This window comes from Ursus americanus, chromosome 12, assembly GCF_024610735.1.
Source record: "Ursus americanus isolate L20-20 chromosome 12, mUrsAme1.1.p, whole genome shotgun sequence".
Lineage (NCBI taxonomy): Eukaryota > Metazoa > Chordata > Mammalia > Carnivora > Ursidae > Ursus > Ursus americanus.
In genome coordinates, this window is record NC_142138.1 from 5,913,508 (window position 1) to 6,198,364 (window position 284,857).

Below are 284,857 nucleotides of genomic sequence, written 5' to 3' on the forward strand. Positions count from 1 at the left end.
TGGAAGAGGAGCCACGAGGGATCTCTGGTTGGAGGAGGCCACTAGCTCTGCTCGGCCCAGGCAGGCCCTGTGCAGGGAGGCCTCAACTGTGGGATTCAGCTAAACCCACACAAATACACCCAGGTGTGGGGCCCGGCCTGGGGCTTGTGGGGATGGCTCTAGGGCAGGGCTTGAGTTTCACTTTGTGCCTGGCTCATGGGAGAGTGACAGGGCTGGGGGCTGCCTGAAGGTCGAAGAGGCTATATGGCTTGGAGGTTGTGGCTGGGCTGAGGTGTGGTTCCCAGTGCCCTCAGCTGGGAAAACATATGCAAGCTGCTCCCCTCTCCTGCTCTCCTTCTCTCCTCCCCTTGTCGCTCCACTGCACTGCTGTGGGAGGGGGCCCTGGGGACCTCCTGAACCTGGCTCCCGCCCCTCCTCCTCCAGGAAGTCTACCCTGAACTCTCCTGTCCCCACCAAGCTCTTCCGCCCTTCCCTCTGATTTCAGCGAGCCCCTACCGTACTCTGGGTCCTAGGCGGGCACTGGTGATGCTGACGTGGGTCACACTTGTCACCTGACAGAGCTCTTGGGCGGGGCAGGCTCTTGTTGGTCAGTACCACAGGGCAAGAGCTAGGATGGCGGCTTCCATTTCGTGAGGGCTTGTTACAAGCCACGGGTCTTATACGCACTTTGTCATTGGATCGTCACAGGAGCTGCCACCCGGCATGGTCATTACCACTCCGTCCAACGGCTGAGGCGACCAGCGTTTGGACAGCGGTCTGCCCGGGTCTCACGGAAGAAGCTGAGCGATCCCCCGCACTCTCTCCAGCCCCCATTCCTGCCCAGTGGGCTCCGAGACGCCACAGAACCTCCAGGGAGCAGGGGTGAGGGGTGCTTTCTCGGGGAGACCGCACCTGGGCTGTGCTCGGAAGCGGCGGGCATGCGGGTGGAAGGTGACGGATCTGGGCGCATGAGGGCTTCGTAGAAGGCCTGCAGAATTGCCTGTCCTCTCTTCGCAGCCAAGCCCGGTTCGTCTGGCTGCTTTCTTCTGGGCCTTTCGCTGCCTCACCCTCTTCTCCTGGACCTTTACCTTCAGCCTGTTTCTTATTCCGCGCGACCCCCCTTCCCTGCAAGACTGCACCACGCCCGTGGCTTCAGCTGCCATTTCTCTGACGAGGGCATGTCTCTCTCCGCTCAGCCAAGAGCCACGCAGCTTACTGCCTACTCCCCCTCTCCCCTTAAGGGTCTTGAAGGGACCTGAAATGCAAATGTGGCCCAAGAGAGTGCCCGTTCCAGGGCTCCATCTCTGTGCCTGGCACCAGCGGCCCGCTGGTGGCCCATCCCCAGGACAGTCAGCCTGACACGTCCTCCTCCCTCCTGTCCCCAGCTGAGCTGTCAGCAAAGCCTGTCGATCCTCTGCGCCCACGTCGCCATTCACAGCCCTCTGCCTGGTGTGGGCCATCGTTGGTACCTCACTGTAGCAATAGCCTTTCTCCCTGGTGCCCTCTCAGCTCCCGTCCCCAGCACTGTCGCCAACAGGCTGCTTTAAAGCACAGCCCATTCTGTTGCTTAATCCGTGGCTTGCTATTGCTTTCAGGATAAGATTCCAGCTACTTCCCTTGGCTCCCAGGGATCTGCTGACTTTCCAGGTTTATCTTTCACTGAGGGACCCCTGGAACCACCGCACTGACCACAGTGGCTCCTTTCTAGTTATCCGAATGATCCAGACTGCCTCCCACCCAAGAGCCCCCGATGTGCAATTCCTATGGCTGGGAATGCTGCTCCCCGTCACACCGGCCCCTGCGGAGTGAGTTCCCAGTTGCGTCAGACAGCATCCCTGCCGGGACCTCTACAGGGAAGCGTCCCCCACCCTCACAGGACTTTGCCTTGGCCTGTTAGGTGCGCTCATTGTCCCCTGAGCTTTTCCTTGGTAGCGCCTATCCACGTGTCATTATATATTAGAGTAGAAATGACGTTGTTTCTCCACGAGACAGGACCGTCTATGTTGCTCGCCCCGGGGCCTATCCCCAGTGCCTAGCGTAAGATCTATTTCCTTAGTGAAGCCCGCTTGCATTTTGGTCATGTTGTCTCCCCCAGTAGACTGCTGGCTCCTCCAGGGCAGGGCCACCATGGGTGGTTCACCCCGTCCTGCCTGCGGTGTGCAGCCCAGCCCAGGCTGTCAGCCAGCACCTGCCTGGCCAGGCCCCGGGGTCTGGTCTGGTTTGGGGGTGGTGACTGTGGGTGCAGGCTGAGGCTGAGATTAGTGGGGAGGTGCTCACGGCCTCCGGGAACAGCACTGCATCTGTAACCGACCCTTATATCTCAGGGAGTAGACGCACTCAGGCCTCCCCACTTGGCTTACTGGGTTGAGTCAAGAGCTCTCTGGACTTTAACGTACTCAGGGGATTGGACTCATGACCTTTTTCTTCAGCCTAAGATTCCAAACTGATAAGCGGCATGGTGCCAGTGGGAAAGGGGTGGGGGGTGTCGAGGTCCATTTGTAGAAGCCTCTGGAGAGGGTAGAATGATTTTGAGGTTGTGGGAGATGTGGGGGCTCAGGGTCCAAGGGGCTCCTACTCTTGTTCTCACTGCACATGGGAACCCCTTCCCCAACAGACCTCCCCTTCCACCCCTCACACCTCCATGACTGCTGGCACTCACCCAGATACCTCCAAGATCACTTTAGGACAGAGAATGTCACATCCAGTGTTAAAAGGTTAGTGGCAGTGACGGATGGGGACCTTGGCCTCCCAGAGAGGTGAGCACTGCTGGTAATGTGCCTTTATTTTTATCTCAGGTAACTGGCGTAACATTTTAGTTTTACAGTTGGGTAAACTGAGGCCCAGAGAGGGAAATTGTTCTTCAAGGGTCACGCAGCCAGGTGATGAGAGCAGAGCTGGGACCGGCCGTCTGAGGGCAACGCCCAGGACGATGCTGGTTGGTAAGTCAGGCCTGTTGGTGCCAGGGGCAGGTATACTGGACAGAGACCGGGCAGAGAGTCAGGAACCCTAGTTCTAGATCCATGGACTCAGGCTCGTGACTTAGGGAGTCACCCTGCTTCTCCGGGCCCTGATGGGAGAAGAACAAAGGGTCAGGACGAGATGGCAGAGCAGGTGAGAGCGTTGGTGGTGAACTCTCAGCTCCCAGCGCTCTGACTGGGTGTGGTGGGCCCTCCTCTGTGTGGCTTGGCCTTGCCATGGGGACTGGATGGGGCTCAGGGCCAAGCCCCTTTCTTGCAGGTTCTCACATTCGTCACTCATTTACCAGGGTGGAGGAACCACGGGAAGAGGCCTGGGCCTCTTAGATCTTATCTAATCAAGATAGTGGCAGCTGGGGGGTTGGAGGGAGGAGTGGACGGAAGGAGGCCATTCCCCGTCTTTGAAGGGCACGCGCTTCCTGATTCCTCAGAACCTCTGGTCAGGTCCTCTGCACAAGGCTGGCACTGGGGGCTGGCAGGTCTTTCATCCAGGGTATTAGCCTCCTGGGGTCATCCACATGTGCCAAAATGTCCCCAACACATTCCCTGGTGCCCCCTGAGGGTAGGAGGCACACCCCTCTGACCCACGCTGTCACCTCTGCTGCTCAGTGCCCAGGAGTCCACGTGTCCTGGTGTTCTGCTGAGGGACTGGGCCACGAGGGGGCCAGGGTCTTGTCCAAGGGAGAGCAAGGCACACATTTCCCAGTGGGGAGACCGGGTCTCTTTCCCTCCAGCTCCCTCCGCACACATGACCCTGTCACACTCACTCTAAGGGCTGCCGTCTGGAAGCAGAGCCCCCTCCGGTAGGACACAAGCCACAGGCAGAGGCAAGCCCCACATGGCTGGGACCCAGCCCCTCATGGGTTTAATCCCTGCTCTGACGCTCGCTTGCAGGACTGCCTTTCCCTCTTAGAGCCTCTGTGCTCAGCGGCAAGGTGGGAGAAAACAGGAGCTCGAAAGAGATCAGCAGACTTTACCTAACCATCCGGGGGGGGGGGGTTTCACACAGCTTTCCCCTCACCCCCTACTTGCTTCACATCTGGCGTTTTAGGTCACCTGTCCCCAGAAGGCCAGCAGCAGCAGGGTGAGTGGGGACAGCATGGTGTGAATCCCAGTCCTCCACTTGCTGACTTGGAGGTTCTGGGCAGGTGGCTTCCCCTCTCTGTGCCTCAGTTTCCTCATTTGTAAAAAGCAGAGAAAAGAATAGGTGTGAGGGTGAATGTGATCTCTGCAGCACTGGGCACTTCCAGGTGTTCATTAAATATGCTTTATGACAACTGTCCTCATTGCAAATTTGGAGTGGATTCATGGAAAAAGGCAGGAGGGACCCGGTGTGTCACAGCGGGACTTGCAGAGCTCCCCACCCCTCCCCCTGGCCCGCCCCAGGGCATTCCAGACAGGACCTACCCAGATTTACTCTGACCTGCTGCTGGGCACCTGTCATAGGTACACCTGGGGCACAGCCACACCGAATCCACGCACACAGCCACAAACCCAGTGTGAACACATCCCTGCCGGGCCAGAACCAGGCTCCCCCCTGTCCCACCTGTTTCTGAGATGCGTCTGAGGCTGAGGGGCAAGGAACCAGTCCCAGGAGACAGGGCAGGGGCAGAACCAGAGCTGCAGGGAACTCCAGCTGTCCAGGGGTAGGGGTAGGGGTGGGGTGGGGTCGGGGGTGAGGGTGCATACCAGGCACTCTGGCACCCCGCAAGCAGATCACGCACTCAAAGGGGCTCCTGGGGAGCAAAGGCCTGGCCCAGCGACACTCTACAACCTCCGGGAACGCACGGGATCCCTGGGGGGCCACGCAGTGAGCCGCCAGGGCACCTCACCCGGGGCCCAACCACCTCTGCACAGCCGGCCTGCGCTACTCCCCCGCCGGCCAGGGCGGCGTGGGGGGGCCCTCGGCCTCTGCTTAACCTGGGCGCGCGGGCCGGCGGGGCCCGGGCCATTATGCGGGCGCATGGCCGGCCGCGCCGGGGCGCAGAGCAAACTTAACCTTCATTTGGGAGCGCCCGGCGGCCGGAGCGCGCGCGGCGCAGCCATCGATCCTGGCTAATGGCCTCGTCTAAATGCGGAGCCGCTGCCTCCGCCCCCCGGGTCAGGGCGCCCCCGCCCTCGGCCCGCGATCCGTGCAAAATGGTGTTTACCAAAGTCAATATTGGCCGCGGCGCCCGCCCGGGGCGCAGGGGAGCCCCCGCTGGCCTCCCCGAGACCGGGCCGCATCCGGACTGCCAAGGCCTCGTCCTTGCTGTCCCGACTGCCCCGGGTGTGAGGAGGGGCCTCGCCCAAGGTCGCCCGGGGCCGGCGTCTCGGGCGCTGGGAAGAGAAGCAGGGGGTCCGGCTTGGGAATCCCTCAGGCTGACTCCAGGCTCCGCCGTCTCTCCATAAATTTGGGCAGGTCCCTTCCCCTTTGTGAGCCCTCAGAGTTGGCACTTTTAAACGCCTCCCCCAAAGAGTTGTGGAAAGGATCACAACAGCGAGAGTGAGAGGCAGTGGCGTTTGCCCAGGGCTGGGCTAGCCGGAGGGAGTGAGCTGTCTGCTTCTGTATCCCTCCTCCCGTGCCTGCTGCAGCGTATGGACCAGCACACTCTGGAAGGTACTCCCTCTGCATCCTGACCTCACCACAGACGAATCTGAGACAAATCCTTGACCCCTTGGATCCTCTGCTTTGTCTCCCGTAAACGTGGCAATGACAATTCTTGCCCTCCCAGACGGAGGGATGTGTGCGCTGGGGGCACTGAAGGCCACGCAGCTTCCAGACAGCCCAGAAGCTGGGAACACGTGGCCGCGCTGGGGTAGGGTCCATGGTTCCAGCTACACCTGCTTTCCAGCCTGCTGCCGTTAAGCGTTTATATAGCATCGTATTAAGCTCATTTGACAATAAAACCACCTCCCGGCTCAGGTCCCCTTTCATTCTTGCACTGTTGATCTTCAGATAAGAAAAACACAGTCATTGCAATTTCTCCTCCCTTCTCTTTCACTCTGTTCCCATCAGGAAAGGACTTTTTAAGTGAGAGCCCCAGAGAAGGCTTGGAGGCTGGCCCCACCGCAGAGCTTTGGCCCAGCGGGTTTGCCCAGGGACCGGTAACCCGAGGCTGCCATCTGGTGGCCACGGCTAGGCCGACAGCCCTGCTCCTAGAATGGGATGGAGAAGCCCAAGTCCCTGGGAATTTAGACTCATGTTCAACCTGTGAAGAGTCGCAGACTGAAAATCATAAGATACTATGCTCTTAGGATTGGAGAAGTTTAGATGCTTGAGGATTGCATGCATGGAATTTTAGAACAGTGCTAATAACTACCAGAGAGGTTTCTCTGTGCCAGAAATTATAGAAAGTTCTTAGTAGGGTCTCTTTCTTATAATCCTCTCCACAACGTCATCACCTGGCAACAGTCGTGTCCCCATTACATGGGTGAGAAAACTGAGATTCTTGTTAAGCAGTTTGTCCAAAATCACATTACGATCAGCAGTAGTTGAAATGCGAACCCTGGGTCCCTGGGCTCCATGCCCGGGCTGTTAACCACCATAGAGTCTTAAGATAGTTAGAGTTCACAGTCTTAGTGTCATAGAATCAGAGGGTATTAGGATCCTAGGATTGGAGAATCTTAAGATTCTGGAATCATGAAATCCTGGGAAGAGGGCATCTTATGCTTGTAGACTGAGAACTGTGCAGGGTTGGGAATGGGAGGGTCTTTGGTACACGGGGGTTCCTCAGGGAGGGCAGGCTGCTGGCTGGCTGGGCAGGACGGTGGGAAGTGTGGGCTTCCTATCTCCTCACCCAGCATTTTTTCCACCGTGGGTTTCTCAACCAAGGCTTTTCCAATCATGCTCTTTTACAGCACTGCAATAAAGCTGTGGACTTTTGCTCCAGAAAGCACATAAAATATCCCATTATTTGCCTCTTAACCCAGGCTTCTGTTTTACATCCTAAGTCTAAAGTATAAGCCTCATAAAAGGTAATCATCTAAGGCCTGTTCAAAGAGAAGCCATAAATTGGCCATTTAGCCCAATCAGCCTTGACTGCGCTCCTACAGGCACCCGAGCCGTAGGGCCTGTGCCCCATCGCGAGCGCGGGGGAGCAAAACCTGCATCCCTGACGACGTGCCGCTTCGCTCTCCTCTGGGGAGCAGTGCGCAGGTGCTGAGTCAGTGCACGGAGCGTAAACGTCACCAGGGTGCCGCTCCGTGGCTAGAAGCAACAACGGGAGAGGCCAGCGTAGGCCTCGAAGGAATGAAAGTGGAAGGGGGACTTGTGTGTGTGTGCGTGCTGCTGATTGTTAAGCAGTATACACCGGACACTGTGTTGTGCATGTGATGCACGTTATCACACAGAATCCTCACTGTAATTTTCTGAGGTGGCCGTATGAGCAGCCCGAGGCTCAAAGAGGTCCCGTGGTTTACCCAAAGTCATACAGCTGTTCCGTTCCGGAGGCGACTTGGACTGAGGACTTTCTGATTTCAAAGCCTTTGCTTTTAATCACTGTGTCACACTGCTTTGGGGTAGGGCCTTAAATGACCACAGTGGTCGTTTGAAGAAGGGAGGTCAGGTGGGTTCTGAGGACGCACGAGGCGGGAAGGCGGAAAGAAGGTTGGCTGTACTAGAAAACGCCCCCCCCCCCCATGCGGCTTACCCTGCTCTTTGCAGTCTCATTCTTAGCTTCTGTGGCTCCAAGTGGATCAAGAACACAGGTCTTCTCGGCCCGGCCACCCAGAGTTCAGCTCTATCCTTAGGCTGTCTTGGCGGGGCCCAGGCAGCCCAGGCGCCCATGAGCCGCCTCTCAGGGGGATGCCCCGATCTGTCTTCTGCACCTCCTCTCCAGAGGTTCTCCGGGGCTGCCTCCTCTCTCTCCCGCCCTCCCTCCTCTTTCTCCGTGGCCCGTACAACTAAATGAGAACCAGGGTTGGCCCTGCTGCCCCCAACAGGGGTTCGCCCCATCTTTTCCGGCAGCGTGTGCTACAGTCTCCTGGCCCGGAGTTCCCATCTCCACTCTGCCTCATACTCAAAGGCCACCTGCCACCCCTTCCTCCTTAATCACCCCCTAATTCTCACCCCACCGCTGTTTCCGTAGGTCTCAGCCCTCATTCAGGTGTCATTGTTTCATGCTTAGACTAGGGCACGGGGCTCCCCACTGCTGTCCCGGCCTTCACTGTCAACCTCTACTCCCCCTTTTTTTAATCCTCTTTTACCCTCTATGCACGAATGTCCCGTGGCTCTCGGGACACCTTCCAGCCCCTTTCGGGGTGAAAAGGCTCCTCCTCATCCATGTCTATTGGCCTCTTGAGGTTCCCTCTCTTCTGGTTCTTCTGCAGTAGGGTGTGGGCCACACTAGAACCTCAGCCTCCCTAACTGGGAGCAGAACGATCCTGGTCAAGTTACGTGGAAATCTGTGAACTGGGGATGATAACGGAGGCCTCTTCGTAGGGTTTGCTGCAAAGATTCAGTAATCGTCCCCCTCCCCCCCGCAACACAGGCACAAGTAAAATGCTTTTAATGTTGCCTGGCACACAGTGGGCCCTCAGGAAAGACTCAGGATTAACGATCATTACCATCGCCATCATCACCTGATACCAGAATCCTCCTCTATCAAATTACATGCCATTCTCTTGACTCACGCAGCTGTTTCACAGTCTCCTGGGTCTTTAATGGTCAAGGCAGATTCAAAATAGCTGCAGGTTCTTTGGTCCTATTTCTTTGAAGAGATGGGGTCTGCTTTCCCTGTTCTGCAGTGTGGCGTGGACTGTGGCTGCTTGACCCAGAGGCGGAAGTGATGCTATTCCAGTGCCCCCTGCCTTTAAAGAAACAGATGGGTCCACTTTTGTCTCAGGGAGCCTTGCCCCGCCTGTGGTAAGTTCAAGTACCCTGTTGGAGATCATGTAGAGAGACCCTGGACTTCATGAAGGGAGTCCAGCCACGTCCAGATCTCCAGCCACGCCCACCAAGACACTAGGTGTCTGAGTGAACGTGTCTTGGACCCGCTCTCCCAGCCGAGGCATCAGCCAAAAACTAAGTGGCCCAGTTGACACTCTGTGGAGCCGAAGGCTGGCCCCGCCAAGCCCTGCCTACACCTCTGACCCATGAAATCAAAGAGTTGTAATAAAATAATTGTTGGTTTAAGCCACGAAAAGTGTGGAGGTCATTTGTAAAATAGCAGCAGAGCACTGAATCGATGACCAAGGGGTGTCTGAGTTTGCAGGTAAAGGCCCGCTACTACTGGTACTATAAAAATATTTTAAAGCACATTACTAAGTTAGCAACATCTAATAGTAAGATGTTAAAACAGTTTTCTCAAATATATAAATGTTACACATAAACTTAAATAAACACACTGCTTTGCATAAGGCGCAAGTACAAATTGCATAATGTGCTTTGAACCCTCCAAACTCATGAAACAAACACGTAGAACGTACACGAAGCAGAATAATTAAAACTCAAGACTATGTTGACATTTATACGTATCCTAAGAGCATCTGGTCTTTGGGTTATTTTTTCATTATCTTTATACTTAATTTTATATCTTCTTAGTCTTAGATTTGTTTTTTTTTAAGATACACAGCGAGGGTGGCAATAAATTCCAAATTGAAAAGAAAAGTTAAAGGGACTCACACACCAAGAACTGGGTTACAATCATTTGGTTCTTGGTCGGGCATGGAATGTGATTGTCTCTCTCAAGGGCTTCGAACAAGAGCTGCTGGTCAACAGGTCGACAGACTGAGCTGCCCACCCCCCCCCCTTTTTGGCTTAATCTTCACTTGTTACATCAGGAAAATTTGCAGGCCAGGCCTTTGGCACAATCGTTAGTTTTACTGCAGCTGGCGGTCTCTCCCCCAAATTCTATACATCGCCCATTTTACTTGGTCAGTGTTGTGTAACCCATTGTCCTGTAACATGTGGATCTGATCCAGGGGCATTATTTAAGACTTCTAGATACCTTTTATTATCTTATAATTAGTGAGGTCATCTAGAGGTTTGATTGGAGATGAGGGATTGGGGCTGTGTGAATTTTCCCCTCCCTGAGACTTTCAGCTGCTCCATCACCGTGGGACACCCGCGGTGCCCTCTCTACTCAGTTATATAATAAAGATGAATTTACCTTTACCTTCGACACTTTAATGACAACCACCTTTCTGCATGCTTTATATTGGCTTTTCTTTAAGTGTCACAAATTTGCAGCCTTTCATTAACGTAATGTTAATAAACCGTATTTTTTCCCTCTCCTCCTCGTCTTCCTTCTTTTCGATATTCAGATGATCAGAACTTTGCCAGCGGAAGGTGCTTTGAACTGCCGCCCTCCTTTTAACACGTTGATATCCTATAAGCTGCTCTTGTTTTCTTGGAACAGCAAGGTGCCCCATATCCATCTGTATTTCTCTTTTTTTTCTCCAGGACACAGAACCACCTGTCCTCTAAAACATACTGATACTTTCCCATGGGGAATGGCGGTAGCGACCCTGCTGTGGGCACTAAGTGGGCAGACATGGCCTTGGTGCTGTGACTCTAGCTTTTCTGTTTGGGTCTCATGTGACGCTCCCACATGGGGACCAGAGGTGGTCATGCTTCACACCCACGGTGCTCTGCTGGGATGTGCTGTTGGCTTTGGGAAGTGGCAGACACTTCCCCTCCACCTTGCTGTCCTAGCCTCCCCTTAATTTCTCCAGAAGAGCAGACATAGTCTAGGCCTTTTGTTTGGAAAGTTCAGGGACAAGGGAGGGGCATTTCGTAGAGAATAAACCATCTCTACTACTTGTGGCTTCCTTCGGAGCCCTAACACCATCATCCACTCTAAGATCTCTTGCAGAGCATTCCCTGCCTCCCTCCCAGCCTGTCCCTGTAGGGGACACCCACCCCGTCCCTCGCCAGGAATCCACGGAGGATATCTCCATTAGGATTTCAGACCAACAGCCAGAAGGACTGTCGAGAAGGAGTTTCTCTCATTGTCAGGGAGGGTGCACTCTTGCCAGGGGGAGGGGCAGAGGGAGAGGGAGAGGGAGAGAGAATCCCAAGCAGGCTCTGCCCATCCCAATGCAGGGCTCGATCGACCTCACGACCCTGAGATCATGATCTGAGCTGGAATCAAGACTTGGATGCTTTACCAATTGAGTCACCCAGGCGCCTCCTTTTTGTTTTTTAAAAAGGACAGAATCTACAGAAATGCAAGGCTCACCACAACTACAGGCGTCAATTTGTGTGACGGAATATCTACTTCAAGCTACTCAGACGGTGCCCTCCCACAAGGAACTGGAGAGGGCTTGCTTTATAAGATGTGACTAAATGGCCAGTTCTAGCGCTTTCCCAAAATAAATAAATATCCTTTCCCCCAAAAATCATATGTAAATTTGAAAAATGTAACGCATTCTCGCGACTCAACTTCAACTTCAGAAATTACAAAAGATAGGCAGGGCAAAGTCTCCATCCCTCCTGTCTCCAGCGCCCCCCCCCCTCCCGCCACCCCACACTTCCCCAGGATTTGGTGCTACCAATCTCTTATGCCCCTTTCCCCTTTCATAAAAACGTGTATTTTATGCATTTGCAATTAAGTGTGCATATATGGTCTCCCCCACTGCTTTTAAAAAAACATGAATGAGAGCACACTGTACACCGTGTTGCCCGTCACCTCGATCACCCAACAATGGGTCTTGCAGATCATTCCACAGCACCTCATAAAAATGTTCTTATTCTTTCCCCAGCCAGAGTGTGTTTAACCGTGTTCCCTGTGGATGAACTCTTAGTTTCTAATTCTCTGTTACAAATGATGCTACATTTAACGGTTTCTGAACGTGCATCATGTAGCCTGCGTCTAATTGCATCTGCAGCATGAAGTCCTAGAGGCGGAGACCCAGGGTACGAGCCCCTGGACTTCGACATTGCCAAACTGCCCTCCAAGGGAGTCAGACCAGTTGTCCATGTGGGCTGTTGGCCTCTGTGTATATATCCTTCCCGACGGAGCATATTGTCGTGATCCATCTGGTGGGTGAAAAAACAAGGATCTTAGAAAGTCTTTGATTCTGAGCATCTTTTCATATGTTTAAGAGCTATTTGTATTTCCTTGTCTCTGAATTATTTGTTTTATATCCTTGCTCATTTTGGAGAGTGGGGTGGAGTGTTAATCTCTTGAATTGATTTTGCACGCTTATATTTTAAAGGAAATGTACTTTTGCCTGTGATACGAGTTGAAAGTATTTTTCTCGGTCCATTTTTTCCCCTTCAATATATTATGAACATTTTTGCATGTTTACTTTTCCATGTGGACTTTAGAGTTTGTAAGTTCTGCACCCCCACCCCCAAATTCTATTGATATTTCTATTGAGCGTTCTTGCCATGAATAAAATTTGTATTTCTGTAGAGTCAAATTATTCAGTTTCCTTCATTTGTGGCTTCTCAGTTTTATCATATTTAGACAGGCCATCCTCTGTCATGAAACTTCTTTCTATGCTTCTTATAGTACTTTTAGTTTTTATATTCCAATCTTTGATCCATTTAGAATTTATTTGGGTGTTGTCTCCTGTGTCTCCCTTGCTGCTTTCAGTAGACTGTGGTGCTGTGTGGCAGGCACGCTGGCCGAGATGTGTTCCCTGCCACAAAGATTCAACCACCCAGCGTATGTTCCCAGCTGCTAAACACCCAGGAGATGCTGGCTGAGCCCATGGCAATGGACAGACTGACTCGTGTTTCTTGACCTTAAATCAAGTGGGTCTCAGAAGACCTCAGAACTCTCTGTGGAGAAGAAGTAGTTTAGAGTTCCCCTCCCCCATATCTGATGAGGAGTCTTGTAGACTATTCAAGAACAATTTTAATCCAGGTTTTCCTATTTTAAATTTTTTCTCTCTCAGATTATTCTGGTAATTTGGGGGTTAATTCTAACACCTCATTGTAAATAAAAACCAAGATCTTTACAAGTATTTTAGGAAACAGAGAAATGGGGAAAAAAATCTCCTAGAACAACCACAAAAGAGCTTTGAGCCTTCTCTTGTAATCGCTCTCCACTCGTATTTTTATTTTATATGGTCGCGATAATAATGCCTATACACGCTGTGACCTGTTTTCTCCCCCACAATAGCTTGCGAGTATGCCCTCGCATTATGATAAAGCGTCAGTGTGCGTGATCTCTGGTGGCTGCGAGCTCTCAGATGGGAGCACGGGTCCTGCTCCACTAGCCAGTTTTCTACTGTTGCGCAGATAGGTTGTTTCTATATGTTTGCCGTTACGTACATGTTGCACCAAGAATCCTGTACTTAATCCCTGTACTCGGGTTGGAATGACCGGAACAATTTTAAAGGCACTTGGTCCAAACTTCCAGAGCGAAGCCTGTGTTTTTAGAGAAAGAGCAATGGGAGCTAAGACTAAGTGAAAGACTTGCTTCTGTTCACATAGTTTTAGTAGCTCTGGAAGTTCCTCTTGTAGAGGAACCCTGCATGGGTCCTTAAATATTGTTATTACTCATCGGCTATTTGATGTATTGTAATGCCAATTGAAATGATAGCTCATGTTGAATAGTGAGCAACAGAGCTAGAAAGAGGAAGGGAAAGACAGCGAGACCAAATGTTAGAGGAAGATCCCAACTTGACCCACATTTACTGACCCTCTCTGTATGCTGTAGTTGTCTGTTTTAAAGTCTTCACCAGATACTTAGACGGTTGTAGAGATGGTGAGGTCTCAAAGCCAGGAATACGAGGTGTGACGACCCAGAGATGGGCCCAAAACACAGGGTAGAGCTGGGCTGGGCTGGGCTGGGCAGGGCTGGACAGCGGTCAGCTGCTCTAGGGTTGGCCCATCTCAGAGATGGACTCTAGGTGGCGCTGTGGCTACAAAAGTTTTGGGCTGAGAAATTTTGGCAAAGCTGTCAGGACTCTAGGAGGGAGAAAGGAAACCAGAGAAGCAAAGAGGGAGGAATAGTGTGCTGGAGGGAAGAAGAGTAGGGGGGATGTGGAGGGAGTTGGGGGGATGGAGGGGAGAGAGAAAGAGAACAATAATAGAAGGAGGGAAAGGGGAAAGAGATAGATGCCCAGCCTGTGCTTGGTCTGTAGATGAAATAAGTTGAGGACTCATTCATTCATGAGACAAGCACGGACCCACGCCCACCCTGTGCCCGGTACCGGAGATAAACGTGGACTGAGTAGCTTCCTTCCCAAGGTCCTGTTGCATATGAGAAGTGAGAGTGACCAACATTAATCAAGCCACATGTGAGTAAATAGTGGCACATGCACCGTGGGCCCCGAGGAAGGGAACAAGGACCTAGGAAGAACTGTGATGGAATAAGTGACATGGTTTTGGAGGAGGGGAGGGCTGCGAGCCGGGACTGTCCAGTGGAAGGTACCAGAGGTGACGCTGAAGGTAGCCAAGAGTGAACGAGGGGAGAAAGGAGAGCGAGGGAATTTCTGGGCAAAGAACACAACGTGTGCCCAGGCTTGTGGTCAGAGGAGATGGTGTATTTGAGGGACTGAGAGGAGAATCAGGGAGAGCGAGATGGGGGCGAGGGAGAGGGTGAGAGAAGAGGCTGGAGAGGGGACGGGTCCAAGGCCCTACAGCACCTTATTCACAACAGAGATTTGGTCTTTGTCCTAAGAGCATGAAAAGGGGCTGAAGGGAGGAATACAGGGGAGGCGACTTGCTCACAATCGTTTCTGGAGATCCCTCTGGTTCAAGTGTGGCAAGGGCCTGAGAGGCTTGCAAGGATACAGGGAGACTGGCTGGGAGGCCCTGCAGGAACCAGCCAAGCTGCTTCAGCTAAGGGGCGCCGGCGGGAATGAGCAAGTCCAAAACACTGGGGGGTAAAGTTGGCAGAACGTGGGCTGTGAGGAAGACGATCCATTCCTACCGCCGGACTCCCGGTGCTGGCCCTTGGAGGGAAACCGCCGCCATCGCTGGGATAGTGAATCTCGGCAGACGACCAGGTTTGGGGAAGAAGACCGTGAGCTTGGTTTTGGACACATCTGTAGGGACAGCCGTTCTCTCTTCCTGGTGTTCTACCTCGGCTCGTGGAATAAGCCCTCCCACCCTCGTCAAGATGAGAAGCTTCCTCTTTTTCTGCCTCCCCTCAAAGGAAGGCAAGTGACTCAGCCAGTGAGACCACGGGGACCAAGTGGGACCCTCCCGCCTTCTCTTCTTGTTGAGCTCCGTCTGCCTGAGAAATGAGATGTTCTGCTCACCTCCCTCTTTCACGTGGAACGTACTCGGGCAGGGGGTGTGACTGTGGGGGCGGGGTCATCTTTAGGATCTTCTACGTAGATGATCACGTCGCCCATAATCAGAGATGATTTTACTTTTTCCTTCCCAGGTTGGATGCCATTTATTTTGATTAGTTTATCTTATTGTTTTGCTTCATTGCCCTAGCTAGGACTTCCAGTACTATGTTGAATAGGAGTGGCCGAACCGGACATCCTTGTCTTATTCCCGATCTTGGAGGAAAAGCGTTCTGTCTTTCACCACTGAGTGTGATGGTAGCTGTGAGCGCTCCGCACACGGCATGTGTTTGGATGAGGCGTCTTCCTTCTATTCCTAGTTTGTTGAGTGGGTTTTTGGGTTTTGTTTCTTTTCCATTTTGCTTGCCCCCTGCTCCTTACTCTGGCAACACTGATCTGTTCTCTGTATCTATGAGTTCAGTTTTTTTTTTTTTAAGATTTCACATATAAGTGATATCATACAGTGTTTGTCTGTCTGAGCGATCTCACTTAGCGTAATGCCCTCAAGGTCCGTCCACGTTGTTGCAAATGGCAGGATTTCCTTCTTTCTCCTGGCTGAAATCGGCATACATACACCACACTCTCTTCACCCGCTCGTCTGCTGAGGGACACGTAGGTTGTTCCCAGGTCTTGGCTCTTGTAAATAATGCTGGAATAAGCCTGCAGTGCAGATATCTTTTAAAGATAGTGATTTCATTTCCTTCGGAGAAATACCCAGAAATAAAATTGCTGGATCACATGGTAGTTCTATTTTTAACTTTTTTGAGGAAACTCCAGACTATTTGCCGCAGTGGCTGCACCACGTTACATTCCCACCGACAGCGCAAGATTTCCTTTTCTCCGCATTCTCTCCAACACTTGTTATTTCTTGTCTTTTCGATAATAGCCATTGTTAGGTGGGAGGTGATATCTCATTGCAGTTTACGTTTTCCTGATGATGAATGATGTTGAGTACATTTCATGCACCTGTTGGCTGTTTGTGTGAGTTCTTTGGAAAAATGTTTGGATTCTCTGCCCATTTTTAAATGGGAGTGTTTTTTGTTGTTATTATTTTTGCTGATGTTGAGTTGAATTGTGTGAGTTCTTTATATATATTTTTTCTTTCTTTTTAAGTTAACACTTTTCATTTTTTTTAATTAAAAAAGTTTTTTTTTTTTAGTGGGGGGTGAGGAGCAGAGGGAGAGAGAATCTTAAGCACCCTCCACACTTATGTATTTTAGATATCAAACCCTTATCAGATATATATCTTGCCTTTTCATTTTGCTAATGATTTCCTTTGCTAGTCAGAAGCTTTTTAGTTGGGTGCAGTCCCGCTTGTTTTTGGTTTTGTTGCCTTTGCTTTTGCCTGTCAAATCCAAGAAATATTATTGTCAAGACCAATGTCAAGGAGCTTAACTCCTATGTTTTATTCTAGGAGTTTTATGGTTTCAAGTCTTATGTTTAAGTCTTTAATCCATTTTGAGTTGATTTTTGTGTATAACATTATCCCCCCACCATCTACGGATAGACTATCCTTTCCTTGTTGTATATTCTTGGCTCCTTTATCATAAATTAATTGACCATATGTGTGTGGTTTTATTTCTGGGCTCTCTATTCTGTTACACTGTGTCCCGTTCTAGGCCATTGCCATGCTGTTTTGATTACTACAGCTGTGTAATACAGTTTGAAGTCAGGAAGCATGATGCTTCCAGCTTTCTTCTTTCTCAAGACTGTATTGGCTCTTTGGGGTCTTCCATGGTTCTATACAAACTTTAGGACTGTTTGTTCTGTTTCTGTGAAAAATGATATTGGAATTTTGATGGGGATTGCATTGAATCTGTAAATTGCTTTGGATGTTATGGACATTTTAACATTACTAATTCTTCCAATCCGTGAGCGTGGAATACCTTTCCATTCATTTGTGTCTCCTTCAATTTCTTTCATCAATGTCTTACAGTTTTTAGTGTATAGATCTTTTATCTTCTTGGTTAAAATTATTCCTAGGTATTTTATTCCTTTTGATGCAATTGTAAATGGGATTGTTTTCTTAATTTCTCTTTCTGATAGTTCATTATTAGTGTCTAGAAATGCACTGATTTCTGTATATTGATTTTGTATCTTACAACTTTACTTTTATTTATTTATTTATTTATTTATTTATTTATTTATTTAAATTAGTAATTGGTTTGTTTGTTAGTTCTAACAGTTTTTTGGGAGAGTCTTTAGGATTTTCTATATGTTGAGTGTTTTTATTACAAAAAGGTGTTGAATTTTGTTAAAGGATTTTTTTCTACCATCAGTTGAAAAAATCATGTAGGCTTTTTTCCTTCATTCTGTTAATGTGGTATATTATATTAATTAATTTTCATATGTTGAATCATCCCCATATTCCAGAAATAAATCTCATTTGGTTATGCTGTTTAATTCTTTAAATGTTCTATTGAATTCCATTTGCCGGTATTCCATTGAGGGTTTTTACATCAATATTCATCAGGGATATTTGTCTGTAATTTTTTCTTGCAGGGTCTTTGGCTTTGGTATCAGAGCAATGATGGCCTCATAGAATGAGTTCGGAAGTGTTCCTTCCTCTTCGATTTTTTTGGGAAAAGTGTGAGGGATATTGGCGTCAATTCTTTTTTATGCCATGTTCTTTTGCAGTGAGGCGAGCACACTCCTTCATATGACATTGGATTTGTCTGTGTGACTTGATTTGGCCAATGGCAAGTTGGTGACTATGACAGCAGAACCCTTCCACTGATTGCCGTGAGGAGAACGGGTCTAGAAACCACTGCACCTCCAGACTGTCCTAGAGTGAACACGTGTGGACCAGACCTGAACCCAGCCTTGCAGCCTGCCCCTTACCTGGATGACCTTCAGCCTGAACTGAGACTAAGGAGCCCAGCTGAAGCTGACCTGCAGTCTCACGCGCAGGGGAATAAATGTCCGTTATTTGAAAGCACTGCATTTCGGGCGGTTTGTTACGCCGTGCATTTACTGTTACGCAGCAGTTACTGACTGGTATATAGGATCGGATCCCGTGCTAAGTGCTGACGTGAGCGAGAGAGATGAATCAGAGACTGTCTCAGTTCCCGGAAGCTCACAATTTAGTGGGGCTGGGGTGGTATAACTTGAGATCATTTTTAAAATAAATTCTAATTTTTAAAATCCATGTCTAAATCAAGGAGGCAAATACAAATCTTCTAAATTCTTCTTTTATGGACAGCCTTAGACTATACATGAAAGGTGAAGTCAGCAAATTAAAAGAAAACAAAACAAAACCCTTGCCGAATCTCTACAGTGTACCGATGGCAGGGTCTAATTCATGACTGCAAGAAGCATCCAAGCTGGGAAGGCACCTTTACTGAATGACACCATCCAACAGCGCATTTAATGAGCTTGAAGACAAACAACTGATTTAATGAATGAGGTTAACTTGACTCTTTACCCTTGAGTTGTATGAAAACATGGATGTAATGATTGGGCCATTTTTCTTTTTTTGTTTTGTTTTGCTCAGTGTATAACGATGAGGTCTATGAAAACATGTTAAAACGTGCTTGGAGCATTTTTCAGCCGAACATGAGGTTTTGGTGAGGGTTGAATCCACTGGACAAACACATGGCTGTGTGAGCAGGGCCAGACGGGGGAGGGAGAGCCTGTGTCCAGGCCTCTGCACGTGCTCACTCACTGAGAACGCCTTCCCACTGCGAGTCTGCCTCCCAGGGTTGATGGTGCTTTCCACAGGGAGCCCAAATGACAAATTTTATTAAAATATGTGAGTAGTGACTTTCATATTCAACCCCGAGAGTAAATTTGTAATGAAATCACAATCAACTATGAAGGCACAGATGCTCTTTGGAGAACTCAGAAGATGCCTGCTAAAGTTTTCGATCTTAGGGTCAAGTTGTTTTATTAATTCCTTGATGGCTTGAAGGAGCAGTGTGAGAGGGTGGAAAGTATTTGAGCCTTGTTTTATTCTGAAGCAAGGAGCCAAAAAAGAGGTGGAGTCTGAAGGTGAAGGAGAGAGGGTCCGCTGAGGTGTTGAGGCCCTGGAGGAGGCGAGGGAGAGGGGAGGGCCCCGGGTAGGAGAGGAGGGGCTGGCCTTGAAAAGGAAGAGGGGGATCCCCCATTATGAGGACACAGAAGCAGTCAGTTTGGCTGGCATATTGGGGTTGGGGCAGAGCAGAAGGTTGGGGAATTTCCAACCAAAGGCCTTAGTGAAGTAGGAGGCAAAGGTCTTCCCTTGTGAGTGAGAGCCACAGGAGTGGGGAAAGGCAGCAGAATGAGAAGACTGTCCAAGGACCAGACAGAGAGCAGGGGTGGGGGTGGGTGTCCTGTGTCCTGATGAGGCTGACTGAATTTGTACTTTCCTGTCTGCTCAACTGTGTGGCTTTGATTTCAGAACTCTTCTTCATGATTGCACTCCTGTCATGCCTTCTCCAGGAAGTCTTCCCTGATTCTACTCTGCTTCCCCAAGCAGAGTGGGGCCCCTCTTGGGTGTTCTGGAAGCCCTGAGGGGTTCTTTCTGCTAGTAGCCTTACCAGGGTTTGTAGTCCTCCTTCTTTGTTTCCCCAGACTGTGCAGGACACAGATGTGGGTCTGTCCTGGGCCCTTGGTAATTAAGAGGAGGAGGCCGAGGTGGTAACCTTTCCCCTCCCTCAGTCAGACTCAGGCCAAATGACTGACAGAGGGCAAGTCTACTTTTCCTGCCTGTCTTCCCTTCCCTGCCCCACCTCTCCTGTGGCCCTGTCTCTTCCTTCTCTTCTTACTTTGAATCTCCCCTTGGCTTTCTGAGGAGGTGAGTTCCATCATTCCTGAGGAGCCTGTGGGCTTCCTCTGCCCTCCCTCTGGGTCTTACTTTTGCCATCTGTAACAGAAGAGAATAACAATCCTATTTAGGGTTACGGGGCGACTAGAATGAGGCCTTCCAAATACAGCACAAAACCTAGAGCCTGACACAAAAAATGGAGGTCCCCCTCCCCCAAATCCAGCCTCCTCTCATCCCCCTTATCAAGGTGCGGTTCTCTGACCTGGTCACTAACTTGCATGAAGTTTCCCTCACTGGGCCTGATTTTTCCCATCTGGAAATCGCCACCCTCAACGTATCTATTTATGCCCCACTGGACTGTCACTCCCTTGCAGGTGGGGCCTGTGTTCGACTCACCACCCAGCATCCCTAATGCTCAGCACGGGGCTGAACCGAGAGGTGAGCTCAACCAATAATCGTTTTCATGGCCACTGTTACTGTTTCTGTGCTGGTTCCTGTCCCTGCAACCCAGAACCCTTCTTAATGCAAGGGTGGGGTGGTAGTCCCTGCTGAAGAGCCTTACGGTAGGGGCACCTGGGTCGCTCAGGGGTTGGGCATCTGGCTCTTGGTTTCCGCTCAGGATCTCAGGGTGCTGGGATCAAGCCCCCCATCTGGCTTCCTGCTCTGTGGGGACTTGCTCCAGATTCTCTCTCTCTCTCCCACCCTCTGCCCCTCCCCCCGTCTCAAATAAATAAATAACATCTTAAAAAAAAAAAAAAGAAACCCTGCTGTTAACTGGTGGGCCACTCACACAGGGCCACAAAGAAAGTCATTTACTTCAGACTCTAGTCATATCCCAAGGAGCATGAATTCATCAGTGGGTCCTCAGGGTTCTCCAGGAACAGACATGAGCACATTCACCAGGCACAGACCTGAGCATGCATCTGAGATCCGGCCAATAGGTCAGTCCCTGAGTTGAGATCTGGGGTCAGACCTCCAATGTGCCTGTAATTATATACCTCTTGTTAAAATATGTAACCCTAATTTCACCACAAACGGAACTTTTCAACATTCACACCACAAGAATGTTTTGAGTGCGAGCTCTGACTCGGCCCGTGGAGATGGGGCAGGGAGTGTGTGGAGCAGTGTGAGCCATGGGGGCTCTAGTTCCAGTTCTAGAGGCGCTGGGCACAGTGGAGAGTAGAATGACAGGTGGCGAGTAGCAGTGTGAGGGTGGGTAGAGAGAGCCCTAGGGCAATGCTTCCGGCAGATGGCCAGGGGGGCTTCTCTGAGAAGGTGGCAGGTAAGCAGAGGGGTGAAGGGCGGTGAGAGGAAGTCAATAAAGATCTGGGGGAAGAACATTCTGGTCAGAAAGAACAGCAAGCACCAAGTCCTAACACTTAAAGGTGTTACCACTGTTCAAGGAATGACGAGGAGCAGTACGGTTGGCTTGGAGTAAGCAAGAGGAGGGCAGGGAGAGGCGCCAGACAGGACCTGGATCAGGGAGGGCCTGCTTGGCTGGGGTAAGCAATGCTGAGTTCATGGAGTCTGATGAGAAAGCACTGGGGATTCCGGGCTGGGGACTGCCATGATCTAATTTCGTTGAAAAGGATCATGTGACCTTGTGGGGTGTAGACTGGGGTTGGCAGCAACAGGGAAGTCAGTCGGGAGGCTAGAGAGATGAGGGTGGCTCAGGCCAGGGTAGTCGTGGGGGTGAGAGTGGCCCTTTTCCGCATAGATTCTGATGGTAGAAGTCACAGGATGGAAAGGATGCAGGGGATGAGGGGAAGAGCAGTCACGATCAACTCCACAGAGTCTGCTCCCAGGGACCGAGGGAATGCTGGCACCGTATACTGAGGTGGGTCGTGGAGGGAGGAACGGGTGAGGGGCAGAAGGCACAAGCTTGGTTTTGAATGTAGTGACTGGGAGATGCTGTCTGACACGCAAGTGCAGAGCTTGCAGTATTGTCCGGATGTCAGGGCAGAGGCGGGGCTGGTGTGTAGCTTGGGGACCCGTCACAGATTATTTAGAGCCGTGGGACTGGCTAAGGTCACCAAAGGAGTGAGAGTGGATGGAGAAGAGGTCTCGAGCAGAAGGAGCCGTTAAAAAATATAGCTGGCTACCTGTGAATGTGATTCCGTCAGTCAGAGTGACGCGAGCTGTAAGGGGGCAAGTGGTGTAGCATGATGGGGGTCACGGGAAAAGGAAGGGTTCTGCCTGGCAACCTAGGGACAGTTCTCTGAAAGATGGAGTCAGGCCAGGGGCCAACAGTGAGTAAGATGGGAACATGACAGAGTTTGAGGCTCCAAAAGGCGGGGCTGAGGCTGGACCAGACTCCCACTCAGGGTAGTTGGAAAAGCAAAGATTTAGAGTCTTATAGGCCTGAATTCTCATTCTTGCAGCCACTTCCTAGCTGCAGACCCAGAAAAGGGTCCAGAAAAGGTCCCTCATCTTTCCAAACCTCAGTGTCCACGTCTATAAAACAGGGCCGGCCGCACTGACCTCTCAGGGCCATCCGCAGGCAGAGTGTGGGAGAAAATCACGCCCAGTGCCCTGGACAGGACCGCCCGGAAAATGAGGGCCCCAGGAGGATGGTTGTCCATGGTCGGTACTGGCCCTTTCCATGTGAGACAAGAGCTTGAGTGCCACGGTTGAGTCAAGTTCTCATTTTGAGCCAAAGAGAAGCCATTTACAAGGGTCTCATACGGACAGTCCTTTGAGCCGATGTTTTGCCATGTGTTGGGGCCTCTCGACGATGACTTGGTTCTCTCCAGACTCCAGAATCTGGACGATCTACCCCGTTTGGATGTATCCACACAACAAAATCTCCAGACTCTTTTTTTTTTTTAATGTATAACTTGGACTTTCATTTCAAGAGAGTTTGAACCATACCCTGGAATGGAAGTTACACAGAGTCTGCTACGGAACTAACACGATCATCTCTGGGTTCGCTGGCTCAGAAGCAGCACGTCAGTAACTTCTGAGGTGGGTCCCTCATGCTGTTCACAACCTAACACGTAAGAACTTACCAGGGCTGCTGAGAGCCAACTCTCCGTGACGGCCTGCTCTGGACTCTTGCTCACCTGGTCCTGCCCGATGCTGCTTATGTGGCCAACTCCACTGGGCTGGTTTCCAAAGGTCGCCTTCCGATGGATCCGGTTTGACTCAGTGGGGTACGAGGAGAGAACGACTTGAATTTCTTTTCCCCAACCACTCCCTTCAGCTGATTATATGGTCCCTTGCCGTCCCTGGACCATGTCCTGTGTGGATCCGATAGCTTTCCCATCACTATCTGGGCTAGAAGGGTCTCATTTTCCTGGATTAAGACTCTCATCTGATCAAAATCAATCTACATTTCTACAAAAACAATCTACAAATTCAACATGTTTGTCTCCCCCAACCCTCACCCCTGCCCCCAGCTCAGCTCAGAGTAAGCCCTGTTACCGCTTTGCCTTACTGGAGGCTGCCAATGGCCCCTGCCAGGCTGGGCAGGATGGTGAGATGAAGAAAAAGAGGACATCGGTGTCCTCTGGATGGCAGACAGCCGAATGTTGGCTCTTTCTCTGGTTGGGGACATATGTGTGGATTTCTTCAGGGACACTGAGCTCCTCCGTGCCATGGGCAAAGCCCTCCCTGGCTGGCATGTCCCATTTCCCCCACAGCTCCTGCTCTGCTAATCTGCTCCTCACCGCTTCACCACCCCCCTCCCCACCACTCCGAAGGTCCTCTGGCCTCAGCTCTACCCACATGCTGGTTGGCTGGGGACGGGGGCATATGGGTGTTTTCTATCCCTCAGTGAGTCCTGCAGGGGTGGTCTGGTTTCCTTCTTCTGAACTGGGACATGCTGTCTTCGTCTTTGGGATCAGCCATGATGTACAGACACCAGGAGAAGTTCTAGCAAGATTGGATTACACTTTTGTTCCTTAGTCTCTATTGTGCAACTTTTCTCTCAAGTACAGGGTGGGGCGGGGGAGATTAAGCGTGCAGGTCCTGGAGTTCAACATTGGCTGGGTGACCCCGGGCAAATAACTGAACCTCTTGGAAACTCAGTTTCCTCGTTTGAAAGCAGGGACAGTGATCTTCACTCTCAAGGGCAGTGTGAAGATGGAACTGTTCTTTCCGTGTCGGGTGGCACGTTGCGAGCCCTCCCTCCATGGGAACAATTATCTGCCACTTTCTGAGGAGTCTTCACTTCCTCCAGCTAGACTGGATGTCAGTGCTTCTTGCTAATCCAGACATGGCTCCCTCCCATTTGCCCGGCCCGCGGGGCTCTCTTTGATAACACTTAGCCAGCCTTAGCACCGTTATCTTACTCACACCTCACAACGATTCTGCAGGTCGGTCTCATTATCATTCCCATTTACACATAACAGAACCGAGGCTCAGAGTCTGAGGCGCTGGCACAGGGTCAAACAGTTGGTAAACTGGGATCGAACTCAGGATTATCTGATCCTAAACCTGTATAAGTTCCCCCACTCCTTTCACCTCTCTGACCTCCTTGCTCTTTGTCCTATCTTTGTTCCCTCTGTCAATGGCTCTTCTTCACTCTGGACATAATATGGCATCTCTTTGAGTGACGTCACTTCCTACTTGGCGTGCACCCTGGAAATGGCTCCCCCGCTGCTCAGTAGAATGACACTTCCTGTGTTGCATAGTAATAAGTCCCCACAGCAGCTGCTTATAGGTAATACTGTCTCCACCCACCTTCTGTCTACTATCATTTAAGCTATATACAGTTGCATTTTCATGAAAAGCATCCAGTTAGCATTGACTCAGCATCAGTCTTGGGTCCAACATTGAAGGGTAAGGTGTTTTCTGATCTTAAACTTCAAATCTATTTACAGAGATAAGATATGTAAACAAACAAACAAAACAACAACAACAAAAAAACAACCTGCCAGCAATGCCAAGATGTCTGTAGTAGGTGAAAGCGTATGGGGAGGAGGACCGTAGGAGCGCAAAGGCAAGAGTGGTCTGGTGGCTGGGGGCTGGAGAGGTTAGGGTCCGGGAGAGGAGGTGGTAGAAGGTTGCCTGGGAGATCCTGGACCGGTGCTGAGCCTTGAAAGCCAGGTGGGATATGGACAGGTGAAGGCGAAGACAGCGTGCTTGGTGTGTTAGCAGCAAAGAGGATGTGGGTGCCCAGAGTGGTGGGAACCCGGCGTGGGTGCAGAGACTCGTTCTTCCAAAGGAGTCTCTCTTTTACGACCATGAGCCTCTTTGCTCCCTGCTTGGGGGATTTTTATGACCCCATCCATCTGTTTGCAGTCAGGTCTGCTTTGAAATTCAAAAGCTGAAAGGGAAGTGCGGTGTTGGAGCCAGAGCAGAGGGCTGGGCAGCTGTCTCTGAGAAGGAGGGAGCGGCTTCATGGAGAATAACCCCGGCAGGCACAGCGCCTCTTCTGGTTGGCCTGTGTCCCTGGGAAGCTCGGGGCCAGGGGTGCTTGAAGAGGTGGTGGACGATGAGATCCCTGGTGGAACTTCTACCATGGGTCTGAGCTAGCAGCCTATGTGCCCGCCAGCAGGCAGCCCCTGAAGGTGGGGGCCGAGCGTGGACGTTCAGGGCTCCTCCGGCGGGGGCTTCGTGCCTGCTCCGGATCCGGCGGCCTGTGTTTGTTTCTCTTTCCCGCTCTGGCTGACGGGCCCAGGCTTGCTGTGAGAGTTGGCTCAGCCCTCTGTGCCTCCTGAATTCTCTGGCCCAGCTACACCGCCTGCATTCCTCATGAGCCTCAGTAACCCAGAGACGCAAGGTTTTTCCCAGATTCTGGAAGAAAAGACTTTTAGTGACAGTTGCTGATCAAACCGAAAATTCACAGTAGGGACTTCCAAATAGTGCTCCAGGCCCCTGACTTCCCTCAGACCCACGTCCCCTAACACCTCCTAGCTCATGGGCTTCACAGGGCCCAGACGCGTCCTCGAGCACGTCCCCACGCCCTCCTTCCCTGACATGTACAGGGCCCGCGGAGGTCTGTAGCCATCTCTCAGGGAAAATCCTCCCTGGTGGCTCCTTCTCGCCCACCCTCGCACATCTCACACTCCCACGGCTGCTCTCCCTGCCCCCACTTCAAACACCACCCGAGCCTGTTCTCTAGGCCACAACCACCACATACCTGGGGGTGCCTTTGGACCTCAGTTGAAAGATGGGCTCTGCTTGAATGCACTTGGAGTGGTAGACGAGGCTTCTGGGGCCGGGCAAGGACAATTAGGTAGGAGGGTGTTGTTTTTTTTTTTTTTTTAAGATTTTATGTATTTATGTATCTATTTTTTTAAAGATTTTATTTATTTATTTGACAGAGAGAGAGACAGCCAGTGAGAGAGGGAACACAAGCAGGGGGAGTGGGAGAGGAAGAAGCAGCCTCCCAGCAGCACAGGGAGCCTGATGCGGGGCTCAATCCCAGGACCCGGGGATCAGGCCCTGGGCCAAAGGCAGACGCTTACCGATTGAGCCACCCAGGCGCCCCAAGATTTTATGTATTTAATTGAGAGAGAGAGAGAGAGAGAGAGAGAACAAACAAGGGGTAGAGGAGAGGGAGAAGGAGAAGCAAGCTCTCTGACGAGCAGGGAGCCCGACATGCGTCTCGATTCCAGGACCCGATCCGAAGGCAGCTGCTTAACAGACTGAGCCCCCAGGCGCCCTAGGGAGGTAGTCTTACGGACGTGGGGCTGAGGGAGGTCAGGGGTCTGCAGCACAACTTGGAAGCCCCTACTGTGCATTTTGGATTTGATCACCATGGAGCTGGAGCTCCTGCTGCCCTGGAGAAGTAATGGCCCTCTTACAAGTCAGGCCGCCAGGCTACGCACCGCTCACAGCAGCAGCGAGGCTCTGAGCCTTAGCATGTCGCGCAAACCAGCATTTTAGAGCGGGTGTTCCAAAGCCTAGGAGCAGAGTTAAGAGGTTGGAGGTTGGAGGGAGATTTTGGCATTCCAGCCTGTAAGACCTAGAAGATTCTTTAAAGATCAGCTGCTCTAAGCTCTGCTTTTTTCAAATGGGGAAACTGAACTTTAGAAAGGGGGTGTCATTGGCCTAGTGTTATGATGGAATCAGTGGCAAAGTGGGACCAGAACCCACTTTGGGGCTTGAAGTAGCCAGAATCTTCCACTTACACCACTTGGGGGCCCTGAGTGAAGATTGGGGCACTGTAGAATTCTAGGAACATACTCCTTTCCTCTTTCAACAAGCGTAATAATGTGCATTGATGTTGGCTTTGCAGAAACGAAGCTTTTCTGGCCTGTGGTCTTGGTCACCGTGACAAGCTATCAAGTAAGTTAACTCGAGTCCCATTTCCCAGAGAGGCAAGTAAGAACGAGGGTTAAGTGACATGCCCAACCAAAGGTGACCAGTAAGTAGCCAAAGAGAGTCTCGGGCCCAGGCCTGTTGCTCTTTGCAATAAATCACTCGACCTCCCTATTCCTTGAAAGGTGTTAGTCTCTTTGGAAAATCATGCAGAAAAAGGCCAGAGTAGAAAATAAGATAAAAGGATTTTAGCTGCAGATTCCAGGATCTGGTATAGTATCTCGGGACTTTTCACTTTTCATAGTTGAAAGACACACGTAGGGGAGGCGCTCTTAACGCTTCCAGATCCAATGTTCCACTTTATTCCAAATAATTTATAATGTGTCTTCTTGAACCCATATACCTTAAGTCCTCATGGTAACTCTGTGGAATCAGGGTTGTTGTCTCCCATTTTGCTGATGGGAAAACTGAGACTCAGTGGGGGGAAGAGATTGGGCCCAGGGCATCTGGCTTTTATATTACTTCATACCACTTTGTTCTAAAGCTGCCTGGGGGCTCTCGGCTGCCCACAGGGCCGAGTCTGGTGCCTCAGCTGGCCTGGTGACAGCCCCTCACACCTGAGCCCAGCCCCACACCTGAGCCCAGCCTCCTGCTGCAAATTTCCCTGCATCCTCTAGGTCTGAAGTTAGTTAGGCCCCCGAGGAAGCACTGTTCAGATCTCTGTGACAGTGGGCACATCTCCTCCACCCTCCCCTCTCCTGAGAACTCAGACTCAGGACCAGTCTCAGGTACAGCCTGCAGTATGAAAATCAACTCCCGAGAGCCAGCCTCTCTCCTGCTCTGCCCCTCTTCCTGTCTTGTCCTAGTCCAGGACCCACCGACCCCAACACTTCACAGAGCAGCCGGGGTCATCTGCAAGGTCACCGATCCAGCAAGTACTGTAATGCTGGCCTGCTCTGACTTCTGTGTTGCAGACGTGGCTCTCGGCGCCTGCGCATGTCAGCTCCTCTAATCCTAGGGTGACTGCACGACAGAGAACTCCACTCACACGCTCAAGGTCACACAGCTGGCTCAGTGGCTCCCATTGTCTCCCGGATACTGTACCAATTTCGAGATGTGCACAGCAGTGGTCCAGGCCTGCCCTTGCTCATCCCCAGAGGCCACCTTGAACTCTGTGACCCTCCGTGCCGAAGCATCAGCAGGCCCCCAGTTGCTCGAAGGCTGCTCCCTGCCACCCGTGGGCACGGCAATAACAGCCAACCTGGGTGCTGGGCCTGGCTTTGCAAAGCATTTTTACCTGCACCAGCTCATCGAAACCCATTGCAAGCTGTGCCGGAAACAGTTTTATTATCCCCATTAAAGAGATGAAGAAAAAGACTCTGCGGGAAGGGAGGGCAAAGCCCGGGGCCAGGCCCTAGGCCCCTGATGACCAGCCCATGACCCTGGCTGAGCCTGTGCCACCTTTGTGCAGAGAGGGACGGGGATGAAGAGCGAGCGGCTGTTCCCCTGAGTCTGGGGAGCCAGGCAGGCCCTGGAAGCAATTCGTGTTTTCAGGTTTCCCTGGGAGGAGTAGACTGCTTGCTCCCAGCGGCTGTCCCTAGTGGCCCATACATCGGGCCTCCCACCGACCCAGCCTCTGTCCCAGGCCCCACGCTCTTTGGAGACTGGGCCTGACCCTCTGCCTTGACCTTCTCTCCGACTCTCCTTTGTTCTCCCCGTTATCTCTCCCCAGCACTATCTGTCTGTCTCTCTCCACGGCCCCTCGCTCCTTCTCTGGATCCCACTCCGTCATTCTGTGTATTATTCTTTCTCTTTCCCCCGCTTCCCCCACACCCCTCCCCCCCACCCCTTGTCACCACCCCTCTCAGCCCCTTCCACCCTTCCAGAATCTCAGAGAGACAAGTGGGGGAGAGCTAAGAGGTGTCCTTCCAGTGTTGGCCTGGCGGCTTGTGTCTCCAGGTCGGAAATATTATCATTCTTCTCTTGTGACTGGTTAGGGAGGAAGAAATGGAAAATATGAAAAAAGAAAACACAAGAACTGTTTTGTCAGCCCGGACCGACATGTAACAGGGTTTTAGGACTATTTTCTGAAAAGAATCTCTTTTTACAGTGCTGTCACAGTGCCGGCCAGGCCCTGGTCGGCCGGTCAGGCTGCTTTCCCTGCCGTGGCAGCCCTGGAAGCTAGTGGTGCGGGCGCAGGCTCTCCCGGCTGGGGTCCTCATCGCAGGGGGTGGGGGGGGCACTGGCTGAGCGTGTCTCTGTAAGGTTGGGTAGTAGGGCGGTGGATGTTCAGGGGTGGGTAGGAAACTTTCCATAGAAAGTTGGAGAAGGAGTGAGGGCACAGAGGTAGGAGAGAGCAACAAAGATAGACAGACAGGGGCAGAGGGAGATAGAGATGGCCAGTTGGCCAGCCTCCACCCTGTGATGGGGATCTTCTCTCCACTGAGTTACCCCGTTACATACCTCCCATGTCAGAGAACTCACTACATTCTCAGTAGTGTGACTTGGTTCTAGGTGGGGCTGGGGGTGGGACGTATGGGCCGCTAGGGGCAGCTCCTGGTAGCTGGGAACTCTTCTCCACTTCCCTGTGGCTGTCCCTCCGGGCTCGGCTCTGAGCTTTGGATCTATGCATGAAGCCTCCTGTCGGGGCAGCCCTACAGAGATTTGGAATCCAACGATCACATGGCAGACAGGGCCTCCAGTTTCTTCTCTCCAGTAGAGCACTGTGGTGGGAGTCAGCTCAGAGCAAGGACTGGGTCTGTCAGGGCAGGAGAGGGGGCCGGGACTCCCAGGTTAGGAACTGCGGACATTCGAATCTACTAGGTACAAACACCTGAGTGTTCCCTCTTGCCACCTGCTTGTCCCCTCAGTCACCCATTCCATCATGTCTGAGCCCCTGTCCCTGGCCACAACTTCCTCTCCAGGGAGCACTTAAACTGAGGACTATGTCTCCCAAGGAAGGGCAAGGGCTCACTCTCTCATGGAGCTTCTAGAAAGGTAGATGACAGGGCCTCTTTTCTTGAAAACAGCTGGTGTGTGAGGGCCAGAGCACACAGGGGTCACGGGCCATGACAGGACCTTTCAGACCATTGATGTCAGGCACGCAGACCAGTGTGGCGGTGAGGGGTGGGGGCAGGCGGGACCTCTTCCTGCACCCCCATCCAGAGTCAGGGGTGGGACCGAGGTCTGGGCAGGCTCCATGACGTGAAAGAGGCTCATCACACTGGCCACGGTTGGGTCCTGACCTAGCCTCCCTGGCCTGGGACATGGCGGTGCAGACACCCCCTTGCCCTCCTCACGGGCCACAGCCCACACGTGCTGGCGTAGCCGAGTGAAAGTCAAGAGGGAAGTCTTGGAGCTTGGCTGCTCGGCTTTCTGTCCTGGCTCTAGCCTTGACAAGCCACGTGATCGTGGTCAAGTTAACGTGCGTGCGTGTCAGTTACTTCGTCTGGAAAGTACAGATCGGGAAGAGGAGCTGTGAGAATGAGGTGGTTCAGGCTTGTAAAAGTTCAGAACACTGTTGGCGCGTCATAAACGCTCACTCCGCCCCGGCTCCGGCTGCGTTATCACCTCTACCTGGAAGCGGGCCCGCCACGGGCAGCCCCTGTCAGTCCCGGTGCCGGCAGGAGCTCGGGGACCCCGGCCCATGCATCGCTGCTGGTGAGGACTCCGTGGTCTCGAACCCAAGGAGGCCTCTCCCACTCCCCGGCCCTCAGTGACCTGCGCCCTCCCCCAGGTCCCGGGGGCTGTCTTCCTTTGGGGAACTTGCAGCAGGAGCGGCGGGTGGAGACCCCAGCCCACTAACACTTGAAGTACAGCATATGTTAGGATAGAGAAAGACATTTTTTATCTTTCGTCTTCCCTCCCAGCCCTTCTTCCTTTCCTTTCTCCTTGACTCCGTGATTTTCCCACAAGTACCCAGTACATGTCAATTCCCGTGCTTGGGGCTGACAAGTCAGAGAGGAACAGCCATGGTCCTGGCCCAGGAAGGAGAGCGGAAGGGCAGGCACGTACAGAGCATTTCAGCACAACCCAGGTGTGCAAGGACCAGGTGCTGTGGGAAGGAGGGGAGGCGCGGCGAGCTCAGCTTAGGAGCTCAGCCTTGATGCAGCAGACGCCACCGGGGCTGGGTCAGGCGGGCTGTGTAGGCGCTCCATGGAGCGACATGCAAGGAAGGGATGGAGGGGCGGACAGACGGTCAGTGCGGGGGACGGCAAGTGCAGAGGCGAGGGTGGTGAAGGGTAGGACGCACTCAGGAAGCACTGAGGCAGGCAGTAATGGGAGTGTTGAATAGTAGGAGAGGAACTGGAAAAATGTGAACTCCATACCGGAGACACTTCTTGTGGGGAAGGGGCCAGGTTGCAGAGAGCTTTGTGTCTGACCTTGACCTTGGTCCTGGGAATAGGGGGACGCATTGGTGAGATTTAAAAGCAGGGGGGATACGTGGTCATTTTGGTAGTTTATGGAACTCACTATGGCCGTAGGGCTGGGAGGGGGAGGGGACTGAGGGCACAGCTGTAGGCAGCCTTGGTGCAGACGAGGGTGAGGAGGCCTGGCGTGGGCTGGAGCAGGGGCCGTGGGGAGAAGTGGAGGAATTGGTTGGTCTGGGTGAGTGAGGGAGTGAGAGAAAGGAGGCCCTGAGGGTGAACCCCAGATTCTAGCTCATTCTGGATGGCCAGGGCTGTCTGGATCCCACTTGGCATGAGGCCTCTCCAGTCACTGGACCCCTGCCTGAGCCGCTCCCTCTTCAAATCTGCCCAAGCTTTTGCATGGAAAATGGGCCCGTTCCAGTTCCTCCACACACCTGTGTCCGGTCTTGGACCTCCCAGCAAAGGTGATTTCCCCCAAGGTTTCCTGGCAGGGGAGGGGGAGCCATCAGCACACAGAGACACCATCCCACTGAATTCATAATGTCTTTTATTAATATATTATGCTACAAAAATATTTTTGGCAAAATAATATTAATAGCATCTTTATCTTCTATATTCTTAAAGGACTCTTCATGATAATTCACGGAGGTGACGGGAGGAGGTGGTTAAAAGAACAACATCACCAATATCTTTCAAATACATTAAGATCTGAAGCTTGTGTCACATAACGAGAGGCAGCTGGGGGACCTTCTGCAATCTCTCTGAGGCCCGGGAATGGGGCAGGAGCTCCGGCTGCCCCTGCTCTGGCCTAGGACCTCCCTTGGCCAAGAGCCAGCCCCCGCTGCCCCAGCCCCTGGGGCCCGAGACGTCTCAGAGCCTCCCTGGAAATGCCTTAGACTCAGGTCCCATCCAAAGCCCACTTACCCTGCAGCAGGTCTGGGAGGGAGCTACCTTTAAGGCGTGCTACTCTGTCACCCTTCCCTGTCTGCGACATGCTCCTGACCCCGAGGAGGTCTGCAGGGCCCGGGAGGAAAGCCGAGCACGCAGCCCGAGGAGGGGCGGTGCCTCACCTTCATGGAGCCCTGAGATCGCGCACAGCATTCCTCCAGCCCCCCAGAACAGCCCAGGCAGGAGACAAGGTCTCCATGTAACAGATGAGGAAAGGGAGGCTCAGAAAGGAGCAGGGGCTTGCCCAAGGTCACCCAGCAAAGTGAAGAAGTATCCAGAGCACCTCTGGAGTGGAAAAGCCAACGTTTGGAGAAAGGGTGGGGAGATCTGAGGGTGTGCCTAAACTCCCAGGAAAGGGTCCGGTAGGGGGTTGATCAGTCCTCGTGACCCCACTCTTCTGTTCCCTATGGTCAGGGGCAGGGAGGGAAGGAGCTCTGGGCTGGGGTCAGGGGCCCTGAGTTCCAGTCCAGCCCTCCCCCACCACCCAGAAGTCCCCCTGCCTCAGGGTAGCAGGCAAGCCTGCCAATTTACGTCAGGCCTGGCTGGGCTCTTGAAGAACGGGGGTGTGAGGCTGGATGGATTCCTGAACCCTACTGGTTTAGACGGCCAGCCCGGGAGAGGTTTTTGGCTGCTTAGACGAATTTTTGGAAAAATAACAATGTTCAAAGAACCTAAGCATTACAGAGCCAGGAGGCACCCTCGATGTCATCCACACCAGTCCCTTGCCAAGACTTCAGCTCTCATAGCACATCTCCAGCTGGCGGGCCTGCTGCCCTGCTCACACCTCTGCTGACAGCAAACTCACCACCTGCAGGGGATAGCGTTGGCTTTGTAGAGATTATTCCGCTACCAGAGCTGAGGTCTTCGTCTCTCCTTTCCTCTCTTCATTCCCTTCTTCTTCCTTCCCTCTCTGCACTTCTACTGAGTGCCATCTTTGTGTCAGGTGAGGATCCAAAGACGAATTGATAGGACCCCTGGCATCAAGGAGCGCCCGGTCCGATAGGAGAGCAGATACGCTATTACAGTCTCAACATGGTCAGTGGGTGTTACGCTAGATGCTAAAAAAGCAAGAAAGAATTACAGGGGGGCTTCCTGGAGGAAGTGCTATCTGAGCTAATCCTCCATAAATGAGGACTCAGGGAAAGAGACGGGAGTTTCCAAGTCCAGGGAGTGGCACGTGTGAAACATCCTGTCTATTCTAGAAATGACAAGAAGGATTTAGTCTGGCCAGGCACAGAGCAGGAGAGCGGGGTGATGTGGCTGGCAAAGTCGGCAGGGCCTGATCATGGAGGCCAGGCTGAGGACCCCTGTCCTTACCCCACAGTCGGCAGAGCCCCGGTTCTGTTCCCGCCGCACGGGCACCATCAGAGCTGCAGTCCTCGGGTGCAGCTTCTCTCGTCCTTTCGGTGGTTTTCATAGACGTTCCTTTTGGAGGAGAACCATTCTTCGGGATCCACTGTGCTGAGGGCACCGGCCTGGGGACCGGGCAGGTGGAACCAGCGCCCAAGCCCTGCGGCTGGCCCGGGCCTAGCCAGGGCGAGGCAGTAGACGGGAGAGCGTTTCGTATGAGAACAGTCAGCTCGTGGTTTTTGGCGCGCGGACAAATTTGCCAGTCGGCGCGAGTTTCCGTGCTTCACCCACTCCAGGTCTTCGCATCTCAGCTGCAGGGGCCCTTGGGGGCCCTTTGCAGCTCCCTGTGGCCTAACATCTCCACTCTCCCCACCTTCGCCCGGCTGCTGGTGCGTCAGAACAGCCTGGAGGAAGACTGGAAGGACGTGGCCGTGCTGGCAGCTTCCAGAATGCCCCTGGGCCATTTGGTCCATTTTCCTGAGACGGGGGACCTAGGGCCACCACTGACATACTGCCCAACCTCAGGCAGGTGGCTTAGCCTGCTGGGTCTCAGTCCTTCCATCTTCTCTGCCGCCTGAAGGTCAAACGTGGAAGCCCGAAGAAATGTACACAGGGCTCTCAGAGCAACAGGGGCTTTTGATAAGGCTAGGCACACAGAACATGCTGGAAAAAATGTCAGCGTGGTGGATAGATCATCCAAAGTGTGTAAGCGGCTCCGGATGGCGTGGTGGTTCCCTGGCTCGGGCTGAGGGAACTCAGTGCCCCCGGCTGTGCAGATTCCCACAGACGTGCCTCAGGTCTTCTGGGACGTAAGTCGGCAAGCTCCGTTCGTTTCCCCCCTGGGGCGGTGGGTGGGCCGCCGGGATCCGTGAGCTCAGGCTGTCGATGTCCAGTTGACTTGGGCTCCGGCTGTCCGGTTGGCACAGGCCTCGCTAATCAGCCGGCCCCCCGTCTGCCGCCATCCATCTTTCTTTAAGCACTTGAGCGCTTGCTTGCTGGAGGGAACGTTTGGAATCTCTGAATCTCTCCAGAGGAGGGATCTGGGGAAGACTAGGGCTGAATCTGTGGTCAGGGGCCTGGGTCGGATGACCTGTAAAGCTCCTTCTAGAACCTACGATTGGGCTGCACGTTCTGCCTCGAGGACGAGGGGTTCCTCTGGGCCAGGAAATGTGCACAGATGAGGCCTCAGCGCACACCTGGCACCGTGCGTGCTCGACAGTCACACAGCGTGTTGATGCACCTCTGTGGCTCGTGCCCGGCACAGACCCGGGCATGCAGTCAGGCACCTGGCTGTCCACCCACTGCTTCATCGTTAATTCACCTCAAGCTTCGGCTGAGTGCGTCTCATGCCACACTCTGCCCTGAACCGAGGGGAATCTGGCCTGGGTGCTTCTAATTCCTTGACACTTATCTCATCGGCAGAGTGCTCGCACCATCTGTTCAATGTCCCACAGGCCTTCCTAGCCTGCTTTAGAAGTCAGCGAAGCCCCTTCCCACTCAGAAATAGGAAGTTACATTTTTGCCAAAGATAAACGGACTCCAGCTCTGGTTGGGGTCAAGTTCAGTTTATAACGTGGTGCCCATGGGGCTGGCTGGACCCTCTGAAGCAGATCCCAGGGCTCCTGCCAGGTCTGAAGCTCAATCTTGTCCATCCAGGGCCGAGATGAAAAGAAGTTAGCTGCTGGCCAAGACGCTCATGGGACCTCTGGCCATCCAGAGCTGCCCAGAATTCTATCTCAGAAGGGAGGCAGCTGCCGGGCTGGGCACGATGGCATTGGCTCTAATCAGCCCGTGCCAGGTCTGCCAGGGAAACCCATGTGTAGTGACGCTGTGGAGCCCTGGGCCGGGGGTCCACAGACCTGCTCAGCTGTGCAGCCTTGGGGAAGTGCCTCCCCTCTCTGGGCCTCATGACTACTCTTACTGTTCTTATCTGTCAAATGAGGGGCCCTTTCTGCTCTCGGATTCCCAAACTCTGTAACTGGTGAGCCGCCAGCCGTCTGAGGATTTAGGGCTAGGAGGCAGCCAGCTTGGGTCCTCAGCTTTCTCAGCTACCGCCCTGGAGGCTGTGGGAGAGGAGTGAGGTCAGTCTCCCTAAGTCTCAGTTGCCTGCCTGCCCCCATCTGGCTGCTCTGCCTCCCCAGAGTCCCCTCCGCCAGGCTCTGATTTGATAGGAAAGCCTCTCACTGGCTCCAAGATAAGACAAGCTGGGGCATAGGACATGTGGCACACGCTGTTGCCAGAGCCCTTCGTTCAGAGGGGCCAACATGAGTGACCGTGGCCAGGGGGTCTTTGGCTGGAGCAAGGAGCTTGTACTGGCCCATTTGGGTGGGATCGGCCTTCCTTGGAGCTTCCCTGTGCAAAAGAACAGGGCAGAATAGGGTCCAGGGGACAAAACATCACTTCTGAAGCATACTGGGGACCATGTTCCAGCTAGGTGACCTTGAGCAAGTCCGTTTATCTGTTTGGGGGGCTCAGTTTCCTCATCTGTGAAATGGGGACAATCACACCTCACAGAACTGGCCTGAGGACCAGTGATAAAGTGAGTGTGCAAAGTGCCTGTCCCGCTGCGGCTTTGGACAAACGGTGGCTTCCATGAGGGTCTTTATTACCATGCGGCTCCTAAAGCCCCGTCCCTACAATTGCCCTTCTGTGCCCACGCTGTCCTTTGGCCCAGCTCACTCTGTCTGGCCGTGACTTCAACAGGCTCTTCTATAAGCCAGGCTTACAGAAGATTAATGAAACCAGAACAGAGAGGTCCGGATTCACACCCCAGCTCTCCTACTTGCTGCATGACCTTGGGCAACCACCTTCCTCTCTTTGGGTCTCCATTTAACCATTTGTCACAGAGGGCTGGGGGATGACCTCCCTCAGCACCACCGTCCCTCCCCTACCCCCATGCTTTGGTCCAAACCCTTACCAAGAGCTCTGGAGGCCAGTTCACAGACACTCAGGGTTTTCAAAATAGCAGCATTCTTTCCTAAAGTATCTTCCCACCCGAGGATGCTTCCAGGGGAGGGAAGGATCGTCAGCATTCACATCTCTGGCTCCTCTGGCTCCCGGATCCAGCTTCACAAAAGCTAAGCCTGTCTGCCTGCCCCTCTCTCTGAGGACCCCATGGTGGGAGAAACCAAACCCAGACACCAGAGGCTTCTGCGGGTCTAGGAGCACGCCAGTTCAAAGCCATGGTCTGCCTGAGGTTGCGGACATCCTGGCAGCCTGGGTTCACTTCCTGGGTTGGCATTGGGGCTAATTAAAGGGTTAACATAGGCCACATAAAAATAGTTTATCGGTAGAATAAATACATTTTTCTTTTTTAATATGGACACATATTTTACAAAAGAGCCCCATAGCACTATGGGAAATTAAGATCCTTCTACAAAAAAGAAGATGTAACTCGGGTACAATAAAGCTCTAGTCTTCTAACGGATCCCGTCTGGACTGCCCGTGAGGGGTCAGGCACCCTGGAGGTGGTGGCAGGGGCAGTGGGGTGTGGCCACACACCCTCCTGTGGTCTCTCTGGCTTCTCTGCACTGGTAGCCAAGGTCAGGAGGGCCCCAGGGTGTGCTGCACCAGGGGGGCTGCCACGCTGGCCAGGAGGGCGGGGAGGAGGCCCAGGGCGGGCTGTGGGCCGCAGGGCGCTGAGCTGCTGGTGGGGCCTGGCTCTTCCCGCTGCTGAAGCCGCTCCGAGAGCTGCAAGGGTGGCCCCGCGGTCCCGGAGCTGTGCGTGGGCTGCAGGGGCGGCGGGGGCGGCGAGGCAGCCGTGCTGGAGGGAGAGAGAAAGCGGGAGAACCGCGGAGTGACCGCTCAGTAGCCTCGTCCTGGGCTCCGGCCTGCGGTTCAGAGGCGACTTTAGGGAATCTATTTTCTTACAACACGGAGAAGGAGACGAGCGGCCGGGCAGGGAAAGTGAGCGGCCCAGAGCCGCACAGCCAGCCGGCCGCGCTCCCGAGGCTGCAGTCTCAAATGGGGCCGCTCGGCACAGTCGCAGGGCGGAAAGAATGCAAGTGCCGCGGAGGAGCCGGGGCTGGGGTCACGCTGGGGCAGTCAGCCTCCAGGCCTGCGTGCGCAGGCGCTCTCGGGCCACCGACCCCGCCCAGCCCGAAATAGACGGGAAACCAACAGCGCAGACGACCCCGCCGTCTCCCCGCCCCCTGATCACAGCTGCCAGTTACTGAGGGTCTCTCTAGCCTCAAAACCACCTTCACAGGGGGTCTCATCACCCCCTTCCCCAGGTGAGAGGGCCGGGGCTCAGGGAGGCTAAATGGCGCCCCATCCCAGGAGAAGCGGGGGCAGCACTGCCTGGGCAGGAGCCCTGGGTCGGCCGCCCTCTACACAAGCACAGGGAGGCTGAGGGAAAGCCGTGATCCTTCATGAACTCATAAAAATAGAATCCAGTTTTGGAGGGAACGGGTGCGATCCTTGGCTCAAGAGAACCTATCAGAGAGAAGGAGGGAGGGAGAGACAGAAATAAGGAGATTGAGTGCAGAACGAGCCTGCTGGCTGAGGCCAGCACCTGGTGTCGTAGGGGAGGGCAGGGGCCAGGTGGGTGCAGGACCAGGTAACCGGCTCAAGTCCTGGAAAGAGAGAGATAACACGCGATCAACAAAGAGAAGGCCAGGGACGGAGGAAGAGAGGGGACAAGGACAGACAAGGACAGAGGCATAACCCAGAGAGGCCACAGGGGTAGAAGGCTCCAGGATGAAGAACGAGTTGGAGCCCCACACCTGCTCTCGTGGAGCCCTGGCTAGGGGCAGCAGACGCAGATGCAGATAGAGGACCTGACAAGTCCCATCACAGCAGAGGTACGAAGGTGGGAGGGGAAGCTGGGCAGGGGGCACAAAGCGGGGGCCCCTGTCCAGGGCAGGGCCAGGAAGGCCTTCTGGAAGAGGTGACACAGAAGTGAGCCTGAGGACAGTCTACCTTGTGCTTGGCTGAGGGTGCCCCTAGTGGCCAGAGAAGTACTTACCCCAGCCTGCGGCAGCTCTGGGCCAGCACCTGCTATGCGTCAACCCCTAATCCTTATGGCGACACTATGAGGCAAGTCCCACTGTTATCCCCATTTTACTGAGGCCGTTAGAGGTTAAGTAACTTGCTCCAGCACTCACAAGAAGGCTGGTATCTGAACCAGGCACACGGCAGGTGCTCGCTAGCAGCTGATGCACGGGCAGGAAGCGTGCCCCTTCCTGGGGGTCTGTGGTGTGGGCAGCCTCCTCCATGTGGGACGCTGCCCCATTTTCCAGTGCTTACTGCCCCTCCCCAGCAGGCTGCTCACTCACTGCGTCCTCAGGGAGTCCCCTGCTCTACCTAGGCCCGCACTTCATGTGCTGGGTCCCAGCAACTGGCCGTAATCACTATGAGTTCTGTAATCATCACCAGCAAGGTCCAGCCACTGCCATCCCGGCCAGACGCCTCTCCCACAGCCTGGCTCAGCCTCAGCCTGGGTGGGTGCACAGGGGAGCCCGGGGTCACCATGCACACCCCTGCCTCTGAGTGGGCTGGGACCTCTGCTCTGGGAGTGGATGTCCAAATGCCCTCGGTCAAGGAGAAGGTCCTCGCTCCCTGGCCTGTCCCTCGTTCTCTACTCTGGGTCATGCTCCAGCCACAAAAGCCGGCCACATCCTCACATGAGGTTCTTTCCAACCTGGCATCTACAGTTGTCACATACTGTGTTCCTCTGTCTTTGCAAACTCCTAGAGTAGCTAGGAGAGGAGGGAGCAACGGCACATCATGCACCAGGGACAGAGGGAAGGTGTTCCTGGATAGAGAGTGTGCCTGTGGAACAGAAGAGGGGCAGCCCAGGTGGTGCTGACCGCCCCCGGTGACGCACAGCGAGTATACCAGCATGCAGAGCTCCGAGGCCTCGCACACAGTCGGCACCAGCCCACCTCACCTCTCCTGGCTCGGCCAGCACGTGCCACCCCATCCAGTCATGCAGACTGTCCCGCTGCCATTTCCCATCCACCTCTGCAGGCCGGGCTCCATGTCCCCTCTCTTGGAGGCCTCTCTGGTGGGTCCTCTAACCCTCAGGGCCTCCCGGGGAGAGTTAAGGTTCCCACAAAACCTCGTGTGTTCCTCACTGATGCTGCTGTGTCGTACGCAGGTAGCAATCTCTGCAGGGGAGGCTTGAACGGGCTCCTGCAGGGGAAGAGCTTCCGGCAGTGCCTGGCACGCCGGACACGCCGCAGGCTTGGGCTACCTCGAGCATCATCGTTACTGTGTGTGCGTGTGTAGCTCTCCCACTAATAGCGTCCTCCATGTGTGAAGCGCTTCCTAGGAGCCGGCAGACAAGGCGATGCTGTACACGTGTCCCCTCATCGTCCCCATTTCCAGGATGAAGAGGCAGCCTCCAGGGGATCGGGATACAGGGGCGCAGCCGTCAGAGGGCACAGGGGTCAGTGTGGTGCTTACTGCCGAGACCTTGGAAAACCTGTGTGTGAAGGCTTGCCAGGGTGGGAGGCGAGGCCCATGCGGCCTCGGCCCTGGGAGGGTCATGCCTGTGTCCGTGCCACTGCCTGAGCCCCGTCTCCCCCTTTCTTCTAATGAAGAGAAAAACTCCACATGCCACACAAAGGTTCCACGACGGTCCCTTCCTAGTGGCTACCCTGTCCTTTCAGCCTGAGCAGCCAGGAGGCTAGGAGGCCCGGCCTCAAGAGGGGAGGCTCTGTGCCACAGGGGGTGCCCGGAGCGGGGGCCCAGGCTGGCTGCAGCCAGCCTCGCCATCGGAGGGAAGATCAAGTAGGAGTTATGAAAATTATGTCTTGCAAGGCGTCCAAAGGTATTTGCTTTCACACTTTGAAAACCAAAGATGCACACCCCCCGTTGGAGCCTGAGCAGGGGTTTTATTGCTTGGAAGGAGTCCCAGGGAAATGGGGTGGGGGGCGGAAAGCCCCTCCAAATGCCCCCGCCTCCCTGGCCCACTCTGCTCACAAAGCTTAGTCCCCCAGTCCAGATCCCCCCCACGCCCCCAGGCCCATACAGGGGAAAACTGTCTCATGGCAAAGTGGCCTCGAAGCCAAACCAAACACTCTTGAGTGTTCCCAGGCTCTGCAGACGGCTGGCACCAAGGGACCGAGCCTGCTCTGAGCCGACAGGGGCCCTCGCATGGGGAAGGGCCCTACTGCTTGAGTGGAAGGCTGAAGCCCTGTTCTAGAATGCCCTGTGTCCCTGTTTGCCATGGGACTTGGGGCAAGTCCTGTCCTAGGCCTCAGTTTCCCTGTGTGTACAATGAAGGAGCAGGAACCGACCCATGCATTTTAAATGTTTTCTGGCAGCAGAAGCCAGAAGGGAGATCTTCGGCAGAAGCTTAAGGTTTAAAGCACAAAGAGAGCTGGTGCCTCAGACAGCGTCAGCCGTCGGCCCACTAAGGCCCTTCCAGGGGGCTTCCTGGAGCAGATAGTCGACCTCTGCACCGAGAGGGTCTCGAAGAGCTATCCAGGGCTGGGCTATGGTTCTTGGGAGGCGGTGGCTGTCTTCCCAATGCAAATGGCTGCGGGCTGTGCCCTGGGCCACCTCCTCCGAGGCTTCTGGGGAGACAGAGTGGAGATGGGGCTTGGGCGTGCAGGGCCCGGCTGACAGGCGGTCCTGCTGCCTGGGGGTGCAGCTCTTGATGGGTCCGGCTGGAGGAGACCCCACTGTCAGTCTAGTCTGGCCTCAGACTCTTCGAGCCAAGCGGGTCAGAGGCCGGCAGAGGTCTGAGGCGACATGTTTGCCCGCAGCCCGATGTCCCGATGTCTAAGGCCCATGCCTGCCTCCACGCCTTTGGGCTCATGGCCTTCTCTGCTGGGAATGCCCTCATCCTCCCCGCGGCCCCGGCTGACCCATTCCTTCGCAGGCACAAGAACAGTGACTGGGGCTCCAGGGCTCCTTCGGCCACATTGTGTTGGGGAGCTGTCCGGCCATGACCTGAGACTTCTCCTGCTCTTGTCCCCACCCATGTGTGGCCCGTGTGCTCCTGTTAAGCAGGGGGGAGTGGGCAGCGCCCACCCAGGGGATCACTGAAGGCTTGAAGCCTAAGATGTGCTAGGGGCCCACGAGCAGCTCCTCCTGCTGGGGAGGGGGAGAATGGCATCTGAGGCCAGCCCGAGCGTCCCACCAGCAGCTCTGGAGACAGCCGTCACCAAGCATCACCAGTGGTCTGGTGCCAGCTTCCCACTTTATAAGCATCCTCTCGTTTCCTCTCTACTCCTCAAAGCCAGCACAAGGAAGAGCTGGGCTCTGAAGCCCATTCTGCCTGCGTTTGTGCTTTTCTCCATGGAGTGATCCTGTTTCCCATTTCTCATAGGCTATATTCTACCTTTAATCTCATGGCATTCTGGCCTCACATAGAGACGCTGATCATGCTGGACCCTCCTAGAAGAAGGTCTGGGCTTTGCTGGGAGAAACTGGAGCTGGAGAACCTGGGGCAGGATGGGCGGACCAGTGAGAGGTGTGCAGGGCCCTCCCAGGGGTCTAGGGGGTGGAACACTTGTGTCTTTTCCCCTTCGAAGGGGCCCTCACCATCTGCTCCAACCTCAGGGAAACTGAGGCCCAGAAGGACAATGACACGCCGTGTATGTGTGTGTGTGCCCTGAACCCCCTGCTCCTGCATGGTGCACCCACAGGCCCTGGGTCCGTCCACACTGATGCCCACCCGTGCCTTGCTTCTGGCCATGCCCAGCACTTGGAAGGAGCTCTCTTCCCTGCACCTGCCTCCTCATGACTGTCTTTCTGTCCTGATGGCCCAGCACTCTGCTCCCTTATTTATCCAACCCTCCGCCCCCATGCCGTGCACACATAGCCCGGCTGTGGACGGGGAGAGCAGCAGAGCTGGCAGGATCTTCAGAGACCAGTCAAGGCCCTAACTGCACACAAAGAGAGACTGAGGATTGTCACGAGGCCCCTATGGCACACAGCCAGCATGGGAATGAGCCCTGCCCTGCTGCCCCCCTCCTGGGCCTCCGACGAGGGGGTCCCCTGAGAGTTCTGTGCCGCTGCTGTGCAACCACCTGTGGACACACGCTTGGCCCTAAACTTCCTCCGCTGTGTTTCTGTCTCCGGTAATGAGGGACGAGGGGAGCGTCAGCAAACCCCCAGTGAGGCCCATGGCGGCCAGAGAAGTCCAACCCGATCGGTGCCCAGGGCCTCCAGGCCGTGCGACACAAGTGAGGAATTGCAGCCCGTGTGACTGTGCTAAGACGGGGGCGCCTGCGGGGGCTGTGGGGGAGGAGAGAGGGGACACAGCCGGTGAGGATGGAGGAGACGCTCGCCAGGCGAGGGCGGGAGGGGCATTTGCGGGGCCATGGGCGAATGTGACCCTCGGCGTTAGACAGACCTGGGTGTGGGCTCTGACTCCACAGCTCGCTTGCTGTGTGGTCTTGGACAAGTTACCTGACTTCGCTGGGCCTCAGTTTCCTTGTTTGTCAAACAAAGCTTACTTTCCAGACTCCTGACAGGACCTGGGGCACGAGGGCCGTAAGAGCCTGCTGCGGTGCCTGGCACAGAGCGGGAGCTCAGCCAGTGTCCCCTCGTGCCCACTCCCGGCAGAGAGAAAAGCAAGAACGAAGGTGGGAGGTGGGCCGGGCATGGCCACTGAGGGGCGGCACCCAGCCTGGCAAGGACAGGGCCCGCAGGAGGGCAGCCTCGGGCCGGAGGGGCGGCCATGGCTGTGGATCTCAGGAAGCTCACCTGGTGGGGGCAGGGAGCCCCGAAAAATCTCACGCTGCTGGGGGCAGGGCTCCAGGGGAAGGCTCCCTGCTGCAGGGTCACAGGTGGAGGAGCTGGGAGAGGTGATGGCAGGATGTGGGGGGAAGAAAATGAGAAAACTCGGAATGGCATAGCCGCTCCAAGGAAAATGGTTTTGTTAGCATGGTTACAAGTGGGCCTTAGGTTCGCCCTCAGAGAGCTCTCCCCGGCTCCCTCTCAGAGGACCGGAAACTTGGAAACCCCAGGCGGGTGAGGTGAGTCCCCTGGGAGTGACAGAAGCTGTGCCCTCACCTAGGCCTCTCAAGGAGCTTAGAGCCTGCTTCCCTGAGAAGTGCCGAGAACTCAAACAGGGTGCCCATCCATGGAAACTTCCTTCTCCAGCCCTACCAGATGGAAGAAAGCTATCCAACCACAATTTACCTGTTCGGTCAGAGAAAGGGCTCCCTCTTGCCAAAGAAAAGCTGTTTTCTTCTCCTGAAACCAGGCTCTGTGTTTCAGAGCTACGTGTTGTGAAAAGGAAACTGTTTGGAGTCGTTTGCCACAATTTACCTTTCAGAAGCAGTGAGGGTTGGGGGTCCGTTGCTGGAGCTGACGGCCAGCCCCCTGTCACATCCTGGGCTGGGCCCACCCCTGGCTGGGTCTCTTGGTTGCCCCAGCAGGTTGACCAGGGCCCTGAGTCACCCTCCCGACTGGAGCCTTCTATGGGCCGCCAGTGCCTCCATCCGCCCCGCTCCTCCCTGGCAGGCTGCAGGCCGTCCCCAGTGCTGACAAAGTGGCTCTCTGACGCAGCTCCCGGCCCGCGTCCCGGCTTGGAGGGGGCGGCCCGTGCTGGGCATGTGAGCCAAATATGTCACAGCTAATAGAGCTACGGCGTGCCTCTGCCTTTGGGCGGGCCAGGCTGGCCCGGGCTCCACAGAAGTGCATTTCCCAGGAACCCAAGTCAGATGCTTTGAAACCAAAGCCCAAAGGAGCAATGGGCTCCACTCCTATTTGCTGGAATTCTTTGTAGAATAGTGCACCTCCCGAACTTTAGGAGAGTACACTGGACTGTGTCGACCTTTTGTCATGGACTCAGAGACCTGGCTGCATGAGGACCATGATGTCAACAGGGCAGGAGGCAGCCCCTGATGGCTTGTGTGGCCCTGGACAGACACCCCTGCCTCCCAGCCTGTAAATGCAGAACTGAGTCCACGTTCCCCAAAGCTGCTGAGAAGACGCTTGAGTGCACATTCAACCCAAGGGCAGACTCAGCACAGCTTCCCAGGCCCATGAGGTGAAGGGTCAGATTTATGAGGGCCGCAGGGAGCCTGGACATTTGTTTGTTTACAAGTACCCCAGATGATTCTTTCCGGGGAGGCAGAGGAAATGCCAGACGATGGTCTTCAGGGCTCAGGGGAGACTCCGAGTCTCCAAGGGCCCACTGCTGGGGCACGGGGTCCAGGGCTGGGCTACTGCAGTGAGTAGGACTCTGACCTTCACCGACGGTCACTCCCTGGGACATCCCAGGTGTTCTGGTGACACTGTTCACTACCCACGGAGATTCCTACCCCAACGTGCCCTCTAGGGAGGCTGTTCTATAGTAAGCCTGCAGGTGGAAGTTGGGAGATGGCAGCCCGGTTACAGCTGAAGCTTTGGTGACAGACAAGCTGAGAGGGTGGCACAGGGGTGGCCGGGCGCAAGGACAGGGGCCGGACAGGTATTGGCACAGTTGGATGGTCTCTGCACCCGCCCACGCTCACCATCATTCACCGCAGATGGCCCATCCTCTCCCGAGAGGGAGCCTACAGCGTTAAGGGCAGCGGCCAGCCCCTGACGTCTCTTTCTTGCATTGCGGGACCCCCTACACCCTCCCTGCCCGGGTGTCGGCCACCCAGACCTTCCAGAGAAAGGGAGCTCACAACCTGTCCATGGAGCCAGCATGCTCTATTCCCTCCTGTGTCACCGTCTGGCCCGTGGGACAGACAGACCCCACTGTGCATCCCCAGGTGCATCCAGGGAAGCTAAAGGCAAAGCAGACTTTGTCCTGTGCACCTCAGGGAAGTTTCTGTTCCCTTACCTTTAAAATGGGAAAAAGTGTGCTTGCTCTCATTTTGAGAACAGAAATGAAAAATCATGTGAGCACACTCTGCAAGCCCTGCCGGATGAACAGGGGTGGCGGGGGGGGGGGGTCAAGCTATCCCAGAAGTACCCACCCGGCCCGCTTCCTCCGAGCAGGGCTCATGGAGGAGAGGGGACCTGGGCCTGGGGGGTGGTATGCGAGGCCAGCCGGCTGGCCAGGAGACGTGGCCAGCCCTGGACAGGCCCGCCCCACCCCCGCTCACCTGTCCTCGAGGCGGACCCACAGGTCATTGAACTGCCGTGGCCGCTGCTGCTTGTTCTGCCTCTTGTGCCACTTCTTCTGCCGTCCAAACTCCTCCAGCTGGCTGAGGCTGTCGGGGAGCAGGAGGTGTGGGGACAGGGCCGGGTCCTCCTCCTCAGGCGGAACGGTGGGGGTCGCCGAGGGCGCTGGGGGGACAGCGGCGGCGGGGGTGGCTGGGGCCGGGCTCGCCGAGGTCCCCTCGGGTGGGGGCGCAGGGCTCCGGGCGGCGGGGCTGCAAAGGGGCAAAAGCGCGTGAGGTGCACGTGTGAGACTGTGTCACTCATGCACGCCAGGGAATGCCACCCAGTGGGAAGACTGTCACTGCAGGAGAAAACGCTGGGTGCCCCTGCCGCTCCTGGCGAGAGTGTCTGGTGTCGAGAGGTGGAGCTCTGACTCCTTTCATTGAGTGCCTCCATGCGCCGGGCACTCTTCTAGGAATTGGGCAAAAGCAGTCCCAACTAGGTCCCTGTCCATTTCGAGCTCACACTCTGAAGCAGAAGATGGACAGTAAGGATGGCAGACGGTGAGAGCCCTGAGGAGGGCAGGAGAGGGAGTGCGGGGATAGAGGGGGCTACGCAAGGAAGGGGGTCTGGTCACCGCCAGGCGACATTTGAGCCCAGACTCGTGGGAGGGGAGGGCGTGAGCCGTGGGCAGGTCTCTGGGGGCATATCTGACCTTGGTCAGGGTCTTTCATTCCACAAACTCTGGCTGAGAGACTTGGGGCAAGTGACCGACTGCTCTGTGCTCATCTCCTGCTCTGCAAGCTTCCAGGGGCATCATGAGGGTTTCAGAAGTTAACACAGGCCAAGCCCTTGAGACAGTGACTGGCTCATAGTTAGCAGCTGAAATGTTTGAGCAATTAACATGATCCATCAAAAATTATTAAATATTGATGTGGTTGCTTGGGTCGTTCATCCAACCACGCATCCGGGCATTCAACACCTCCTTTCCGAACACCCTTCTGGGGAGGCGGGACAGTGCTCAGCAAGTCAGAGCTCCAGCTAGAGGTGACAGACGTGGGTTCACGTCCTGGCTCCGCAGCTTCCGGGCTGTGTGGCCAAGGGCGGGTGCCACGGTCGTCTCGAGCAGCAGCGAGCGGTAAGATGGGAGTAGTCATACCGCTTACTTCATAAGCTCGTCACGAGGATGAATGAGATGAGGTCTTACCACAGTGCCTGGCACGGAACAAGCATTTCTCTAACGTTGGTCTACAAGCCAAGGGACTTGGCTGTGATAGGCACTAAAGCGTTGATTAGGTGTGTGTTCAAGGAATTCACATTTCATACAGTGCTACACATACAGGTCTCTTAGCCAGGGAACATCCTCGGCTTCTCTCCCTTTTATTCTTTCCTCTCTGGGGCCCAAATGGACTTCCTCTGGAGGACATCAGATCCTGACACAAGGCTGGACGTGGCGTGGGGAACTATAAAGGTACGGCAACACCCGAGGCGGCACCCAGCCCGTCCTCCTCCTCCGCTCCTGCACGCGCGATGGGGTGAGGGGCTTCTCTCTCCTTGAAGGAGAGAAGGCCATCAGCTCAGCCTGTCCGTCCCCAGCCCCCACAGCAACCCCAGATTCCCAGGGTCCAGGAGATGTTGCAGCTGCTAGGGAGATAATTCAAAACAGGTGGACAAAAAGATGGATCCAGGAAGCACCTGTGGCCGATGATGGCTTTTATTGTTGGGGCCTCCTCAGCCTCCCAGCCCCTCGCCCCACCCGCAGGATTTCAGCGTGTGCTGGAGACTCAGCCGGAGAGCTCTCAGAGCAGGGCCGGGCAGGGAGGCGGGAGAGGCGGGGGACCTTCCTCTAGTGCCTGGGCTCCGAGAAGAATAGGAGGCGAGGCAGCCTCAGCGGCCTGTCTGCCCACCCCGCCTGGACAGACACAATGAGCTTCGAGATGAAGTCCTTGGGGCTGTGACGGGGAGCATGAGGAATGCCTTGTCCCCGAGGCTGCCTTGGGTCCCTCACTCCTCCAGCACACCCTTGTGCCGGCCCAGGGCAAACTGCTTTGTGCTGACTCAAACGTTCAAGAAAAACAGTCTCATCAGGTTGACTCAGACGATCAGCGGAGGAAGGAGTCCAGTGTGAGCGAGTTTTTAAGTTCTTCTAGAAGCGCCATGGAGACAGGTGAGCATTGGCCCAGAGCTAGGAGACCAGAGGCTCAAAACCCTGGGTGGGGGCTGGGGGGGGCAAGCCTCTGAAGAGCAAGGAGCAAAGCGTCAGTTATTCCTATCATCGCCACCCCCAAGCCCACCTCTAGTCGCCAGAGAGGGGATGGGGAGTGGTTAGGAGTTTAGGGAGGCTCTGGAGCCGGACTGCCATTCACATGAGCTGTGTATCCCTCTGCAAGTGACTTTACCTCTCTGGGCCTCAAGTTCCTCAATTTTAAGATGGGGATACTCAGTTCCTAGCTCATGGAGCTGTTGTGAGGATTTAATTAGCTAAAAATGCTGAGAGCCTAGTGTACAGTGAACCATCAATAAATATTCACTATGATTGTTCAAGCTTCTTTCTGACTCTGGCTCACGTCATGTCAGAGACAGGGGCTGAAACTGCACTGTGGTCACCTTTGTGGGCCAGTGAAGGAGATTCCTGCATTGCACTTGGAGCGCAGGCTGCAGGGAACCTCCAAATTTAAGGATCCTGTCATTGCCCCCCTACCCAGAGCTGCCCAGCGTGGGCTGACACCCTGTCATGCCTGCCCTGGCACTGTGGACCACAAGTGGGCCCAGTTGGGCCCCACCCTCAGGAGACCCCTAGCCTAGGGGGGGACAGGAACCCCTCAGATGCCCAGTGATAGCTATTTGAGTGGAGTAGGTATGCCCTGGTGGGAGAGTCGGGGGTAGGGGGGCACAACCAAGCGGTGCGGTCAGAGAAAGGTGAGGACCGGCTGTGGGTGGGGCTGCGCATCCCCCAGTTCTGTAGGCAGCACCCCAGGCGTCCTGCAGAGTCCTTCCACCCCACCTGCTCGCCAGACTCTAAATGCTGAGCATCTCTCAAGCTCGAACGCTCCTCCCATCCCCACTGCCCCAGCCCCAACCTCACCTCCCAGGCTGCCAAGATTGCATAGCAGCCTGCTTCCCAGTCCCTCACCTTCAGCTCAGCCCCTCCACTCTTGGCTGCCTGGTCGCAGCCGCGCCCTCCACGGCTTCTTCACAACTTGCCCTGCAGGCCCGAGCAGGAAGACAGGGTGCAGCCCAGCCATGCAGCACGGGGTCTGGCGGGCTCTGTGGACAGTGGTGGCAGGCCAGCCAGGCCCGTGCCCCCAGGTGCCCCAGCTCCTCACCTGTGGATGGTCTGGCCCGCGGGTGTGTGCTCCACCTCCAGCCCTGCCTGCCGAAGGACGTCGATGACTGTGTTGTTCCCCAGGAAATGACCTAGAACACAAGAGACAGCGGACTCAGCCACACGCCAAGTCACCAGCGACTGGGGACAGCCCCAGGCCAGGACCTGCACCAGAGGCAGGTGGTACATGTGGACCTTGCCCCGGAGCCGCCTCGGCATGGGTCCGAATCCTGGCCCTGCTGCTCACCTGCCGTGTGTCCCCGTGCCCCAGTTCCTGTGTCCCGTTCCCCTCTGTAAAGTGGGAATGATGGTAACGGCAGCCTGCAGGACTGTTGGGAGGACTGCGGGAACGGTGGCTGCATTGTGACCAAGGGTCACGAGTGTTTCATGTGGCATCACTGCACCTCGTACCCTGAGGCTGACCCCAGCCCCAGACTGTGATAACCCGCAGCACAGTCTCCGTGCACACCCAGGCTCTGGCTGTGGCCACTGCACACTGTTACACCAGAAAAAGAAAGTGAATTAAGCCTGTGTAAGACAGACAACAAAAACAAGCAGCCGAAAGTGGTCATGCAAGGCCCAGCTCTGAGAAAACCTCCTCCAATAAGCCTCAAGGCCTGTGGCTCATCTCTGTAGTTCCCCCGGCAGCTCGAGGCTCCCTTCCTTTGCACGGCGGTGGGTTCTGTGTGTTTGCAGCTGTCTCCCCACCAGGCTCCACAGGGCAGAGACCTTCATGGATTCATCTATTCGCCTTCGGTCCAACATTTACGGACCACACATCACAAGCCAGGTTGCGGAGTGTCCCCAGAAGACTCACGAGGTGTAAGATTCTGGGGAAGGAGAGAGCAGCGTGTGGTCGCAGGGCCAGCAGACAGCGGCCGTGGCACGAAGAGGTCTAATGCCACAGCTGAACACTGCAGAGGTGGCCCCTGCTGGGGGGGCAGGGGGGCGGTCTTCATCGCACCCCAACCCATTAATCATTCATTCAACAAACGTTTATGCTGCACTTGGCTCTGAGGCCAGCCCTGTGCTGGTGGCTTGGAATGCAGAAATGGCTCTCCTTCAGCAGGACGCGGGCATGAGGTCTGGGAACAGCGAAGGCTCTCCTGGGCTCTGGTCAGGAAGGGTCCTCAGGAGGCTCGGTGACTGTGGAGGCAGTAACTGCTGGCACTCAGCACCCTGGCAAGCCCTTCCTCCTTCCTGGGCCTCGGTCTCCCCACCTGTTTGATGTGGGCAGAGTGGCAGTGGTCCCTTGTCGCCTTCTAGCCTGCGTGCCTGCCCTGCGGCCCCCTCACGTGGGTAGCACGTTCCCCTCGGCTCCCCATTCAGCCCAGAACCTAGGGGAAATCCCTGTGCCATTACTCTAATCGCCCGTGACAGGTGGTGACAGGTGGGAAGCCGGAAGGTCAGCATGCTGACAGCCCCAGGGAGGTCTGAGGAGAACAGACAGTGGACAAGCGGGGCGGGAACGGAGAGGCTCCGGCACAGAGGGGGTGAGGCTGGGACTGCGGAGCGGGGGGACGGAGGGTGGAGCCTGCTGCCCTCCGCCACCCACCCTGCACGCCTCTGGGCTGGCTCCTGCTCTCGGCGCTGCCCTGCCCTGTCCCTGGAGTCCTCCTTGGCGTCACTGCGAAAGAGCACTGGTCTGGGAACGAGAGACCCGGCTTCTAGTCCAGGATCCACCTCACTCATTGTGAGACCTCAGGCAAACCCATTATGCTCAAATGCTCTCGACGTCTCTGTGGACGAGAGAGGGATCCACGGGCTCCCTTGGCTCTCAGACTCTATGGGGAAAGCTTGTGTTTGACTCCAGAGACCCCGACAAAAAATGTATTCTCCCTCCCTTCTTCCCTCTCTCTCTCCGTTTCTTTACTGATTCAGCTCATTAATCTGACAAACACCGAGCGAGTGGACATCTAGTGCTAGCCAGTGGTGAAGAGACAGGGGCCCGTTCCAGGCACTAGGTCTCAGAGTCAAGGTCTTTTGTTCTGGGCTAAGTACTCTGCCGAGGGAAGCACAACCTCAAGTCAGGGCAGACTCCCTGGGGGAGGTGGTGATAGCTGCAGGGTGGGATAAGAATGAGCCAGGTGCGGACGCGAGTTGGGCGTGGGGTGGGGGGTGTTCCAGATGGGGGGAATGGCGTGTGTAAAGCTAGGGGATAAGGGGGGCTCATTTGGGAAGCTGACTGCTGAAGACACACAGCACAGGGATGAACAGCCCCCCCCCAGGGCCCTGGCCTCTGCCCCGTCCTGTTGAGGATGGAGACCCAAGCTCCTGCCATGGCTAGGAGTCTCCTGAGCAAGTGGCTTCCCTATCCCCAGACCCAGTTTTCCGGACTGTCAAAAGGACATGCATCCCTTCCGGGGGGCTGTGAGGTCCTGATGAGGAAGGAGGAGTGACTATCCTTTGGAGATGCCCAGCGTGCGCTCTCGAGTGACGAACTAAGCCAGTCTTGGGCAGGACCACAGAGTTGTGCCCACTCTTGCCCGCCCCCCAACACGACGGAGCTGGAAGGGGGCCTGGGCACGGTGGCCTTTGGCACACGGGTTGCAGGAACTCCCTGCCAGCATTTTTTGGAATTTACTCCTGGCAGCAAAAGCAATTCCTTCCCTGGCTCCATGGAGACACTGTAAAGGCGAGGGCCTCCAGGCACAGCAGCGGTCTGCCTGGAGGATGCCGAGAGCCACCAGGGAGAGCAGGCCGCCTCAGGCTGCACCGGGGCTGCAGGGAATATTTACCGAGGCTCCGAAACGAACGTTCCTGACGCTGGTGGAGGCGGTGTTTGGAAGGGCCCAAGCCTGTATTACAGAGCTCCAGGTGGATCCCAAGCACTGGCTGACAGCGTTTTGGGGGCCAGTCAGCGCCCCATCCACGTCCTCAGCCTCAGCAGCTCCAGGACCTTACTGTGCAATTCCAGACCCTGAACAGAAGACTTCAGATACTTTGAGAAGTTGGAAGCAATCGGCAATGATTTTTGAAATCCCATCTTCCTTCTCTAAGCCACACCCACCTTCACTACCTTCCCTGCGGGGCCAAGAGACTACTATCTGCATCCCCCCCCCCCCCCCCCCCCGCAAGAGTCAGCTCCGGCACAGCTCCAGGCCCTCCCCACGAACCCCTGCCCCAGGACGGCACAGATCAGCCGTCCATTCCCGAGCCTGTGCTCCCAGTGCAGCCCGGCGCTGCCCTCTCTGGGCTTGACTTCACAGGAGCCCACGACACCGTGCTGTCCTGCTTCTCTTCCTAGCCCTCTCACTGCCCTGTGTTCCCCTTCTCCTGCCCGGTAAATGTGGGGGCCCCGGGAACCCTGTCCATAGCCTTCTGCTCCCTCACAATCTGTGGACAAATCATCCACCCATGTGGTTTTAGTTACCACACAACGCGGGCCACTCTGGAACTACTGCCCTAGCCCAGATCTGTTTGTCCGGCAGCCTATTGGATGTCCCCGCCTGACACCCTCCAGAGCCTACAAAACCCAGCTCACCCTCCCCTCCTAGGTTGTGTCTCAGCTGAGCTCTGTTATCCAAGTACATGGGCCCTGTCTTGACCAATCAGTGACCAGAGGCCCCCTGATTTTTCCTCCTAACCATGCTTGACCAGCCCAGGTCACCATATGCTTCTGCCTGAGTCGCTGCAGATATGGACCTCCTTGTTACCTCTCTGCAGCTGGAATGATCTTCCCACCCCTCAGAGATGCACGTTCCCAACAAGCCACCTGAGGGGAGACTGAGTTTTTTGAGGGCAGGAATCTGATTCATCCTTGGTCCCAGGGCGAAGCCCAAGTCTGGAACACAGTGGTGGCTTTGTGAATGTTTGTTGAATGAATGAATGACAAAACCTGTTACTCCATATCCTTGCTGTGATCTCATCCTATCCCCAGAAGACTTGAGCTCACAGATCCCCTTCCCTCGTAGCCCCCCCAGCCTCTTGGTGATGCTTCTGCAGATTCCACCAATCCCAGGAGCTTGGGCCTTGCACCAGCCCAAGTCAGGGCCTCGTGCATGCTGTCCCCAGGGGCTGGCAGACAGGGCCTAGGCTTGCCTCCAAGGTCACAAATCCTGAAAAAGTCACCACGCCCATCCTGGAACCTGCAGGGAAGGTGTGGAAAGTTTCCAAAGGGGCCCCACAGTGTTGGGGCTTAGCCTGCAGGGCTTGCCCAGGCTCCTGGGGTCTCCTGGCCACTGCTCAGCCGCTCCTTCCAGCACTGACAGCTGTTTTCTGGCCAGCTCTCTGCAGGAAGGCACGTTCCATTTCATCTGCTGAGGCTACATGGACGAGGAGAGGAGGGAAGAAGGGAGGACAGTGAGGGGTGGGGCACGCAGAGCCACAGACACAGAGAGTAGGGGAGAGGAGACAACAGAGGGGCTGAGAGAGAAGAGAGGCCCTCCCAGGGAGAGACAGGGAGAGGGAGAGAGAGACAGGGAGAGGGAGAGAGCGACAGGACACAAGGAAACAGAAGACAGAGAGATAAGAGGGGGAGAGAGGGGCTGGGAGACAGGCTGTAAGAGACTCAGAGACAGAGGGAGGGAGAGAGGGAAAAGGAGAGACACTGAAACAGAAAGCAAGAGATAGAAAAAGACAAAAACAGAGCAGAGATACAAAGAGATGGAGATAGAGAGGGAAGGAGAGAAGAGAAAAAGAACCCAGAAATGAAAACATGGGGCACAGCAGTGCAGAGACTAATCTACCTAGGATATCATGGAAGGCTTCCTGGGGGAGGGACCCGTGTATCCCACGGAGACATACGTGGCAGCGGGGCAAGAGGAGGATTATAGGTCTTACAATGGTGGGGCTGGTGTGGTGATTGTCTCCCGGACCCCACAAGCCGGAGTACCGCTTAAAGGACATTCATATACAAACAGGGAAGCTGTCTTGCTCCGAGCGGGCACAGCCCCATGATGTTTTAGTGCAGAGAAAAGTCTCCCCTTCTTCCAGGTGTCAGGCGCCTGTGCCAGGGCACCAGGCTCAGCAAACGGAGCAGAGGCTGGATCTAGCCTCTACCCATCAGCTGGCCCCAGCCTGGCAGCCCCCATTTACCCTCCCGACACGGAAAGGCAGGGTACGGCAGAGCAAAGAACCCTGTTCTGGGGTTAGGACAGAACACCTGGCTCAGCAGCTGACTGGCTGGTGACCTCAGGCAGTTTCCTTCCCCTCTCTGTGCCTCAGTTGCCCTCCATGGTCTCATGGGTCTTCCCACCTCTATGACTCCATCACTGGTAACCTGAACACAAACTCCTCCTCCATGAATCTCCTGGGTACATTGTGCTTCTCCACTGTCATTTCACTCCAGCCTCGTGGCCACCTTCCGGGGCACCCCACAGTTTACAGACGTGGAAACTAGAGCTCAGAGAGAGCAAAGGACTTGCCCTAGATCTCACAGCTGCTAGGCCAAGCTCTGACTCCTATCCAGCCATGTCCTAGTTCACTACATGCTCTAGTACATTTGCTCGGAAGCCTTAGCGTCTTCGAGGAATCCTGAGTTCACATTTGCGGGGCAGGGAATTGTCAGCAATGTGTGTCCTTTCAGGGTTCACCAGATCGGAGAGAAAAGCGTGCGAGTGCTCAGCAAGAAGAAAACGCCAATTAACAGGGTAATTTCCAGATAGTGCTGGGGGCCGGGCAGAGGGGAGAACCAGATGTTCCCACAAAGGTTCCAAAGTAACACAGGCTCCCCTCGGCCAGCACACATGTTTTCTCTCCAGTGAGCCCGCTGGGTTTCCAGTTTTCTCCTCCTGGAAGAGGGATCCCAAGCTCATATTTATGTTCTGTCTGAAATTAATGCAAGGAAAACTTTCAAATGCTAATCTAGCTGCCAGGATCAGCCAGCCGGATGCCAAGCGACAGAGGTGTTTGTTTTTCCGAGGAAGTGTGACAGGAGGGCTGGATGGGGGGACCTGGGGATGCACGGACAACTGGGGGTACCACGGGGCTGCTGACCTCCCAGGGAAGGTCTGCCTGGGAAACTGGCAGAGCTGGGTTTCCTTTCTTGGGTTGTGCCAGCCAGCCCAGGGAGGGTGGGGGCATCCAGTAGGGACTGAGATGACGCCTCCCCCTGCATCCATCTCGTGCCGGAGCCGAGACTACACGGTCCCCACCCTGGAGGAGATCGCAGTCGGGGGCCGGGGGGGGTGTGGAACAAGCATGCAAAAACCCTTACAGGGCAGCGAGAGCCCTGTAGTGAGGGAGGGCTGCCAAGGCCTATGGGGCTACAAGGAAGGGCTTTCACGATGGAGGACTTAGCACTTGCATGGGGACAACGGGAAAAGGGGTGTGGGTGTGCAGCCCACCACCTGTGGTTCCAGGTTGTTGGAATGTGAATCGAAAGGGCAGGTGGGCCATGGTGAGGGTCGGGGCAGTGGGACAAGCTTCTGAATCATGGCAGGACAAGACTAAGGGGACAGGTTTCAGCTGGGCCCAAAGAACACTCTCCCAGGCAATTTTCCAGCTCTGTAAGGGAGTGAGGGCCCCCTCCCTGGAGGTGTTTAAGCAGAGAGTCGCTGAATGCTTGTCAGGCCTGCTCAGAGGGGATTCAGACACCCTCCAGGGAGCTGGGCATATCCAGGTGGAACCCGATTCCGCCCCCTTTACCATCTGCTCCTCTCGGGAGGGTGCCAGAACCCAGGACTTCAGAAACAAAGAGCCCTGCCTTCAGCTGGTCAGCTCAGCTCTGCTGTTAAGTAATGGGAGGACAGATACAAATACCAAGAAAAGCAACCCCACCTACCATTTCTCCAGAACGCAGACTGAACTAGACATCTTGATTCATAGTGTCACTTGACGTCACTGCGATATTTCTGAGGCCAGCAGAACTCGCCCAGTGTCACACAGAGAGAAGGCGGCAGAACTGGGGGTTGTCTAAGCCTGTTCGTGGCTTGGAATGTGTCTGTTTAAAGGGCACTTCATGGGGGCAGCTGCTGAGGTGGGGGGTCCCTGAGCACAGGGCAGCCTCCCTCTAGGGCTGGAGCTGCTTCTGGGCCTCTGACACTTATCTGACATTTGCCCAGTTTGGGGGTCCTGTTCAGGACCTCCCCCAGTTATGTCCTTCCTCCTAGAAGCCTGCCCCCCCATCTCCCACCAGACCCGTCCCTCCATTCCAATCCTCCTGGTTCTTTTAAACACCCCAGGGTTTGAGCCTTTTCATTCTCTTTGGACCAGATCATCTTTCAATTAATACGGTTTGGAGGGGAGGAAGTCTCCTCCATGCACTGCACCCTATTGGTGAGGACATAAGCCCTGGGGGTTTTGGCCAGCCTGCACCCTCAGGGCCTGGACCAGCAGTGTCTCCTCCACAAGCCCTTTCTGGGACCTCCTACATGTCAGGCACATGCCAGGTCCTGGGGACCCTGAGATGGGTCAGACTTGGGGGCCTTTCCTCCTGGGGTCCGACACCACTCTAGACCCAAGCGGTCACTGTGCAGAGGGGTTGGAGGTCACGGTGAGGCGCTGGGGGAGAGCCCCAGAGACAAAGCCTGTGATGGGTTCCGTGGCTGCAGGGAGTGACGCCTGGCCCGGGGCTCACTGTGGCCAAGATAACTGCTCCACAGCACCCGAGGCTCCTTTGCTAGAATCACAGCTCCTGGGGTCGGGAGAGCTCCCTGTTGGCCAACGTGCTCCTGACCCTCGCTGTCACTCGGAGCTGAGCCGGCTCTGGGGGTCTCGGTGCAGTGACCTATCTGGGTCCTCAGAGGCCACAGAGCACCTCTGCCTCCCCACCCCACCCCAGGGGCGCTGCTCTCTCCTGCATCGGGGGAGTCCTGTCCTCGGGGGACTGTGGGCTCTGCGAGGTGAGGACTCGGAAGTATTCGTAACACCAAGAGCTCACATTTACCCAGTGACGGCGCTGCCCCAGGCACTGAACAGTCCAAGCACCAGCCGCCTGACTCAGGCTCATTCTCCAGAGCCGAAAGCTGATGTCCGAGAAGCGAAGCACCCAGTCTGCCCAGGCTACTTCTTCTAAGGAGAAGCTCTAGGTTTCCAACTCAGTCAGTCCAGCTCCAAAGCCCCTGCTCTTAATCTAGGCCACTTTCTTCTTGTGCCTTCCCTAAGCGGCCCAGCAAGAGTGCTGAGCCCATGGCTGATGTTCCATAAATCCAGGCTCACTGACAGATCCAGCCTGGGACATGGGTCCTCCGTTCTTTCCTCTCCCCCATCCCAGAGGGCAGGGTGGGCTCCAGTGAGGGACAAGCGAGCAGATGGGATGTTCCTCTGGCTGGCTGGCTGCTCGGGGCCGAAACAGGAAGGGCGACTCTGGCCAAGGATCACAGCCCGGAGCAGGCGTGCCAGCTGCCAGATGTGAGCGTGGTGGGGAGTAGAGCCCTTTGAAGCTCCGTTGGAAATTCTGAAACACTTCCGGATGCTGTGGCCTCATGTTCCAGCATGGGGAGTGTGGCAGGCCATGGGCGTTCCCCGGGGAGAGGAGAAAGCGGATGGGTGTGTGCTGCCTGTTTGCTGTGTCCCTTATTTCTAAGGTGAAAGAGGCCCTACACAGGACACGGCTGTTCTATGCTCGGCATGAGCTCTGTTCCTGAGGCTGCCAAGTGCAGAACCCAGGCAGGAGGGAGTTGGGTGTGGGTATTGGCCTGGGGACTATGGGGATGATGAGGAACTGGAAGGCAGCTGGACCAGGATCAGGAAAATTTTAACTGGTTCTTACCTCCTCCAGGAAGCCTTCTCTGACTTACCATCCCCCCCGAGACTGGGAGATGACAAAGGTGCTCAGCACAAGCAGGACTATGATAAGGAAATCCCGCGGGGCTGTGGGAGCCCAGAAAGGAGGTCATGGAAAGCCCAGGCAGAAGAGGAAAGGGGCACTGTCAGCAGAACAGGGGCCCAAGCAGCAGCTGGATCTTTTGTGGGGGGAGGAGACTGGTCATCAGTAAGAATGCCTATCAGAGTGACCGTCATTTCACTCCAGTTCTGTGTCTCTCACTTCCCATCTGCACCTCGATTTACCCATCTGCCAAATGGAATGATAAATACCATCCTGTCTCCCTCCAAGAGAAATTGAGGATGTAAAGGTCATATGAATGTCCTTCAAGTGGGATGATGTCGCTTGCAGAGAGCTGTGGCCACTGTTATTAATGAGGAAGATGTTACTGGTGTTCAGGACGCTGGGCTTCTATCCCTTCTCTCGAGTCAGGGCCTTCTGTACCAATCGGCTTCTGGGTCCTGGCCCCTGGCGTGCTGCGGAGTGTGGGCCTGGGGCGCTCGGGCTGGGGTGAGAAAGAGGCTGAGTGGCCCAGATGCTGGGGGAGCTGGATGGGCGGTCACCTGGGTAGTCGCCACAGCACCTCTGTCTGTGCTGCTCACACAGCCCACCTGAGAACGCTTTCTGCCTGGACTTCTGCTTTCCGTGGGGGCAGGTGGCTGCAGCCCTACAGGGAGGGATCTCCAGGGGCTGGAAGCTCTTCGCTCCAAAACCCTTCCAGGAATCCGAGAGTGACTAAAGCAAACTCTACTAGAACGTGAGAAGGCTGGGATGATAGGATGTGGGGTGTTAGAGCCACCTGTCCTAGAACAACAGGGTCACAGGGCTTTGGAAGCCAGAAGGCAGAACCATGTTCAGATCATAGCACTTTAGGGTTCTGGAACGTATGGTAACCACTGGCCCTAGAGTTTGAAATGAGTGGGCCCTAGTGGTTATCTGGTCCACCTTTGAGTCTGGTTTGTATCTCCAGCCCAGCTCTGCCAGCTCCGATGTTACTGAGTCCATTCCAGATTCTGGGACAGCTGATAAATCAACACATCTCAAGAAGGCCCAGTCCCTGGAGCCAGGGACAAAATTGTAATTTTCTTTTAGTACCTGGGACTGAGACCTTGCTATTCCTCTGGGGCCTGGGGCCCAGGAGATACCATGTGACTAAACGGAATGAACTTGATTTTGGGCTATTTGGTCTAGCATGACTTTGTCGAACACCTCCTAGGTGTTGGTGATTCTGAGAAGGTATGGACCCCACACAGTGGGATGCTCGGTGAGCAGTGTGTGCTAGAATCAGAGCAGGGGAAGGCCCAGGGGACAGCATTCACGTTTACACCCTAGCTGTTCAGTGGTGCTGTAGAAAATCTTGCAACCTGTGACTGGAGCCCCCCACAGGTTGGTGGCCCTTCATTGCCAACCCACGGTATCTGCCGTGGTATCTGCCGTGGTATCTGCCGTGGTATCTGCTGTGGTATCTGCCGTGGTATCTGCTGTGGTATCTGCCGTGGTATCTGCCGTGGTATCTGCTGTGGTATCTACCACGGAGGCAGGTGTATGATCCCCGTTTTGCAGATGAGAGACTGAGGCCCAGAGAGGCGACATGGCTTTCCCACTGTCTCTTAGCCGACAGTGGGAGAGCCCCGCTTTACACTCAGATAGGCAGTAGACGTGTGCCCTCCTCCGGGTCCAGGGCAGACATCACTAATCAATCAGGACCTCTTCTCCACTGAGCCCCGATGTGGTTTTATCATCCCTCATATCACCAGGCTCCAGGCAGCCACCACCCATCAATCACAGTTGGCCCATGAGATGAGACCTGTTGAACTTCCCGTCCATGCCAGTTGTTATGGCCAGTCTCACTTGCATTTAGGCCAAATGTTCTCTCTTTAAACCAAGAACCTTCCACTTGCCTCCTCTTTCTCTGCAGATGACTTTACCCTCTCTAGAGAGGAGCTCTGATTAGAAAGCCATCAGGTGAGCTTTCCACTAGCAAATCACCCATCTGCTGGCCTCCTCCCTCCTTTGATTACAGGTGAGGAAGTGCCCTTCTCTATCCACGACCAGACCCTCTACCTGAGGGCCGGTCCCACCCTTCCTGCCTTCTCAGAAGCCTGGGCTAATAATTTTCCCCACTGAGCAACCTCACCCCCTCCTATGGCATTCTTTCCATCATGTTTCAGGCGTGCTCAATTCCATCCCCCCATAAGAAAAGCGGGGTGGGTGGGGGGAACAATAGACTTACCAGCTTTACTTTGGCCAGGTAAGGGCTCGGAAAGCCCCCCTTGCCTTATATCACCATTGTTTTTTGTTTCTTTGTTTCTTTGTTTGTTTTAAGCAAAAGATGTTTAACTTCGAACATGGTAGAAAGGAGATAATTTCAGAATATTAGATAAGCCTATAAATTTAGGCTTAAATAATAATAATAATAAATAAAATAATAAATAATAAATAAATTTGAATACATTTAGCTAATAAACACTCACCACCTAGTACCTATTTTTCCAAGTTATTTATAGAGCAGCAGAAACCCAAGAAATCCAAGAACCTACACGAGATCTTTGGGGGCCTCGCTGGCTCGCTTGTCCTTCAGCCTGATAGTCCAAAATCAGGCCCTCCCTCCCCCTGGGCTGGCACTCCTCCCCATGGCAGTGACCTAGGTCATTCCAGAATGTCTGGGTTTACACACTGGTCACAGCCACCTCCTGGAGAGGCAGGGCTTCTCTCTGGGCCCCTACATGTCACCCAGGCCTGCTCAGAATCGTCACACATGTTCATACCCCGGTTGCCCCGGGAACCGCTGAATAACGTCCAGAAGAGGTCAAACAGCGCCTCGCTACGGAAACGTCACTGACACCACGGAGACCGCTCTTCCGTGGGATGTGCCAGATAAAAGGATACCCTTCCCACAAAACTGTCAACATTCCTGGAATTCTAGAGCAAGGGTACCACGTATGGTGGAAACAGCTAGGACCGGAACCCTAGAAGCCAGGGTTCAAGTTGAAGGTCTGCCTGCACGGCCTTGAGGAAGCCATTCTTCCTCTCCGGGGCTTAGTTTTCATCTGCGAAATGAGTGTAATAAAGCCCATCTCATGGTGTTACTGTGAAGATCAAAGGTGATGTAATCTCAGGGCCTGGAGTGGAGGCTGGCACACAGTAGGAGTTTTTATTATAAAGAGCCCTCCACGTGGTAGGGAATTTTAACCCCGTGACCTACAATGAACGTATTTAGCACAATCTGAGGAGGCAGGTGTATGATGCCGTTTTGCAGATGAGAGACTGAGGCCCAGAGAGGCGACATGGCTTTCCCGGTGTCTCTTAGCTGGCAGTGGTAGAGCCCCGCTTTACACCCAAGCATCCTGACCGCCCAAGCGTCCTGACACCAAACCTCTCACTCTTTGTACCGACTCTCTGTTGAGCAGAAGGGAGAAGGGGCGGCCGACCGCCAGTAGCACTGGAGACCCCAGTCTGTGCTGGGGCAGAGGTGGGCTGAGCAAGGCCTGAGATGAGATGGAGAGGCACCCGGCCGGCAGCGTGTAGAGCGCCTGGCTATGTCCGCGCGCCGCCTGCAGGTTGCACGCTGGCCGAGAGAGCCTGTGCCGGCCGGCACGTCAATCTTCAGCCTGCCGTAGGATGCGGGGCTCGGGAGTCATGGCAGTAAGAAGGCAGTGACACGGGCATGGACTTGTCTCGCTACGGATTGTGTGTGGGCATGTTCCACGCCGACACAGTGATTGTCGCAGGTCCGTACGTTGAGCTCCCTGACCGCACATAAGAACAGAGCCCTGGGATCATAGCTCCTGGGCCCGGGGTCCGGTCCTGGCTCTCTCCTGGACTCGCCGTGAGCTTCACCCAGATCTTGGCCTGTAGGGCCCTCCGTCTGTCTGGGGCTCTGATGACGTGGGCAGGCTTGAGCTTGGAGGCTGCATCCAGCTTTGAAATTCTCAGATCATTGTTTCAGGAGGGGCTGAGCCCCCGGCGGCAGCTGCCAGCAAGATCTGCACGTGGCTCTGGGCTTATTAGTGGAGAGCAGGCCTCTGAGAGCCGAGGTGGGGCTCGTGTTGCCCTGACTTGACCGCTGTCAGGCCCAGACGAGACCAGGAGGGGAGGATCCGGTCAACACTCGTTCATGTGTTCGTGCCTTCACTCGTTCATTCTTTCATACACTCATCAACCCTGAAACCTGTTACATGCTACGAAAAACACAGATGATCACGTGGTGCGTGCCCTCCCGGAGCTCGAGGCAGGGTGGGAGCCAGAGCCAGCAGCAGTCACCGGCTCTACTGCGGGGGAGCGGCCTGGAGGTGGCGAAGGCTGAGCTGGGGCCAGGAGGCTGGAGCTGATGGAGGCTTGGCCTGGGACAGCGGCAATGGGGATGGACAGTAGAAGGATGGGAGTCTTTTCGGTGGTCTGTCAACAGGACCACCAGGGACCAGCTGGATTGCAGAGATGGGGAAGAAACTGGAGGTGGGCATGGTGCCCACGTGCTGACCGAGCACCTGAGTGGACATTTGTGTCTCCATGGACTTGGGTTTCAGGAGAAGCAGGCCAGTGCCCAGGGCTGCCCGCACTGCTGTGATTTTCATCTCCAGGCTCTCCTGTTCCCTCACCCACAGGAAAGAGCGAGCTTCAGACCCTGGGTGGCTCTGGTCTCAGGCCTTGGGACAGCTGGGGCAGGAGGCCCTACCTCTCAGGGCCATGTGGAATGCTGGATCTCTTACTGGCCTCCCTCAGGCATCAGGCTCACAGGGGGCCCCTCCTACGCCTGGAGAGAAGCCTGGAGGATGGCTTGGCTCAGAATGGCTCCCCATTTGTAGTCAGCGGGGGATCATTCTGGAGCAGGAGCACTGCCCACATGCCCACGGAGGGAGGACTGGGAGGCAGCTGCATGGTGAGAGCGCTTACTCCCCTCGCCATCCCCAAAGCTGTCCTGACTCATGCCAGGTCCCCAGTAGGTATCCTGCACCTAGAGGGTAGCCTTGCCTTCTCCACGTGGTCGGTCAAGGTCCTGCTCCTGCTGGCTTCTCCAGACACCCCTACAGGAATCCCTCTCTTCTCTGAAAACTGTTCGAATAGCTCCTGGAATCACCTATGGCCCCAGTGCTTTCCGAATCCTTCTGTTCCGATGAGTAAGCTGAGGCTGTCAGAGGGGAAGGCATCAGGCACAGGCTACAACAGGCCGTGGCCGTGCCCCAACACAAGCCGGACTCGTTCTGTCGAGCTGCAGCCGTGGCCTCCCAGACACCGTCCCATGAGCCTCCCCCCTGCTGAGGGCCACAGATGAGGGAAGACAGGCACACAGGACCCTGGCTCTCCCCTTGACATGTGTGGGGTTGAATGGGGGGGCGGGGGAGACAGACCTCCCACAGTGGATGCGTCCCACTGCAGAATCAGGACCATTCCGGGCTACAGGGACATGTGGCCTGAGCGGGCAGGCAGTGTGCAAGCCAGGGGCCGGGGAAGGAGGGCGGAGAGGCAGTGGCCCTGAGTGCTCGCGCCTCCAGGCGTGGTCCCTCTCCCTTCATTTTCACGCAGCAGAAGGTGGACTGAGGCCACGTGAGCAAGACATTCATTTCTATCCTGTGGCTCTGGAGCCAAAGCTGACTGATACAGGAGGGAAATGCCATCCCCTGGTCCCATCGTAGACATCACTGTCATCACAGGAGACAGCCACAGGGAAAGGACGGAGAGAGGGAGAAAAGGGAGGAAGAGACAGGAGGGCCAGCAAGCCTTGCACCTGGACATCCAGACTTTCCTTTGCACAGAGAGTCCAAAGCCCCCAGGAGGAGGTCAAGCTCATGGCCCACAGTGGGATGATAAAGTGTGTATTAACTGCTCTGATGCTGGCGATGGCAGTGAACCTAGCTGCCATTCTGAGTTCTTGCCATTATGTTAGTGAAATGTACCGCTGATCTTCATAACTCCTCCACAGGATAGAGATTTTCACTTCAACAGATAGTCATTGCTATCACTGCCCATTCATAGAACGGGGTTCTGAGCCCTGGGTGGTCCCGGGTGAAGGTCACGCAGCCCAGAGGGGGCTGGATAGGGCTGTGGAGCCGGGACGTGGGGTGCCGGAGCCCGTCTCTCCCCACCGGGCCCCGTGGTGCTCACAGGCTTGGCCCCCGCTCCTCTGGGTGGGCTCGAGGCTGGGCTGGCAGTGGGAGCTGGCTTCTGTTGTAGGCTCTCCGCACGGCCTCCTGGGGCATGAAGGGGCTCTAGAAGCTGTCCTGGCCCTGGCAGGGTCACCCCTCTTGCCCGTGGGGCCTGTGTCGGAAGAACCCCTGGCTAGAAACAGAAGTGTGCTGTGTGGCTTCTCCTGCTCCGTGCTGGACCTCCACGTTTCCCTTTAGGAAGGAGAGGTCGGGAGAGGGTCTAACAAATCTCCCAGCCCTTAAGGATTCTGCAAATTATCCCTTCCCCACTCCGGCCCAAACCTGCTCCGAAGGCGAAGAAGCAGGTCTTGTCTTCGTTCTCCCGCAGAAGCGCCATGACCCTCTTCCCCATCCGCTCATTCCTCTTGTAGACGAGCTCGTGGCGGAAGTAGCTGTCGATCTCCTGGGCCGTCACCTGCTCGTGCGGCGGGAGGGTGGTGTTGATGAAGCTGGGCAGCTGCAAAGGCAAGACAGAGCTGCCCTCAGCGCTCCCGGGGCCCAGCCCGGCGCAGCGGGCCGCTTGCTTTTCCTAAATGGCCCCTGCAGGGGGCTATACATCATGTCTGGGTTTTTCGTCAACTCCAAAAAACGCTCTGAGAGGAGTGTGGTTATCCCCGTTTTACAAATGAAGAAAGCGAGAGTGCAAAGGTCCCGAGACATGTGCAAAGTCACACAGCTGGTCAGGCGGCAGCGCGAGGATGTGCGGCTCCTCTGTCTCTGCCTTGTTGACCCCCCGCTTCCAGACGCAGAGGGCCTGGCAGACAGGACGGCTCTCGGCTCCTTCACTGTCCTCCCTTCAGCGCCCAGCCCGGCGTGCAAGGAATTCGGGTCAGCAGGCAGGTACGGAGGGGCAGCGGAGATACCTGGGGTAGCAGAAACGCTACCGGGTACAGGACCAGGCTGACCCGGATTTAGGCCTGGTTCTGACACTGTGTGACTTTGGCCAAGTTACTTAACTTTTCTGAGCTCTAGTTTCCTCAAGTGTAAGATGGGGACTACGTGAGGTGTTGGGTGCCACCATGGGCTGCGTTCAGCCTAGCCCACCCTACAGAGAAGACAGGTCAGGTCACAGCCTCCGGTTTCCCCAGTGCCACCACCATCTCCATCTCCCCATCCCGAGCTCCACTACCTCCCAGGGCATAACCAAACCCCTCCATCCCTTCTTAAAAACGTCAACTCCAGGACCACAGCTGCCTCCCATAATGATGGTTTATTCCACAACCCGGCTTGGAACTTTCCACATGTCTCAGCTTTGGGCTCACTGTCCACACCCAGTTCTGTGGCTGGGGGCAAGCATCACTGACATGTTATTGAACTAGACCGAGAGCTCTTTGAGGCCAGGGACAGAGCCGTTGTCATTCCTAGGCCCCCAGGGCCTGACACACAGTAGGTGCCCAGAATGGTTTCTGGAACTTTGAACATAAAATCATGCTGTCTCTCACTGCCTTGCCTCCTCCTGGGTTCCTCTATTCCCAACATTTCGTCTTCCCGGCCTGGATGTTAGGTCCAGGTGTCTGTCCCAGCACTGTGGCTTCCAATGGTGGGAGGGGACTGAGAAGAAGCCATAGGCCACGGAGACGGAGGCATGAATCAGAACATCCTCTCTAATTCCCCACAACCCCTCACTGTCATTCCACCTTCCAAGCTCTTGTACACAGGATGTCTTCCATCTGGAGTCTCCTCTTCCATTTCTCTCTTCATCAACTCAAGCTAATGCACAGAACACGAGGCCTCACTGACTGATGGCCTAGCTAGGTGGAGAGTCTGGCATAAGAAGACTGAAGTCCTGCAGGGCTTAGCCCCCAAGGGTCACGCGGCCCAGCCACATGGCTTCTAGAGCCACTGACAAGTTGTCAACACTCTTTCTGAGCAAAATGGAGACGTCAGCAGAGGCTGAACCTTCAAGGATTTGGACAGGGCCAGGACATCTGTCTCTGATATCTGCTGGGACATCTGTCTCTGATATCTACTGGCCAAGCACCAGGGTGCTCCCCAGAGTGGGAGGGGAGGGGCTTCTCTGCCATAAAGGCCTGATTCACTGTTCTGGGAGGACACGGTAATGATATGACTGATGAAACCTAAACTTATTCAGTGCACAACCTGGACAGCTGTATGCAGCAGCCCTGCCAGTGCCCAATCAGAGTAGGTGTTTGGCAAATGGATAAATGAAGGAATGGAGCTCTTACCCATTCCACCAATGATGGAAGGGTTGATTGGCAGCCCTGACAAAGCAGGCCACATTTGGACATGATGCAGCTCCCGGAAAGGTTTCTGAATGGGGAGGAGTTATGGCTCAGAAGGGTTATTTCTGGAAGCATGGCCCTCTCTGTTCCTCAGGTATGGGAGGGAATGTGGGATGATGTTGTACCAAGAAATAAACGTTTGTTCCATCAGTGAACAAATGCATGAAGGAATGAGCTGAGAGGCAGAAGGTGGTTATGAAGGCAGGTCCTGGAGTCAGGCAGCCAGGGTAACTTGGGATGCGATCCTTCTTCTGCCACTTACTATTTGGTTGCGTCCCTATAACTAGCAAGTTACTTGTGCAGTCTGAGACTCTGTGTCCAAACTGGTAACATGGGAGTCATGTATGTTGTTGTAGGAATTAAATAAGATCAGTTTTGGAAAGTGCTTACTCGCACAGTGCAGAGCACAAAGAAAGTCTTGACTCAATGTCAGCTTTGTACAACTAGCCTGGGGGATGGAGCTGGCTTCATCGTTTTCCCCCCACGATGGCAGAGGCTACAATGAAGGGTGGCCTTGGGCAGGAGCTAGAGACAGAGATGACAAATAGAAACCTTCAGAATCATCAGAGAGCATGAAGGAAATAGCCTGCTTTCCTTCCCTCTTGCCAAGGGTCCCGGCAGAAGGTCTTTCTCCTTTGCTTCCTCTTTTCTTTTCTTAAAGATTTTATTTATTTATTTGACAGAGAGAGAGAGAGAGAGAGAGAGGGAACACAAGCAGGGGGAGTGGGAGAAGAAGAAGCAGGATCCCAGCGGAGCAGGGAGCCCGATGTGGGCCTCAATCCCAGGACCCTGGGATCACACCCTGAGCCGAAGGCAGATGCTTAACGACTGAGCCACCCAGGCGCCCCTCCTTTGCTTCCTGATCATGAATGTGCATTTGTGGAAAGATGAATCTCCATTCATTCCTTAGGGAGCTAAAAAAATTTAACAAGGACAAGAACCAGAAAGTTCAATGTCAAAGCCACGAAGGAGTTAGGCTAGCCACTGGAGTTTCTGGGACTGCCCGGCAGCTGGCTGACATTCTCTGCATGTTTCATGCTGATGGGCCCTGGCTCTATGCCAAGGATGGGACTTGGGTTTGGGCCCGGGCTGGGATGGAAACAAATTAATGATGTCATTAGACTTGTCAGGTGCCTTAAATCTCCTGTGACAAGTTTAAGTGCAGGATGCACCATAGAATTTTAAAGAGGGCATGTCAGGTCCCTGGGGTCCTACAGCCATGAGTCCCAGGTGGGAGGATGAGATAGATATAGGCCGGGCAGGGCTGGGGTGGGGCCGTGGGCAGTGACTTCAGTGTCGGCTCCCCTGGCCCACAACCAGGACAGGGTCAGGTCTGGTGGCCAACTGCTCGGGTTTACTGACGTCACTGACCTCAATGGCCTCATCCCTTTCTTCAGCCCATCCTTCCAACAGACACCTTCCACGAACTTCCATGGGTCTAGCCTTGTGTCAGGCTAGGGGCCACAGAGCACCCTCAGACTGGGTCTGCTGCCCTGAATGAGGCTCACAGCCCAGTGACGGAGTCACTGTGGGGTCCAGGCTTGAGAGGGATGTGGAAACGTGGAGAGGCACCTCACAGATAACTGTGGGCCTGCTTTGTCCGGGACGGTCCAGTTTCATGGCTAAGGTGGACTCCCCCATGCCTGTTGACCCTTAATTAGAGTTGACCTTTCCCTCTCCGAAGTGTCTGGCGACAGATGGTAAGTTATGGCTGCTCTCCACCTAATGCGGGCTGAGGGCTCAGACAGGGCCACCCTGTCTTTGCGCCACCCTTCCTTTGGGCCACCCTGTGATTATGGGGCATTGATGGCGCAAGGCACCTGGGAGCTTTGGGAGGTTGGGGCATGAGCCATTTCTAAAGGTGAGACGGTGGGGGCGCCTGGGTGGCTCAGTCGTTAAGCGTCTGCGTTCGACTCAGGGCGTGATCCCAGAGTCCTGGAATCGAGCCCTGCATCGGGCTCCTCCACTAGGAGCCTGCTTCTTCCTCTCCCACTCCCCCTGCTTGTGTTCCCTTTCTCGCTGGCTATCTCTCTGTCAAATAAATAAATAAAATCTTAAAAAAAAAGAAAAAAAGGTGAGACGGTGGGGTGGGGAGGCCAGAGAGGTCCAGGCTGAGGTGCAGCCAGACCCTGTGCCCCATCCTGGGCCCTGCACCTGTGCCACCCCGGCCTCTAGAAGCCACTGCATCGCCCTCTGCACTGCAGTTTCTTTCTGACCTCATCCCTCTCCCGCTTGAACTCCGGGCTTCTGCCCCTCAGCAGGCATTCTGCCCCCCCACCCCTATGATTCGCCCCCTGCTCCACAGATCATTCCTCAGGACCCTCCACATTCCCACCCCCCCACCAGGCAGCCTGCCCCCCCACTTTGGCCCCGCCGGGTAGACTCCATTCTCAAGCCTCGCTCCAACGCCACTTCCTCCCTGTCTACGGGTGGTGACTGTACCCCTACAACCTGTGTGTCCTTGGCTCCCCACAGCTTTCGAGGCCTCTTGCTACAGAGGCAGCCCCATGTCACCAGAACCCCTTCTCCATCAGCACATGGCCCTGGATTTAGCCCGACTCGAGGCTTTTCTGTGTCTGGGGACAGGGCTGCCTAGTCTCTCCCTTGGGGGCTAGACTCCACCTGTGTACCCAGGGAGTATAGGGGAGTGCCACCCAGTTTGCTATTCTAACCTGGGTGCACCAATCCAACTGCACCCTCCGTCCCGCTTCAAGGACGGGCACCACCAGGGGACCCCCAACACAGGTCCCCTGCCAGAGACAAATCAGTGGTTTTGGATACAGGCTCAAAGAAAATCTGAGCTGGCTAGCTCCTGAGGTCATCCCATTCTTCCCTCTCTCAGCTCCGTGTCAGCCACAGCCGCAGCAGGGCCCTGTCCTGCCCAGCCCGGCCCCAGCCCAGCTACTTTGTGCCCAGGCTACCCTGAGTGCTGACCGCAGAGCTCACCAGCCCCTCTCCCGGTGAATGCCACAGGGCGGGCCCTGGCACAGAGCACTCAGACACACAGGTCGGAATCAGAGCTCTCAGAGTCCTGAGCCTCCCCTGCAGAGTCTCTGGATCCTTCCTTCCACTGTCTCCACTGCACGGAGCACAACGCATACCCCCCTTGGCTCCCCGGACAGCCGTTCCCTGATACTCACTCTGCACCATGCCCCGCACTCGGTACGCACTCGGTACGGGGACCGAGGGAGGCGGCCCACGCCTGCCCCAGGGAGCTCGGGCTCTAGAGGACGGCATACGCACACAGAGCCTCTCCGCCCGGTCCCCGGCTCCACCTCCAGCCCAAACTCGCACCCCTCCTCCTGCTCGCTCTTGCCTCTGCTGGAACATTCCTCTTCCTCCTGTCATTCTTCCCTGACCTCTCACCTTGCAGGCATCCTTCCTTCTTGCCCCGAGTCCGTCTAAACTCTTGCTCCTGCCACAGGCTCCAGCGGCACGGTCTACTCTCCCTTGGAGCAAGGATCACGCTTGGGTGCCATTGCTTATGGAATGTTCCTTTCTCTCCTAGGAGACTGTCCGCCCCACAAGGGTGGCTCTCTCCAGCTGTCCTGATGCCCCCACCGCCCCATATCCCTTTTCACAGCACTAGGCCTGGTATTTACAACCAATTTCATTCATTCATTCAGCAGCTATTTGCCGAGTCCTGCTTTGCCAAACCCTGGCCTAGCCAATGAGAATATACTGATGGATGAAACAGATGCAGACCCCTGTCCTCGGGGAGCGTATGCTCTAGTGGGGAGGACAAACAACAAATTACCTCTTATCAATAAATCTCTAATCAATAAATAATCTCATCAATGAATAAAAATATGCAAGTTTGTGAGAAGATGATAAAGACCATGGGGGGAAAGTGGAGCATAATAAAGAGGTTGAGAGTGTAGGAACGGGGGTCAAGCTACAATTCTAGATCAGGGAGTTGGGGCCCACCTCACTGAGATGATGATCTCTGAGTTAAGATGGGGGGGTGAGCCATGGTGACGCCTGGGGAAGGGCAAAGGTGAAGCATGCCAAGGGGGCCCACAGAGCTCGAGTGGTGCATGTGAGGGCAGGGCAGAGGACATGGGGTGGGAATGGGGGAAGACCTGGGGCCCACACAGGTCATTATAGAGACTCTGGCTTTGACACTGAGAAAAACAGGGCACCACCGCACTGTCCCGAGCAAGGAACTGCTCTTGAATGAATGGTTAACCAAGCACCATGACAGAAGGCACACGGGGCCTAGAGGGGCCCAGGAGAATCTCCAACCCCATCCAGAGGGTCAGGGAGGGCTTCTTGGAGGAAGTAACAATGGACCAGGGCCCAGCAGGAGGAAAGGAGGAGGGAGGAACCTGAACAGAACAGTGGCATCAGCAGGTAAACGGCACGGGGAAGAAGCTACACGGGGCACAGGTCAGCAGAACAAGGTCTATGGGGTGGGGCACCTGGGCTGGGACCAGGTCAGCAGACGGCAGGACACAGAAGGCCTTGAGCGCTAGACAGACTATCTTGGAATTTATCCTGAGGGCAATGTGGATGCCCGGTGGAGTCATGCTCAGCTCCTCGGGGTGCTCCTCACGCTCGGCCCTGCTTGTGGGTAGTCTTTCCTCTAGGGCTTGACTTAAGGCAGAATGCCACCAGCTGGACTCAAGCCCAAGCTCTAACCATGAACTTGTTTCCCCCGGCCTCTAATTTCCCCAGATGCTGATACGAACTTCTCAGAGGCCTCCCTGCTCTTCCAAGGCTAAGCTTCTGCCCCACATGCCAGACTCAAGTGCTGCTCTTGATAACTTGGGAACTCAACAACTAAGTGGTGTGGGCTTGGGCAAATCTCTTTGCTTCTTTGAGCCTCAGTTTCCCCATCTATAAAATAAATACCAATCGGTCCTGCTTACCATGGCACAGAGAAGACTGCTTACACCTGGCACATAGTAGGTGTCTAATAAGTGTTAGGTGGGTTCACACGGGCCAGGCCTTTGGAACTGGGGAGCTACAGGCTATCTGGGTGGGAGGAGGGAGGCTCACCTGGGATGTGTCGTGGTTGAAGATGACGGCGTTGAGATCCCCGCAGTTGTAGTGCTTGATGAGGTCCTCGGTTGTGTAGGGCGCCTGCAGGCTCCCCGCCCGCACGCTCTCATGCTGCAGCAGAGTCTGGTTCAGGGCAAACAGCACCTGCACGCAAGAAACACAGAGGAACAAGGGCTGCAATTCTAGATCAGGCTGGGGGCCCTGAGACCTCTAGGCCCAGCCTTCCTCGCTCTGGACTTTGGGGCAACAGGCCCTGAAACAGAGAAGATGTGTGGGGTCTGGTGCCGGCTGGTGCAGCCTGAAACCTTCCATTGGCCTCTGAACATGTTCAGTCCCTTCTCATCTCCAGCCCTTTGCCCACACAGGTCCCCGCTTCTGCTCTGGCTATCAACATCTTACCTACTGATGTGGCAGCATGAGAACCTAGTTGTGTCTGGGTTTTGGACTGATGGGTGAGTTTGCCTTTTGACTAAATTTTTCTTATTCCTGTGCTTAGGAAAGTTCTAGAATGAGCACAGACTAATTTTGTAATCAAGAGCACGGCAAACAAAGCAAGACAAACGAACGAACAAAACAAACAGAAAACCTACTTAGATGTCAAGGCTCCATCCTAAGGCCACTTCCTCCAGAATCACCCTCACTCCAGGCAAAGGTCTGAGGAGCTGGCCTCTCCGAATCAGACCTATGCCGGCACTCAGCACGTTTCCTGAAGCTCCTCTGCGCTCTGGGCCACTATGCCAGGCCCTGGGGACACAGCTGCACCCTCGCCAGACCGGCCTGGCACCAGCATCACGTGAAGCACCAGACAAAAATACCAGACGCTCAGTCCCCACGCCCAGAATTGGAATCTCCAAGGGGGAGCCCAGGATGTGTATTTTTAACAGGCTCCCTGTGAACGACATTAGTGGTCTGATTGCTTCTGGCATGAGGACCACAGCTCTGATGGAACATGGCCTGCCCAAGGTATGGGGGCCCTGAGAGATGACCTCAAAAGTCCCATTTTAGATGGGAAACTGAGGCCCATGAGGGGAAGGGACTCGTTCGACTCTGCACAGCTGGGACCAGAGCTGGCTTCATGTGATGGTGTTTCCCAGACGCCTCTGGCCAACAAAAGGGAGGAGTCTGACCAGGATTTGGGTTCTTTAGCACAGGTGAAAGGAAAAGCTGCCCTTCCTGGGCAGAAGGTCCGGAGGCCGTCTCTAGCCCTCTGTCCTTGCTGTCACCAGCCCCTCAGGCCTCCGCATGCTGTTTGCCCATCATCTGTTTGCCATCTTGGACCATAGCCCTGGGCCTCTCGCCACACCAGTTCAGCCCCGGGCATCTTCCACTGGGCCCAGTGCAACCCGTCCCCCTCCCTGCAGACCCCCACCCCTCTCCCCATCCCATAGTCATCTGCCACAGTCACCTTTTGAAAGCACAAATCTGATTGTCTTCACACTCTCTCTCTTTTTTTTTTTTCTCAAAACTTTCACAGAAGCCTCCTGCCCTCAGAGTAAAGGCCTAGCTGTTTGGTAAAGCCTGCAAGGCAGTGACCCGGACCCTGCTGTGGTCAATGACCTCGCTTCCTACTCAGCCCTCGTGTCTCCAAACACCCAACAATTCAGCACTCTTCTGTCTCCCCGCTTCTTATATGCTGTTCTCTGCGCATGAAAACCTCCTGCCTCGGCTCTCCACTTGCAAACCCAGACTTGGCCTTCCAGGCTCTGCTCAAATGTGTTCTCCAGGAAGCTTCTCTGACCACCTGGGGGCTGAGTCAGGCCCCTCCCGGAGGCCCCCACAGTCCCTTGCATGGCAAACTGACACAGTAGTGGCTCCAAACCTTAACCTGTCTGTATACTCATCCCCTTGGCCACGGAGCTCTTTGGCTCCCTCCCATTCTGACAGTGCGACTTTGGACTCCAGATATAAGTGACCAGGACGTACAGAGGCCTGAGAAGCACCAGCAGATGCCGCTGTCTCTTGTACCTCCATGGCCCCAAGAGCAGCCCATCCTGGATGGGCAGAGCCGAATTGCCTCAGTTGTCCCACTGACGTCATCCCAATGCAGCCAACAGAGAGCTGGCTCCCGGACCATACGAGTAAGGCCAGCTGAGCCCAGCAGCGCCCAGCTGCCACTGGATCCAGACACCCGAGCAGACACTCAGTGCTGGTGCTGCCCAGCACCGCTGTGTGGTGGACAAGCGATCCGCCATGCCTCTGTGTCCCCCACCCCAGAGCGAACATGGGATGGTGCCTGCTGGCCACCTGGTTCTCCTTTAGGCTCTGAGCTTCTTGAAGATGGGACTTGCATTTTATTCGTTTTGTGTCTGCAGCTCTCAGCACGGGGCTGGTAACAAGAGGATGTCGCTCCATCCTTTCCCTAGCACCTTAGTGCCACCTAGTGCCACCTGCAGTGCTAAGTCAGTTTGTATTTCAAGGCTACTCAGTAAGCCCCTCAGACTAGACCCTAGAACTTTGGCCTTCTGTCTGCATTTGGGGCACGTGTTACATGTGGCAGAAGTTCCCACAGTGACGTCAGCCACCTCATTCCAGACACACGATCTGAACAGAAAATCTCATGTAATAAGGTACGCATCGTATGACGGGGGTGACAGGGCCAAGCGTGCTCGAGAGATCACCTCTGCGCGTCCCCTCCCGCTTCTGTTTCTGGCACGCAGAGAGCTGGAGAGTGCTAGGGGACAGCAGCCCAGGCCGCTTCCCCTACCGAGCTGGCGGGGTACAAGGTCAGACCCCACCTCTGGGCCTTCTCCGGGCTCCAGCGAGCACCCTGAAATTCACTCTGCGGCCACCTGTGCAGGGCGTTGGTGGCAGCCTAGTGGCCGGGATGACTTGCAGGAGGCAGTGACCCTGTTGCTGTGCACGTCACTAAGGCAACAGGCACTTCCTACCACGCAGCACAGGCCTCGCACGCACGCGTCCATGTCAAGCTGGAGCGCTCTGTTTCTCTGGGGGGGCTGGGATACACAGGCCTCCCGCGACCACGCCCTGCCCCCACGTACACCTGCCGCTCTTCGGAGGCAGCACCACCTGGCCGGGGTGAGGTCATCCGCTCAGGTGCCCAGAAGACCTGGCTGGAGGGGAAATGGCTCCCCGGGGCCTCCCTAGACACATGGAGTCACTTCCGCAGTCCTGTGGCTTGCGTGGAGTGAGGACGTGTTCCAGTGAGTTAAGCAGGCCACCATCTGCAGGATGCTGAGCACAGCCCTGGCATGTAGTAAGAGCTGGAGGAATGCTTGGTAAATAAAACTTGCAAGAAAATAGTCAGACTTGAACCTTCCCAGATTGGAGCTGGAAGGGCCCCTATAGGTCATCTGGTCCGCTGGTTTTTTAAACCATTTTTGGCCTAGAATCTTTTTTTATTGTTACTGTTTTCCAAAGGAACCTTACTTGGAACTCCCTACGCAGAGTAGATAAAAGTGGATCTTTCCCCGATTGATGTGAGGGGCCAGGCTAGGCCTGCAGTCCCCCAGACTGAATGCCCTCCTGCAGCAGAGCCTCCCACGGCTTCTTTGTGGAACCCATGGGTCTCCTGGAGCCCAGTTTGAGAAGCACTGATCTCATCCTGTACCCCCATCATCTAGAAGAGGAAAGGAGACAGGGCCCAAAGCAGACAAGAGAGAGCCCACCCAAGCCCACACAGGAAAGCTGGGGGCAGAGCAGACTCAAAGCCAAGCCTGACGCCCAGCCCAGGGGCGTGCCATGATTGGGGCTGGATTTCTGGATGTTCCCTGGCACGGCCCAGGTTCATCCCACACATGTTACCACACCTGTCTTCCTTCTGGAGCTTGTGAACTAGCCAGAAATAGCCAAAAAGAATTTATTATTAGTACGTTGCATACAGAAAACTGAGACCAGATCATTCCCAGCGTGGCACAGGCAGTGTGGTGGGGCTTGGACAGAAACCCAGGCCTATCATTCTGGACTCCCGCGACCCCCAGGCGAGGTTTGGTGCCTCCTACAGACACGGCCCTCCTCCCCCCAACCGCCCCCGTCCTGCCACTTATCCCATGAAGTGTCCGTCTCAGGTGATTGCCCATTCCCTGCCTGCGTAGACCGAGAGCTAAGTAAGGGCAGGAAGCCTACATCTTGGTTCACTGCTCATTGCTGGAGAGCAGATTTTCGGGAACTGTTTCGGAAGGCAGACTGCTGACCCCGAGTCCCGTGCCCTATCCCCACACCTCCCGCCTCCGGGCCATCTTTGTGACTCATACAGAGGTCCTCATCGGTTCATTACCATGGTCGCCACGTTTCTTGAGCACTTACTCTGTCAGGCATCTTCCAAGCTCACGTTAATTTATTTAATCTTTACGGCAACTCTGAGATAAGGCTAGTATTAGCTCCAATTAATAGAGTCAAAAAAAAAAAAAAAGAAAAGAAAACAAAGACAACCCTACAGCAAAGAGACAGTAACTCAGCCAAGGGGACGGAGCTGGAGAGGGATGGGACGCGCACTTGGGCTCGGGCAGACCAGCCCTGGAAACCATCTTCCTAACTGCCCACTGCCCACTGGGGCCTCCCTCTGCTCTCCCTGGGAGACAGCCAGCAGAGAGGGTGTCCTGATTCATAGACGGGAAACCAAAGAAGCAGAGGGGGCCCAAGGCCACATGGCTTGTAAAGGGCGGAGCTGGGCTTTGAAATGACGTCTGCCTGGCTGCAAACCAGGTCCCTGTGACTGGAACTTCAAAACAGTATGTGCTACGTCCTGACCATTCTTGGTGCTTCCGACAGATACGGGGAAGTTACGCTTACTCATTCATTCAACAAACATTACCTTTTTGTGGATTCTCTGCAGGGATCTGGGGTTGTTGGATTCACTGGGCTTGGTCTCCACCTCAGTGGAGCTCATTTCAGAGGCAGCTATCCCAACTGACCCTGACAGTAGAGGGTGGTAAGGGGGGCCTCTGAGGCCCCGGGCACAGGCACGGAACAGCCTTGCCCTGATTTCTGCCTCCCTCCCGTTCACCCTGAATTCCCAAGCCTGGCGCTGCTCGCAGACTCCCAGGCCTCCACGCCCTGCGCCCCCCGCCACTTTAGAATAACAAACCCTCCTCGCCCAAAGCTGCTGCGGCCCACTCTAGGATAATGTTTATGATAAAGCTCTGACATGGAATAACAAACACTGGGTGGAGGCTAGAGCTGCCTGGCTCCCCCTGGATGACCGCGTGTGGAGGCCCGGCCACCAGGAGGACCCGAGCATCCCAGTGTCGCCCCCCTCGCCAGTGCTGGCCTGCCAGGAGCTGGCCCGCGGCGTCTGCTGAGTGTAGGCCCGGAATTTAAACACATCTTCAAACACAGGCCTAGGATGGAGTGAGGCAGGCGCCAGGAGGGTGGGGACAGGTTTATTGTTCCAGATTAGTCTAGTAAACAGTCCTGAATGGGCTGGGACGGTGAACACCAAGGCCTTGTGCTCACTTGCTGGCCCAGCACCGTCAGCGTGAGGAGAGGCAGCGGGCCCCCCTCTGTCAGAGAGCACGCTGCGGCCTGGGGCTCCTCGGGACCGGCCTGGCTCCCAGGCTGGGGTTCTGGGGCGGAGGAGGAGCACTTCTCTCCCACCCCAAAGCACAGGGAAATCACAGCCAAGGCCCCAACCCCCTCAGCAATGCTTACTGAGTACCTGCCACACGCCAGGCACTGTTCTAGATGCTGGGGATTTGGTTAGGGACAGGATGGACCAAAATCCTGCTCTCATTGGGCTTACCTGCTGGGGGCAAACAGAGAATAAACAAAATGGTTTTTGTAAAGTACTAGTATCTAGCACGTCAGATTAACACAACAATGATTCCATTCAACTGGGGACTAGCGCTGCCTCCGGCCACTTGGAGTTCGTCATGCCTCTGAATCAGCAGGTAAAGAAGGGAGTCACTGTGCTAGCTGGCGTGACTGATCCTGACCAGCAGGGAAAATGGACCGCTGCCCCACAGGGAGGTAGAGAAGAGCCTGTCTGGAGCACGCGAGATGCCTCAGGGTGCCTCCTAGTATCACCACGCCCTGTGATTAACCAACGTCAATGGAAAACCGCCACAGCCCGGTCCAGGCAGGACTGCTGATGGTCCAGATCCTTCGGGAATGAGGGTCTGGGTCACCCCACCCGCTGTGAACCACAACCAACCGAGGTGCCTGCAGAAGGTGAAGGGATTACAGGAGCGTAGCGGAGGTAGAAGGGAGTTCGAAATAGCAGCTGTAAGCACACGACCAGCGACAGAAGCAAAAGACAGAAGCAAAAGCAAAAGGTCAAGAGTATTTCTTTCTTATTTTAAGAATACTTGTATGCATATAAAACAGTATCTTCTCTCTCCTGTTTTTCTCCCCCATGCATGTAGCGTAAGACATACTGACCTTATATCACAGTATTTAAGTACTGTTAACTGTATATCGTTGGATTGAAGCTTTGGCATATCAAGGAGAAGAGTAAACATTACCCAAAGGCTTTGCCTCCTCCTCCGGGGAAGCGCATTTTGGTTGCACTCAGGATTGCTGTATCATGTTAGGTGGAATTATGACCTCGTCATTGTCTTTATTTGGAGACAAAGTATGCTTGCGGGTGCCAAGTTAACAACGGATGCACTTATGATGGTTAATTTTACTTGTCAACTTGGCTAGGCCATGGTACCCAGATATTTGGTCAAACATTATTCTAGGTGTTTCTGTGAGGAGACTTTTTAGAAGTGATTGACATTTAAATCAGTAGACTTTGAGTAAAGCAGATTATGCTCCAGAATAACTAGATGAGGGTGGGCCTCGTCCAATAAGTTGAAGACCTTCATAGAAAGAGGCCAGCTTCCTTCTTCGAAGAGATTTCTGCCCACATACTGTCTTTGGACTGAAACTGCAGCACTGGTTTTTCTTCCCTGGGTCTCCAGCCTGCCAGTCTACCCTGTAGACTTTGGACTTGCCAGCCTCCACAACGTGTAAGCCAATTCCTTAAAAGAAATATATCCATCTTTCCATCCATCCATCCATCCATCCTATTGGTTCTGTTTCTCCGGAAAACCCTGACAAACACAGTATATGTTACAGGGAGAAAATAAAGCAGAACAGGGGGAAGGAGTGATGAGGTAGGGGGGAATAGCAGGTGCAAAGGCCCTGTGCATATGTGAGGAGCAGCAGAGGCCAGGTTGGCGGGAGCTGAGTAAACAAGGAGGACGGTGATGGGGGATGAGGTCAGAAATGGTTAGTAGGCCAGGTTTCACAGGCCACTGTAAGGATGCTGAGAAACCATTCCCTACCACAATCCTTCCAGAGAATGGGATGTTATTTCCACATGAGGAAATAAGACTTGAGGATGGTGACTTCACCAGGGTCCTCTCACAGGGTCTCAAGTTGACGAACTGGAACTGGGATTCCAATTCAGGTCCAGCTGACAGGTACTGGATTCTTTCTGCTACCCCTGGGCCTGACCTGCCAAGCTTCCTCCACCCAGTCGTTGGTAGGAAGAACAGACCTGAAGAGACAAATAGGGACCAGCGTGGGAGGCCCAGAGTCTGAGTGGTCAGCTGGGAAGAAGGAGGGGGCTAGAACCTTAGTCACAGGCCTGGTCAGAGCTGACATGAGGAGAGGAGAGAGGTCACTCTTGCCAAGGTCGCCTGCCTGGTAGAGGGCCTTCCTGTGCTACCGCTCTCTGCTCCGGCCCGAAGGATTCTCCTTTGCTCCTGCTCTGCCTGAAAACACCTTTCCAGCCATTGGTTCATGCCTACCTCTCATGTGGCTGCAGGGGCTCCTTCCTCAGGGGGCCTCTCTGGGCCGGGGACCAGGCAGGTTCCTGCTTAGTGCCCTCAGAGCACCTAGGACTGCTTGGACGCTTGCACCCCCCACCCCCCAGCTTCACGACTGTTTCATGCTCGTCCTTCCTGCTCCATGGTGACGCGCCAAGGGCAGGCAAATCAGCTGACATGGTCACAGCTGTTTCTCCAGCAGAGAGCACAGTGCCCGACATACAGTAAATGCTTCAGAAATACTTGTAGAATGAATGAATAAGAAGCTGAGCAAGTTGGCTGTCCCAGAAGCCCAGCAGCTCCCTGCACGGACGCAGTACCCCCCAGGGCACACAGCCAGGAAAGCCAAGCCCCCAGGGCCCTGGGCCGCATCAGTCTGTCAGTGCCCGGGACTGGCGTGGAGGGTCGCTCCGCCTCATGGGAAGGCTTCTCCAGCCCGGGGGAAGCGTTCCTCAAAGGCTAGAGCCCCCCGGGGTCTGGCTGAGGCCTATTTGTTTATTCTGCTCGCCCCATTGACAGCACCAAAGCGGTGCCGACGACTTCCCTGCTTCCTGCTCCGTGTTCCGAGTCCCCTGAGCCCCCCGCACAGAATCCTGTCTCTGGACACTGGGCTACCGAGCAGCAGGCATCCAAACAAACACTCGGTTTCCCGGAGCCAGGCACCGGCTCTGGGCTGGCAGGTAGGACCAGCGATCTCGTCTCCGTCTGAGTCTAGACTGTGAAGGCCTAGGCAAGTCATTTTCCTTCCCTGGCCCTTGGTTTACCCCCCACCCCCGCCCCCCCGCCCCATGCAAAGGACTAATGCACACATTCATCAAGGAAGTACGTACTGAGACGTTATTATCAGGTGCTGTTCTAGGCGCTGGAGGTACAGCAGGAAACACGACATCCGGCGGGAGGATGTAAAATAGCTGTTAGAGAGCGATAGTGGCGAAGGAAGAAACAAGGTAAGGGGTATAGGAGGGGTGTGTGCGCGTGCGTGTGCTGGGGGTTGACATTTTGGGGACGATGCCGCAGTAAAGGCACAAAGAGAGGTGATGTTAGAGATCTGAAGGAGGAGCTGAGGGAGGCGGTCCTGTGGACCCTGAGAGACTGGTGTGGGGCACAGGCAGCCAGCATAAAGGCCCCGAGGCAGAGGCAGGCCTGCTAGGTGTGAGACGCAGGCAGGAGGTCAGTGTGGCTGGAGAGGAGTGAGCAAGGGGGAACAGGTAGTGAGATCTGTCTCAGGGAGGACCCAGCAGAAAACAGACGGTGTGTGGTCAATGAAGTGAGTTCCAATGAAGTCCGTTCCACTGCAAGGGTAATTGAAGTGCGTTGAATGATGGGAACATCGACAGAGGTGCGGACAGGCGATGGTGGGGGCTACTGAGGAGTAGCAGTGGTGGAAGCTTTCCTGCCCCACGCCTTAGGGGGGCAGTGAGGGACAGCGCAGCTACCCCTCCGTGGCCCAGCAGGGAGGAGGCGGGGGGGCCATGAACTGTCCCAACTCTCTTCCCCTCCTGCCTAGCCATCAACTGCCAGCGCTCCCCACTCAGGATAAGGGAGGCCAGGTGACGTCACATCAGCTCTGGGCTCAGAGCAGGGAGAACAGAGGGTCCATCGGGAGAGGAAAGGGATTTCCAGGACATGGTCTGAGGTATGGCGGGATGGGCAGTGGGGAACACACCCCTTAAGTATCTGTGGGCCTTGAAGGCCTGTGGCCCCCCCTGAGTGAGATGGCAAGGCCTGCAGTCTGAGCAGAGGAAGGCTGTGGTAGCCCTGCTGATCTGGAATCCAGGGGGGACAGGAGGAAACGAGATCAGACGGAAGAGGAACGCAGCTCTGCCTCCCTCCTGAAGGGGGAGCAAGTGAGCACGCGCCTGCCTTCCCCTCACCGTGCCCATCCCAAACCCCAGCCAGAACCCTGAGAACCGTGGACTTGGCTTCCAGCATGGCCGGGCGGCTCCGTGAACGCCTACCGGTCGGACCCCGGCGGTGGCGGCCACATCCTCCCTCCGCGCTGCAGTGTGGGCTGGCCGAGCCCTCTCTGCTTTCCTGGGCGGGCAGCGGAGGCTGACTCACACTCGCTTTCTTTCCTTCTTTTCTCTGAATGCCTAGTTTCTCCACCCAAAGACCACCCTTAAAGATCCCGGCGTTCCTCTTCTGTCCTTCAAGTTATGCCAGGAAATGCTCATAAATCCGGAGCTACCCACACGAGCAGATTAGCATTCTGCTGGGTACAGAGGCTGATAGCCAGACTGGGTATGGGGGAAGGGGCAGGCCCAGAGGCTTGGGGTCTCCAGAAAGGTTGCTGACATGGGGTCTGCCTTGTTGGAGGGCAAAGTTTCAGTTTTAGGCACAGATAAGCCTGGGGCAGGCTGGAGACCCCGATTCTGGTGCCGCCAGCTCTGACCCAGATCAATGGTGGGACCCACTCTTCCCATCACAGGGTCCCCCTCTGAAACATGAGAGTGTGGGAGTACCTCTCTGCTCTATGAGCATAACATTTTAGGACAGTGATACCCCACCAGCACATGCGTTAAACAGTCATGATTCTAGGCACTTTGCTTATGGAAGCTGATTTATTCTTCGTAAGAGCCCTATGAGACCATTAGTGACCCCCTTTTACCGACAGGGAAACCAAGCTCAGAAAAGTAAGTGACCTCCATGCTCCCCCACCGTCAGGTCGATGTGGACCAGTGCCTCAGCTCTGCCAGGCTAAACACACCAAGCCTTCCCTGCCTCGGTGTCCATTCTCTGCCACGAAGCTTCTTTGCTCCCTAGTCACTATCTCTGCTCTCCTAAATTGAATACACGCTGCAGGTGGAGAAAGAAAGAGCAAAACGTATCAGAAAGACCCAGAGATCGTCTAGGCCAACCTATTCTCATGCATAAAGCTGAGGAACGTCCAGGTGGTGGAGGAGATGCACAGAGAACCAGGCAATTATTAGACCAAGTGGTAAATTAATGATAAAAGGAAAAAACTGGGGCCTTCGGGAGGGAGTGTCTGAGGTGGCCTGGGTGTCGGTGAAGGAATCAGCTTCAGGCTGGGCTGCGCGGGACGGCTGGGGTTGGGAGGGAAGCACACGCTGTTCTTAAAGCGCGGGTCAGGAGTCAGGCCCGGACAGGGTCCAGGCTGGAGGGCCTTCCTCTCCGGCCACAGGCTCTGCACTCTGCCCAGCTGGCGGCCTCGGCCCTTCTCTGCTGGATCATCAGCTGTGAGCCTGACAGGGGTGGGGGCCCCAACCGTGCAGACTGACACCTGCACAGGGACAATGGTGAGCACGGCAGGCAGTCAGAGGCGGCCGCGGTGGCCACCACCATCGTTACGACTACGAAGTGGCAGATCCACGGGTTGGGAGCTGTAGCTTTCCTTTTCCCTGCTGTCTCAGACCTGCCTGCTGACACAGCTGCTAGACTTCAAAAGGCAAGTCTCCATTTTCATTTGCAAAATCAGTATGAAATTCCTCGAGGGCTTGTCTAATTCCTTCTGGTCTGACCACATGGCAATTACCAATGTGCAGGGGAGGGGGGGTTTCGCAGGCCCTCCAGCAGCATGAGGACCTCCGCTCTGGGTCCCAGGCGGCCGCCAGGGAGGATGGCACTAGGGTGGGCACCTCCGGGGGGCCTGGGGCGAGAGGCGAGGGCTGGCCCTGGGAGCGCTCAATGCTGACTAGTGAAATCGCTATGCCACAGGCTACCAACTGCTTCAGAGACGGAGTGTGTCTAGCGGCAGGAAGGGCAGGGCTCTGGCCCAGGTTCAATTGTGGGTCCTGCTATTTGCAGGCCGTGTGAAGTTCCTTTTCTGGTGATGTGCTGCTACGAGAACGTGGGACAGGCCCTTCTCTCTGGGCCTCAGTTCACCCATCTGCCAGGTGGGGAGAATAAGATTTGTCCTCCCTGGCTAGTGAGCTAGCTCCCTAAAACTCTCGTAAACATTACTGTCCTTCCCTAGGGCATTTTAAGAAACTTCTGTTCCCTAAGCAGCAGCAGGATGGCTCTGAGAAGGGAGCCAATGCGTGTGGACTAGATTCTCATTCACTCCTCAGTGTCCCATGTGGATTAGTGCCAGGCTCTGTGTTGGATGCTGAGGCCACAGAACCAAATCGGCACCTTGTCTATCCTCAAAGAGCCCAAGGTCAGGGGCAGAGTGGAGCAAGGAAGGAGGTGCCCAAGGAAGCCTTGCAAGACGCTAACACCGTGTGAGAACTGGGCACCAGGATGAACTCGGGGCTGTGGGAGCCGCAGCAGGAGGGCCTCATCCTGAAGGGGGAGGACCACATCCGGGATTCAGAGGAGGCAATCCGATCCGCAGTGGCGTCTATGGGATGTCTGTGGGAGCTTGCCCTTGGCAGGCAGGAGAGAAAGAAAAGGAATTCCAGGTGGTGTTGACGTCCATGCAAAGGCCCTGGCCACTCACAGGAAATGTGTGGACGACCCGTGGGCTGGGGGGCAGGGGCAGGGGGCTGCTGAGGAGCACGCGATGGGAGGGAGCAGGTGCAGAGGAGGAATCTGGAGCTCAGGCTTCAGCCGAGGAAAGGCAGGAAGCCCCGGAAGTGATGAAACTGGGAATGATGAGTCAGGCTTCCCACTGAGAAGCTGCCCTCTGTCTGCTTCGTGGAGAAAGGATAAGAGACGCAGGCAGAAGACAGTCTTGTTCCTCTCTGGGCCAGGAGACGTGAGGAGTCCCCACCTGGGCCTGGGGTTCTGGGGATGCACACAGGAAGTAAATGCAGGCTAGAATTCTAATTCCTTCCTGGTTTAGATGCTCTAGAACTCTCCAAGTCAGGGCTCTGAGTCTCTCTCCCTGCCCACTGCTGCCTCCTTTCCCCTGCTCCGAATTTGGGGACTGGTCCTCCTCCACCCCTCTTCCCCTTCAGAAAGCCTAGAGCTTCATTCAGGGGAGCAGAGGGACAGAGAAGGGGCCGGCTAATAATGGCAGGAAAGAAAGAGGACTACGTAGGGCCGGCATGGGGCCCGTGGCCTTGACAGCCCCAGGGGATGGCCACTCCTGCTAGCGTACATCAAAGGAGACAGCCGCACAGAGCTCGGCCTCACAGAAACTAAAATTCGGTCCCAACATCTCCCGCTTTTCACCTGTTTAAAGTCACAGGTGACACTCCCGGCAGCAGGATGGAAAGTTGAAAAGGCCAGGCGAGGAGGGTTCTTAGATCCTGCAGAGTCTCCTCATTCTATGGAGAGGATGTTGAGGCCCAGAGAGGGCAAGAAGGTGCCCAAGGTCACACAGCAAGTAGGGAATGTAGACTAAGGCAGAAGTGAGGCATCTGTCTGTTTTACTTGGGCAGCTCGGGTCTCCTCTGCCCCCTTCTCCCTTCTTTCCCCCCAACGCAGAAAAGGAAAATGTTTTTAGACCTGAGGCAAAAGAATGCAAAACTGAAACCTGAGCCTTCGGTCTTGGGAAAAGAACACAGAGAAGTGAGACGCATTCTGGATGAGCAAAGAGCTGCTTACTCTGCAGACGGGAAGTACTCAGGGCTACCCAGGCTTCCTTCTATGCCCCTCTGACCTGGGAGGGCAGGCCAAGTGGGGGCCCGTGGGAACAGAGAAAGACCCCCACGAGTGCTGCGCCAGTCTGCCCCCAGGATCCACTGCGGGCAGAGGGAGGAGAGCTCCAGCCTCTTACTTAGCTCCCTGCCAGCAACCTTCTCATAGGGTCCCAGGCCCAAGTCCTCCACTGTCCTTCCTGGACCTGCCACCAGGGCCCCGACATATGGAGGGCAGGGCTCCTTGCTGGCCCCCGCTCATCCACACCCACATGTCCATCCCGCCCCGCCTGCAAACTCACCTCCTTAAAGGAGACCTCCTTCCGTGAACTTCTGCAGTTCGGAAGGGCAGCAGCAGGCCAGAGCTTCTTTCTGTCCCGGGGTGTCTGGGACTCTAAGTGACCAGGAGCTGTGTAAGAATGTGTGTATGCACATGTCTGCGAAGGAGAGAGTTGCAGATAGAGATAAAGACAGATACATCAAAGATGGATAGACAGATGATAGATTGATTGATAGATGATCGATCAATAGATGATAGATTCAGGACATGTGTACGGTCTTCCCCGTGCACTATCCACACCACGAAGAGGCCTAACCACAGACAGACATCTGCACATGTAACGTCCCCTCTGAGCCAGGGGCTGGAGAGCAGTCCTTGGGAAGACTGAGATCAGCATGATTCCCCCCCCCCCCTTCCTGATACCAAGAGGCCCCATCGATCATTCTCCGTGGTCCAGGCTGAGACCTGGCCCTGCCACGTGTGTCTTCAGCCTCTTCTCTCTCCACGTGTTCCTTTTTACTGTTATTTCTACTTGCTGCTGGAGCGTCCACACAGTGATCCTGGGCTTCGAGGCCAAGGGTCTGGGCTGTGTACTACACCCCGAGCAACCCTGATCTGAGGCAGGGCCCATTGGTCTGGGCCTAACAGGGAAAAGTGAGGGGGTGTGTGGGTGTGAATTAAAAAAAAAAAAAAAAAAAAGCGACACATAAATGAGACCACAGCACTCCCAGGCTTAAACCCTTCATGGCTCTGCTCCGCTCTAGGAATAATGATTGACTCCTTCAACGAGGCCTTGCAGCTCTGCTTGGGGGGGCCAGGCCTGCTCCCCACCTCAGATTCATCTCACTTCCTGACCTCTTTGCTCTGTGTTGTCAACATGTTGCCTTTATGGGGTCTTTGGAATATGCTATTTCTTTCCCATTTCAGGGCCTTTGCACATGCTGGTCCTTCTGCCAGGCATGCCCTTTTCATCACCCTTTCTTTTGCGTCATTAATTCCTCCTCATATTGTAGATAATGGTTCAAGCCTTCATCACCTCCTGAAGGTTTCCCTGATGCCCCACAAAGCCGTCCTACACTCTGTGCTCTTCCTGCAGAGTGCTCGTAACAGTCTGTCTTCACGGATCCATCTATGGAATCATTTGTTTAATGACTGCTTATCCTCATAACAACTTTAACTACCACTGACTAATCGTTTGTCCCATGCCAGACACTGCACAAAACTCTTCTCCAATATTATTTCACTGAAGCCCCCAACAACCCCGTGAAGTACTTATAATTTTGATCCCATTTTACAGATGAGGCAAAGGAGGCCCAGAGTGGCTAAGTGACTTGCCTGAGGTCACACAGCAAGCAAGCAGTAGACGAATCAAGACAGTTTGGCCATTTTAACCACGCACCAGTCGGCAGCCCACTGCTGTGTAGACAGGGTGAAGGTGGGGACCAGGTCTACTTTGCTCCTCCTCACATCCCCAGTCCCTACTCTGGGACCTGCCACTCTCAGTTACCCACAAAAGGGAGGGAAGGACAGAGAGGCTGGGGTGCCAGTTGCCAGAAAGATGTCCTTGGGCAGCCAGGTGCCCAGGAGCAGCCCCCAGAGGCTACATTTTCCCCACTCCCTGGTTCCAGAATTAGGAAGAACCAGTGTTCAAAGCCAGCAAGGATGCTTTCTCAAAATAGGGTGGAAGGAGCTTGCGGCACCCGGATGTGGAGCCAGAGCTGGGCAGATCCAGGATTTCTTTTCCAAGTCCACTCCAGTCCAGGGGCCTGCCACATCCCTGTGGGGGACATGCCAAAGGTACAGAGAGAGGGGCTGTTGTAGTGGCTGGGAGCTACCCTTCCACCCATAGGCCCATGCCATCTCAGCATGAATGTGGACCGTGGAGAGGGCCTTCCTTACAGAGCCCTAATGTCTGCCTCCTGGAAGCTTCGTCTCCCACTGGAGGCACCGACCTGCTCCTGAGACTGGCATCCGTGCTGGAGATGAGGGCCCAGTCCCTTCCCATGGCACCAAGGGGGCCCCTCGCCTCCCTCCCTGTTGGCAGCACTGAGGCCTGAGCAGCCGGCGGCGGCCAGCCCCGGGGGTCCGGGCCCGGGAGCAGGCCCGGGAGGTCAGCAAGCCTGGGAGGCTTCCCCCAGCTCCCCGGCCCCCCTTTGAAGGGGATCAGGTTCCCCCACAAACATAATTAAACGAAAATATGAGAGAGAAAAGGTCTTTGTTCTCCCATTTACAGCGTCAGAAAATATGTAACAAATTAGCCGTTTATGAGGTAAGAGAACAGGGCTGCGCACTGCGGCGGGAGGCACGGCGGCCGCACAAGGGGGCCTTTCAGCACGCCGAGCGTGGGGGGCAGCGCAGCCCGGGAAGGACGGGCTCTGCCCCGGGCCGGCCGGCCTGCAAGCACGGCCTGGCACCGGCAGGCGGGAGCGGGCCCCATCTGACCCCCTGGCCTGGGCCGGGTGAAGCCTGGCGAATGGAAACACGGCGCCAACCAGTCAAGGATGAATACAGCCCTTGGAAGGGTCAGGCGGCCCAAGAGTGGCAGTGGGGACCGGGGGCCTGGCTTCCAAAGCCACCTCTGACCGCTTCCCTGGAGAGACCCTGAGGGTTTTCCTCTCCTGCTGGGGACCTGCTTTTCCGTCTCTTACGGGAGGGTGTTGTCCACACTGATCTCCGGGGGTGCACGCATCTCCCTGCAGAAAGGCCTCAGTGGCATCCCTACTAATTTCCCTGAACCTTAGCCGTGGGGAGGTGGTTCTTGGCACGGCATAGGATTTTTCTCTCAAATAACTTTGATTTTTCTCCCAGGGTTTGATCAAAAATTCCAGCTGAAGCATCGAACAGAGGATGTTGTTAAGGCTGGGGGCTGGGGGACGTATGTGGAACCAGTGAGGGGGTGGTTGGCTGAGCAGGAAGCAGTCCCCTCAGCAGGGAGAGGGGAGAACACCACCGCTGCTTTTACTTGCTTGCTGGTGCGTCCAGGACAGGACGGGGGTGGGCCAAGAGCATTCGGAGGGGGGTTCTTTGGGCTACCCAGCGTGGGGATTCTCTGAGTTGGGATTTAACGCTCCTGATTGGCCCCTCTGTAGTTCGATGCCTGGGGATCTGCGAGTCCACAGTGTGTCCCTCCCATCGAGGGCTTGGCATCTTACAATTTGGGACTTCTGATTCCGGGGTTACGCCATGTGTTTCTAGGCTGCTGCTTCCCCAATTTTGACACTGCTGCAGGCCAGTGAGTGCCCTGCTGGGGTTCAGGGCCAGAATCTCCCGGGCCGCAAGGCAGCCGGGGGGGGGGGGGGGGCATGGGACTCTCCTGCGAGTCCCACCGTCTGCGCTCAAGCCTCGCACTCCCCTCTCCAGTCGCACAGGGGCAGGAGGCTCCCGAGGGCCGCGGGCCTCTGAGAGCACATGCTGCCGAGATCACGGAGCCGTGCCAGTCTCGTGTAAGGAATCCCTGCGAAAAGCGGGGTGCTGGGCTTCAGCATGAATATCCCGAGTGTTTCGTCTGCAGTCACAAACACATTGCTTTCCTGGATCTGATTTTATTTATTTTGATTGGATCTTAACGGTTCTTTACAAGGCTGAAACTGAAGCCGCCTGGGGTCCCCGGGAGACTTGCTAAAACTTCAACTGCACCCAGTTTAGCAAAGCAACTTGAAAGTCAATCAGCGGTGAGGGACAATTTGCCTCATTATTTCCAGCCCTGGAATGTGGCAGCAGATGGAATTCTGGGCCTGGTGCGGACGCGGCACTGGGCAATCAACACAGCAGGGTCTGTCGCCCCTGGGTATGTCGTGAGGGCCAGGGCCGGAGGGGCTGGTATTCCCCCCGAGGGTGGTGCCGGGAAGGATTTCCCATCCCGGGGAACGAGGGTGACAAGGCCTCCTGACCCCCAGGTTCGAGGCTGCTGCTCCAGACCCTGGATCAATCCTTTAATTCGAGGATGCCGAGCCCCTCTGTGGGCCGAGCCCCGGCTGGGTTCTGAGGAAGCAGAGGTGGAACCGGACAGAGTTGCTGTCCTCCAGGAAACAGACCAGAGATACTGGGGTACATTCTCCCAGGAGAGAGCCGAGGGAGTGCACGGAAGGGAACACCTGTGGCTGACCCTTTCTGCATTAAGCCTCGTTTTCTCAACGAGGTCCATGCCGATGGCCTGATTTCACATGCCAACCCCCCTCCCCGGGCACTCCCATGCCCATTCAACTCCGCTGTCTGTATCTCCATTCATCACCTTCCAACACACGACGCTACTCGCTCATTTATTTCATCTCCTCCCACTAGAAGGTAAGGCACTCCCCGAGCGCTGGGATGTGTCTTGTCCACTAGTATCTCTCCAGCCCCGGTAAAGGAAATACACTCAGTAACTATCTCACATGAATGACTGGATGTACCGGTGGCATGTCATTGCCAATGACCATTTCCAGGTCCTCCTGTGCAAGTCCAGTGACCCTGAGCCTCCACCCTTTCCGCAGCAAGGTGCTGGTGCCCGAGGAGAAGGGCTTACATACCACCAGGTCCAGATCCCTTGACAGACAAACGTCAGAGAGGGCCGGAGGCCTGCCCGAGGTCACACAGCACAGGAGCACATATTCGGATAGACCTTAGGATGTGCCCGTGGATCCACATGGGTCCTGTGTCGGCTGCTGAGGTCCTGGCCCGCTTCAGGCTGACGGGGGCACCCGGCAAGGGCCCCATGGGGAAGGAGCACCGGGAGCCCGTGCTGAGGCCTGCAGGGGTGGCTCAGGCTGGGGCGCTGGCTGCTGGACTGTCTTTTCCACCTCGCTTCCTGCCCATCCTACCCTGCCAGTCTCGCGTCCTGCGCTCCCTCCCTCTGCGGGAATAACCCAAAGTCAACAGATACCATCGCATACGGAGAACATACATGTGCACACATATGGTCCCATTTGCTACTCCCCCAATCCTACAATTAGGAATATTTCTTTTTTAAAAACAACAGAACAGAGCTCAGGGAGGTCAGACAACTTGCTGAGGTCACACAGGGAGCGGCGGGAGGTTCGGACTTCAGTGTGCTCTTCTGTGCTCTGGGCTGGTGTGCCCACCCGCGGTGCCTGGCTTCCTTCCCCTCCCCCACTGCTCCTCTCCTGTCCCAAGGCCCCCTGCTGAGCACAGGTTCCCAGAGAGAGAGGCTTCAGGGTGGCGCCGTCACACAACCACACGACTCCAGCTGTTCTGTAGGAGGCTCTGAGCTGTGGAGTCTTGAGGGGTGGACGGAGAACCACATTAGCAATCAGAGGCTCTGGGTTCGAGTTCGAGTTATGGCAAATTAATTCACCTCTCTGAGTCTTCTGTGTTCTCCTCTGGAAAATGGGTATAAGGAATCCCAGGGCTGTTTGAGAAGTTGCGGGAGACCCAGAGGACCCTGCCTCACTCAGCTCCAGGGGCTGGCTTTGGAAGTAGGAACCATGGCTCAGACCTTGGGACTGGAAGGCAATCCTATTTGGAGGCACCCCGGTGATGGTCTGCCACACAGATACGTGGGGGCTGGGCCCACACCTCTGCACCAGAGAGCCTGCCACACACCTCCATCCCCCAGGTCACTCCAATTTCTAGAAAGTGCTTTTCACAGGACCTTGCCTGTCCATCTCAGGCCAGCCTACTGGGCCCCTAGAACTCATCTGTGCTCTGTGATCCTAGGAAGGCTGCAGAGATGTGGGGTGGGTCAGCCCTTCTATAGGCGATGACCCCTCTCAAGAGCCAGTTCTCAGAGGGCTAGCATGGATTCTAGATGCCCCCACCCCTGGTCACACTCTTTGTATACCCTTCAGGCTGTCGCCATCCTTCTCCAAAAGCGGATGTGGACACCAGAGGAAGAAAACATTCTACAAGGGGCTGGACCAACGAGGCCCCGCTGATTAGCTCTCAGCCAACCAGAAAATGTAACTCACTTCCCCGCCAATCCCGAGCACTGGGGTAATGCGCTCTCTCTCGAAAACCTTCGCACGTAGACTCGCACACACACGTGCACGTCTGCCTTCCTACTCACCTTCTACTCCGAGTCACGTCGCCGAGATTCTGTGCAATCTCACGTACAGACAACACCTGGCTGGACACAGGCTGTGTGTACGCACACACACGGTCACACGCGTAGTTACAGTCACATATGCACAGCCATACACAGCCATACATAGCCACACACACAATTATACACACAGTCACGCACAGACTTACAGGCACGCACGCAGTCACACAGTTACACAGTCACATACGCACAGACATACGCAGCCACACAGTTAAGCAACATTCACACCATAGTGACAGTCACACACAAAGTCATACGTGTAGTTTCACACACACATACATGGCCTTCCCCATCACACACAGAGTCACGCACAGTTGCGCACACAGTCACACACAGTTATACACACATACACTCTCTCTCCCCCAGTGGAGATCCTGTGCCCCCCAGGCACAAGCAACCATCTACTATGAGTTGCTCTGGGCTCCCTTCCTCCCCCACACGGCGGGCTCACTGTGGGGAGAGACCCACCTCTCTACTCCAGGCATCTATGAATCCCAGAAACCAGGCCACTGCCTGTTCTGAGGTTCTGTGGGAAGTGCAGGGCCCACGTCAGCTCTCTTGGGCTCAAACAGGCAGGTGTTGGTGCATTCCCACCCAGCTCCCTGGGCCAAGGTGGGGGCGGGGCACAGACCAAGAACCTGACTGTGGACTTGAAGCCCACTCATGCGGCAACTCGGGCCGGTCCCCTGATCTCGCCAGGGCATTTCCTCATCTATAAGACAGGGACTGTTTTCTTGCAGGGTTGCTGGGAGCGCTGGAGATAACGTACACACTATGCTTTCATTTTTTAACTCTTTGGATCCCGTAACACCCCTAGAGGTAGCTGCTGGTACTGTCACCGTTTTAAAGATGAGCAAGCTGAGGCACAGAGAGGCGTTACGCGGCACGCGGCGCTCTGATCAGTTTGCGGCGCGACCCTTTCCCAAGATGACTTCACAGTCCTGCTCTGCCCCGGGGGGTCCGGAAGCCAACGATACGAACACACCTGTGAGCGTCATTTACCCCCCCATCCAGGTGGTCTTGCTGGAGAAGACTGTGGCCCCATTGAGAGCATCACCCAGAGAAAGCACCCCTCTGGGCACCACCCTTGGGTCCTGGAGCCAAGGCCACCCCGGCCCTGGGTTGCCCTGGAGTGGGCCTCATTTCCTGAAGCTGCTGTCAGGCCATGCGAGGAATCAGGAGTGTCTGGTGCAGACAAGAAACCCTGATGATGTCCCTGGGGGCTGCGTGGTCAGCGTCTCAGCAGAGGCAGTCCGGTGAAGCCAGAACTTGCGGCACACGGCCTGGGGACACCTGTGAATTCAGAGCCTGGGGCTGGGGCTTGGCCCTCCGGGGGAGCCTCTGCCTTGAAGACCCCGTCACTCCAGGGGTGGACTCCTCCTCCCTTAGGGAACAGTGACTGAGGGGTCACGATGCTGGAGAGACTTTAGGGAGTCGGATGACAGCGCTGGCCTGGCCGAGCCACGGATGGGATGTAAGTCTTGCTGCTGCTTGTGCGTCCCCTGGGCCACAGCGGTTTTCCCCGGGGACGGCTCTCTGGAGCCCTGGCGCCAGCCGGGAAGGCAGAAGCTGGGGACGCAGAGCTGCGCGGCGGGGGCCCACGGCAAAAAGCACGGACGCCGGTGTAGCCTCAGCACATTCTTGCCTCGAAGGCACTGAAAAGCCCATCCTCTGACTTCACTTCTAAGTGAGAGTGAGGGCCTTGCTGCCCCAGCAAGGTCATGCCGGGGTCACTGCCTGGGCCTGGAGGCTTAGGCGGCAGGGGAGAGGCCTCAGAGACAGGCTCCTCCCGGTCTCCCTGACCCAGAGCACCTGCCCCTGCTTGCGAGGCCCTGGTGGCGGGGAGCTCGCTGAGGCCCGGGGCTCCGGGCGGCTCGCTCTCCAGGACGCAGGCCTGGCTCTGCAGAACGGCAGTGTGTGTCTGCAGACGCAGAGGGAGTGGGGGGCCACTGGCCTGGGAGGGGAGAGGAGGCCTGGCCGCAGCCTGGAAGCGGCGCGGTGGCAGAGAGGCCTGGAGCCTGGTCTAGCCTCCGGGTTTTTACAAGGCCGCATGCAGGCCGTAACCGCAGCCTGTCAGTTCCAGTTCAGAATGCCTGCTGGGGAGCCATGTGTGGCGTGGGATTTGAGGGGCTCCAGCAACCACCGTCACCCTCGTGAGGGCGCTCCGGGGCCCGGCTGACACAGCACAGCACCGCTGTCTCGAGAGGATTGCGGGCACAGCTGTGCAGATGGACAACTGGGCCCTGCGAGCAACGCTGGCCATTTTGTCATCCTTCCCGGGCCTGGATCTCCTCACCCGAAAGCCGAGGCTGCTAGCACCTGTCTCACCAGGAGGTTCAGTGGTGCACGAGGAACCCACCTGGCCCACGGCTGGCATGCATTGCACAGACGAGGACACTGAGGCCCGGACAAGGGCAGCAACGTGCCCGGGCACCCCAGTCACCGAGCGGGTGGAGGAAGCGGCCCTGCAACCGTGTCTGCCTGACTCCAAAGTCCATGCCCTCCTCACTCCGCTCCTCACACTTTTGGGATGCAGAGGACACAGGTAGGGGAGGGCTGTGGGAGAGAGGGCCCTGAAACCAACAGCGACAGCACAGGGGCAAGAGACAGCATGAATTACTGAGGGTGACATTCAAGGCTCCCAGACCTTTCCCGGTTTCTTTCCCTCCATGTTGGTTTATTGTTCCCAGGCCCTGGAGCTGCCTGTGGAGTGGTTACCCAGTGGTCCATCATCAACAGTCTGTGAAAGGCCTGGGGGCTCACACCCCGCAGAGCCAGACAGCACCCCCAACACACACAGGCACGTGCACGCGGCTGCCCACAGGAGGAGGCTGGGCTGGCGAGGCCAGGCCCTGCACGTGCCAGGTCTTCATCTCAGCTGCAGGCTCCCAGGAGGAAGACGGATGGCCAGCCCAGTTCTTCCCCTGGGGGATCTCAGGCTCTGAGGGAGGGGGGGACTCTTCCAGGGTCACAGAGCAGGCCACGGATGGAGCAGTCACATCAGCGGGAATAAAGGCTGACCCTACTGGTAGTTTCCAAAGCACTTCCTAGTCTAGGTTCTCATTCATTGTCACAACGGCCATCTTAGAAACGCAGAAAGCGAGGCTCAGAGGAGGAAAGCCATAGTCTATCACAAGGCCTGCCTTGGGAATGACCTTCCCGCAGCAAAACCAACCACACTGCCTTGCTCCTAAGCCTACCGTGGCTCCCCACTGCCCCCTTACCCTCCCCTTTAGACCCTACTCCCCCATATTATGGTTCAGAAAAGTCAACGAACTACTCGTGAGTCCCCCAGACAACATTCTCTTTCACACCTGCGCACTGCTGCTGGAGCGATGCCCTTTGCCTGGGAGATCCTCCTGCTGTCCCCCACCTGGTTGACGCCCACCTGGCTTGAGCATCCAGTCTCTCATTTCAGGGACCACCATCTATCCTCGCTGGAGGCACCCACACACTCACCCCCTGCGAGAAGCATTCCTGGGGGCTCAGGGGACCCTCCAGGTGGGCACTAAGCAGCAAGAAGCTGCCGAGTTCCCAGCATGGAGCGCCGCCCCTTCCAGAGAAGCCAGCTCTCAGAGGCCGTGGCAGCCTGTGGGGTCGAGGGCAGAGAGTCAGGAGCCTGGTTCGTGTTCTGCCTCCACCACTGACTTTCTGTGTGGCACTGGGCAAGTGTCCACCCCTGCTGGGTCTTGGACTCCTTGTGTGTCTGATGGGAAGAGGCGGCAGGCTCCCGCAGAAGAGAGTACTGGTCTGTGTGCTCATCAATGTCTGCTCTGTGCCTTGTAGGTGCCGGACATTCAGTAAATACTTGGTGACCCATCAGCAGCGATTCTCGGGGGGGGGGTGTCCGGCTTGAGGGGGTTGGGTGGAAGGTCATGTGTACTTTGCAAATCAAAGAGCCCACCTAAGTGGCCCATGGTGGGCTCCCATCTATCACATGGGCCAGGGCAGAAAGGTGGGCTGGAGCAGAGTCCACAGAACTTAACTGTGGGTGAAGGAGAAATACCTTTCTAGACGAATGGACATTTGTAGTTTTACCATTGCTTTTGGGTGTGGTTGAACTCATGATCTATAACTTATTTAATATAGAATACAGTGAATTCATATCTAATGTATTTTACATATGTAATTTATTTCAAAATATATATGTCCTTTGAACAGGTGTAAGAGTGGCTGAGATGTTCGTGCTGAGTTAGAAGGCGCCACGGTGTTCAGAGTTGAGAGGCACTGTCCTGGGTGACGGGATGCTTCTGGGAAGATAGTCCATAGAAGATGGCATTCAGGAAGTATTTGGGCAGGGCCCACCGCACCCCTTCTGTAGTGACCTTACATGCTGGGAGTGCCTGGGCAAGGGTGGGGAGTTTGGGGAATCTTGCGCTGTCAATGGGTCCAAGCTCCACACCAGACCAGGCAGGTGGGTGTGTGTCTGCAGGGTGGGGAGGATGAGGGCCCTTCAGGAGCCCTTGCCAGGGCTGCTCAGGGTGCCACCTGGGCTTCCCTGCCCCCTTTAACACCATCCATCCCAGCAGGCTCCCCAAAGCCAGCCTCAGGCCTCTGACAGTCGGAGGACAACCACCAGCACTTGGGCTCACGGTGAGGTCCCCCCTTCTTTAATAGGAGGGATGTGAATACATGGTTTACTCCAGCTGGGGCATTACCCCCTGGGTGGGACAGCCACTTCAAAGGTGCCACTGCAAGGCTTGGCCAAGAGAGTTGGGATGCTGGGGCTTAAGGAGGTAGGAGTCCCAGGAGGGTCACACAGGCACTGTGACCTCAGACCAGGGATCCCAGGCTGTGCCTCAGTTCCCTCACGTTACCTTCCTCACAGGCTTGCAACTCAGCACGGGGTCACACACAGCACGTGCTCCAAGGCAAGATGTTCTCTCCCCCCACTCCAAGGCTCAGTTCCCACCCTCTGGGCTCCACTGCAACAGGGACTTTCCCCCTTGCTGGCTATTCTCAGGGATTCTAGAGTCTTCCAAACGTCCCTCCTTCCTCATCAACAGACCCCTGAAGTGAAATCCTCTACCAAGTCTGGCTGGGGGCCCTTTTTCTGTAATTTGGGCCCCCAGCAAGGGAGGGGCTGTATGGGCAGGCGTGTTGGGGAGTGACAAGTCACTGTCCCTCCTGGCCTCTCCCTCCCTCTTCCACTGTGCCAGAGGCTCCCTGGGAGTGGAAAGGGCACTAAAGCCACTAGGCCGGCAGCTTCTGAAGCCTTTGAGGGGACATATGGCCTTGGTTCACAGAAGAAATAATAAAGAAAGGACACTCAGCAAATGGTCCCCTTCTGCGGCCAATCCTGCCAAGGCCAGAGGTGCAAGCCCCCTTCATCAGGGCCTCTTTCTAAGTGGCTCCTTGCCAGGATGTGGGCTCCCAGAGGAGCTCTCCATCCCCAGGGCTCTCCCAGAGCTGCCTGTGGTCTTTCCTAGTCTAGATGGGCTGATTTTAACCCCATGACAAAGTGAGTCTCAACCTCAACAACCTGTATCTTAGAAAGTGGGGTCCTTAAAAGATCTGGGGTTGCAGCCATTCACGTGACAGGTGCAGCCAGGAGTCGTCTCCCTACAAGCAGGTAGCAGAGGCAGGGCCAGACCTGACCCCTTTATCACTGTCCCTGGGCTACAACAGGCTGCCTCGCGGTCCTGTATGGGCCTGCTGTGTGTCTTTTTGGGCGACACACTATAGACAGGACAACAGTGCTGGTGGGGAGTGTGGTCAGAAGATGATGCTCTGATCTCATGCCTAACGGGGACAGGGAGAGTCATCTCTGGGGCCTGGAGAGGAGAATGACTGTTCCAAGGTGACCCAGAGAAGTCCTGTGCCAGCCTTGTCCCTTAAGCTTGGACATCACGAAGGGCCTGGCCTTGGCTTTTCAAATTCTTACAAGAAGCTAATTTTAAATATCCCAGAGGGCAAGACCCAAGGAATGTCTTGACTTTTCAGACCTCAGACGCTGCCCACAGGGCCCTATTTGGCCTGGATGAGAAGTCTCTGGCTTATTCCTGAAGTCACTCATGTGCTCCCCTGGGAAGGGTCCAGCTGGGGGTCGGACGGGACCGGAGGAACTCAGGAGCTGCTGCATGAGGGATGGGGAGCTGAGGCTCCGCTCTGCCACCACAGTGACTTGCAGGGGAAGCTAGCATGTCACTCCTCGAGGACTCAGTTTCCTCGGCAGTCACATAGGACTCCTAAGCCAAATCCACCTGCAGGAGCAGCCGCCCTGGTCCTGGGGTCAGCCTGGACTCCGCGTCCTAGTTACCACCCTGCACTGGATCCCTAAGCCTACGGCCCAATTCCCCAACCTACCACTCCTCTTTGCCGCCACTCTCCTGTCCAGGCCATCTTTTTGGTCCTCTGTCCCTTGTCCCCGACCCCTTCACTTCACTCTCCATCAACACCGAGATCCAAATCAGAACACAAGTAACCATGGCACCTTCAGTGAATATCCCATGGATAAATTCACACATGGCACTTAAGACACTCCCAAAACAACCACGAGCAGCAAAAAGTCCTTCACCGCACCCTGTCATTCTTAGGAACAAAGCCAAGTTGTCACCGAGTGTCAGGGCCCCTGGCCTCTCCCTGCTGGTCTCTCGTCACCGCTGGTTATGCCTCTGTTGTTCTTCCAAAACATCTCTGGCCTCTGGGCCTCGAACTTGCTTCTCTCTTCCATCCCCTCTGCCTAACTTCCGTCCGTCCTTAGAAATCCCAGCTAGGCATCACCTGTGAAGCCACTTCCTGCCTGGTCAAGAGTCCTCTTATGCTCTGGGCACTCTGACTGGTCTTTCTGGGGTCTCACTGCCCTGCCCCTGGATGGCCCTCTCACTGGATGGGGCCTCCCCGAGAGCAGCGGTGTGGCACCCTCCTTCACTCCTGGCCTTGTTCTCAGCCCCAGGGATGGGCCTGGCCCAGAGGATGCCCTCAACATGCCTCAGATGAGCACACCTGTATTGATCTCCAATACCAGATCCTTGGTAGACAGTCAGGCCAGAGGGAGCTGGGGGTTTCATGCACACGGGGCATATGCTGTGCTACTGAGAAATGAAGCAACTTAATACACTCACTGGAATGAGAAAACCCTCCAGGCTGGGAACCAGAAGGAACTGGGTTCTAGACCCAGCTGTGCCTCAAAGCTACATCACCTCCCTTCTCTAGGGCCTCAGTTTCCCCCCTAACATGAAGGACATGACCCCACTTTGCGCGTCTTTGAGGATCAGACAAGATAACGGTGGTGAAAGGGGCTTTGGCGAGCACAGAGCTCTAGCTGGCCGTATAGGGTGATGGATATTACTCAGGCACAAAGAGAGGTTTCTCTGAGGCCTTATCTCTTCTTTATTTTCTTTCAAGGAAATGGCTCAGACCAGCCCGCCTGCATTATTGTTGGCACTGTGCGCCAGGGGGAGAGGGAGGCAGAGAGGGAGAAGGAATCTTTAAGAGAGACTCTCTGGGGGACACTAATATTTTTAATAGTTTGTGGGTTATGAAGCAAATCTCTGTTCTCCGTATTATATATCTCGGCCGAGCCTGAAGAATGTTTCCAGAGTCTTTAATGAAATTGAAGCAGTAACCCAGCAGAGAGAGAGAAAGGCAGAAAGAGGAGATTTATTTGCAGAGATGTTTGCTCAGAGAGAGGAGAAAGCGGCCGGAGGCAGGGGGCCGACTCAGCCACATTCCCCCAGCCATCGAGTGCCCTGATCCTGTCCTTGGTGGCCGCCAGACCACCTGTCCTCACCTTTGAAGAGCAGAGGCGGGGGCCGAGCACATGACGGCCTCTCGCCACGGCTGGGGTGGGGGGGCTGTGTTTTCCCCTCTCATGTCTGCAGAGGAGGGCGAACTCGCCAGCAGTTGGCGGGGGGACTGGCTTTTACGGCACAGAAGAGAGTAGGCTGTAGCCCAGAGCCTTGGTGGGAGAGCGGAATTATTAATAGGTCCTACCGAGGCCTCGGGAAAAATGCAGGACTGCGTGGAGTTTAAAAGGTCAGCGTGAATAACAAAAACAGACTTTCTGGGGAGTCAGAATGGATTTAAAATACACTCCGAGGAGCCTGGGGCTCCTTTGCTGTGGCGGGCGCAGCATGACCGTCTTTGTGTGTTGGGGGGGTGCGCACACCTCTGGGTCCTGGAGACGTTTGTCAGCTCCCAGGGAGCTTGCCGCGGGCCTCAGCCTCACAGAGTGTGTGCTCTGGGCAACTTTTGAGTGCCAAGAATGGCAGCTCGGCGGCTGGGCTGCCGTGTCGGGGCCATCACTCACCTCTCTCTATAAATCGAGGAGACTGGATTAGCCGGCCCTCAGAATATTTCCAACTTCAACAGCCGGAGTGCTGGAGGAGGGAAAGAACCTGACTCCGGCACCGCACAGACCTGAGTTCAATCCTTAGCTGGTCATGCCGCTGGCTGGGTGACCCGACAAGTCGCTTCCCGCCCCCTGCCCCCCCGCGATCGTTCCCACCCCACAGTTGTGGGGATGAAGTGAGCGGAGTCTGCAACGTGCCTGGCTCCCCGAGGTCTTGAAGACCCGTGCTTCCTTCTCCTCACGCCAGGCCTCTCTGGAGCCTGACATCACTCACGCTTTACCTGAAGTTTAGAAGATTCCTTCATTCGATCAGACCAATACTGATTGAACACCCACGGCACTGGGCGGCACTAAAACACTCCTGCCTCTGAAGCTTATTTATTTTTTTTTTTAAGATTTTATTTATTTATTTTAGAGAGAGACAGCGTGTGTGAGAGAGAGCACAAGCAGGGAGAGGGAGAGGGAGAGGGAGAAGCAGACTCCCCTGCTGAAAAGGGAGCCTGATGTGGGGCTCGATCCCTGGACACTGAGATCATGACCTGAGCTGAAGGCAGAGGCTTAACAGACTGAGCCACCCAGATGCCCCAGAAGCTCATGTTTTATTATCATCGGCGTCTGCCTGTCCTCCGGTGGAGTGAGTCAGACTCACTGGAGGTGGAAGGTGGGAGCAGTGATGGGGAGCCCCGGGTCTCGGGACCAGTCAGACTGACATTTACTGTGACCACAGAGGAGGCACATCAGCTCTCAGAACCTTGGTTTCCTAACCTGCAAAACGGGGATAACAACAGCAATCCTCTTCGGGGGATGATTTTATAGGCACAACCTTAATAAATATTTGTTGGTGAACTGCTAAGAGGTGTGAAAACATCTGTAAACTTTAAAGGGCTATAAATCCTTCCTTCCCTCTCTCTCTTTCATCATCTCCCGCACATATATTAAGCCTGCATGTTACCAGGTTGTGGTGAGACTATCAGGAAACTCTAGCAAGTCCCAAGAACCTTATAGTGGAGACCAGCATTATGTGAGCACCTGCTATGTATAAGCCCTGGTGCTGGGTGCTGGGGACGTGGAGGTGAATCTGGAAGGTTCTCGCCCTTGTTATATTCAGTGTGGCTGGGGAGACACAGCTTCAAACAGGCACTACATGTGGTTATTTATAGGGGACAGAGGGAGACACTAGAGCTCCTGGGAGCCCAGAGAGCCATCTAACTCTGCTTTGAGAAGCTGGGGTGACTTTGTGATGACCCCCACCCAGCTGTCACAGTCCTGGGCTCCAAGTTTCAAAGGCTTCTTACAGACCTTCCCCTTCATTTTACAGGTCTAGAAATGAGGACCATATAAATGGTATTCTTAGGGCATACATATGGTAAGTGGCAGAATCCACCAGGTGTGACTTCCAGGCTAGTAACCTCTTGGAACTTGCATTTCAGGAAATCAGAATTTATTAAATACAGATGACTGGACAAGGCAACAATTCTGTGATGATGGTGGAATTCCAGGCCCTGTGGGAGATGGTGGTAGAGACGTTCTGACATGGGCAGTCCTGATCTGAGACCACATTTACCTGCTCCTGAGCTCGGGTCAGCAGGGGAAAGGACACATCACCAACGAGGAGAAGATGGTGCTAGGTTTTAAGATAAAGGCTCAGGTCGCACCTGGCTGAGAAGAGAGGCTGACATTTTAAAGCTAAAAACAAGTCTCCTAGATGGAGCAGTGGCATTTGGTTGAGTTAAGATAAAAAAAGATCCTAGTCAGAGGCCTGGCCAGTGAATGACCACTTGCACGAGAGATTATTAAGTGGCAGAAGGTGCTGGGATGAGTGAAGACACCTTCCCTCTTGGCAGTCATGGCCCCCCAGGATCTCACCTCCTCCCGTAACATTCACCTATACCTCAGTCTACCTTGATCATCCCCTCCTGAGGATTCCTATGACCCTTATTATTATAACCACGCCTTTTGGCATTTAGTAAACCCTCAGGATATCGCCTTCTGTGCTCTCCTACACCCAATTTTCCCTTTCATGCCCTTGTATCCTGCCTCCAGGCAAAAGTACAAGGATTTGGACATCACTGAACCATTTGGTGAAGTAAGGACCTCCAAAAAGTTCTCTTTTCCGTAAAAGCAATAAGAACACTGGAAAACTAGTTAGAATCAACTTTTTTCAGAACTCTGGAAGTTAATTAAAGTCTTGCAGCAATCTAGGGAGCATTTATTCAAGAAAAACAACTGAATTTCAGTAAAAATAGAAACTTTTGTGGCATTTTAACTTGTCTGATTTCCATATCCTACACTCTTCCGTGGTAGCCTTGAACACCAACACTCACAGTCACAGTGAAAATCAGTAGCCTGGCAGCCACTGGAGGGTACAAAACCATGTCAGAACTCCTTTAGAGCCTCATTCCTAGAGAACAGTTACCCAATGAACTGCCTGATGATTCCCTGGAAAATCCCACTCTCAATGCTTTCTGTCTGTATTTGACCTGTCTTTAGAGCTCACCTAGTGCTAACAGACTTGTCCTCAGGGGTGTTTGTGGAAAACAATCAGAGGCAATAGTTTACCATCAAAGCAGTCTGACGTAGTGGATAACAGTTGGGGCAAACAAGAGGTCATTAGCTGGCCATTAAACTAACTGAGCAGAAACTTCAGTGGCCACACATGACAAAGAATATGCACTTTACAGAATTGGTTTAGAAAAGTTACTAAGCAAACAGTAATATCAACAAATAGCAACAACATACCCCGAAGAGGCAGGAGAATCTGATTTCCAGAGTTGTCATATTATATTATTTTAAATGCCCAGTTTTCAACAAAAAATTATAAGACATGCATAGAAACAAGAAACTATGGCCCATAAAGAGGGAAAAAAGCAATCAGTAGAAAGTGTCTCTGAGGGAGTCCAGAAGTTGTACTTACTAGACAAAGACTTTGAATCAGCTATTTTAAATATGCCCAAATAATTAAAGAGATCATGTCTAGAGAACTAAAGTATGGGAATGATGTGTCATTAAACACAGACTATCAATAGAGAGGCTGAAATTATTAAAAAAAGAAACAATCACATCTTACATAGTTGAAAAGTACAATAAATGATATGAAAAATTCACCAGAATGGCTCAACAGTAGATCTGAGCAAGGAGAAGAAAGCGTCTGCAAACTCGAAGATAGGTCAACCGAGATTAGACAGTATGAAGAACAGAATGTAAAAAGAATAAAGACGTATGAACAGAGACCTGTGGGACAGCATAAACTGTATCAATATATGCATAATGGGAGTTCCAGATGGGGTGGAGACAGAGAAAGAGGCAGAAAGAATATTAAAGAATAGCTGAAAACTTCCCAAATTTGATGAAAAGTGTTAATTTATACATCCAGGAATCCAGCTCAATGAATTCTAAGTAGGATTAATTCAAAGGATTCAGATATAGACATATCCAAATCAAACTGCTGAAAGTCAAAGATAAAGAGAGAGCCTTAAAGCAGTGAGAAATGACTCCTCTTATTTCTGAATAAGATTAATAGTTGATTTCTCATCAGAAGTCATGGAAGCCAGAAGGCAGTTTGCTGACATATCAATGTACTGAAAGAAAAGAATGTCAATAAAGAATTCTATATCCAGCAAAACTATCCACAAAAAATGAGGAAATTAAGCCATTTTCAGATAAACAAAAACTAAGAACATTTGCAGCCAGAAGAGCTCGCCTATGAGAAATACTGAAGGCAGTCTTTCAGGCTGAGCTGAGGACACCAGACGGTAGCTTGAATCCACATGAAGAAATCAAGAGAAACAGAAAAGGTAACTTTATAGGTAAATATAAAAGACAGTATAAATGCTTATTCTTTTTACAGCTCTTTTTTCCTACTATCTGATTTATTTTTTAATTTTTTTTTATTAAAGATTATTTATTTATTTATTTGACAGAGATAGAGACAGCGAGAGAGGCAACACAAGCAGGGGGAGTGGGAGAGGAAGAAGCAGGCTCCTAGCGGAGGAGCCTGATGTGGGGCTCGATCCCAGAACGCCGGGATCACGCCCTGAGCTGTAGGCAGACGCTTAACAACGCTGCCACCCAGGCGCCCCCCTACTATCTGATTTAAAAGGCAACTTCACAAAGTGACAGTTATAAATCTGTTTTGATGTGCTTCATAATACCTAAGCCTATAATTTGTAAGACAATTTGTAAGAGGAGGGAAAGAAGCTATATAGGAATAAAGTTTTATATGATATTGTAATTAAGTTGAAATTAATCTGAACTAGATTGTTATAAATTAAGATGTTAATTATAATCCCCAGGGAAATAACTGAGAAAATAACTGAAAATTCAAGTAGTCCCAGACCTGGGTTCACATGACAGAGCTGTCATTTCATCCCTAGATGACCTTGGGCAAACTACTTCCCATTTTGTGTCTTAGTTTTCCCATCAGTCAAATGGCTGTAATTAACCCACAGGTTTATCCATATCCCCAGTAAGGACACTGATGTGCAGTGCATGCTGAGGGGGACAGGGGCCACACTGGAAGCCTGGTTGTGAATCTTGCTCCTCAGCCTTCTTATGTGTGTGACCTTGGGCAACTTATTCAGCTTCTCAGAGCCTCAGTTTCTTCTCTGTACAATGGGAAAACAACAGTCTATTTGGAATTAAATGGGGACACATGTATTGTCCCTATTCAGCAGAGTGCCTGGGATATAGTAAGTATCCAATAAACGTTGGTGATTATTCTGAACCAGGAGCAACCCAGGGGCCAGGATGTCCCTTTAATCATCTCTGGGTCCCTGGGGCCTAGTATAGAGTAGCTGTCCACTAGATGGAGTGTTTGTTAAACTCAACTGAAGTTTGTTATCCCTTTTGTCATCCACATGGAAGGCTAGGATCTTGTGAAAGTTCACACCACAGGGGAGAGGTCTGGGGCTCTGGAGGCCAGGGCTGGAATTAGAAAGTTGCTGGTGGGATCCATCTCTGTTCCCTGCTGGGCTCGGGGAGGCCATGGCCAGGCTTGGCAGGACAGCAGACTCCTCAGCAGGAAATGTCATAACCTCAGCACCAAGACAGGGCAGATTTGCGTTTTTCCCACATTAGGACATCTTGCTAAGAATGGGTTCTTGGCCCTGAAAGATTTTTGGGATTCAAGGGTGACCAGACCCATTTAAAATCTCTTAAAGGGACTACCACAGCCTCCCTCAGCCCTGCGCCACCTACCTCTCCTTCACCACCAACCTTCCTGACGGTCTCCACTCCCCGTGTCCCCTGTCCTGCCCAGGGCACTCTGTCTTCCTCTCCCATCCCTGCTCTTGCACAAATCCCCAAGAGCCTCCTCATGACTGAAACCAGCCCAGAGCCTTGGACCCACTTCCTGGTTGACTATATTACCTGGACCATCAGGCCTCTGCAGGGCCTGGAGAGAAGCTACCTGGGCTTCTGTGGAACATACCTTCCATGGCTTGAGAGTCCTTTTGAAAGGCCTAAGAGTGAGGAGTGAAAACAATCCAGAGCATGATTACCGCCCAAGACTCACAGTGAGCAGGGAAGTAGGAATCACACTGCTTACTATGAGCCAGATACTATTACGGCCCCTACTTGATCCCATGAGGAAACCGAGGCACAGAGAGATTAAATAATGTGCTCGAGTCACAGAATGAGAGTGGAGCCAGGACTGCCATTCAAGCAGTCTAAGAGGAGATGTCACGTTCTTAACCAGACGCACTTTGCCTCTTAGGTGGGACATGTGTCCAGGAGGGCAGCTGAGCCCTGGCCTTTGCTTAACTTAGGGCTAATTCACAATGTGGGGTTGAATTTCAGGAAACAATCAGCTTCAGTGAAAGCGACACCAGGAGACAGCAGCATGAGAGAGAAGGAGAAGGTGCAGTTTGTTTGCAGTCAGACTTGGCCATTGTCCTCCCTCCCCAGCCTGCCGGAGACATCGTCTTCGCTTATCAGACGTCCATGGCTGGATTCGGAGTCAGGGCAATCTTCCTAGAAGTCATTCACCCAGGGACCTGAAGACGTTCTAGCAAGAAAGAGCATGAGTTGTCTTGCTTGGACGATGGGGTGTGAGGAGGGCTGAGGCCTCTGAGGGAAGCATCCAGCATTGGGAGGGGCTCTCCAAGAAGGGGGTGAGCATCCTATCTCTGGAAGGGGTAGAAGCAGTGGGGTCACAGATCATCTCTGGGGTTCCTGCTGGCTCTCTGAGGCGCTGAGTGCCTGCAGTTCACCGGCTGTCCTTGGGGTTTTCATTCACAACTCTGGATCTCCCGCATCCTCCCCTCCTGTAACTCAGGGCTGTTGAGCAATGCTTTAGAAAGTCAGGGTCAATTACAGCTGAGGTTGAGAGAGTCACTCCCAAGTCATCCCCTGGGGAAGATGAAATTCCTTTGGTGGCACTATTTTTTTTTTAAGATTTTATTTATTTATTTGAGAGAGAGAGAGACAGAGATAGTGACAGAGATAGGGAGAGAGAGCATGAGCGGGGTGGGGGGCGGGGGAGGTGGTCAGAGGGAGAAGGAGAAGCAGACTCTCTGTTGAGCAGAGAGCCCGATGTGGGGCTCGATCCCAGGACGCTGGGATCATGACCTGAGCTGAAGGCAGATGCTTAACCGGCTGAGCCAGCCAGGCGCCCCTGGTGGCACTATTAAAGAAGCCCAGAGTAGACCGTGAGCCACCGGTGCTGGCAGGAACGGGGCTATCATCTGGTGCGACCGGACAGGAACAGGGCCTGGGAGGAGGGGGACTAGCGGCGGGCCATGCTGCAGATCCAGGGTGTCAGGGCCCTGACCACGGGAATGGGAAGGAGGCAGAGGAGGAAGTGCCTCCTGCAGAGGGTCAAGACTGACCCCAAGTACTCCGGAAAGGAAGGAGGGCTAGCAAGCCAGGCGCTAGAGCTGGGTGTGCACGTGGCCTGCAGCCTGGCCTGTTTCCGTCAGCCCCCGATACTCTCTTCTGGGCGCACACACCGTGAGTAGGCCGCGCTGGGCTTCGGGCCCGCAGAGTGGGGGTCAAGGCAGATCATGAATGCAAAGCACTCTCAGGACGTGCTGCACAATGTCGCGGGTGTTCCCCAAGAGGCCATAACCCCACCACACCCTGCATTCTCAAACAAGAGCCCACTGCCTAAAGGGTGGGCACTGCAGACACAGCCATGACCAAGTGCAGGGGTGGCAGGGGACCCACGGGGTCAGCCTTCCTCCAGACCATCCCCTACTTCATGTGCTAGGAGTCCGGCTTCTCCTTTAGTCCTGCCCCCTTGTTCCCCAGCACACACTCATGCGTGCACACACACTCACACTCATGCATTCACACACACACATAATGCATGCCCTCTCCAACACACTCACGCATACACACGCACACACACGCACACACACTTAACCAGTCTCCTCGTCAGGCCAGGCAGGCCTCCTACACACCTCTGGATTCCATGGCCTTCTCTTTCCCAAGCTCTCACCGCCTGCCTCTAGGCCTCACTGACCTCCACCTGGCCTGGCCCATCGGCCTGCTCACTGGATCCCTACAGTCCATGCTCCGGCCTGCAGCCGGAGGGAATTTTATCAAATGCAAGTCACACCTCAGAGGGCAAGGGGAGGGAGAAGAACTAAGGAGTTGGAACCCAACGGCTCTGGAACAGGCCCAGCTCCCACGTGAAGCGCTTGGGGACCCAGCCACACTGGCAGTGGTCACCCACCCCCATTACAACAACCACTAGCCACGCGACGTGGCATGGAGCGGAGGCGGAGGACCCCGTGCTTGCCATCTGCTGCACCACCGACCTCTCTGAGACTGCAGGCTGCGAGGTGGAGGCCCGTCTACCGGGTGAAGGTGGGGGTGCCGAGCTGACCAGGGGCAGCGGGCAGCACAGTGTCCGGCACGCCAGCCATGCCGGAGCTCGTCGTGTCATTGCCGGCCCCATTCCTAGAAATCCCGGTGGGTGTGGGTACCCTCTCCCCCCGCCCCCCGCCGGGGACTGCAAGCTCCTGGAGGGGTTTACCTCCTTTCATTCAGGTCTGGGCCCTGGCCTGTAACCGATGACCAGGCCGGACGGGAAGAGCTCAAAGGACCAGAGAGACACCAGACGGCATGATGGCAAGTCCATTTCACAGATGAGTAAAGTGAGGTTCACAGATATTTTAGGATGGGCATGTGCTGTCCATAACGGTTATTCCTATGAGGAGTGACTGCTTTGTCTGTCTATCTATGGGCGCTACAATGTCGGGAACGAGAAAATTACGCATGGCCACACCAGGGCTGCCCTTTTTCAGAAGCAGAGACCAGGCTCTGACAGTTCCAGTAATGTGTTTGAGGTCACACCGGTCAAACCAGTAAGTGGTAGAGCCGTGATTCAAACCCAGATCCCCCGAGTCTCCCATTTTTTTCTCTGCTCAGACAGACCCTGTAGCTCAGCTCTTTGGCCCTCTCTGAAGCAAGGCAGGGTCTAAAGCAGGCCCCAGACTTGGTCCCCAATATCCCCCGGAGCACTCATGTTTGAAACAGAATTTGGCAGGCCCACTGGGATTAATTAATTACAGGTCTATCTCCAGGGTGGCCTGGTCGGCCACTGAGGCTTCTGCATACCTGTTGGTTGCAAAATCCATAAATACATTTGACATCTTTAATTGGAATCAGGCCCCCCGGGCCCTGCCCACAGTTGAGTTACGAGCTCCAAACTCCCTGTTGGCAGTCCTGAGCTTCTGCCTGAATCAGGGCCCAGGGAGGAGGAATCCACCTGGGGCTTGACGACATTGCTCCGCGATTAGGAAACAGAGAAAAAACCAGTGTTCCATTGTAAGGATGGGGATCTTCCTCTAGCTCTGTGGTTATGGACCACCTCCCAGTCCCATCTTCCCAAATCCAGAAAGCTTTCCTAGGCCTTCTGGACCCTAGGCTGCCAGACTCCGATGACAGTAGAATAACCATATTGGGTTTGACAGGCGGGCTTTGGGGGCTCTCTTGCTGGGCTCCCACAGCAGTCTGCCCTACCTGTCTCATCTCCTAAGACAGGCCCAGCCCAACGCGCACAAGCCAGATACTGCAGCAACAGGACAAGACCCCTGTGTGATGGGACACGGTAGGGACGCCCAGGCTCGAGGCTGAGTCCAGGAACGGTCACCTACCCAGTGGGTAACTTTGCACAAGTCACACAAACCGCCAAGTCTCCATGCACTCATTCATTCCCTCCCTCACTCAGTCTCACGGACTGCCTGCAGCTTGCCAGGTGCTGTGCACGGATAGAGGACAGCCAGAGCTGCCTCGGAGCACCCTGTCTAGAGGAGTCCACAGCCCAGAGGGAAGAGTGTGGACAGAGGGGCCAAGGGAGGCACAGGTCAGGGGCCTCAGCCTGGGGAGGGGTGAGGAGAGGGAAGAGGTTCCAGAGCCAAGGGCCTGCGCTGAGCTGGTCTTCCTGGACAGATCCTGCAGTGCCTGCCCCACTTTCTCTTCCCTTGTGATCTCGATAACAAAGTGGGTTGTTGTGAAAATTTAAACAAAAAGCTTGTAGACAGTGCCCGGAACAATGCAGCTTTTTGTTACTGGGTTCTCTTTCCAAACCTTTTCCCTCTAGATGCATCTGGAAAACCATAACATTGGGCACACTGGGATGAAAGGCAGAGTCCTGGTTACCCCTGACCTTGTGTGGCCACCCGAGGGCTCGGAAGTCATGATTTGGCTCACCTGTTAAGAACATCCATCTCAGGGCATCATACATCCTGGGCTGTATGACCCGCCCTCCACAGAGCATCTCCCACCCTCCTGCTTTGATTTCCCACTCTGCCTGGTCCCCTGTTGGGGCTGTGACCTCTCAGAGGGAGGGGACTGGTCCTACTGATGTCTTCCCTTCCTCCCCCAGCACCAGGCCTTGATAAATCTTCCAAGTGACGTGGTTTGGAAGACCCGACTCTAGGAAAGGAAAAGTGCATTCTATGACAGGACATGGCACCCAGAATCGGACTGAGTTCCCACCACGGCTATGCGCTAGCAGTGCGAACCTAGTGGTTTACTCCTCTGAGCTTCCTTTTCTTCCTCTGCGACCCTTACGAAATGGTTAACTGGATGATTCATTCATGTGCATGTGTCTACTCCATTCAGAAATTGTTTTAGATTCCAAGGATACAGCAGTGAACAAAACGAACTCTCTGACATGTTGAGATTATGTTCTAGCGGAAGAGACAGGACTTGACAAGTAAACATATTTGCATGCTGGGTGGTGACAACCGGTATGGAGAAACATAAGCAGGGTAAGGGAGATCAGGGGGCTGTAGGCGGGGTGTTACCTCATTTAGTGTGGTTAGGGAACACTAAGGGGGGACTGAGTACACTGAGAAGGGGACATTTGAGCATAGATCCGAAGGTGGTTCGAGAACAGCCATGGGGAATTCCTGGAGAACACTGGAGATGGAGTCTCCAGCAGGAGGCAGGAACATGGCTGGTGTGGCTGGGGAACAGCAAGGAGGCCAGCGTGGCTGCAGTGCAGTGAAGGAGGTAAGGGAGGAGAAGGTACCAGATAAGGTCAGCATGGTAACAGGGTGGGGAAACAGAGCGATCCAAGGAGGATCTCAGGCCATCATGAAGACACTGGTTTTCCTCAGAGTGAGGAGGAAGCCATGGAGAGTTTTGAGGCAGGGCTGGTCAGACCTGACTTGCCGTTGAGAAGCTGACTCTGACTGTTGTGGGGAGAACGGCATGCAAAGGGACAAAGGCTGAAGGAGGGAGCCTGGGAGGGAAGCCACCTCAGTGGTGGCGGGGCGTGGCGGTGGTTGGGGGCCGGGCAAGTGGAGGAGAGATGGTGATGCTCTGGCTCCACCATGGAGGTAGACCAGTAGGACGTGCTGACCAACTGGACGTGGGGTATGAGCGGAAAAGAGGAGCTAAGAAGGAGGCCACTTGCTAGGGCCAGAGCACCTGCTGGATGGAGGCTCCGTCTCCTGAGTCCAAGAAGAACGTGGGACAAGCAGGTTCAGGGGTAGGGAAGACTCGGGGTCTGGTTTTGGGTTTGCTAATTTTGAGGGGCCCGCTAGACAAGCAGATGGAGATGTCAGGACACAACCAACTGGTCTGGGATTCAGAAGGCAAGTCCAGAGTGGAGACAGACATTTGGGGGATGACTCTGGGAATGAGTGAGGTAGGACAGGGAGAGGTTGGAGGATGGAGCCCCACAGCTCTTGGTGCTTAGGGGCCAGGGACACGAGGAGAAGCCAGCTGGGCCATGGTGAAGGAGTGGCCCATCAGTCAGGAGGCAGAGAAAGAGGGGCCCAAAATTCTTGTAAACATTTTTTTCCAGAAGAAGAAATTACCAGTTTCATCAGAAGATGCTGAAAATGAGATGGTCTCGCAGGAGAAGACAGATGAGGTGTGTGCGGACCTGAAAAGCAGAGGGACCCCAGCACAAGATCATTTCCCTCCCTCCCCTGAGGTGCTAACTCAGAATGGGTCTTTCTGGAAATGGAATGGCCAGAGTTGTTGAATCTCTCTGCTGGGCTCCCAGCTCTGGGCCCATAAGCTGTGGAAGAAAGGCCCAATGGAAGCCGACCTCAGCCCTAACTCCTGGAATGCCTTTGAACCCCTCAAGGAAAAGCGGGAGCTCGGAAGCAGGTAATTTTAGCCAAGTGCGCTGTGTTTGCTTCGAGTCTGGGTGCAGCAAGCAGTTAATGACGCAGGTAAATCATGTCGCCGTCCCCTGCAGCTGCACACGGCAGTAACACCGTGCTGACCACACTTTTAAGGGTGATCTAAGCCTCTGAGTGCGAGCTAAGAGGTTTTATAGGCTCCCCTTTGAATGGGCCTCTTTCTCCCACGGCCCACAGGAGTTGTGCGTGCCCATGCCCGCCCAGTGGTAGGGCGGGAGCGTGGCTCTTGTCTTAGACGAGGGCCAGAGGACTTGGGACCAGTCCAGGGCTGGCTAGTGGCCTGGGCGGGAGGTGGGAGAAGTCCATCTTTTGTGTCCTCTGCTCACATCATCGCGACGTGTTTCTCCCACTACCCAGACGCTGCCCAACCTTCCAACTCAAATCCACGTCGGCAACACAAACATCCATTGGGCCCGGCCCCGTGCTGAGCGCCGAGTGCTTAGAACCCAGGCGTGCCGAGGTTTGTCCCTGCCCTCCAGGCAGACGGAATAGAGGGGCGGAAAGTCGGCTCCGAGGCTGCGGCAGGATAAACTAGTAGTTCCTAAGAGACTGAAGCCTCCTGCCCTGTGAGCACCGAGGAGGGTATGATGGATCCTGGAACATCTGTTCGTACAAGACCGACAAGGATAAGATTTCAACAGGCAGGATTTGGGGATAAAGGAATTCCAGGTGGTGGAAGCAGCATGAGCAAAGGCCCAGGGGCTTGACCGTATTCTACACTGGGACACTCCCAGAAGCTTAGACCCCTTGACTCAACCACTCAGAATCCAAGACCCTCAGGGTGCTGAGTCACAGACTCGGCATTCTGAGACCGTAGAATGCAAGAATTTCAGCTCTTTGAGCAAGCCAGAGGTGTACCTGGTCAGATCTCTCCCCCGGGCAGGGGATCCTCGCACTAGTACCAACAGCGGGCACTTTGTGAGCTGGGTGGAGGGGTCCGCTCAGCAGCTCTCTCCCTTCCATCCACCTGTAGGCATTGCCCAGGTCCATGCTTGTGACCGGCTCTGCCTGCTGTGTTCCAGCGCCTCAGCCTGCCCCTTCCTTCCGCAAGCAAGGCTCCCCTTCCCACCACGGTGGCGTTTCTGCTGTGGGTCAGAGAAAGCGCCCAGTCCGTCAGCGGGCCAGCGGCTGAGAGCAGGCTGGCATCTTGGTCGGGATTTTGGTCTCTGGTCTAACCTTACCCTCAGATATTTTACTTCCTTAAGTCACAACCTCCTCTTCTTTAATATTCGGATAGCAACAACGACAGTAGCAATTGTTTTGTTCTTACCAAGCGTCTGGCACTGGGTTAAACGCTTTATGGGCACGCTCTCTGCTAAACGATCGCCCATATCGGCGCTGTTATTCTCCTCTTTCCTATTGCGAGGCTGAAGCACAGAGAGCTGAAGTAACTTGCCCGTGATCACCCCGCTATAAGTGGTGGAGCTGGGATAAGGACCAAGGAATTCTGACTCCATCACCTGCTACTAATGGCAATGAGAATAATAAATAATAATAATAATACTAAGAAAAAAGTACTGTCCTTTTCCAGGAGGACATGCAGCAAACTCCTTGTCTGAGTGGCTGTCTAAAGCCTGTCTTTAAGGGTTTAGGATATAAAGTATACGAGTATTTGGCCTGAGGTGGTGTGGCTGCTGAGAAATTGTTATTTCTTTTTTTTGTAGTGAGGAATATATTTTTTATAGTCTGAGTGATTTCCTCCTAATGTGTTTAGCTCCCATTCAACTGTGGCCTTCGCCAGGGAAATGAACATGTTTTATGGAACTTGAAGTCCCCAGAGTCATGCCCAACACATAGTAGGCGCTTAGTGGATGCCGATCTTCCTCCCCGACTCACACAGTGGTGCTCCTTTCTCCCAGGCTGACCTGCATACTGGGCACATCAGGGATGGGGGGGTGCATCTGTCCTTATGCATTTGCAAAGCGGGTCTGGGTGACTGACCAGGCACCACGAATGTCCCATGTCTGGCTTTCTGGCCATACTTTAGCAGCTGTTGTGCAAAGACTCCTAAAGCCTCTCGATGCGAGGGCTTTAAAAAAAAAAAAAAAAAGAACCAACATATAGCTAAGATGTGGTTAATACATTGAGCGTGCTTCCCCCTCCAGTTAATTAGAAAACTTTATTACAGGAAAGTTGAAGTGGCTTTTCTTTCCAAGGCAAACGTACCAACTTCTGAGAAGTGGGAGAGAGGCATGCCAAGAGCTGCACCATCATTTCCATCCTGCTCTCCCCTGGGTTTGCTGACGCTCGCCCGACCGCCGCAAGTCCAGTTCTCACGTGGGGGGGGGGGGGCGGCTGGGCTTGCACCTGGGCCGTGAGAAGGAGCTGCCCGGGCTGAGAGGCTGTGTGCCCGTGCAGGAACTGGAAGGCCTGGGTTCTGGTCCCGTTCCTCCAATCTGCTGCACGTCCACAGCCGGGCATGCGACCGCTCCGGGCCCGGTCTCCGTTCCTGGGAAAAGCACTGGTAACCACCCCTGCCTCTGAGGTGGCCGGGAGATCAGCGAGACAGGGAGTGAAGCTCGTGACCTATGGAGGTTGTTGGGTCTCAGGGACACCCGCACATCTGGTCAATGCAGGGAACAAAAGAAAATAATTCCAGCGGGGGAGCACCAAGTCCTACAGGCCAGGCGTCTGGAGGACTCACGGGTGTTCCACAGTTCAAACCACTGCTGCTCCGTGGATAACGGCTGACCGTGCGGGGCTGCCGTGCCCGCCTCGACCGGGAGGGAGTCACATCTTGTAAGACATTCGGGCTTAACATAATGCAGGCCAGGTGAGGTTAAAGCACATGCCCACTCAAAAATGAGGGCTGGGTGCCCTCTGACCCTCAGGTCAATAGCTACCTCCCGGGCAGTGATCCTGGGGAGATAGGAGTGTCCGCATCAAAGGACGGAGAGGGGCAGATTTATGGGTATGCAGGGGCTCCTCCCAGGTGTTTCTGCTCCCAACCCCTCCCCACTGGAGCATCTGGAGAGGAGGTGTTGGCCTTGGAAGGGAGAAAGGAAAGGGCTTTTCCTGGAGCCAGCTCCTCCGGAGTGTCTTGGGGGACCTTGAAGGTGGTCTTGCACTCAGGGAAGCTGGGCCCACTGCCAAGGCCCCAGATGGGGTTGAAGGGGACACCACCTCAACTGACAAAGTCTGAAATGAGTCCTTCCTGGCCAGGCAAAAGGATTTCTCCTTCATGGTGTTCTTTGTAAGCACCTCCCGCATGAAGCCTTCCCTGCTGCCCTCTGAAAGGACTAGTCGCTTCTATGTTCTCAAAACATGCAAGCTCCTTCATCCAGCTCCTCTTGGAGGGAGGCCCTGTATTTAATTTTTCCTATTTTTCCTCATGCCTGCAAAGCCCGACACAGCACCTGACACAGGGTACTTACACACAAAGTACGTGTGGGGTTGCAATGAATGGAATTGGTCTTAACATTATTCTGTAGATTGAGCTAAACAGTGCCCTCTCCCTGGAAAGATGGGGAAATGAAGGCCCGGAGGGAAGAAGTCACTTGCCCAAGGTGGCTGCTGGGAATCGGCACCTGACGGAGGACCGAATTTGGGATTCCCTCACACCCGCTGTGGCCCTGGGTGGCCCTTGCACAATGATCTGGGCTCCAGAAGAAAGCTCTCCCTCCCTGCCTTGCCTTAATCTACTTGGCCACGCTGTGCACAGACCAGCCAGGAGGGGGAAATGTCTACACTACAAAAATCATACGAAAGAAATTATGGATGGAAAAATCATTACCTTATAAATCGGCCGAGCTGTTCAGAACTTGTAGGAAACAGGGCATATAAAATTCATATGGCACATTGGGGCTTTGATAGCGCCTCATTATAGCCCTCAGACTCCAGTGAAAAACGTCCTCACCCAGAGAGGGCTAATTTTCCTTTATTAATGACATGGGGCGGGGCTCACACCATAAATTCCAGCTACCTGAGGGCCCTGGAGCTTGGGAGCAACCCTCCCGAGTAGCATATCTCTTGAGGCTTCAGTGCTCTTACGTGGCCTCACCCCTGCTGCACCCAAAGGGAGCCAGGGGAAGCCGGCCTCCCCTTGCCCCAGGCCCCAAGCCCTCAGACCAAACACAATGGGGCAGGGAGGATGGGGGCTATCTTTTCTCTGATGAGGGCCCAAACTAAAATGTTAAATAAATCAGCCCCTTCCTGGGAGATGGAGAGCTGAGGAGAAGGGGATCCGCATATGACCCCAAATTTTAGGGGTGATTCTCATGATGGAAGTGGCATACACTAGGCCATCCACACTCTGGTCTGTGACCAGGGCCAGGGCTCGGCCTATGACTGGGGTCAGGATTTAGCCTCTAACCAGGGTCCATACTCAAGCTGTGACCAGGGTCAGGGCTCAGGCTGTTCCAAGTGGGCAGGACTGGACCTTGGTCACAGGCCCTTAGAGAATCAAAGAATCTAGAGTCACGGTCATAATACCAGAGAATAGTCAGCCAAGCCTGGCCCTGAAAGCAAAGCTGGCTCCTGGCCCGCGGTTTTGCCTTTGTTAAGGCTGCGGTCAGCACCCAGGCTTGCACAACTCAGAAATCCTCTAGGTTAAATTCTCTCCTTGCCCATGACACAAATGAGGAAACTGAGGGCCCACAAGTATTCCTGGAATGAGGGCAGAGTGACCTGGAGGGGCAGGGAAAGTGAGTCCCGGCCACCTGCACACCCCTCACCCTGAGCTTGATCCTGGCTGCCCACCCCTCCTCCGCAGCAGAGAATGAGGATAAATCACACCAGTCACAACTGGGCCCACGGTCCCAGCTCTTCTTGACCATGTGGCCCAGGAAAAAAGGGAAGGGAGAGCTTGTCCGTCTTCTGAGATAGTCACATGCCCCAAACATCTCCCCTATGGCCACAGCTTCCCGAGGTGCCCCAGCTGCCTCTGTCCCTGTGGGCCCACAGTTAGCAACCCCTCACACCCACGTGTCAGTTCCACGTTTTGTGCACGTTGCCTGATCTGAGCTCCACAGCAGCCTTCTGGCCGGGCGACCGATGAGAAATCTGAGGAGCAGAGCTGTTGGGTGGTTGTTCTGGGCTGTTGCGTGATCAGGTCCCTCAGCTTCCTATGTTGAGGCCCTAACCCAGTACCGCAGAATGTGACTGTATTTGGTGATAGGGCTTTAAAGGAGTACTTAAGCTAAAATGAGGCCTTTAGGGTGGGCCCTGAGCCAATCTGACTGGTGTCCTCACACGAAGAGATTAGGAGACACAGACAGGCCCCAGGCCTTGAGCACAGAGAGAGCAAGAGGGCAGCCATCTGTGAGTCATAAGAGAGGTCGTGGAGGAGGCCAGCCCTGCTGGCTCCCTGACCTCCGACTCCCAGCCTCCAGAGCTGTACAGAACGAATGTCTGCTGTTGAAGCCCCCGGTCAGTAATATTTGTTACGGCAGCCTGAACTGACTGAAACAGTGGTTTGCCCAAGATTTACCAAGACGAGGCTTGAATCCGAGTGTATGATTCCTGGTTCTGATTCTTCCCTACTGACAAGTGGGCGCCTCTCAGAGCCCGGGACAGCTAGGATTCTGAGGGGACAGAAATTGCATCTTTGCCTCGATATTTCCATCGCCTGGGCCCTGGCCTGGCAGGTGGTGGGGGTGTTGTGAGCCTGTGCTGTCCTGCTGAACCATGTGTGAACTTCTGAGGTTGGTTTGCGGGGTGAGGGGATGGATGGGGCTGCTCGGGGAGCAGGACGAGGGGAGGCGGCACAGGGCATGCTGGCCTCTGAAGGCAAACTTGGCCCCCACCAAGTGCTTTTGCCTTTGTTACAGCTGCGGTCAGCACCCGGGTTACACAACCGCTTTCTTGCTCGGTCTCCACCCCCTGTAGCCAAAAGCAGAATCCCCTGGTGGGACATTTGGCACAACCTAGGATTTCACAGGCCTATTCCTTCCAGAAGAAGCTGTCGACCCAGCCAGTGCTGGCCCACAGACTCACAGGAGAATTGCAAAACTAAGGCATTCACCCCAGATCAAATTCCCCCTCCTTGGGTCTTTAAGCTTCTTGTTTATACAGAAGAAAATCTATTTCCCGCCCTCAGCAAGGAGGAAGCTGGACACAGACAATTGTGTCATTAGGGTATAGCATAAGGGGTGTGGCTTCCGAGGTAGTCTTCCACCAGCCACAAGTCCCCAGAGGATGCTGCAGACTTCTTCCTAGAGCAGGCCCAGGCCCTGTCACCCGGGATAGGGACAAAGCCTGGACACAGAATCAGTGGACACAGATGACGGTGATGAAGTCCTTTCTCACAGTCAGAGCTGTCTCATGATGGCAGAGCTGTCCCTGGCAGTGCTGAGTTTGCCAGGAGGGGTGGTAGGAAGGTGGCCACTGGAAGTTAAGGAAAGGACCCACACATCAGATGGAAGGTGGACCAAACTGACGCAAAGGCCTCACTCTGCCCTGAAAGAGTAGTAGTCTAGGAATCTAGAATCGTCCATTCAATGTATCTATGAGCCCTGTGTTGTGACGAATGAGACCTGCCCTAAGGAGCTGGAGGGGAGAGCAGGAAACAGATGACCACAGTCCAGAATCGTGTGTGCAGTGACAGACAGATGTCCAGGATACTTCCTCCACACCGCCCCTGCTCCACCCATATCCCCTCCCCTTAAACACTCCCAGCCAACTTTCAACTGCCCCCACCTGCGTTTCTTTGCCTGAGGCCTTCTCTAACCATGAGATCCCCCTCTGCCTGCGCAGGTTGGTGCTGGGGGTGAATACTGCCCTCTGGACCCACGACGCACAAGAACAGGAGTAGCACCTCAGCTCCCCTGACTCACGGTGGCTGATTCTGAGGTGCGTGTTCTATACCATTTCCAGGTAACCCAGCAGACTGACTCCCTCCGCCGAGTTCACTTCCCCAACTCCTGGGTTCAGGTGTCCAAAAAAACTTACTTATACTCAGATCCTTCACTCAGGGTCTGCAGAGTTGAGTCGTGGATTGGGGCCGGGGGGAGCAAGACAGGGAAGGGGAGAGAGAGAGTTCTGACATTATGTTCAGCAAGAAGGTCTTCTTTTGAGTTATACTGAAGCTGAAGAAATATCAGATAGTTTTCTGGAATTGGAGGCTTCTCTTCAAGTCTGTCTCTGTCACCTGCCGGGTGAGTGAGCTCAGGGGATGAAACTCAGTATTCCCAACTATTATGGGAGTGAGGATCCCAACTGCACAAGACCATGATGAAAATTAAATGTGTGTGTGTATGTGTGTGCATCTCACAGTTGTTGACCTGCTATGTAGCAGACAGGAGCAAATTACTCCACATGCGTCACTTTCCTAAATCCTTCCGCTGACCTTGCTGTTAGCATTTCCATTTCATTGAGGAGGAAGCTGAGGCTCAAGGGAATATCCCAAGTGACTATCCCCAGAGAACTCAGCTAATATGTGCCAGAGGTGGGATTCGAACCCACACCATGTGGACCCAGAATTTGTGCTCTTAACCAGCATGACTCACACAGTGGGTCCTTGAAATGACAAAAGAGCAGCCAGAAGCCGGCACACGTCAACGCAGGGGAAGATGTCAAGAGCCATTTCAGAGCACTTTACTAAGGGCTGAGCTGAGAAAGCAAAACAGAAAGACAGAAACTGTCCAAAAAATAACCCCAAACCCAAACACTCACAAGCCGCAATGGTGGTCCCTGGCACGGCTGAGCTCCCAAGAAACCTCAGGGACTCTGGAGTTAGAGCCGGGCCCAGACTGTGGCCCGCACAGAGGAGGGAGGGGAGTGATCAGAGCAGAGCTGCTCGGGGAGGCCTGGGGGCTCCCTGCCCCGAGAAGCCCGACTCATAAGGACACTCAGGCCATCTTTGTTGCTGTTGAAGACCAGAATTTCAGGCCAAAGTAATAGAACTGACCATGAATGCAATAGAGTTTCGGTCTGCCCCCCAACCTCCGCACCCACTACGGGATCCATTTTCACGATCCCCTTTGAACGATGCAAGCTGGAGAGAGCTGGAAACAGGCCCGGTGTGTCCACTGCGCCAAGGATCGGAACCGACCCTGCAGCCTACTAGGCCCACCACTGCTGGACAGGTCGGTCAGAACTCTCTGGGAACCGCAGCTCAGGGCGGAATCAGCAAATCTGCCAGCACACCGTGACCGCCCCCAGCTCCCAGAGTCAGTCCGTTTCTGCTTATGGAGCACCAGCTGTGCTCCAGGCACTTACTAGACCCGAGGTCTCTCAATCTCGGAGGAGGCGGCACTGCCGTTGTCTCTACCCTGCAGGTCGGGAGGTGGGGCAGGTGGGGGGGTGAGGTCGAGTCATTTGTCCAACGTCACTTTCCTGGGGTCTGACTCAAAAGCTCTTAACAAAGAGCGTGCCCCCAAACTGAATGACTCCAAGTGTATTTTTCTTGGTCGTCTCTAAAATGAGGGTGATGGCAACGAATACCTCTCCAGAGGCCTGGCTGGATTCTCATATTCTCTTTGACGTTTAAGAGCCCCACTTCCATGGGTTCCCAAAGGCAGCCAGAACTGGGTGGGGCAGGTAAAGGGCGGTGGGTAGAAAGCCCCCCTCATACCCTGGAAACACGCCTAGCAGAGAAAAGCCTTTTCTAATGAGTGTTGGCTAAGCAGAGCAGCCCCTGTACAAACACCCCGAATGGGGCGCTTGGCTGGTACTGGGGCCCAGGGCCACTCACAGGGGTGGTCGAGCCGGGGAATGTCAAGCTCTGGGGGATGAGCAAACAGACTGCTATGCAGTCCGCATTCCTCGGCCTGCAGCCTGGGGCCCAGAGCCACCGATGCGCCCTGGCATTGTCTGCAGGGGCCTGGTTTGGGCAAAGGGGCAGGATCAATATTTGCGGGTACATATTGTGCCCCACCTCCAGCGGCATCTGTGTTTGGACAGCCCTGCCTCCCACTGCCCAGCATCTCCTCCAAATGCACCCTGGGCCCCACGGGTCTCCACAGGAGGGTGGTCACTAGACTCGAGCCCCAGGGCTGGGGATAACTCCAGTCGGATTTCCTATAGTGTCTGACCTCTAACTTTTCCCCATAGTTCCAAACCGGGAAAGTCATGTAACAAAGAGAGTCTTAAAGGATGTCAGGGTGCCTAGCTTAGGGCTTGCTTGCAGGCCATGCTAATTAACATGGGTTATTTTGGGCGTCATCCTTGACTCCTTTTCTCTCCTTCCAGACCCCACCGCCTGTCCGTCCATCCATCCATCCATCCATCCATCCATCCATCCATCCATCCAATATTTATGAAGCTCCAAAGAGCCTGAAAGCCGATCTTCTCACCTGTGATCGGCCCTAGGCACACCCAAGCTCCTCCTGCCTGGATCCTGTAGCAACTTCCTGCCAGGCTGCAACCAGAGCCCACTTTCTAAACCGCAAAGATGACCATGCCTCTTTCCTGCCATGGCTCCCACCCTGCAGGACCATGCCCAGCAACTCGGAGGGCTTACAGAGACCTTAATGACCTCACTGCCGCTTCCTTCTCCCTTGGCCTCGCTTGGAACCTGCACCTCCCCCCCCACTCCCCACGATAACAGTTAGGAGCAGGGCTTTCGGAGTCAGAAAGACGTGGCTTTCAACTCCGCCACTTATGAGCTATGTCATTTTGGGCCAGTCCTTTACATTTCTGAGCCTCTATAAACCAGAGGTGGGCTCTTGAGAATGACACTAGGAAAATGTATTTCAAATTCTCAGCACAATGCCTATCACCCCCAGAGCTGGCAGGGTGAGTCACGCTACAGCGTGGAGAACAGGGAGGGGCCACAGGAAGGTGTCTGGACGCCTCACCTGCTCTCAGTCACCCCCGAGACTTTCACTGCCCCTGTCCCCTTCCGAACTCTCCACTCCAGAGGGTCCAGTTCCATTTCAATCAGGGAAGGAAAATACTGGGGACAACGCCTGGGGAGTCTACAGTAAGACTGCCTTCCTCTGAGGACATACGCATATCAAGACAGGAGCGGAGCAGAAATGTTCCATCCAGCAATGAAACCGAATCACTTTGCTAACTGCCCGGAAGAAGCCACAGTCCTCTACGGTGTGACAGTGAGGGTCTCAGCTGAGTGTTAGGTGCCAGGAGCACATAAGCAAGTAGGCTGTGGACAAGGGTACGTGAGGCCTGGCTGTGAGGCCACACCACCGTTTGCCTTTTGCAGTGAGGGTGAGTAAATCTCCCAGAGGGAAAGGAGCTCACCAAAGGTCACAGCCAGTTGGTTGCAGATGCAAGGTTCAAGGTCAGGCTCTAACCTCTCACCCTTGAGCTGGTGGTTTTCATTTCGTTTGGTGTTTGAGTCGATAACATTTCATGAAGACAGGCAGCTTGTGTAGGTGGTGAGAAGTAGAGGAGAGAGAGCATGGCTTGGGGTTACAGGTGCTGGAGTCTAAAGCTCAGATTCTCCACCAAAAAGCTGTGTGACATTGGGCAAGTTGCTTGCCACCTCTGAGCCAGTTTCCTCGTTTGTGAAATGAGGGTAATAGGCCTTGTTCTTGGAGTCACGGGAAGACTTGCTGTGAAAAAAGGTTCAACAGGGCACCTTGTGGAGGGCTGGACTGCAGAGGGCCTCAGACATGTGGTTCATGTGGGTTTTCCAGTCAGACTGTCTGGGTTTTGTTTAAACATCTTTATTTAAAATGAAATATTTCAAACCAACAGAAAAGAACAGAGAAATCTAACAAATACCTAGGTATGTACCACGGAAATTCACACATTCATCTTCTATCATATTTGCATTACGTATATTTTTAAAAGAAATAAAATTGTAGCATCAGAAGTCCCCTTACCCCCTCCTTGATCCCATTCACCTCTCTTCCCCTCCAGAGGCAATCCCTTCTAATGTTGGGGTATATTCTTTTGTCTGCATTTTTATTCTTTTATTACATGCATGTGTGTACATACACAATATGGAATATTGTCTGTTCTTCAATTGGCACCAGTGGTAGAAGACCGCATATATTGTGCTACGATTTGCCTTGTGAACCCAATGTTCGGTGAGATTGACCCATGTGGACACACGTAGGTCATTCATTCTGTGTGTTCTACTCCATGGATATAGTACACTTTACTTCTTCATTGGACGGACCACTCCCCAGCCCCGTGCCCGTGCTGTTTTCACTAAACTACGGTGAAGAAGGGAGATGGGAGAAGAGAAGCCACTTTCCCTGGAGGATGGACAAGCTGCTCTCTGAGCATGAGGCTGGACTCACAAAGGGCCCCGAAATGCTCTTCAGCCTGGGTGAGGGGTGCTAAGGAAGACCGATGTCTCCTCCTCTGATAAGCAGGGGCTGAGGCATCCTCTGCTGGGGATAGAGAGAGGATCTGTAGGACCCCTGCCCGTGCTCCCCCTGGACCCAGGCTCCCCAGCCTGCTGCCGATGCAGGCTGGCTGCTTGGCGCCCAATAGGTGCTCGGGAAATATTAGTGACGATTGCACAGGAGAGAGAAGTGGCGCATGCGTGTGAATGATGAGGGGCTAAGTGGATGAGTGCAACTCGTTCTCGGGTTTAGAGGAAGTTTGGGCTTCCAGAGACATCTCCCTCGACCTCAGGAAAGCAGTTTGGAGCGGGCTGAGTTCTTCCTGGCGGGGCGGTGATGTTCTGGCTCTGGGCGACGCCGGGGCCGCCTCACTGCCCCCGCACACCCGCCCCCAGGCCTGGGTGCACACTGTCCGCACACACCCTCTCATTTTTCAAGAGCACAGTCTGGGATGAATTCCTTGCTCACCACCTATGGGAAAGGAGATTTATTGCCCCCACGAACTCATTTCATCCTCCTCCTTCCCAGAGACTTTGATGGATTTTATCTTGATAAATGATGAGGCCTGGGCCCTGCAGGCACAGAGAGGGGAGGGCGGGGAGCTGGGAGCCGGGAGCCTGGAAAGGAGAAGGAACCGGAGGCTCTAGGCTCTTGATGCTTGGGAGGGGCTGTCACTCGGAGCTCTCCTAGGCTGGGAGGTGGCTCCTGAATAGGAGAGTTTGGGACACTTTGGCAAAGTTTCAACAGCTTGCTGGGTGAGCACGGCGGTACTGCCTTCTTATGTGTGGCCTTTGTGCTCGGACTGGACTGTCAGAAAGGCGCCTTCTGCATCTAAGCGATGGGTCTTGGTGCAAGCCGCATGGAGCGGCCTCGCCTCCTCTCAGACCGGGCCTCAGTGGCTGCTCCCTCATCTGCGACCTGTTTGTGTCCTGAGCCTGCCCCCTTCCCAAAGCTACTCGCACAGGTAGCCCATCTTCTCAGCCTGCAGACCCCCAGCTGCCCCGGCTCAGGCAGGTGGCTCGGGGCCAGAGCACCTTGTACTGTCTGGAACCCTCCAACTCATCGTTCTAGGTGTGGGGCCATACCCCCCTCTTCAGGGAAGCTCCAGGGCCCCTTCTCAGTGCCTACTCTGGGTAGCCCTCCAAATTCCTCCTGGCACTCTGCGTGAAGTCTGACTGCTCACCTGTCTTCCCGTCAGGTGACCTCCTGGGACACCAGCTCGGAGCCACATCAGTGTCCCAGGGCCTGCACAGGGAAGGCCTCCAAGCACGAACAAAGGAGTGAGGGAGCGAGAGAAACTTTCTGGGATCCTGCCCCTGCCCTGTGTGCCCAGATCCCTGGACACAGGGACTGTCCTCGAGTTCTCTCAGCATTGGTCCTGCCACACAGTGAAAGCTCTGGAAATGGTAACTACTGCTAATGGTTTGTGTGTGCGAGGCATTCCGCCCACCGCTCTATATCTCATTTAATACTCTTAATAGCCTGCAAAGTAAGATTTATTATCCCCAGGGTCAGACAATGCAGGCTAGCCTGAGCAGAGGAAAACAACTGCCAAAGTCGCAGAGCTCACGCACACGGAGATTCAAACGTGACCGCCCTGCCCCCGAAGCCCTTGGTGTCTTCCCTCTGCCTCATCCTGAACTGGCAGACAGCGAGTGCTTCAGCCTCTTCTGGAAGCTGGCCAGGCAGGAAAGGCTTGCCTGCGCCCTCTGGAGAGGCCCAGCCAGCAGACAGACCCAGGAAGGGCCTCAGGCTGGTGGCCTGGTGGGGGGCTCGAGGGGTGTGTGGGCCCAGTGGGGACAGGAGCTCTTGCCTGGGCCTGGGGACCATGGTGGCTCGGTCAGGGCAGTGGCCTTGTCTGTTCTCTGAAGCAAACGCCGCCACGGCTACCCTCCCTACACTGTGCACAAACACCTACTTGCACATGGTTCCTGGAGCCTGTTAGGAGGCGGTCTTTGCCCACCAAGCAGGCAATGGCCTCCGCTCAGCTTGGTGAAGAGCACGGGGGGCTCCTGCTGGGCGTTCACCACTTTCTAGAGACACAGGGCTTCCTGCCTCGAGGCTGGCATAGCACTTCCTTTCAGCAGACTCCAGGTTTGCGGGCCCATCCTCCTTTCTTTTTCCTCCTCTCGCCTTCTCTTTCCCATCTGGCCTGCCCCTCCCAGCTCTGGAAGCCCAGCCACTGCCAATGCTGTGGTCCGTGGTTACCCAGAGTCAGCCACACACGGCTGAGAAATGCATGTGGCTAACCGGGGGCCCCTCCGGCCCAGCTGACCCACGTGAGCTCCAGTCAGACCCCAGGCTCTGCATCCAGCATCGGCCCCAGAGCTCAGTTCTACCTCCTACCCTCCATCTATACCTCTTCCCAACAACTGTGTCTGACATCAGGCTCATGCGCCCCTAGGCGTTACCTGTCTTGGTTTCGACTTGTAAAGCTCTGGCCGTGGAATTCAGAAGCCTTTCTGCAGCAGCCCCTTTCTGGCCTGGCCCTGGGGTCAGGGGAGCCTTCTGCATGCACCAGCAGGCACGCAGGCCCAGCCCCTGTGGGGGCCTGCCTTAGCCGCTGCCCATGTTAGCGGGAGAAGCAGGGATCATACCACCTGGCCGAGAGTGGCACGTTCCCCGTCATCTCCACCCGCTCAAATGGGACAAGGCTCAGCCCCGCCACCCCCTTGAGGGGGCGAAGTCCTCAGCACCTTCCAGCCCCAGCCCCTCCATCTGTCTGGGTGCCGACCCCACTCCACTTGGGATGGTAACGCTCACTCCTCACGCCCAGCAGCTCTTCACGGTGACCCAACGCTCGGGTACTCAGGAGATCACCCAGCTCTCACGCGACATTGGGGGACGGCCCACAGGGGGGCTGCAGCTCAGGGACGGCAACCCAGCTGGGGGTGTGGGGGGAATGAGGACGTGAGTCTATCTGGTAGGACTGCACCCCCATGAGTGCCAGCCCAATGCTGGGGCCGTGATGCTGAGCAAAACGGGCCCTGGCCCTTGTGCCTGGCGGCTGCCATCCTCCCAGAAAGCTAAACACGGGGCGATCTGAGTGCACTCGGATTGCTGCCTCGCGCCTTCATTCTTGCTCTTTCCCTCTCCTTAAACTACCCGCCTAATTCCCAAAGGTCTCCTTTCCCCAAGAATTCTTTTCTACTGAGACCCACACCTCCCTCCAGACCAGCACAGCTGCACAAATTCCCCAACGCACGCAGCCGGCCTGGAGACCCACGTGAGTGGAACCTACTGGAACAGCCCTATCTGCTCCTCCCCCTTGTTTCTTAACTAGCACCGGCTGGTACAGCGCTGGGCACCCAGACGCAATGCCGCACAGACTAGCCGGGGATTTGAGTCTGTGTGGGACACTGCGTCGGCCGCCGAATCTTGGTTACATGACACAGAGAACTGATGAGTCCTGGATCCCTGACTGACAGCAGGCCCCTTCTCCCCTCTGGGCCCCAGCATCTTTTAACGAAATGAGGCTGTCATCGACCAATGGAATGTCAGCCTCGCGAGCATCTCTTTCAACCCCTGTGCTACAGGGAGACCAGGCCCGGAGATGTTTGCTGGTTCTAGTAGAACCAGGGCTCTAGCTGGTCTGGCCTAGGTGACCTCAACAATCCCTTCTAGGCTGAAATTCTTTGATTACCTATAGCAGTGGTTCTCAGCCTAGGGGCAAGGCTGTGTTCCCCTGCCCAGGAGACATTCAGCAGTATCTGGGGGTATTTTCAGTTGTCACAAATGGGGGAGGGTATGCTACTGGCATCGAACTAGTAGAAGCCAGGGATGGAAAACACCTTACAGTGCACAGGACTGGGCAAATAAGTGAGACTCGGTTTCCCCAGCAGCCTCCAGGCCTCCCCTCTCCTGTCAAATAGCCACTGCTGAGGCCCAGCCTCAGGTCCCAGCAAGGCCCTGACTGCCCTCTGCCAGGTGTCCCATCTCAGGCTGGATGCCTGGCCCTGGCCTCCACTGCTCTTAGGTGATGGGGTGCAGGCTGGGACTATAGGAAGGCCTGACTGCTGGTGGGTGTGAGGGTGCAGGGCATCCTGGGCATATGGTCTAGTCCTCCACTCCCTTCTCAGAAGCACCTCTCGTGAGCCACACTCCTGCCCTCAGCATCACACTCCATCCCAGGCCTCCTCCCCGTGTGCGCCCCCTGGGCTTGCAGCTGGGACCAGGAAGCCAGAAGTGGGGAAAGAGGCCCAGCTTCCTCCCTGCTGGTGGTCTTCTCTCCACTGCCTGGCCTGCCACTGCTCCCTGCCTCTCCTTCATTAGACTGGCCTGAAGGCCTGCCTCCTGCATGCAGGCTGATGGCTCCTGATCTTCCAGCCAACACTGGTAGACGGCCTGTCGCTGGGCTCTTTGTTGACTCAGCCCATGAACGTTTGTGACAAAGTTTCACCCGAGCTTTCACAGTTTGGTGGGATTTTGTTGCACCTCGGTTCGCCTTGCTAGAAAAGAGGACAACTTCCTGGCATGGGCAGTGTCCCAGAGAGTCCAGGAAATACAGTTGTGGAGACTGAGAAGAGGAGACACTGGTCCTCTGCCCAGCGCCAGTTCCCGGCCTCTCTCTGAGCCTCCTTTTCTCATTTGTAAAGAAGTGAGTCTGGGCCAGATGGTTTCCAGCCTTGCGTCCCGGGCTCCTGTGGCGGCCTGTGAATGGCAGTGGTACTTCTGGCCAGACCAATGCTCTGAGTTTAACACGCAGACCAGAGAGAGGCAGACGCTTCGGGAGGTGGGAGGGCTCTGCTGTATACGCAGCAGATCTGGAATCCCGTGGGCTTGGGCTAAGTCCCATCCACTTGTGACCTGTCACCCAGGCAGGCTGCTTCATTGCCCTGTCCTTCAGTCTCCTCTTCTGTAAAGGGCCTAGCACCTTACATATTATTACTATGATGACTATTAATTGTCATCGCAGGTCAGGGAACACATTTGCACTGACCCTATGTCTAGCTCTGGGTGCAAACAGGACAGTGAGCCTTGTTCACATGCTTGGGAGCCTGCAGTGTGGCAGGAGGTCAGCCTTGACATAAAAGTCCTCAGGGAACGAGCTGTGCCATGCAGACCTAGTTTCTAACATCGGGTCTCCATTGCCCGGAAGGCACAATGCCAGGGGGCAGGTGCAGGCCAGCCATCTGGGCTCAGGGCTGGCTAAGATCGTCTGGAGCAGAGAGAGCAAATTTCTGTGAAAGTCCCCAAAGGGGGCCTTGAATGCCTAGGAAATCAGAGAAGGCCTAAGAGATATAATTTGACTTTGGGAGCTTTGACTCTACACCCAACCTCCTTCAGGGCCCCTATGAGGCAAAGAGGGAGCCCATCCTGCCTGCTTCCCAAGGACGAGGGCCATGCTCTGGATGAGGGACGTCGGCTCAGTTTCTTTGAGGCTTCCAAAATGGTGAGTGGCCCAGCCAGGACAGGGCTCCCCGTTTGCCAACCCCACTATCACCGGCAGAGACCCCCCCCAAACCCTTCCTAGTCCAGGAGAGTCCTGGAAAATCCCCAAGGCACGTGCTGGGACGAGGGTGAAGGATAAGCCAGGAGGCCCCTTGGCTGTGTTCCTCCTATGCTTTAGAACTTGGCTGTGTCTGTGATGCAATTCAGTGGACCCCTCTCCACCCCACCCTTCCCGTCCAGGCCTGTTACTCCCTGACTTTGTAACAAGCGCCCAAATGAAGGCAGGCTGAAAGGCCCCGGGGGCCTCGATGTCCAGGCACGGGCTATTAGCGGATTTCAAAGACCCAGATCTGACTGCGAAGCTGCAGCCAGCTAGACCCTCACTCTCAGGCCCTGTCACAGCCAATCCGCCCCTCGCCAGCTGGTAAGAGCTCTCCCTACACTCAGCTATACAGTCAGACGTCAGAGCCACCTGCCTATCTCCGCGAGGAAATAAAATGTGTAATGACAACCGCATTTACAGGGCTGCCCTAGACCGTGGACCCAGATGTTCTGAAATCATTCTTGGCTGTAACGTCGGCAGTGGCACATTTGCCGACAAATGAGAAAACGTGGCCTTTCGCCGAGAGGGAGGGCGAACATGTCAGTCCTTTGCTGGCTCGCACCCATGGCCAGGCTTCCGCATCTGCATCTTTCCCTACAGAGTCGGGGGACATGGTGTGGCATCAGGGTGTGACTCTGCGAGTGGCTGGGAGAGAGTGAAGGTGTAAAACGATGAAGACTGCCTCTGGCGCTTCCTAGCTGGGCGACCTGGGTCAAGTTCGTCAGCTTGTCTGAGCTTCAGAAGGGGCTGCTGGGAGGATTAAATAAGATAATGTTTGTAAAGTACTTAGCGTGACATACACTGGCTTCCTTCCATTTTTCTGGAAGGAAGGAGGGAAGGACAGAGGGAGTGAAGAAAGAAAATGGTGATCCTTTCCAAGGACAGGCAAACATGCTCAATGGACATCAGAAGTGTAAAATTGTGTTTCTGCAGGCTGCAGAATAACTTTCCTGTGACATTTTGGGTTTTAATGGATTCCAGAAACCTTAACATTTCTCTGCAGTCAGAACAGGATGTTTAACTTTTGTCCTTCATGAAAAAAAACCAAAAACCCAAAAACGATGCACTAACTAATCTCTTCATTCACTGGAAATATGTGGGAAACAATGAGAAATGGCTCCAAAAAAAAAAAAAAAAAAAGCCCATGTGAAATGTTCTGTTTTTGAATACAAGCAACCAACAAGAGTGTTGCAAAATGTGGCTGGAATCAATAACAAAACTTTTGGAGATGAACCATTGAAAGTGATGCTTTATCAGGGGCAAAACACTCGGGAGGCTCCAATTTTGGAGGCCTTCAATGGGGTTTGGGCTTCCTTTAGTACCTCAAGGGCAGGAAGAGGAAATGCTTTTATCGGAAGGGGGTAGGAGGTGAACTGGCAAAAAACACCATCTCCCTGTTCCTTTCTCTTGAATTCCTTCCTAATATGAAATGGGGACTGGAACCATTTACAGAAAATGTCAATGTGGAGAAGCCCAGCAGTCCCCAAGCCCCATTGGCATTTGGTACTGAGAGAGATAGTATCATTCCTTAGCTTAAAATAACATGAATTCCTGAACTAGACGCTTTAGGAAGCCAAGGCCTGTTGACCCTGCTCCTTGCTCTTCCCAGGGTTGCACAGCCCCTGGCACGTGGCTGGTGCTCAGTATACATTTCTTTTCTTTTCTTTTCTTTTTTTTTAAAGATTTTATTTATTTATTTGACAGAGATAGAGACAGCCAGCGAGAGAGGGAACACAAGCAGGGGGAGTGGGAGAGGAAGAAGCAGGCTCATAGCGGAAGAGCCTGATGTGGGGCTCAATCCCATAATGCCAGGATCACGCCCTGAGCCGAAGGCAGACGCTTAACCGCTGTGCCACCCAGGCGCCCCTCAGTATACATTTCTGAGCGAAGGCAGGAAGGACAGAGGGAAGAGGAACTGAAATCATGGAATGTAAACTCGAAAGCGTGGCCCAAATCGGGGGCCGCCACTCCGCTCAGCTGTGATCAGCCTAGAAGCAGATGGGGATTTTGAACCGTGAGGCCTCACCTTCCCCAGCTAGGCAGACATCCTTGGTCATTGTTGTAAAAATCAAGATGTCCTTCTTTACTTGTTGGTAACCAGGGAACTCTTAATCCCAACCATCCTTACTTCCCGGGGCCTCGCTCTAGACTCCGCCCACGAGCATCACACAGTAGCCAGGGGAAAGTTCAATGCCTCTTCCAAGATTCCCCAGTTGATCCCCCTTAGTCTTCCCGCCTTCTCTCCTTCCCCAAGTGAGCTCGGTTCATCTTCTGTCTTCACCCCATAGAGCCCCACGTCATGGAACTGTCTCTGAAAGTGTCCATTCCTCCCCCTGAAGGTTGGGAGCTGTTTTATACCTATTCATATTTCCATCTCCTCGAATGTAGTTGATTCTCGGTCAAAGTTGATTGAATGAATAGGCAGATATTGCTGTGATAAGCAGGGGAAAGACAAGGAAAACTCTCAAGACTTGTTGAACATAAAACACAACAAAATATATTGATTCTGAGCGATAGGCCCGTCATGCACTGGAGAGTGAAGCTGTCGTAACTACTAGGGGACAATCGGCATGACAGGCGTGTCACTCCGTGTGAGCAGAGGCGTGCCACCATTGTCTGCAGGTGGGAGGGATGCTATGTTGGTTCACACCCCGGTCTTCTTCCTGGGCATCCACAGCCTCCCAGGGTCAGCGACCCAGTGAGGGGCAGTGGGAACTGTTCTGCCAAGGCTCGGGGCTGTGGACTTGACCAGTTCTTGGCCAGGGCTGCTTCCTCTTTGTCAAAGAGAAGGCAGAGAGGGCAAGAAAAGGAGGACTGAAGAACATATTTTTGAGGTTCAAAGGCCATCAGATAGCTCTCAGAATCACATTGCCTTTGAACACAAGGGAGCTGAATTAGAAACACATGGCATCTATTCCCTCCCCGTCACATACATTCGAGAAATCAAGGCAAGCCAGAGCACTTGAAGGCCACAGAGGTAACCAGAGCTGGGTCCCAGGGGCTGTCCTAGGGAAGGAGAGCAGGGCTGGGGAGGGGGCAGTTTTCTTCAGATCTAGCCCATCAGACCAGTAGGATACTGGAAGCCCACGTCTATCAGTCAGGGTCCAATCAGGAGACAGAAACTGTATACGCTGTGTAGACGGAATGTTTGTGTCCCTCCCCCAGATTCAAATGCTAAAAAACGAACTCCCAGTGTAGTGGTATTTGGAGGTGGGCCTTTGGGAGGTGATTAGGTCTCATGAATGGGATTCGTGTCCTTATAAAAGAGACTCCAGGGAGCATCCCTGCCCCTTCCACCCTGTGAGGACGCAGCCAGGAGGCAGCCAGCTAAGAACCAGAAAGCAGGCCCTCACCACACATCGAATCAGCTGGTGATCTTAGACTGCCAGCCCCCGGAGCTGTGAGAAGTCGTTTCTGTTGTCTGTAAGCCCCCGGGGCTGTGGTAGCTTGTGACAGCAGCCTGACGGACCAGGACAGCAGCCGCAGGTGATCCGGGAAACGGAGCGGAGCTCTGCACTGGCATCTCAGACCTTCGACGCACTTTCATAAGTAGCGAGTACCACAACCTCATCCCTCCTTCTTCCTCGGTTTCCTACCTCCCCCCTGCCCCCCAGGCTCCATCAGACCAACTCCCTCCCAGGAGCACCTCACCTCATGGTGCCCAGCCCTCTGCCATGGTCACCGCCGCTGCGCACGGGAACCGCTTGTGCGCATGTCCCCGTGTTGGCCCCCAGCACACACGGGAGGAAAGGAGTGAACACTGCTTGCACCCCTGTGCTAGGCCTCGTGCTTCTGGCGGAGCCATGCAGAGAGAGGAGGCGATCCCAGACGGCACGACAGACACGAAGAGGGCTCCAAGCGCGGCAGAAGCACTCTCGGCGCGTGATCAGCCTGTCCAGCCCGTGCGGCAGAGAGGACGGGTCTTGACGGATGAGTTGGGATTTCCGGGCAGATGGGACAAGGGAGGGCGTGGAGGCAGGGAGGGCGCGGGTGAAAGCGGGGGAGGCACTGACCTGCGCAGGGCGGGCCAGCACGGACAGGTTCCTGAGGGTTCGAGCACCATCATGCCAGAACCACAGGGACAGAGAGAGCCGTGCTCACATGTTCTGTCCGTTGCTCTCCGTAGGCTGGACAAGATTCCATGTGCTTTCCGTGTGTAAGCTCTCAATCCTCACCAACAGGGCTCCCAGGTAGCTGCTAGTATTTTCGTCATGAGGTGAGTGACCCGAGGCACAGCTGCTAGCTCACGGATGCCAGGTAGTAAGCGGCCAAGAGTTTCTAGAGCTGAAGCCAGAGAGGGGGCAGGAGCGGGCGGGGGGGGGGGGGCGTGTATGTGTGTGTGTGTGTGTGTGAAATTTGAAGGACCCAGGAAGCCCCTGCAAACCTGTCAATCAGAAGGGCCCCTCCCAGGCCTTCCCCTGTCCACTCTCCCTGCTCTAACCAGGATCAGACCTGGATCGGTTTTGAAATCTGATAAGAGACAAGATGGCTTAGAGTCAGCAAGGAAATGCATTCACTTTCAAGAAAATTACATTGTTGTTTAAAAGAAAGGAAGGAAAAGAAGCTCCTCCCCCCCTTGATGTGACAAGGGAAGAGAATGAGGTTGCTGGCCACCCGTGGTGGGCTGGCTGCAGCAAGACTCACACAGGCTGCTCAGATGCTGGAAGGGAGAAGGTCAGGGCAGGTAGGAAGATGCATCAGAGGGTGCTGGTCCTGCCCCTTGGCTTGCTGCTTCAAGATGAGGAAGGTGAGGCCCACAGAAGGTGGTAGCTCCCCACAGGCCTGAGCAGGTTAGTGGCAGGGCCTGCACGAGGGTCCTGGGCCTCTGACCTCCGCTCCGGGCTCTTTCTTTTCCTTGATCATTCCCTTCCTCCTAGCCCCCTGGAAGTCATTATCTCTCAGCACCAGCAAGGCCTGGATCTTGGTTCAAAGGCAAAATGGTCTCTGTAGGAATCAGGGGCCTCTCTGAGGAGGGGGAGGGACAAGAGGGTCCACAGGTGCCTGTGCCTCCGTGCACTGCTATGCTTCCAGGGATATCCGGGACAGGAGTCATTCTACGTCTGCTCCTGGGGAGAACAAGTGTCTACGCATGACCCATGGGACTGTGGGCTCCTGCGAAGCAAGGCAGCTCCATGTTCAGGTGCATGTTACACCTGTGACACCCAGGCATGTAAGCCCAGTGCACCCTGATGTCTCCCCACCACCGAGAGGAGAGCAGCCCACAGGGAGTGACAGCAATGCTGTTCCCATACTCTCTGGGGGAACCCCGACTTCAACAGGCTCATATCTATTTTGCTGTGTGCTATCTAGCTTGCTCCCTCTGGACCCATGTCTGGTCTCCTGGATGGCTTTCCATTCCCCTTCCTGGACATGACTCAGGCTGTTAGTTTCAGATGACCTTGACCAGGCTGCTGCATCCCTTGGCCTCATAGACTCCACTGTCTGCCACCAACCCTGCCACCCAGGGATATCTGGAAAGAACAGTGTACGGAGGAATGAATGGCTGGATGAAGAGATAAACGACAGGCCCAAGGCCCTACTAGGAGCAGGGACAGAGTTGGAACCCCAGGATCCTGCCTCCCAGCCCAGGTACTTGCCCCTGCTCCCTGTGTGGGCTCCAGGAGGCAGCTGAGCAGAGGTGGGTGGGGGTTCAGTATGCCTGTGGTAGGGGGAGGGTGGGGTAAAGAGGGTACGTCTAAGGGACGAGCAAAGGGAGAGAGTCGGAGAACTGAAGTGTCTGCAAGAATATTCTTAGAGCCGTTCGGCCTAGTGTTACTATCTGACTCAGTAGCCAGGCCGCCTGCCCAGATTCACTTACTAGTTGGTGATTAGCAAGTTACTTGACCTCTTGGTGCCTCTGCTTCTTCGTTGTGTCACAGAGGTCCCATGCGAACGGGTCCTTAGAAGCCACTGTCTTTATCTCAAAGGAAAAATTAGGCTTGGGGGAGCCTGGCTCCCTCAGGGCACAGAGAAACCCTTCGGGAGCTTGAACACTGGAGGAAAGAAGGTCAAGGGAGGGGGTGCAGGGCTGGGGGTCTGAGACATCCAGCCTGGGAGTGGGGAGCCCTTGGGGCTCCTGCGCCTGCCAGACCATAATGCCTCCCATGTTTGAGCCCAGGACCCAGGATGGGGAAGAGGGAAGCATGTGGTTTGTCCAAATGCCACCAAAGGCCTTTCCCAAAGTGCCCGCCATGTTGCTACCAGGCACACGGTCTTGACTGGCTACTCTTCGCCAGATTTATTGGGTGGATGCATCCATTTCTGGCTCACTGTCTAGAGAGCTCCAAGCACATGCCCCTCACAACCAAAAGGAGTAGGGGCAGCAGCACACATGGCTGGGGAGAGGGGCAAACCCCCAGGGCCAGGACGAGGGAAGAGGGGTGCTGGCTGTGATTCAGAACACAGAGTCATCTTCCAGATGTGTCTATACGTCCAGATTTTCCTATCTAGACCATGCAACTGATTTCCCCCTAGAAGCGGGAAACTATGAAGGTCTGGATTCATTTTAAACCATGTTGGATCCCTGTGGCCCAGGGGGGCCCGGTCAAGCGCCACCCCAACCAGCTACGGTGTGCCACGCCCCGGGGACTAGAAGGCTGCTTGGCATGCCATTTCACTAGGTCAGACCCGCAGGAGTGAATGCAGGGGCAGAATTCCAGCAGTGTGCCTGGGACCCATTCTGACACTGCATCAAGTTTGTCTTTGCTTTTTTTTCCCTTAAGATAAAGCACTGGGTTTCTACGTAAGAACAGAGGCAACGAGAGGATGCTGATGCCAAGGGAAAAGTGGCAGAAAGCTTGCTGTCATCCGCCTCAGAACAGAGCGAGCCATGGCCAGGCTCTGACCTTGTCATAGAGAAAGAAGACTGCTAGTCTAGCAGAGGTCAGGGGAGAGTGCACAACTTGTAAAACCGGGACCTGGTGGAGAGAGCCCAGTCTAGCGCTGGGCCAGGGGGTGCAGGGGCTGGATTCCCAACGGGCAAAGTGGGTAATGAGGGAGCAACTCATTGAGCGAAAGGGGGTCAGAGGAAGTGGACTTGTGGGTTAGACTTTAAAAGACAAAAGGAATTCACGAGGTGGAAGGGGGACAGACCATTCACAAACTGGTATGCACTTGGAGGAGAAACCTCACGCAGCTTAATGCTGGGCTGGGGTGAAACAAAACCATGGGTTCTCTCAGCTGGTGCTTGCCTTCTGGATGCTTCAGATTGGCACTCAAATAGCTTGGCACAGTGCAGCGTGCAGGGATGGTTGGGAGGCTAGGTACCAAGCCCAGCTGCTAGTCAAGGAGCTGCGTGGTCTAGGGCAGAACCTCAGTTTTCCCAACCACAAAATGGGAATAAAAGTTCTGTCCCTAACCCCTCTCCTCCCCCACGTAGTAAACAGAGCCTATTAGAGTTAATTGCAGAAAGAGTAAAAGACTGGTTATACACACGGGATAGTGGTTGATCATGGCAACACATACTTGCCTAGCTATTGAAAACCAGAGCTGGAAGGGACCCTAGAGAGAACACAGTTTAATCCTCCACACCCTTCCATTTTGGAGATAAGACTGAGGTCCAGAGGGGAGCAGTGGTTCTTCTCGACTCCTCACTCTCTGCTTCTGAACCCAGGAGCGGCTCCACGCACAGCTGTACACAGTCCTACAGGGGTTTTGGTGCCGGATATAGGCTGTCACCCAGGGCTCTGTACGCCCAGGGAAGGTCAGTGTTGTGGGCTCACGGGTGCAGACTGAGAGGTTGGGAATGTGTCTCTGAGGGGGACTGAGCCTTAGGTGTTAAAAGGAGGTCAGCCCTCTGCCCCAGATAGGAAACACTCTCTGCTCCAAGTTGTTAAAGGCACGTTAGCACTCCGCTGAGACTTCTTCCTGAGTCTACTGCAGGCCTGAGGTTTTGCTATTACGATGAGGGCAGAGAGCATTTAGTACTCCCCCCACTTCTCTCTCTCTCTCTCTCTCTCTCTCTCACCCAGCTCTGAATATGCTGCCTAAAGCTTACAGCTTAGATGCCGCCCAGCTTGCTCTTCAGCTAAGAGCAAGGTGACCGACTTTGTCCCTGGGGAGGTCACTACACTTCCTCAATGTCGCAAGCCCCCGAGAGTTCTGATCTTGCCCCCTGCTGAGATCTGAACTCAGTCGCAGATCAGAAGCAATTTTGGCCACAGTCTTGGCCTCTCTATACATCCGTGCCCATTCACATTTGTGCCGCCCACGGACCTACCATGCTTTGCGCCACACAGGCACTCAATATATATTTATGAAACGAACGTGTGAAAGAATAATGTCACAAATCAAATCCAAGACAGATGGACGTGCTTTTCTACAACTGAGAACGAAGACTGATGGCACACCAGAAGGCGATGGTGTCCCTCCAGCCTGGAAGGAGCACGCCGACCTCCAAGAGGTCAGCAGGAACAGAGTCCATCCGCGTCACTACTCCCACTCTAACAGTAATGAACAGAAGAGTCCGTGTTCGGACAAGCCTGATTTTGTCACTCAGTAGCCTTGTAACCTGGAAGCCAGCTGCCTCTCAAAGCCTCAACTGGGCACAACAACCCTGAGATCTTAGAGCTGCTGGAAAAAGCAAATAAAATGACTCACGGGGAGCCTCGTGAACCCTAACTCAGAACCATAGTACATCACAATTGCCACAAGTCTGAGAATACGGAGCAGAGATCCAGTGAGGGGGACCCCAGCCCAGGTGACCTAGGAACCGGAACTATTCCTGACTCCTGGCCCAGGGTACAGATCCGGCTTGGCCAGCCCATCCCATCCCCGGAGCACTTGATCATTACGTCATCGGGTCAAGTGGTCTCTGTGTGGGAGACGGGCTAAGAGCACGGAAGCCATGTGTGTGGTGGGACGAGGGGGGAGAAACCCCTTCATCTCCAGCATTCAGACCTTCTGGAGATGGAGCCACAGCACCCTGCTCCCCAGAAACCCCCCAGCCCAGCACTGGCCCATGGTGTCTAGCAGGGCTGGGATGGTTCTGAGGTCAGCGAGTGTTGCCTCCTACCCAGAGAGCTCTGATGGGGGCGCTCAGTCATTTTTTCTGCTTTCTCATTAAATATGTACATACGAGGCACCAGCTACGCACTACGCACTGCGTTACAAGCTAGGTTACTCGTCCATTCAGTCATTCGTCGATCGTTCCTCCAGTAACAACTGTGTGCTGCGTTCTGACTCTGCGCCAGGAACTCAGTGGGTGTAATAGTGGATGAATCACACATGGCCTCTGTTCGTATTAAGATGACAGGCAGGTGGGGGAGGGAAACAAATAAATACAGATTACAAATTGTGCTGAGCATCACAAACGGATCTAATCAGAGACAGACAATAATACTGGCGCAGGAAAGAGGCACTGAATCAGACATCTGAAAAGGACTCACGGATGGTGCAATTCAAGGAAAGGCACAAAGGACCAGAAGAACTCAGCTCGTGGTGGTGCAGGGGCAGGTGGGGCGGGGCTCCTGGTGGAGGAGACCCCTTGGGAAGGCAATTGGTGGGGACAGAGCTCAGCATGCTGAAAGAGTTCACAGAAGGCCAGGGTGGCCAAGGGAGGGTGAAGGTGGCGGAGCAGGGGGCGGCGGTCCCTGGGTCCACGCTCCATTCTCAGGGCACATTCAGCTTTTAGTGATAACAGCCGTAGGCCCTTTGAAAGAGACAGACACACGTGTCGCCAGCCCACCTGTCCCCCCGCCCCATTTCTAATAAATAATGATGCTCCGAGTTGGCAGGCATTGGGAAATCAGGGGTTCGCAGAAACTTTCTGGACATTCTTTTGCTATCCCTATCAAAACCCTTAAAAATGTGCAAAGTTTTTGAACCAGCAGTTTGGCAGTTCAGAAGGCCCTCTAAGAGAAAGGTCTGGGAGGCACACAGAAATTTTACGTAATCCAAAAGTTGGTTAACAGGGAAGTGATAAAAAGATACAGTCTTCCATAAATAAAATATTATACATCAGCTAGGACCATGTTTGTGAAGTGTGTGAGTGAGGCTAGAAGGAGACAATCATTATCATGTGGCACATCGTGCAGCGTCCCCGGGTCGGGAAGAAGGCTGCACGCGGGCAACGACTGGGGGCTCTCAGGGCTGCGACACTGAATTTGAAAAAGCAAGTCTGAGAAACACATGCACAGCTTTGTTCCCTTTGTGAGGGAGTTTAAAGACACAGGTAGACTCAAACAATAAACAGCATCTATATGATACAGGTATATTTTCAGAAATTAAATGAATGAGAAATACAAAATTTAAGATGGAGTTAACTCTGGGATGACAGGGGCCAGGAGAGAAGGGAACAACACATAGGAAGATGGGAGTCACCAGTAATATTTTAGTTCTGGGGTTGAGTGGTAGGTTCCTAATTGTTTATTCCATTATTTACAAATAAAACAACAACAAAATAAGGCCTAACAAGCATAGTCCAGTGATGACAATGTGGAGTAGAATAAAGATTACGATAAAAAAATAAGCTAGAAATTTATATTTGGACTTTTCTAATTCTCCTATAAATGTGTATATTGTAACTAGATTGAAAGAGAGATGGCCAATTCAAACACTATCTATAACTTCTCAGGGATCCCAACAAGGCCAGAGGCGGCAGAGGGGGACCAGCCCCGAGGCGCAGAAGGTGACGTGGAGCAGGGCAGTACCGCTGTGGTGGAGATGTGGGCAGAGAACCACGGGGAGGCCACCCCCCCTGCAAGCTAATGTCCAGTTGCACCTTTCATCTCCCATTTCAGAGATCAGTGTCTATTCCTCACCTGCTATCTCTCCCATTCCCTTCCCTGAACAGCTAGAGAAGGGGAGCTCCTTGAAGAAATGAATAAATCTATCAACCGATCTATCAATGACAAAATTCCTTTTGGTGAAGGTTTTTATTCATGGGTTTGTTTGTTTTTATTTATTTTTTTAAGTTTTTATTTTCAAATAATCTCTACACCCGACTTGGGCCTCGAACTTACAATCCCACAATCAAGAGTCATTCTCTCTACCAACTGAGCCAGCCAGGCGCCCCTGACCTAAAGGTTTTTATTTTTATTTTTTAAGTTGGAAAACAATAATTACACAGGGATTGGGAAATAATCAGTGTTGTTTTTAGCCGCTAAGTTGAGGTCATGTTGTTACTCAGCATAAGCCACTGATGCGTGGTCACAGCTGGGGCCACGGGAGGACACGGAGGACAAAACAAACAGCTGTTTTGACTTCAGGGAGGGCTGGAAGGTGGCGGCATGTGGGGAAGGGGGGCAAGTATATGCACACGTTCTCTGCCCTCCAGGCCCCAAGTCTTACCTGGACCGACCTTTCCACGTGGGGTGCCTGTCCTCTCCCAGCACCGTCTGGAACTGCGTGGTTAAGCCTGCCCCATTCTGGGGTCCAGTCAGGAGGCCTCTTCACCTCTTGCAATATGTTATGAGCCGCAACCTGAACTTTCTCAGTAAAAAGGTGATATTGGGCCCCCATTTGCCATCATTTCCTTTCATTTCTCCATCATTTAGACCTCAAGTGGCACTGTTTTGGGGACCCCTTGGAGCAGTGTGGGGGTATAATGAGGGGGAGAGGAGGGCAGAGGCAGAGCACGCAAGGCCATTAATTTTAGGCTGTGGAGACTGGTTCTTGGCTTGTAGGTCCATGACCTACAGAAGAGTCTGTGTGTTTTAGCGGCTAGAAACCACAACGCACAGTATGTGGCTCCTTGGCCAAGAACGCCTCTGGTTTGCCTCAGCTCCATGGCTCAGTCATTTGCCTGCAGTCAGCTTGGCTTGGTGGCGGCGGTAGTGGGAGAAGGCGGCGTGTGTGCAAGGTCTGCACAGGCTTGTTTGTGAGCCCCGATGTGTATGGGTCTGTGGTCTCTGTGTGTTCCCCTATGTCATGTGGTCCATATGTGTTTCTGTGTGCCTGAATATGTTTGAATGTCCCATTTTTTCAGATGCGCTCAGGACTGGTGAGGACATTAAGAGAGGTTAATATCAGCTAATGTTCATAGAGTTCTCAGCACCAAGAACTCTGCTAAGAACTCTATGATCACTTTCTCATTTGTATCTTCATAATGACACCATGAGATTGGGACCGTCATCCCACTTTCCAGCCAAGGAAACAAAGGCACAAAGAGGTTAAGACACAAATCTAAGAGAGAGAAGTCAGAGAAAGACAAATATTGTATGATATTCCTTATACGTAGAATCTAAAAAAAGCCAAACTCACAGAAAACAGAGTAGAATGATTATTATCAGGGGTGGGGGAACTGGAGAAATGTTGTTTAAGGCCACAAACTGGGAACTAGTAGATTAAGAAATCCATGGCACAGCGATTATAGTTCAATGGCGCTGGGAGACTAGATCTGAACTGTTCACTAGCTAAGGTAATAATCATATTGCAATTTATAAATACATCGATCGACACGTTACACCTTAAACTTACACAATTTCATATGTCAATGATATTTCAATTAAAAAGAAAGAAAGAGTGGGGCGCCTGGGTGGCTCAGTCGGTTAAGCATCCGACTCTTGTCTCAAGTCAGCTCAAGTCTTGATCTCAGGGTTGTGAGTTCAAGTCCCACATTGCGCTCCACACTGGGCGTGGAGTCCACTTAGGAAGGAAGGAAGGAAGGAAGGAAGGAAGGAAGGAAGGAAGGAAGGAAGGAAGGAAGGAAGGAACCAAAGTGTGGTTAAACAAGTATGTCTATCCTCTTTCTCACCTAGCCCCACCCCCATGATGGTATCAGAAAGAAAGGGCACGTGGAGGTAGGTGGTGGGGTACATGGGCAAATGGGAAGGGAAGGAAAAGAAAAGAACTCCGAGGTCACACTTCCAGCAGAAGGTAGGTCCAGGAGCAGACTGAGGCGTTGTTTCTGAAAGCCCGTCCAAGCGTGTCCCTGTGAGTGTGCGTGTGTGACCATGAGCCCAGGCCCTGCACGGCACCCGGGCCAGGCCTATCGGTCCGTGGCTGAGCTGTGCTGGTTCGGCCACGTCTCACTGTGCGCGTCCTGGTGGACCGCGGCTCCTCTGCCTGGCTCCCGTGCTCCTCTCCCTCCTGCTGTCTGGGCCGCGCGGCTGCGCCCAGGGAGCCGGCCGGGCTCGGAGAACATCTGGCTCCGACACGCTGCCTGTGGGGAGAGAGTGGCGGCCGCACTAATCCGCGTCGTGGGAGCTGTGTGCCTCCTGCGCTGGGAGGCCGGGAGGAACCCCACCGCAGCAAGGCAGGCAGGCAGGCGGCGCTGCTGGGGGCCTGGCTGGGTTATTTTCAGCGACCGAGGAGGCCCTGCAGCATTTAATTAATTCCACTCCCTGTGTAAACACCAGCAAACACCGGGTTCCAAAGGCCCAAGCACGTCCTGCCTCGCACCCCCTGCGGCTGCCGCTGCGCGGGGACATCACTGCGGTAACCGCACATGTGTGCCGGAGCGCCCGCCGAGACCGTCGCCCCGATTCCGCCGTCCAGTCTCCCCAGGACCTGCTCCCTGAGTCGGTCTCCACCTGTCGCCCATCTTGACCCTGCGGTGTCTCCCCTGGCTCCCGGGTCACCAGCTCTAGCCTGGACCCCTACGAAAGTCCTGCAGGGCTGGTGGTGGGGGGGGCTGTCTGTCCTCAGCCAGCCCTCCCCGCCCCCTAGCACAGGGACCGAGCTTTGAAAGTGCAGGCCTGTCCAGCGTTCTGTTCAGACAGGACGGCGCCCATGGGGCGTCTGCGTGTGTGTAACACAAGGACACCTACACGAGGGGCCCGGTGCTGGTTTCACGGGCCGGACTCCGCCAACGCTGAAATTCTGAGCAGTATCAAGACAGTGGGGCTGCAGACCTTCAGTAGAGTTCTAAGAAAATAGCCATAAGTGGGTCATCGTGGGAAAATTTTTCTTTCAAGGAGTGAAAAAGAGGAGTGAAGAAAGAGGCACCTGGGGTGCCGAAGCAGAGGAGGCTGTCAGGCAGGGGTCAGGCGGGAGGTCCCTAGAGGGAGTCAGGGACCCAGGGATTGGGAGGAGAGTCTCCTGCTGGTGCTGTCTACTTCGTGCTCACAGAGTGACCTTGGGCAAGTCACCCTCCTGGAGTGTGAGTGTGCCTTTCCAGGCTGACACACGCCAACAATCGTCCGAGCGGCTCCCGCTGGCTAAGACACGGCGCCTTCGCTGCCTCGCCTGGCTCACAGTTCACAGCATTCCTGCCCGCTCCATCTCCACGCCCCAGGCTCTGGAGGACCACACGGAAGGTCAGGGATGTCAACTACCTGGAGCGAGGCCGCACCCCAGGCAGGCAGCAGAGTTGGTGTAAGCCCTGCTGGGCGTCTCCCAGAGCCCAGGAGCTCACACTGCCTCGGTTCTCCAGCTCAAACCGTGAGAATTCTATGCTCCATGTTCATGCTCGTTTTCAGTCATCTGGAGAATTTTAATTCCACGGACGCTCAGACGTATTGGCAACAAGGTGGAGACGTCACTAGGGGCTAGGAAGGAGGACAGGGAAACTGAGAGAAGAAGATGGATAGAAGAAGGTGCGGCCCTGCGTCTGGGAGCCCAACGGGGAGGTGGCTCGGGGCCGTCTCTACAAACCTGGAGGGACCCAGCGCTTGAAGCCCTCGGCTGTGTCACAAAATCAGGACATCTGGCTGGTTAACCAGATCCAGAAAAATAAAATGCCCCAGGGCATACGTAGCATCCGCACCAGAGCAAAACACACTCGCGATCGCTTTGGTCCAACTACAGGGAGGGGGTGCTCCAACCTCCCACCACTCCGACAGGGGTGGCGAATGCGAACCCACTGTTCGGTCTCCACGGTGTCTCACCCAGATGCGTAAATGCCATCGGCTTTCTCTTTATTGAGCAAGCGGCTTTTATTGCTCATCTTAGGGAAAGTAACAAATATGCACAAAGCATTGGGGAGGTCCACACCCAGCCCATCTTTCCCAGAAGCTCTGACGTTTCTGAGACAGTAATTCTTTCTCTGTGAGGATTTTGGGACGCCGGGCCTGGTGGCTTGGAATGGATGACTGTGCCTGCGACTCAGGGCTGGAGGGAGGAAGGAACGTGACCAGGTACATGGAAATAAATCCTAAAAGCAGCAGACCGATGTTTGTGGTGGTTATGTAATAAGAGAGCTGCACGGTGCTGGTCATTAGGACCATCCAGAATAGTCTGGTTCTCCAGGCTTCCTGAGTACGGTGGCACCTTCCTACCCTCTTTGAAAACAGAAGTGGCCATTGTTTTGGACAATGAAATGTGAATGGAAATAACGTGTGTCACTTCCAGGCGGAAGCTTTACAAGCAGTATGAAATCGGCCTGTCCTCATTCTCTCTCCATGTTCTTTCTTTCTTAAGATTTTATTTATTTATTCGAGAGAGAGAAAGAAAGAGAGCACAATGGCGTGGGGAGCAGAGGGAGAAGCAGGCTCCCCACTGAGCAGGGAGCCTGATGCAGGGCTCGATCCCAGGACCCTGGGATCATGACCTGAGCTGAACACATGCTTAACTGAGCCACCCAGGCGCTCTCCTCTCTCTCCATGTTCTACCCAGTAGCCGCTCTGAGGCCCATGACTGATTCGTGAGTCACACACTAAGGGTGAGAAATCGGCTTTTATGGTTCGAAGCTACTCAGAGTTCCAGAAGCAAACCCTAGCTATCCTGACATAAGCTGCCATAACCCATGCACCTGCTGGTGGGCCCCAGAAGCATGGTGTGAAAGGCATCTGGTTCATCCCAACCCTCTGACGGTGGCCAGTCCAGTCCTTACTGCCTATTCTCCACACAGCAGTTGGGGTTATCCTCTTAAGCCACAAACCTAATCACAGCAGGGCCCCCGACCCCCCAGGCCAGTCAAAACCCCCAAACAGGATAAGGTTCAAGGACTCCATGGAAGTAGCCCCAGCTCATCTCTTCAGTCTTGGCTCTTGCTTCACACTCAAAACTCTTAAATTTTTTCAGTCATTCGAAGGTGCCATGCTTTCCCTTAACTCCAGAGATGTCACGTGCTATTCCCTACATCGAAAACACTCTTCTCCGTCCCCAATCACTTAACCAGCTCCCACACATCCTTTGGGACTCAGCTTAGCTCCCACCTCCTCCAGGAAGTCCTCCCTGATTCCCATGCCCTGCTAGGTGACATCTTGGTGCCTTCACTCTTATATTTTGTATCACTGTGTACTGTCTACATACTAGCAGACCCCCTTTTGGGCAGTAGATCTGTTGAAGGCAAGGACTGTGTTTCTTTTGTTCTCTACAGTATCCCCACTGCCCATTATTGCAGTGGCCACTTAGTAACTATGAAGCATTATTGAATGGACGATGAGTCCCTCCAAGAACAGGTCCTCTGACTGCAGGAGGGGACAGGGGTTTTATGAAGCTGGGGAAGCTTCCATATGCACCCTACCCCCAAGTCACTGGCTTGAAGGGGAAGGCTGGGAGTCCATGGTGATGAATGGAGGCCTTCCATGTGGCTCAGTGGCCGGTACACTGGGAGGGTGGCAGCCTGGGGTCTCCTGGGGAGCTAACAGTTTTCAGGAGCAGTTTGGAAATGAGTCCCACAAACAGCCAAAACAAAACATAACCTCTCCAGGACCCCTCTGTCCCGAGTGCTCAGCTCAGAGAGAGCTCAAAGGGGCTTAATGAATTATTATGTCCACATTTCTTGCTGATAAATGACAGTCTCATGCTCCATTACCAAATGCTGGTTGTAATATTTAATCAAAGTCTAGTTTCATGCACCAGTTAGTTTTGGAAATAATATTTATGGGTCTGGAATGCCTTCAACCTTCAGGCATACGGCCGAAGAGAATCATTGTTTTGTTGCTACTGGTCAGGAATATAGGAGTGAATTAAAGAAACTTTGAAGTTCATTATTGCCTGCTCAATGCCAAGTCCTCTCCTGTATGTCAGAGATGCTGGGATGAATACAAAGGACTTCTTTCATGCCCAGGACCCATCCTCAGGTCCAAACCTTTGCCCTCAGATGCTCCATCCTCCCCCAAATCCAGTTCATCATTCAACCTAGCAGTTCAAGTCCTGCCTCCTCCAGGGAGCCCTCGGTAACCAACAGACCCCCAGGGAGCTCCTCTCCCCTAAGCTCCACTTGCTGTCTGCCTGCCACACAGGCATAAGCGCTCTTCTGCACCACGGGTCCACTTAACCCCTGAAGTCCAGGGCATCCAACAAGAATGGGGACAATGGACAGTTTGCTTCTTGTCCCTCTCCACTTCTCCTCATGCTGGACACCTAGTGGTGTTAGGGCAAGTCCACTTGATTAGACAGGATTGAATTTACAGCCTCTGGACCCTGCACACAAAGGGAGTTTAAGAGTTATCTGATTCTATTATAAATCACTCTCTAAATTTTGTTCTTTTCCCTGTGCTCCCTATCTCAGTGACTACGCCAAGCCAGACACCTGGAAGTCATCTGTGAGTCCTCCCTCTGCCTCTTTGAATTATTCATTCATTCATTCATTCATTCACCCATTCATTCATTCTTCCATTTCAACAATTTAAAAAAAAAAAAAAAACGTATTATTTGCTTGCTTACTGCCAGGCCATGTGCTTAGGGCCAGAGATAGATCGTGGTGAATTAGCCAGAAATGGTCGAGTGGGGATTTTACCTTCTAAATAGTTATTCAAATTGTTTCTTCTCCTCTACATTCCCCAAGGCCACTGCCTTGGTCTGGGTCTCTACATCCTTAACAGACTTCTAATCAGTCCTCTGCCTCCAGCCTTCTGCACCTCCAAGCTGTCATCCATCACACCTGGTCAAGTTTTGAGACCATGGAAGTGGGGGTGGGGTAGGGAGGAGAAGCCCCCAGTGGGGGTTGGAAGGGCTGGCTTCTAGCTCCCTGTGTGAACATGGGTAAGTTTTTCCCTTCTCTAAGCTTTGGTTCCATAAGATGTAAAGTGGGCTAATAATCTGTACCTTAGTGTGGGTCCACCTTGGAGGCAGATCTAGAAGAAATAACAGGAGCGGCTTACTGAACAGGCCAAGCACATCATTACACATGTTAACTCCCAGCATTGGGGGTGGGTAGCTATTCTTCTTACTCCTATTCCCATTTTGCAATATGGAAACTGAGGCTCAGAGAAGTTAAGTGGCTTTCCCCAGGTCACACAGCTCGAAATCATGTAACTAGGATTCTACACACAAGACTGATTGGCCCCAGAGCCCCAGATCTTAACCCTGACATTTTACCAGCTCTCTCAGTTGGCAAGGGTGTACTTATTCTGAAAAAAGCCTTCACCAGTGGTTCTGAGTGGGGTGGGGCTTGAGAGTCATGACTAGTTTCCTCTAGGGATAAGAGATACCTTGTCTTGGGAGGTCATCACACTTAAATCTATGACTTGTCAAAGTGTTTTCAGATTCTTCACCATAAGTGAAAGATGTGAAAGCCCAGGGCGGGGGAGGGGGGTTGGTGGTGGTGATTACATGATAAAGCCAATAAAACAGCCTTACCCTGAGCATAGCCTGTGGATCTCGCCAAGGGCACTGAGTACCAGTGGTAATCCTACAGGAGGGGGCACCCTGGGGAAACGGGTCTGCTTCCTCTCAAGGCTGGAGAACCTTGCTGAAAGGATCAATCAGGAGGGAAGGGGCCAGGTTCCTGTCTCCCAGAATTGCCTTTAGCCCCTCCCCTCAAACCGGTCCTGGGTGCTCCCCACCACCCCCGGCAGCTTCCCCTCTCATTAGGATTTCTCTGACAACCCCAAGGATTTACAACGTGAAATGTTTCCATTTCCCTGACATGATGTCTCCGCTTCAAAGCCCCCGCGCCTGCCCTCCGGAGCCCGGGATGGAGGTGATTTTGAGAGGGAGACAAATGAATCAAGGGGCTGACACCCATCCCTTTCTTTTCCCCCCATAATACATCTGTTTATTATTGGATGGGGGCTTGCAGGGTTCTGTGATGAATTGTCTTCTCCTCCGTAGCCATGTCCCCAGACGGCTAGGCAGGCTGAAGTGTCTTCCAGGAGCATCTGCTTTTGATCTCTGGTCCTTTTAAATCTCAGGTTAAAATCTTTAGCCTGACGGGTATGAAAGGCAGCTTCTAGTGGCAAAGGAGCCTTAAAACCCTTGGGGAGGATTCTGGGTTCTCTCCAGAGAGAGCTCCGTAGGACTCCCTCCCCGGACAGGCTTAAAGTGAAGCAAGGGGTCCTTCCGCCTGGAGGAAGCCCCCATTTTGGGCCTGAAGGCACAGTTCTCATCTGCAGGCACTCTGCCCCTTGGGGCTGCTCTCCCACCAGGTCTGCGTGCTGCCTGGAGAGAGGCTGGACCTGTTTCCCTGGTCTCCTCCGAAATGTCACTTCTTAAAAGAAATTGCTCTTGACCACCTCCAAATTGGGTGTGGCAGAGACTGTCACGGGCCCACCAGACCCCTGTCCTCTTCTCCCTGGCACCCAGCTAGACAGCCTTTCCAGCCTCCCTTGCAGGAGGGAAGGGCAAGTCCATGTGACTGATTCTCGAGGTGGGACTCAAGGCGACTTGCAAGCCTGGCCCTAAGACCCTGAGAGGCTTAGCTCCGAGGGCAGCGATTCATAGCGGCTGAGAATCGGTGACAGTGGTTAGGTGGGAGGTTTATTAGCGAGGTCTCTGGAATCCTGGACTAGAGATGCTTCCACCTTGACACACTTTCCCTGACCCAGGACACATGGGCTCTGGGGCCAGGCAGTGCCCTGCCACTGACCAGCTGGGCAACCTCACGCACAACCTTTACCCTCTGAGCCTCAAAAATAGGGGAGACAACATTCACGTCTTAAGGTTGTGTTATTAAATGGTTAAAACCCCGCACGTGCCTAGTGCCATATCTGCTGTGGACGAGGCGCTCTGTCAATTCAACAATTAGCTCTTCTTGCCGTCCAAGCCTTCTACGACTTGGGTGGCATTGTCTAAGCTGCGGACTGGCTCTGCCTGAGTCTCCTTTCCTCGGCGGTACCAGGCGCCCTGCCCACCTCGCCAAGCCACCGCAGCCTTCACAGCAAGCCTGGTGCCAGTCTGTCCGTAAGTGCAGGACGCGCCACCTTTGTCCCTTAGCCACAACCAGCGGCAGGTCGTCACGGTAACATCACACGCTGGGGCTCCTAACGGCCGGAGTAACTGCCGTGGACTTAGGGGACAGAGTCAGAAGTCGCGGCGGCACCGCAGCATTCCTGCAATGGATGGACCGGTGGTGGGAGGGGGGACAGCAAGCGGTCAGGGCAGCGAGAGCCCCAGAAGTGGTGGCGGCAGCGGTCAGGGCGCTGTGGGTGGTGCTGCCGGCCAGCACAGCGTGAGGGTGATGGCAGTGGTCATGGAGGTGGCAGGTCCAGTAGGAGCAGAACCAGTGATAGGCTGGTGGCAGCGGTGGTGACAGAGGCCGTCGCTGGGTGTGAGCCCCACTAACCTCCCTGCTGCGACCGGGCCCCTCACGGCCTGTGCTCCCAGGACGCGCCCTGTGGCTGCGGCCCTCCCCAAGGTCAACGCCGCACAGTGTAAGCAGGCAGTGGGAAAGTGCTCCGTCAGGCTCCTGCTGCCCAGGAGCCCGGGTGTCCACGGTGCCCAAGCACCCAGGGCTGGGCCAGGGCGTCCACGGGCCTGACGCTCCAGGCCAGACTCCGCCTCAAACGCTCCCCCACAACGCACCTCCTCGAGGAGCCTCTGAGACTCCCCTAAGCAAATCTGGATGTTCTTGCCTCCACTGTCCCTTAACACTCGCGGATTTGTTCCGTCTGTATTCACCGGGGCCCTACTGTGGGCCCTGGGGAATGAAACGGTCGCAGCCAGCTTTAAAAGGCCACAGGCTGGCGGGGAGCCTCACGCACATCTTTGCCCCAGGAACTGGGTTGCTATGTTGGGGACACTTTCACGGCTGCCCTCAATATTCTTAGAGTCTGGTACACCACAGATGTGCCGTGGCTGGATTTCTTTAGCCCAACAGATATTCTTGGGTCAGTCAGCATGAAGAGGCATGGGGTGTAGTGGTCAGAAGCCGCTGCTCAGTCCCAGGCCTGGCTTTCTGTGACCGTGGGCAAATTTCTCAGGCTCTGCCTCAGTTACTTCACCTGCAAAGCGGGGATAATAATAGTACCTACTTGAGAGGTTCGTTATGAGGACAGAACTAACTATTATCACAAGTAAAGCATTCAGAATAGTTCTCAGTGCACAGAGTGATACTGTAGGAGTGTGAGCTCTGAACACGGGCCAGCGACCACGCCGGGCACCGGTCACATAGGGAGCAGCAAGACCCAGTCCCAGCTCTCTCGGAGTTTACCCTTTAGCGGGGGAACAGATGATAAGCACACAACCACATACGTCAGGTAGTGCAAGGTACTAGGGTGTGGAGATACAACCGTAACGGGGGCTGCTATGTAGGTAGGGAGGGCTTCTCTGAGGAGGTGACATTGAACAGAAGCTGGGGTTAAGTGAGGTGGACCGTGTGACCAGCTGGGGAAAACGGGATCTGGCAGGAGGGAAAGGCAAGTGCAAACATTCTAGGCATGAATAGGCTTTGTGTGTTCAAGGAGCAGGGACCAGCGTGGCTAGAGAGAGGGAGGGAAGTGTCCGCACGAGGAGATGAGATAGTTGGGGCCAGGTTAGGCAGAAGCTCTCGGGCCACAGGGAGGATTTGGCTTCTATTCGGAGTAGAATCGGGAGGCCATGGAGCATTATGGACAAAGAAGCATGAGTCAACCACACGTAATGCTCTGAAGGATTATTCTGGCTGCTGTGTGAAGTGCAGACTCTGGGGCTAGGCGAAGGGCGACAGGAGGGGACATTTAGGCGACTAGTTACTGCCCGGACCGTGATGGTGGCTTGGGCCACAGCACTAAGCGGGAGAGGTGGTGAGACGCTGGGGAGTCCTGGACACATTCAGAATGTGGACGTGACATGCGGGCGCAGGATATGACAAAAAGGGAACATTCGACATGACCCTAAGACTTCCGGCCTGAATGACCCACAGGATGGGGCTGCCACCCGCTGAGTGGTCCCCAATGCAGCCACGGGTCTGGCTTCAAGTTCAGTCTGACGTGTGTATCTGCCATCCAGGGGGATTCTACCCAGCAAGCGGGTCTATGAGTCCAGGGAGCTCGTGAGGACGGGGACTTGGGGCTGAAGAGGGAGGTGTAGACCCCCTGGGTGCAGAACAAGAATGGGAACAAGAGTGGAAAGGGTGGAGGACTGAGCCCTAGGACCCTCCTACGTGTAGAGGCAGGGAGATGGGCAGGAAGCAGCGAAGGAGACAGAAAGCGTGTCCGGCGAGGCGGGAGGAGAGCCGGGATGGTGACGTTCGGGAAAGGAAGTGTTTTTGGAAGGAAGGCGTGCTGATAGGTTGAGGAGGATAAGGACCACACGATTTCTCAATGCGAATGGAGGGCGAGAAGCTGCTAACAGCGGGAGGAGGCCTCGCGTGACGTGGAGGAAGCAAGCCCTCATCGGAAGGTCGGCTGCCCAGCGGCTCCTGGAAGGCCAGCGCCGTGAAACAGCGGCAGGGGCCAGGTCTCCTGTTTTAGGGCCTGGGAAGTGCAGTCTGACATGCAAAGCTTTTAAAATTTTATGAGGGCATCTAGACGAATTGGAAAGGGAAAAGAGGTAAAGTGGTGGGGACTGATTTATGCTCACTGAGGAATTACATAAAGGGTGCCGATGACTCTGGGCACCCGCAAAAGGCCCTGGGAGGTCAGTGGAGGAAGGGTCCCTTGGAGTCCATGAGCGATGGCGTTGGTGGCGTCGGGCCAGATGGCTCCCCAGCCGGCGGGCCTGCCTCACCTCCCCAGGGTTACCAAGCTGAGTAGATACGCTTACTGACCACTTCTTTATTTTCTGTTTCACAGTTTGATTCAGTTGATTATATATACGATTTTCAAATGCCTGGATTTGTTTCCTAGGAATTGTCCTCCCCATCCCAGCTCCTGGCTTTACCCGGGACAGAGGGCTTTCGCAGGGCCTTCACCTCCCAGCATGGGGCAGTCAGACTCGAGGGTACATCCTCCCTCCATCGCTTCCCGGCTGCGTGATGTTGGACAAGTTACAGCCTCACTGACGTGACTTTCCTGGTGGTTGCCTACTCAGGAAAGCCTGGCTCATATGCATGCCCGCAGGCTGGCATAGGTTCCCTTTGTACCCCCTGCTCCTAACACGTTTTGCCTGTGTTTTCATTGCCCGATAGCGTGTTGATAGCTCGACCATAAGTTCCTTGAGGGGAGCACCCGGGTTTAATTTGTCACTGCATACACTGTGCAAAGAAGCCACCGAATACATAGTTATTGAATAAATGGTCTGCTGCTCCTTTCCAGGGTTGTTCCAGGAACTAAAGGAGAAAAGCTATGAGAAAGTGCCCTGTCCCCAGCATGACGGGCAGAGGCTCAGCAATTTTGAACTGCCTGGACTCGTGAGAAGGGGGAGCTCTTGGATTCTGGGAGGGCTGCCCCGGGATCCTGGCTTGGGTGACGGGTTACTGAAAGTGCCTTTGAGGAGACCATGACCCTCCAGGCATGGCACTGTCTTCACAGTTGTGGACAGGTCTCTCAGACCTCAACCATCCCAGAGAACATGCGTGGACCCTCTCTGAGGATTGATTATGCTCTTCCTTGCACCTGCTTAGATTCTTAGCCTATATTCATTAATCATTCACTCATTCGTATTCTTTCTTTTCTTCAAGTGAGTCCTCAGTACGTGTGGGGCACTGTGCTATGTGCCAGGGATACCGCGACAAGCACCATTGGGTGAAGCTACCGTGGACACACATAGCAAGAACACTAGAGATTCTAAAATTGAGAGCCGAGCTGCTGGCCTCACACCTTGGCTCTGACGCTTAGTCCTGTGATCTAGGGCCAGTTTCGTAACTTCTCTGGGCCTCGGTTTCCACATCTGCATAATGGAGATCGAACGGTACCTACCCCATTTGTTTCAGAGGACAAGTCGAATCAGTCAGATGAAGTTCTTTGACCAGCGCCTGCCACACAGCACCTGACCCACGCGTGCTGGCCCTTCTCACGCGCAGAGCGGGACCGATCTTCTGTCCTCACGGCAGTTACGTTCCGGGACAGACAGACAACAAGCGCATCACCCCCGAGCTACACCATACCCGGTAGCAACAAGGGCCACCAAGAATAGGGCAGGGACAAGGGAACAAAAGGTGACCGGCGCAAGCCTCTGGAGACACGGTGGTCAGGAAGGCTGTCAGGGGAACGAGGCTTCCAGGCAGAGGGGACAGCAAGTGCAGAGGCCCGGCAGTCAGGCCCACAGGCCCATCCACAGCAGAAGCGTGCCTTTCCTTTCCTCCATCTTCCCTTTCTCCTACTCGGCAAAGCACGGCTGTGGACGGCTGGGACACCAGAAACGCCTGTGACTGCAGCCCACCTTGTCCACCCACGTTGCTGTTCTCGGGCTCCCACTCCCGCCTCCATTCTCCTCCGGCCTGGGGAGGTCCTGGGCTGGTCGTGGCACGGCAGAATGGTGGAGGGCCAGCAGCCTGGGCCCTCGGGCTGCGGCTCGGCCTTATTTTTCCCATCTGTGAACCGAGGGGGCTGCGTCCTGGCAGCATGAGGAATGGTGGCTCTGTGATCTCTGGGGTGGTCCTGGCAGCAGGCACAGAATGAGTCTCAAGCACAATTAGTGGATTCCATGAAGAGCATGTCACATGAAGAGCACAGTCGGGACGAGGCCACATCACCTGGCAAACTTCACACGCGGGGGAGAGGCTCTGGGGACAAACTGCACCAGGAAAAGCCTTGAGGTCAAGGAGCTTGGGGGACAGGCTGGCTGGTTCTTACGGTTTTGCAACAGATAGTTTCTAAGCATCTGACTGGTATCTAAGAATGCAAGGACTCGTGGGACCGCAGAGGGGCAGGGGAGGCGGGGTCTCTGTCACATCTCCAGCAGGGGAGGCAGGACTCCAGCCAGGGTCTTGACCTTGAATCCCAGCTCCACCATACATTCAGTGTGAGCCACCGGGAGCGACGTCCCCTCTTTGGGCCACAATGTGCCCATCTGAAAAGTGGGAGCAATGATGATCCCTGCTCATCCTGCCTCAAGGAGTGGAGGGCTAGCCAATCACAAGGAGAAGAATGAGACTGCCCATTCACATCCGTCACAAGTGCGACAGCCTGTGTGCACTTCAAAGGCCATCTGGACCAGAGGCATATTACTGCATAACAGGACCCTGGGGTCAGAGGGCCCGGTTCCAGATCCAGCCCTACCATCTGCTAGCTGTGTGTTCCTGCCTGGGCCACATCGTACCTCCGAGTCTGAATTCTAGCATCTGTAACACAGGCTCTCGGGGCTGCGGTGAAGATGAACTGAAGTGCGTGGGAGTTCCTCATGAGCTACAAAGAGCCTCGCGCGTGTTAGCAGCTCTTATTATTAGTAGCATTTGACATAATTGACAACACCAGGGTGAAGGGCCGCTCCCTTTGTCATGGGATGCTGGGACCGCCGGGCTCCACTAACACAGCCCAGTGCCTGTGGGACGTGGGAAGTTCCCTCCTTGGGAATAAGGCTCGGGGGGGGGGGGGGGGGCTAGGGGGGTGGCACTGGGAATATCTGAAGTACTGTGTCATGCTGCCTTTGCACGAGACATGGGACCGAAGCAGCACCGAGGCATGCCGGCCACCACCTCTGCTGGCTTCTCCAGGACGGGCAGGTGGGATGTGGTGAATTAGAAAAAGGAGCACGTCTTTCTAGTCGGTGAGCTGATTGTTCTTGGTGCCCACGAAGAAGAGACCACGTGGGTGATGTAGACGGAGGTCTAGTCTGCATTCCTTTGGCTTCCCCCAAAACAGACCCCAAGATAAGGACTCAAGCAGCCAGTCTGGGACGTGATCCCAGGAACAGTGGCAGAGAAGTGAAGAACTGTGACAGGGGAAGGGAAGAGCCAATAAAGGGGCTGTTCTGAACAGATATCTGAAAGTGCATCTTCAAAGAGCTGACAGGTACTCAAAGATCCCTCTGAATAAAACCAGCTCCGGTAGCCCCTGTCCCACCCCAAGGATGTAGACTTGACATTCTCCAGGGAATTCCTAGGACAGGGACACCTGGGTTTCAAGGGACAGCCCTCATCACAGCTTGAGCCCCATACCCAAGCACAGAGGATGAGGTCAGGGAGATCAAAGGGTCTCATGTGGTCCTCTCCCCCCACCCCCAGCTCAGAGGCCCAGCCCGACACCCGCTTCTCAGTGAAGTTACCATAAAGCACAGCCTGTATCTGGTCTCCCTATGTGAGTGCTGCAGTGAGCTGTGGATTGCTCTGTTGAGCAGAAGAAAGCACGCACATTTCCAAGGTCAACAACCCTGCTGCCTGGCAGGGGATACCCTGGGACTGCCCAGTCCTGGACCCCACTGCCCCCTCCCGCCACACTCAGAGAAAGGCTCCTTGTTGAGGAGAGGAGCTGGTAAGGCTGCCTCCATGTCTCACACCCTCAAGGGCCAGGTGTTTCACTCGGCAGCAAACCAGAGGTGTCCTGGAACCAACCTTGTATAGACTTTGTCACCCCGTCCATCACCCTGGCCTGGCTGCGGGGCCCACAGTGGCATTCACTCCTCATTTATTTTCAGCATTCCTCCCTGGGGAGGCTGGAGTAAAAGTCTCTTGGCATGACAGTAGCCCTAGGGTCATCCTCTCTCCTGATGGGGACCCAGAGGGCAGAGACGTCTTCAGGGCCCACTGTGGGGAAGAGGGGGCGGCAGGGACAGAGCTGGAAAAGAGCCCGTGCTCCCCCACCTTCCAGCTCTGCCGCATCATACCAGTGCTTGCCTTCCCCTGGGGCCTGCCCGTATTCCCCGTCACTGGGACACGCCCCACCGGTACAGAGGGAAAAGTGACCTGGTACTTGGGCCCCAGGCTTCAGGACTCACTCCAGGGCCCAGTACAAGGTTGCAGAGGCACACGTGGTGATCTCCAGCCCCGAACCACAGGCTGTCCCTGAATCTGTCAAGTGCGACCTCTCCCGGGCCACTGCCAGCCCCTTTAAACAAGCTATCTTTATGAAATAAAATGACTGCCCTTAATATATTAAAATAACACCTCCCCAGGAAGGACCTTGCGTCAGGGCTGCTGCACAAAGGGACATTCACAGGCTGGCAGAGGGAAGCCGCTGAAGGCTTGGCCTAGGGCCCAGAGGAAAGCGAGGATGGGGAGCTCAGGGCTCTGGGGTTACAGACAGGAGGGAGGGTTCGGGGAGGCACAGAATGGGCTGTGAGGCTCCAGCAGGCAGGACGGCCTTCTCCCACCGATGGGGCAGGCCAGCGCTATTCTCACCCGCTTCCTAATGCCATCGTCTACACTGCCTCAACCTCCCCCTGGAATGCAAGCAGGGACCCTGGCAGGAGTGCGGGTGAAAGAGGTCTCAGATGCCAGCACCTGCTTCCCAACCTGCTTCCCCTTCTTCCCGGAGCAAGAGTGGGCCCCGCGGCTCCGCCCGGGGTCCACGGGGACCAGGAGGCCTTGGGCAGCCTGCGCTAGCCAGCCCGTCTGTGTCCTGTGCGCGGGCTGGGGTTGCCCTCTCTGAGGTGCGGCCCCCCGCAGCCTGGACCCTGTGGTTCTAGATTCAGATAGACCTGGGTTCTGATCTTGGTGCCCGGTACTGCATCTTCTTGGGCAAGAAATTCCACCTTCCTTGCCATCAGTTTCCCCAGCTGAAAAATGGGATCACAGCAATGAATTCAAAAGATTTGTCATGATGGTTAAACAAGAGAGTGCCAGGAACAGTAACGCATGCGGGACGCAATCCACGCTGAATTTTTTTCCTTGCACTCCACCGAGTATCAGGATTTTTTAATAAGCTGAAATAGCAAACTCCTTTCCCTCCCAGAGCTCCCGGCCTGGAGCTAGTTACAAAGGCTGGAAAGAAAATTCAAAAGATATATAAAATATAAATATGAATAACTATTTTATATATGCACACGTATATAACATCCCCACGAACAGAGGAGGAAGGTACCAAGTAAAGTTTCTCAGGCATCAGGGAACATACTAGAGATTAATGTCACAAATACATACTGAGCCCCTACTATGTGCTGACCACTGTTCTAGGTGTTGCGATAGTCAGCCCACACCAGACCCAAATCCCCGCTCTCCTGGATCTTACAGCTACTGTGTGTCAGGGGGTGAGACAGACAGGAAACAAAGGACATAACAAGGCGATTATATGTACCCTGTTTGGGTGGCGGTGGTGGGGGGAGGGACCATGGAAAACGGGAAAGTGGGACAGCAGCAGGGGATTGGAGCATTAGGGCTGCAGTGTAAATATCGTGCTCTATAGGGTGACATTTGGGAGACGGGGGAGTTGGCCGTGCCCTTTTTTGAGGATAATGCATTCGAGGCCTGGGGAATAGCCAGTGCAAAGGCCCTAAGGCCAGAGAGTACAAGGAAGCCAGAGCAGCTGGACCGTGGGGCGGGGGCAGGGGGATGATCAGAGAGACAGAGCGAGCTGGGGCAGCTGCACACTTCGGGCCTTGTAGGCCACTGGACAGCTATTTCTTAAACCATCACAGAGCAGAAACCTGCAGGATGGCCTTGGTGGATGAGGAGAGGCTCGCCAAGCTAGGAGCAGGGAGACTCAGAGCTGTGTCCAGAGAATAGACTCTTCCCCAGGCGGAGGGCCCCTAGAGGGAGGCTGTCAAGACAGAAGGGTTTTGATGCATGTTTTGGTAAAAGCAAATTGCATCGAGGAAGAAATAGCTCTTCTTCTAGGCAAGGTGGGCCCGCTTTATCACATCCTGTATCCGCTGCTTTTCTTCCCACGGACACGCCTGCCCCCAGCTCCTTCACAGAGTTGTGGGGAAGGATTAAATAACACTTGAAAAAATGCCTTGCAAACCACAGCATCCTATACAAACACAAGTTTGAGATACCGATCGGTATGAGAAAAAATAACTGAAATTTACTCTTATGCTACAAGAGTTTTCCTTCAGTGTCCATACTGCCCAATTCACTGAGTAATCATAACACCAGCGCCCAGTCGTGTTGGCACACAGTACATGCTTAGAACATTGTTGGTTGAATGAATGAATGAGTCCACGAGGGGAAGAAAGAACCGCTGTAGCATGCAGCCCCCAGCTCGGACAAGTGGACCTGGAGAGGGGTGTGGAAGAGGCAGTTTGTCAGTCGGGGCTATGACAGGGCTGGACCCAGAGCCCCAACAGATGGGAAAGACAGGCACAACGCCCCCCCCCCCCCCGCCCACCCGTCCAAGGAGGTGGCCACCCCAATGCCTGCGTCCAGGCTGCGGGGCTTGGGCTCTCCCTCTGCTACTAGTCACTACCCTCTCACTTAGCAGGGGCCATTAGAATGCTAACGATGTGTGATTAGACCCCATCGGAGCCTCCCATCTCACTGACCTCAGTGTGGCAGCGGTTTGCCCTGGAGGCAGAAAAAGAAACACAGGGCAGGAGGAGGGACCCAGGGAGCCAGAGAGCCATGGGCAGCACAGCCAGGGTCTGGTAGGGGCTCTGCATACTTAAGGGAACTTAGGAAGAAGCCAGAAAGACCCTTGGCCATCACTGGCTTACTGGCCATTCCAGAATCCAAAAGCTCTGAAGACCCACTGGTCTTTGGTAATCTGACCTGAACCCTCACAAGGCTACGCAGAGTCTTGGTCTAGCCCACTTTTTGTGAACATGCATGTTTTGAGGCACAACTATTAATGTGATCAAGGGTGCTCTTTCCAGCCCCAATGGGGTGTTAAAAGATAGATGCACATGCATATCCAAAACCCAAAGAATACTGAATCCTGAGACAAATAAGGGATTGGGGATCCATTCTACTCAGTTGCAGACTTCTTTAATTGCTTGTTCATTCACTCATTCATTCATCCATTCACTCACTCATTCATTCACTCACTCATTCACTCACTCATTCCGTCACTCACTCATTCATTGAGCAAGTCTTCTGCCTTCACCACCTACATTCACCCTTTTGCTGTTGGAGAAGAAAGCTCTGATCATCTGCTTATCCATTGGCAAGCAGCCGCCTGCTTGATGTGACTTGCCTGAGTGACCATGCTGGTTGTGAGACCCGGAGCTCGGCTCACACCTGTGTCTCCTCCACCCAGTTTGCTTCCTCTCCAACCCCTCTTCCAGACAGGTGTGGATCTCAAGGGCCTCCTTAATGAACACTGGGCACAGGAACCTGTCTCAGGGGCTGCTTGCAGGAAACTGCAACCTGTGGCCCTAGAAAGCTCCCAAGAGGGTGCCTGAGGGGGCTGCTGGAACCTAAGAGTAGAGAAGCAGGAAAAGATACCCTGCCCTTCATGTGACAGGAGCCGGCCCGCCCACAGGCCCCCCCCTCTCAGCAGGCTTAGGGTTCTTAGCAGAGGGCCAGCCTGTTCTCGCGGGAATTCAAGGGGCTGGTGAGTGTGCTGAGAAGTGGCGTTGGCCGACCAGGTGCTGCACACCTGTCCGTGAGTGGGTCTTCACAATGCCTCTGCTAAAAGGTATTATAACTCCTCGTTCTTAGTAGATAAACAAACTGGACGCTGCAGGGGCTCAGCCGCTGCCCAGATCATGCAGTTAGAAAGTGGCAGAGGGGGCGCCTGGGTGGCGCAGTCGTTAAGCGTCTGCCTTCGGCTCAGGGCGTGATCCCGGCGTTCCGGGATCGAGCCCCGCATCGGGCTCCTCTGCTAGGAGCCTGCTTCTTCCTCTCACACTCCCCCTGCTGTGTTCCCTCTCTCACTGGCTGTCTCTCTGTCAAATAAATAAATAAAATCTTAAAAAAAAAAAAAAAGAAAAAGAAAGTGGCAGAGCCTGGCCTTGAAAGCCAGTCTGACTCCAAAGCCTGTGAATGTCCCCGTAGGAGGCCCCACCCCTCTGCAGAGCAAAAGCACCAACATCTCTACGGTCCAACCCTGTTCTGATAACCTAGTTTCCCCTCTCTCGATGCTCAGAACATGGCTAGGGTCAAGGCTGAGGCTGGGGCTGGGGTCAGGGCTCAGTGCTTGACCCCGGGCCGGGGCCAGGTGTGTGAGGGATTCTGGGTTCAGTCTGAGACCACAGGACCGCATTTTTGTCTCTGTAAAATTAACTAACCATGACCCCGCTGGAGCCATCGTGCTCTCTCATCCCAAACACCATCTTTTAAGAGTGAAAGAAAGCAGAAAAGGGTGGGAGTAAGCACCGAAGAGTGAGGAGACAGACTGAAGGGGTTCTATTCAACCTTTTATCCATCATCAAAACACTCCATCATTAGGATAGCTGTGCCCGTCTGTCCCATAACATTTACAGACAGTCATAAAAGGGAGAGTAATGACCGCGATTACAACTGAAGGACTGGTTTAATGAATATTAAACAGCTTTGAACATCAAAGTATTGACTGAAGTGGAAACCTAATATCTCTCCTTCCAGCCCCTTCCGCCCGGCGAAAGGGCAAGGCAGATGGCCTGGCCTTCTGTGGGGCTGTCAGGAACAATTTGCACGAGTCACCAAGTGGCAAACCCTTCTGCCTAGAGGCCGGCCCAACAAATAAAGGGATCTGCCATTATCTTCTCTGCAGCAGTCAATCAGCAGGCGAGGAGGGAGCCCAAATGAAGCAGCCTCCCGGGGGAGTCCGCTCAGGTCACACTGCAGGGGAGAAGCTCCTGTGGCTTGGCAGTAGGGACCTGGGGCTGTGCTACCTGTTCGGAACTTCCTTCATGTCCCACTAGTCCTCCTGAGCCCCCTCCTGGTTCTGTCCACCCCCAAGTCCTCTGCCTCCAGGCGGGGTGGACAGAACAGCCTCCAACCTCCCGCCTTCACTCATTCGTTCGGGTGTGTGGGAGCTGACCAACACAGCCCCTGTGCTCAGGGGGTTTGCGGTCTAATGGTGGAGACGGAGATATAAACAGGTAGTTGTTTGCAGAGGGTAACAGTGGGGGCTCATGGGGAAGAAAGGGGAAACATGGATCAGGCCAGGGAAGAGCACAGTGGACAAGGCATGTCTGACCCTCACGGAACCCAGGTCTAGTTACGGAGCCGGACATATCCGCAGTCTGCGGGACTAGTATCATGTGAAATCTGGAAGGCTCCTTGACCAACCAGGGGAGGTTTCATGGAGGAGGTGACCCCGCAGCTGGGCATGGAAGAGGGAGAAACTGATCTCTGAGGCAAGCAGGCAAAGGGCAGCCCAGGAAGAGGCAGCCGCTCTCCCATGCTCATCCTGCTGGCCTCCACCACTCCCACTGCCCCAGCACACCCTGCATTCAGCCAGTCCCCACGGCTGCCCGGGTATTTGTTGTTCACGAACGGCCGGACGACTTCGAGCCTCCACGGGCTGCGTCCCCCTGTGCGGGCCCAGCTCAGCTTTCGCCAAGTGTAGTGGCAGGGGTGGGGTGATGGACCGGCGCTGTGCTTGCTGCTTTCTCACAGGACCCTTGTAACCTCGCAGCCTTGACTTTCCTGGGGAAGCTTCTGATTCCTCTCCAGAGGCCAGATTCTCAGTATACACCTCTCTTGTAACCAGGGATACAGGGCAGAGGAGCAGTTCACGAAGCGATTAGGGAATAAATGAGCAGTCTCCCTGTTGGAGTAAATGGAGGTCCAGGGAAGAGCTGACACCCTCCCTCCCACAGGAAGGGGACCCAGAGTCCTTCATACATCACTCAAGACCCTTTGCAGTCTGAATCCCAGGGACCCCAGCCACTCTGTACTCTGGGCCAGTACTGGACAAGCCGACCTCCTCGGATGATGGAAATTCCGTACTACAGCTGGGCCACTAGCCACACGGAGCTATTAAGCCCTTGAAATGTGGCTCGTGTAGCTGAAGAATTGAATTTTAATTCTGTCTAATCTTAACCAATTAAATTTTAACCCATTTAAATTTAAATAGTGCATGCGGCTCGTGGCTGCTACCGTGGAAAGCACAGACCTAGTCACAAATTCATCATGCTCTTTCAGATTTTTTTACTTCTCTGGGCCATCATTCCTTCTGCCTAAATGTCATTGGCCTCTTCTTGGGCTGGTTTCTCAATGCAGCTGGAGAATGCCTCCTTGGAGAAGCCTTCCCCAGGCTGAGGGAGATGCCCCTCCCTATTTCCCACAGTCCCCAGGCTTCCTCTGGTCCAGCCCCACTCTAGTGCTGCCCATTGGTCTTTCTCAGCCTCTAGCCCTGTGAGGTCTCTTGGAGGGTACACTCCGAGGGTGTATATCAAATCAGCTGGGGGCTCTGCACACCCCTACACCTGAGGCTTCTGCACATCCCTATTACCTGGGGCCCCTGCACACCTACACCTGGGGCCTCTGCACACCCACCCCTCTGGCCTCTGCACACCCCTATACCTGAGGCTTCTGCACATCCCTATTACCTGGGGCCTTTGCACATTTACATCTGGAGTCTTTGCACATTTACACCTGGGGTCTCTGCACATCTACACCTGGGGATTCTGAACTCTTAGGCCTGGGGTCTCTGCACACGTACACCTGGACTGCTGCACACCTATGCCTGGGGTCTCTGCACACCTACACCTGGGTTGCTACACACCTACTCCTGGGGTCTCTTCACATCTACTCCTGGGGCCTCTACACAGCCACACCTGGGGCCTCTGCACACCTACACCTGGGGATTCTGAACACTGCTACACTTGGGGCCTCTGCATATCTACACCTGGGGGCTCTGCAACCCTACACCCAGGACTTCTGCACACCCCCTATACCCTGTCCTCCCCAGAGATCTAGCTGTGCCTCTCTTCCTCCCCAGTGAGCTCGAAGTCTTCTGACTCAGCTGTGAACTGCAGTGCAAGAAAAATGGCTAGGCATTATTTCTCCTGGCAGAGATGAGAAATGAACGGCTCCTTTGGGGGGAGGGAGCTGTGTCTGCCTCACCTCTGCGTCCCCAGTGCCCAGTACAGAGCCAGGCACAGAAATGGGGTGAGGATTCTGTGAGGACGGAGCCAGGGTGGGACTGGGAGCTGCCTGGGGTGGAGTTAGGACTTGAGAATGCAAGAAAAGAATTAGAAGCTGAAACTCCACCATCTGTGATGGGGGGGGGGGTGCAAAGTGTCTGAAACTGGTCTGAAGGCAGGTGGAGGGAGCTCCCTTCCCAAATCCCCCAGGGTCGCACATGCCTCCCATTACCATAAATGAGAATGGCTGTTAAATCCTGCATTAGGCTAAACACTTAACACCCAGTAAATATTTATTGATCACATGTACCCCTGATTAACCCCTGCTGTGCCAGAGGCTGCACCAGGCCAGGCTATGGGATCTGTCTGCCTCCCTTACCCACAGTCACTGAGCTTGCCCTCTGGACCTCAGCACTCCTTCAAGAGTTCACTCTGAGGGAAGGAGAATGATGGGTACCTTGCCCCAAAACCGAACTTGAGCATAAAATAGCATGAGGCATGCAGAAGAAGTTGTAATAGGGTACAAAGGGAGGCTGACGTTTGCAGCAAGGAAATGATGGAAGGCTTCTTGGAAGAGGAGGACCTTAAGGATGGATGGGAAGGATGTGGTAAGGGGTCAGGATCAGGGAGGCCATTAAAAGAGATGAGAACAGGGTGACCAAAGGCTAGCATGGGGGAAGCACGGGTGTGGAGGAAGCAGCAAGGGGGAGGGAAGGAGGTAGGAGGCAGTGATGGTAGAATGGTCAGCAGGGTCCACATTTGCGGACACTGGGCAGAGGAGTTTAGATTTTATTCTGTGGATGAAGACATCTATACTGTGAATCCTTTCCCAGGCAAACTCTTATTGGAGCAAATCGCCAATCCAGGCAGGAAACCATGTTACGTTTCTGGCTCCACGTTACAGCAGAGGAGCCAGAAAATGCTGCGCTATGAAAGGTCCTCTAACCAAGGGCCTAGGGTCCCAGGACTCTCACTCTTCAGCCGAGGCTCACTTTCACAGGGTGACCACGTGCTCCCTAGCAGGAGGCTGTGTCGTCACCTCGCTCCTCCAGGGCGGCCTGGCACGGGAGGGAGGAGCATCCTGGAAAACCAAAGCCACCCCCAACCCAGTGAAGGGCTCCCTCCCAACACGCATCCCTGCCCTTCCCTCTGCCAGAATGCCCCAGATCACTGCCCATCACACTTGCCTCTGTGTCAGAAACCCCACTGTGAGCTCCTTCCACTCGAGTGTGGCACTGCCCTCCAAATATGACCCACTCTGCTTCAAAATATAATCCCCTCCCTCGTCTCTCCCAACAAAGCTGACTCCTAATGCTGCAAATCAGAAACTGAATTCAGTAAGCCTCCAGCAGATTCATTAGATTCAATTCATTGTTTAAGATATTATTTATTCATTTATTTTAGGGAGAGACAGAGAGGGCGTGGGGGGGGCAGAGAGGGAGAAGACAAGGGGGAAGGGGAGGGGGAGGGAGGGGAAAGAATCTCAAGCAGACCCCGAGCCTAGAGGACGCAGGGCTCGATCTCACAACCCTGAGATTATGCCCTGAGCTGAAACCAAGGGTCGGATGCTTAACTGACTGAGCCACCCAGACGCCCCGAGATTTAATTCAACAGAAGTGAGTCAACATGCTAAAGCTGGAGCCCGAGTCTTAGAGGACACACAGGTAGACCAAAGGCTGAGCCTGCCTCACGGTCAAGGTCGAGGGGAGGAGAAGGGGCACGAATAACTGTGGACCTAGGGAGAAACAGAAAGTGCTGGCACATTCCTGGGACAAGAGGAGCCTGAAAGATCATATTAAGTAAGGCAACACGTGTAGGTGCTCAGCTCGGAGGGGGCAGTAGGCTCTCCGTAAACAGATGCTAAGTTCAAATGCTGCTCCTTGGTTTTCTCAAAGGATGCAAGTCTTGGGGAAAACTTCGGTGGGAGGAGCAACGAGAACCAACTTCCCAGAGGAGCAGGCCAGGCCAGGCCCTTGCAGCAGGGGACAGGGCAGGAGGCGCTGGCTAGATGTCTGAGTAGGAAGATGTTTGAAGATTCCCCCAACTCAGAGTTCTTCGGGCCTGCTTCTAGTCGGAGTTCTCTGGGGAGTAAGCACTACCATCTCCCCATCCCAGACACCAGAAATGAATTAGCACCCTGCATCGACACCCCAGCCACCCACGGCCCCGGCCTCCTCTGGCTGCTCTTGCACTTCAGATGGGAAATCCGTCCTTCCACTTTCGTTAGGGCTGACCCCACATGTCTCCATCCCTGTGGTTCTGTATAAACTCTCACGTTTCTCTTCTCTCTCTGCATGCCTGTCTCTTCCTCTCCCCTCCCTCCACTCTATCTTTTGCCTCGTCCACTGCCTGCCCAGCCCCTGGTCTGTCTGGCAGGTGTGGGGGAGCACATAGCACACACACTCGGGAGAAGTCACCTTACGTGTTTGCAAAACTAAACCAGTTTCAGAGGGAAAGTGAAGAGGTACCAAAGGAGAGGCTTTAATTCTGGGCAAGGCCTGCCTACTGATCCTACCTGGAATCTTATCAGCCCCCACCCCCTGTACCTGCCACTCTTAGACCCAGGCACCCCTTACCACTGGGCTTAGAGGCCTTCATGGCCCTGCTGCCCTCTTTCCATTTCTGGGCCGAGAAACGTGCTCAGAGAGGGGCACAGACCTGCCTGAAGGCCGGCCCTTGGCAGAGCGGGGATCAACAGCCAGGTTTCCTGACTGCCAGCCCTGAGTGTCCCCAGTCCGATGCCCCGCCGGCAGCACGAGACCTTTTGAAATGAACAGTAACAGCGCCACCGACGCGCTGCTTGCCATGGACGGGGCACGGGGCTCCTCATCGTGGAGATTCATAACGCATTTCACCTTGACAGAAAACCCTATGAGGACACCATTATTTTCCCCATTGCACGGAGGAGAAAACCGTAGCTCAATGAAGTGAGGGAACGTGCTAAAGGTCAGCAGCAAGGACATGGTAGAGCTGGCTTCAGCCTGCCCCCAAGCGCCAGCTCCACGCCCTGTGCGACGGCCTGCTAATACCTTTCCAAGATCCCAGAAGTGCTGATCGCAGTCTTACATGTGCCCTTCCTCCCCTGCTCACAGCTCTATTCTCCCCTGATAGCCTGTGAAGATGGCAGGGCTCCATCGGCCTCCCCGCGGGGACCAACTCCCCAAGTCTGGACCCGCAAGGCTGCAACCCCTCTTGGTAGCAGCCTGGCTGGGGGCTGTCAGCCGGCTGTCAACCGCCCTGCAGGGAAAGCAGGATTTCTCCACGCTGTCCCTGCAGTTCAAAGGAACAAGGGCCCAGAATCTTGGCCAGGATGGCCTGTATTATGACAGGCCTGGGAACCTTAAAAGCAAAAGACAGCTTAATAACGCAGCAAAGAATACACAGGTCCCTTGGCCTGGCTCTTGAGGGTAGCCAAGAGCTTGGCGGGGAGCCACTCCGCTGTGCTGCTGGTGCCCTCTGACAACAGGCATGATGTGCCCTAGGAGCACACAGTTGTAGCCCAGTTTCAGCCCCTTCTGCAGACAGTTGGGGCCTGTCTGTTGCAGCATGCTCGGAGCCTTCTGCCTGCACACGCCAGGCAGCCCATGTGAATACCGGCCAGCGCTGGTGTGAGGAGTCTGGCTCCAATAACACACAGGTTCCAAGGGCAAGAGTGCGGCTATTCAGGCAGGGGTGCCATAACCTCCAGCAGCTGGGGCAGCAGGCCCAAGCCGCCTTGGCAAAGACGCTTTCATGCTTATTGGAAACACTTTCTTTCATGATGGGGGATTTGCTCATTAGTTGGGCTGGGCCGTGAACATGGCTTTTTACAAGGGAGTCTATGGTCACTGGATTCTGACTTCTAAGCTCTCTTCAACCACTGAATAAAGGGGATATTTAACTGAGAACAGGTGAGCCCACCTCTCTTAAAGAAAATTCTCTGAGAATAGAAACTAATAGAGTTTCAAAAATAATTTGTTGAGCATTATACCCTTCTGTGACATATACCGCCACCAACCACCCTTTGCGCTCCCTGTATCCCTTCCACTTAGGAACTAGGAAACTGAGATTCAGACGTGAGCCGGGCTTGAGATTATCCTGGAAATATGGGCGAAAGCCAGGATTTGAACCCCATTTGTCTGATTTTTGGGTCTGGTGCTTTTTCCATCACGACATGTCATGGAGGGAGAAGCTAGTGCCCCATGGCATATCCACGAGTATTCTCATTCTTCATCCTCCTGAAGGAGGAGAATCCCAGGCCCCTGGAGACCACAAGAAATGCAGAGGAAGGAGTCCTTATTCCAGAAAGCAAGTTGGCCGGAAAACCCTTACAATGTTTTGTTTGACCTTTTTCCCTTCTGTGTAATAACCGACTTAAAGAAATGTGCTTTCAGGATCCTTCTAGCCATAAAGTTAGGTGACGGAAAGATTTAGTGGAGGCAGGATGGCTTAGAGGCCCCCTCCCCCAGTGAGGCAAATCCAGGTGAATGGTACTGGGGCGTGTGTGGGAGAAGGAAAGAAGGACTGGTTCGTTTCTGCCTTTTTATTCCGAGGTTTCTGGATTTCTTTTCCTTTCTCATTACAAAGTCATCTTGATCAGTGTTCTCTCCTGTGTGCCTGTGGAAATTTGGAAATGATCTAAATGTGCTCTGTGACCACTAGAAACGATATCGTGGGTGTGTTTTCACTGAGTGGAAAGAGTTCATGATCTGCAGTGAACTGAATAAAGGGCAGTCTGGAGAGTGATGATGCCGTTTTCCTAACTATGCCTTCATCCCCACGTGCGTATACTGAGAGAGACACAGATCTGCACGGGGGAAGTGTCAGGACGGACAGTCACCAAATGTTAACGGTGGTTATCCCACCGGATGGTGGAATTTTATTATTGTTTATGCCTTTTATAAAGACTACATACTCTATAATAACACATACCAGTCAGTGTGAGGCTTTTTTAAGAGAAGAAAATGAGAAAGGAAAGCTTTGGAATCAGACACTAACTGGGTGAACTAAGTAAGTCACAAGGTCCTTGGAGTGTCAGCTGCTTCATCTGCAAATGGGGGCTACCCTACCTGCAGGCTTGCTGCTGTCCTGTTACAAAAGCCGAGTGTCTGCGCCTCCTGGACTCTCCCGCTTTCCCGTTTCCAGTCTCTCCCCAACTCCTCTGCCCCTTTCCCCCTCCATCCTGTGTGCAGAGCTCACCTCCAAGCCTCTCTGACCGGGCTCACGAGGAGCCGGCTCAGCCACCCGCAAGCCCACCAGTTTCCCCATCTGCACTGGAGGAGCGGACCCGCTTGGCCAGGCTGCAGGACAGAGATCGAGGCCAGCAGAGAGGGGCTGATGTGAGGGGAGAGCTCCTTACCGCTCTGTGTCGTCTCCTGCTGCCCCCAATCCCTATGTTCCTGTCCGGCCTCCTGAGGGCCCTGCACATTGCTCATCATTTCACCTTTCCCCCTGCCAGGTCTTCTGCTGGGTGTGCTCTCACCAATAACTGACGTCTACTAAATACCTGCAGAGACATCAGTTCTCACTCTAGCTGTATGAAGCAGGGACTCCTGCTATGCCTGTTTTACAGATGAGGAAAGTGAGGTTTAGAGAGGTTAAATAACCTGCCCAAAGTCGAAGGGCTAGGAAATAACTCAAATCCATCCTCCAAGACTGACTTCCCAAAAGCGTGCTGTCCTCAGAAGACCTTTCCCGACTCCCCAGCCCGGATCAGGGACCCCGCCAATCAGCCCCATAGCTCTGTTTGTCCAGGACCGTCGGGTCATTATTTGCTGAGCTGAAATAGTAGTAATCAATAGCTGACAAGGTTCTAGGATGGCCAGGGGAAGTAGTGAGTATCCTGTCCTCAGTGGGTACAAGAATGAGTCGGTAGCCTTCAGTTACAGGGCCTTGCAGTGGGACTGCCCAGGGGTGATGTACCCTCTCCCCGGCTGCCCTGGAGTCCGGGAGGCCTCTTCCTGGAGCCCACACCCCTGGAGCAGTAAAGCAGTGTGGGTGCTTAGAAAATGCCCAGACCTGCAGGCTACATGACCCGGGCCAAGTCATTGCTCTCCTGAGCCTGTGGCCTCGTTCAAAAACTGAGACACACGTACCCACACCTCCCAAGGCACACGGTTGCCCAGAAGAGACCCCCGTTCCCATCTCCCTTGCAGTGCAGTGTGGTCAGGGTTCCCAGCTGCGGCTGATGGGATGTGACCGCACTGACGGGTCTAATTCCACGCCGGCCTCTCTCCTTGCCCAGGCCTAGAACACCAGCACAGCAGGGGCCAGCCCCCCTGGAGGGAAGGCGGAGCCTCGTGTGGCAGAGAAGAAAAGGAGGCCGTGTCCTTCCTGGGGCAGGCACTGCCCAGCTAGGGCTTTTCCAGGGGAGAAGACAGAGCTGTGTCACCTAAAGCCACTCTACCCTTTATAAGCTCATTGAGACGACCCAGTGAGACAATGCATGGTAGGGGACACCTTAGCGGGGCGTAACACATGGGTTGCATTCTGATGGTTAAAATGAATTTTCTCCACTGCAGTGACCCTTGCAGAACTCCTCTGGACAGGCCTGGGAAAGACGCCCAGCGAGCCAAGTCTCCTCAGAAACTGCTGGTACCCGTTACACTTTACTCTCCCAGGCAATCTTAGGATGGAAAGACAGACTTTTTACTTTGTGGGGAGAAAAGGCCAAAGACCCCTCAAATCATTGACGTTTCTGGAATCACTTAAGATAATGCACTGTCAATACTCTACGGGCAAAATCCTATTGACAAACACTACCCACGCACAGACGTGTCCCCTACAAGACGCGCTCCCGGGAGGGCAGGTCCTGGCCTCCTCTATCCCTTGTCTCTCCTCCGGGACCCGCTGCATGATTTCCCAGTCCCACTGCAGAGTGCAAGCGTAGAGCCCCACGTTCCTTAATTATTAACAATTTTACAACAGTGACGGCAGAGCATCAGGACAAGCCGTGTGCGGCTACGTGGGTCTCATGCCATGGAGCCGGCCTGCCCCCCAGTGCCTCGCCCTCTGGTCTGCACATAGTAGGCAGTCAGCAAGCCAACGTTCACCCAAGTGACTGCGATCTGTGTGGACGGGGCAGCACCAGAATAGTCTGGTCTCCTCGTCACCGTGACTGGGCTGGAGGTGGGTTTGTTTTCTTTTCCGCAGTCTCAATTCCTTACATGTCTTGGAGGAGGGGGCGGAGGCAGGCACAGGGTTCAGGGGCTGGAGGTCACGCAGAAAACACGCTTCTTTGCATGAGTGAGTGGGCAGGAGCGAGCGACAGGCATTTCTGAGCCGTTCTCCTTCTTGTTTCTTGCCACAAGATATAAACTAATCTATTTAGTTAGAAAAACATGGTTTATTGCAATCTAAGTAATTTGTATTTCTTTTTCTACCACAAGATGTAAACTAATCTAGTTAGCTAGAGCAAGTTGGTTTAACTGAATTCAGAGTAATTACCCTCCAAAGCAAAGCGATGTGTGTGTTTTTTTGGTTTGCTGGGCTTTTTTTTTTTTTCCCCTTTCCTTTCCAGTATTCAAAGGTTGAGACGTATATGCACTTATGATTAAATAAAACCCAGCCGTCTTTGGGTTTGCCGGGGCCTTGGCCTTTCTGGAGGGTCTCAGCCCCCATCCCCACCACCTGGGATTTCCCGAAAATGTGCTGGAGGTGCCATGGAAAATCCAGTATGTGCTGGGGTGGAAAAACAATTTGTAACAACATTTCCTGGAGCAGTGGAGTTCCAGCTCACGGGAAGGGTATTCAGCAGATGCTAGCAGGGCTGACGGGGCCGCCCGAGGTTGGGGAGATGGGACACAGGGCCTCCTCTGGTCCCTCGGGCTGACAGCCTCCAAGGCGGCCCCTCTGTGCCTGGGCCTGTGTGACAGGGGAACTCCCTCCTCCCAGGCGTGGGTGCCTGTGAGGAGTTTTGCCTGTCACACTCCCTAGCCATTACCCTTCCCGCGGGGCAGTGGAGAGGACCGGGGCTCAGAGGGAGATGACCTGTCTGGGACCATGAAGCTGGGAAGAGTGCAGCCGACCAGGCAGCATCCCAAATCCCAGCTGCCCCAGCAGAGGCCAGCCCCCCTGGGGCTCCTCTGCTCCATTCCCACCACCTCCTGCAGACACAGACCCACTCCCTCTTTAACACCTGGGGAGGGCATGGGGAGCCATGGGGAGGGCACAGCCTTTTCTCCAACTGCAATAGGCCAATATGGTCTCAGGTGATTATCCCACGAGAAGAGCGACACTTGGGAGTGACCTAAATGACACCATTTTAGATGTAGGGAGACACCCAACGAGAGCCCTGGGCTCTGGCAGATCCAGTAGATGGCTTACCTGGCTTCTATTCTGCCCTTAGATCAGCATCTACCCTTCCCCACTCGACTTTCCTCGGTGATGTGCTACGGGGCTGCTTTTTGTTGTCTCCTGAGGCCCTGGCACAGAGGCAGGATGGGAACACGTGGGACAGCAGGCGCCCCATGACCATGAGCCCCTATCCAGGCGTCTGGCGCAATGCTAAGTTCCCGCTTCGTGCTCCCTTTCCCTCCCACCCGTCCCGCTGCCCCATCACCTGACTTCAGGAGAAGAGCAGACATGTCCCTTCTGATTGAAACACCAGGAAGAGCAATAAGCAAGTAAATAAAGGAACTGGGAGACGAGGGGAAAGAACCTACTGTGCGTTCACACAGGTTCTTCACATCCGGGCCAACGGTCACAAACGCCTCTCACCGTCACCTTGGCAAAATGACTCCTGGCCCAGCCCTCCAAACACCAGAACCAGCCCGGAGAATGCAAGCGTGACGCAGACCCCAGGGCGTCAGGGGGAGGGAAGGCTCTAACCTGAAACCCCTCCCCATCGCCAGTGTTTTTCTTGGGACAGTTCCTCCCTTCAGCTCCTTCTCTCAGGTTCCCGTCCCGGTGACCTGGACAGAGTCCGCCGAGCCTGCCGCGGGAGGAGAGCGGGCCTCCGTGGGCGCAACGTGATGGGCTGTCGGAATTAATGAAGGAAGGGGCCCGGAGCCAGCTCGTTTGCCCACGGGCAATTTTAGCAGCAGTGTGCAATTGGATAATTGAAATCAGGGGCAAGCGCTGGCATGCAAGGAGCCTGCTTCCAATACAAATACAGAAGACCACTCCAGCACCCACCAGCCTCTCTCCCTCCGCTGCCAAACCTTCCAGGGTGTCTGGACCTGGCGGCCCCCTCAGCAGACAGAAAGTGCCCGTGCGTTGGCCCTGCTCAGGAGACTGAGCCAGCAGAATCTGAAACCGGCCGTGGGGGGGCATGGAGATGGGCTTACCCTCCCGGCACGAGCCGCAAGGGAGCCGAACTCGCCGGCCCCTTCACTTGTTCAGTCCGCAGGCACAGGCTGGGCCCTGAGCCCACCCGGCCCCCAGACGGAGGCTGGGGTTCCTTGGCAAATCCAACAGACAGGATGACTCCACCCTCTGTGCCCGGTGCTGCAGGTGGGGACCTGGTTAGACACGGCCCCTGCCCTCCAGGAACTTAGTCCCGGGAGGACAGATGTGCAAACAGCCCGCCCCAGCACAGCGAGGTAAGGGTCACAGGCAGACGTGGCGGGGAGCAGGGGCGCCCGGGAGCAGAAGACAGGGCTTGTTCACCTACCTTTCCCAAGTGCTCAGAACGGCGCCTGGTGCACAGTAGGCGCTCGGAAAGCATATCTTGTGACTGAAAGGAGTGAGACAATTGGGGAAAGGCATTCCAGGCAGAGGGAACATCACACGCAGAAGCTGGGAGGTGCAACAGATGGGCTGACCCTCCCTAGGACTGGACCTCAGGAGGCCAGGGGAGGGGTGGAGCCTACAGACTCTTCGGAAAGGCCCTGGACAGGTGAGAAGGCCTTGCCGTAGTTCAGACACAGTCCCTTAGTGATGGACCCGGAACCAGAGGCATGGGGGCTGACTTTTACTAAACACGTATTACAGCCCAGGCCCTGCACTGGGGTCATTTACACACATGCACATACCATCCCTAGTCGCAGCCCACAACCGGTGGAAAGAGTCTTTACTGACCCATTTTACGGGCGAGTAAAGTAAGACTCCAAGAAGCAAAAGAAACTGCCTGGGCTCACAGAGCTTATAAGGGGCTGAGTGGGGGTTAAAGCCCGGTGATTAGGACACTCTTTCACTCCCTGGGGTGAAGCAGAAGTCCGAGACAGTGGGACGGGCACGAGGGCCAGGCCTTCGTCCATGCTTAGCTGTCCCCCCAGGGCTGTCCCCAGCTAGGGCGCAGCTGGAATCAGAGCACCCTGGCGGCTCTGGCCTGGGAGGGGACGTGCCTGTTAGTCACAGTCTCGGGGAGCAGGGTGGGAGGTGGCTGCTTCACCCTGTGCTGGGCCCTGGGAGCTGAACAATCTGGGTGAGCGCTGCTATGCCCACACCCCTCCCCTGCCCCCAGGCGGTGACCCCAAGCTGCTGCACAGCCTGGGCTGATAGGTCTCTGGGAGACACCTGTTTTTCATTGTGAGCCCTTGTGGCTCTGGGGCCGGCTGTGTTTGTTTTTTGGGGGCGGGGGACTGGGTGGGAGGGAAAGTTGTTTCTGCAGGTCTGCAAGGACCTGGGGTTGCTGAGAAGGCCGCAGACAGCCCTGAAGGAAAACGCAGCATCCCTGGCGCAGCAGGGCCAGGCACTCCAGCCCCTCGGGAGCAGAGAGGGGGCACCGGAAGCAACAGAGGAAGACAAGAACTGCTGAGGACGGGCCCTGAACAAAGCCCCCCCCGCCCCGGTCCAGCGCCACCACCCTCCTCACAGGCGTTTCATTCATTCATTCATTCATTCATCCATTCAACATTCAAACACTCACCGAGCATAAAGAACCCACCGCTGCTGGAGCCAGGGGGACCCAAAGATGAGTCCCGCAGGCCCTCAGCCTCAAGGGGCTCGCCATCTGTCTAGCAAGGGGGCAGCTAAGCAGACACACCAAAGGTGGTCGCTTACACATGAGAAAGAGGGGCAAGGAGGGGGCACGCAGGAAGGGAGGGGCTCACTACTAGGGACAGGGTCCATCTAGGAGGGCTTTCAGAAGGAGGGGGCACCTTCAGAGTCCTGAAGGTCAAAGTTCAGGTGGAAAAGGAGAACATAACATCTGACTCAGGGGGAGGGGCAACAGCTGAGGGAACAGAAGTGGAACAAACTTGGTGGGAATGGCAAGAAACTGCATCGGGCTGGAGAAGAGGGTGCTGGGGAGACAGCAGGGCTCAGGGCTGGAAGAGGAAGGGGGCAGGAGGGCAGGCTTCGCCTCCCGCCTTTAATGCCCTCCCTTCGGCCCTCTTCTCTTCCCCTAGTCAAGCCCACTTCCCGCTTTTCCTCTCTCCATCCCCCTTCCGAGCCTCCCCCACCCCCCCACCCCTACTGCAGCTGTGACAAGAAGAGCCACGTCTTGAAAGCTCCTACTATGTCTTAGGCACTGGCTGAAGCACTTTACACACTTTAATGTTTGCACTTAAAACCATTTTATGAAGTGGGTATTACTTTCCCATTTGCAGAGGATGAAACAGGCTCCAAGAGGCTCAGTAACTGGACCAAGACCACCCCAGAGCTCCTGCAGAGCAGAGCCAGGGTCTGCTTCCAGAAGCCACACGGTCAGGTGTCGCAGACTGAGTCCAGCACACAGAGGACACATCCCAAACACTCCCCTGCAAGAGGTTGTGTGGACTCAGGGAAAAACCCGTTTATTCAGCTTTCAAGGCCTGGTGAGGATGTCGCCTTCTTTCCAGAGCCTTCCGTGGCTACTCAGGGTGCCCTCAGTGGACCTCGGACCCAGGCTCTAGCAGGCTGCATAGAAAGGGCAGGCTCCCCTGCCGGGCTAAGGGCTGCACTGTGAGTGTTGATTCACTCGCAGGCACTCTAACACACCGGAAGGGCTAGACAGCCAGGCGGTTCTCCCTGTGAGAGAGATACACCACCGTCTTTTGGGAACCTACGGTGTGTCTGAATGGGTGTGTAAATAATGCAATCTATCGGCCAGTTAGATGCTATTAGGCACATTTACAGCACGGGAAACAAGTTCAGAGGGACCTGTCCAAGGTCACATGGCAAGTAATTGTCAGAGTAGAATTTGAATCCAGGTCTGCCTGATTCCAAACACAGTGTGGCCTTCACTGCTATCTTACCAGATAAAGAAATTTTGTTGACTTTACTAATCCTCCGTCCCACTCTGCTTTCCTTCCTTTCCTCTGAGGCAGACAAGCAGTAGTAGAGGAGGCCACGTGGAAATATGTACCCCAGATAATCATCTGGAAGACTGGCCGTAAGCCAAGATGCGGCTGGAAAGAAGGAAGACCAAGCTCTTCGCACCCAACCAGACTCGCCACCCCCTGCACCCCCACACAGCCTGGGGACACCAGCGACCGCAGCCACAGAGTCCAGGCCGGAGGGGGACAGCTCCAGGAGCTGGGGCTGGGCCGAAGCTTGCCCTGCGCTCCCTCCTGCCCGGACTGACGGGCGCAGAGGGGTTTGGGCAGCGCAGGTCCTGTGGCCCCTGAGAACCCTCTTAGGAGCTAAGGGACAGTCCTTCCTCCTCTCTCACAGGGAGAACTCCTGCTCACCCTCAGAGGCCAGCTTGGATGCCACCTCCTCGGGGCGTCCCCTCCAAGCCCACTTGCCCTGAGCCCGTGCCCGCCTCCAGGCTGCCTGTGGCCTGAAACATCATTTCGTGCTGAAGCAGTCTGTTTGGTGACCAGTCTCCCCATTTGCTTGTGAAATGAATGGATCAATAGACAAGTAAATGGGCCCGTGAATAAACGATTAAATGAGCGAGTGAAAAATTGAGGTAAATAAATAAAGAGATAGACAAGAGAACAAAAGGGTGAATGAAGGAGTGTGTGGCTGGCTGGCTGGGCGAATGAATGACTGGCATGCACTTGGCCCTTCCCATAGAGAGCTCTCCAAAGAGACAGAAATCTCTCTGCCATAGGGAGCTCCAGAAATCTCTGGTGAGCGAAACAGTGAGGTTTCCCAGGGAAGCTGGAGAAAGCAGCTGGGCTGCTGGTCAGCTCAGCCATTACCTGCCAGGTGACCTGGGGGAAATCAGTGCCTCTCTATGGGCCTCTGTCTCCCTCTCTGCAAAAGGAGAAGACTGGACCAGACCAGACAGTTCCAGACCTTCTACTGGAACAATGCACAGGGTCAGAGCGCTAGGGAGGATGCCACCCAAAGGAAAAGAACTCCATGTTGGCTCTCACCTCCCCCCCCCCCCGCAACCCTGGCTCAAGCTGGGTCATATCTCCATGTCAGCCCCTGTGCCCGAGCTGGGTCACTCCTCCCGTCACTGGTATAAATCGTCCCTCCAACACGGTCCACCCAGTCTGCAGTATGCACAACTGATTCTCGAGAATTATGGGAGCGCAGAAGGGAGGGTATCCCTAGAGGAGGGAGTGCTGGTGCTGGGCTGGGAAGGATGGGAGCATTTAAACAGGGGAAGAGGTGCTGGGAAGGCTTCTCGGTGTGGCGAAGAGTATGAGCAGTGCCTGGGGAGAGAATGCTTCCCTACATAAGGGGGGACAAAGGGTAGAAAGGGATCTAGGAACAAGCAGACAGGCCTTAACTCCCTGAACAGCCCTTTTACAGGAAGTCCAAATGCCTTTGAGACATGGTCTGCCACTTTCTAGTTGTGTGTGAGACTTTGGTATTTTTAGAGTAAAATGGGAATAACCATGGTATCTGTATCACAGGTTTGCGGGAGGACTAGTGGGGTAATGCAAGCCCAGCATCCGCAGGGGCAGGGTGAGCCATATAATCTAATCTTTCTAGTAGAGTGAAGGCAGGGAGATTCAGAGAGGGGAAGTGATGTACCCAAGGTCACACAGCAAACCAACCCTAGTTCTCTGGGGGGGCCCCCAGGCCTAATCGCCAGCAAATCAGAAGTCAAGAGTGCGATAGGATAAAACACTAGCCTCCCCTGTCCTCAAAAGGATGCATGATCTGGACCATGTGACTCTGAATCAGAGCATTTTCATCCAAAAAGAGTGCTGCCTGTGGAAGGTGGCCCATGGGGAAGGGGGGTGACTCTAGGAGTTTCCCCATCCACCCTGCCCCAGGGGCTGCCACCTCTCTGGAAGCTACTTCGGAAGCTGAAAAGCATTCCTCAAGATGGCTCTGAAGAGGGTCAGCTTTGGTCTTCTGAGTCTGCTTTCTGGAAGTAACTAAGACTCTTGTAGTCAAAGCAGAGAGAAATAGAATTCAGCCACACTGGACCCCGTGCCCAGCTCCCTGGGAGTGCCCGTCCCTGTCCTGGTGTCCGAGCACAGGGCTGTGTGCATAAGGTGCTTCGGAACGAATGAATGAATGGATGAATGAATGAAACGAATGAATGACACGGTGGGAGGCCTGCGGGACCTCTTAGGTATCACTTGGTCTCTCTGATTTTATGATGGCCCAGCTGAGCGGGGGGTGGGGGATGGGGGCTTCCCCAAATTCAGAGAGTCAGAGACGCATCCAGAACCTCAATCCACCCTCTTGTACTCCAAGTACGGCGTTCCTTCCACTGCATAGCCCACCCTGACTGTGGCGACTACCCACTTAATTAGAGGACTAGAGCCCCACCTTTGAGGCGGGCGTCCCCAGCACACCGCACCACGCCTGGCCAGCCTCGCTCACCAGCGTCTCTCAAACTGGACCTCGGCATTTCACCTGTGCTTGGAGCCTGTGAAACTTCTCCCCTGGTTGGTGTCTCTCCCCATCTCCAGACTCCCCAGATATGCCAGGTGGGGGTGGACTGACAGCTGGGTCGGGCTGACCTGTGGATTTCTAGAAGTGGAGGCATTTCCGGGCTGCAGATGATAATCCCGGAAAATGCAACACTGCACGGGGCTGGCAGTGTAGGAAGGGGCTGGGTGGGTCTGGCAGGCGCACAGAAGCTTCCTCCACCCTTCCCGACTCTTCCCTGTGCCCCCCAGGCTTCCAAGGAGTGCCTACACTGTGGCGTGCACAGCATTCATCACAAGAGAAGAAACAAGAGTCACTGTTCCCCTCCACGGCCCGACTGACGCCTCTCTCCGCCCACTCTGCAACAGTGTCTCCACTCCATTGTAAAAAGGGTTGGATCTGTTGTATGTTGCAAAGATGCTCCCGAAAAACTGACACCGTGGGGCTCAGTGAAGCCAGCTCTCTCTGAAACCTTCTTGGGCTCCTTGTATTTGCAAAGCACGTACCACGTGCAAGGGAGTGTGCTAGAAATTCTGCAAGGCCAGGGGGCTCTGGTTGTCACCTCTTATCCCCAGTACCCAGTAACAGACCCCACATCCATATACTCAGTAGCTGTTCAACACACGAGTGCAAAGAAAGGTTAAGGGGCTGATATCTATGGAGTAACTAATATATGCTACATTCTGTACAGACAATATCTCTAATCCATTCCTCAACTAAAACGCAGGTCCCGGATCCCCAGCTGAGAGTAAGGAAACATGCTCAGAGAGGCCGGTAAGCTGCCCGCGGCTACACAGCTGAACGGTGGCAACGCTGGGGTTCAGGGCTGTCCATCTGCAAAGCCATGGCCTTGCTGCTGCAGCCCCCAGGCTCCGTGCAGCTGACGGTCAGCACCTACACGCTCTCCTCTGGCGCCCTGGACGACGGGCAGCGTGAGTCGGCCAGAGAGCTGGGGCTCAGGCCGAGCCCAGGGCCGGGCACAGAGCCGCCGCTTCCTCCTGTACGGAGAGTGGCAGATTCAAGAGGCCTTGGGCGGGACGCCACCAGAGGCCAAGAGCAGGACTGAGTGGGCGCCCAGGGTCAGGGCCTGGTTTGGGGTCAGGTGGGAATCACTTAGCCATCAGCTGCAGCCAGAGCTGAATCCCAGAGTCAGGGCTGAAGCTGGCAGTCAAGCACTCAGAATGGACGAGATGGGTCACTAATGGGATCTAAGCTTTCGCTGTGTTAGCGCCACATAGAAGCAGCTGAATTAAAGACCACCAGCCAGAAACGTGCCGGAGGTGCGGATCTGTGGGCCCGGGCTGCATCCCGGCTTTGCACATCACTGGTGGGGTAAGCTAGGGCAAAACGCCAGGTCTCTCTGGGCCTCGGTGCCCCCACTTTATTCATGGGGGGTAACTGCATGCATCTTTGATTCCTCCTTTGTCCTCATCTCCCAGGTCCAAACAAACATGTGTTCTGTTGGTTCTGCCTCCGAGATGCTCCTCAAATGTCTTCTCTGCTGTCCACCCCCATGGCACTTCCACGGCTTGAGTCAGCACAGTCTCCCCGCTGAAGTCTGCAATCACCTCCTAAGGTTCTCTCATCTCCTCTGACTCCTTGCTGTCCACTCGCTGCAGTCCACTGATGGCAACTTGCCCAAAAGGACAAATCTGTTCATGTGATTCCCTTGCTTCAAACCTCTGAGGGGCTCCTCGGCCTTTAGGCTATAGTTAAAGATCCTCAATAGGCCTAGAAAGCTTGGAGTGTATCCTCTGCCTTCCTCTCCAGCCTCAAACAGGTTCTCCTTCACTTGCACAGTGCACAACCTGTGGACACCACCAGCTTCCCTCCGAGTCTCAAATGTGCCAAACCCTTTCCCACCTTACGGCCTTCACATGCATGGTTCCTTGGCCCCAAACCCTCTCCTCCTCTACCTTCCCCTGCCTCACTGGCTTGTCCTTCAGGGCTCAGCTTGAATGTCACCACCTCAGAAAAGCCCCCTTTCACCCTGACCCTAGACCAGGTCCCATGCCAGTCATCCTTACACACTTTGTCCTACTTGTGTTCTGTGGGACTCACCACCTGGACACTAAATAGGACAGATTTAGGTAATTACTCATTCAATGTCTGTCTTTACCACCAGATTTTCAAGAGGGAAAGGACTTGGGCAGGGGTGACTTGCTGGGCCTAACCCAGTGCCTGGCACGAAGTCAAGGCTCAATGTAATGCATTTACAGGATGAAATGATTAATCCTAGCCATTCTGACTATTCCACAAGGCTGTGAGAGGATCATGGGGAAGGATGGCAGAGGAAGGATTTTTTTCCATTATCACTGGCTCTTCAGATGTGAAGTGGTATGATGGTAAACTTTGTGTATTAATTTTGGCTGGGTACCTAGATATTTGGTCAAACATTATTTTATTTCTGTGAAGATATTTTTTAGAAGATATTAACCTTTACATTAGTAGACTGTGAATAAAGCAGATTACTCTCCACAATGTGGGTGGGTCTCATCCAATCAGTTGAAGGCCTTCATAGGAAAAAAAGACCGACTTCCCTGGATGGACAAGGAATTCTGCCAGCAGAATGCCTTCAGACTCTTCCCTGAGTTTCCAGCTCCTGGCCTAAGCTACAGATTTTGGACTTGCACCTCCACAATCATGTGAGCCCAGTCCTTAAAATAGATCTCTCTCCCTTACTCTCTGTAGACGTGCCTATGTATATGTGTTTCTCCAGAGAGAAAGAGCCCTACTGGTTCTGTTTCTAAAGAAATAACAACAGGGTTCTGTGTCTCTAGAGAAACCTGACTAATGCAGTGGTGCCTCGGATTTACGGTCTAGAGTTTCCTGAACTGTACCCAGTCCTCAGACTCCCACTCAGAGGGGCAGCTGCAGAGCCTGGGGTCTGAGGACTCGAGGGGAGATTATGAATGTGCCACTGAGTACATGGTGGTCTCCCCTGCACCTCTGGCTGGGCTCCCGCAGGTGAAAGGACTCCCAGTGACACTTGCCTGTTTACTCACTCCCCACAGTGACTGTGACATGGGACCAAAGCAGGAGACAACACAGCAATGCTTTGTGAGCCGGGAAGCTCTTTGCTCTAGCTGACATCTGATGTTCGCAATGAGGACGCCTGCTCTGGGACACGGTCCACCAAGCAGCTCAAGCCAAGCCAGCTTTCTCTGAGAACAAGAGAGGCAGCGATCGGGTACCATCCAATGATAAAAGATGACCCCATCCGCCAGGACAGAGCCCTTAGCCCTTCCATCCTCTGTCTAGTCCTCACCTTCTCCTACGTGACCCCCAGCCGAGGTGGGTGCTCTTGGAAACTGAGATGGGCTGCCCGACGAATGGTGTGGCATTTTCAAAGAGTAGTTCTGCCTGTACTTAGCTAGAAAGAGCAACGGAAGTAACCACGGGTAGAACACATAAACTCAGAACCTCCTCCCTGCTCTGGGTACCCAGCTGCTTCTTTCAACAAGAGGGGGTTCTTCTGCGTGGTGGCAAGGACCAGACTGGTGCTCCCCTGCCTGGCGGTGGGAAGGGTGTAGGCGGCCATCCTCAGCCTATGTCGGCCGTGTGCCCGGGGTGACCGGGGACCTGCAGTTGTGACGATGGCAAGGCTCTGCCCGTGACCAGAGGCAGGACTCGGGCTCATTTTAAGGCCTGGGTCAGGTGACAGGTTGTGACCCCAGGTGGCTTTGACTCTTTGATTCCCAAGAAGTCATCCAGCCCAGCAAGTAACTGGACCTCTTTGAAACCCAGTCCAGAAATTCCAGCTTCTCTACATCATAAAATAGGCCAGAAACCTCTCACAATTCCAGTTGTTATTGGTCCTACCTCCAATTCCTTCTAGTTACTTTCCCTCAAAAACCTCCCTAGCCCATGCCCTGGCCTCCTCACAGCTCGTGAGAACAGGACTAGAATAGACGCTAGTAGCACCTCAAGGAGCCTTCTCTCCTCTTTAAACAGAGCAGAACTGAAAAAGCATCGGGAAATCAAATTGGAAAGGGATGGGAAAGAACAGGGGCTTGAAAGAAGAATTGCTGTATTTTATATTGAGAATAATCCTGGTTAATATTTCCTTTCCTGAGGGGCGCCTGGCTGGCACAGCGGTTAAGCGTCTGCCTTCGGCTCAGGGCGTGATCCCGGCGTTCTGGGATCGAGCCCCACATCAGGCTCCTCCGCTATGAGCCTGCTTCTTCCTCTCCCACTCCCCCTGCTTGTGTTCCCTCTCTCGCTGGCTGTCTCTCTCTCTGTCAAATAAATTAATAAAATCTTTTAAAAAAAAATATTTCCTTTCCTGAGATTCGAGAACTGGTCGCTGAGAGAATGGGAACATATTTGTCCTGTACGCACTGACAGCTGAGAACGTACCAAGTTTTAGTTCATACGGACTTTCTCGTCTAACTCTCCCTGAACACATCCCAGAGAGGTTCTGACCACTTTCCCCTCCCTTGTACGTAGCGCAGAGGAGGCTGGGGCCTCGTGGCCTGCTTTGGTTTCGGTGAGATCTCGGGGGCACAGAAAGTCTTGGAGTCGTTCCATTTATTCTGTGGAGTAAAGGCTTTTCTGGGGGTGCAAGAGATGGAGTTAGTATTTCTTTGAACATTTACTGCATGCAAGCACATGCTAAGCCGTCGGCATTATCTTGTTTCGCTTTTGGATCAAGTTATCTGATGGGTGTTATCCTTTTTTATAGGGAGGAGAAGCACGTGCCCCCAAATCTGAGCCTGCCAGGGTGCAGAGGAAGATGGGTCTCTGCCCTGTCAGCTGCTCACCAGGTCACAGAGGAAAAGGCCCCCAGGCTCGGGGTGACCCCGGGAGTGTAACGCCTGACACCACACGGTAGCACGGAGCCAACAGTGCATCAGCCTCCCCTCTCTGCGACTCTGCCCTGCTGGGAAGAGGTGTTCCCGCCTCTGGAGGGGAGCAAGGCTCCCAGGAAGGAGTTCTCATGCCTCTACCCTACTTGATCTGCCCTCTCCTGCTTAGCAGGAGCTCTGGCTCCCAGGAAGGAGTTCTCATGCCTCTACCCTACTTGATCTGCCCTCTCCTGCTTAGCAGGACTGCTGGTCCTGGCAGCTGGAGGGGCCAGCCTGTCCTTCTATAACCTCTCCCCGCAGACCACCCAGACCGCCTAAGGCCCGGCCACTGTGCTAAGAAGCTACCGGCGGTGCTAAGACCTGGGTGGCAGGGCCCATTCCAGCTGGGAGGCACAGCCACTGCTACCCAATCGCCCTGTGTACAGAGGGATTGGGGAGACTGGAAGGGTGGTGGGTGGGGCGCAGCTTCCAAACATTTTTATAAAGGAAGGAAGCCAAGGTGACTTCGGTGGGGCATGCAGCACTGCAGGCCGGTGCAAAGCTGACAGCCCCATCCCCTCCCTCCTCCAGCCCCCCTGCTTCAGAGAGCCCGTGCTAACAGCCTTTTCTCAGTGCTGACTGTGTACCGAGCTGCGAGATGCAGATGCGTAAAGGCTAGTTTCTAGCTTCAGGGAGTAGAGGGAAACCAAAATCTACTGACAAACAAGTCCTTGAAATCCATGTGTCTACACGAGGTGCCATGTTAGGCACGTCGTGCTAGATTGTATGCTGCAGGCCAGGGCACAGAAAGGAAAGATGGAGGTGGGGAAAGCCCTCTGGAAGGGTCTTGGAGGCCCTGGATGGACCAAGACTGGGGGGGGACCAGAGGGCATTCCTGGCAGGCGGACCAGCATGAGCTCAGGTGAGGGCAGTTGCTGAGTGGGCCCTGAGGAGGCCTGGTGCATGTGGGCTCAGACCACCAGAGGCGCCAGCTGCAGCCTCCCTGCTCAGGGTGACTCAGTCCTGCAGCCCTGTCTCCCTGACAATCCGGGTAAATATGAGGCCTGTAAATCCATTTGCAAACATTCACTCTTCCAGTGCCTTCTCCCTTCCAAGTCCACAAGCCTAAAGCTATCCCGGAGAGCACGAGCACGCAGTGCCTCACAGAGAGGCTGTGGCCTTGAGACAGGCTTCCCAGGTGTGAGCCAACCCCTCCTCCCTCCAGAGAGCCCACACCCCCCCCCACCCCGAGCCACATGGGCTGCAGGCAAGGAGCGGGCTGACACCCCAGCACCACAGAGGATACTGCTTCTTGGTCAGAATGGACCACCCCGTTAGGGGAAATGGGGAACCATCCATAAAGGGAGAGGCCTACTGAAGATGCTGACTCCCAGAGCCCCAGAAGAAGAGGGTGCCCAAGGGAGAATGCCCCCCGCCCCCCAGAAAGACTTGGGGAGTACAGGAAAGTACACTGAAAAGGCATTGCCAGGATTGGGCAAGCCCTGTGCCCTCTGAGCCCGTGGTTCTTCTAGATAGGGGGAGACACCTTCCTTGCTCTGACCTCATCACAGAAGCTGATGGAACCAAAAGAGGTGTCTTGAATGATCCTGGATTGAGAAGGGCCTCCACTCCTCTCCTGAGCCACAGTCAGTCTCCATGGACAGGTGGGCCCTTGGGGATGACCCAGCCCTGGTGCCCAGTGTGGTCCATGGACCCAAGGCATCAGCATCGCCTGGCAACTTGCCGGAAATGCCAACCCCTGGGCCCCCTCCCCACCCTTCTGAATTAGAACGTGCATTGGAACAAGACTGCTAGGTGCTTCGTGGGCACAGTAAAGTTTGAAAAGCCTTTTTCTAGTCTATTGAGGCCAACAGTCATGTTCTGGGTGAAGAAACTGAGGCTCGGGGGGACCAAGTTACTTGCAGGCACACGGTTAGCAAGTGGTGGACATGGGCCATAGCAGCAGCGTGCTGCACAGGAAGGATTACGGGCAGGCTGGCTTCGAACCCTGGCTCTGCCACAGTCTGCTCTGTGACCTGGCTCTGGGACTCCTGGCTCTGAGCTTTAGTTTTGCCATCTGTCAAGGGGTACATCTGTCAAGGGGTACCTTTTATGAGTACGGTGAGGGTGAAAATGAGATGACATAGCAGGTGCCTTGCACAGGGAGTGCCTCATGCCTGGAGGTCACGGTTGTGTCTTTCCTACACCCACTGCCTCTGAATTCCACACCCCATGACCACTGTGTGCGAGTCTGTGAAAACACTGCTTTTTCACTCCACTCCGACGATGCAGGCACTGACTGGACTGAGAAGACAGGAAAGATCAGGCAGCGGGCAGCAAGGCTCTTAAAGTTAAAGATCGCCTTAAATTTAAAGTCAAGATCACCTTAGATTGCTCTGAAAACGTCCCCGTCAAATCCGCTAGCAAGAAGCCGATCTACAAACCGGTGGTGCCTCGCTCATGAACAGTGCCCGGCGCACGGCACACACTGTCGGTGTGATGCGTGTGTGATCGCACAGTCCCTCGGACCCTCACTCTGAGCTCGGGCATTCTCACTGTTCCCATTTTCAGGTGCCTGGACTCTACTCACCCTTCAGGGCCCAGCCCAAACATAGATCGACTCCAGAAAGTCCATACTGGCCACTCCACTCCCCTCCCCTGTTGGAATGATCTTCCCAATAAAACCCTAACTGCTCCAATAGAACTTAAAAGACTCTGCCTACCTCTCAGCCTCACATTTTGAACCTCCTTGGCTGGATCAGAAGACCTGTAGTTCTCTGACGGTGGGTGCCTCCAGCCGCAGAGCCTTGGCACATGCTGTTCCCTTTGCCAGGAATGCTCTTCCCACGAGTCCCCTCTTCATCTAATTCCTGCCCAACCTCTACACCTCCAGCTGTATGTTAGTTTGGACATGAACTTTTTCCCATAGCACCAGACTAGGATCAGGCAAGGGAGATATTGAGATTGCAAGGCTTACAGAGGCCCGGCTCTCAGCTGCTGACCTGAGAGGAAGGCTCTCCTTACACCGTGAGTCCTAGGTGTCTCCCTTACCGCACTCGGGTCCCCTCACTGTTTCCTTGAATCCCAGCTATTTCCAACCCCCTCACCCCACCCCATGCTAGCTCCTCATCGTACCCTTTCCTGAAGAGCACTGCTTTGCCTGGGCGCGTCTCAGGCTCCCCACTGAACTGTAACCTCAGAGCCAAGACCACTTCCCGCTGGCTCGGCACGTCAGCCCAAACCCTGGCCCAGAGCAGACCCTGCACCCATGCTGCTGAATGGACAAAAAGGTTCGGTCTCCCTCCCGTCCTCTCAAATCCCACTGGAGATGCTGGTGTCACCCTCTGCCTTCTGCTCTGTAAAGCTGCCCCGGTCTCACTGGGCTGCACTCCTCAGGGCCGGCCTTCAGCTCTGAATGTCCAGGACCTGGCCCGGGCCTGCCCCAGAGGGGTACTCGCAGAGGCCGGCTGGCCGGGGTTAGGCTCCTGCGGCGATGCTCTAATGGTGGCACTCTGGGCACTGTCCAGCCAGGGCTGGACCCCATCTGCATACCACCACCAGCCCCTCACCTGTCTCCTCCCCTCAAGGGTCTCCCTGTCCGGCCATGAGGTCTCCCTGTCCACACTCACCTCTGCCACTTCCTGCCAGCTGCCTTCACCACTGGCTTGCTAACCCTAAGCGGCATGCCCTTTCTGTCCTTGCCCCACTCCGCTCCCCATCCACCCACACCCACACCCACACACCCCCCCACACACACGTAACACACACCTGCACCCTTGCCCACTTTGATCCTGGCTGGGATGCCCTCTCCCCAGGCCTCCCTTTCAGACTCTGCCTGGGCACCTCCTTTTTTGGGAATCTTCCCTGACACTCCTTTTTGCCTCTGGGATTTTGCATATGCTGTTTCCTCTACCTGTATACTCTTCCTGCTGCTTCTCACCTGTACATGTGTTTCTCGTCCTTCAGCTTCCTTGGGCCAATAGCCCTCTCCCAGGGTCCCTTGTACTGACTCCAGTGTGAAAACAGCTGGTTATTGCATAGACTTCATCCCCCCTGCCCCCAGCTCCGTTCATCCACATATTCACGCACTTTTACGCTGCAGTGCTCACCCTCGTCCCCGGTTCCCTAGAGCCCGGTCAGGTAGGCGCTCAGGTGTGGAGTAGAGGCTGAACCAAAGACCCTTCCAGTTCCCTGCAAACCACACCGAGGCTTTCCCCTTCTCCCTCCCAGAAGGTGGCCCCTGAGCCACGGTCGGCTGAGGTTTAGCATTCAATTTTCTGAATGCCTTTTGGTATCTGGCAAAAGACACCAAAGAAGAGAAAGACCAGGAGGCTAGGTGATTTATGAGGGAAGTGTTGGTTCTGACAAAGTTTGAGCCCCAGAGATTAGGGCAGGCAGGAGCAAAGTGCGCGGCCCCTTCCTGAGGGGTGGTGGGATTTTTCTAGGTATCTGCACCTTGATCCCTTTGGATCAGGGCCTGGCTCCTAGCTGACTCCAGCAGCTCCCTGGCTCCACACCTAAGACAGAAAAGGAAGGGAAGGGAAGGGAAGGGAAGGGAAGGGAAGGGAAGGGAAGGGAAGGGAAGGGAAGGGAAGGGAAGGGAAGGGAAGGGAAGGGAAGGGAAGGGAAGGGAAGGGAAGGGAAGGGAAGGGAAGGGAAGGGAAGGGAAGGGAAGGGAAGGGAAGGGAAGGGAAGGGAAGGGAAGGGAAGGGAAGGGAAGGGAAGGGAAGGGAAGGGAAGGGAAGGGAAGGGAAGGGAAGGGAAGGGAAGGGAAGGGAAGGGAAGGGAAGGGAAGGGAAGGGAAGGGAAGGGAAGGGAAGGGAAGGGAAGGGAAGGGAAGGGAAGGGAAGGGAAGGGAAGGGAAGGGAAGGGAAGGGAAGGGAAGGGAAGGGAAGGGAAGGGAAGGGAAGGGAAGGGAAGGGAAGGGAAGGGAAGGGAAGGGAAGGGAAGGGAAGGGAAGGGAAGGGAAGGGAAGGGAAGGGAAGGGAAGGGAAGGGAAGGGAAGGGAAGGGAAGGGAAGGGAAGGGAAGGGAAGGGAAGGGAAGGGAAGGGAAGGGAAGGGAAGGGAAGGGAAGGGAAGGGAAGGGAAGGGAAGGGAAGGGAAGGGAAGGGAAGGGAAGGGAAGGGAAGGGAAGGGAAGGGAAGGGAAGGGAAGGGAAGGGAAGGGAAGGGAAGGGAAGGGAAGGGAAGGGAAGGGAAGGAGGGAAAAGAAGGTCCCTGGCAGTTTGGGGGATGGAGGAGAGAAGAGAGCCATGGGTAACCAGGCCTGCCTTGTCCACTCCTCGTCCCCACGCTCCTCAGGGGTTGCTGGTGGAGGAGACTCGAAACCAGCCGTGTGACAGAAGACACACACAAATCTCTGCCCATGGGCTGGGAGCACACATATGGAGACTAACGTCACTTCGTCGTCTGGTGCCCCTCCCAGAATCACCTATCCCCCCAAAAAAAAACACCTTCAAGCTTCCAGTTCCACAAGTCTTGTCTCTCCCCCACTTAGGGACCTGTGTCATTAGGGCCCTAAGGGGTCAGAACACCAAGTCTTTCACTTTAGAGATAGGAAAAGTGAGGCCCAGAGAGGGAAAGGGACTGACCCAGGGTCCCACAGCAGCTTGTAAACAGAGCTGGGACCAGATCCCACATCTGTGGACTCCAGTGCTCCCCAAGACTAAACCCTGAGGGTCTTGTCAGCACACCTGTCCAAGTGGAGGAAACATAAGGTAGGTGTGGCTGGGAAGCAGGTGTGGAGGAAGAGAAAGGTCTGGCCACAGGGCTGTTCTCCCCGCTCTAGGACACTCTGAGACTCCGCACAAAAAAGCCAAGAAAGAAAAATCATCTAGGTATTTTCAAATAATGAACCAAAACCTGCACAAGGTAAGTGGCTTCCTCTACACATAACCACGCACTCATTCTATAGTCATTCCTCGGTGGGTCTGATCCCTCCTCCATGCCAGACACTGTTTTAAGGGCGAGGGATAAAGCAGAAAGTAAAAGAGAAGTCTCAGCCCTCATGAAGCCTGTGCTCTGATGAATCCCGTGGGACACAGGAGAGCAAACAGATGCAGCAAACTGAGGGGGGCCACGAAATCTTCGCCATTCCTCCCCACAAGCAGGTGAGGTCTACAGCCCCTCCCCTGGAACCCTGGCGGGTTGCGGGGTTACTCGGCTACACTGATACTCAGCTCAGAAGCACGGCTCTGCCAGTTTTCTGGCCCCAGGGCTCAAGAACACTGGCAGTTTGCAAGTCCTGTCCCCTGGAGTGCTCACTCCTGGAGTCTGGAGCCAGCATGCCAGAAGTACAGCTCTGCCTCCGGAGACACCACGTGGACGGCCCCTGAGACCACGTGGGGCGGGTGAGTGCCCCAGCTGAGCCCCGTCTGCCATCGTACCTGCCTTCTAGAGTGGGCCTTCATGAATCCTCACACCAGCCCCGCTGCCAGCTGAACACCCCTGGGTGACCTCGAGGGATGGTACTCGGAGTAGAATGGCCCAGTTGCTTCTTGCCCCAATCCCTGCCCTACAGATTATGAGCATAATAAAAGGGCTGTTGAGCCACTAAATCTATAATGGTTTGTTAGGGCAACAGAGAACCCAATGGTCAAGTAGTGACAAGCATCGGGAGAGAAAAGAAAGCAGAATAAAGGGATAGAGAGGGAAAGGGGTATTACTTTCCAAGGGTGTGCCTCTCTGGAAATGTGATATTTGATTAGAGGCCTTAACAAAGGAGGGAGCCAGCCATGGAATGATCCAGGGAAAGAAAATGCCAGGCAGGAAACAGTAAGCTCAAGGGCCCTGACTGGGAAGGAGATCAGCTGGCTCTTTCTTTCCAGGAACAGCAAAGCAGCCATAGAGGCTGGAGCAGGTGAACAGAGGTGGGAAATGCGGTGAGATTCAGCAGGGTCAGATCACAGGAGGCCTTACAGACCATGGAGAAGGCTCTGCACTTTATTCTAAGTGTGACCAGAAGATGCCACGGGAGGCTTAGAAAGCAGGGGAGCAATACGATGGGGATGAATGAGGATCCCCATGATGTCCGCAGGAGGAGAAACTGCAGGGAAACCAGCACCAAAGCAAGGACACCCATTAGGCTACTACGACTAACGTGGGTGGCCTGGGTGGGGGTGGTGGCAATGGAGAAGGGGGCAAGAGACAGGATTCAGAATTTAGGGAGAAGCAGTGCTGCCAGGACTTGCCAGGATGGTTTGGATCTGGGGGTGGGGAGGAAAAGAGAGGGATCAAAGGTGGCTCCTGAATTTTCAGCCTGAGCCATGCACCTAGGTGAAGTCCTGGAGGACACTGGAAGGTGCAGGAGGAGTACTTGTCGTCAAGAATTCTTTTACTAACATGTGAAATTTCAGATGCCTGATAGGCACCCAGGAAGAGCTGTTGAGTTAACAGGCGAACATACTAGTCTAAAGCTTAGAGCTTTAAGACAGTAACTCTGGAGTAATCTGCATGGTGCTAGCTAGTTCCACATTTTCTGAGACCTTACCCATCCTGGCCCCTATTCTAAGACCTCTACGTGTGTCCGTGATAGAAAGAGACAGCATATGTGGAGTGCAAACACGGGGTTCAGGACTGTGGAGTTGGAGAAGATTCCCTGGAAGGTAGGTAGACAAAGAACGGCCACCAAGGACAGGACTAAGATGATGGGTGCTCTTATTTGACAAAACGGAGGTCATACAGTGACTTTAAAGGAAGTGTTGTCAGAGCAGCTGTGAGGATGGCTGGGAAGGGAGTGGGGAGTGGAAAGCAAGCTGGGGCAGTGAGGCAGGTGAAGCCCCAGAGGAGCTCAGCTGTAGAGGGAAGCTGAGAAATGGGCCAGGGCTTGGTGGGGGGTTGATGAAGAGAGTTGTTTCTAGATGGGAGATACTGCAACTTACACGCATGCTGAATGATCCTTAGAGACAAGAGATGATTCTGGGGAGAGAAGGCATATGCACAGGAGGAAAGCCCATGCGGTCGGGGAAGGGGTGTGTGGACAAGGAACCAAGGGACCAAGCAGGTGTGGTTAACGCACTGCAACAGCCGTAACGTGGCAGGGTTCTGGTGTTCGGAGAGGACAGATGCCAGGGGGCCAGCCCCAGGCCAGCCCCTAGGCCGGATGGCAGGCTGACTCTGGGAGACTCACTGCTTCCTCATCTTCACGTGGGGATTGATTACCCCTGTCCTACGGTGTTGTTGGAAGGATAACACAAGCTATTGGCTGCCAAGTGACCTGCTGAGAGAATGGATGGTTCTAGCTGTTCAGGCCTGGGTCATATGACAAACCTCTTTGCGTCTGAGCTTTGTGGTTCAGCACCAGCAGGGGTGGGGGGAGTGGGGCAGTTAGACCGGGAGTGTTGAGCCCTGTCTACAACCTCCGCTGCAGGCAGGACCCTCCTTGAGGTGGCCCGTCCCCTGTCAGTCCCCACCCGGCACTCCATGCTTTGTGAATAATGAGGTACCGGAGGTCTTGCACGCGCGCGCACACACACACACACACGCTAGCTGTTCAGCTTTCTATCTGGAAATGCCGTCCCCTGGCCACTCTACCTGGAATGTCATTCTCCACCTCACCTCCTTTACATATCAGCTCGGGTACTCTCCCTCCAGAGAACATTCTCCCAACTCCCTCTAGGCTTTCCTCAGTGCCCTTCTGCTGGGCCCAGCCTCCTGGCATTGCTCACGCTGTTTGCCCGTCTCTGTTGGTAGACGGAGTGCTCCTGGAGGGAGAGCACGGTTTCAGTAATCTTTGAGACCCCAGGGTCTGCCCCAATGACTCTAAATGCCCAAACTTTTCCCAAGGAGCAGATGGACCTGGGGGCAGCACGGCCCAACAGAACGTTCCGCAGTGATGCGACTGTTCTGTACCTGTGCCGTCCAATACGGCGACCGCTCAGAACGTGTGTGTGGTGCTGGTGCGACAGAGAAGCGGATGTAGCCGAGTTAAATGTAAATGGTCACCGATGGCACAGCACAGACAGAGGGCAGAAGGAAGGGGCTGGGCAGGACTGCCGCTACGAAGCGCTTGGTATGTGCCCGCCTTGCCCTCTGTGTGACAGGCTCATCTTCACAGTGATCCCGGAAGATGGGAAAACTATTACCCCCACTTTACAGACAAGGAAACCAAGTCTTGGAGAGAGGCAGTGACCTGCCCTCGGCTTGAACACTGCACGGCAGGTCTGATTCCCACGTCTCCGGTTCTCCCCAGCACACCAGGCTGACCGCACACCCCTCCAGGGCCTGGCCCTGAAGAAGCTTCAGTGGAAGACCCCTCCCCACTCCTCTGCCCCCCTCCCGCCGTCCCTGCAGCGCACACGGGCCGGCGGGCCTGCTGCAGCCCGCTGGCAGCGGACGTCTGGGGACACGGCCTGAGCGCGGTGGGGCGGGCGGGCCCCCGGCTGCCTGCTAGCCTCCTGCTCCTTGGATTCCCACTCGCGTGAGCAGCTTTGGGGAGTTCTCTGGTGCTGTTGTAATTTATTGTTTCTGCTCTAATGATTGCTCCATGTCTGATTATAAATGCCTTCTGGCCGGGGGCCCAGATTCAGAAAATTCCCATGATCTGCTTCCAAAGTTGATGGAGCCACAAACGGGACTGATGTCTCCGTTTCGTCATCGGCCACATTTCCAAGGTGGGTGGGGGTGGGAGAAGTTCAGAGCCAGACACAGGACTCAGAGTAGGGTTGCCAGAGGAGGATTCTGGTGGCCTGACGTTCCAGGAAGAATCCCCAACAGGCATCTCCTGCCTGCTGGAGAGCCTTCGAGGTGGCACTCGCTGAGCCTGCCCCCCTCCTCTCAGAACAGAAGGCCGAGTCTGACTCAGAAGCAGCAGGACGTAGAGCTCCTAGTGAAACAGGCTCCTGGAGAATGCAGCCCAAGCCTGCCAATGCCCTTCTCCTTCTTCCTGTCAAACTCCCCCCACCCCCTTCAGGAGGCCGCTTTGCTGTCACCTCCTGCCACAGGCCTCCCTGGACCCCCCAGCAGGTAGGTATGACTCTCTGCACCCTGTAAGCCCTCTCCAGCACAGCACACCATAGCGATGATCACACCGGCTCTTGATCGAGGCTCTGCTCTTTGCCACGGCCCTGCGGAGTGCACTCTGTACCTTATCTGGTCGAGGCCTCACCCTGTCCCTGTGGGGGAGAGACTGTCCTTACCCACATTTGATAGAGGAGGGAACAAAACCTCAGTGAGGTCAAGTGACTCGCCTACGGTCAAACAACCGCCACACAATGGAGTTAGACGGGAATTCGGAAGATTCCCGCACGAAACGTTAAGCTCACGGCACGTGCTGGCACAGCTCACACCACACTGCGCTTTGCTGGAAGAGAGCTTCTGCAGGCGGGCGGGGGGCAGGGGCAGGTCCGGCCCCACACAAGGTGGGGGCTCGGGAATTGACCGCTGAGTGCACTGCATGTGAAGAAAGGCGTGCTGTACAGGGTAGGCAGTACAATGAGGGCAGTCACCTATTATTGGCAGGATATTTAAGTACACTCAAAAAAGCAGGGGGCACGTGCTTAATAAGCAAGCAAGACGTGACTGCAGAGAAAAATGCCACATCTCTGCAGGGACTGAAAGACCGGAATTTTCTGGGTTAGTCCTAATTTCAAATACCCTCTCCCACTAGCCACTTATGTCACTGGGATGGCCTAGAAATCCCAATATTTAGGTATCTAAACCGTTATGTCCTAGATGATTTCTCATGCCCAGAAGAGGCATCCCAAAGGTCCCACCATGTCTTGTAATTTTGGATTTGGGAAAGAAAGCCACAGAGGAAAAGGACATCGATGTTAGAAGCAGGTAGAGCCATGTTCGAATTCCACTCCTGACGCTCTGTAGCTCTGTAATCTCGGACAAATAACTTCCCTTCGCAGAGCCTCCAATGCAAACATGGGGCTAAGAGCTGCTGCTTTGCAGGGCTGTTAGGAGGAGTAAACAGGAGAACATATGGGAAAGCACCCAGGATGATGCCTGGCACCCCGGAGGGGCTCAGGAATTACAAGCTCTTTCCCTCTCCCTCAGGTGACATCAGGGGAGAGAGAGCCATTCCCAGCCACAGACTCAGCTGCACGCGGAGGGCGTGATGTCCCTGCGGACCAAGATCAGAGAGAGACCGGCCCCCGGGGCTGAGATCATGAATTCGATGCTTCATCACTCACACACTCACAAAGAGTGTGGATCAAACAACAGTCTACCCTAAGGCCAGCCCTATACTAGGGCAGAGGGAGCCAGAGAGATGGCCAAGATCCTGCCCCCTTCCCAGCTATGAGCTCACAGTGTGCTGGAGTGAAAACAAGTGCAAAGGAGAACGGACAACCTGGCAGGTGTAAGGGGAAGGACAGACAGACATGTGGGGACCCAGATGCCAACGAGGACCTTCACTAGGACTGGAGAGGTCAGTGGAGGCCCATGGAAGAGGTGGGTTTTAAAGATCAGGTATTAGCTGCGTGAAAGTGTGTCTCCAATTACTGCGGGACAGCACATGGGGAAGGGAAGGCAGGAGAAAAGTAAGAACATTGAAAAATTAGATCGTCATTATGCTTGAGACTCGGAAGGGAGCTTAAAAAAATCCACCACACTCCCTCGTTATCAAAGGTATTCTGCTTCTCCCATTTATGAGCTGCGCGATCTTGCCAAGTTAAGGACTCAGTGCCTCGGTGTGTCTCCTCTGTAGAATGGGGATGATACCGGTACGTGCTGGAGTGCTGTAAGGGATAAGTGCGCGGAGACCATTTATATCCTACTGATCAGTACACAGGGATCAGCAGCAGCAGCACAGACCAGGACACAGGCCCAGAAGAGGGAAGGGATTTAGAGGGAGTGAGAGGCAGGCCCCAACACTTTTATTTTTCTAACAAGAACAGGATTTTTAAAAGCAAGCTTCCTGTGGCATGTGGAAGCACAGAGATCTCTGATGAGGGAGCAGGGTTCATGGAGACTAGGCCAGTGTTTACCCAGAGGCATCTCCTTCCGAGGCCGACCTTCCTGCCTCTGGCCTTGCCGGTGCCAACTGTCCTTGAGCTCTCAGCATCTGCAGTCGATGACAGAGGGCAACATCCCAAACCTAGACACCAGAGAGGGGAAACGAACAGCCCGGACGTGGTGAAGCGTTGTTGGGGGGGCGCACATCTGTCAAGACTGCCCTTTCCAAGAGGAAACGGGAACCCCCCAGCTCCCACCCCAATCCCACAGCGGTCTCCAACAAGATTACCATTCTCTGGCTCTACCACTCATTATATCTTTTGCCAGCCGCAAACGGGACCTAAATTACATATCGTAGCCACTAAGCCCCGGGCACGGGCCCACAGAGCGGAGCTTGAGGGAAATTAGGTGAGGCGAAAGGGAACTCAGGACTGGAAAAGACCAGAAGCCAAACAAAAAGGGACACACGGCCCACTCACAGGCTTTTTCTTTCTTCAAGGTGCTATGCCTACGATGGGGGTTCAGGCTACAGGTGTAGAGAGGACAGGGAAGGTGGAGGTCAGAGCTGAGGGACAAGGGAGAAAGAAGAGAGAGCTCAGAATTAAAGAGTCACAAAACCTCTGGGCTATTCTAGCCCCAGTGCCATCCCTCTCTGGAACAGTCCATAAGCCTTTTCTCTTCCCATCTGTTTGTCTGAAAACTGTGGTCCCTTCTGTCTTGAATCCTGGGCTAAGTGTAAATGGCAGGTGGGGGGTGGCGCGCACAGGAAGACACATGCTTCGGTCCGTCTTCTTTCTGGAACCATTGGGAAAAGTTAGTTTTCTCTCCTGCCTCAAGAAATAATGTTTCCTGTGACTTTACCTTACTAAGAGCCTGGGGGAATCCCACACGAATCCTGCTCTCTCAGAGTGGGTTTGCGGAAGGGAGCAGAGGGTCTCCCACCTTCCTTTCAGTGGGACCCAGTGTCCCTATCTGTAAAATAATGGAGTTAGCCTGGATTCAAGTCAACCCAAGCATGAAGCAAATGGCACTTGGGAAGTGTGGGGTGGGGGCTGTGCACACAGCAGGAGAGAATACTTCTTGGAAGAGGTGGGATGAGGGGTTGACTTTGACCGGTTCTGAAGCCCACAGACAGAAAAGTAAGAGCGTGTCCATTTGTACGTGTGTGTGCATGCGTTGTGTGAGAGAGAAAGAGAGAGACAGATCAACACTGCATGTCAGGAGGAAGAAACAGCTTAGGGAAAGATATCACACTGTAAGAGCCTCGAATTCCTAATGCCCCCCAAGATTCTCTCATTACTGTTAATTAATCAGTTCCACTTTAGACAGGATTTGGAGTGGGATGATGGGATTGATGGCAGAGAGTTTTAAAAAATTGAGGGAGTCAAAATCCAATAAAAGCCAATATGACAACAAAGAGAAGGCACTGAGGGGGCAGCCTAGGGCACAGCAGCCAAGGAGGGAAGGACGGACAGGGCGAACTCCCAGGGGAGTGCTCCATAAACACTGTGTTACTGTGGGATGGTACGAGAAGATTTTATTTTAATTTTTTCAAAGATTTTATTTATTTTTTTGCAAGAGAGAGAGAACACACGTGGGGGAGAGGGGCAGAGGAAAGGGAGAAGCAGACTCCCTGCTGAGCAAGGAGCCGGATGTGAGGCTCCGTCACAGAACTCTGAGATCATGACCTGAGTCAAAGGCAGATGCTTAACCAGCTGAGCCACCCAGGCACCCCATAAGAGAAGATTTTAAATGACAGTAATAATAATAATAATAATACTAAAAATAATAAATAAGTTTGCAATCAACAACCACAATGAAAGAGAACAGTCGTGTCGGCTGGCTACGGGCCAGGCACTGCACTCTGTCCGGACCTCTTTTTCGTTGCCTTAACAAGCCTTTCAGACAGGGACTACTGTCAACCCCTTTTAACGATAAAAATCACGTGGCACTGAGAGGTTAAGTAACTAACCCAGAATCACCAGCTAGTGAGAAGTGGGCCAGGAGTCTAGCGCTGGTGTTAATCACAAGACTATTTCAATGCCAGTCACAGATGGAAACACCGAAGTCCCCAGAGAACAACCGACGGACTCAGGGCCACATGGTTAAGTCTGTCTCCTCCTTCCCATGTCTTTCTCTCCAACTTGTATTCAGAGTATCTTATGGACCCGGGCCTGCTCCAGCCCAGAACTTCAGGACCTCTCTTCTGGACTTTTCCACAGCCCCCTCCCTGACTTTCCTGCCCCCTGCTTCTCCTCTCTAGTCCACCTTCCACACTGCACCCAGAGTGGTCCTTCTGAGATCCAAACACAGTTCAAAACCCTGCAGGGCCTCAGTGCCCTGGGGAAAGCACCTGAAGGCCTATCATTGCCTGGGCCCGACCTCATTTTCCAGCCCGAGGTCCCACACCATCCCTGATGCCCCTTCACCCCAAAAGCCTCAGGCTTCTCCCTGGCCCTGGGCACCATGAGCTTTCCAGGGGGGACTCATCTCATGCTCTCTGCTTCTCTGTTTACAACACCCTGAGGCATCCTCTTTGTCCTGGCAGCTCTGACTCTTCAAGGAGCAAGCCTGGAAATTCTCTCCTGGCCCCCAGGCAGAATGAAAGATGCCGGCCGGCACCCAGCCCCCTACAAGACTTCAATGCAGCAAGATCCCACTGTCCTCGTCTCCCGGGTAGCAGGTGGTTACCCGTCCCCACCGTCAGACTGTGAGCACCTCAAAACCAATAAAAGGATGATAGCATATGTTGAGGGCTACTACGGACTATTATTTTTTTTTAAAGATTTTATTTATTTATTTGACAGAGATAGAGACAGCCAGCGAGAGAGGGAACACAAGCAGGGGGAGTGGGAGAGGAAGAAGCAGGCTCATAGCAGAGGAGCCCGATGTGGGGCTCGATCCCATAACGCCGGGATCACGCCCTGAGCCGAAGGCAGACGCTTATCCGCTGTGCCACCCAGGCGCCCTTACTACGGACTATTATTATCTCAGTTTTCTTTCATTGGGAAACTGAGGCACAGAACGATAGAGGAGGCTGCCCAGGTCTGCACACCTTGGAAAGCACTGAGCTACAGCATATCTCTCTGAGGCAGAGGTCACATGTCAACCACCATGTCCCCGCTCTCAGCCACAGTGACGGTCACGACACATCCCTCTAGTGAACTGAAGAGCAGCAGCGTCAGCTCCGGAAGCCTCCGACACCACCGCCCCCCCCCCGTGTCTGTGCCCTGCCCCCATCAGCCAGCCTGGCCTCCTGGGCAGGACCTTGCTGCCCAGCCATGAGCCGAGTCACACGTTCCTGACACAGATGGCAATGAGACCCGAGCTGGCTCTTCTGTGTGCAATGAAGGGACAGAGGCGGCAGGCGAGAATAAAAATAGACAGGCTTCAGTCAGAGAGAAAAGAAAGTGAGCAGTGTGGGAGGGGAGCTTGGGGGGCATGGCAGTCCAGGAATCTGGAGGGGGAAAAATGCCCATAATGGCATATTTTCCAGCAGTGAAAAACATTAAGACCCACTTTAAAAATGTAGTTCTCACCACAGCTATTCCTGGATGCCAGCCCAGAAGAGCAGTCGGGGCGTATGAATGACACTCCCTGCCCACACTTACCCACTGCCGGCTGTCTGATTCAGTCCCAAACATCTTGTTCTTGGGGCACCTCCCCGGGCCCACCCCCTCCCTGCTCCCCACAGCCCCTCAGCAGCGGAGAGTGCCAGAGACCCTCCTTCCTGATCCGTCATCCTAACTCAGAGACTGGGGAGAGTAGAAGGGACCTGGTCAAGGTCCCAGGACCTCAGTGGTAGAGCCAGGATGCTTGCTTAGATTTTCAGGTTAGAATCTCTGAGCTTCTGCCACCTTCTGTCATGTCTCATTACCCTCCCCCATCTCACCCAACTCCCTCCTCACACGCACACACACCTGCATGCACACTCAGACACGCATGTGCTTGTGAGCACACACACACACACACACACACACACACACACACACACACACACACACGCAGCTGGATGCAGGAAAAACTAAACTAAGAGCCAGGAAACCTGAGTTCCAGTTTAATCTGGCTACAGACTAGCTGTGTGAACCTGGCCGTGTCATTTCCCAGCTCTGCTCCTCTCCTTTATACACCCGGCTAATAGTCCTCACCTACCTGTTGGGGCTGCCTGGACGAGGAAAGCAAGCCTGAGAAGGGCCAATGGACCTGCCTTCACCCCTCGAGAGCCTGAACGGTGGGCGCAGCGGCTCTGAAGCCCGGCCACTTGGATTGGAGTCCCGTCTCTGCTGCACACCACCTGTGTGCCCCTGGGCAAGTTACGCCACCTCTCTGTGCTCCAGTTTCCTCATCTACAAACTGGGGACCATCACAGCGCTTACCTCCTGGGTTTTAGTGTGAGGATTAAAGGAATGTGCAGCTGCTAAGTTCTCAGAACAATGCCTAACATACATCAGCTCAGCAGGGGCTCAGTGAATGTCCGCATGAACACTCTTGCTGGGGGGGAGGTAAGGCAGCCAGATTCACTCACACCCGGTATTGGAGAATGGGTTTGAAATGACCTCTTCTAGCCCTTACTGCCCTCGGACTCCCTGACTCCCTGGGGATGCCAAGAGTCCCAGGTATGCCATTTCCTGGTCCTGTTGTCTGCTGTCTTGCTCCCCTGGAGAAGAAGCAGGGCGGTTCCTGGGCTCATCAGCCCAGAGCACTTGAGCGCTTAAGACAGAGCGAGGCCGGGGCTGGGAAGGGTAGGGCGGGGTGCAGGGCCGGAGCAGAGGAGGCAGCGTCTCCACAGCTGGGGTGTTTATATATTTTCAGGGTCCTGCTCCAGCGCTCATCAAGCATTATTCCAGGAAGCTCTGGTCTCCCCGGCCAAGCGGGGCTCAGGCGCCGAGCTGTCCCTCTCCATGAGTCAAATGCGCTGGACTGCGGCCTGACAGCTGCAGTGACAGCCCCCGGAAGAACCTCCCTCGCCACCCACCTAGCGCCCTCCAGAACGGAAGAGCCAGCAGAAATCGGCCAAGTCCCAGGCTTCGATCAAAATAACGATGGCCACGACAACAATAATAATAACGTTACTGATGATAATTGCCAACACTTCTGGCACATGTACCAGGTACCGGGCAGGCACTGCTACAAGCTCTCTATGCATACTAACTTGGTTAGGACTTATAACAACCTAGGAAGTGGTTACTAGCACTGTACCCATTTCACAGACGAAGAGATGGAAGCAGAGGAGGCTGAGGAACTTGCCCAAGATCAGAAGGCTGGTAAGGGCGACAGCTGGGGTTGAAACTAAGCTGGCTGCTTGAGGGCACAGGCTGCTCACTTTCTGTGCGCGACCACTCCCTGCGTGGTCATTTCTAAGCAGTTTAGAGTTACCTGTTGGGTTTTTGTTTTCTTTCTTTGAAAGCCTGAAGGCAAAAGCCCTTGACCTCAAAAGAAGAGCACAGGCTTTGGAGCCAGGGAGCAGCCGGCTCAAAATTCAATCATTTGGTCGTTCCGAGCCATTAGGAAAGTTCCTTCCCCTCTCTGAGTCTTGGTTTCCCCGTCAAAAACATGAGGATAACACTGGCTTCCCTAAAATGGCGTTCTGAAGGTTCAGTGAGAGCATGCACATAAAATCTCTGCACGAGGACACTGGCACACAGCTAACATTTAATCAGCATTGATTTGCTTCCCCCACTTTTGGCAAGAAATCTCAAATGCGGGTGAGAGACAGCCTCTGTTCCCCCCACAGGTTAATTATAAAATGTAACTAATATCAAATTATAAAATGTTTATTGAGATGAATTCTCAGCCTTCATGGAGAAAGCAGGTGGGACTGGAAAAAGCACAAATAAACGCAAAGCGAAAAGCAAACCCAAGTTCATTTCTATTGGTTCTGGGCTTTATTGCGGAACCCGAGTTCCACAAGTGCTGTGAAATCTCTGTAGGACGGAATCAGTCTGATTCTCTCTTAGCAGTGGTGAGAGACACTGAGACCCAAAGAAGGACAAGCTACTGGCAGGGCCAGCACTGTGGACTGCCGCGTTGGGGCTGAGGCATGCCCATTTGTGTCCTGTCTCTCAGGAAAGAACGAACAGAGACGCTTTCACCAACCCGCTCTTTCCCAACTATACACAATGTATCAAGGAAAAAACAAAGCACAGAATACAATAGAAGGAAACACCAGCCCAATTTGTGAGATATGACATCAAGTAGAATTTACTAGAAATCGACCATTAGCATTTACCGTGAACCCTCTGCCTGCCAGGCCGCATGCTTGTTGCTTTACACGCATTACCTCTTCCGATCAATCCAGGCAACAGTCATATGAGAGTCACTCAGACACCCAACTAGTACTTTCTGCACCCTAACATAGGCTGTATGTGGTCATGAGCAGTCACTGGGGCCGGCAGTCACCCACCACCTGGAACTCATTCATAGAAGGCCCAGAAGGAGGAAGCTACCGAGGGAGTAAGAGATGGCATTTCAAGACCCAGGGATATAGGAGTCCAGGAATGGAGAGGCCACCGGACACGATTTCCCATGTGTGTTTGTGCTGGGGGAGGCAAAGGCAGTTGAGTTGGAACCAGGTGAGTACTATGGGAAGAGAGCGACCTTGGCCCTGAGCTGGGGATGGGGGGCACTGTGAAATGGCAGGCCTTGAGAAGTAATTGTTGAATGAATGCATGAATTAAGAGCCAATGGCAGAAGAAGTAAAGACCAACAAGAGAAGGAATAACCAATAAGAAGTCTTTCAGGAAGCAGAAGCCAAGACAGAGGTAGACTTACTGGGAGTGATGTTGGCAAAAGGCCAAGGGAGAGGGGGCACAGCGGCCGCAGAAAGCCTTCAGCGCAGGTTGTCCATGGTGAAGAGAGAGGGTGGAGGAGGCAAGGAGGACTGAGAGAAAGAGCAACAGACCAAAGCCCCTTGGGGAAGTCTCAGCTGGCCCAACAAAGATGGCACGCAGAGTGGGTTGGGCAGGCACAGTGAGGTCCCAGCACAGACGCTGTGCTCCATGGGCCGGGGCTGCCGGGAGGAGCACAGACTCGACTCCTCGGGGTAGATCCCCAAGGTGTGGCAGCTGGAGGCCTAGAGGCCAAGTAGGTCTCCACACTCCCTGGCGGCAGGCTTTCCCCCGAAGGCCTATGTGAGTAGCGCATGGCTGTGGCCACCTGTCAGAGTCGTGACAAGTAGATGGATTTGGGAACAGCAAGGAGGAAGGATGCAGCTCTGTCCCAAGAGGACTCCCCAGGAGGGAGCATCTCAGGGAGACCTGGAGGTTGAAAAGATAGAAGAAAGAGGGCTAGAATTCTCAGAATAGGGAACAGCCCCCAAAGGCAGCAATGTGGGACTGAGTCTGACCTGCACAGAAGAGACTAAGTACTTCAGTATCCCTGGAGCTTAGGCGGGGCCAGGAAGTCAGGTGGGCAGAGGGCCTAGTAAACCATGGGACGGATTCAGATCTCACAGCACAGGCAGTGGGGAGCCTTTGAAAGGAGGGGCTTCGTGTGCATTTCTGTTTTAGCTCTCTGGGGGTAAAGGGGGGAAGGCAGGGCAGGCAACAAGGAGGCTGTTGCCATGTTCCAGGGAGAGGAAGGAACCTCGGGAGTAAACCATTTGCTTACTCTAAAGACCTTAAAGCTTTACTAACCTGCTCTTGCAGCTTTTTTTTTTTTCTTTTCCTTATTAAGACGTATTTGACATGCAGTAAAATTCACCCTTTTTAGTGTATAGTTCCCTGGGTTTTGATATATACAGTCATATAACCACCCAAACTGAGATCTAAACAGTCCCAACACCCCAGAGAATTCGCCTGTGTCCCTCTGCAGTAAGCCCATCGCCACCCCCCAACAGCTGTTACTGTTTTCTGTCTCTCTAGCTGTTCCTTTCCCCAGGATGTCATAGAAATGAATCATACAGCGCACAGCCTTCTGCATCTGACTTCTCTCTCTTTGCATAATGCATCTGAGATTCATCTGCGGTGCCGTCCGTCTCAGTGGCTTTTCCCTTCTCATCGCTGAGCAGTATCCCATCGTACGGGTGCGCCACAGTGTGCGTATCAACTGCCCAGTTGAGGGACATCTGCGTTGTTTCCAATTTAGGGTTATTACCGATAAAGCCCCTACAAACATTTGCGTACAGTTTCTGTGTGAACGCAGCTTTTGGTTTTCCTTGGGTAAACACCTAGAAGTGGGACTTCCCGGTGTGGCAAGTGTATGTTTAACTTTATAAAAAACTGCAAAACTGTTTTGACAGTGGTTGGATCCCTTTGCGTTCCCAGCAGCAACGTCTGAGAATTGTAGTTGCTCCATAAACTCGCCGACACTTGGTATTGTCAGTTGTAATTACAGCCATTCTAGTAAGTACGTAGTGGGATCTGGCTGCAGTTTTAATTTGCATTTGCCTACTCACTGAAGATGCTAAGCATTGTTGCAGGTGTTTTTCTGCCATTCTTATATCTTCTTTTGAGAAGTGTTAGAATATTTTGCTTATTTTTTAAATCGGCTTTATTTTTTTATCATGCAGTTTTAAGAGTTCTTTATATATTCTGGATATAAGTCCCTTATCAGATATGTGATCTGCCTTGTTCCTGATCGTAGGGAAAATATTCCATTTCACCATGACGTTTGATGTTAGCTATAGGTTTTTCGTAGACATCCTTTATGGAATCAAGAAAGTTCCTTCTTATCCTGGTTTACTGAGAGTTTTTATCATGAATAGTGTTGAGTTTTGTCAAAGGCTTTTTCTGAATCTACTGAGATCATCATACAGGTTTTCTTCTTTAGTCTGTCAAGATGGTAAATTAACACTGGTTGACTTTTGAACATTATACCAGCCTTGCATTCCCAGGATAACCCCCTTTTCGTTCTGATATGTTAACCTTTTATGTATCACTGGATCTGATTGGCTAATATTTGGATGAGAATTTTTGATCCACCCACATTCATGACATGAGGAATACTGGTCTATGGTTTTACTTTCTTGCAATGTCTTTGTCTGGTTTTGGTACCAGGGTGATGCTGGTCTCATAAAGTCAGGAAGCAAGCTGGGACGAGTTCCCTCCTCTGTTTTCTCGAAGCCTTAGATTGCCCCTTTCTTCCCTCTTTGTGGTCTCTTGCATCTGAGTTATTGGTTTTGCTAATTCGGTTAATTTCAGAGACTACATGGTGCTATAGGCAACAGCCCAACAGGCGGCACAAAGACAAATAAAACTAGGTTTCTTCCTTAAGGAGGTGAAGGAAGGCAATGACAGGTACCATTTACTAAGTGCCTGCTCTTTTCCTCGCATTTGACTCACGCTGGCACTAAACTTTGCTGCAGTCCAGTTACGCCAGTTTGAAGGATTTTAAGGATGAGAAAGCTGAGGCCCAGAAGAGCTAAGTAGCCTGCCCAATGCCATACAACTCTCATGGGGCACAGCTGCGGCTTGAACCCAGCTTCAGAGCTTATGTGCTTCCCACTTGGTTTTGTCATTTCTGCTAATATTTCTGAGTGCCTACTAAGTGCCGCCAGCCTCCTTAAATGCTGTCAGGCTAGTATTCTGTTCATCGCTAATTGCTGCAACTGTATGAAGTATGTGTTGCTTTCCCCAGGTTCACAGACAGGAAATTGAGATTCAGAAAGACCGGGGACCTGGCCCAAGGTCAGTCAAGGCTGTTAGACACCAAAGACCCACAAGTGATGAAGGCAGGAGGTAATCAGCGTAATAACATAATTAACACATACATATATACCTGTATACAAAGCAGCTTTGTAGCGTGCTGTAACAGAGGCATGAATACAGTAGGCGAAAGCAGAGGAGGGATTGATCGTGACTTGGGCACCCCTGGAACGTGCACAGGAAAGCCGGGAAACAGTGAAACCAGACGAGAGGGCTGGAGGAGCTGAGAAGTGGATTGAGTTAAAAATCTGGGTAAACAGCAAAGGGTGGACACGGCCCATGGAGCAAATGAAAGCCAAGACAAGCAGGGCACGTAGCTGGATTTTCCAGTGTCACGATGTTGACGCTGAGCAGGGCTGACAGGCACTAGAACAGGAACAGCTCACATCTGCAAAGCACTTTCCTCCCCAGCACTTTATCTTCCCGGTCCTCCCCAAGCGCCCTCTGAGGTCCTGCTGTCCCGTATTATATAGGTGAGGACACCGAGGCTTAGCCAGGTGAACGGTTTGGTAGAGATTCATCTCAACTCACCAGAAGGAAGCCCCAGGGCCAGGCTTGATTCCTAGTCCCAGGGCTCCTCAGGCAGAAAGGCAAGGGACAGAGTAAAGCAGACAGCATGGGTTAGAGGTCAGGAAAGTACCTCGGAAGGCTCTGGGGCTTCGGTGACACGAGCTCTACAAATTGTGGCAACCAAACTTCTTAATTTGAGAACCACGGGCTCTGCAATCTTGAGGCTGAAAGTCCTGAAATGCTGATGACACAGGGTCTGAAATTTTGGGGTCAAACACTACGAAATGGTGGGGATGGGCTCTCGGATATTGGGGACAAGCACTCCTGGCATCTTGGGGCAGAGATGCTGTTATCCTCAGGGCGTTCTCTGGATGATGGCGTGCTAGGGATGTTCTTGACGGAGCAAATAGGAGCTAAAGATCCCTAAGCAAAACGGTACCCTAAAAGGTAAAAGGGGTTGAGTCCAAAATTAAACTTCTAAATCTGTCGCCCCAGCCAACCTGCAGTACGTAGAGTACCTGGGGTAAACACGCCTCTCAGGCCATTAATATTTCACTTCCCGATGCCCTTGACCAAAGGGCAAGGAGAGAGGGTGGATAGGACGGTCTTCAGATTTAGACCCCAAGTGCGTAGACCTCCCTGCTTCTCTCCACTCCTTGGATTTAAAAACCAGGACCATATTTGGATGTTCAGGAGGGTGACGGAGAGGAAGCCCAGCTCGAAGACCTCACCCCCAATCCTTTGCTTGGCATTTGGCTTGTTGGGAAGGGAAATACAAGCTCCTCACCCCTCCATGAGGTTCCAAAACCCTCCCAAGTGGCAGAATAAGATGCTCTTTCTCCCTTTCCTCCTTTGTGGTACCTTAATCTCTGTATTCCTCCCTCGAACTTCTAAGATGTCTCCCTTTCTCTTGGTTATATACACACTCCCCACTTCCCTGGCCGCAAATCCCCTCCTCTCGCTGGCCCCAGTCCACCCCCAGAGTCTCTCTCCTTCTGTCCATCAGGCTTCAGCTCCCACCACCTCACCGAGCACATGATGTGTATTTTTCCATACATCCTCATGACTAACATAAGGGTACATGGGCTGTAAATGTCAGAGCTGACTCGGAATAATAATTGTACTGCTACTACCGCTGCTAATAAAATTAACTAATAAGTGATAATACTAATAACGGTAATTATAGATAATACTAATATTATCATGGGCCAAGCCGTATTGTATGTACTTTGTAACTATAAAGTCATTTACTCCTCAAAACAATCTTTGAGGGCAGGACCATTAGCATTCCCATTTTACAGGTGAGAAAACGGAAGCACGGAGAGTTAAGTAAATTGCTCAAGGTCCCACAGTCAGTTTGTTTGACCTGAAGCCTGGTCACATAACTTCTCTGCACAGCTCTGCTGGTCTCTCCCGGTGGGTCTAATCTATCACTATACCTGTCCAGACCAAGGCTCTTCAGATCTACGTCCTCAAGATCCCAGAAACTTACCAGAGGAAACAGCAAATATTCTGAGAAAAAGTCCCTGAAAATGAAGACATAACATTTCATATTTCATTCATTCATTCTAAAAACATATATATTACCAAGCTCCTAGAATGGACTGGGCGAGGAGCTTACATCCTAGTGGTGGAGAAAGAACTACAAGTATATAAGTACTGAGATTTCAGAAAGTGACAAATGATCTAAAGAAAGGCAAAGAAAGGTAGGGAGTTAGGGAGTATGGGTGAGAGCAGACCATTTGAACTGAGTGACCCCCCACGCCTATCTGTCAAGGACCAGCCACGCCAACATTGGAGAAGAAAGTTCCAGGAAGATGAGCTACAAGTGCAAAGGCCCTGAGACAGAAATGAGCTTGGGGAGCTGAAAAAGAAACAGCAGAACGGGAATGAGACCAGAGAGGGGAGAGCAAAGCAGAAGTATTTGCGAAGCTGACGGGGCCCACAGGGAGCACGCAGAGGCCAGGCTACGCTTCGGTTCTCTTCTGTGTGAGGCGAGTGGCTCCGGCCAGGTTGCAAAGTGGGTGGGAAGAGAGACTGCAGACAAGCACACAGGGCATGCTGAGGTCACCAGTGGAGGCTGCCTTGCTCACACTCAGCTTCTGCTGACCCACTGATCCTTGCTTCTCCCCAAAGTCGTGAAAAGACACAGCCCCACATCTCAGCCACGGACACCCCCACTGTGTGAGCTTGGCAAGTCACCCAGACCCTTAGCTTCTCCATGTCTGCATCTGCAAGATGGCCACAAGAGCTCAGCTGGCCGTGATGGGAGGCGGCCGGGGGCTCATCTGAGGCCCGCACGTCAGCCTCGCTGCAGGAGAGGGAGGGCTGCACCTCTGTAGGCACGGTGCCTGGCACAGGGTGTGCGCTCAACACAAGGCTATGGACTAGGGCTCCACACAGAGTGGCCTGGGGGTCACGGGGTTGCAGCAGCCCCAGAAGGCCTTCAGGGCCTGGTAGGCCAGGCTGAATTGGCCTGATCAGTCAGGGCCTCGGGCGTCTCCTTCCCAGCAGCCAACTCAAGCGGGCAGCGGCAGGCCCACTGGACCAAGGGCAGACAGGCGGGCGGGCAGGCGGGGGCGAGCCGTCGGGCACAGGGAGAAAGGAGGGCATTGTCTGCCGAAACCCAACCAAGGGGCCACGGCCACAATGCAGGGGATTCTTTCAGGAGAAACAGACATGCCTTTCTTTTCACCAACTGCTGCTAAAACAGCCCATTGGATTTGATTCTCTCCCATTTCACCCCAAACAAATGATAAATAAACAAACCTCGGTGAGCTCAGAGCACTGGAGCCAGGACCCCGGGCCCAGAGCAGACTGGACGCCATCCTCCCAGAGCGAGCGGTCCCGCGTGCCAGGTGGGCCTGCCTGCCGTGCTGCTGCCAGGCGCGTGGGTGCGTCTGCAAAGGGCAGCAGGCCCCGGCCCAGCGGCCTGAGGAAGTCCCTCCAGATGTGGGGTGGAGCTGGCCGGGCTGTGCTGTCCTCAAACTCAAGGGGACAAACAGCGGGAAGGGTGGAGAAGCGCATCAGAGCAAGAGCCGGGGCCTGGCTGCAGAAAGCAGGCGGGCAGTTCCTGGTGGGCACCACGTCAGAATAGGTCCCAGCGTCTCCTGAGCCCTGGCGTTTGTCTGGAGGTTCGCTCTGGAGTGACCTCGCTGGCACCCCCATCCTCCTAAATGCTCAGCGAGCTGACAGGTGTCTCATTCTCCCCACGTTACTAACTAGGCAGCCGAGTGCTAGAAGGGATGTTCCTCGCTCAAGGTTACGAGGCATGGTAATCACAGAATGCCAGAGGTCCCCCCAGTATTCTTGTTTTCCAGCTAGTCGAATTGAGGCACAGAGTGGGAAGGGACACTGCCTGATACCATAGGAGCCAGGTCTTCTGACACCTTGACTCAAACACTCAACGTCCTCGGTGACCTGCCCAGAGAGCAGCCACTTCTACTGCAGGAGCTTTCTCCTGACCCAGGGAGGAATCCCCGGCATTTATGGCCCCACTAAGAAGCAGGCTGGAGCCTCATGGAAGGTGCCAGACATCTTGCCGTGTGCCACCGCAAAGCACCCCTCAGTTGCCACCCCCCAAGTCACATTCTTATCTGGCCCCTGGTTCTACACTCTTACGCGGCTCCTGCCTTGCTTTCCTTCCTACTTGTCCAAACCATCTCCTTCACTGAAGCTCCAGAGAGATATACCTCCTCCTCCGGGAAGCCTCCCAGCTCACCCCTGCCTCCACTTATCTAGCCCTTCTTATAGCCTCTGCTGCCCATCCTGACACCTGGGCTCCACTGAGACCCCAGGCGAAGACATCTGACAGCCATTAGGTGGGGTGCAGAAGGCAGCCAAGCCTGCACTCAGCCCACAGCAGGAGCACAGCAGGCTGCTTCCCACTGATCCCACCCGCTGGCTGTCACGCCCTGTATCTAAGATGCTCTCTCTCCTCCTCTCCATAAGTCAAACTCCTCCTCCTCTAGACTCTGACCCAACACTAAAGGCCCGCGATCACAGCCGCCACCCACTCCCAGACTCACATGTGCAAGCCTGTCTCTCCCACTACAGGGTGAGCCCCTCAAGGGCAGGATGCACGGTGCAGAGAGCAGAGCCCTCCCCAGGGCTTCTGGACCCGTGCCCTCATCCACTCTCAGTGAGCTCCTAATGAGTAAGACCAATTAGCTCTACGCTTATATAACCGCTCTCCCACATGACTTGTCTCCTGTCTGGGGACACGATGACCTCCCCACGGGCAGGTCCCGTCTTTCTCTTCTGTCCCTTTCCTGCTATTCGTTCCCATGAGGAAAGCCAGGGTCTCCTCTGGTGGCCTCATTCTGCTGTGACGGAAGAGACTCTGCCTGGTCCACACACACCCCACCCCCACCCCCTGCCCAGGTTCCAGCTCCATCTGCAGGCACCTCGCAACCCCCTGCTATCGCTCAGGGTTGGGGAATGTTTGCTGTGTTTTAATATTCTTAGCTCCTAATAGTGCATGATCGAAAAATGCCATAGAGGCTGGCGCCAAGAGCCCAGAAAAATGGGACGAGAGGAGCCAGGCATGCAGGCCTGTCCCAGTGCAGATGAAGCACAGAGGGGCCTGGACCAACTCTGATGAATAACCAGCGGCTTTTTCAGAGAAATCAGGACAGCTGAAAATTGAACACATACGTACGTGCAAAAGCCTAATTCCTTCCTTGGAGCTTTGGAGAGACACTTTCATAGCTTTTCATGACATCATGTCAAATATTTCCAGGCATCCAAGACAGAGTTTGGCCCAAACGCTGTGTATTCAAGTCACATGGTTCTTTGCTCCTAGAATCAGAGGGCTCAACAGGACACAGGACGCCCTCCCACTCCGTACCTCCCCGAAGGCTCACTCTTGCCTCTTCTTGGACACAAGAAAACCTCTTCTACTTCCAGTGGCTCGCAGGGCTATGGGATGGCCAGGCATCAGATATCAACGTAGCTCTGCACTTAGGTGAGAATCAATTTTGGTGGCAAATTAGAAACCCATAATCAGCCAACCTCTAACCTGCCAGCTCTGTGACCATGACTGAGTCACTTCACCTCTTGGAACTTCAGCCAATGCTCTTCAGTAAGATGAAGATAGTGAATCAGCGTATGAATCAAGTCGCTCTGTGGATTAACGAAATACAATGCTGTTTGTCGAAGTGGCAAGCTTCATGCTTGACTTCAGAAGTTACTCAATGTGAGTTTCTTCTCCTCTTACCTAACCTGGGGTTGGTGGCTGAGTAGGGGCTAAACCCCGACCCAGGGCTCCTGCTTCTCACTTCTGTGTGCTTTCCAGCCAATGGCTCCCCTCCCTTGTGCATCTTCCAATGACTCCAGAGAACCAGACACCCTGAGCTCCATTCTTCCTCAGTTTCCCCTTCGTCCACACCTCTCACTTTACAGGAGGCCACAAGGCATTCAAAGAAGCGTTTTCTGAGGGCCTACCATGTGCCCCCAGCTACAGGACTTTGGGTAACAGCTTCAAAAGACTGAAGAAACAAGAGACACAAGAAAAAGTTGGGCGAGGGGACAGGTGGACAGTTGGTGTGGGGCAGCTGGAGATGAGTGAGTGGTCCTGGCAGCCAGAACCACGGGGTATGTCCCCCCCATTCCACAAAGGTTGCAGTCTCAAAGACCACGGCTGAGCACCCCACAAGAGCTTTTCCAGGCCTGTATGGGCCCCAGCTCTCTGCTCGGGGCCACTCTCTGAAACCAGCTGAGTGCCTTGCAGTGTGCCTGCCTGCCCCGCGGGCTCTGCGGCACGGCACGCGTGTGCATGCATGTGTCGGGAACAGCGATTTCAGCAGAGGGGCCGGCCTGGGCAAAGCTGCGGAAGCTCTCCAGGCAGGGCACGGTGGCAGCTGCACGGCCACTATACCCCGGCCTCCCCGGGGCTGCAGCCCCTCCTCTCCCTCCGCTTGGTCCTGAGGATGGCCACTGTCCCTACTTCTGTCATTGTCTCCTCTCCTTCTCTCGTGCAGCTTCTCCTCCCAGCCCGTGGCTTCACAGCTCTGCCCTGGGGTCTCCTGAATCTTCGTCTCCAGCCCAGACCCCACTCCCAGGAGCTGCTCTGCCGGGCAGCCTGTCTGCTGGGGCCCTCCACATTGGCCTCGAGTCCTACAGGAGGGAAAGGGAATTCATTTCTACCCACAGGGGCCTTGTCTCCTAAACATCCGCCCCCCCCCCATACCATGTGTCTTCAGTATCTCATCAGCCCCTGGCCGGAGGGCTTCTTCCCTCGTGATCTCTCATCTCTCCTTTCCTCACTGTTCCTCTGCATCCACCTCGGCCTTGGCACTTTGCAGGTATTGGTTACAATGACGAAGCTACAAAACTGCTCCAACTGCCTCTAGTCATCTCCTAGCTCTTGCTCCTTCCACCACCCTTCCAGAACCCTGCCTCTCCTTCCCAATCCAAGTGTCTCCAGTACAGACGCAGAGAACAGTAGAGACTCTGGGCCACCATCTGACTCATTAGAAGTCTGCTTGCCAGTGGCTCTTATCACTAGCTTGGCTTCCAAGGCTCCCTTGCCCCCAGCTCCTCAGTCGAATCCCGCGCTTCTTCCCCGGGACTTATATATTCATGTTTCTGGATCTCATTGCATTACCCCACTTCCGTCTTCACCAGACTGGCTACCTCTGCCTGGAATGCCTTGGCTCTAGTCATCCAAGTCCTGACCGTCCCCGGAGCCATGCCAACTGACAGCCTTCATGAAGCCCCTTCCACCTTAGCTCATTAGCCTCCGATGTCTCCAGGCCTCCTCTGCACCTGCCTCCTATTCGGAGGTGGGTCCCTATGGACTCTGTTCTCATGATCCTCGGGCCAGGCCTAGGGTCCACTGATCAGCAATGTTAGCAGCAGGGCGTGTGCCTGCCAGAAACACTGCACAACCTGTACCAGGCTTCTGCCTCTGTTTCCCTAGTGGGCACTCAGACAAATCACTGGATCCTGGCCTAACCCGGTTGGCTCCAGACTGCCCTGGCTGATCTTGCCAGTTTCCTGGATGCCGTGTTTTACACTCCCTGCAATTCAGTGAGTAGTGAGTGAGTGTGAGTGTGTGTGTGTATGTGTGTGTTGAGAGGAAGGTATTTCCTGCTTAGAAGCAGAACTAGGAGGAGGCTGCTGGCCACCTGATTTCACCTATGACCTCCTGCCTCTACCACTGTAGAAACCCCCCCAGCAGACAAGACTCGAGGGTTATAGAGAGCTACAGGCTTAGAATCTCAACTCACAAACTGACCACAGTCCACTGAACAATCTCTCTCTACCTGCAGCTCCCCCTCCTCCCACCCCGTCACCCCACCAGAAACTGAGCTGTCCAACAGCTTCCCTGGACCCTCAGATCCCGACACCCGTTCTTCTCCCCATAATAATAGCATGAAAAAGAGCTAATAGTTAATTAGTGCTTACTAGGTACTAGGCACTATTCTGAACACTTTACACATATTGATTCATTTAGGCAACACAGCAACTCTTTGAAGTAGGTATTAATATGACTCCATTTTATAGATGGGGAGACAGAAACGCCGGTACCACATGGTGACGTTAGCACACGAACCTAAGCCCCGCAGCGACAGCGTGCGCTCTTGACCTCTCGGTTTCTCCCCACACGCCATCCCACCCAGCAGGGCCACTGCACACACTGATGCCGTCTGACTCCTGCTCAAGGGCTCCCACCAGGAGGGCTGCCGGCTCTCAGAGGACTGGGTATCTATTTGGGGAGCACAAAGACACACGGTGCAGGTGGGCCTGCTGTCCAGCTGTGTAGCAAGCTAAGCCTGGCTGCTGCTTTCCCTCTGAGCTGGAACTGAATTTCTATAATTCCAGTATTCTTTCATTCAATAAATACTGATTATATGCCTGCCACTGCTAGGTACTGGCTGTGTCCATCCCGGGACAGTGAGCGTGAACGGACTGAAACATGCGTCTGCATTTATCTGATGGACCCTCTCCCAGGGGGTCCAGACAGGGATTAACAGGTTCCCCAGAGCAGGCCCCACCTTACAGACAGGTGCCTGGCAAGGTGCATCCACCAAGTGTTCAAAACATGCTGGTGAAGCTAGTGACAGCAGGCAACAATTGGACAAGGCTTGGACGTCTTTTACTGCCCCCGCCCCAGGTGACAAGTGATGAATAGACCGGAATGCTGGGGGCCAGAACCCATCACTCCGGCCTCCCCACTGCCTGGAGCTGCCTCCTGGGGGAAAGGAAAGTGATCTCCCCACCAAAGCACTTCAGAGAAAAAGAGCCTGCCGTTCCTTTAAGCAAGGGCGCGAAGCACCGAGCCGCTTCAATTAGTCCCGAATGTGGGAAGAATTCTGAAGGTCAGAGGAAGGGAAAAGGTAAGTGGAGAAAAAAAGTTGGCATTTAGCAGTGGAGATAAACCGAGCTGATAAACGGCCTTTGAACACTTGGGTTATTTATTTGCTTCCAGTCCTTGCGCGGTTGTTAATTCCAGCTAAAATTCCCCAGCGCCCGGCACCCATCTGGCGGCAAGACGGACACCTCCCGTGGCAACTGCGCTCCGAGGTTTCAAACACATGTTCACGTTTGTGTCCCAATAGCAACTATGCAGAAGAGAACACCTGGGAGGTGCCGCCGCGGGCTCTCTCTGGCGGGGCTGCTAGTTACAACGGGTTGTCTGCAATCTGTAATAGGAGTTTAACGACCATGTGAGGAAGTGAACTTGGGATGGGCCCAAAGCTGGGCGGACCGAGACCCCGTGTGCAGCCAAAGGGACAAGGGAGACCCGAGAGACACGCGGGCCGGTGGTAACGGTGAGGTTGCCCTCCGAGGTTCCCTTTGCAAGATGAAGATGGTTGGTTCTAGAGATTTTTTTTCTTCACATTCCCTCTGCTTAAACAGATCCTGCTGAAAAGAACTCCCGCTTTGAGTGTCCGTGGAAAGGTTCCCTGGAATGTTGGCCCAAGTGTCTGGAATGTATAGATTTAACAAGCCAATTTGGAAATTAACAGAGATGAAAAAGGAGTGTTCTGGTCACATGACACAGAGAGTCACTACCCGAGCACGTGCAGGGGGCGCCCAAGGCACCTTGGACCTTGCGGGGGGGGGGGGGGGGCGCCTTAGCACTTTCCAGACCTGAAGCCTGGAACAATCTGCAATTTTAGGGTTGGAAGAGTTGGCAGAGATCACCCAGAGTGTTGTTGAGGGAAAGACACAACCTTCGTTAAGAATTCCAAAATGCTGGGGTGCCTGGGTGGCACAGCGGTTAAGCGTCTGCCTTCGGCTCAGGGCGTGATCCCAGCGTTATGGGATCGAGCCCCACATCAGGCTCCTCCGCTATGAGCCTGCTTCTTCCTCTCCCACTCCCCCTGCTTGTGTTCCCTCTCTCGCTGGCTGTCTCTATCTCTGTCAAATAAATAAATAAAATCTTTAAAAAAAAAAAAAAAAGAATTCCAAAATGCTAGAAACATGGTTTCTAAACTTTATTACTGAGCAAAGACTTTCCCCCACCCATGGCTTGTTAGAGTGTCATGTTTTGAAATACCTCCCCTGCCAAACAGACTGCATCCCTGTCCCCGATGATTTTGTCAAAACGCCAGTCCAGGCTTCTGCTCAAGAAAGAGATAACAGTTGGAGCCATGGATGTGAACACATCTGAGGGCGGAAGCTTGCCATCTGCATTAGCTTTGCAGTTTCGCTTCCGGTAAATATACTATTCCTTTAGTTGTTCATTTCGTACTGAATAGCCTTGGGATTTCAACTAGAATCCTCTACACAGCTGGGGAAGGTGGGGCCCAGGCCGGGGCTGCTCACTTCCCGCAGCCTCTCTCCTGGGGCAGCGCAGGGGAGGACCACAGCACCCCGCCGGGTACTTACTGCCCAGGCCAGGGGCCCCGGGAGGCCCTGCCCCTTCCACAAGCAGACACCACTTCCCCTCATCCTGGGGTTCTACCTGACTCTTTAGCACCTTTCCCGCTGTGCAGGGCACTGAGCCAGCTGACCCGGTCTTCAAAGAAAGAGTCTTTTTTGTTTAGAAGTGTATTCAGGGACTTGACGCCCTGCACATGATTCTTCCGCAACAGCCCTTGATTCTTCTTCCAGGACTCGATCAAATAGTTCAACTCAAGCATCAAGTCCATGTTGTGGTTTCAAGTCCCTGGGTGGGGGGGATGCCCCTGTCGGATGGGAGGGTGTAAGGGTGCCAACGAGGGCACAAGTCTGACTTTCCTGGGAACTTGGGGGCTGCATCTCCACATTACAAAGTGATGGGAATGTCTGGCAGGGTCCAGGACCAGATTACAGAGCCAGACTTTCAATTAAGCATCTCTCTCCTCACCCAAAAAAAATCCCCTTTGGGGCCAGACATTCTAGTAAACTCCTGTGGAGGATATCACGGCAGAGGGAAGGCCAGCCAGTTGCCGCCTGGTTCGCTTTGATGACATCTGACTGTCCCCTCCCTCCCATGTCCTGAGGGTGGCTGTCCTGGCCTTGCCGCCCCAACACAGGAAAGAAACTGACCTCAGCGGGGGTCTGTTTCTGCAGGGCCTCTGACAAAGGCACCCAATCTGTAAATGTGACTTCATACCCTCCTCCTACTTCAGTACCTGGGGAAATGGGGTTTCACCGGCCTTCTCGACACAATGGGATCTGGGGCTGGCTAGAATCAGCCGGAGCCCCTCCCACCCCTAACTGCCAAGCCCGGGCCTTAGAGAGCTGCGGTACTCCAAAAGGGTTTTGGAAACTTGGGGGAGTCCCTGAGCCATGAAGAACAGAGCAGGGAAGGAAGAATTCCCTTCTCTCTACCCTCCCCAAGCCACCAAGAAGACGATTCTCCAGGCAGACACTCCTCACTGTTTACAAAGGGGGGAATGAACACAAACAAAAAGCCCGAGCCACACTCAGCATCACAGCCACATGAAGCAATACATGTCACTTGAACAACTGTTTGGCATGGTTTACAAAGAGGCCTATTAAATCCTTTGGAACATCAGCACAGGGTCTGAGGGTTTGAGTCAGCCACAAACAGCAGGGAGGTGGCAGGGCTGTGCCTTGTGACATCTGGAAGCTCTGGCCAGGCCATGAGAACCCAGGCAGCTTCTCCCCAACACCGACACATACAGTCCAGAGTCTTCTGGAAGGCAGCGGCCCACACTTGTCAGCCGCTATGGCCTTACAGCGGGGCACCTGACTTGCCCAGCTGTCATCTGACAGCAAATGAAATGTCATCCGTTTTTTGTTGTTTAAGAGGAAGGTCTCCCCTTAGGAGCCAGGGAGAAGCACACCTACCCTCAGCTTTCCATGAGAATGATAAAGGAGGAGCCTCCCAGACTGCCTGGTGGACACAAGACCAAAAGCTCAGTAACTGGGCCCCACCTGGGAAGAGGGTCACTGTCTTAGCTCCGGCTGCCAAAACAAAAGATCACAGACAGGTGGCCAAAACGACAGAAGTATGTTTTCTCATGGTTCTAGAGGCTGGAGGTCAGAGGTCAGTGTGCAAGCCTGGCTGGGTTCTGGTGAGGCCTCTCTTCCTGGCTTGCAGATGGCCACCTTCTGGCTATGGTCTCACATCTGGTGGGGGGTGGGGGGGGAGGTGGAGAGGGAGGGAGAGAGAGAGAGAGAAGAAAGAGAGAGAAGAGAGAGAGAGAGAGAAGAGAGAGAGAGAAGAGAGAGAGAGAGAGAGAGAGAGAGAGAGAGAGAAGAGAGAGAGAGAAGAGAGAGAGAGAGAGCTCTCTGTTGTCCCTACTTATAAGGGCACTAATCCTATTGTAAGGGCTCTACCTTCATGACCTCATCTAAACCTCATTATTGCCCAAAGCCCGCTTCTCCAAATACCATCACACTGGGGATGAAGAATCAACAAACAAAATTTGGGAGGACACAACAATCAGTCCACCGCGGTCGCTGCCCTGAACTGCAGGATGCAGTGGATACGCAGACTTACATTCGGATGACATAGCCGTGACCAATCTTAAGAACAGATTTTCTTTTTTCTTTCTTTATTTTTTTAAAGGGGGGGGCGAGCAGAGGGAGAGGGAGAGAGAGAATCTTAAGCAGACTCCGTGCCCAGCGTGGTGACCGACGCAGGGCTCAGTCTCACAACCCCAAGATTATGATCTGAACCAAAATCAAGAGGTAAGACGCTCAACCGCCTGAGCCACCCAGGCACCCCATAAGGACAGATTTTAAAACCAATCAGGCCAACCCTTCAGATATATACAGTTTAGTGCACATCAATTATACTTTAACAATGCTGACAAAATGTTCAAAATTTAAGAACCAGGTCAATCACTGGACAGACGTTTAAATCCCCTCAACCACGTGCCTGGATGAGCAACCTGGCCTTTGTTAGAACAGAGCTGGTGATAGGAGCTCCTGGCCCTCCAAGGCAGCTATTCTACAACCAGACTTCTCTCTTAGCAAATTCTTCCTTTACTGAGCTGAAATCAGCCTCCTGGAAGCTTTGACCCACTAATCAGGGCCATGAAGAACACATTGGATCCTTGCGCCAAGAGAAACCAAATTAACTAATGACCAACACCCCCCCCCAAACACACACACACACACACACACACACACACACACACACACACACACGGTGATACGTTGTGTATCCAGAAGTCCCATATCTAGTAACTGCCCATGTCCGGAACGCACGTTCAAACAACAAGATTGATAGCACACCACATTCATGCCCTTGACTCCTAGGAGAACGCTTCAGCAGTCTCATCCGAAATGAGTTAGTTTAGCTTTGAACTCACTTTTAATAAATCTGATTCTCCAGCTTCCTAATTCACAAAAGATTAAATGCAGCCAATAAGTCGAAAGGATGCTGAATCCAGTAAGAAGTCAAAACATTCAGCCGGGGGTAGATGAAGAAACGGTAAGCAAGACTTGGAGAATCCAGGGATGACAGGAGCCCAGGGCCGCTGGAGCTGACCCTCCATCCCTGGCTGAAGAACGCGGTACGTGAAAACACACTTGGGAAAGCCTCCCACCCAAAGTGAGCGTGTCAGCTCACGCCGTGACACCTAAGGGCTAGGATTCTATGGTCTAGATAACTCATTTTGGGTGGGAGAGCTCACTCTAAACTGATGTTGCCCAAGTGAGGTGTCACTGGGTGTTATCTCGGTGTGCCACGGGGTTTTCAAGGACCAGCAATCCCGATGACTAGTTGCGGAGTCACCGCCCTGGTTGGCTGATTCCCATGCTAACTGGAACTAGGCAGGAAAGTACTGCCTAGTCCAGACACTTCCAGTACCTGCTCCCCGAGAGATAAGAACTGTTGAAATTAGCATGTTAATATTTGATTCAAAACAAATAACATCCCTGCCTTGTGATAACGCCACGTTCGCGACCCAGATGCACACGTCCTCATGAATATTTATTTTAAATTCTAATTTGCGCAGTAAACCCTTTTCCTAGAGAGCCCAAGGAGGTAAACTGCAGGCCGCTCCTAGGACAATAATTGCGTTTGAATCCCTCCATCCCTGGAGTCCCCAAACCCCCAAGCCAGCTGCCAGAAGGCCAGGACTTGGGCATGAGTGGCCAGGAAGGGGCAATAACTTAGTCATCTGGGCAGCTAGGGAAGTACACAACTAATGCCAAACAATGTTTAGTCCAAAGTCATCCATCTCGGGTTCAGGAACACAGAATCACACCCTGGTGCGTGCACGCGCGCACACACACACACACACACACACACACACACTCCATGACAACAACATCCCTCGGCATCACCTCAGTGGCTCAGCAGGTGTGAGCCCCAAGGGCAGAAGCACCCGCAACAGTTAGGGGGCAGATGCTGCTCTGAGTACATTAGACGAGACTATCTCTGGGGGTCACAACAGGGCTGCTTCAGGGCACTTCCATTGTCACAGCACACATTACTTTCCCGCCCACGATTTCATTCCCTTACTGGGTTTACTATTGGCTGCCTGTCTGTTCGCACTAGAATGTAAGATGCACAAGGCCCCTGAACACCGCTGTTTTGCAGTGGCCATTTCGGCACCCAGGGCACTCCCCAGTACAGAGCAGAGGCATCAGTAAAAACGTGCTGAGTGAATGATAAATGAATGGGTGGCTGATCCCCCTGGAGTGGCCAAAGGAAAGATACCGGCCCTGGCAAGCACCTGGGACGGGCGCCACCCGCAGTCTCCTGAGTCCTTCATGAACACATCAGAGCCCCGTGTCCCAGTGCAATGGAGCCTCAGAATCATTCTCAGCCCAAGATTTCAGGCAGCCTCTACCATTAACTCCTCATTAACATAGGAAATGGGCTCTGCTTACCATTCCTGGCCTAGGCTATTATCACTGAAGCCTGGAGGTTTTGTTTACTTGTTTGTTTTTCTTTCCCCATCAGATCCACAGGTGGGGGTTCACATCTCCTGACCTGGGGCAGGTGCAAATCAAGGGTCACTGGGTGAGTGGGCTCTCACAAGCAGGATGCAGCCCATAGCAGAATGGGCTTATCTTCCCCTCAACCCACCTTGGGCACTTTCTAACATGCTGGCACTCACGCTCAGCCTCTGTCACACATACCATGTGGGAGATCTTCACACCTTACAAAAAAGGAACCACACCACCTTTCAGAGACTCAGTCAAACACTGACTTGCTCAAGATCCCACAGCCAGCCAGGCACAGGCCTGGGATATGAACCCAGGCCTCCCAGAAGCCATTTCACAGATAAGGAAATAGGCCGGGAGAGGGCCACGGTTTGCTAAAGTCACACTCTAGGGATTTGTGAATGTTTGACCTATGCACTCCACTACGCAAGGGACTGCCTCTCAGTCATCTGGTCTCGCCCGAACCTCCACACCCAGCCTGGGGCCTGGCCCAGGCAGATGAATGAATGAAGGCGTGGTCATAAAGCCTGAAAAGATCAGACTGACTCTCTGAAAGTTAAGATTGAATATAATCAGAATTCACAAACCTGGTCTCTGCAGAATCAGCCGTGGGTTTCAGCAGGACAAGGAGCAAACATCGTCAGGTCCCAGGGGAAGCCAGCAGCGATGTCGCCCACCCCACTGTATCCTCACAACCAAGAGAGGAATGCATGCCCACCCTTGAGGCTACCCCTTCCCTATATCTGACTCCACTTCCCCCACTGTTCCTCACTCCAGAGCCCTTTTGCAAAACGTACAGGGAAGGCTTCTATAGGCCTCTCCTCAGCTTCGATCCAGTCTTGACCCAGGTTCAACTACTTATCCTCTTGAAGACCTCAACAAATACTGGTGAACAAATGACTGGGTCAATGGTTGAATTATCAGAGGCTTTTACTGTCTTAAGTTCTCATTATCCAGCCCCTGGGCAATTTTGTCACACATCTCTTCAGTCAACTAATATGAAGTACTTTATATATGTAGGAGGCACCGTGCTAGGCTCTGGCATACCGCAGGCAGCAAAGAACGGCAGCTTTCTGACAGGCCCGTTGCCCTTGGTTTCTCTTGCTCTCCATTTTAACTCTTTTGTTCTTGTTTTCCAATTGCCCTTCTACAGCTGGTCTGGGTCTCATCCCTCCGTATTCAACAACTTTTAGTGCCTCCTACTGCCCACTAAGAAATGCTTAAATTCCATACACTGCTGACACTGAAGACCTTCTGAGACGGAGCCGACACCTGTACCTCTAGCTTTCTCCCCGGTCCGGTCCTCCACTCCCTCCTTCCCTGCATGACCAATGGGCCAGCCCCTGCCTGAGATGCCCTTCTCATTGGTACCAACCAGCTACTGCTGTGTAACAAACCACCCCACGACTTTGCAGCTTAAGGCAATAAGCACTTACTTTCCCTGTGGGTCAGCTGGGAGCTGGCTGATCAGGACTGAGAGCGGCTGGGCTCAAGCTGTGTATCCTTCCCGGCTTGGCTCTCCGTCCCAGGTTGGGCTCAGGGCTGCTGTGTTCATTCTGGGACCCAGGCCAGAGGGGCAGCAGCTACATGGGGACTTGACTTCTCATGGTGGTGGCAGAGGCATGAGAAGGAGCTCACTTCACGTCTACTAACATCTCCCTGGCCCGCGCGAGTCCGCCACGACAAAGCCCAAAGTCCAGGAGCCAGTAAGTGCACTTTCCCCGATGTGAAGCCAGAGCAAGTCACGTGGCCAAACCCTGCATCACTGGAGCCTGGGGAGTGAATATTTTTTAAGAGTCATCTAATTTAACACCCCATTTCTGCCTAATGAAACTGGGCAGGCGGTAAAAGAAATCAGGCTTTGGAAATGGAAGGCCTGAGTTTGTGTCATGGCTACATATCCTACTTTCTGAGGACCTCCAATACAGTTTCCTCTCCAAATAATTCACTCATTCAGTACGTAGGCAAGAGAACCTACTAGGTGTAGGAATGCCATGCCAGCCCCGGGGCCAGACTGGCGAATCAGTGAATTACATCCCTGCTCTCCTAGTGGACAGATGAAGCTCTTCACTCTCTGAAGGCCAGCTCTCTCATCCACAAGGTGGGGAGAAGCAAGCTGGCAACACACAAGAAAACAGCGGGATGCAGGTGGCCTTGGGGACAGTTGTAAGTGGAGCAAAGCCTATATGGAACGCCATTTCTCCCACGCTGCCCCGGCTAGTGAATCCTGTAGGAAGTGATCACTCACCAGTCCGAATCCCTAAAACAATTAATTACCATGTGGTCATCCAATCAACGAGAATTTATTGAGGTTCACCTTGTGCCTGGTGGCCTCCCTGGCCCCAACACCCTGCCCTCATAGACACCACCTCCTGGCGGGGAGACAGGTGGCTTCTTCCCGCATTCCTACAGCACCCAGCCCACACTGCATCTGCCACAGGTGATCGGTGCCGCCTCCCGGTGCCCAAGACTCTGGAGCCTCCTCCGTCACTCTCCCGTGATTTCCTGGAAACAGCCTCGAAGACCGAGATTTCCACCAAAGCCACTGCCCCCACCCCGGAAAGAAAAATGCAGTTAATGAAAGCAATCTGGACTTTTCTTTCCATCCCCACCACCCCTCCACCCCAACCCCAGAGTGAGACCTCCCTAAGTGATTGTCAGAGTGAGGATTTGGCATATCGACCTTATCAGTGTGCTTTTGGGGTGTCTCGTGGGACAGAGTCGTGGGACAGACTATCAGCAGAGACCAGGAGGAAAGAAAACAATGAGACCTCAAGATAAAAAAGCCCCTCGTAGTCTCAGTCAACAACCTCTCATCACACACAGACGGGGCCAAGCGTGGAACCCACTGTGACTTCCCGGCAAAAATACTGCTGAGTAAATAGTTATAAAAATTATTGTTATTATGAGCAGTATCATTATTTATAATACATTAAATACTGGCTAGAAGAAACTCAAAAGTCCGTCTTCAGGATGTGATTCCTTCCACTTTTCTTCGACACTGGTTACAGCCGGCAATCGTTCCCCATGGCCCACAGGGGACAGCTCCTCTACCTGCACCGGACGCCCTCCAGGCAGCACCGCAACCCGCCTGCCAACCACTCATTCGTCCAGCTGTTTGTGAGCTCCTCTTCTGCCCCCGGTTCTGGTAGGTGGGCCATACTTGGACTTTTCCAACCCTTTTCCCTCCAATTCCCTAACAGAAACCTTGACCGCATGGCCCAGCAGGCCCCTCGGGGCACTTCAAATTCACAGCTCTGTTTCCACCTCTTCCAGGGAGTCCTCCCAGATGGCTCCAGGTGTCCTGGGGACATGTGCGTTCTCTCTGGTGACCAACTGTACACGTCTGGTTGTGTCCTTTTCACCACATTCTGTCCCCTTACTACATTTATGTCTTACTTCTCACCTACACAGGGACCACGGCCCACGCTGAAGACAGCATCCCACAGTAGCTGGTGTTGAACAAATACTCACAGACTGGCTTTCCTGCAGATGTAAGTCAACGTCATCCAATCCAGGCTTTACTCAGCGGCAACTGGGACAGGAAAAGATAGACTCCTCGGGGCTGGGTGCTGGGAGAGGCATGAGGACATCCCACACGGGGCCTGGTAGCCAGGCCCCTCAGTAACTGGTCCACGTTCCCTACCCAGACTGCCTGCCATGGCCATCTGCCATCGGCATCTCCTACTTCAACAGTGCGAATGCTGCAGAGAAGGGGAACATCTGAATCCGCGGAGCACTATTCCGGTCCCTGCAGGCATGGGATACAGCCCGAAGGTGCGGCTAGCGCCGGTCCTCACAAATCACCTTCCAGCGGAGCTTCTCTGATGAACTTGCAGGATCTGCACTTTTACCACCAAAACTTGCTCCTTCCCCAGCCTCCCCTACCTGCAGTTACTAGCACTGCCACGGACTCAAACGTGCAAGCGTGCCCCAGTGTTTTTCTCTCTCCACCAGCAGCTCATCAGACGCCTTCTCAGCTCTACCTCCAAAACCGAGCCCAACCCACCTTGCCCTGCTCCCGGCAGCTCCAAGCCACCATCATCCTTCAGCTACACCCACACGGTCCCCCAGCTGCCTCTGCTCTTGCCCTCAGGAGAGCCCATTCTGCACACCATAGCCGAAGCTGCCTTTTATGTATGAAAGCAAAAAGGACCGCCCCTGCTTCAAACCAATGGCTTCAACTGTTGGAAGAAAATCCAACACCTTCCTCGAATCGGAAGGTCTCGCCCCACCTCCTCTCTGCTCCACCTCCTGACACTGTCCTGTGCACACAGGGCTCTGTTCACAACATTTTTCTGTGCCTTCAGTGAACCCCAGGGCCTTGGCACCTGCTGTTCCTTCTGCTCGGAATGGGCTTTCCCCAGGTGTTCATGGCTAGCTCTTCCTTATCCCTCGAGATTCAGCTAGAAAGGCACCTTCTCCCCAGAGCCTAAGAAAACAAAGCTGCTGTCCCTCTGAAGCGTCCTCCCTCTGCCCCGGCGCTGTGCTCTCTCCCTAACTTATTGCCTTTTTTCCCTTCATGCCCCTTATCACACTCTGAAATTACTTACTTATTTATTCATTATTAAATCCTCATGAAAATAGAAGTTCCATGTAGGACAAGAATCTTTTCTCTCGTCTGTCGCTCTATTTTCAGCCTCTGTGACAGTGCCCAGCACACAGCAACCATTCAAAACACAACAGTTGAAGGGGAGCAAAACTTGCCCTCTTAGGCACGGGATGCTCCTGGTGACGGCTTTCCAGCGTGTACAGCACGGAACGATGGGGGCTGGGGGACAGTAACTTCATGGTGGAGAAATCGCACAAACACCGCCTCGGCCAGGTGGTCAAGAGCAATGCCCACAGTGACGAGCCCGGTTGATAGTATGTGCCCTTGATATGACAGGATGAAAATGGCGCTTTACTTATCTCTGGTCTTTCTCCCTTGAATGCATAACATCCAATAATAAGAAAACACCCAAACAAGTTCCAACTGAGGGACGCCTATCTGGTTAATACCCAATGTCAAGGTTATCAAAAACAAGGGACGTCTGAGAAATTGTCATAGCCGAGAGAAGCCAAAGGCAAGATGACAGTAAACAATATGGTATCCTGGATGGGATGTTAGGGGAACACTGAGGAAATCTGAATGAAGTACAGACTCTAGTTCGTAATAAAGCACCAGTATTGGTGCACTCATCATGAGAAAGGTACCATTTTTTTTTCTTTTTTTTGAGAAATGTACCCTATTAATGTTAGATCTCAATAATACGGCAAACTGGGTGCTACTTCTCAATAATTCCGCAAATCAAAACTGCTCTAAAATTGAAAAATTGTACTTAAGAAAACATGTTAGGTGACTGCAGGTAAGATATTTGCATGGAAAACTATTTCATGTCTTTTTGTAAGAATTCACTGAGTCCAGACTCCAGCCATGACGTCAGCAAAGAGAGGGACTCCTGAGGCCTGTTACGCGGTCTGGGGCTACAGCCTCTGTGCGTTGCTTTGTCAACCACACACTCTGAGACGTCACGAAGGCAGACGTCAGCCCTCCCCTCACAGAACTTCCAGTGGTTCGAAAGGAGGAAAGTTGGGGTCAATGAAAAAAATAACAAATCCTGCCCTCTCTGAGGATGAATCAAATTTTTCCACTGCTCTTAAGTCAATCCAGCCGCAAGCACTGCTCCGGCTTAGCAGTGAGCTCCTACCCTAGATGGGGGTTCAAGTGCCACCCACGGTGAGGCCGGTCCAACACAACACTCTCTCCCAAAGGGTCAAATGGTGTGGCACACACTACAAATGGCACAAATGTTCAGAGAGGAAGAAGTGTGGGAGCTGGGGCAATCAAGGAAGGCTTCCTGCAGGAAGGGCCAGGCTAGATCTGGAAGAAGAAACAGGATTGAGAGAGACAGGATGAAGGAGAGAGGGCACCCTGGGCCGAGGTCATAGCATAAGCAGAGCCAGGGTGTCCGGGCCCACCTGCAGGGAGCGGTCTGATGAGGGCTGCGGCATCTCCCAGGAGAGCCATTGAAGAGGAAGTTGGTAAGCCGAGCCCCAGCTGGACCAGAAAAAACTCTGAAATCCTCCCAGACTTTGAAGGCCGGGAATCAACACCTCCTCCTTCCTGAAATGCCTGGGCTACAGTAAGCCCTCCCTTGGTGGCCCTCCCCTAGCTCTCACACTTGGCTTCCTTCTTCCTTTTCACGGGCTGTTTGCATTCCTGTCCCATCTCTCCCACCTACCTGCAAGCCTCCCAGGGCAAGGTCCTTTTCCACCGCTCTAGAGGGTCCTGCACACAGAAAAGGCCCAAAGAAAGATGTGCTGAATGACTAAAAGGAAGAGAGCTTTAATGATGGGTTACAATCTAAGACACCAGGACCCTACCCCTCCCACAACAGGGAGGCCTGCCAGGCGGGCAGAAAGTCCACGCTAGATAGAACCAATGATGCTTCCTCCACCATCTCACCGACCCCTCCCCCGGCTTTGCTTTCCTTCAGCATTCACCCACCCTGCCCCCCTGCCCCTGTTTCTTGTCAGTCACTCTCATTCAACAAACATTACTTGACCGCCTATCACGTGCCAGACATGTTCTAGGGGATAAGGATACAAGTCATACAGACAGAGATTTCCACGCTCACAGGGTTGACATTCCGACGATCGGGTGAAGGGCAAAAAAAGAAATAAGTAAGTAAAATATACGGATGCCAACTGGTGACAGGTGCCATTGGAGGAAAAAGGCAAGGAAGAAGGACGGGGAGTTTGAGGGAGTGATTTGAAATTTTGAATAGGGCGGTCATGGGGAGACCTCATTTGAGCAAAGGCCTGAGGGAGGCGGGGGCAGGGATTTTTTTCCTTCTGTGTTCACTGACCCATGCCTGGCACCTAGAGCAGTACCGCGCATGCAGCGTGCGGGGAAGAATGAGCGAGGGAATGAGGGTGTGGGGAAGGTTAATTAATTTTTTAATTAAACTTCTTATTTTTATTTTGAGATAATTATAGATTCGCATGCAGTTGTTCAGAAATAATACCCGTCGCCCAATCTCCCCCATGGTGACCTCTTACGTGACCGTAGTACAATATCAAAGCCAGGAAAGTGACATGGAGACAATGCACCGACGTGAGTCAGATTTCCCCAGTTTGACACGTATGAGTTGTATATGTGTGCGTGGCGTATTTAGTTTCATGCAATTTTAAGGATTAATCCATTTTTAATGCACAATGAGGAGGCCACTTGGAAGTGTCCAGAGTTGAAGGAAAGTGGGGTGAAGTGAAGCACCATCACTGAGAAGGCCGGGAATCCTCACGGCCATCCTAAGAAGGCAAGTCTTCTTGTCCCCATTTTACATATGTGAAAACTGAGGGGCTCAGAGAACGTACTTATTGGAAGCCTCACAGTTGACAGGCAGAGACCAGAACCCTAAACCCATGACTGTCTGGTCCCCTCCCTGGGCCCTTTCCTGAACACAAGAAGGGCCTGAATAGAAAAGCAGAGGAAGCAGGGACTCAGCGGAAGGCCAGGCTCCAGCAGACACTGGAAAAGAGAGGAAATGAGGGAGGGGTTAACGAAGAGGTCTCTGGATTTGAAGTTAGAGAGAACAGAAGCATCATTCGTGGTAAGAGGACTGGAGCGCTAGAGGGCTCTAAAGGAGGAGAGAAGGGGGTGTCCTGGCTCTGTGTGGATCTGCTGTGTGGTCTTGGGCAAGTCGATTTGTATCTCTGGGCTCACGTCCTCGCTGGTACAGGAGTGAGAATGGCCATCCATCCTATTTGCTCTAAGGCCAAAGAGAGATGAAAAGGTGGCCCTTTGCAAAGCAAAAGTGCTACCAACTGCCAAAACCAGAAAGAAGAACTCAACCCAACGGCCCAGACTGCCTGTGGTCTCCCAACGAGAATGACTGGCTCGCTTTCCCAAAGATAAAAATGCCGAATTTAGGTCAGCACACACAGAGAATCTCACTTTGTTTATAAGAGACAGAGAGTGTGTGTTCCTATTAAATGCCTTCAAATCTCCGCGATGATGAGAAACCCAAGGCTGTTTACCACTTTGGATATTTACTTTCCTCATATACAAATCAGCTCGGGTGCCGTCAGAGCTGACGGCACCTCACACGGCAGGCCCCCGACACCCCCGCTCTTCCCCATTGCCCACACATGGTTTGAATTTATTGGTTTTAGCAGCTTTCATTTATATTGTGTGAGGATCACGGAATGACCAGCAAACAGAAGCTCAGAATGTTCTGTGCCCTGCAAAAAGACCCGGAAGTATGGGGGGGGGGCTGGGAAGATCCCTCCGACCCCAGGAGAAGCAGCTCCCACCCATGGGGTGGCCCAGTGGAAGCCCCGAGGGCCCCTGTGGGAACGAGGGGTCGGCGGGAAACCACAGCGCCACCAGAGACGGCCGGAACACGAGGGCGAGAAGGCGCCCGGGAGCCACGGCCACTCACGGCCAAACGCCTGGGTGCCACAGTGGGAAATGCAGGCCACTGCCTCGACGTTGAACCTCCTGGAACCAAACATCTGGAAATCTGGGAACAATGTGGGGTGCGGTTAGGGACTTTCTGCTTCCCACCCGGATACTCAGGCGATGATGTGTGGAGACAGCTGGTAATTCTAGAGCTACACACAGCATCCCTATGCGCACTCGGGGAGCCAGCCCCTCGGCAACCCCAGATTCATTAGAGGAGGCTCCTGTCCTCAAAGAACTTCAGTCTGTGGGGGAGACAGACATATAAACATATAAAAGACAATAAAATAAAAAATGCCCTTTCCCAGTGAGGTCAGAGCAGTTTAGAAAGTGGCTTTGCAGCAGCAGGGGTGTGGTTTATGGTCTACCAAGCACTCTCACATCCGCTAAGGGCTGTCTGTGAGGGGAGGGAGCTGCCCGGGTCACGCGGCTGGACTCCCAATCCAGTGCTCTCACTATTTAAGGACGATTTACGGACCGCAGATCCCTTCAACCCCCACTTCCAACCCTAGATTCCTCAGATTTACAGACCGCAGGTTCCTCCAACCCCAACTCCCCCTGAATGGGGAGCATTCAGGAATCACCTGCCTCATGCCACCCCCCTTTTGAACAGGTGGAATCCCCCAAGTCAGCCATCAAAAGGGTCACATGAAACGCAGGGCCATGTTGTCCTACAGTAACTACTTTAGAAATGGGGGTCAGGGACTCAGACTCCCCCACAAAAGGCCCTGTAATATATAACTACAGCTGGTCTCATTCAGCTGCCAGATACTTTCAGGATCTAGTTCTGAGAGAAAACACCCCCAAGCGTCTTCCTATTCCAGAAGCTGGGAGTCTTCCTCTGACCCAGCAGTGAGAACATCCTGGATCTGATGAGAGAAAAGACCCTCATACGGCAGCTCCTTCCTCAAGCCAAGGGGCTTGAGAATTTCCGGGCAAGCCTGCGGGAGATGCTTCAGTCTGATGAAAGAATGAATTGCAACATATGGGAGTGGGGGACAGTGGCCTCCCCAACACACCCTGGGTCAAGCTCAAACTTCTTAACTGGTTTGTGAAGCCTCCATGATGTGGCCAGTGAGCCTCTCTGGTCAATTCCCTAGTGTCCCGTGCCCCCTGCAAACATTATCCACATGTAAGGACAGTCCCTCAGTTGGGATCAACCCCACCCGCAGCGTCAGCCCCACACATGCTGCTCTTCCTGAACCCGGGAATACCATTTGTCCTTCAACCCTGAGCTCAGGTGGCGTTATACATTATACTAAAGCCAAGCCAGGTACTGATTAGGAGGGGGTCATCTACCATCTACAAATGGAACATCTTCACCAACAAAGACAGTTCCTGGACAGCAAGGATGAAGTCCCCTCCACCTTGGTAGCATCTGTGGGGCTTCCAGAACACCTGAGCCCCAGCAAAGGCCCAGCTGCCATGGGGGTGGAGGCTCAGGGTCAGTGCTCAACAATGACACACAGGTAGGAGCTGATATTCTGTTCAGCTCCTGTAGCACATTGAACAGGGACTCCGCAGGGCCGGGGGCTGGGGGCGGCCCTCTGTCCCATGTCCTGCTCCCGCACCCACCCTAGAGAGCTGTGCAGCGCGGCGATGGTACACACGTAGACCTTCCACTTCTGTTGGGCCCACAGCCTGCCCTGCCATCCCCCCACTGGCCAAGGCCAGCTTCTGCCCTCGGTCGTCAGCAGAGCCTCGCTCCTCCCCCAGGTCCTGGCCAACAGACCTGCTCCCCCTCTTCTTCCCAGAGCAACAGCCTTCCTCAGGAGGGAACCTCAGAAGTCTGAACTCCCTGTCCCTCCCAACCTTTTATACCCCTGGTCTGGAAGAAGCGCGGCCCCCACCCCCACTCTCAGACTCTAGTTCCTTTTCTGTAGACGCAGAGAAGTTGAGAGGACAGGCTCCACTGCCAGATTTCCGGTTTAAATTCTAGAACTTCCATCCATTGGCTGTGTCACCTCGGGTAAATGAATTAACCCCTCTGTGTCTCAGTCTTCTCGCCTGCAAAATGGGGCGGAGAAACAGGAGCTGCCTGTGAGACGGCTGCTGCTGCTGCTGCGAGGATGAGACAGGTGCTGGTGAAGGCCTCAGGCCCATCCCAGGCCCCCTGCAGCCAGCCCCCTCTCTCCTCCCGACTTCTCAACAGAGACTTCCCCGCCAGCCCCACAGTCATCGCTGAGCCCCAGAGCCTCGACCTGAGCCTGGCACAGCGTCGTTCCCAGGAGTGCTTGCCCAGCAAACAGACGAAGGCATGGATGAATGGACAAACCGCTGCATAATAACTAAACCAATTGGCTACGCATTTACAGGGTACAGGTATCCCTTGCTATCTGAAAATTCGCTATACGCCACTTCTCTTTTACAGAAGACCTACATTGGTACCTGTTTCCACCAACCAAAAGAAATCTGAAGAGGATTTCTTTATGAAAATGGGCAAGAAGTGAAAATAGCATGCAGTGTTTTTGTTTTGCAGCAAGCGAGCCTTCGAGAGGGCCAGTGAGCACTGGGCAGCCTCCGAGCGGCCCCGCCCCGCTCCTTTCCCTCCCTGGAGCCAGGCTCAGCACCTCAGCACCAAGCCACCATGGCTTCGGACTGTGCCTGTGAGCATCTGTGCTTCATCTCGCTTGATTTTGTGCACCCATTAGCAAGATGTGTCCCAAGGCATCAGAAAAGCTTGAGAGGTTATTCTCTGCGTCTGGGAATGCTCACAAGTTTTTCCTTATAAATTAACCATGATTGCTTCTTTGCTTTACACCGTAGGAACTCTCCAGCGCTGGATCTCAGGAGAGACTTGTATTTCTCTCTGGGAAAAAGAGAAGAGGAAAAACACCTGCACACCGAGTACTACTGAGAGCACAGAGCACTTGGGGGCTAATAAAGTCCTTCCCAGGCTTTCTCCCTTGATTCTCCCCAGGATTCGGAGTTGCTGCTATTAACATTGAACTGATCTTCACAGCACAGGGAAAGGACCCTTAGATAGGGAATCTCCCCAGATCATGATCGAACCCGTGATGGAGCTGGGCCCGGAGCCTGGGTCTCCAGCCTACATTTTTCAATCCCTCCTTTTGATGTGTCCTCACTCCAGGAAGCAGTGGGAGATCACAAGAAAGCCAAACCAGAAAGGATACAGTCAGACATTATACACCACAGATGGTCAGCAAAAAACGATCACACTCTAGGTGGTCAGGCCACACGGTTCCAATCAGGTCAGCCAAGCACACCCATCCCTGCTCTGGATGGCGCTCTGGATGGCGCTCAGTGCACCAGAGCCTAAGGGATCAAGGACCATCTTCCCTGGGGGCTGGGTTTCACCTCAAGACAGTGTGAACAGGAGCCAATCACAATAATTAAAGGGACCACGACTTCAAACAGCACGGTTAACATTCAGCACCTCGAACCGCGTGCCAGGCGCTCAGCGAGGTGGTTTATATGCATTACCTCATTTACTCTTCACAACACACCAGGGGGGAAATACTATGTGAACCCCATTTTTTCAGATGTGAAAACATACCCCAGTCCTCTAGCCAAAGTGGTGGAGTGGGAATTCCAGCTCCAGTCCAGTCTCTCTCTTAATGTATCAGAAGATCTAAGTACAAATCCTGGCTCCACCATTCTGCGCAAAGCACTTAGCCTCAATTTCCTCAAAATGCTGAAAATAATACCTGCCTTTCAGGACTGTTTTAGGAATTTACTGTGATACACCAGAGGCCCAGCACATAACAGGCAATAAATAACAATGGCTCTCTTGGGAGCTGCATAGGAAAAGGAAGAATCAAGTCTACGGAGGGAGGGGTAGAAACATTTATTTGCATGCCCTTTGCATGTTCCCATCCTGGCACTTCTGCTCAACAGTCCTCCTGCTTTCCCCCATGGCTTTTGCCACTCCCATCTCCAGGGCCCTGACCCTCTTCAACCTGCAAGATCTCCATCAAGAATCCTGCATTCCTTTCTCACCACCCTCCCTGCAAAACTACAGTGATGGGAGCAGAATAATATAAAATCACCTGCAAGACTACCAACAGGCCTAGGCATGGGGGTTATGTCGGTTTTAGGTCAACTAAACAGCCCAGTCAAGGTCAAGCACAAGGACCAAGTATTATCACCACTGAGCCCCGGCAGTGTCTCAGTTTACCCTTCCCATGACCAAGCCACAGCTCTTCAAGATGCGTCTCAGCCCCAGTAGCGGGTCTGGTGCTCGAAAATGTCTCATAACCCAGTGGATGCTTACAGCCACTCAGCCGGAGACTCAAGGGGAGGGGAGCACTGGGAGTCCAAAATCGGAAGGAGGGGCAGGAAACTGAAGCAGGTCCCTCCTAGGTGTCCTCGTGGGGGAAGGGAGGAAGAGGGGGTAATGCCGGTCAAAGACTGGAAATTGCAAAGCGGGATGCAAATGGCTGGAATTACTTTTCCATTTCCGCTTTTGTCTCCTCTCAAGCTCAAGGCTGAGCAGTTCAAGACATGGAAACCCTGTGAACCAAGGCTAAAGGCCGAGCCAGAGAGATTTCCAAAAAGCTTTCTCTGCCCGCATCTTCCTTTTCAAAAAGGGCTTTAAAATGGGACCGAGACTTGAATGACGAGCGGCTTAGAAGGTGCATTAAGTCCCCAGGATATAATATTGGCCGTGAAACTTTAATAACCTTAATAGGGAAGAAACAGGTAGGTCCTTTAAACAGAAGAAGCAGAAGGGAAAAGGCCTTGTCTTTTATCTTTGCCCTGCGGCTTCCCGGGCAGGGCTGGCCCCTGGTGGGCGCGGCTCGCCCCCAGGTGCCGCTGGTGTCACCCGAAGCGGTGGCCTGGCAGGCCAGGGGCGCGCGGGGTGGCGCCCAGACCGCCCACTGCGGCGCTCTCCGCTCGTCGCATTTTTAAAGAAACATGCACTTGCGCTCTTGGGGTCCCGAGAGCCCGCCGTGCGGCCTGGGCAAAGCCCACCCAGCTCCCAGACCTCCTGGCTCCATCCTGCGCTCGGCCCCGAGGGGCTGCGGCCGTGGAGGGCAGACCCCAGGCAGGCGGTTTCTTTCGGCCTCTTCTGGCCGCAGCCCACGCAGAAGGAAGGGCCAAGCTGCACTGCAGAGGGTCCCAGACACATCGCTGACCCCTGCCCGCAGTGTAGGCACCGCCAGTCTCCCGGGCCTGGCACCCCGCAGCACTGGCCTGCTAACTTTTACTCCTTAAGATCTCGACTTCACCTAGGCTTCCTCTGGGAAGCCTTCCCAGATCTTCCAAGGACTGAGAAGTGTGCGTCTTCTGTGCTCCCCCAACACACCACCTCAGGGCTGGCGACCTGCCTCAACCTGCGCCCCCACCCCCTCCTCCCCACTCCAAAAGGAAGCAGCCCCCGGAAAAAAGCATCATCGTTTTTGATCACATTTCGATCTCCAGCACTTATCGCAATGTGTGGCACAAAGGGGGAGCTACAAAGCATTTCTCATGCTAATTTAAAAATCCGATAGAGGGTATGAGCCAGTGTTTCCAGAGTGCGAGTTTTGTATCTGGCACTGTACTAGAGAGCGTCACACTAGTCAAGAAACCCTCACAGCGGTGGGACGAAGCTGACTGAGGAGGAGACGGAGGCACAGAAAGGCCAGGTAACTAGTCCAAGGTTACTGACACTCCCCCTGAAGGAGCCCTGGGCGGTCCTGAGCCAATGCCTGCAGGCTCTGCAGTGGTGGGGTTTCTGTGCCATTGCTGAGTAAATAAAGACTAAGCCTTATTTATAAAGGTAGGATCACACCAGGATGTTCCTCCGAATGCGGGAGGAAGCTTTATACAAAAACCACAGGCTCACGATTTAAGAGCAAGGAAGAAGTAAAGTTTAACACTTCCCCCTGCCCTTCCTGACCCGATGGGAAGAAAAGAGTGAGCCCCAAGAATAAAAGGTGACGGGGTCTCCGCACTCAGGGCAGGGGTGTATTTGCCCTGCCTGCAGGGGAGGGAGGAGGTGGTCAGGTACTGATCTGAAAGTGGGAAGGTTCCCCCACTTTGCTGAGTCAGGGGAGGGACAGACTCCAGCAGCAGGTGACACTGCAGACCCTGCACCTGTCCTGCGGTCCCAAGTTGCCACCCAGAGATAGCGCAGGGCTCTGACTTGCACGGGCCTGGCCTGTGACCTGGCTCTTTTCAAGGGTACTCAGGCATTCAGGGGGCCCCAGGTGCAACTCACCCACTGATACAGACGGAATGTGTCTCCCTCACCCCAATTCATATGTTGAAGCCCTAACCCCCACAATGATGGTATTCGGAGATGGAGATTTTATAAGATAATTCGATTTAGAAGAGGTCCTGTAGGTGGGGTCCTTGTGAGGGGCTGAGTGCCCTTATAAGAGGAGACATCAGAATGCTAGCTCTTTCCCACTTTCAACTCATCTCTCTCACTCTCCCTCTCTCTTGCTCTCTCTACCTCTCCCACCCCAATCTCAGACTTCAGCCTCCAGAACTGTTAGAAAGTAAACTTCTGTTGTTCGAGCCACTCAGTCTATGGGATTTTGTTATTCCGACAGTCAGCAGACTAAGACACCCATCGATCCTTTTAAGATGCAATGCTATTTTGCAATATATACAAATATTGAATCAGTGTGTTGTATACTTGAATGTTACGTTAATTATACCTTAATAAAAAATGCATAAATAAATAAATGAAAAAGACCCACAATGCTGAAAGCCAATCACATCATTGCACCTAAACTCTAACTGCTGAGTTAGGATCGGTTGGCATCTGCCCACAGGATACAATCTGGTGACCATGAGGAAAGTCTGGCAATGAAGGGGCATTTGAAGAGTCCAGGCTTTAAAATGACTGCCCTGAGGAATCCTTACCACTTTAGAGGAGGCAGAGCTGGCTGAACAATAAAAACTGGGAGGGGCTCTCAGGTAGAGGGCACAGCAGGAGCTTGGGCGGGGAGGTGTGACCAAGGATTGTGTGGGAGGGAGGGAGGGAGGGAGCGAGAGCTAGAAGAGGTCCGCATCACTGGGGCCCAAAACCAAAGCAGCCAGTAAGGGGCAAAATTAAACATTCTAAAATGAAAATAAAGTGGGAGGGTGGGGAGCCTGGAGAGGCTCAAGTGTGCTCTAGGTAGTAAAGAGGAGGGAAAAAGAGGCCCGTTGTTGGCAAGGAACAGATGAGGAAGAGAAAACAAAGTGTTCCAAGATGGAGAGAGAGAAATCCAACAGGGTCCGTGGATGTCACGAAGTCCTGACCAGGTGGGCCAGCAACAGGACTGAACTCGTCTGCTGTCTCAGGTAGGAAGTGAACACAGAGGCCAAGAGGCAGCCCCTTCTTTGCATCCAGAGCTGCCAACACCCCAACCACAGCATCACCACAAAGCCCCAACTTTAGAACTGGAGCACATTCCGTCTAATTTTGTAATCAACTGTGAGCGTAGCTGGTGCGAGATTTTGAATCGGGGTCTATTAGGAAAGAAAAGACTGTCTTGGTGATATTTATAATATAAAGCAAAATAAGGAAGTGTTGAGAGAATATCATAAAATGTCATTTAAAAAAGTTCCACAGAGGGAAAGAACATACATGGCTGGGGCATCGGGGAAAGCTTTGGACTGAGTCTTCCCAAGCAGATGAGATTTAGGAGCATTCTGGGAAGCCTTCCTGGAGGAGGCAGAGCTTTGAGCAGAGCCTTGGAAATCTCACAGGATTCAGAATTAGAAGAGAAAGGGAGGAAATTCCTGGAGAGGGAGGGGGCTCAGCAAAGCAACAGCGTTTCCAAGCTTGGGGCAACAGTTTTGTGTTCCAGCGGACACACTGCACACATTTAAAAGCCTGTGATCCTGGAGGAGCTGCTCAGCGAGACGGCTTGGCAGCCGCTGAGCAAAACTGAAGGCTGGGCCACCAGCTGCCTGTGGATTAAGTAGGCGGACAGAGAGCCAGTGATGGGGGATAAAAGGGAGTGAAGTGGATACTACTCAGAAGCAAACTCGAGGGGGGACAAACGTCGGCAGCCCCCCGCTGGCAGGCCATGGCTATCCTCGCATTCTTCAGTTCCCTCCCTCGGAAAGCTGCACTACCAGGCGACCTCTTCCTGGCTTTGAGAGATGTCCAAATGGGAACTATTACCAAAGGCACACTCCCATCTCTATCTCCGTCACAGAGTGCTTCCCCGCTCAGGCTTTCTCCCTGCGGCCTGGGATGGGGCTGGCGGGTTGTGGGAAGGAGATCAATGTGTTTGCCGATGGGGCTTCTTGGAATTCTTGAGGACTGGTCCCTTCCAACTCTAAGATTTTAGAAGTCTGTGTCTATGAGCTGAAAATTCTTCAAAGCTCAGAGGCTAGGATTTCATGATGTGAAGATTCTTCGAGTCAAAAATGCCTCTGAGCCTAACGTTCTAAGATTTCACCATTCTTAGATTCCCTGAGCCGCCGAGGCCTGGCGTATGACTCAGAGAGCGTGTGCAAGTGTGGAAGACTTCACGCTGTGAGCTTCTGATTCCGACACTAGAATATTTCATGACATCTTGGTCACCTCGGGCTTTATGGCCTCACTCTCCCTTTGATGGTGGTACCTAAGCCATCCTGTGTGTCTGCTTCTGAGTTTGTTTTCCTCCCGCCATATGTGGGGAAAATATATTCCATGTTCAAGTGTGAGTTCCCCAGGTCAGAGAGAGCGGACAGAGCCTGCCCAGCCGGCAGACAGCTCTCCGTGCACACACAGACTCTGGGAATACACATGCCTAGCGCTCAAGGCTAGGGGGGTCCCCAGAGGGACTTCCAGACCATGCGACAGACACTGGCTGAACGGCTCCCAACCTCAGGGCTCCAGTGGGAGACACAGCGGGTATGGCGGGCTGCAGACGCACAGGGTGGAGGCGAGGCCGGAGGAGTCCTGTCTCTGGGACTAGGATCTGGAGTCATCCTAGGCAGACTAGGTCGGCTTGTTCTGATCCAACACTGACTGAGGGGCTCGCGCTCCCTGGGTGACTTCTGGGGAGAAGAGGGCTCAGCATGGCCGGGGAGCCTTGGGGAGATGTCTGGTCCCTCCACTCTGCGGAGGGCATAGAGATCTGACAGAAGGCCATGAGTGGGGACCAGTGCTGCGGGCTCGAGGGACCATAGTTGGTGCTGCTGTGGCTGCCATGGAGGCCCAGGGAGGGTGGGAGAATTGAGAATGGCCATTCCCGGAGGATGGGAAATAAGAGACAGGTTCTGAAAGATGGGCACATCTTTCAGGAAGAGAAAGGAAGAACAGAGTCTCCACACGAGGTGTGGAGAACCAGGACATGGGGAGAGACTAACGCCTCAGTCGCTATGGCTGTAAAATGGGACTAATCATCCCCGTTCTCCCTGGCTGGGAAGTGAACTCTCTGCTGCTAAAAACTAGGCCATTTCCAGGTCTGCTGCCAGCATTGCATTGGACCGGGACAGGAAGCCTCTCCGGCTGAGTGAGTGAGAAACACCTGAGGGAGAGGAGCCCCAGTGAAGGAGAGGCTCCGAGGCTGGGCAGGAGTCCAGGGGCTGTGCCACGGCAAGCTGGGCTCTCTGCTCCGCAGACTGGCAGCGGGAGGCAGCAGGATCACCCACCAGAACCAACAGGCTTCCAGATAATTAGGTATCAGCAGCGGCCTGTCGAAGATTAGACTGTCAGCCCCGCGCAGGCTCAAAACCTCGGGGTGGCCCGGGCCTTCAAAATATGGGGGCCAGAGACGAGCACTAGAGGAGTCAGAACTGGGCCGACCCTGGAAATTATCCAGCCAACAGTCAAGGGACAGAGGGAGCAACTGAGGCCCAGAGAGAGAAAGGACTAGCCCAAAGTCACAGGCAAGGCAGCGGTGAGGTCAGGGCTAGAGCCTGCTTTGTAGGTGAACTACCCACCTGATGATTTGAACATTCTGTGTCCCTGTAGGAATGCACGGAGTTATTAAAGTTCAAGGAGGACGTTCTTCACTGTGGCTTATACAGTCTTCATTCATTCATTCATTCATTCATTCATTCATTCCATAGGGCAGGTGGCAGAAGGGAAGCAGGGGTAGTCATATCATGGCTTCTGACCATTCAGTCATTCCCCAAATATTTGTTAAGCACCTAATAGTATGTGCTGGCCCCTCAGGGTATAAATACAGGCCCTCTGACTATAAGGAGACTCTTCTTTATTCGACTATGCTGGCTTAGCCAGTGTTAGGGGCACATCTTCACAACGGTCCCTTGGAAAGCTAGGGACTCCTTCCAAGGAAGAACTCATGCCCAGAATATCTTTGGGAACTCCTATTTTAGAATCACCTTCAGATCCAATTTATAAGCCAAGCAGAAAATCAATTTTGGCATTTTCCAATGATCTTTATTGTATTTTATTTCATTTTTTGGCAAAAAATCATGATCTCCGCTAACTCTAACACACACACACACACACACACACACACACACACACACACCAGTCACCAAATAATGCCATCTGACTGCTAAAAACAAAAATGAACTCATCTTTCAGATGCCTGAAAAGCCTGGGCGTTAGCATCAGACACACGGAGCGGAGTCCGCCGGCCTGGCTGTGTAAGCACAGCCCCATTGATTGTCTGTAAAAGAGACATGATGATATGACTTGTCACAGCTCTGTGAAGATTAGAAAGGATGTGCTTACAAGGGTTAACACAGTGCCCTGTGTGGAGACAGAGCTCAATCAGTGATGGTTTTGTGGTTTCTAACTCCCTACTGAGGAGGCCGAAGAAGCTTACAAACATTTTGGGTGCCCTTGGCCAACGTGCCCGAGTGCTCGGGCTTTACACGCATCGGGTGGGTAGCGTCGGCATGTCTGTTACAACACGGCAAAATGCAGAATGGCAGGTCCTTGCTACATTACGCCCGCAGAAGTACGGGACTTAGAGGCGTTCTCACCCAGTGCGTCCACTGTTCTGGGCGGGGGAGGACTGAGGCCCCCTAGAGGGAGAAGGACATCTCCTGATCAGCCCCGCTAGCTAGTGGCAGCCCGTGCCAGGCTCAGGAGGCAGCCGACAGACCGACTGAAATCTGCAGGTCCCAAGACTGTCACGAGATCTGGGCTCAAGGCTCAGGCATCCCCAGGTCCCCGAGGGCAGGGGCCGCCACCACCCTACTCCAGCGTTGCTTTGCTCTACAAAGGATGACAGTGGATACGGCCGACGGAGAAGGTGCCAACAGGGCAGAGATGAGGCTTCCCGTGCAGCCTGCCTCTTCCCCTGTCCTGGAGCCGGCCCGAACTGTTTTCCAAGCACAGGACATACATCGAGGTTGTCCTTTTACACACTCCACCACCTCCCACAAGCAGTGTCTTCTCATAGCCTCGCAAAACCAGCTCGATTGTGAAAGGCTGTTCACTACTGCCCCATTTTACAGAGGGCAACACGAAGTTATATATGAGTCATTAGTCTTAGAGCCAGAGCAGGGACTGAAACCTAGAAGCAAGTCTTCTATGTCTCAGCCACTACGTGAGCTGTCTGATACATCAGGGCCTTCACCGTGTTCACACCAGCCCCATAGCCAAACAAAATATTTTCTCTGTAAGTAGAAATGTTCCAAGAAGTAAAATTTTAAGCCCTCGTGCCGTAAAGGGGAGAAAGAAACAACAGAAAGGACTGAGGACATGAAATACGTAGTCGGCGTGAGGCGGCCGGAAACGGGAAGGCTTCATTGAGGGCCAAGTAGGCTGGCTCTGTTCCTCATTAGCCACATGACCTTGGGCAAGTCATCCAGCCTGAGTGCTCACCTGAGAGAGCATCCAACAAAATGGAAAAACATGCCTCCTGCGTGCAGGGTGCCTGGCAGGTGGAATTGATTATAACTGTCCCGTGGAACGTCAGGACTTTCGGAGGGGCCTTGAATAATGCCCTAATCCTGGCATCTCATCTCACAGACAGGAAAAACCAGGCCGAGAGAGGGGAACTGACTTGCCCAAGGTCACACTGCAAACCCGTGTTGATGTTGGGTCCAGCCCTCGGTTTTTACTGAAATCAGAGACCAGAGACTTTTTCAGTGGCTCCTCCCATCCATGGAATCCTAAAATGTACGCTTTCTTTCTCCACTTAGCAAGGAAAAATGTGGTACGTCTGCCTAAAAGAAAATATAAAAATTTGAGAAATACTAAAATTCAAACTAAAACCCCAGCTCCTAACAAAAAGGCTCTCTCTTTTAAAGTTTCTTTTTCCCGCCTTCCCCTCTCATTGTTTCCCTGCACCAAATATTTTGCAATAACAGTAATGCTGAGAGGAAAGAAAAAATAAAAATCTGATGCACTTAACAGATATTTCGGTACAATAATGCATCACAGATGTTCGTATCAAACTGTGCGCTCGCACATACAATTTTACTGAGAAGGCTGTTCATTTCTAACTTTGGGGTTGAGGACCCTTAACACCCCCATCCACCCAAGCTCTGGAATCCCTCCCTTCCCAGTTAGCCCACAGCTGCCCACGGGGATGGAGGAGAGATTTCAGCACCTCACTCCAAAATGATAACAGGACAAATTGGCGGGGTCGGACACCCTGGCAGGTGGTGAAGGGTGTGCAGATTAGGGAACCAAGAGGAGTCCTTTTTTCTTTTGTTCGGGACTTGCTTCCTACAGCCCTCTTGAGGAGCTAGACCCAAGAACAATTTTAAGAGCGGGCCCAGGCTGGTGACGGGGTGGGCGCATTTATGAAACCAGAGATTTGAGTCCGTTTGATCTTCAAACATGGGCTTTGGAGACTGTCAGCGGGCTCCTTGCTGGCCGATAAATGGCTCTCAGGAACTTTTCCTAAAACATAACTTCACACACTTTCCAGCAAATGTTTTCAACCTACCAAAGCCGTCATTTGGTTGAACAGCAGTGTTTCCAGACACCGAAGAAAGATAGTTTTGTTGTTTTAAGAGAGACAGATTAAAGCCAGGGGCTCTTTGACCAGAGGGCTCCTGTGCTCCCTCCAGCTCTCCTCGGATTCCTCTGTGATTGGTACAAAGAGGGTGCGGACAGTGATGTTGGATGCCCCACCTCCCCGGCCTAAAAAAGATATCGAGGCCAGACGTGAGGTCTCTGAACAGAGAGGCCTCCCACAAACCTGCCTCCAAAATGAGATGGGCGGTGAGCGCTGGGGAGCCCGACACAGATAATATCAGCTCCCAAGGCTGGCAAGGGAAAAGTCACTTCAGAGGGAGAAAGCCGGTACGTTCAGAGGATTCAGCGCCCGGGCCAGAGAATGCACAGGATTTTCCCCCGTGGAGAAGGAGTCAGGCGTAGTCAGAACCCTGCGGGGCGTGACTAACTGCCCCAATATTCCTGCCACTGGGGCCCTCTGGGTAAGGACTCCACAATTATGGGAGAGCCAGCAGGAGAACCGACAAACCCGCCTTTCATTTGGCCGGCAAATCAATCTGGCTTCTTACCTCCCCGGGGACAATATTGCATTTCCCCTGGAAAAACAAAGGCCAGAAGATCTCCAAAGGGGGATCGGTTTCTGCCGCTGTTTCCCTGGGGAAGAGCCGGCAACATCCTGGGAGCGGCAAGCAGGTCTGGTCCCAGTGGCGGAGTTTCTAGCCTGGCCAACTTACGAGGCAGTCTCCTGAACAGAGAAGCACATCTTGGGGGCCACACCTCACCCAGGGCATCAGCCCAAGCCCTGTTTTGGCGCCTCCTTGCAGGAGCCACCAGCCCTGACTTGAAGCCCCCCATCTCCAGATTGACAGCCTGTTCTCGAGGCACAGATGTGAACTCATTGTTCCCAGGGTCTCCGAGTTGAGTTTGGGGCCAGTGAGTTGCAAGTGACCTCTGCCCGTGGAGATGGGGCTTTTCATGACATTTTGCTGGATCAGGTCTCTGGCAGCCAGAGACTTTAAACCTCTGAAGCGCTTCCCTTCTCCCTGCCCCCACTCTTGAGGTCCAGAAATCAGAACTGTCAACCTTCAAGTGAACACATTTCTCTGAAATTATTAACCCCAAAACTATCCATGTTGACTTTCTCCAGGCCTAGGGAGGCAGTCCGAGGGTCACCTAGAGCCATGCAAGGCCCGGGCAATTCAGCAGTCCTTAACCTTCCGCAGCCAGCCAGAACCACATCGACACCAGGACCGCGGCACCTCCCCTGCCCCCAAAGCCACGGGAACCATGCCTCCCTCTATGCATCCTCTGAACATACACACCACCGCCCAGGTGTGCCCACCTAACAGCCTCGGGGCGCCTCCCGCTCTTGAGACCCCAGGGCCTCCGGGAAGCTGGACACCAACTCGCAACTCACTCTTTCGGTTTTCCTCACTCTGATGCTCCCAGGAGAATTCTTTCCACTCGGGCAAGCACAGCAAGTGGGGAGCGCCTATCCCCAGAAGGCAGCACCACTGAGATAGAAGTAAACACCCCGACTCTTACCCCGAATTCTAGCCCATACCAGTTTGCCCTCGACCCACCACTAAAGCAGCCAGAGAGCTGCCTCCCAGCTGGAAAGAGCCTCTCCCATTGGAGGAAGGCCAGGACGCCGGCTACGGAAGGAGGAAGGCCACCGGAGAAGAGGACAAAGGGGCTGCCTGGTTCAGCCGAGTGCCTACCTGGGAGAAGTTGAGCCCATTGAGCGGGTGGCACTGCTCCTCCACTCGCTCCACGGCGCCGGTGCTCTTCTTCAACTTCTCGGCCTGCTGGGCCAGGTAGAGATCCAGCACAGGCACGCCGCGGGAGCGTACGTCGGTCTCCGTGAGCGAGTTCACCATAAGCATCACCCACACGGGCCTCTTGCGCTCCCAGTTGCCCGCGATGGCGTTGAACAGGTAGTCAGCGTAGAGCCCCTTGCCCCGCTGGGCCGGCGTCATCCACGACGGCATCATGAGCTTCACGTAGTCCAGGTGGCGCTTCAGGCGCCAGTAGAGCTCCCGCGGCAGCACGTCCTGCAGGTTCTCGCCGTGCGGGAGCAGCTGGCAGCTGGCCAGCGCCGAGATGGTGTAGGGGTCCGTCAGGTCCAGCTCAAAGTAGACACGCGCGCTGGCCTGGAAGGCTGCCTTGGAGTTGTCCGGGATGAAGTCCCAGACGCGGGTGTAGGGAACGTGGATGGTGCCGAACAGGTACGCCGGGGGGTCGCGCCGAATGGTCCACAGGAAGGAGTTCAGCTCCCTCTGCTGCAGTGGGAGAGAAGGCAGGCAGTGAGGCCGAGGGCAGCAGAGATCGGGGCTAGCGCAGGGAGAGGCGGGGGTGGGAGGCAGAGGCCTACGTGGGGTCGTGGGGTCGTGGGGTCGGGGAAAGAGCAAGGACTTTGGAAGCCGAAAGACCCAGATTCAAATCCTGCCTTTGCCCTGTCTTGGCTGAATGATCTTAATCACACTGCTCCACTTCCCACCGACTCAGTTTCCCCATCTGTGAAATGGGGCTGAGGGCAGGCACCTCAGGGGAGGATGAAAAGACACAGTATACGCAAGTAAGCCCTAAGAGCAGCGCCAGGCACAGAGGAGGTAGGCAAGGGAGGAAGCTCTCGTTATGATTAGCTTTCCCGGGGAGTGCCAAGGACTGCCACAGCACCTGAGAATATTCACGCTCGGCCAAGCCAAACCTTCACCGGTGGTGTTTCATGCGGAGGGTGGGGGAGTGGGGGACCAAGAGTCCTGCTCTGGCAAGAAGGGAGGAAGTCATATAACTTTTTAAATCCAGCCATTAGAAGATACATGCCAAGAGCACTTTGAAAGCAGAACACCTATTAAAAATAGCACACCTATTTAAACAGCTACTTCCCATTCACCGGGGTGGATGCGGGGTTCTTGTTGGAGGGCAGGTCTGGGGGCTGTGGGCTACTCCGCTCCACCATAGATGAAAAAGTGCTTTAAAAGCTGCAGGCTAAATATGGCTAAATACTGCCTCAAGGCCTGGTTTGGGAAGGGAAGATTCCCCGGAATGAGTCCCAAGAAATGTACAGACTCTGGGGCTTCAGGCTCCTCCCCTAAAATGCTGTACCTGGCCTCCAACACCAACTCTGTCATCTTCCATGACCGAAGCTCTGAGGAGGAGTGTTTGGAGGGGTGAGGAGGGACATGGACACAGGGGTCCTTTCTCCAGATCTAGCATAGGACCAGGGCTTAAGGGGCATGAGAAAGAGACAATCGTTTCTCTCAGGCTCAGTCATTTTCCAACCAGAAAAGCCCCTGGACGGGCCACTGACCACCTGCAAGCTCCAGGTCAGCTCATAAAATTTTTCTGCCGGATTCCAGCACAAATGAAAAATGTGTGACAGGGTGGATGGGGGAAGAGTACCTTATTTTACCAACACCCCAAAATCGTGAATCCCGGCATGTTGGAGCTGAACTGGCTCTGAGCTCCCAGCTGGCCACCGACCTCCCTGTTCCCACATAAATCAGGACCCGGAGGTGCACCTTGCCCAAGGTCAACTAACTCCCTGCTAACCCGGCAGTGAATGAGGACCCTACAAAACCTTCTCCTGTTCCCTGGCCTCCAAATAAGTGTTATTTTCAATGCATTAATTCACACTTTGAGGGAGGGAGACTGAGAGAAATCAAGGGATTCTGTAGTTGAGAAGGAAAATTAAGAGAACCAGTAATTATTCAACCCCCAAGGAGATATTAGGCCAGCATGCCCTGGCACTTCCTTTTCCTCTCCTCTGGAATCTGCCCCCTTTTTGTGAAATGGGGGCAGTTGGGAGATTGGGTGCTGGGTCCTGGGCTGGAGAGGGAGAGAGAGGTGGGAACCAGCACCAGGGAGAAAGTTTGCCTTAGGTTAGAATGGGAGGACAGGGGAGAGGGAAGCCTGCGAGGGGGACAGAGTGGGTATGGGAGAGAGGAAAGGTCTGATGGAAGTCAGAACAGAGAAGGGCAAGGAATGGTAGAAACAGAGTCAGAAGTGGGCAGAGAGCAAGCAGAAGGATAAAGACAGGATAAAGTAAGAAAGAAGCTAGTCCAAGGGGCACAGGGAGGAAACGGCCAAGCAGGACCAGGACCGAAAGTCGAGGAGAGCCCGAGAGCGTCAGCGTGTGGAGAAGGAGCTGGAGAGGGAGCGCCCCATCTCGGCTCCCGGCGCGGAGCTGAAGCCCGGGCGGCAGGAGCCGGGGAAGGGCGCCCGAGGCAGCGCCCGGCGAGCGGAGATGGAGCGGGTGGGCTGAGGTGGGTGCGGAAGGCAGGAGCCCCAGCCCTCGTCCCCACGGGCTGGAGTGGCCGGGCGGCCGGGAGAGTGGTCGGGCAGGCGCTCGCTCACCGATCCGGGCGGCCGGCACTGTCCTCCGTCCGGGGGCTGCGGGCGGGCGCGGGCGGTGGCGAGGAGGGCGGCGAGCAGCGGCCCCGCCAGGGCGGCGTGCATCCTGCCGGGGCCCGCGGGGCGCGGGGACCCTCCTGGGCGGCGCCCCTCGGTGGGGCGGGGAGCCCCCAGCTGGGCACTGAGGTTCCTCTGGGGCGCGGGGCTCCAGCGGCGGGATGCTGGGAGCCCTCTGGGGCGGGGCTGGGTGTCCCTGCCGGACCTGGGGGGTCCCTCTGGGGCGGGGCTCCGTCTGCTGGAAGAGGGGGACCCTCTGGGGCGGGGCGGGGCCCCTTCCCAGGCGCGCAGCCCCGTTGGCCGAGCCCGGGGTTCTGAGAGCGCGCGGGTCCCGGGGCGCGCCGACGTCCCAGAGCTGCGTCGCGGTCCAGGGGCGCGCGGGGTCCCGGGGCGGTACCGGGCTCCCAGGGAGCGCGGGGTCCCGGGTTACGCGGGGAGCCGGGCGAGCAAGGGTCCCAGGGGTGCGCGGCGCTCCAGGGGGCGCGCGGTGGGACAAGTGCGGCGGCGGGCGCGGCGGGGCGGGGGTCGGGTCTGGGGCGCCCGGCTGCCCCAGAGCCGGGCTCAGAGGGGCGGCGGGCGGCCGCGCGGCCGCTGCCCGGGCTCCGCCATGCTGCTCCGCGGCCGGGAGGGAGGGAGGGAGGAGGGCGGGAGAGCGGCGCGGAGCCGGGCCGGGCGGGGGGCTGGGGCCGCCGGGGCGGGGGGAGGGGAGGACCCGGCGCGGGGGGCGGGGGGCCGGGGCCGCGCCGGGCCGCGCCGGGCCGGGCCGGGCCGTAGGGAGTCGGAGCGAGCTCCGCGCCCGGGCGCGGCGAGGCGGGGTCTGATGGGCATGGCAGGCGCTCGCTCCTCTCTCGCTCCCTCGCTCGCTCCCTCACACACGCGCGGAGGGAGGCGAAGCCCGCAGCAGCCACTTCCCCACTTTCCAAACTTCCCAGCGCAACTTTTTCCTCTCCTCCCCTGCCCGTGCCTCCTCCTCCCCCATCGCTCCCCCTTCCCCTGGCCCGCTCCTCGCCGGCCGTAGCTTCCGAGCGCGGCCACCAGGGGGCGCCCGGGCCGAGGCCCCTCTGGGCCAACTTCTGTGGTGTCTTCCGTGGACAAGGCTGGGCGCCGAATTCGGGGACACGGACTGACATCGCCTAAAGCATCTGATGCGCAGATCCTGGCGGGAGTTAACAGCGAAAGAGGCAGGAGTGGGCAGGCACTCCCAGACTGGCTGGGAAGGCAGAACTCAAAGGAAATCCAGGGAAGCTGGTAATTACAACTTTGTATCACACAGTTCCTGGCTAACACTGGCACGCGCTTAGTAGGTGCTCTGCAAACTCTAGTTGAATTAAAACAAAACAAAACAACAAAGTAATCTGACTCACACCTCCTTGGCACCTTCCATTTAAACAGTCTTCTTCCATTAACTTCCTTGGACCCACACAGGATCCCTGTAAATGGCCAGGGAACAGGGAAGAGTCATATCCCCAAGTCCTTACACCATAGGAATCAAGAGAGCCCTTAAAACCAACCTTCTGTTCCTGAGAGGCAAATGAAGCTTACAGGAAACCAAAGGGCAGGGCACACCCTTCTGGGCCATTTTCAGCAAGTGGGGAAACTGAGTCACAGGCACCATTGCTTAGTTCTGTTAAATGAAAATTCACTGATTCCTCCTATGCTGACAACAGACACTGAAATACGAATTTGGTATAATTGTCAGGAGTCCATTACCTATAAAGAAAGACAGGGACAGTCATGCAAAGAGGCAATTAAAATAAAAAAATGAGTACCAGGACAGACAGAAGCACTGTGAAATGGGAACAGAGAGGAAGGTCTCCTAACACAGCTCAGAGGCTCAGGGAAGACTGGGAGTGGTCTTAAATGGTAAGTCATAAGCAACTGAGTGGAGGAACTGCACAGTCTTCTAGGTGAAGGAAGAGCAGGTGCCAAGGTGCAGAGGGGAGAGGACATAGGTGCCCGCAGGGGACTGCAAGCAGTTGGGCACAGCTGAAACAGAAGGCCAGTGGCAGGAGCTGAAGGTGTGTCTTGCGGCCACGCTGGGGAGTTTGTACTTTACATTTGCTAGGGGATAGGGAGGGATCATGGCAAGATTTGAAGTAGAGGGTGGCTGGAGCTGAACTGTTCTTTGAGAAGGCATGACTGTAGACCGTGATTTGGGAGCAGAGAGGTCAGTGAGGAGACAGGCAGTCAGTGCAGCGGTGACCTGACTCCCAGCCCAGTGCTTTCCCAGCGCTCTGGAGCAGTCTTGTCTTCAGGCACCAGATTGAACAGCTGGAGAAGGGCCACTCTAGAAGGTTGGGCAAGGAAGGCGGGGCTGGCCTGGAAGGGCAGAAAGGCTTCCAGAGCACAAGATCTGGGCCTTGGGGCAGAACACGGAAAGGAAGGAGGGGGCACCAGACACTTGCAGGTTGACCCACATGAGATTGCCATTTTTGTAGGTCAAAAATCACTAATGTTGGCAATTTCATATGGTTCGACCAACTAGGTACCCGGAGCAACTCCGTCTCGGCCAAGCGCACGTCTGGCGACCGTGGCAGAACAGGCCAGAGTGCCCGGATGGTGGGAGAGATCAGTGTGTCTCCACGTTCCCCACACACAGAGCTCTGAGAACTGCAGCTGCAACCAAAGAGAAGTCCTTTAAAGAGCCCCTGGTCCCTGAGGCTCCAAAGCTCCCACTGCACTGGGTAAGGATGAGGTGAGACAGCTGGGAAGTGGGAGGAGGTGTTCATTCCACTGAGAGGGAGTCCGATGGTCCTCATGGGCATTAGAAGACATAAGGCAGATAGAAGATAAGAAAGGACCTGATCAAGTTAAAAATGGATCCATATAATTAAAGTGATGGTGCATGTGTGTGATTTTAAAAGTGTTCCAAGGCTTTTTTTCCCCTAAAATTATAAAAGTGTCATTAGCTAATTGTCATGAATAGCAGCTATGACTTCTTTTTTCATGGCCCTATCTTATGACTGTGTGACCAGGGTCAAAACAGGTAACCTCTCTGTGCCTCTCTTTCTCCATCCAGCTTCCTGTCCTTTATTTATTTATTTATTTATATTGAGAGAGAGCAAGCTGAGGAGGGGCGGAGAGAGAGAATCTTAAGCAGGCTCCGCACTGAGTGTGAAGCCTGATGTGGGGCTCGATCTCACAACCCTGAGATGGTGACTGGAGCCAAAATCAAGAGACAGATGCTTAACCAACTGAGCCACACAGGCGCCCCTCCTGTCTTACTTTTCTCAGTCAACGTGTGCAATAATACTTTGGATCTCCATCAGCGGTGTTACCGATATTGTTAATAAGATTCAAGAACAAATATGTTTTTCCACTCCTAGGTGGAAAGAGAGTTGAAAACATTCATCCATACAAAGTAGTAGTATTGTTCAAGATAACGAAAAGGGGGGCGCCTGGGTGGCACAGCAGTTAAGCGTCTGCCTTCAGCTCAGGGCGTGATCCTGGCGTTCTGGGATCGAGCCCCACATCAGGCTCCTCCGCTATGAGCCTGCTTCTTCCTCTCCCACTCCCCCCGCTTGTGTTCCCTCTCTCGCTGGCTGTCTCTCTCTCTGTCGAATAAATAAATAAAATTTTTTTTAAAATAATGAAAAGGGACAAACAACCCAGATGGCCATCTATAGATGAATGGACATACAAAATGTGATAAATTCTTATGCTGGAATATTATTTGTCCAGAAAAAGGAATGAAGTACTGATACATGCTACAGTGTGGATCAGTCTTGAAAACATTACACTGAATAAAGGAAGCCAGGGCAAAATGGACAAAAATGATAGGGTTTATTCATATGAAAGGCCCAGAGGCAGCAAGTAATAGAGGCAGCAAGTAGATTAGTAATCGCTCAGGGTTAGGAGGAACAGGGAGCTTGAGGGACCTCGGCTGAATGGTACCGGGTTGCTTTGTCGAGTAATGAAAATCATCCAGAAATAATTGTGGTGAAGTTTGCACAATACTGTGAACATACTACAAACCATTGAATTATATACTTTTAATCGGTGAATTGTATGGTGTGTGAATTATATTTCTATAAAGCTGTTACCAAAAAACAAAGAACAAACAAGTCTGGGGCCCCGGAAGACGGTGCTCCTCAAGGGCAAGGGTCTTAGTGTTTTCCAGCAGTTTTCTCTCCCACCCGGTGGAGTGAGAGAAGCCCTGGATGAACAGTCCTAAAATCCTAGAGATGCACTGTGCTGCTGCCAACGCCTCAATGAGCAGCTTCCGGGAGTTCTGTTGGCCTCACTGGACCTCAGTTTCCCTGCCATCGCTATGAACAAGCTCATGGAGCAGATAACCCTGAAGAGTCTTCTGTGTCCAACACCAGAGTTCAGAATTCCACGGCCGCTGCCCACCCCGGGGCCTGTAGGCAGGATGGGAAAGGCACAGGGCTTAGGAAGCAGGCGGTGGGCTCAGCCACCTGCCTCCTCTCCCAGTGCACATCCGGCCCACTTTCCTTTTATTGCAATTTAATGAAGTTGTTCGATCAGATGGGTACCAGGAATCTGGAGGCTGTAACAGCCCAGGCAGACACAGAAGCCTTGTAGCGTAACTAAACCAACAAAATCTGCCTCTTGAGCAGATCCAGGAGCCCCGGGTCATGCCAAAGGGCGTCTCTCAGGGAAGGAGATGGGGGGCTCCCCTGCTCCACTGACTCCAAGGACGCGCTTTGCTCTGGGCCCGAGGGCTGCCCTCTGGGCCGGCCGTGGCCTGGGTCGCTGGCCCCACCGGACCTGACTTCTGCGTCAGCTCCTATCCCAGTTGTGCCCATCTCTCACCCACCCAGAGCTCTGCCTTCTCCACCGCAGCCTTCCTTGTCTGGAAGTTAATCCTTGATGACTGAAAGACGGGACTGTGTTGGGCGGGGGTGGGGAGGGGTGGGGGGGTGGGGAAGCAGACTCCAGGACCCTGCAGCGTCAGCAGTGCTAGAGTGAAGGAAAGAACTAGAAAATATCAGACACTGAATGCTTCAGAAAGGGGCATTCCCTCATGGAAGTGGGGAAATAGACACAGGATCATAGGGTGCAGATCAGAGTTGCTAGGCAAGATGGCATTCGTAAAACGGAAACAACAAGGAGGGGAAGAAGAAGAACAACACACAAAAAACAACTTTGAAAGAATAATTTTTTTTAAATAGCCCACCTGTGGTCCAGCTCAGTGGAGGTGTGGAGAACAGGGAGGGATCAGCCCAGATGCTGTCCTCACAGAGCTTGCAATCCAGTGAGAAAGACAAGAGAGGGGGCGCCTGGGTGGCACAGCGGTTAAGCGTCTGCCTTCGGCTCAGGGCGTGATCCCGGCGTTCTGGGATCGAGCCCCACGTCAGGCTCCTCCGCTATGAGCCTGTTTCTTCCTCTCCCACTCCCCCTGCTTGTGTTCCCTCTCTCGCTGGCTGTCTCTCTCTCTGTCGAATAAATAAATAAAATCGTTAAAAAAAAAAAAGAAAGAAAGACAAGAGAGGCAAATTGTGTGATTTGGGAGACATGAGGGGTGTGGGGGGGGTGTGGGTGTGTGGGGGGGTGGGTGTGTGGGCAGGTGGGTGTGTGTTGGGGGAGCAACTTTAGGAGAGAAAGCCAACCTCAGGAGAGAGGAGCTCAGCAAAGGTCTTTACAGGAAGGTGATATTTGAGTTGACCTTGAAGGATAAGCAGGATCTGGACGGGGCAGATGAAGAGAGGAAGGTCATTTCAGACAGTGGGAGCAGCGTGTGCCCAGGCATGGGCATGTAAGTGTCTGACGTATTCGGGGAACTGTGAATGAGGATGAGGGAGAACTAGCATTCCAGAAACACTGGGAAGGGTTGGAAATAAAACTACAGCAGGAAGGGCCGTGCGTGATTGTGGAAAGCCCTTCATCTTGCCATTTAGAGGGCATAATCTTCGCTCTCTCTGCATAAATTGCAGGGGCTGGTTGAGAATGACTACGTGTCAGGCTCGAGATGAGATGTGTGCAGGCATCAGTGACACAACAACAGTGCTATGCATTGACTGTTAATTCACAAATGCTTACTGGGTCCCCACGTGTACTATGTAGTGTGTTAGGCATGAAGGAATATAATCCTGACCTCTGGCTACTTGCAGTTTTGGAACAAGATGGAAATACTCAGGTGTCTAGTTACAATGCACTTAAGTGCCAGGTGAGTGGTACAGTATTGTGGGGGTCCAGGAGAAGTGAGGGAGAATTGTGGTGTCAAGGACATCTTCCAGGAGCAGTGGGGATTTGAATTAGGTGGTGAAGGAAAGGTAGCATTTAAATAGATGGAAAGAGAAAGCAAAGGGACGGTGGTGGGGCTGAGAATAGAACGTCTGGGCTGGAGAAGAGGGCAAGCTGGAGTGGGGGCTTGGGTGGCACGGTCGGGGGGATTGGCAGGTGCAGAAGGAAGGGTTGTCGTAGACCAATTCTGTACAGGACCCTTTATCTAATGGGTCGCAGCAACACTGTGAGACAGATATTTTTACCCCCATTTTAAAGATTAGGAAACAGTCTCAGAGGGGACACCTGGCATATGCAAGTCACACAGTTGATGATTAGAGTCCTGGACTGTCTACTTCTTTCTAAGAAACCACTTTCTTCCTTTCAGACACGGATGGGAAGCTAGCACAGGTAGCATGGGCTGACTGGGTGCGGCTTCTAAACACACACACACACACACACACACACACACACTCACTGGGGGACACATTCACACCGCATTCAGCACCTCCTGGACTGTCTCTCCCAACCTCACTAGGACGTGGGACGATTGTCCTTTAGGAGATGTTTGCCTTTCACTCTAGCCCAAGCTGTGCCAGTCTCCATTCCTCCTTTTAGGATTCAATAGAAGTATGGAAAGGGGAAAAAGAAATGTGATGCCTGCAACAAAATACCCCATCAAGCTGACCACTAAGCAGCACTTAGACCCCAAGTATACACACAGCTGCTCTATGTAATGAAGGCTCTAGCCCATGTTCCTGGATATAAAATAACAAACCACATATAACGTTTTACATTGCTATGTAATTAGCACGGATCTGTGAGTGTGGGAGCCGACCGGGGGGGAGAGCAAAGGGGGGCTCGGTCTTCGAGCACAGTAAGCCATGGAGAAAAGAGCATGTGCTGTGGGGCCAGAAAGATAGGAGTTTGGATCCTTGCTCCCTCTCTTTGTATCCCTAAGGGCACTAGGGCACTGCTTGGGGTGAGGACGCGGGTGGCTCCATCCACGAGGTTATAGTATGATTTTGGCCACTTATTTAAATTCAGAGAACTTCCAATTTCATATCTATCAACAGCTTTGCCCTTTCTGCCCCCATCTGGCAATATCTAAAGACATTTTTGGTTATCACAACTGGGAAGGTGCTGCTGGCGTCTGGTGGGTAGAGGCCGGATGCTATTAGGCATCCTACCATGAGTAGGGCAGTTCCCACAACAAAGGATTATCCCACCCAAAATACCAATCATACCGAGATTGAGGAATCCCGTCTTACAGAGTTGCTGTTTTACGGTTATAATCTTTACGAACTTCTACTGAGAATTGACTTGGTGCCCACAGCACTGTTCTTATCACTTCATTTAAAGGCGTTGCCTCTTACTTGTTCATAGTAAATTGATGAGGGAGATACTATTATTGTCCTTATTTTACAGATGAGGAAACTGAGGCCCAAAACCTACCCCAAGTCCCATAGCCAGTCATCAGGGGAGCCAGGGTTTGAAACAAGGCGGTGTGGCCCCAGAGCTGGCCACGTGCTAGACGGAGCCGTGCTTAGCAGGTGCCTGGCGCGTGGTAGCGACGGTGACTCCTGAAAGAGCGTGAGAGGATTCATTCGTTCGTTTGTGGAACATGTGTGTGCTGCGAGTCTAATCAATGCTTGGTGCTAAAGAACTGGTGAGCAAGAGAGGGAGAGTCTTTGCTTGCACAGACCTTACTTTCGAGTTAATGAAGACAAATACTGTAGCAGTAACCATTACAGGTGGAGACAACGGAAGTGATGGAGTGTCTGGCGAACTAGGAGGAGTTTGCCAGGAAAAGATCTGGGGAAAGAGCATTCCCAGCACAGGGCAAAGCCCTGAAAGAGAAAGCCACCTTGGTGTGTTTGGGAAACAGACAGAAGTCCAGCAAAGCTGGATGTGTAGGGCACAAGGGAGAAAATTCTGAGATCGCCGAGAGATGGGAGGGGCCAGGTGAAGTAAGATGTTGTGGGTCAAAGGAAGGTGCTGGAATTCCAGCTTGGCTGAGAAGCTAGAGGAGGGTTTTAAAGAAAAGTAGCATGCCCTGATTTACATTTTTAGAAGGTGGATCAGACGGTAGAGTGGAGGTTGGTGAGGTGGCAAGTGAAGCCTTCAGGAGCCGGGTAAGGGCGTCGGTCCATCCTTGGGGTGAGGCTGGTGCTGGCTCCAACCACGGGTGTTGTAGAAAAATGAGGAAAGGGAGCAGATTGGATCATACGGAGTTAGAGCCAGATGTGGTAGCTGTGCCATGGGGCTGAGGGGGCCAGAGGAATCAGGAAGAACACTGAGGGTTTTGTCCTGAGCAACCGGCTGCATTTACTGAGAGGGGAAGGCTGGGGGGAGGGGGTAGCAAGAATCCGGTTTTAGGTAGTGTTAAGTATGAGCTGCCTACTGCAGTCCGTGTGGATGCTAGGGAACAGCTTACATGTGAGCGTGGGGCTCAGCAGAGCAGTCCAGGCTGCAAGGGTACCTTTGGGTTCCATTGCATAGAGATGCTATTTAAAGCTAAGGGCCCATCTGAAGGACAGAGATTGAGAAGTGAAGAAAGCCTGTGTCTAAGCCCAGAGGACCTCGTCATTTCCAGTTTGAGAGAGGAGCCTCCACCCCAAGAAACAAAAGTAGGAGAAAACCCAGGAGAGGGAAGGCAAGATATCTGGTGAAAGAAACCAGGGACGTGACCATTAGATTTGACCGCAGGGAGGTTGACAGGAGCCATTTCAGTTGACTGCTGGGGACAGAAATTGAATAGGTTGAGAACGAAAAGGGAGGAGAGGAAGCACAAAGAGCCAGGCCACCGCTTCTCAGGTTGTGGGGAAGGGTAAAGTGGTGGAGTGGCATAAGACCATAGGGGCAATGGAGAGACTTTTTCGAACGCGGGTCCTATAGCACGCGTGTATGCTGATATGAAGGATCTGGCAGAAGGAAGGAACTTAGGATCTCAGGGAGAGAGGGCTCCACGGAGACAGCCTTGAGGAGCATGAGAGAGAGCAAGACGCTCGAGATGCAAAGACAATGGACAGGTTACTCCGGGGTAGGATATCTCAGCTGCTGTTTACACGAGGGAAGGCAGCGAGCGGGTGAATGACGCGCATGGTGGATAAACAGGGACTCGTGCTTTCTCAGGAGAACGTCAGCAGCCTGACCTGGGCCACCGGTCAGCCCTGGCCCTGACCACCGATCCAGACTGAGCTCCGTGGACTGGCTCTCTGACCCCATCCACCATCTCTCTCTGTTCATAAGGGAGCCCCTGGCAGAGACCGTGGATGACTCAACAGAACCCATGTGGACAGCTGACAAGCACGTTTGAGGCAGACGCTGGGCACTACGGCTCCACCGACAGATGAGGGCTGCCGTCAAGACAGTCTCAAAGAGCGGAGCTCCCAGGACCTGTCCGAGGGGGCGGTGGTTCAGAGTAGACCCGTTTGTGCCGCGTGTCTTCCTAGGAGGGAGCCAAGAACAGGAGGCGATCACAAGGGGCCAAAATTTGGGGTTCATCAGAATGAGAGGCCCAGGCGGAGGCAGGATAAAGTACAGAGATTGTCCGGAAGGACTGAAGCAGAGCTAAATGAAGTGTACATGGGTTAAGTGGGGTTACTGGTGGTTCAACTAAAGCTGGGGGTGCTACGTGCTTTTCAGCTTTTTCCTTTTATTTGGGCCCTTGCAGGACTAATGCGGTTTGGGCAGGTTAATGTATGCATTTCTATAGTGATTAAGAGTTTGTACCTGCAAAAAACACGCTGTATGAGAAAAAGCTTCACAACTTCCTAGCTGAATCCCTCCGATCTCCATGTCCTCGTCTCTGAAGAGAAAACAACAGCAATGCGGGGCTCCCAGATTTGTTGTGGGGATCAAGCTGATGGATGTGAAAGCACGGTAAAGGCTGCGAATATTACCTTTATGATTATTATTAATAATACTAATAAGAAGAGGGCTCTAAAATACCTCTTCTCCTAGAGTAAACACTGTCACGCTCTTCTAAAAAGTTTTAAGGGCGCCCGGGTGGCTCAGTCGGTTGAGCGTCTAACTCTTGATGTCGGCTCAGGTCATGAACTCAGGGTCATGAGATCGAGCCCTATGTCAGGCTCCGCACCAGGCATGGAACCTGCTTGAGATTCTCTCTCTCCCTTTCCCTCTGCTCCTCCTCCCCCACCCCTCTGCTCATGCTCTCTCTCTCTCTCAAGAAATAAATAAATAGTTATAAAAGAGCACGAGTCATCCGCAACATAGACACCTTATGAAGAAGTCTTGACTGTCTGTGGCACGGTGGCCTCCAGGGCCCCTGCATCGAGCAGTTGGCCAGGTTGCACTGCACACAAGGACGCTCTGTGGAGGAGGCGCGTGGGCAGGGATATCCAGCCAGGGGCAAGGGGCTGCTTCTGTGATTGGTTCCACCAGGCACTGTACGAGCTGGCAGTGGCTCGGAGGGCACCCACTAGACACTTCGGTAAATATTTAGAATGGCTTCGCCTTTACTTACCAAAACCAGTAACGGGCAGTCTGTTGACTTTCTTTAGCTATTGACATTTTCACGATGACATTCCAAATGTACCCCCAGTTACAGATGGTGTCTCCTCTACTTGCATGCCCCGCTTTCCTTTCAAACTTCTCATATCTAAATTCACAAACTCCATTTTTCTCAGAATTCAGAATTTGGGTTGGATTCTCTACTTTTCATCTTTATGTGTGATACACTTCATTAATCCTACCTGGAGGCTGCTTATGACAGTTAGTGACAAGAAGCTCACTTCCTTCTGAGGTAGCCAACTCCACTTTTTTTTTTTTTAAAGATTTTATTTATTTGACAGACAGAGAGACACACACACAGCAAGAGAGGGAACACAAGCAGGGGGAGTGGGAGAGGGAGAAGCAGGCTTCCCGCTGAGCAGGGAGCCTGATGCGGGGCTTGATCCCAGGACTCTGGGATCATGACCTGAGCTGAAGGCACATGCTTAATGACTGAGCCACCCAGGTGCCCCCCAACTCCACTTTTTAAGCAGCTCTTAACATGTAGAAACTTCCGTAAATCCGAGTCTGCACCCGCCTGCCTGAGGGGTGCATCTGGGTGCCTTATACCCACAAGGTGCTCCTTCCCACCCTCGAGAAAGTCTTCTCCACTGTCTTCATCGAAGCTGTTCTTAGATGCACAGAGACCGGGTCACTCTGTGTCTCGTTGTTCTTTCTTCCCTGCCTTATACAAAAGGTTTTGCTTGTTTCTACTCTCTTGATCACCATTTTAAAGATTCCTTGTGTGGTGATGGGCATTAAAGAGGGCACGTGATGTGATGAGCACTGGGTATTATACTCAACGAATGAATCATTGAACATTATATCAAAAACTAAGGATGTACTATACCTTGGTTAATTGAATTTAAATTTAAAAAAATAAAAAGGATTTCTTGTGTCGAGAACCCACGTTAGTTCCAACATTCTACAGTTTTCTCATTCATTGATTTACTAAGTCGTTCATCTCTCATCTATGTGCCCAGGGACTGGAGGCAAAGAGAGATGAAATGATTGGTCCAGGGTCTTCCAGCTGCTAAGTTGTTCCAACTATCGACCTGCTCTTTCGCTATACCACAGCTGCCCGTCGAGAAGCAATGGCCCTTGGAATCCCATCAGCCTTCCAAGTGGCAGAAACGCCCCCGCTTAGTTGAATTTTCTGCCTCAGAGATTTTCCTTAATCTGTCCAGAGTGTTTAGCAGGCCCACTTCTTTCTTCCCCTCTCAAGTCAGCAGCTCATGCTACAGGTCTAGCCGAATCAATGCCAACCCTTTCTTCACAGTTCTAGAGCCTTTTTCCTCCAGACTTCCAGACATGCCTCAGCGGGAGTAATCACTGTTTCCAGCCATAATCTAAAACATTAGCTCAGGACTAGGAAAACAGGAGTTCTTAAGACAGTGAACTCAAAGGATTATCACATCTAGAGGGAGAGAATAGGGCCAGACAGAAGCCTCATGAAGGTAGAGCCCGTGTCTGTGTTTTTCATTTAACGTTGTGCATTGTTCATATTCCTAACGGCTGCTATGACTCATTGATAACAACTGGGGGCACTTCCCCTGCGTTGGGCATTTAACAAGATGGGAGATTTAGGGGAGCCTTGTTCTACCTTCTCACCAACACTTGACCTGGCCCATTTTTGTGATTACAGTCATCCTTGTGGGTGTGAAGTGGTGTCTCATTGTGGTTTTAATGTGCATTTCTCCAATGACTAATGATGTTAAGCATCTATTCATGCACTTAGTTGACATTCTTATTTAGTGAGTCCTTTGTTCAAGTTTTTGCTGACTTACTACGGGGCTGTTTGACATTTTACTGAGCTGTGAGAACTTCTTCAATATTCTGTTCACCAATCTCTTGTCAAACAGAGTTTTGCAAATCAATGTTTTTCTCCCAGGACATGGCTCGTATTTTCATTTTCTGAACAGTGTCATCTGAAGAGCAATTTTTTTTTAAAGATTTTATTTTTTTTTTGGACAGAGAGAGACACAGCGAGAGAGGGAACACCAGCAAGGGGAGTGAGAGAGGGAAAAGCAGGCTTCCCACTGAGCAGGGAGCCTGATGTGGGGCTCGATCCCGGGACCCTGGGATCATGACCTGAGCCGAAGGCAGACGCTTAACGACTGAGCCACCCAGGCACCCCATGAAGATCAATTTTTTTTAATTTTTTAAGAAATCCAATTTAGTAGATTATTTTTGTTTGTTTTCTAATTTGTGCTTTTTGTGTCTTATTTAAAAAACCTTGGCCTAACCCATGGTCACTAAGGATTTCTTTCCTTTGTTTTCTCCTAGAAGTTTTATAGTTTTAGGTTTCGCAATTAGGTCAGTGATCCATTTTTAGTTGAATTTTATATGAGGTATGAGTTAAGGATCAAGAGCTGCTTCTTCTTCTTTTTCTTTCTTTTTTTCGTAAATGAATTTATCTATTGTCCCAGCACCATATGTTAAAAAGATTATCCTTTCGGTATTGAATTGCTTTTGTACCTTTATAAAAAATCATTGGTTGTTTATGTGTGGGTCTGTATTTGGGCTGTCTATTCTGTTCCATTGATATATATATCTATATTTGCAGCAACACCACACCACCTTTATTATTACAGCTTTAAAATTAGTTACACGGCTAGGCAGTGTACGTCTTCAACTTTGTCCTTCATTTTCAAATTTCTTTGGCTACCTTAATTCATTTGCATTTTCATACACATTTTAGAATCAGTTTGTCACAAAATCCTTCTGAGTTTCTGACTGAGATTGCAACGAATCCCCAGATCATTCAGGGGAGAATTTACATCTTTAACAATATTATCTTACGATTCATAAGCATCGCTTATCTTTTTTTTCGATTTTCTTTAACTTGCCCCAGCAATATTTAATGATTTTCAACGTATATGACCTGTATATCTTTCATAACAATTTTCCCTAAGTATTTCATAGTTTTTAATGCTCTTATAAATAGCATTTTAAAATTTTCAATTTATGTCTGTGCTTCACGAGTATATAAAATACAACTGAATTCTGTATATTGCTCTTGTATCCCACAACCTTGCTGCTTTTTTTTTTGTATCTATTGAGATGATCATATGGTCCTGTAATGATATTCCCTCTTCATTCTTGTTATTAGTAATTTAAGTGTATTTTTCATTTGTATAGGTTCTTAAAAATAGACATTGCTTTTTGTATGCATGTACTTTTAGTGTATATAAATGGTATTGATTCATTTTTGCCTTTTTGCCCCGAAGAATGCACTCTACAACCAATTTCTGTCTCTTCTGACTGCTATATTATATGCAGTGGTCTCTCATGCATTTTACCTGTTCACTCTCTGAGTGGTGGTCTTCCAACGTGCCTCCAACTCCCTGACTCCACAAATAATGCCACGGCGAACATCCTGAGACATATTCTCTTATAAACCTGGATTCATTTGGGGGGCATACATACTCAGGAGCTCAATAGCTGAATTATAAAATGTGCATATACTTAATTTGACTATATGATAGGGAATGTTCTCCAAAATGGCTCCAACACTTCGTAATCCTGCCAACCTGAAGGAGTTAGGGAATCTTGTATCTCTGCAAATCTTGCCATTATCCGGCCTTCTCATTTTTATTGGTGTAAATTATAGGAAGTGATATCTCATTGTAGTTTAACTTGCATCTCTCTGATTATTAATGCTTGTAAGCAGCTCTCCCTATACTTTTTTTGTCTTTGGGGGGGGGGTCCCACTTCTGAAAATTGTACATATATCCTTTGGTTTGAGTTTTCTCTTTTTCTTGTTCATTTGCAGGAATTTCTTGTATCTTCTAAATGTTAATCTTTTTTTTTAAGATTTTATTTCTTTATTTGATAGAAAAAGAGAGAGTGAAGGGGAAGAGGCAGAGGGAGAAGCAGACTGTCTGCTGAGCAGGGACCCCGACACAGGGCTTGATCCCAGGACCCATGAGATCATGACCTGAGCCAAAGGTAGCCACTTAACCACCTGAGCCACCCAGGTGCCCCAGAAATAGTCTTTTAATAATGAAATCCAATTCGTCATTTTTCCTTATTGTTTAGTTCCTTGTTTTTTTTTTTTTTAACATTTTGCGTGGGAAATTCCTCCCCATATCTAAGTCACAAAAATATTCTTGAACACATTCTATTAACTTTGTATTTTTACATTTTTCTATTAACTTTATCATTATTCTATTAACTTTATTTTTTATCTTTCATATTTGTCCTTTTAATCCTCCTAACACCACCTCTGTATATAGTATTTAGTAAGGGATCTAGTTTTCCTCTTCTCATCTTTAAAAGAAGCTGCACAAAGCTTGGCAAGGAGAGACCTAGGACATAACTATCCTCTATCTCCTTTCCCCGCCAGGGTCCCTCCAGTGCCTCTCAATGGCCAAACTCAACTAGGAATCACAGGGCGAGGGAGTATGTTAATGCAATGCAGAGAGGCCAAATCCTTGGAACAAGAGTAGAGTAGAGCAGGGTGGGGAAAAAATCTAGAGGGTCAATCAGAGTATATCAAGCATGACACACATGTGAGTGTGAGTGTGTGTGTCTCTGAGTTCTCTGCTCTGTATCAGTGGTGTACGGGTCTCTCCGTTCTCTTGCCAGTACTACAATGTGTTAATTACCGTGCTTTTGTAGCATGTCAACATCTGGAAAGGTGAGTTCTTCTCTCTTCATTTTTCTTTTTTAATATTTCAAGTTTTTTAGGTTAAATGCATTTGTATTCCTCCACGTACATTTTGGAGTAAGTGTCTCGAGTTCTCAGAAGATCAACTAGAATTTTGATTGGCCTTGTATTAAATGTTTACACTGATTTCAGAGAAAGGACTTTTTTTTTAAAGATTCATTTATTTTAGAGAGAGAGCGCGCGCGCGTGAGAGCAAGCACAAGTGGGGGCGGGGGCAGAGGGAAAGCAGTCTCCCTACTGAACACGGAGCCCAACTCAGGGCTTGATGCCACAACCCTGAGATCATGACCTGAGCTGGTATCAAGAGTCAGTCGCTAAACCGACTGAGCCACCCAGGCGCCCCAGGACATGTTTTTAATATTAAGTCAGCCTCTCCGTGAGCATGAATGTCTCTCAACTAATTCAGATCATCTTCTACGTTTTATATTAGTATTATATTCTTTTATATAGTAGTCTTCTCTATATTCTTTTGTATGTAGTATTTTCGGTGTAATTCCTAGACACTTTCTATGTTGCCGCTAGCACGAATGGTGCACGTATTTAGTGAGTGCCTTCTATGTGCAGGCCCTGTGTTGGGTGCTAGGGATGTAGAAATGGACACGACATGGTCTCTGGTCTCATGGAAAGACTGCAGAGACAGACATGACACATGTAAATAGACAAAGATGACCACACATCGTGAAGAGCGTGCTAAAGAGAAGCCCCAGCTTTCCACCCTGGCCCTTTGCCTTCCCTGTGTCGTTTCTCAGAGCTCTGCCTCTCTGCTCTTACAAAGATCCTGACCAGATGTCAGGACACCAGGATTTCCAGGCCCAGATCTGATTCTATCTAGCCAGTTTGTTTATCTTTAGAACAAAGGGCTGAACTAGACAAACTTCTAGGTCTCTTCTAGCACCGTCCGTCTTCCTTTGTTTCCTCCCTCCCTTCCTTCCTTCCTTCCTTCCTTCCTTCCTTCCTTCCTTCCTTCCTTCCTTTCATGATTAAGTGTGAAAGAAAGAACAGTATTACCTGGGGAAGGGAAACTGCCATGTCTAGTTTTAAGCTGTCAGGATAGTCAGGCCAAATGCCCACAGTAAGAACACGTAGGTGTGAATCTTAGGAGAAGAATCCATGGTAGAGACGGACAGTTGAGAAGTACACTTAAAGCCACATGTGAATGAGATAACTTAGAAAGAGTGTATAAAATAACAAAAGAGGAGGACTAAGAATAGAACCTGGGGTCTGAGCCACTTAAAGTAAAATTAAAGATAGGAAAAATTTCAGAGGAAAACGACCATAGGCTTAGTTTTATAAAACAAAGGTTTTTAATCTCCTATGAAGACATTTTGGGAGGAAGTTTAATTAATGATTCAAAATCAATCTTTTAGAATTCTTTTTACATCATCTTTCCCCTGGAATAAAACTGGTTAAATTGATGACCTTGACGATCTCAAAAGCATCTGGCTTTTAAGGATTTTGTTAACAAGATATTGGAGCAAGTCACCTTATTGTGCATTGCCTCAGTTTCCCCATTTATAAAATGGGCATCATAAGGCTTATTTGATGAGGCTGCGATTAATGTGAGATCTGGTCTAGGAAAGTAGGAGACGTTTATGGAATGAGGACGCCTTCATGTTTTAATTCTTTATAATACCAAGGGTTAAATTTATTTTCTGTCTTTGACCTTTTTCCCCCATCCAGTGACTAACTTTTTCGTAAACTAGTGTTCATTCCATTCTCACATACCTCCTCCTCTGCCTCAGCTCCTCTGGGCTCCCCACGCCCAGCAGTTGGGAGATCGGAAAGACACCATCTGCTGATTAATAAACAGACATGTATTCATTTAGAAGTTGATTGGTTGAGGGTGTCTCTTGATGTCCCTGTTCTGAATGTTCGTGCATTTCACCACATCCTCACTTATCAAAGTCACACCCAGAGGCTGTGCGGCTGGGATGAATCACAACTGAGCTGACCATCCTTCCTGGAATCCGCGGGCTTCAGAGTACGTGAGTTTAGCCCAAGTGGACACCTGCCCCCAATTCAGAACAGGAGTGGCTCTGCAGGGTCACAACTTTACAGAGTCTGCTTGGGCCCTGACCGCAAGGCCCGAGGATCGTGGATGGAGCTTCTATGGAGCACCTTCTGCATGCTCAGTCCTGGGGTGGGGGGAGCACGTGGTGAAACTGGGATAAATCGAGAGACCTGGGTCCTAGCGCCTCGGAAGGAAAAGGGATAGCAGGGGACGGTGGCAGGCTTGGGACAGAAACTTCAGGCATTTCATGGGCAGTCTTTTATTTACCTAGGCCAGATTGGGACCTAACGACCCATGACTTCCCCCTCAGATGGATTAATATTCTGCCTAAAGATCCACAAATGTCTCAAGTCCCTCTGAGCTCACCGACTTCCATTGGCTCCCCTCTCCGGAGCGTGATGATTTCTCTGGGAGTTGCAGGCGCTTGTGCTCGCAGGGCTTGGCTGGGGCCTTGGTCTGCCCTCCTCCAAGTGGAGATGAAGAGCTGCAGATGTATGTGGGCTCCTCAGCCATTCACTTGCATTCTTTATCCCCAGCTCTGTGTCCTGGAGACATTAATAGTTGAAAGGGAGATTGTTTGCTTTGTTTTTTAAAGAGATGTTGAAGAAATAGAACGAAGCACCGAATCAAGAGGAGTCAGCCCTTCCACTGCCCAAAAGTTTATAGGCGCAGAAAATCCTTTTGTGAGATGGGTACTCACACCGATCAGTTTGCGAGGCGTTTCCATTTTCCAGAAGGGATACCGAGGCCCCCACATTTAAAAGCACTTGCCCAAAGTCTTGTAGTAAGTCAGTGACAGAACTGAGATTAAAGTCCATGTATTTTTTATCCCAGTCTGAGCTTCCACCCGTACAGCAGCGTGGACTTAGGGCAGCCTTAGAATGGGAACAAGTGGCAGGCAGGGGTGACGGGGTGGGGGTCATGCACGCGGGCAGCCAGGATGGGGCCAGGGGCTAGGGCCATCTCTGCGGGGCCTGCACATCTCTCCCTGGGAGCTCACGCCAGTCTTCGCTGTCTTAGTCTTCTCTCCTCCAGCTTGGGCTGCCATCAACACAGCAGGTCTGATCTTGGGGGTGGGGGGCGTGTCTGTGGGTACACCTGATGGCTCTGGCCAGCTCTACGCCGCACACCCACCCACCACTAAGTGCAGGGTCTGAAAGCCAGTGGGTGGCGAGTAGATCCTGGCACTGCAACTGGAACATGAACTTCAGGTCAGACAGACCTAAATTCAGAACCCCAGTCTATCTGTCCTTGGTTGTACCAGCTTACACAAGCTACTTTTGGAGGCTCCGTTTCTGAATTTGATTTTTACAGCAACCCAGGTGAAGGACACGTGTTAGAAAAGTGAGAGTCAGAGATGGAATGGCTGTGCAGGCTGAAGACTATTTATAGGAGGGGTAGGTCATGGCCGATGAGGCCCTCATTCCCTGGCGCTGTGTTCGAATCCTCCCACCAGCTAGCTCTGCGAGGCAGGTGGGAGGCTTGCCCCATTTTATGGATGAGAAAACCGAGTCTGCAAGGGTTGGGCACTAGTTTGGCTATCTCTGTCTGTTCCTCATGTGCTTCCTGGAGCAGGCAAGGAATTCCTTCCCACCGTACTGGGGAGAAGTTGAGGCACAGAGAGGAAGACAATGGTGTGCCCAGGGTCACCAAGAAGGAGTTGATAGAGGGGCTGGGTCTGAGTCCAGATTCCCTGGCTCCCATCTCTGGGTCCCCCGCCCCCGGCCTCTACTTGCTGGGCCCCGCCAAGCCCCAGGGAAGGCATCCTGCCCTGGAGTGGTGCTCTCCCAGGCCAGCCTCACCCCTCCTGCCAGGGAAGCACTGCCCTTATCCCCTGCCAGACAGCCTTGTTGCCCAACGCGTGGACGGGAGCCAAGCCTGGCAGCCTTTGGTGGGCATCCAAGTCGAACTGCTCTTTCCTGCGCCGAGTTTAGCACGCAGCATGGCTTCATCATCCCAGTATGTCCTGCCAGACAGGCCTCAGCTGCTGGCCGGCGGGGCACTTGGCGGCCCGCGCGAGCTTGGTGCTAATTGGGCCCAGCCAACATAAATCATGGCTCTCATTAAGAGGAAGTCCACCCGTTCTCTGGCAGGAAGGGGTGAGAGGTGGGGAAGGATGGCAGGGTAAGAACCTCTCACTGAAAGGGCTTGAGTCCCGCAGTGGGCCTGGGACCCTAGCAAGTGTCCGGATCGTGCTGGCCCTCCCCGCCCATCCACCCATCTGAAGGGTTAAGAGGCTGCACCCCATGATCTCTGATAGTTCATGCCAATCATAGAGCTGTCCTGTTGCTCTGTGTATATGGGAGGGGGGAATGTTGTTTTTCCTCTCTGCTTGGAACTCCATTAGGATAAATCCCGTTATAGCCTGTGGTGCGTTGGGCTGTGTCTGTCTCCTGACTTGCAGGACGTAAGAGAAAGTCCTCCCCGTGAACAAAAGATCTTCCCAGGGCTGCTTTGCTGTCTGGAACCTTGGTAGCAGGCTTGGATGGCGCCTGACACAGAGCAAGGTGTTCGAGCTGGGGCGGCTTCCCAGCGAAGCTGGGTCACTCACGGGTGGGCAGATAGGAGGTTCCCGGTCAGGGTCTGTCCTAAGAGCAGACTTGAGCTGGAAACAATGGTCACCTGGGCTGAGATGGGTCAGTTTGAAATCAGATTATACCAACCTTACAACTTCTGACCTTGCCAAGCATGCAAACACCTAACCACCCATGCATGCATGATGCCATTCACTCCCACCCTCGGCGTTTATGAAGCGCTAGCCGCACGCCAGGTGCCATGCGGAGTGCTGGGAGTATCAATGAATCTCATGGAATCGTCGCCTTATCCAGAGTCCTGGTCTACAGAGAAGGACACGCATCTGGAAAATTGATGACAATCGTCTACCAAAGATATGTGCAAGGTCCTCTGGGTACAGAAATTAGGGGCTCTGACGCGGGGGCGGAAGAGGTGCAGGGGGCAGACGGGGCTCCCAGAGAAGGTGGCGTCAGCAGTGCCTCGAAGAGTGAGTTGGATGTATGGGAGAGGACAGCAGAGGAGAGGGGGGAGCGGAGCTAAAGCCGAACAGAAAGACAAAGGGGGCCTCTGGTCAGAGAACAGAACAGCAGCAGAGCTCTGCGTGGTTAGAGGGGAGGATGCGGAGTGAGCGGTGGGGGTAAAGGTGTAGTGAGGCTGGGGCTTGGACTTCTACGATGTCCCGGCTGGGGGTGGGGGGCCCTAAGTTTGTTCCGGTGATATTTTACAGCAGTTCCCAAACCCTGTCTGTGCCTCAGAGACACCTGGAGAGCTTTCATAAGATACAAATAACCAGCCCTGCCCCTGAGATCCTGATTTAGGTGGCATGGTGGGGGCCAGGAATCTACACTTTTAAACCGGCTCCCTAAGTAATTCTGAGGTAGCTAGCTAACAGCCTAGGCTTGCTCAACGATGTAAGATGCTGATACATGCATCGGAGAAAAATAGAGCAGAATTGGGAGACAGAGAATTCTGAGGGAGGGGGTGGCATAACTTGCAACAGCGTGGTCAGGGAATGGAAGATCTGAAGGACGGAAGGAGAGAGCCATGGGGAAGCCTGGGGTAAGACCACTCCAGGAAGTGAAAACAGCAGGTGCAAAGGTCTTGCAGCAGGGCCGACTGATGTCTTGAGGACAGAATAAGGAGGCCAGTGCTACTGAAATATAGGAGATGAGGTCAGAGAAGAAGTGGGGGCAGGCAGGTTGTGTGGGGTTTATCCCCTGGCCTTTTTAAACCATTGATTTAGTCCCACCGTCTCATGAAGAAACGGGCCCAGAGAAAGGACCTCGAGTAGATACATCTTCTCTGTGTTGCCCTTTGGCACAGGGCTGTGTGGCTGGGTGGTGTAGACAAGCCTGGGGATGAATAGAATATAGGTTTTGTTGCTCCAAGGATCTCAGTCTAGAGGGGGAGACCCCACTCATGCGATCCCTTCCAACAGATGGCAGACTGTGATCCATGCCAGTATCCTGATTCGACTATCACAGAAATAGCAGTCTCGGGGGCGCCTGGGTAGCGCAGTCGTTAAAGCGTCTGCCTTTGGCTCAGGGCGTGATCCCGGCGTACCGGGATCGAGTCCCACATCGGGCTCCTCCGCTGGGAGCCTGCTTCTTCCTCTCCCGCTCCCCTGCTGTGTTCCCTCTCTCACTGGCTGTCTCTCTGTCACATAAATAAATAAAATCTTTAAAAAAAAAAAAAGAAATAGCAGTCTCAGTTTGAGGGTGTGTCGACGAGGTGTGCATGCGACCGAGCAGACTGTTGCTAAGTAGCCCCTTGAGTGGGTGGGCTAGGACTTCAGCGGGCACAGCAGCAGGCCCGTGGCCAGAGAAGGAGAGATGCAGAGACGGAGCCAGAAGGGAAGGGGGGTCTGCGGTTGGGGAAGGCAAGATGCAGGGTCAGGAAGTCCATAGTTTCAAATCTCATGCAGCCTTGACATTTGAGACCAACTGGGGGCACATGGCTTTTTTGCGTCTCTCTGGTCTCAGTGTCCCCATCTTTCCCACAGGGTCGATCCCTCCTGTGAATACGGGCTGTGGAGATGGAGGAAGTGGTGCCTGGTCCCGGGTCCACGGACCCAGGGCGTGGTGCGGAGGACACGCTCAGGAGGGAAGTCTTGCAGCGCCCTGCTCCTGGCTAGAGCCCTCTCTCCCTTGAGGCACCAGGCTGCTTGCATTAGCTGCGGGAAGAGGAAGAAAGCCAGGTGGGGAAGGCAGAAGAGCGCGATTTGGTCTGTTTTCCTCTCTACCTACAGCACCACTTTCCGGCTTTCTGGGAGCTGTGGTCGGCAAGGGCCACCAAACGGTGTCCCCTCACGATTGGCGCTGCCCCTCTCATTGGCCAGTGTGCTCCGGATCTCAACTGCTCCCCGAAAGTGGCATCATTACTATTGCCCCATTTCAAGTGACAGACACAGCCCAACGCACCACAGGCTATAATGGGATTTACCCCTGACGGTGTTCCAAGCAGAGAGGAAAAACAACATCCCCCCCGCCCCACACACACACAGAGCAACAGCACGGCTCTATGATTGGCGTGAATTATCAGAGATCACGGGGTGCAGCCTCTTAACCCTTCAGATGGGTGGCAGGGCGGGGAGGGGGCACGTGGAGGTGGGCAGCAACGTCCGTGAAGGAGCCAGGCCTTCTTGATGTTTTTTCCTCTCCACCCTGCTGACCTCCAGGGCCAGGCCAAGGGCAAACAGACCTCCGAGGAACCTAGCATACCCAGGTGAGCAGGGAGCTGCTGGGCAGGTCAGGGAGCTGGGGACACTCCCTGTCTGCCCATGTGAAGGAGTCATAGGTGACAGTGGTCGCTTGGCCCTACTCCCTCTGCCCTGCCAGGGCTTCCAGGTTGGCCAAACCCCAGCCCTACCCTCTAGGCCCAGCTCAGCCTGGGGAGGGAGCCTGGGCTGGGAAGAGGAGGCGCACCCATACGGGTTAACCCTTTCTCTGCCAGATAAGGAACATTTCTGAGGCAATTCAGGTAGATGTAAGTTCTTTATTCTCTTGATCCTTCTTCTTTCATTAAGCCCTTCCTTAAGTCTCTTGGGCACTGTTTCCCCGGTTCACTGTGGGGGCTAAAGAGGCAAGTCAGACCTTGCCCCTGCCCTGGACCTGCTCACCACCTCTGGGGGGCAGAAGGGGGACCCACAATCAGTGTTGTGCTGAAGGACTTGAGAAAGATACAAGCCCTGGGGAGATGACAGGAGCAAGAGATGAGTTCTAGCCAAAGAAGCAGAATGTTCCCCCTCCCTCAGAAATGCTCCTTCATTCATTCATTACTGTTCACTCAGCCTGGGCCCTGGGGAGGCAGGAAAACCTGGACTGTTCTTGGGAATCTTGAAACTGGTGAGGGGTGAGGATGTGCACACATTCAACTTTGAAATCGACCATTACGGAGAGGGTGGCAGGGAATCGAGGGGGTGAGGGGAGCAGGGTTAGAGTGGGGGCTGCTCCCGGGAAGGGGGGGCATTCACTTAGGCCTTGAAGAAGGGAAAGCCTCTGACTACTTGGAAATACAAAGCTGGGCTCCTATGGAACCACACTGACCACCTGCACAGAGGTGATGCTCCCTCGGGTCCTGCGAGAGCCCTTATTTAAAGTATCCGGGTCGTGTTCGAGCTGAAATGATGTTTGGGGCTGACCTTTGTGATCATTTTTACATAATAGTCTTCTCACTCAAGGCTACATGTACTCACAAACTGTCTATGGTTTGATTGCTCTGATCAAACTTTGTAGAGACAGAAATGAATCAAATAAGAACAAGTCCCTTTGCAGACCACATGCCTTGATTTCTGGTTCAGAAACATCATCTCTATGCTGACATCCACACAGCTAGGGTCCACCTTGACCCTCTAACCCAACCACGGTGTGCCCTCACTAAAGACACGGCCTCGTCACCTCCCCTGAAATGCAGTGGTAGGCGGGCAGCAGAGAGAAGGATAAGAAAAGATCTAAGTTCCTGGGTCCCCTCACCCAGTGGAAGATTGAGGTGGTGATAGCATTTTGGGCTTGAAATGACCTGGGTCAAGGAAGGAAGTTCAAGGATCCGGAAGGTTAGGTTTTATCTGGTTAAGAACAAAGGATTTTGGTTTGGTTACAGCTGGGTCTGATCCTTCGCTCAGATACATGTGCTTTGGGGCAAGTCAAAACTGATGCACCCTGTGTCTCGTGCATTTGCTGTAAAACCGTTGAGAGCATTCTGTGCAATACTGTAAAACCACTTCGCCTTGCGGCTGTCACTGAGTGAGGACTCGGAGGATAGGGGGCTGTGAAATTAGTAGTAGTAGTGAAACACTGGGAGCCTGCAGTGAAGATGACTTTTGGGACCAGAACCTTCGCCGCGCCTGAGATCCTGTGACCACCGAGGACTGTCACCCGGGCCTCGCTCACCCCTTCTAATTCACACACCCAAGCAGGTGCAATGAGACAGCAAGAAGCCGAGGTGCTCAAGAATCAGAGAGCACTAAGAATGAAGATGATGCCACACCGAGGGCTGCCCCTGTGGGAATCCGAGACCCCCCAAGCCCCCCAAAGCCAGCCAGATCTCTTCGGTCACATACCGCGGAAGAGATCTAGAGAGCTTTGCCTCCAGCCCGGGCCCTACCCCTCTGAAAGGCCTCTTCTCATCTCCATTCGGCTGCTTCTATCCATTACCCCTGAATGGAAATAGAAGCTTAATTTTTCTCGCTTGAAGCCATTAACACTCTAGGCCCTGGACAGGAAACACCGCTCAGCTTTAATTAGCCACAGGAGCTCCCTGCAAGAGCTTCTAGCACAGCCCGGGGCTTCAAAGCTAAAGGCTTCCCCATTCTCTCTCATCACAGCTATTCATGAGCCAATTAAGGCTTTCTCTGGGGCCGAGGCGGGCAGCTTGCTCGGACGGCGGGCACACAGCTCTGCCCGGCTGCGGGGAAGCTTGAGAATGGCCCGCCCCAGGTTTCTGACTCAGTTGGTCTGGAAGGACTTGCCTGCAAGAAAACTTATTCCCGGGTGGGGGTGTTGCTGTTGGTTCGGGGGCCCATTTTAAGAAGCATTGCTCTAGACAACAAGTGTGAGATATTACTCGAAGCTTTTGATTACACTCCCATCTATAAATATGCCGTCACCCCTTTCCTTCACCTGCCTCATCTGACAGTTTCCAGAAGTCTCCCATCTGGGCTGTCAACCCTTGGACACGACAGCATTTGTCACGCTGCGGTGGCCTGACAGTGTATAGTGCTCCAGGTGTGCTCCTTCGGGAGGGGAAATGGATCGGGACTCCCTGATTCCAGAAAGATCCGACAGCATGGAGTCCTCAAAGTCTTCCTGACCGATGCGTTGTGTGGTGGGTATTGAGAGGGAGCTGTGCAGGAGGACACTTCAGTGAGGGAACGAGGGAACGTGAGCAAAGCATGGCACAGGAAAAGTGCCTGTGGCTTGTGGGGGACTGGTTAGAATCTTCTAAAGAATCTTCAAACTAAAGTCGAACTAAGGTCCCTCATGCTGCATTTTGGCGTTTCCTTGGGCAACTGAGACAGACTCATTCAACTACTGTCTCCTGCCTGCCGTGCCCCGTGGCATGGCTAGAGTCGCTGTGCTTGGTGGCTTTACAGACGGACTTCTGTGGTCCAAGTACAGTTCAGGTGCTTAGGATGCTGGGTCTCAGCTGGGGCGTTGCCTCCCTGTCCAGACCCCTTCTTGTGTTCCTCCACCTCCTAGACCCTCCCTCTGACCTCCTCTCATTCTTCAGCCTTCACAGCCCATGCAAAGTTCCACAGAGAGCTTGTTTCTGAGTACTCCCACTTGGGCCATCTTTGCCTTATAGGTAGGGCACCCCAGAGTGCGTGCCCAGGAGCTGTGCAGGACATTAGCGGCTATAATGTGACTCGGGGAGTGCTGAGCTAAGCAAAGTAAGTCAGGAGTCTTCTCTGCAGAACTTCTCAGAGCCTTGAATATGCTACTGTGCAGATCCAGGAGGGATGCTTAACAAGCAGCATTTCCCAATCTAACTTCACCATAGAACATATACTTTTTCCTAAGAGGATCTCTCTTCAATTCCAAGGAGCTGGCTAAGCTTCAGAAACCAGAAGACCCGGCCTCCATTTCTGGAACTCATACCCCTTGGAGGCTTAGTCTCTTCATCTGTAAAATGGAGATAGTGGACCTTCCCCTGGGGGCTCTTAAAAGGCTTAAGCGAGGCGCTATAGGAGAGGTACTCAGCCCAGAGTGAGGTACACAGTAGGGGTTCAGTGAATGCACATTTTCTCCTGTCCCTGTTGCCTTTCCTGGTGCAAGCTTACGATCTGAGTGTGCTGCAGGCGGCTGGCCTACGAGCATGAAGCCGCACTCAGACGCACAGGTTGGAGGAATGAGAGTTCATAAGTGACCAGGCCATCCAAGCGGGCTTCCTGGAGGAAACAGATCTTTGCTAGGCACGGTTCTGAAACTAGTCCTCCAGCAAAGGCCTGGGGCCAGGGACGAAGTTGGGGGGAGGCTTTGAGAACTACACCTCTCTGAAAGCAAGCTACAGCAGGACTCCTTTGCTTTATTTTCTTTTTCCACTCTGGAGGCCCATTTCCCCACCAAATCTAGCCGACGCAGCACTTGCCTTCCCCTCCCACGGCTTGAACTTGGCCAACATCTCAAGTTCCTGAGGTGTGAGCCTCAGAGTGGGGCCCTCCTGGCTTGTGGAAATTCACTGGGCCCACAGAAGCCTGCCGTCCCAATGCCCTCGGCAAGCTCAGGTCAAACTGGCCACCAGGACCTAGGGTGCTGGCCCACACCCTACCCCTCCAACCCTGGCCATGGGGGTGGGTAGGGAGGAGTCCAGTCAAGGCTGAGGAGGAAGAAACACCGCAGACTTTCTCCCCCTGACTCTTCATCACCCCTGCCTTCCGATCAGCCATTCCCAGAGACCCTATTTTGAACGAGGCTCATTTCATTTAATCATCTCACTTCGTCTCTATAACAACCCTCAAGCTAGAATTATATTTCTCATCTTACTCATGAGAAAACAAAGGCTCAGAGAGTCAGCTTGAAACCAAGCCCACCTGGTCCGAAGTCCAAGCTCTTACCACTCGTGCCGCAGAGCCGTGGGTTTCTCTTGGTGGATTCCTCGTGTGGCTCGTCTCCACGTCCAAAAAGCCTTCCTAGTCACCTCCTGAGACCGTGCTTACCTCCCGTTCTCTTGAGTGGCCACAATTGGAACTACTCCACTCCTCTCCAGTGTGTCTGTATGTCCTGGAAGGAACGGACTGGCCCCGAGTCCTGTACTTGGCCCCTAGTAGCTGGCACAGTACACAGAGTAATCTCTGTTGAGAGAAGGGGTGACATGTAATTTTTGAGGTTACACAGACGTGTCATGTCCAAGGCATCCCCTGCTGGTCCTGACCTAGTATCTTCCAACTCCACCCTTCCTGACCCTTCCTCATGCCACCCCAGGCCGGGCTCACGGGTACTGGCTGACTCAACTCTCCTAGGTGTCATCCGTTTCCGCCCCTGTGGCCCCACTGGCTAGGTTTCAGCAGGACCCCAAATATTCATGAGCACACCCCTGTGGCCGGACGCTCTCGGGGGGGTGCTCCATAAGATCTCAGCCCCAATTTTCTTCCTCCAAATGAGTTGCAGTCCACACATCCTTGTCAGACGTGGAGCTCACCCCACCACCCACCGAAACCTGCTTCAATGACTGGCCAAGGTGCCAGGGAAATTATGAAAACCATGTGACAGGTAAATGGCCGCGCCTGGAACTTTCTTAGGTTTCAAAGGGAAGACGGCTTGCTCCAGCGTGTGGGCTGGGAATTCAGGCTTGCAAGCACTTTCCAGAAAGCACAGGGCACAGAAGACCCTTACAGGATTCTTTCCCTTCAGCGGAATCCAGCTGAGCCTCTTGCCCCTGGGGACAAGAATGGTCATGGACCTGGCTCCATCCAAACACTGTGGCTTTGTTCCCTTGCGTGAAGAGCAGACACGCAAATGGGTTCTGAACAGAAAAGGAGCAAAATAAACAGATCAGAGGGTTCCAGAACTGGCAAACACCTTCGGTCACTAAGTCCAATCTTTTCACTTACCAGATGGGGAAACTGAGGCCCAGAGCAAGGTGTTTGCCTAGAGTCAAACAGCATCTTGGAGACTGAGCCATGGCTAGAGTGAACACATCAATATCTCTCAAAAATCTTTCAAAAGTGAGTGATAAATGGCCATGAAGAATTGTGTCCAGAAGCTTCTATTTGTGTTGGCTTGTAGAAATACAACAGGTACAGGGGACTGGGCTTAGGCTGTCTGTGGATGCGGCTGGGCATGGACTGGTGAGGGGTATGTAAAGACGGTGAAGCCTGGTTGGGATCCCGAGCCAGACGCTTTGTCTACCAGCCTCTGGCCACCTCGCTCTGCCCCCAGGGATCTGGATGTCCAGAGAGTGACTATGCCCACTGCATCCCAGAACAGAGCTCAACCTGGACAGCAAGTTGGCATTGGCATGGAGAGAGGAGAATGTCCAGTTGTTACACGTCAGGCTGTTTCTACAGGGTCCCATGAAATACCTGTGGAGGCATTTTCCGCACCTTGATAATACTGGGGCTCCTGTGGGTGGTCCTTATATAAACATACACTGAGCAACTCTTAGATGTGCTAGCACCTTCCCCGTCTCTCTAGTGCCAAAATAGAGACAAAGCCCTTCCCATGATGCTCATCTGTGCTTCTCTGACCTACCTCTCACTTGTTATCTCTGCAAACTCACCAGTCCATGCCATTCATGTCATTGTGCTGAAAGCACCATCCACGTTTTTGCTCTGAATCTTCAAAAAAATTTTTTTTCTGGAATGTTCTTTTCTCTTTCTCTATCTGGAAGACTCCTCATCCTTCTCTACAACCCAACAACTCAGAGAAGTGTTACTTTCTCTGCCAGGTCTTCCTTCTCTCAATCCCCAGGCAGTGGTACCTTCAAAATAGGTCTCCAAGCTGACTCTTTTCACCATCTGCACTGCTACCTGCCAGGTCCGAGCCACCTCATCTCTCGCCTGGTTTGCTCCAGCAGGCTCCTGACTGGTCTCCCTGCTTTGGATCTTTTCCTACTCCACAGCGTTCTCTGTGCAGCCAGGGTGATGTTCTGTGCATTATAAATCAGATCAGATCACTTCTGTGCTTAAAACCCTCGCATGGCTTCTCATTGCAAAACTTACCACGGCTTAAACTTCGTCCCTGCCTGTCTCTCTATGGTCACGTTATCCGTTCTGCCTTAGTCTTCATGTTGCAGCTGCAGTGGCCACCGTCTTGTTCCTGGAACAGACAAGCTTACTCAGGGACCGCTGCTTTTGTGTGTCCCTGGGGGGTTCCCCACGCCACCAGATCCTCATAATTCAGGTCATGGCTCAAATATCACTTCTTGGAGAGGCCTTCCCTGACCATTCTATCTAAAGTAGCCTCCCGGTTTTATTGTCTTTGCTGCAATCGTCCTACATCAAGTGATTTTATGTATTTATTTGTTTCCATGTCTCCGGCTGCGATATAAGCTCAGTGATAGCTAAGATGTCACCTCTCTTTATGGACACGTCCCCAGGCATTGAGTGGGACTTCAGTAATAAGCATCTATGAACGACTGCCTTAAATGGTGCCCAGGCATACAAAGCCCATGGGCGAAGGAGATCTTTGTGGACTTCTTATGGGAAGGGAAACCTGGATGAGCCATAAAAAGATGGTAGGGTTTGCGTAGGTGGAGAGAATCAGAGTTGGCATCCCAGGAGGTAGGCCTGGCCAGGAGCATAAGTTGAGTGGTTGGAGAGAGAGAAGAGTGCAAGAGAAGGAATGTCTAGAGCGGGGGAGGGAAGCAGACTGTGGAGGGCCTCGCAGGCCAGACAAGAGAGCCCTTTCTCCTCGCTCACTTTTGCACTATTTCCCAATCCAATCCCTGGAGCCTTCCTTTGCACGCACACAGTATTACTTGCAATCAAAAAGGTAGACAGGAGCCACAGGAACTTAGGATGTCACATAATATCGTGGCAAATGGAAATAAGGCTCACTCCTGCTGAGGCAGAGCAATGTTTGTGCCAATACAGGCTCTCAGAGAAGCGGGGCAGAATTAGTCCGGATGTGCGAGAATAGCAAGTTAGAGAGTCTTTGCCTGCAAACGGGCTCAGTGGAATCCAGCCACAGAATCTTTGAATCACAGATTTCCAGACCATGCTGTCTACAGGAACATAGTAGCTATCCAGTCTGACCTCCAACACCCTTTAGCATTCTGTTCGAAATGACACCAGTGGCTCCTTGCTCACCTCCAACGACAGAGAGCTCCCCACTCACGTTGCTGGAAAGCTCTGGCTCTCTGAAAGTCTTCCTGACATTGAGATGGAGCTAGTCTCCCTGGAGCACGCTGAGTGGGCCTCACTCTGACTCTGGGCCGCCTACCTGCCCCCAGGAGGCATGGTCAACACACATGGCAGCCACCCCAGCTCCGGGCTTTCTTGCCAGACCCCATGCTCTGGGCTCTTGCACCCTTTCTCCTTGGTGTCGCTTCAGTCCTCTCCTGGCTCTCAGCCTCCTCTGTGCTTGCCCCCCTTTGTCACTACTTTGCTCCCCTTGCACTGGGGCAAGTCTCCACGGGAGGGTGCCAGCCACCCTGGGAGTCCATCACACCCTCTTAACTCCTACTTTAAGACCATATGGCCTGGCTGGTGGGAATGTAAAAGGGTACTGTTGCTGTGGAAAGCAGCATGGTGGTTCCTCGAAAAAAACAAAAAACAAAACCAAACAACAAAATGCAGAACTACTCTATGATCCATCGATTCTGCTTGTCAGAATACCCCCAAAAGAATGGAAAGCAGAGGTTCAAACACTTGTACCCCAATGCTCATGGCAGCATTACTCACAAGAGCCCAAACGTAGACGCAATCCACACGGCCATCAGCAGCAGAATGGATAAACGAAATGGGATATGTCCAGGCTATGGGATGTTATTCAGCCTTAAAAAGGAACAAGATTCTGACACATGCTACCACATGATGAACCCTGAAAACAGTATGCGAAGTGGAATAAATCAGAGACACAAAAAGACAAACCGTGCGATTCCACTTCCGTGAGGTCCCTAGAACAGGCAAATTTATAGAGACGGAAAGTAGAGCGGTGGTTACTACGTGCTGCGGGGAGAAGAAAGGGAGGAGTTACCTTTAGCAGGTGCAGAGTTTCTGTCTGGGTAGAAGAGAACGTTCTGGAGATGGATAGTGGGGATGGTTGCACAACGGTGTGACTGCACTTAATGCTACTGAACTGTGCACTTAAAAATGGCTAACATAGCAAATTTTGTGTTATGTGTATCTTACCACCATACATTTTTTTTAAAAAAAAGACCACACATATCTACCCCCCCATTTCCTGCCAGAGAGTAATCAAGTACGAGACATTTATAAAATACTCAGTGCAAGGACCATCTGACACGCTGCGGGCCATTGGGATTAGCAGTAGAGACGGTCCTTGTTCATAACAACGCGAACCGCCAAGCGCTAGGCTGAGCAATTAACATGGATTGCTTTATTTAACGCACACGGCCTTCTCAAGTAACTATCGTTGTACCGATTTGACAAATGGAACTGACACTCTAAGAGGCTAAGCAGCTTGCTTAAGATTACACAGGGAAGGATTCCAGAATCAAATGTGAACGCTTGATTCCAGAGACTAGGTTCCCAATCACACTTGACTGCTGCTTGAAGAAACTTAAGAAATGCTTAAGAGCAAGAAAACACACACATTCCCCCTTAAGATGGTGTGCTGGGTGACATGTGTGCCAAGATCTGTGGCAGAAGGGAGCAGCCATTAATCCCACGAGTACACTCGCCAGTTGATATTCGCCAAAGCAGTCAGTGTTGAGTGACTTCAGTGTCCTGAAGAAGTCAGGAGGAGGTGGGCTTTCAGCTGGCCCTGCACTGTGGGAAGAGGGGAGGGAAGAGGGCCTCCACCTCCACTCTGCCCAGAAGCCTGTGCGGACCTCCAGGCTGTGTTCCTGTGTCCCCCCCCCCCCCCCCCCCCGCCAACTTCCTTGTTGATGGCACCCTTACCATCGTGGGCTGAGCTCCTTGGCTCCCTGTCTACTGCTCCACTAGGTGGGCACTCCCGGTGGGCAAGGCCCCAATCTAACCCTGTCTGTGCCCAATGCCCAGCCAGGAGCTGGCCCAGAGGCAGTGTGCTGGGGTTCCTCGCTGGAAAGATGAACAAAGGGAGAGTGCTGGAGAAACCCAACAGAAGACTTCAACCTTGAGGAGCTCTTGTTCAATTCTCCTTATTTCCCTATAATTAGAACCAATTCCCTGTTAGCTCAGTTTCCACTCCCGAAGGTGGAAGGAATTCAGGAAACTTCTACCAAGATGCCGAGCCCCGTTCTCAGTCTGACTGTCTAGACATATGACCTGCAGGCTGCCCTTGGCGTGATCTTGCAGAACTGGTGGGGGCTGCGGGAGCAGCTGGTGCGTGTTGCCTCTGGGGCTGGCAAGGCCTTCCATTCTTCCATTCTCAGGAGTCCCTACCCCGACAATAGCAGCCCTGACCTGCGCACCTGACTGGCAGTCGCCTGTGCAGGTGATGGCTGGGCTGCTGCAGCAAAGCACGACCCCGGGGGGGTGCGTGCATAATTCAAGTTGAAGGCAAAACAACCGGGCTTCCCTGGAGGTATGCATCAGGGCCACACCAGGGCAGGGGGGAGATGGCTGGTGCAGGCTTGTGGTTGGGGCTGCCTCCCTGTCGCCCTCAGAGTTTACCTGCCTGACCTCTGGCCGGTGGTCCGCATCCCGCCCTGGCAACACCACCCTGTATCCGGACTTAGGTTCTCTCACCTCCAAAACAACAACCCGAGGTGGAGGAAGGAGTACAGGACAGACCTGGGTTCAAACTTAGATCTGTCACCTTAGCTGTGTGACTGTGGGACAGGAGTTCCAGCCTTCTTTGTAAATGGGAGATAATAAAACCTACTTCTAGGGTAGATTAAATGAGATCATACTTACGTGCTTTGAAACGTGGCTGGCCCATAATCAGTTTTATATAAATGTTTGTTAAATGAATACACATTTATCTCAGCATCCCAAGTGGCAGCTTTGGAACTTGGGAGTTAGTTTAAAAACAAATCAAAACAGAAGGTCATAGGATAAAGGAAGAACCGAGACCTGGATCTGCGTCACCCCCTCACCGCGAAAAGATGGCGTGACTTTGGGTAAGTGCCACGCCTTCTGGGGGCCTCGGTTTTCTGCCTGTGCAATGGGGGTGCATGACACTTTCTCCTGAGGGTCTCCCATGGCTTTAATATAGAGCTGGGACACAGGAGCTCACAATACTGCACCCCACCACCCATCCTCAGTTGGCTCTGGCTTTGGCCTTCTTCCTCCCCAGCTACTCCTGATCCCTGGACGATCCAGGACTTCCGTGCTGCAGAGCTCAGACCTCTTGGAAATGACTTGGCCGGGGATTGTCAGCGTGGATTAGTTCTGGGAAACACGACAGCCAGCAGAGTGTCCCCAGAGAGGGCGCTTATCCTGCCTGGCCACCGAGGGGGTGGGCCAAACATTCCAATCGGCCAAGTGGCCTCAGGGGAGAATTTAGAGAAAAGGGCAGTGGGAAGCTGGTGCTGGAGGTCTCTTAATCCCCGGGAATTTAGAGCCACCGCAAAGTGGACTCCTAAATGAGCAGGGATTTGCTTCTCCGAGGCCAACTTCAACAGACTGCTTCTGCAGACAGAGAGGTTTTAAATAGCAAAGGTGACTTGGCTTGATTTGGCCAAGCTTATAGTTGCACACATTCCTCTTTTGGTTCCCAGGAAATAACCTGGTGGGGGGGGAGGGGGGATGGAGGTGATCTGGGAGAAAGGAGATGGTGGTCTTCTCAGGTGTCCCCAATAGGGAACATAAGATGTGCCAAATAAATATGGAGGGGGCCCTGGAGCATTGTGGGGCATTTATTGTGGAGGCCTCAGAGTTGTCTTGTGTGATTCTTCTAGGTGGAGAAACTGAGTCCCATGAAAGAAAAAAAGACCTGCTTAAGATCACTCTTGAGCAAAGTAAGTCAATGGCAGAGCCAGGGCTAAGGCCTGGGTCTCCTGACCCTATAGTTGGCTGACCCTCACACCTCAGACACCCAGTATCTGCACCAGTTACAACCAGCATAAACCAGTGCATGTTTTATTCAGTGCACATTTCCCGGGACTTTGCCAAGTGCAGGTCCTCAGCGAGGCATGGGGAGGGGCGGGGCCGGGATGGAACAGAGATGACCCAGGTGCCACCCTTGTCCTCCAGTTACCAAGGCAGGGACTCCAGCAGCCTGTAAATACATGCTTTAGGGAGGGGAAGCTGAGGAAGGGGTGTTAGAGCTGGGAAGCGGCTGGGAGTTCAAAGCTGCTCCTGTTTTCTGTTTTCTCATTTTCACTGGTCTTATCTCCCGTGCTAGCCAGAGAGAGGGATTAAGGCTCCCTCGTTAGCCAGGGTGTGCCATCAAGCCAGCTCTCTAAGGCACTGGCTTCTCTCCCAAGCCCAGCAGGACCTCCCACCGAGTCTCCTTCCAGTGGCCTTCTGGTGGGTCCCAGCCTGGCTGCTGCCTGACTCAGGTCAGTCACCTCTCACCTGGTTTTCCTGGGGTCCCAGCTCCTGGGCTCACACTTCCTGCTCACTGCTGCTAGAGTGGCCTTTCTGCAGAAAAACGTCTGCAGGAACTGTGCTTTGTGGAAACCTGACATTGCCCCCAGTTCTTTTCAGGGTTGCCCTGGGACAGGTGCAGCCCGAGGGCCTGTGGCAGCCCCAGGTGTCAGAGTTAGGAAGAGGGAAGAACATGTGGGGTAGGTTGTTTCAGCTCCGAGGAAGGCAGCACAATCTGCTAGCCAGAGGGTCCCGTGTTCTAGAAGCCTGCTGGGATGAGGCAGGGGAAGAACAAAGGGAGAATAGTTTCCCCCATCTCGAGAGGTGTATGAGCAGGGTCTTGAAGCCCTATTGCTTGCTTGGACATCATAGAGGGTATCTAGGCATCAAACCGGCACCAAATTCCAGAGCGGGACCGAAGATTGTAAGTGCTCCAGCGCACTGTCTCTATTCCATGTCCGCATCCCTTCTCGGGTGAGGAGCAATTCGAGAGCATTTGTGGTTGCAAATAAGCATGTGGGTCTGATTCATCTTAGCCTCCTTAGCTGTTAGCGCAGAGCCTGGCACTTACTAGCTCAGAAGCGCTTGCTGAGTGAATGAAGGACTTGCGAGCTTCTGAGGTCCCAGAATTACTCCAGGACTGGGCCCGGCCTCTGCAGCAGAGGAATGACGGGGACTCGCGTGTGGAGAAAAGGCTCCCCTCTGGCCTCCAGTCCCTGGGACCTCCCCCACTTCAAAGGCCTTGTAGATAAGAAGAGCTTTCTGCGCTAAGTGAGATCTGGCCTTCCCCCGTCCTCCCCCCCAACACCAAATGTGCACATGACAGTCTAGCTTCCTTATCTGCCTAGGCTCCGCTTTGGCACCCTGGGGCTTGAAAGGCTGAGAGAGCAACTGATGGTCCATCCAGATGTCCTTAAAGGCCTCCAGCTGTGGACCTCAGGGCAGTGCTCCTTCCAAGGTACCAGCCCCAGCTTCCACCTGCATGAAGGTGTGAGGCCCTGCTTGGATGGCAATGAAAGTGGCTACATTGGAAATCGAAATCGGGAAGCAGAGGATCCCACGGGGTGACAGACCTGGCCAGAAGGGTCCCAGGAGAGGGAAGAATGCAAGAGGACGCAGAAGGTGGAGGCTTTCACCTTTGAAGGAGGAGTCCCCTATATAGGACCAAGTCCTAAAAGACTCACTTGATGAATGGATGATGGCATGGCTGGGATGGATGCTGGTCCATTCAAGGATTTATTGAACACTTCTTTGGACCCTGTGCAGTGAACCAGACCCAGCCTCCATCCCCGAGGAGCTCACAACACAGGGGTGGTGACGTCACAGTGGTAATTCAACTTGGGGATGGACCTTGAAGGATGGACGGGTTGTGGCTACATGCTGAAGACAAGATTGAGCAGAATTCTCAATGCAGTTCAGGTGTCACTCCTTTGGGGTCTGAGAGGCTCTGAGCATGTCGTAAGCCACCTTGAGACAAAACTCAAAATGATCGAATATCTTGGTTGGTGTTAAATTCATGCGTTCTTAAATTGGATCTCATTATGGTTAAGATAGAATGGGCATAAAAGTTTATGAAAAGTTTTTGGAAAAAATAAAAAATTGAGAAAACTGTATCTCTTAACATAGTTTGTATGTGTGTGAATTGGAAACTTGAAGAGGAAGAGCGCCCTCTGTGGTCTTCTATTTTATACAATCCATGTGAGGTTGATAACACACGACTCCTGCAAGAACACTTGAGTTCAGGGAGGTTAAGTAACTCGTTCAAGGCCACACAGACAAACTGGCAGAGCTGGGATTTGGTGCCACAGCTCTGGCTTGAAAGTCAGCGGATCTCTCTTATCTCACATGGATCTTAAGATTTATATCAGCAGAAGGACCCCTAGATACAACTCCTGGAACTCCAGACCCTATAGAAACAGAGATTGAAAGAGTTGGAAGCGGGAGAACCGGGGGTCAGCTCGGGGAGAAGTAGTTACGGTTCAGCACGAGGACAGGGAGGAGCAGGAGATGAGGCTAGGAAGGGAGACTGGGCCCGTTTTCAGGGGCTCGAACGCACACTTTGAGCGGCTCACACTCCCCAGTGCCCCTGCTGCACAGTTGGCACCCTGTTGCTCTTTGTTGGAGACGTGTATAAGCCAACAAAAAGTTCGGAATGCCACGGGGCGGGGGGGGGGGGGGCGAGTCTGAGCCATGTGAATTCATGTTCCTCGGTTCCTGGGAACAGAATTGATGACAAGGATGTAACCTACCAGCTAACATGTACTGACTGCTTACTTGGTGCCAGGGACTGTTCTAAGAACTTTGCATCACCCCAACAGCCCTGTGAGACGGGTACCGCTATGAACCCGCTTTCCATGTGCGCAAGCAGAGCCGTCGTGTGCACCGTGGACAGATGGTGTGTTCGCTGGATCCCAAGTCTTACATCTATCATACAGATAAGAGAGTGAGTTAGAGTAACTCCTGTGACACGGCCAACATGCTCTTGGTGTGCAAGAAATGTTCATGGTTGAACTTTACCGTGACAGGAGTAATGAAGTGACCAGGCCCATGTTTTCTGACCCCGGACTGTGGGGTTCCTCTGTCACCCCTTCTCCCATCCCCAGGGTCTAGCACATAGTAGGTGAGCGTCGGATGTCTGTTGAGGGTTGATAAAATCTTCATGAGTTCCAGGGTCCGCTTTGGCCTGGCTGCCTGCCTGAATCTCACTGGTGGGAGGGATGGGGTGTGGGTTTTTTGAGCTGGGACATTCCTTCCTGCAGACACTGCTTTCCTGACTCCTAGCAGCCTGATCTCCAAGGGGAGAGTTTGCAGGAAGCCTCTGGGGAGACGTGGCACAGATCCCCAGACCAGGTTCTGCTTGCCTTCCAGCCGGTGTCAGCCCTGGGGCAGGGTGGATCCCCAGCTCTCTGGGTGGTGCGTGCAAGACGGCCGTGGCCTGTCTGAGAGCCAAGTGCACATGGGGAGCGCACGTGCCTGCCACCCCCGGGTGTAGGGGCAGCCTGTGTCTGTCTTAGTGTGAGCAAATCAATCTTCGTGCCCACGTCCTCCTGCAAGTGGATTATCTGGTCCTTCAGAAACAGAATCACTCAGCTCCGGGACGTCGTCTTTGCCACGGCGGACGGGGAAGCGCTGATGTGGTGTCAGACAGGGAGCATCCTGCACCCGCTCTTCACAGGGAGGTCTTTCTTTTAGCACCCACTCCCGGCCGGGTTTCTGCAGAACTGGTGACAGGACCCTTAGGATAACAACTTCTGGCCTTGCATGGGCCTCGGAAGGAGAAAGGGGGGGATGAAGCGAGTGCTTGAAAGGTAAGACTCTGGAGCAGAGAGGATAAAGAGAAAGGACACAGGCGGGCAGGGAGAGCAAGCCAGCGGGGTTTCCGTGCATTCTGTCCCTTGCTTGGCACTCAGTGGAGGGGTGGTGCGGTGGGAGGCGCACGACCTCTGATGTCACATGCACCCGGGGCTTGCTGCCAGACCTGCGGATCCGCACTGAGTTCAGGCTGTGCAGAGCTGACCAGGGAGGGGTCCCATTGCCCTGGAGGGATTTATAGAGTCATCGCGCTGGCTGAGATCACAGCACCTGGAGGCAGCCGGCCGGGCTCTCAGCCCCTGTCCTGAGCAAGCCTGGGGAAGCCCCCTGTCCTGAGCAAGGCTGCGGAAGGATGTATTCTAGGCCACCTTGGGGTGGGAGCTCTTCTCAGGAAAGCCCAGCTCACCCTGACCTGTCAGAGCTGCCAGACCCTCCTCCCCGCCCTTCTTGGAGCCCCCCAGCTGGGGTCTGTTTGCACAGTTGGGGTGAGGGTAGAGCATGGGTGGGGAGAGGCCGTCCCCTGGGTCCGGAGGCTCTGGCCAAATAGCCTTATGCCACTTGGAAGGAGCCCAGAATGCTGAAAAGGGCACTGCTGATTCAAGAATGGGACGTAGAGTTTTGGGGGGGAGGGCGACTTTGCAGCCGCCTTATCTCTAGCAAGTCTCGGGGCCTCTGTGAGCCTCGTCTCCTTATCTGTAAATGGTAAATAATACACATGCAGTCTTGGGGGCGCTGACCTGCCCGTACACGTGAGTCACCAGCCCAGCACCCGACACGCAGTGGCGGCTAAAAATGTCGGCTCCCTTCCACCTCTTCTCCTGCTGTCCCTTTTCTCTTGTTTTTCACTCTGCAGAGCCGTTCACTGATTATTCAGATATTCTGATATTCACCGCGTGCCACCAGCAGCGGGCACCGTGGTTCCACGGCGAATGAAGGGGGCCTGGGCCCTCCCACAGCCTCACAGCAGACGCAGACAGACCAGGACAAGGCCGCACAGCGCGTGGGCCCAGGGACCTACTCCCAAATCTCCTCGGCTGACAGGCCTTAGTGCTCGGAGGCCCTCCTGCTTCCAGAGCAGCTAGCTGGGCAGCTTCCCTTCGTCCTCCAAGTGCTGCCTCCTCCAGAAAGCCGTCCAGGCTTCCCCGTGGCCTCCCGTAAGCCGTTGTACCAAGCACTTTGCTGTCCAGTCCTTGGAGCAATGCTGCGGGGTGGGTAATATCGTCACCCCAGGTTACGGATAAGGCAGTGGGGCTTCGAGAAGTCAGTGAACAATGGCAGGACGTCATCTGAATTCAGCTCCGAGTCCAGGGTCCAAGCTCTTTCCACAAAACAAATTTGCCTCTTCCTTAGGCCTTCTGTCTACCCTGGGCTCCCCTCAGCCCCTCTCAGAGCAATTATCACCTGGCTCTTTATTGTTTGTTTACTGAACCGCTGTCTCCACCGGCCTAGAAAACCCCTCCGGGAGCTGGACCGGATCCGACCCCTGTCTGTGACCAGGTCTGGCACAGAAGAGGCGAGAGTGACGGTTTTGTCAGGAACACAGCACGGCGGTCTCCCGCTCAATTGGGCAGTCCATGCTCGGAACAGCGGCCCTTCTCAATGGAGCCCACCTTGGCGGCATGACCCCACCCTGTTGGCCTGGGTCTCCCCCTTCCTCCTTTCTTCCTGGGGCCAACAGGGTGTGACAGGCAGGATGTGTGCTGGCCACCTATGTCCGGCCAAGGAGTCCAACCCAGGAGGTGAGGCCATGAGCTCCTGACTCACGCTGAGGTGAGGACGAAGGCCAGGGAAGGGAGATATGCCTGACGAGAAGTCACAGCTCATAAACCCAGTGAAACCCAGGAGAGCTTTGGAAAGGAGCTTAAAGAATTTAGGGTTGGGACAAAGGCCTCAGAGAATCGGTCCAAAAAGCAGGAGGCAGATCTGACCGATTCCTCAGACGTGGATCCTTCTGTTGCTGGCATCTAAGTGGCTGCCTCGCTTCCCTGTCAGAGCCCAGCTACACATGGCCCATTTGCTTGGGTCCCAGCAGACCTCGAGGCCACGGGAGCCTGGGAAGGAGCTCACTCAGGGGAATGATGGACAGATAGTCGGGGGCCGACTTTGGGTGGGAGCTTGCTTCTCGGGCAGGGCAGCCAGCAGCTGAGACCCTGGCGTGGGGGGTGGGGGATGCTCTGACACTTCACTGTCTGCCTCCGCTCCATCTCCCTCCCCTGCTCACCCTCCAGCTTCAGCCCCGCCTCCTTGCTCTCCCCTTGGTCACTGGCCAGTGGGACTGCGGCAGGAGAGCCAGCAGATCCATCAGGGAGGGGATGCAGGGAGGCTCAGGCCACCAGTTCAGGAGTTAGCCCCACTCTGGTTCTCCTGTCATGACATAGCAGCAGCCGTGGAGGACAGAAGGCGGCCTCCTGGACCAGAAGATCTGGCCTCAAGCCCTGGGGTCCCCGCTCACCAGCTCTGTGACCTCAGGCAAGCTGCTTGACTTCTCAGAGCCTCAGTGTCCTCCTCTGTAAAATGGGGATAATAGGATCCCCCACGCCTAACTCATTGGTCATTGAGGGGATCAGAGGGAAAGAGGATTTTCAAGCTGCTGTCAATGGACATTGCTGTTGTTGCTAACCACACGGGGGGCTAATGGCAGAATCCAGCTCCATCCCAGGTCTCCTGACTCCCAGACATTTGTTCTTACTCTTTCCTATCCCCTCATATTGACCAAGCCTAGGTTTTAGCCTGGTCTGGAGGCTGAGGGAGAGATTTTGATGACCTCAAGTTTATCAGTCCCTCTGGGTCTGCCTGATTCAGCTCCTGGGACTGGGAAGCACATAAGAACTGAGCCGTTGCTATGTTTACTTGATTCAATGAGTGAGAAGCGAATGTGGCTGATAAAACCCTACTTATCCGTGGGTCCCTTAACAGATCGCTAGAGGCTCCGTGCGGAGGGTGTGTGATGGAGTGGAGGCAGACAGAACTCCAGCCCTTGAGGAATGTGCAAACTCCCCGGGAAGGCGGGAACCCATAGAAGAGACATTAACTACAAATGTAGGGCAGAGCATCCAAGATACCAGGTCCGGGGCTGTTCATAATAACATCTCCAGGGCCTAATGCACATTGTCAGCAGTCAATAAATACCCGTCAAATGAAGGAATAGAGATGAATGAGAGACACAGATAATCTGCGTGTGTTATCCATCTGCCCCTTGGGATCCCCATGCTCCCAGGAGACTGGAGAAAGCTTGGTCTAACCTCGGACGGCTCAGCTGTCCCACAGTTGTTTGTCGTGCTTGTCTGTCCCTGCTCGTGCGAGAGCAGACTCCTCCGTGCCATGTCAAACCATCAGTTCCACACACAAAACTTTGCGCTCTCCTTTTTCTAGAAAAACGTAATTGCCCTGGGAATTTTGCCACATTTTGTCACTTTAGCAATGATTTGAGGGTGTTCCAGGGGAGGATTACCAAGCTTGCCAACTGTTACAACAAGTTGACCCATGGAACTGAATCCCCACCATCCAAACTCTGAGCTCCTGACCTGTGCCCCTCCCCAGCTTCTGGAAAAGGTATCTATCCCCAACCCCTTCCTGCCCCAATCCAAGGCTTTTCTCCCAGGAAGAGGGCTGCTAGTCTGCTTTCCCCGCTCCCAGAGAATTCTAAGTAATATGATATCTTCTTTTTTTTTTTTTTCCCTTCCAATTTAATCTCTCCGGGCCCTGTGAGTTCCCAGACAAGGTCCCAGAGGGTAGTGAGTTGGGTTCAGACTCTGGGTACAGAAGCCCTTTCTAACACTGAGTGCTATCTAGATTGCTCAGAGGTGCTGAGCTCCCTGTCATAGGACGTGTGCTAGCAGAGTCAGATCACAAAAGCTCCTTGCAGGCACGGATGTGAATTCTCAATGTGGGGGGTTGGAAAGGGTTTGAAGCCAGAAAGCAGGAGACCAGGGTTTTCAGCCCCTGTTCTCTTACTGACTCTTAGTGTGGGTCTGGTCAAGACAGGGTCCACCTGTCTTGGTGCCTCAGTTTCCCCACTTGCACAGTGGGTGGAAAGCCAGGGACAGGGAGGTCAGACTGGGTGCTCTTTTAGGGTCCTGATTACTCGGAGCCACTGTGATTTTCTGGTATCTGAAGAGTGGAAGGTGATTTGTTTTTTCTGCAATTGGAACTGAGTGTCAAGTTTGTGGCAAGTTGAGAATGACTGGATCTTCTTATCTCTCTGGCTCCAGGCCCAGTTGGGGCTCTGTCTGGCTGCAGCAGAGGGGGAAGGAGCACCCCAGACCCTCCTCTGGCCTGTGGAGAAAGTGGAGCAGGCTCTCAGCATCCTGCTGTTGTGGCCCAGCCCGGCAGGGCCTGGCCTCCCCAGCCTGGGAAGAGCCAGGATGGCAGAAGCGCGAGGCAGTGCGGCCTCTGTATGGGGGTGGGGAAGAATGGGGAACATCTCTGGGCTACCTGGTGTCAGGGAGGAAAGCTCCACTCTGGGGATGGGACTGGGGTATGGAGCCCACTCCTGTCTGTCTTCCTCGTGCTGGGCAGACTCCGTGGGAGGATTTGGAAAAGGATGGTTCTCTCTGACTCTCATTGAGATTGACCCAAATATTCCCAAAATTTTCCTGCCTAAGGTTTCCAAAGATACCTTAATTATTAGCAAACATACT

The 284,857-nt window shown here is 53.7% G+C and overlaps 1 protein-coding gene across 4 annotated transcripts; it reads right to left on the reverse strand.

Annotated features, from left to right (window-relative positions):
• Positions 1–31,981: 31,981 nt before the first annotated feature.
• On the reverse strand, positions 31,982–243,030 carry TRABD2B (TraB domain containing 2B). 4 transcript variants are annotated; one of them, XM_045799596.2, is made up of 7 exons: positions 242,376–243,023; positions 239,738–240,298; positions 71,172–71,318; positions 64,210–64,384; positions 49,079–49,169; positions 45,755–46,024; positions 31,982–37,515 (listed from the first exon to the last, which is right to left on the reverse strand). In XM_045799596.2, the coding sequence occupies exons 1-7, from the start codon at positions 242,475–242,477 to the stop codon at positions 37,296–37,298; spliced, it is 1,566 nt and encodes a 521-aa protein (XP_045655552.1). In that variant the 5' UTR covers positions 242,478–243,023; the 3' UTR covers positions 31,982–37,295. The 4 variants fall into 4 exon arrangements, with proteins under 4 accessions (XP_045655552.1, XP_045655553.1, XP_045655555.1 ...); XM_045799598.2 differs by lacking the exon at positions 31,982–37,515 and adding an exon at positions 38,203–38,326 and having other exon boundaries at positions 242,376–243,022; XM_045799597.2 differs by lacking the exon at positions 64,210–64,384 and having other exon boundaries at positions 242,376–243,028.
• Between the last annotated feature and the right edge of the window lie 41,827 nt (positions 243,031–284,857).

Excerpts from the sequence above, each read along its gene's own strand:
- TRABD2B (XM_045799596.2), bottom strand. The coding sequence starts at position 242,477 with ATGCACGCCGCCCTGGCGGGGCCGCTGCTCGCCGCCCTCCTCGCCACC. Across the intron at positions 71,319-239,737 it reads ATGGGCTCAACTTCTCCCAG|GTGCTGTTTGCCCTGAACCA; the intron begins GTAGGCACTCGG and ends TCTTGCGTGCAG. Across the intron at positions 37,516-45,754 it reads TGGGTCCGCCTCGAGGACAG|CACGGCTGCCTCGCCGCCCC; the intron begins GTGAGCGGGGGT and ends CTCTCCCTCCAG.